General features: G+C 40.4%; 1 protein-coding gene across 1 annotated transcript; it reads right to left on the reverse strand.

Moving 5' to 3' along the window:
• Positions 1–15,882: 15,882 nt before the first annotated feature.
• On the reverse strand, positions 15,883–214,146 carry LOC136871249 (pro-neuregulin-2, membrane-bound isoform). Its single transcript, XM_067144968.2, has 6 exons — positions 213,973–214,146; positions 144,089–144,207; positions 109,175–109,289; positions 84,012–84,070; positions 36,026–36,185; positions 15,883–16,254 (listed from the first exon to the last, which is right to left on the reverse strand). Exons 1-6 carry the CDS (start codon positions 214,128–214,130, stop codon positions 16,221–16,223), a joined length of 645 nt encoding a protein of 214 aa, XP_067001069.1. The 5' UTR covers positions 214,131–214,146; the 3' UTR covers positions 15,883–16,220.
• Between the last annotated feature and the right edge of the window lie 74,212 nt (positions 214,147–288,358).

Here is a 288,358-nt window from a genome sequence, read left to right on the forward strand (position 1 = left end):
TTTCCCCCGGCCGACCTCTTCTTTTCTTCCCTAGTACTTTGCTTTCAAATATACTGGTGATGTGGCCGAGCAAGTTGGTCGTGTGTTTAGGGTTGTGCAGGTGTGAGCTTACATTGGTGTTTGGCTTCTAGTGCCGGGAGTGTCCGAGGACATGTTCGGCTCGCCAGGTGCAGGTCTTTCCATTTGACGCTCGTCATGATGAGGATGAAATGATGATGAAGACGGCACATACACCCAGCCCCCGTGGCAGAGACATTAACGAATGGTGGTTATAATTCCCGACCCTGCCGGGAATCGAATGCGGGACCCCTGTAACCAAAGGTCAGCACGCTAACCATTTAGCCATGGAGCCGGATTACATTGGAAAGAGATAGCGAGTTAGTGAGTTCGAACCCCATTGTCGGCACACCTGAATATGGTTTTCCATGGTACACCGATTTTCACATCAGGCAAATGCTGGGGCTGTATCTTAATTAAGGCCACATCCGCTTCCTTCCTACCCCTAGCCCTTTCCTATCCCATCGTCGCCATAAGACCTATCTGTGTCAGTGCGACGTAAAGCAACTTGAAATAAAAAGGTAGTAATGTGTGTGTTCGTAACTAAAGCTAAGATTGCGAAGAAGTTGGTCGTGGCCTATATGTTTCTTACCACTTCGGCATTCACCCACAATTGAAAAGTAGATACCACTTATACGCTGTAGGTGTGATTTTTCGTTTCCTCCCTATTCAACAAGTTACTTGAAGCTGAACACACACCATTCCTTCCCTCCTCGAAAGTCTTGAATTAGTGTCAGAGTATGGAATTTCTGTTCTTCAGAATGATATAATTGGCTGTAATATGAGACACAGCTAGATGCCCCATAGTCACAAACATACTCTCCCGAAGTTGAGGACCTCTGGAATTTACCCCTATTAGTCACATTGCAATAGGCAGAGGATACCGCACATACTGTATATTCTCTGTAACCCCTGCCTGCCGTAAGGAAAGGATACTCTGATGGAAAGCTACGATACGAACGGCGAACTCACCAATTTTCATCTGTAATCTCTATAGTAAAACACCTTATTTTCCTACTTGCACTTGTCTGAGTCTGTGAGCAGAAGAAAAAAGGGCCTGGCTCCTTGCCTAATGGTCAATGTAGCGGCCTTCGGTTCAGAGGGTCGTTGGCTCGATTCCCAATATAATGTATAATAATAATAATAATAATAATAATAATAATAATAGTTATTGGTTTTACGTCCCACTAACTACATCTTCATGGATTTTGGAGATGCCGAGGTGGCGGACTTTAACCCACAGGAGTTCTTTTACGTGCCAGTTAACGGAGTGAGTTGGCCGTGCGGCTACGGTCGCGAAACTGTGAGGTTGAATTCGGGAGATAGTGGATTCGAAAACCCACTGTCGGCAGGTGTGAAAATAGTTTTCCGTGGTTTTCCATTTTTACATGTGGCAAATGTGCTGGGGCTGTACTTTAATTACCATAAGACCTATCTGCGTCGGTGGGACGTAAAGCAAATTGTATAAAAAGAGAAAAGAACGTGCCAGTAGATCTACCGTCGCCGGGCTGAGTGGCTCAGGCGGGTACGTTGCTGGATTTCTGAGCCCAAGCTGGCTGATTCGATCCTGGCTCAGTCCGGTGGTATTTGAAGGTGTTTCAAATACGTCAGCCCCGTGCCGATAGATTTACTGGCACATAAAAGAACTCATGCGGGACAAAATTTCGGCACCACGGAGTCTCCGAAAACCGTAAAAGTAGTTAGTGGGACGTAAAATCAATAACATTATTAAAATCTACCGACACGAGGCTGACGTATTTGAGCATCTTTAAAAAACCACCACACTGAACCAGGATTCAGCCCGCCAACTTGGGCTCAGAAGGTCAGCACTGTATCAGCTGAGCTACTCAGATCGGCTGGGGTAGAGGATTTCAGCCACGTTTAGTTTATTCCATTGCTCGGGTACTGGGTATTTGGTTTTGCTTTAATACACAGCCGTATATTTACACACATCGCACCACTACAAAGCAACACAACAAAATTAAAGTCATCTTCGTACAGGCCATGAAGGCCCTTGGAGGGGTGGATAGTAAAGGCTCCCACTATCCGTAACTTCGACACTTGGTGGGGTAGAGTGGAGCTCTACGCCTGGCCGCCTTTGCCCAAGGAATTAACCTGGTACTCATTTTTGGTCTAAACTGTGTGAACCTCATGGCTATGCCACGACTTTCTGGCGATGAATCGAACCCATGTACTTCCGGTGAACCGAACACTCCTTTGCCGTCTCGCACAGGTAGCCCCTACTCAGCATTACAGGGACAGCCACATCTAAAACATCCCTCCACATAGAGTTGGCGTGCGGTAGGGTTTCCGGCCATAAAAAAGGGCCAGGGACAAATGGGCAACATAGGTAGAAGAGGTGGGCCTATCTTTCTAGCTTATAATTTACCTTTCGTCCGCCTTTGTGGTGTAGTGTAGGCCAGGGCTCGATTCCCAGCTTTGCCACGAAATTTGCAAAGTGGTACAAGGACTGGAATGTGCTTCATTCCACCTCGGGAGCTCAACTGAGTAGAGGGGTGTTCGATCCCCGCCTCAGCCATCCTCGAAGTGGTTTTCCACTTATAATAATGATATTGTTTTCACATCCCACTAACTACTTTGGCGATTTTTCGAAGACGCCGAGGGGCCGATATTTTGTCCCACAGGAGTTCTTTTACGTTTCAGTAGGCTAAATCTACAGACACAACGCTGACGTATTTGATCACCTTCAAATACGACCGGTCTGAGCCAGGATCGAACCTGCCAAGTTGGGGTCTGATGGTCAGCGCCTCAACCATCTGAGCCACTCAGCTCGGTGTTTCCCACTTCTTCTCCGGGCAAATGCCGGGATGGTACCCAACTAAAGGCAACGGTCTCTCCCTTGTCTCTTCATTGACTATCCCTTCCAATCAACAAGGCTCCTGTTCAGATTAGTAGGTGAGGACGCCTGGGTGAGGTACTGGTACTCTTCCCCAGTTGTATCCCCGACCAAATATCACACGCTCCACGACACTGTGCTTGAGGTGGTAGAGGTGGGATCCCTCGCTGAGTCCGGGGGAGAAACCAACCCTGGCAGCAGTGGTGGCGATAAGGACCCCGAAGACCTCGCAGAGCCCATGGCTTGTGAGGGGACCATGACTGTTTCTTAATTCAGTAGCTTAAGAGTGATTTTACATATTAATAAAGCCTACAACACCCAACATAGTGTTATTTGTATTACAGAGGGTTATTCCAAACTTAGGCCGTCGTAGTGCAGAGCTTCCTTCATCAATAGGAGTACGGTACTTATTTCTGAAAGAATGTGGCTTTCTCAACCTGTTCCAATAATAACCATACCTTGCTGCCACTCACAACAATCAAGAAGGCTTTTGAAATAATGATAAAGTTCTGAGAAACCAGTAGTCAGCGAGGATGCGATAACAAAGACATCCTCCTTATCTAAACTCTAATTACTGAAGTTTCGAGCCTATTTATAACACTCGGCAGTCAGTGTAGCTAAGTAGGCATACGATGGACGGTTGAGTTGTAAATGGTAGTAAATTATTTGGTCCTAGGAACGAGATTATTTCTTAATATTGTAACGGTTAGCGCAGGGCCTCTCAAACGCCCAAAATCTCACGCGTGCAAATTGAGGCGCGGAGTTCCTGTGCACATTGCATCGGTCCCATTCGGCTCGGCTCGAACCAACGCTTCGTCTCTGGGGTACTCGGCTAAGCCCGGCTCAACTCGGCTCGGATTTGGAGCGCTATGGAGTACGTGAGGAAGGGGGAGACAGGCGGAGCGAGCAAGACAGGCGTGGAGAAAGAGAGACAGCGCTATTGCTCCAAATCGAGGAGTTTGGGTCTGCACTCTGGTCAACCAAGCGAAGTCGTCTTTTGCACCGTGCACAGTGCATGCACTCTGAGAGGCCCTGGGTTAGCGTGTTTTGGTTACTTTAATTGGAATATGCATTTCTTGTGTGTGTGTGTGTGTGTGTGTGTGTGTGTGTGTGTGTTAGTACCATTTACGTGTATTATTTTAATTCTTTCGAATTTAAAAATTAAATTGTGCAAATTATTATTATTATTATTATTATTATTATTATTATTATTATTATTATTATTATTATTATTATTATTCATTGTAATAATATACGACCTTTTAAGGAAACGAGGGGCCCATTTTCAATTATTGCGGGGTGGGGACGGGGTGCGTTCTTAGCGCCGCTACTGCCTGGAAGTTAAACGGATTAAATAAATACATTTTCTTATCATTACCAAACAGTTTCTGTCAATGTTTTCCCTATTAGAAGCTGTGCGGTACTACGTGGAGAGTTCGTCGCTTTGGCCGAATGGTCAGCATAGTGGCCTTCGAGTATGAGGGGTTGGGGGTTAGATTCTCGTCCAGGTCGTGGATTTTAGTCGTAAATAGTTAATTCCCTTGGCTCGGGGACTGGGTATTTGTGCTGTCCGTAATATCCCTGCTTCCTCCTGTGGGTGGGGGCAGTAGAATACGTTCATAGTATCCACTGCCTATGGTAAAAGGCGACCCAGGGGCTTTCACGTTGGGAGCATGGGTTGGCGACCACGGGTCCCTTAGCTGAGTCTAGCATTGCTTCCACTTGTTTCAGGCTCCTCGCGTTTATCTGTCCCATATAACCTCACATGGTCAACTTGTTCTTTCCGACCCCGACGGTATTAGGTTTGCGAGGCCTAGGGAGCCTTTCTTACCGAGCGTGTTGGCCGCAGTCCTGAAGATAATAATAATAATAATAATAATAATAATAATAATAATAATAATAATAATAATAATAATAATAATAATAATAATATTTAAACTCTAATACGACATTCCTTCGAATGCATTGATTTTGTGATTTGAAGTGTAGAACACCGACATATTTAATTTACTAAAACTAAGGTGCAATAACCTCAAATATCGTCAATTCTGGTATAGATATAGATATTTTTTCATATTCTAAAATAGTATTAAAAGACCCGTAAAATATCGTCGCTTAAGAAACAATACAGCCTATCTCAAAATGCGCTTCCATCCATTATTTTCCTTAAGACTGACCGTGCCTCGCAGTCACCTATGGATATGCAGTCTACTAGAACAATATTTTCAGTGTGTTAATTTTCCTATGTTGATGTGTAAAGGAAAATGAACCTTAAATTCAATTTACTCTGAAAATGAAAATGGCATATGGCTGTTAGTGCCGGGAGTGCCCGAGGACATATTCGGCTCGTCAGGTGCAGGTCATTTGATTTGACACCCGTAGGCGACCTGCGCGTCATGATGAGGATGAAATGGTGATGAAGACAACACGTACACCCTGCCCCCGTGTCAGCGAAATTAACCAATGATGGTTAAAATTCCCGATCCTCCCGGGAATCGAACCCGGGACCCCTGTGACCAAAGGCCAGCACGCTAACAATTTAGCCATGGAGCCGGACTCATTATACTGTAGGAGTGCGTGAATACGTCATGCAAACATACATCACTACAATACATTCGGTAAGGTTCATTTTCCTTCGTATATACTGTAAGCATAGGAAAATGAACACAGCGAAAATTGTTCTGGTGGACTGAATATCCATATATGGCTGGGAGGCGAGACCAGTCTTAAGGAAAATAATGGATAGTAAGAACATTGTCAGATACGCGGTATTGTTTCTTAAACGATGATACAGTCCTCCTTTCCAAGCGGTCTATTATTGGCTAAATTCTTTAATAAAGAAAACAAGTCTGTAGAGTTCAGTGTTAGTATTTTATATTACTTCAATTCACATTGTGTTCCTATGTAAATTTAAAATGCAAACATTTATAATTCACTGTACAGTATATTCATTTGTCCTATACTTATATTCTCCAATTTAGTCTCTTTTTCATTTGTAATTAATCGCATTGTACCGTTATGAGCCTTAGCTCAGATGCCTCTTTTTTTTTTTGGAATCTGCTGTACGCTGCGCCGACACAGATAGGTCTTACGGCGACGATGTGATAGGAAAGGGCTAGGAGTGGGAAGGAAGCGGTCGTGGCCTTAATTAAGGTACATGCCCAGCATTTGCCTGGTGTGAAAATGGGGAAACCAGGGAAAACCATCTTTAGGGCTGCCGACAGTGGGGTTTGAACCAGCTCACTCCGGAATTCAAGGTCACAGCTGCGCGTCCTTAACCGCACGGCCAACTCGCTCTGTAGATGTCTCATTAAAAAAAACAAATATCCGACAATTACCCGGGACAGGGGGAATTGGCGAAATTCAAACTAGGAGAGGTGACCTCAGATGAAACGGGACAATGGTAAGGAGAGAGAAAATGATATCGAGACTTATCTAACAACTAATCCAACCGGACAGACCACTCCACATCTTCATCAATACATCATGGTACATACCTACCCACCACGATCACCTGCTGCATATGTGCCACATTATTGAAAGAGTAATAAAGTTGGAACACAGTTTATCCCAAATGACTAACTGTACATTGAAGAAAGTACTGTAAACTGCCTAATTAAACACTGTTTTGGTAGACGAAACCTGTATTATTCCATCTGACGATTATGCTTGTTGTTTAAAAGCGCCTAACATCTAGTTCATCGGCACTGTTCCATTTAATAAACCATTGGTATCAGTATCTCGTTACAAACAAGTTAACGGAAAAAGGGAACCCCTTAATATTTTTTGAGAATATGAAGCAGAGTGTCATTATCTCTTTCAGGATCTGATATGCTTGAGAAGGACGTACTAACTGATTCACTGTGCAAATTTTGTTCTTTAATTTTTAGATGTTTTTCTGACTTACCTTTTAAGTTACAAATGTCAACATCCCTCGCTACCAAGCAGTAATTTATCATCTTTTGAAGTTCCATTGTTGTCAGATTATTCAATGTCGTTGAAGACAACGGCAAGGTTTGCTGGAGGATTTAGAAAATGTGAATCTGTTACTGTTTTTTCGAATTCTGATTACTTACCTTTAACTTTTAAAATATTTTTATCTTCACCTTCCTGGCCTTTCCCGAATTAATAGGGGTCGACACTCCACGTGAATTTGGCTCAGTTTTACTGGCAGTCATACGGATAACGGACTCAGCGTCGTTACTGGAGATTGCTTCTACTCAGACGATCGTACATTCAGTTCATTAGATTAGAGAAACAGGTGAATTACAGGTAAGAAATACGAATATAATATATCTTGGGACAACTCTGTTTTCATACCGTATTATCGCATCTTAATCGGATAAGAACTGGACAAGGCAGATGTGGTTATCTGTTGTGCAAATGGGGTTGGACTAGGTCTGCAGATTGTGACTGTGGTGCATCTTCTCAGTCAATCCACCACATTGTTGCTGACTGCCCAATTCGAGCTTTCAAAGGAACGCTGATGGACATTCACCGCACATCGGATGAAGCAGTTGATTGGGTCAAAATGCTAGACCTAGAGTTATAGTATTGTACGGACTTGTGACTACGCACATTTACCCTGAACTATATACATGTGTGTACATAGATTCATCATACGACAAATAATAATAATCGCATCTTAAGTTAATTTAATGTACCGGTACATTCTTCTTGTGGATACTGTTATTTTGGATGTCAAATGTTCGCCTCATTTTACAGGCCTATATACATTGGAAAACATGTCCCCAGTATGTGTATACTGTTCACCTTGTTAAGGCTATACTGAATGTGATTGAACAAAATGTTTCGATGTGGAGAAGTGGGTGCTTCTAGCAATTCAACTGTTTTGGGAGGGTTTCCGTAAAAATCAATACCACCCATTCCGTCGGCAACGGATGCAGGCTATGAGGACCGTTAATGATCCTACTCTTCGATGGCTGGGAACGAAAGGGTTAAAATTCAAAATCCATGGTTCACAGGAGAAGTGTTTAAAGTTTTAGCAGTTTACATCATTGCCTATTAAAATACACTTATTACACATTTTTAAATAAAAATTGGTGTGTACGCGGTTTTTACAACAGTTATTGTAACCTGGAAGAGAGTTAGAACTAAAAATTTAACTTGTTCGATTTAAGCAAAGTTACTAATGTCAGAACATTAAAAACCGTTAGAAGTCCTTCCCGACATGAATGCATTACATTTCGTGTTGTAGAGGCGAGCTATACATTGATGGTAAAATCTCAAAAATTCATCTTTTGAGTTGTTACCCTTTTGTTCTCAGCCAACGCGCTAATTGGCATATAACAAATGAAACGTTCAATGAAATAATAAACATATTTTACCATAGGCCTATATATTGTAAAATACTGTTTAAAACTACCTGCAAATAATTAAAAGACAAAATTGTAATTTTAAAATGAAGGATTTTAAAAACTATACTATGAAGCACAATACTGACGCTTACCTTCAAGTAGTAAGGAATAAGACAGCTTATCCCAGCCTCATATTATGTTTGTTATTGACGCCTTCGTTAATACTTGGCTCTCTGTATTCAGCATCAGAAATTTATCTTTTTCTTTCTTTCTTTCTTTCCATTCCTCTCCTTTGCTCCCACCTCTCCCATACACCTTTTTGTGACACGTCTGGAAGAAGGACCCTGTGATGTCTAGCACAGTAGCAGTGTCTATTCTGGGCCCTTGAATCACAGGCAGGCGAACATTAACTCGGTAGAGACCAGTCCGTCCGCCTGACGTTGTATTCTGCTCTGTTCCGTGCATTACAACAGCAAACTAGCATGTGTGTCAAGGTTACTCTCTGTAAGAGATGATGCTTTCAAGAAAAAAGGAGAACGTCACGGAAGTAGCTAGTCGTATTAACAGATGTAAGGCTGGGAGATGATCTCTTTAAGAAGTTCATCACAGTTCTGACAGGCAGCATTATTACTGTCGAGGTCACTTTGCACTAGTTACGTAATTACAACAGTCTTAAATAAAGAAGGTCAAAACTATGTAACTGAAGGAAGGTAGGAGAAAATTTCCCAGTATGTAATCATTTATTCTTTAGAAATAATAATATTTAGATTAAAATAATTATAAATACAAGTTTAATTGCGAGGCAAAGACGAGTCATTCATATAGAAGCAATTGGTATAGACGCATTTCCTATAAAGAAAAAAAAATATTTTATATTTCAGTAGGAATGAGATAAATTTTGACCATATTCATTTTTAAAGTACGACACAATCTTTTCTATGAGATAAATGTACACAGTGAAATAATATATAAGATGCTTGACTTACTGCAAATTTTGACAGAAGGAGGATTACAAATATTTAGTAGTTTACATAAAATTTTACAGTTCAGCCACAAAAATGCTTTATTTTTGGGAATCTATATTCTAACAAACAGACCAGAGGAAACTTTTATTTGCAGACCAGAATTATATCATAATTTACATTCAAAAGCAATACATACTATTTTATCCCCTAGAATAAATACACAATTTCTCAAAGAAATCCTTGACTTCCAGACACCTCACAGTATTCATCCTTAGGCATTTAATATCACACAATATATTGTTGTATTTATTGTTACACCAAGCTATTAGACGAAGTTCTGATAAACGTTTTAAAAGTCTGTAACGACAGTAGATTATTGAAATAAGTGTGTGCATTTCAAATAATATGTAGGAATGATCTGAAACATTTATTAGAATAATATATTGCGTGTTCGAATCAAATACTGAATAAACATGTAAACACTTAATTAGGTTTGCATTCACTTTACATGTGTTTATTTCAAATTGTAAATGTTAAATGCTATGAATTAAGATGGCCTAATACTAATATTTTCTGCCTGATTAAGAAACAACAGTTCTCTTATATTGCTTAAGAGATAGTGGAGAACTCCTTTTTTATGTAACACTAAATATTAATAGGAACGAGCCCTAATTTCAGTATATGAAGTACTTAATTTCCCAGGTTTCCATAACTCTGGTCTGAGGTCATTGTTAAATCTTTCTCTCTTTCTTTCTTTCTTTCTTTCTTATTAGTACTATATACTATACAGTTATATTTGGAATACAATATATTGTTTTATTACTTATACATAAAGATATATACAATCTTCTTCCTTCTACTTATTCAACATAGAACTGTACACGGCTAATTACAATAATTTATAACAAACATTAAAGGCATTGGCTATTTAAACTGTTTGAGGTACTGTAGTTTCTGTAACAGGAGAATAATGGAAACATACGAACACAAAATTGAAGAAAGTATTTTTCACAAATTGCACTGTAATTCATATTTATGTTATGAATAATGAAATAGCGTATGGCTTTTAGTGCCGGGAGTATCCGAGGACAAGTTCGGTTCGCCAGATGCAGGTCTTTTTATTTGACGCCCGTAGGTGACAGGCGCGTCATGGTGAGGATGAAATGATTATGAAGAAGACACATACACCCAGCCCACGTGCCAGCGGAATTAACCAATTATGGTTAAAATTCCCGACCCTGTCGGGAATCGAGCCCGGGACCCCTGTGACCAAAGGCCAGCACGTTAACCATTTAGCCATGAAGCCGGGCATTTTATGAATAGTACTAGCCGATTAACTTGGAATTCCAACAGAGCAAGGATGATTTCCAAGAACCACGAAATTAAAATTGTTCAGACACGATTTGAATGCAAATACAAATTTGAATAAAAATCCTTTTACATAAATTGCATTGCGATTAATATTTTGTGAATATTAATAGCTTGTTAAATTGAAATGTGAACAGAATGTACATGTTTTCTAAAAGACTATGAAATGGCATTTTTTTCTCATTACCTTTTGAAAACTGATTATTGTTTATATATATTAACTGTGTAGCAGTAGGATTCGTTGCTTTAACACAGTTTACTGTGGTTATGGTGCTTGGCCTACGTTTACATATGTCCTAAACGTAGGTAAATGCCATATTAATTACGCTATTAATGAAAATTAAAAGAAACAATACAGGTGGTATAACACTAAAGAAATCAGTATGAGGAACATTTGTATTTCGATTTAATAAGTTAATTTTTCTTTTACATTTTAGTGAAGACATAGACTTCTCATTTTCGTCAAGATTTTTTTGGACTTATCTAAGGCGACATAACTGAAAATGATACCGCTATCGCGGTCAGAAACAACGTCCCCCGTTCTCCAGACAGGTTTATGAATTGATTCTGACACATGCGAAAATCATTTTCAGATCTTAAATATGTTTAATAAGTTGGGACAAATGGGTAATTTCCAGTGTATCCGTTACACTGTAGTATTATGATATAAAAGTAACATAATACAAGTTGTCAGTTTTAGGGAGGAACAGTCGTTAGACCTGCTACCTCTTGTAGCCCCTAGCCCTAGCGTTCTTCAGTTTCACTGACACTTTCACAGATCGTCACTCATATTCTTAACTATTCCAAGAATTGTTTGCTATGACCCATTTACATTCCCACAACTAACATTTCGAAACCTTCATTTATAAACTATGCAGTAACAACTAGGTAGTTCTCTGCATTCTTAGATATCCAAGAATGGACATTTCCACCGATACTGGAACCCGACATCATAAATGTTGACGAACGAGTGTCATACAATGTTCGTGTGCTGCTGGAATGAGAGATGAAAAAATAGTCTTCCTAACAGGCAAATTGTGAGTGGGGTTTAATCGAGTACAAAAGGCTACACAATCTTCGTCTTCTACCATTAAAATGTCTGGAAATTTGTGGAAAAACGGCTTATATATCACGTCATTAGTAAAGATTATGATAGCAACTGATGCTTCACTGCCCCACAGATTGCAGACAATGACGAGCTTCACTGCCCCACAGATTGCAGACAATGACGAGCTTCACTGCCCCACAGATTGCAGACAATGACGAGCTTCACTGCCCCACAGATTGCAGACAATGACGAAGATTCACTGCCCCACAGATTGCAGACAATGACGAGCTTCACTGCCCCACAGATTGCAGACAATGACGAAGATTCACTGCCCCACAGATTGCAGACAATGACGAAGATTCACTGCCCCACAGATTGCAGACAATGACGAAGATTCACTGCCCCACAGATTGCAGACAATGACGAGCTTCACTGCCCCACAGATTGCAGACAATGACGAGCTTCACTGCCCCACAGATTGCAGACAATGACGAGCTTCACTGCCCCACAGATTGCAGACAATGACGAGCTTCACTGCCCCACAGATTGCAGACAATGACGAGCTTCACTGCCCCACAGATTGCAGACAATGACGAGCTTCACTGCCCCACAGATTGCAGACAATGACGAAGATTCACTGCCCCACAGATTGCAGACAATGACGAGCTTCACTGCCCCACAGATTGCAGACAATGACGAGCTTCACTGCCCCACAGATTGCAGACAATGACGAAGATTCACTGCCCCACAGATTGCAGACAATGACGAGCTTCACTGCCCCACAGATTGCAGACAATGACGAAGATTCACTGCCCCACAGATTGCAGACAATGACGAGCTTCACTGCCCCACAGATTGCAGACAATGACGAGCTTCACTGCCCCACAGATTGCAGACAATGACGAGCTTCACTGCCCCACAGATTGCAGACAATGACGAAGATTCACTGCCCCACAGATTGCAGACAATGACGAGCTTCACTGCCCCACAGATTGCAGACAATGACGAAGATTCACTGCCCCACAGATTGCAGACAATGACGAAGATTCACAAGGGAGAGGTGCACTTGCGATGGCTTTCTAGGACCTGATGTTTGATTATCAGGAACACTATCAGATCGAATTTATTAATGATCATATTCTATCATTATTTATTTACTTTATTTTAGGTGCCTTCTTTCAACGCGTTTCTTCAAATTAGAAACTGTTTCCCTGTAACTGAATTTTTGAACGGCAGTCTGAGATATATGAAAGACAAAGATTAAATTACTATAAATCTACTCGACAATGAACAAACACTCTTTATAAACTATGCCATATTGAACACAGTTTTTTAGAAACACGTTTGATTCTGCCCTACTAATTCTAGTACACATATTTTTAACATGTGGAATAACAATAATTTTAAAGGATAACACATTTTACTTATTAATCAGTTTCATTTGATGTGCTTGGATTAGTAATTGTCTGAACATTTATTGAACAGGTAATGGAAGACATTTCTATTCAACACTTGCTTATTTTGTATAACAACTATAAATTTGATCAGCCGCACAATTTCATATACCAATATTATTGAAAATGTAAAAACTGAGGTATATGTTTAATTGAATATCAATTCGTGTTTACGTTGTAACTTGATGAATGCAACTTATTAACTTAATTTGGCTTACGTTTCAATTATTCTCCTTATACCAGGCTATTGCATTTACATGGAGATTCGTCCTAGTTGGCAATGTAAAATATACATCTACTGAACAGTGACACAGTATAACATTGATACAATATTTACATCCATATGCTAGGTTAAATCTATGATTAAATTAATTTTCAACGTCATTATGTAAGGTGATATTTGACCACATGACAGTCAATTGGAAATGGCTATAAAGTCACAGACTCCAAAATTAAATCATAAGTTTATTATATAAATATGTCATGAATGACATACCACTTTTTTCAACCTCTTCTTATTTAGCTGCGTCACTAACCCGGATACAACAACATTTTTATATACAGACTACGTTATCACAGAGTTTTCTTTTTAGTTTAGAAGTTGAAATAAAGTAGACAAGAATCATTTACCGGTACATTCCACTATTACATTTATATCAGAAACAAATTTGAAGCAACCTTATTCACGTGAAGTCATAATATACTTTTGAATAATAATAATAATAATAATAATAATAATAATAATAATAATAATAATAATAATAATAATAATAATAATAATAATAATAATATGGCAACATTCAAAAGTTATTCCATGGAAAAAGAAACAAATTTACTTCACGAGTACAACAGTTCAATGTTTGCGTTAGAGCACAGGACCAACACGATATTTTCTGCACGAATCACGAAACTGTTTAGCTTTTCTCTCAACAAATTGCAGTTCTGTGACTTTATATATAGGACAATGGAAGAGGTGTGATCGTCTTGATGGACGTTTAGAACTAGTAATAAATATTATGAGTTTCAAGGTAATACTTACTTTTCATTTTAAATATTTAATAATGATCTCATAAATATATAATCGGATGATATAAACAATATAGAATATATATATAGCATACATTCGATGTAGAATGGGAACCTATGACGTAGAAAACATATATTTTTACACCTCTTCCATTTCATGATATTCTTTCTGCAAAAAATATACAACAATTGACACTTTGTTATTACACTCACAGATCCAAGGAACTAAATACTCACATCATAGACTAAATGTATGATCAACTTCGAAAAGCATTTTAAATGCAAGCAACTAAATAGTAAACTGTTTAAGAGGTTCTAAGTGAGTTTTCCATTGATTTTTAAAACTATTAAGAGTATAATACTTTTTCACATATATAAACTGTCTGCAGATCTGGTATTGAGTAAGACAGTATTTTCCAGTCACAACAACCTACCTTCAGAACAGGTATCTTAGAAAATAGAACAATGATTTTAAGGATAGTTTATCCTTATACTAACTGCTATGGAACACTACACTTATCACTAAATGGCTGCCACTGCTTCATTATAATACTTATGCGAAAATACTTAACAAAGTTTCTTCAAGTATTCAGTAGAATGAATAATTTGCCAGAATTCAATATCATATAAGATTTTAAAACATCGTATTGAGATGAGTTCAAATGAGGCATCACATACTCAGTTTTCACTATATCGCGGTATACTCAACAGATTACATTACAGAACAAATTAGAATGTGAAAATGGTTTGATTGTTACATTTAATACGATGACTTACATTTGAAACAAGAACCAAACCATGTACCCATAGACGTAGATGCTAATTTGAACAACTTGTACTAGATTTAGTTGTTAGAAAATACACTATATATGTCTCACGCAAACTAGAAATGCCATTTTGTGGGTGTAAGATAACGAAGAAGAGAAAGCTATTGAGAATTATATTATATAGTGATTGTATGATCATTATCTTCTGAACATAAATAGATGTTATGATTAGTCTTTGGTATGTTTTAATAAGTTATTCTAGCGTTACGTAGACTTACGGAGGATACCGAATTCGAAATAGATTGTATTGTGTTTATTAGTTTAGTCGTTAATCTAAGAAACATGGAAGCTACAATGGCCAATCTTCTCAAGTGTTAAACATATAATTAACTACTATACATTTAGCAACCCCTGAGAACTATACAAAAATCACTCCCTTTTCTCGGTGTTAAGCAGCCTGACTTGCAGGTCCATAATGCATTTACATCAGAGTGGAATTGCAGTTTTATCATAAGATTCCTTTCAGGTTTCATTTGATTGGTTTATGCCAAGTTAAAATATATGAAATGCTCATTTTTTTACATTTCCAAGATGTAGAAATACAATTCCGAAATGTTTATTTCATAAAAGAGGAAAGATGAATGGGATATTTGGAAAATATACTGTTCAAAGATATGATAACGAAGAAATAAATGATTTAATTGCCTAAAGAAGACGAATTTCTCTCAGGAATTCAAGCATGTCCATAAGATATTTAACAAGCATACAAAACGTATTTATTATCCGAAAATCTGAAATATGCAAATTGGTCACCATTCCTCCTTTAATTTTCATAATATTGAAATATTACTTTTAATTTGAACACGTTATTAAATGCATTTGATGGACCAGAATTTTTATTTAAAAGTCCAATGAGAGCAGTGACGCTAAATTGTTTCTACTGCTATACAATAATAAAATCATTGTTTAACAATTTAGAAAAGTGGAATGACATAAGATTAGCCACCGTTCCTCATTTTATTCATCTCTCTCTCTCTTTCTACCTTCATCTTTAAAAAATTAAATACATAAATACAAAGAAAATCGCTTTTATAACCAGCAGAATTCACAACCCATTTGGTACCTCTTCAATATTATTAACTAAGCTTAAAAGTTTCTTTTTACCAATCTTTCCACGTTTATGACGTCCTCATGCTTTTTATATACAAACTCAATTTCGCATGTTAACACGTGCTCTCTTGCCTTCTCGTTGGATTTTTCCGGCATCGTGGTAGTAGCAGATGACGCGTTGGGTTGCGTTGCGTTGCGCTGTTGTTTTGTCGCCCTCCCTCCACGTTACGCCAGCTGAGGTCTAGCCCATCTAGTACTCGTCGTTCTTGGAGGATGTTCCGGAACTGTAACAAGTGCGATAGAACAAGTTGGGCAAATCCTATGATTAATTTAATCAGCCATTGATGTTCAAAATTAAAGAAAACAACAACATAGAACATTAAGTAACATTAAGGGTAAGTGAAGGGAAATTGGTATGCCATATGTTTCATATGTTAAAACAGACGAATTCATGCCCCTATATTTTCTAAAACTTCTCTGTTTCTGGCATATATTTTACAGATATCGTCAGTGAAGATAGGTTGATGTAAAGGAAGTGCGAGTTCGGCTTGTCCTTTCGAATCCGTACACACGTTGAGGTTTCTTAAGCTGGTCGTCCGCTAGAACCGTATTGATCTGAGTAAGTGATCATCTTACTGCGGCCGAATATGGCCCACTGATCCCACGGCAGGTGAAGGTGTTAGCACGCATAGTTTGCATACGACCTTCTCGGCCGAAAGCGACCGAACACGGCTTGAAATGGGATCAAATCTGGAACATTTCTTGATTATTTTTTCAACATACACAGAGTATGTTTATTGTATAAAAGATCAAGTCACTCAGTGATCATATAGAACAGCTTCACAACAGACTTTTAAAAGAAGTTTTCGAAAATGTTTAATAGAAGAATATGTTTTAACATATTGTAGACACGGATTTTTATTTTAAGTACACTCTATTTATCCTTTCTTACCCAACTCTTAAACCACCCCTCCTTTCCTCTTTCAATATCAAATAGTAATAGTTCATTAAAGTTTTTTAAAGTTCCATGGGAAAAAAAAGATTTTTAACGTGCTGACTATTCATGTATTATCATCTAAGGTTTTTGGACACAGCTGAAGATGGCCACTAAGTGGTCGAAACATGTACTGTGATTGTTAATGTCTTTATAATTAGGCGGTAATTTAATCTAATAAGTTGATTTAACTCATCGATACGGTCATGAAATGGACAGCTTGCAATACACAGAGAACCTAAACATTTTCCCTGTTTCTCATTTATATTTCATGTAGGCAATTGACTTCTGATAGACTAATTATTTTGTTTAATATGAGACTGATGTAGAAGACAGTAGAAGACAGGTGGTCTAATGTTCTAAGGGGAAGGAGATTGCAGGCTAAAGGCTCTATTCAGGATCAGAATTCAGGACAGGTGTCTGTGCGAAATCGGTACGAGTCACTCCAGGTAGAACAACAGAGGGAAGATGAGGGACAGGGAACTGTTGCTGAGATGTGTGGAAGTAGGAGGAAGGGAAAAGGTAGGAAAGGGAAATGTAGAGTACAGGATAGGAAAAGACAGGTGGAACAGGGTCATGGGAAGGGGAAAAGGGAGGAGGAAGTAGCTTCTGCAGCTATCAGGAAAGATAGGACTGACCAGGAGGGGAGGGGATCAAATGAGGTGGGTAGGGTTGAGGCTCTGGTCATGGGGGATTCCATCGTTAGACACGTGGGGAAAGTGTGTGGAGGAAAGGGAACCAGGGTAGAATGTTATCCAGGAATTAGGTTGAGGCAGATGTTGAGGAAAGTAGAAGAGAGGGAGGAGGGGAAGGAGAAGGTGGTAGTGTTTCACGTTTGTACCAAACGCGTAAGGCAAGCTGATATAAGTACCAACATAGTTGGAGATGTGTGGGATCTGGTAAATGCAGCACGGGTGAAGTTTAAGAAAGCGGAGATTGTTATTAGTGGAATACTGTGTAGGAGGGATACTGACTGGAGGGTGATTGGGGATTTAAATGAGACTATGGAGTGGGTATGTGGGAAACTGGGAGTGAAATTTCTAGATCCTAATGGGTGGGTAGGAGATAGGGACCTGCGCTCGGATGGCCTTCATTTAAACCGCAGTGGTACGTACAAGTTAGGAAATTTGTTTGGAAGGGTTATAGGGAGGTACATTCAGGGAAACGGGATGGCCTATGGAGCGGTGATAAGGGAACAGGGAACTGGAAATCAAGTAGGGATGCCATAAAATTGTTAGTGTTGAGCTGTAGAAGTATTGTAAAGAAAGGAATAGAATTAAGTAATTTAATAGATATATATTTACCAGATACTATAATAGGAGTTGAATCATGGCTGAGAAATGATATAATGGATGCAGAAATTTTCTCAAGGCACTGGAGTGTGTATCGTAGAGATAGAATAGGAATGATGGGAGGGGGAGTGTTCATTCTGGTGAAAGAAGAATTTGTAAGCTACGAAAAAGTTAAAGATGAGACACATGAAATTCTAGGTGTAAGGCTCATTTCTAAGGATAATATGAAACTTGATATATTTGGAGTGTACAGATCGGGAAAGGGTAGCACTGACGCGGATTCGGAATTATTTGATAGGATAGTCAGCTATGTGGGAAACGACATGGAAAGAAATGTGATTGTAGCGGGAGATCTGAATTTGCCAGATGTCAATTGGGAAGGAAATGCGAACGACAGGAAGCATGACCAACAAATGGCAAATAAGTTAATATGGGAAGGACAGCTGATTCAGAAAGTGATGGAACCAACCAGAGGGAAAAATATCCTGGATGTGGTGCTGATAAAACCAGATGAACTCTATAGGGAAACTGAAGTAATAGATAGTATTAGTGATCATGAAGCTGTTTTTGTGGTAGTTAAAAATAAATGTGATAGAAAGGAAGGTCTTAAAAGTAGGACTGTTAGGCAGTACCATATGGCTGATAAAGCAGGCATGAGGCAGTTTCTAAAAAGTAACTATGATCGGTGGAAAACGGTAAATAGAAATGTAAACAGACTCTGGGATGGGTTTAAAGAAATTGTTGAGGAATGCGAAAACAGGTTTGTACCTTTAAGGGTGGTAAGGAATGGTAAAGACCCACCTTAATATAATAGAGAAATAAAGAGACTAAGAAGGAGGTGCAGACTGGAAAGAAATAGAGTTAGAAATGGCTGTGGAAGTAAGGAGAAATTGAAGGAACTTACTAGAAAATTGAATCTAGCAAAGAAGGCAGCTAAGGATAACACGATGGCAAGCATAATTGGTAGTCATACAAATTTTAGTGAAAAATGGAAGGGTATGTATAGGTATTTTAAGGCAGAAACAGGTTCCAAGAAGGACATTCCAGAAATAATTAATGAACAAGGGGAGTGTGTATGTGGGAATCTTCAAAAGGCAGAAGTATTCAGTCAGCAGTATGTAAAGATTGTTAGTTACAAGGATGATGTCGAGATAGAGGAGGAGACTAAGGCCAAAGAAGTAATAAAATTTACATATGATAACAATGACATTTACAATAAGCTACAAAAGTTGAAAACTAGAAAAGCGGCTGGAATTGATCAGATTTTTGGGGATATACTAAAGACAATGGGTTGGGATATAGTACCATATCTGAAGTACTTATTTGATTATTGTTTTGTCGGAGGAGCTATACCAGATGGATGGAGGAAAGGGTGATAGACATAAAGCTGAAAATTACAGGCCAGTAAGTTTGACATGCATTGTATGTAAGCTTTGGGAAGGCATTCTTTCTGATTATATTAGACATGTTTGTGAAATTAATAACTGGTTCGATAGAAGGCAATTCGGTTTTAGGAAAGGTTATTCCACTGAAGCTCAACTTGTAGGATTCCAGCAAGATATAGCAGATATCTTGGATTCTGGAGGTCAAATGGACTGTATCGCGACTGACCTGTCTAAAGCATTTGATAGGGTGGATCATGGGAGACTACTGGCAAAAATAAGTGCAATTGGACTAGACAAAAGAGTGACTGAATGGGTTGCTATATTTCTAGAAAACAGATCTCAGAGAATTAGAGTAGGTGAAGTTTTATCTGACCCTGTAATAATTAAGAGGGGAATTCCTCAAGGCAGTATTATCGGACCTTTATGTTTTCTTATATATATAAATTATATGAGTAAAGGAGTGGAATCGGAGGTAAGGATTTTTGCAGATGATGTTATTCTCTATAGAGTGATAAATAAGTTAGAAGATTGTGAGCAACTGCAACGTGACCTCGAAAATGTTGTGAGATGGACAGCAGGCAATGGTATGTTGATAAACGGGGTTAAAAGTCAGGTTGTGAGTTTCACAAATAGGAAAAGTCCTCTCAGTTTTAATTACTGCGTTGATGGGGTGAAAGTTCCTTTTGGGGATCATTGTAAGTATCTAGGTGTTAATATAAGGAAAGATCTTCATTGGGGTAATCACATAAATGGGATTGTAAATAAAGGGTACAGATCTCTGCACATGGTTATGAGGGTGTTTAGGGGTTGTAGTAAGGATGTAAAGGAGAGTGCATATAAGTCTCTGGTAAGACCCCAACTAGAGTATGGTTCCAGTGTATGGGACCCTCACCAGGATTACCTGATTCAAGAACTGGAAAAAATCCAAAGAAAAGCAGCTCGATTTGTTTTGGGTGATTTCCGACAAAAGAGTAGCGTTACAAAAATGTTGCAAAGTTTGGGCTGGGAAGATTTGGGAGAAAGGAGACGAGCTGCTCGATTAAATGGTATGTTCGAGCTGTCAGAGGAGAGATGGCGTGGGAGGACGTCAGTAGACGAATAAGTTTGAGTGGTGTCTTTAAAAGTAGGAAATATCACAATATGAAGATAAAGTTGGAATTCAAGAGGACAAACTGGGGCAAATATTCATTTATAGGAAGAGGAGTTAGGGATTGGAATAACTTACCAAGGGAGATGTTCAATAAATTTCCAATTTCTTTGAAATCATTTAGGAAAAGGCTAGGAAAGCAACAGATAGAGAATCTGCCACCTGGGCGACTGCCCTAAATGCAGATCGGTATTGATTGATTGATTGATTGTTTGATTGATCGAGAGCCTCCGTGGTTCAGGCGGCAGCGTGCCGGCCTCTCACCGCTGGATTCCATGGTTCAAATTCCGGTCACTTCATGTGAGATTTGTGCTGAACAAAGCGGAGGCAGGAGAGGTTTTACTTCGCGTACTCCGGCTTTCCCTGTCAGTTTTCATTCCATCAAAAATTTCAAATATAATTGAATTTCATCTGTCAGTCATTAATCATTGCCGCAGAGGAGTGCGACAGGCTTCGGCAGCTGGCACAATTCCTATCCTCGCCGCTAGATGGGGTCCCGGTCAAATGACTGGAAACAAACTGAGGATTTTCATGGGACTGATCCAATACTCCTTTCCTTTTCAGTCTTCGTATTATAAAGTACGGATTTTAGGAAGTATAAATAACCATTTATATTGTAAAACAACCACTTCACTTGGCGAAAGATGTAATACTAATGCAGCGGCAGTATACAGGATGTATCTAAATTATGCCGACAAAAATTCATGGATGCTCTTCGTATTATGTAAATCGGATTGGTGGAGAAAATTTTTCTTTTCCAGAAAAGGAAGATACTTTCTTACTTCCGGGCACGCGTTTCATATTGACGAACTCGCCGTATTTGCTGTCCCAGAGTGGAAAGCGCTGCCCGCTGCTGTGCTTCAGGGAAGGGAGGGGAAGTGGAGTGTATGATAGACAGATAGAGAAATAATGCTCTGCGCGAATGCACAAGTATTTTCGTTCGACTCGTGCAAGCAGTGTCCACAGTTTGTTTATTAAACATCCGTAATTGCACACATAGTAATCAAGACACACTTGTCAGTCAAGGAATATACCCGATAATATCTCTCGTCTCGTCTGTTGATCTCAGTAACGTTCTTTGTTATTTAACATGCGCGAAGATGCATTTTAATCGCCTCTGATTAATTCTTCTGGCCCGGGGAATGGGTGTTTGTGCTTGTCCCAACACTTTCCTCTTCATATTCAGACAGCACACTATACTACCAACCACCACGGAAACACGCAATAGTGATTACATTCCAGGGTTGGCGTCAGGAAGGGCATCCGTCCGTAAAACAGGGCCAGATCCACATGTGCGACACAGTTCGCATCCGCAGCCCCACGGATGTGATAAAAGTGGTAGAAAAAGAAGAAAAAAAGAAAATTGTAGAAGGAATGAAATGCTGAACGAAAGAAATAATACGCCCAATGGTTTGATTACAGTAAATCTGTGAGATACTCCGCCCTTCTACTTCAATCATGACGCAACAAGTAAAATCCATGGGAGTTAAATCGGCTGAGCGCGGAGGCCATTTAACTTGCCCACCACGGCCTATCTGTCTCCCTGGATAATGATAATTTAAGTGTTAAGTGACACGGTGAGTGAAATGTGGTGGAGCTCCACTATGACATAGTCACATTCGTTGCCGAATAACCTGAGGAACATCTTCGAATAATCCAGGCAATGATTCTGCTAAGAAACGGTAGCAGTCCTCACCGTTGAGGCGAGGAGGAAGGATATACGACCCAAATAGTCACCAGCAATGCCTACACAAATACTGATACTAAACCGATGATGAAATGAGCGCACTACTGGGTTTTCTTCCGCCCTCCTTCACGCAGTCGCCTGCCAATGGACATGAAGGTTGAGTGATGACGATGGCGGCGATTAGGATGCCGATCGCCATAAATCAGTGCGGCTTCTCTCCCGTTGCCATTTGCTGCGCCATAGGCTAGATGCATGTCAGCCATTTCTTCATTGGGGTAGGCCGAAACGGAGCCATTCTCACCAATTTATACCGCAAACGTAGTAGCCAATATCGACAGAAAAAATGGTACTGCCTACCAGGGTGGAAAGGCGACTGCGCTAAGCGAACGAGAGATATGTGCATTCGCACCGGGCATTAACTCTGTCTCCGTCTATCATACTCACCGCTTCCCCTCCCTTCCCTTCACTGCTCTGAAGCAAAAGAGCGGGCAGTGATTTGCGCTCTAGCAGAGCAAATACGGAGAGTTCGTCAATTTGAATCGCGCGACCGAAAGTAACAAATTAACCACATTTTTTCGAAACGGAAAATTTTCTCTGCCACTCTGACTGCACCATGGTTCTTTACATAACACAAAGGGCATCCCTGATTTTTTTTTGTCTGTGTAATTAAGATATATCCTGTATGTGTCGGATATAATTCAGCTACAGTGGACAAGGCTTATCGGACCATCGGTCGTAGGTTGGGTGACCACTTACTCCATTGAACAACCATCGTTAAATGAAATAACCACAGGCAATCATGCTGTATGCTCTAGGTTGCTCGCTTTCAGTCGCATCCGGCTTCCAGTGCCAGATTGCCGGTTCCTCAGAGTCACAGGGTTACCCACTTTTGATAATTCAGTTGTCCAGTTGTATGGGGCACGATGAGTTGGGATACAAATTAAACAGTGATTGAAGAATACCTTGAAAAGCGAGTTCATGGAATCACAATCATAAAGGCAACAGGAAGAAGGTGAACGCATGGGAAGAAATAGTTTTGAAGGTGAAGTTATGTTCATTAAAGGAAATCAAAAGTAAAGTGAAAAAAAGAATTTTGATATTATGGCATAGAATAATATCAAAATTCTTAAGTAAAAGTCAAATGGTGCAAAATATAACGCAAGAATCAAGGCCAACAACTATATTTTTAGATATATTTCACTAATACATTGGCCATACTACTTGACACTTTAGGTGTTAAAAACGTTTGAAGTAAACAATAAGCATTTCAGTTAATAGACATTTGTGTTTCACACAAAACATAAACATCGCATATTGAAACTTGTAATTTGCGCAAGAAGGAACTGACACTTAATAATTGGACTTATAAGCCATCCATATATAGCATATTTAAATATCATTTTAAATATTTAGCGTTATGTAAAGGCAAATTGTTACAATATTTCATTATAAAACAACGCAAGAACTAAGGCAAACAAATATTTTAGACTCTAATGTATTAATAATTACACTTTAAAATATCTTAGTGTGTTTATGTGAAATTTTATAGTAGTCAACACACATTTATGGTCTACCTAAAGCATTGTTATACTCCAACATTTTAATGTAAAAATGTAATAAGATATTTTATTGACGTTAACACGCAAATTTTATTCATCACATTTTACTGATAGCTTATCACTATAACTTCACGATCATAAACAAATTTATCTCAAATAAGATTACACATTTATAGAATGGGGCTTAATTCAGCAGAATAAGCAAAATACCTATGATAAATGCTTAATAAGCTTAAAGACGAATTCTTTCAGCCACAATTGCATGTATATAAATAAGACAAAGTTTGTAATTTTATCACAATGCTTGTAATTTTGTAAGTTTTTTAAGAAAAGTTTTTTTATTGAAAGTATAAAATAGTATGTCATGAAGGTCCTTAAGAGGCATAAGATAAAAATGTAAATATGATTCTGATATAGCTGAGGATGACCTATAGAGGGTCGAAACCGGTCCTAGATATGTAATATTTTAATGTAAATAAATGTATTGATTAGGTGGAATTTTTCTTTCCTTTCGTGACAATTGGTAAATATCAATACGGAAAAATGAAGTTCATAAATCAAGACAACACACATTAGCCGTGCTGTACATTTGGTGCAGTGGATAGTGTTTTAGGTTAGCTTGCAGGAGGTTGAGGGGGTCGATCCTGGGTTGAGGCGTATGTTTTTTATTTCGTAAATGTAGTCCAGATGGTATGGTATCTGGCATCTTAATCGTCAACAGCGATTGCAGCGGGTCCTCTAGAAACCATTTGCACTTACATACTACGATCCTAGAAATGGACGAACATTCGTTTTCATTGGTCAGCTTTGAAAGACGCCCTTTCCACTTCGTGGACGTCAATTTATTCGCACCACTTCATCTACTAGATGCGTTACAACGTGTTCAGCGTTACTAAATTTTGTAAATGTAGGATACATGTGACCTAAGAAACGGTGTCTTACTGTATTACAGTATGTAATGTCCGATGGAAATTAGCAAATAAAAATGCCCTTCACCACAGGATCGAATCCTCGACCTCCTGCATGCTAACCCAAAACTCTATCCACTGCACCAACCGTACAGCACGACTAATATGTGCTGACAGAGGTAGTTACCCTACATGTGGTTACAGTGTTGCCAGATTGCCACTCTTCAACGTTCTTTTTCTGCCGGATATACTCGCAGGACGAACTTTTGTGAGAGACATTTTTTATTGCTGGCATGTGAGGAGTCGCGCTGCGACTCCCGAGTGCGCGAATTTCGCTTCATCCTGTATATCATGCTATAGCATAATATAACAAACTGCGATGTGTTAGAGGCCGCTGGTCACTTGCTGGATCCATCTCTACCCTGAATATAAATAATGCACACTGCTTCATAATTAGAGGCATGATTTCTTCGCATTAATTTATGTTCGATTTCGCGAAAAGGGAACAGTATTTCGCGAAATAGGGCTGACCCCATCGTTTCATTTTAATCCTTTCTTAAAGTTATTCATTAAATGTTTAATTCGTGAGATTGATGAATTATTTATGTGAAAGATACCTAAATAAAGAGAACCAAAATTGATAATCATTCGTAGTTCCTTATTAGAACCATAATAAAGGACTAATCAAGATTTCAATCAAATTACCCTTTCACCCTACATGACCATAGCTTTATGGGATTTTATAGAATATTAATACGAAGAGATATTTCTGCCAAAATGTGAAATTCTTATTCTATCTTCTGTTTACCTTCACACATGTGATATTGGAATACGTACAATTTCAAGATCGTTATTTTACATGAAGTTCGCTGCATTTTCGCACTTATCGCAAAATAAGTAAATTTCGCTTTAACTGGTCTTGTCGCTTTAATTCGCGAAAACAAAATCACTAGTTTCTTAACCAGAATCATATGATTCGTTAAGATATTTCAAAATTGCTTCAGAATTTTTTTGTCGCGCTTATTGTTAATTCTTAATGTACTGAGACACGGACGTGCCACAAAGCGCAAAATGAGTACAAAATTTAAGTGCAATAACTTTACAGAGTAAACGTTGTGCTTCTAAAGGATAATGTAGTAATACAATTTTCGGTGCTCATTAGTTCTCATTTACTAAAATTTCTTTCGGCAGAAGCATGGATTGCTAAATTTTGGCGAGTTCGACATGTTATTTTCTTTAGGGTTATCAGGTGTTCTGAATTGTAAGGGGTGTCTCGTATTTGAAGTTCGAAGAGCATTTCCCTATTTATTTATTTATTTATTTATTTATTTATTTATTTATTTAATTTCATGTTTAGCTTATAGCTTTTAGTGTAGGGACTGTCTGAGAACATGTTCGGGTCGCCTGGTGACGTCAATGGGCGACCTAAGCGTCTGAGTATGAGATGATGATGAAATGAAATGGCGTATGGCATTTAGGGCGGAGAGTGTCCGAGGACAAGTTCGGTTCGCCAGATGCAGGTTTTTCGGTTTGACCCCAGTAGGCGACCTGCGTGTCGTGATGAGGATGAAATGATTATGAAGATGACACACATACCCAGCCCCCGGGCCAGCGAAATTCACCAATTATGGTTAAAATTCCCGACCCTGCCGGGAATCGATCCCGGGACCCCTGTGACCAAAGGCTAGCACGCTAACCATTTAGGCATGGAGCAGGACATTACTGTCGGATTTTTTATTAGGGACACTCGAGTTTAGGCTTTAATTACAAACGAACCAATAGGCCTATTGCAATGCGAGTTATACCAATATTTTCCTTGTTTAATTCTACATTAGCGTATATAAGACACATTGTTTTCGACGTTCATTAAATATTTTTTATTTGTGGTTGTAATAAATATTGCCCGGGTTTTTGGCTTCTTCTCTAGGAAGCGCTCACTTACGAATATATACAAGGAAAACTACTAGTCTGATGGTAATGAAATTTTTATATGTTATAACCACATGTATTTGTAGTGTAATACTCAAGTTACAATTTTTTTCAACCACCCCGAAAAAAGTTCTTATTATTTTTCTAAAGCAACTCTTTCTCAGCCCAGGATAAACGTATAACAGCAAACATGGGCTTGTTTTGAAGCACTCAGTCATGGTTATCAGAAACTACAATAACTGTAACCGTGCAGTTTGGTGCCGAATTTATGAAGAGTAATATTGAAAAGAGGTTTTGTGTACGCCGGACCGTGCGATTAACAACAGGCCGGCTGGTGAAAACGGGTGCAGTGTTGCCGCGTTCAGTAGTAACCACGCGCGCAACGAACACAGCTTTTCGTGACGCGCTGATTTGAATGAGCAGTATGCAAACGGAATGCGGCAGAGGAGTGTTCACAGCTGTCTGCGGCCTGGTCATTCCAACTCAGAAACTTTGGATTGTTAGATCGGCAGCATAGTATTGTTCCTTAAAGGTGAGGAAATGTGTGGTTTTTCATTTGATCGAGTATTCCATACGATAGAATTGCTTTTAAGCACGACATTCTTACTGACGTCGTTGTGATGACCTATGTTAATTTCAGTTGAGCCAGCTCCGTGGTGTAGGGGTAGCTTGCCTGCCTCTTACCCTGAGGGCCCGGGTTCGATTCCCAGCCAGGTCAGGGATTTTTACCTAGACCTGAGGGCTGGTTTGAGGTCCACTCAGCCTACGTGATTAGAATTGAGGAGCTATCTGACGGTGAGATAGCGGCCCCGGTCTAGAAAGCCAACAATAATGGCCGAGAGGATTCGTCGTGCCGACCACACGACACCTCGTAATCTGTAGGCTTTCGGGCTGAGCAGCTGTCGCTTGGTAGGCCAAGGTCTTTCAAGGGCTGTAATGCCATGGGCGGAGGCGGGTAATTTCAATTGGGAAAACCACTAGGATAGTCTTTCTGAGGATGTAAAAAGACAGGTGGAGAGTGTATGCCATTATAATGAAAATTCCCCAACTTGATTTTAACCGATGGTAGGCAGGAGACCCTACAATAAATTACAATGAAAATTCCCTAACCAATCTTCACGTGAGAAAAGACGTTTCGTAACTTCCCCATCGCGTTTCTGTGGTAACGGTAAGAGTTATGCAATTTAATACAATCTTACTCACAACGTGTACACTACCTAACCTAGAATTCTGTATACATGTAGAATTCCGTAGCGAAGTACGGGTACATCAGCTAGTAAATTAATAAAATCATACCTCAAATTTATCAGTTAATTTCTGTGTCAGTTTAACAGGCTGTCCTTCAATCGCTGTTTAGGGCCACAGTTTGTTTAATTGGAAAGGTGTGGCCATCGAGCTCTAAGTTGAATCGTCTTCACCAGATACAGAAAGCTATGACGGTAACGTCATACAGAATCCTTTGAGCTTCGTGTTGAGGTGGCTGTCTGTCACAGAAAATTAATGAATTTTAAGTTGATGAGAAATACATTCTAGTGGTGAGGAGATCCTGTATGAGCGAGATAAATGACGAGGGGTCTCGTAACCTGTTAACTACATTTATTGTGGAATGGAAAATGAACAATACGAAATAGCTTAATGTGCTGGGTGCACCTTTATGTCAATTTGCCGACGTCGGTGATGGGAGTCATTACTATTTTGGGAGGAAGCACAGTTGCAAATATCCTACCTTAAAACCAACCCGTTCCCACGTTGATGGTATCCCCTTCCTGTCGTAGAGACAACTAAAAAGGGCCCAAGGGGCTTTTAACTTGAGAGCGTTGGTTAGGTCCTTGGCTGAGTCCTGGCATTGCTTCCACTTACTTGTGCCAGACTCCTCACTTTCATCTGACTTATCCGACCTTTCATGGTCAATACTTGTTCTTTTCCGACCCCGACGGTATTAGGTTTCCGAGGCCTAGGGAGTCTTTCATCTTCACGCCCTTCGTGGTCCTTGTCTTTCCTTGGCCGTCACCTTCATTTTTCTAAATGTCGGACCCCTTCCATTCTTTCCCTCTGATTAGTGTTAATAGAGGATGGTTGCCCAGTTGTACTTCCTCTTAAAACAATAATAATCACCACCACCACCCTAACCACCTTAACACTAATCAGAGGAAGAAAGAAAGAAGATCAATCCTTTGAAGAATGAACAATAGTATTTGGTTTTCGAACCTGATTCTTCGTTGGTCACACAACCTGCGAATTTGTAGGAAGGGACCTTGTCTGTCTATATAAAAGCATTTTCATGTCTATCATTTTTGAAATTTTGTACCCTATTTTCCTTTTTATCTCAGACTAGCTGAAGTACCCGGCTTTATCGGGTGTGATTAACAGCTTTGAATATTTTGTTGTACACTACTTCTAATATTGTCTCTTCTTTTTTTTTTTGCTAGGGGCTTTACGTCGCACCGACACAGATAGGTCTTCTGGCGACGATGGGATAGGAAAGGCCTAGGAGTTGGAAGGAAGCGGCCGTGGCCTTAATTAAGGTACAGCCCCAGCATTTGCCTGGTGTGAAAATGGGAAACCACGGAAAACCATTTTCAGGGCTGCCGATAGTGGGATTCGAACCTACTATCTCCCGGATGCAAGCTCACAGCCGTGCGCCTCTACACGCACGGCCAACTCGCCCGGTGTCTCTTCTTCTATATAAATAAAATCGTAACGACCGTATGTCTCTTCATTGACTATTTTGGCGAAATTTCCGTACAGTTATCCGTTTCAGGTGTAATAATGACCATCCGCATAATTTTTAGCTTTGGTGTCTGTTTGTCTGTTTGTTTGTTTGTCCTTCTATAACTTGAAAACTACTGGATATATTTCCACCAAACTTCATATTTAGAATTCACCTGTCCTTGGGTAGGTTTTAGGGTAAATATTGTTTCTAAATCCCTGAACTGACTGGGGGGTTTATACGAAACCGAAACTGTGATTTTGCACTCCCTCAAAATATATACAACCAAACTAAATGGTAATCTACTTGCCTTAACGAAAATTAATTTCAAAACTTTTTTCTCATGTGCATCATTTCGATAACAGGATTAATAAGGGAAATATCATTAACGGACCGTTTTTCGGTACAAGTTCCACTGGACTTAACGCAAGAGTGGGTACGTGTAAAGCGCATTTCTTATAACATGAAAACTACTGAAGATATTCGAACTAAACTTTATGTTTAGCATCCACCTGTCCAAGGGTAGGTTTCTTTGGTGTCTTTGTTTGTTTGTCTGTTTGTCTGTCTTTCTATAACTTGAAACTTCTGGATATATTTCCACCAAATTTCATATTTAGAATCCACCTGTCCTTGGGTAGGTTTTAGGGCAAATCTTGTTTGAAATAAATCTTTCTACCCTCAGGAAGAAACTTCTCTTTCTATTCTCCAACTGTCGTCGTTGCCGTTCAGTGGCGGTTTGAAACAATTGAAAGATTAAAAGTTTGTTAAAACCTCCGTGGCTCAGGCGGCAATGCTCCGGCCTCTCACCGCTGGGTTCCATGGCTCAAAAGTCCGGTCACTATATGTGAGATTTGTGCTGGACAAAGCGGAGGCGGGACAGGTTTTTCTTCGGGTGTTTCAGTTTCCCTGTCATTTTTCATTCCAGAAATGCTCTCCAATATAATTTCATTTCATTTCATCTGTCAGTCATTGAAGATTTCCCCAGAGGAGTGCGACAGGCTTCGGCAGCTGGCACAATACATATCCTCGCCGCTAGATGGGGACATCATTCATTCCATTCCTAAGCCGGTCGGATGACTGAAAACAGGAAGTGGATTTTCAATACTTGTTTAAGGAATATATTGGTCATGTACTGCATAATCGTCTGGGTTAGTCTTGAAGGAGAAAAGAGTTGGGTCCTCGAGCTCGTGGTGGGAAAAGGGCTGGAGTCAACTTAGCAGCGTGCATCATTGTAAGTATCTAGGTGTTAATATAAGGAAAGATCTTCATTGGGGTAATCACATAAATGAAATTGTAAATAAAGGGTACAGATCTCTGCACATCATTATGAGGGTGCTTAGGGGTTGCAATAAGGATGTAAAAGAGAAGGCTTGTAAGTCTCTGGTAAGACCCCAACTAGAGTATGGTTCCAGTGTATGGGACCCTCACCAGGATTACCTGATCCAAGAACTGGAAAAAATCCAAAGAAAAGCAGCTCGATTTGTTCTGGGTAATTTCCGACAAAAGAGCAGCGTTACAAAAATGTTGCAAAGTTTGGGCTGCGAAGAATTGAGAGAAAGAAGACGAGCTGCTCGACTAAGTGGTATGTTCCGAGGTGTCAGTGGAGAGATGGCGTGGAATGACATTAGTAGACGAATAAGTTTGAGTGGCGTCTTTAGAAGTAGGAAAGATCACAATATGAAGATAAAGTTGGAATTCAAGAGGACAAATTGGGGCAAATACTCGTTTATAGGAAGGGGATTTAGGGATTGGAATAACTTAACCAAGGGAGATGTTCAATAAATTTCCAATTTCTTTGAAATCATTTAAGAAAAGGCAGGGAATCTGCCACCTGGGCGACTGCCCTACATGCAGATTAGTATTGATTGATTGACTGATTAAAATGTACGTGGTGTGTTGAAATATAAGGTACGGTAGTCAGCGTTAACCGCAAGTTTCTAAACCTTATAATTATGACAAGTTGGTTATGATCGGTGGAACGATGCAGAATTGTATCGAGGACAAAAACAAAACAAAAACAAAAACAAAAACAAAAACAAAAACAAAACAAAACAAAACAAAACAAAACAAAACAAAACAAAACAAAACAAAACAAAACAAAACAAAACAAAACAAAACAAAACAAAACAAAACAAAACAAAACAAAACAAAAACACATAACAAACAATTTCCAAATAGCCATTAATATTTGAATATATATCCAGTTACATTTTTGTCTGTTTCTTACATCATCACGTACAAACGAATGAGCATAATCCTATGAAACTCAACATTTAAGTTGAGAAGAAAAGGGGATTTGACAAAGTGTATAAAATATTTAATTACTACTGGATGGAGTGGCGGTTCTAAATAAATAAATAAATAAATAAATAAATAAATAACGGCCTACGGCTCAGTAGTCAGACAGTCCCTCTTCGAGGCGTTAACACAACTGGATAAGAAGACTTTGAATATTGTGAAGGCTACTCTAACGAACACCATGTCCATAGTCAAATTCAGAGGGGTATTATCAAAAAGCTTCGAGATCAAAACAGGTGTTAGACAAGAGGTGGTTTGTCCCCCATCCTATTTAACTGTCTGCTGGAGAAGGTCATTCGGGTATGGACGAACACACTAGCTAACAACTCTGGATTAAAAATCGGCTACAAAAAAGACAAGTTAACAGTCACTTGCTTAGCCTTCGCAGATGACCTCACACTCTTAGCTTGAAGGAAGAATCTACGTACCAGCTATCCTTCCTCGAACGCATAGCAGCTAAAGTAGGGCTGAAGATCGCTGTCAACAAAACAGAATTTCTGAACAAGATCAGAGAAGCATCCAACTTCATTTATTTGGGGGACAAAATAATACACAAGTCCAACTCATTCAAATATCTTGGAGAATGGATAACCCCAAATGTTAATCAGGACCTTGCAATGAAGAGTAGATGCACTAAATTAGAAATAGCTTATCATCCTTGTAAGAACATATACAAGTCTAAATCCCTCTCCTACCGGGCGAGTTGGCCGTGCGCGTAGAGGCGCGCGGCTGTGAGCTTGCATCCGGGAGATAGTAGGTTCGAATCCCACTATCGGCAGCCCTGAAGATGGTTTTCCGTGGTTTCCCAGTTTCACACCAGGCAAATGCTGGGGCTGTACCTTAATTAAGGCCACGGCCGCTTCCTTCCAACTCCTAGGCCTTTCCTATCCCATCGTCGCCATAAGACCTATCTGTGTCGGTGCGACGTAAAGCCCATGGCAAAAAAGAAATCCCTCTCCTTGAATCTTAGACACTACAACACCGTAGTAAGGCCATCTGTACTATACGCCTCAGAATGCCTAAACATGACACGGAAAGGACAACTCAGAAAACTGGAACTGAAAGAGCGAAAGATCCTCAGAAGGATTATGGGTCCCATTAAAGAAGGAGATGGGTACAGAATCAGGCACAACAAGGAACTGTACAGTAAAATAGAGAGCATTACAACAGCTATGAGAAAGAGAAGACTATGTTCTGTGGTCACATAGTCAGGATGGACAGCCAGAACTCACTTCAAGGATCATCAACACTGTATCTAGAGGGAAAGCAACAAATGCCAAATCGACAAATTTAGTTCGGAAACACCTACAATACCTAAACATTGATCACATTGACATTTACAACCGAGATAAGTTCAGAAAGTTAATCAAGACATCTGAATCTCTCCAGTCACTAACAGCTAAATCACTGCGTCCAGGAATAGGAGTGAAATAGACTCAAGAATGAAAAGACATCCATAGCGCTAGAATGAAGGAATACTGGGCTAAGAGGAAGAAAAAAGCTCACCAGAGTTAAGAACCACGTGGTCCATCGTAGGCCTAAACGAAGAAGAAGTAGAAGAAGAAATAAATTAAATACATAATCCACTGTCCAGAAGAATTAGCGGAACATATTTTTGAACGCCTGGTATGTTACGATACTTTTGACACAATTGGTACCAGTGGCCTTATTGCACAGACCAAGATCGTGTGTATGCACAGCAGGTAACATGTGGGTCTCCATAGCCTTAGTTCTGCAGTGCAGTGCCAGGAGATCCCTCAAAACAAAGTGAATACCCGTGTGACTGTGTCGTAGCGAGCTAAACTGAATGAAGTTATCATTTGCGGAGTTCGTGTACTTTCGAGCATCTACAATGTGATATAACAACGACTACAAACTCACTAAATAAAATACGTCGAAGGAAAATGTTTGAACGATAAACTTTTACAGAATTATAAAACGATGTACAAAGAACGCTGACATACCAACGAAGGGCATTATGGTCATATAAAAAACATAAAAGAGTCTCAAAACAATTTTAGGATACAATAAAACAAAAGGAAACACTGTTAACACTACATAATCAAGCATAAGATAATATTGTAATAATCACCAAATTATCTACTAAACTTTTGCAATGCTTCGGAAGGGGCGGGAGGGGGGGGGGGGGGAGGATATCTTCAGCTACCTGATTAACGCACTGCTTTCTGAAGCAGGTGGTTCTTTTATCATGTTATCCAATATGAAACTTTAGGTCCACACTAATAATGTTATAATGTGAAGCCTATTTCATAATTTTGTCCGAAATTGAACAAAATAAATAGCCTCTCCGTAATGTCTGTGATGTACCCAAAAGTTCCAAAAAATTACTGATGATGATGATGATGATGATGATGATGATGATGTTGATTGTGCTTGTTGTTTAAATGGGCCTAACGTCGAAGGTCATCGGCCCTGCAACGAAATTAACCTACAAATATTTTTCTCCCACGGGCTAGTTCTTGTTAGGATCACGACTACTTAGACATTCATAACCGATGACCTAGTGATATTCACTTGGGTTGTTGTCTGAACCATCGTTCCATATTCTAGTTTGATGAAGCTTTTAACGCTGTCCTATTTTCAGCTAACCGTTTCACCTGGATATAGAGTATATGCTAACTACTGCAGTCTTCATTCGAATATACCCTCATCTGTATCTTATATTAATTTATTTTATATACCCTCATCTGCATCTTATATTAATTAATTTTATTATCTTCCTTCTATTGCTCATACTCAAAATCATTTTGTCCCTCACTGATCAAAGTCTGAACGTCTTAAGACTGTGTCCTATCAAACTCTCTCTTCTGGCTAGATTTAGCCATACTATTCTCTCCTTATCATCGTGAGTTTTTACATCCTTGTTCGTTGAAAATTTCAACGGTGATCATCTACGAATTAGTGCAGCATTTCTGTCGATGAATAAATGTTATGAATCATAGAGTGATATACTGCCCATTGAAAATATTCCAAACAGAAGTGTGTAATGGGGTAAACATAAATCTATTTCTTCCTTAAATTTTGTGGACAACTGGGGATTACGGACAGAAATTATATATCTATTCACTGTTCTTATTTTACCGTCAGTTTATGAACATTGTCATGAATTGGGAAGCATCCTCATCTTAGGCGAGGGCATTTGATGAAAATAAAGTTTCCAAACAGATAGTAAACATATTCATCCTACATTTGTTGAAGCATTTGGTCAGTTTACTGATAGAGGATTGGAAAACGAATGAATTGTAGTTGCACCGAAATGAGGAAATTCCATAGTGTAAAGCGGTGCTGTGAAGGGTCTGGTAAAAAAAAACAAGATGGCATTAATGTTTCAAATAAATATAAAAATAAAAGTTTTGAGATGTAGGATTCTTTTTGTAACACCAGCCTTCCTGTACAAATATTGAGGACTGAACGATAAAAACTTAAAAGTTATCCCCATAAGATTCGATAAGTTATTTCAATTGCAAAATTACGTGAGACAATTCTGGTTGTACGGAATTTGCTTTTGGAGGGCGTGTCCGAGCGTATGAAGACGGGCATTATCGTGCAAAATGATATATTTATAAAGCATTTCAGGTCTCTTGAACATTAGACAACCGGGCGAGTTGGCCGTGCTGTTAGGAGCTTGTAGCTATGAGCTCGCATCCGGGAGATAGTGGGTTCGAATCCCACTGTCGGCAGCCCTGAAGATGGTTTTCCGTGGTTTTCCATTTTCACACCAGGCAAATGCTGGGGCTGTACCTCACTTACGGCCACGGCTGCTTCCTTGCCACTCCTAGCCCTCACCCGTCCTATAGTCGCCATAAGACCTAACTGTGTCGGTGCGACGTAAAGCAAATACCAAAAAAAGAAAAAAAAGCAACGTTAGACAACCATGGTAGTGTTTTTGTACCAAACAGCTGGTACAGTCTGACCAAACTGATCCTCCTTATCCCAGTAACGTTCTGGACGACATATGATTACCTCACTTTCCCTTTATTCTTGATGATATTATTACATGGTACATTTACGATCAACATGAGGTGTGAATATAAAAATGTCATGTCCATTAGAATTATTATCACAGAATCAAGCAGGCTATTTTACTTAACATTTCCTTACATTAAGTTATTATAAATCTCTCACCTGTCACTTATATTCGGTATGTCGGGGCCACCCCGCCAGCTGGCTCGGCCTCCGGCTCTGGGTCGCGGACTTGAATCTCGCTGGGGCAAACAGAGTCCTCCGGGGTGGCGGCGCCTGTGTTCCACCGCATCGCCACTGCTACTGCACTTTCTTCTGCGTTCTGATGCGAAACGTGACATTAAGCATAACGCTACGTAACGCATTAAAGCTCTAGCCTGTTGTATAAACCAAATAGTGAAACAAAATTAGCTGATTTATTGTAAAATATGCCACTATCAAACAAAATACCTGAAGCCTTAAGGAAATTATTGCCATACACCCTCCGAATCTTCGGTCCGATAAAATCTTGATCTTTCCACCCACTCGAAACTTTAGATTTTACTGGGGATATGATATTTAGATGTATTCTAAAGAGCGTCAAATTAGACAATTTTTGCCAATGAACCCATATCGAGACATGTTCCAGTATTAAACTAAGTCCCTTGATACTACAATATTTTGTACGTTGTACACATATCTTTTGTGTTATGAATGTTAATAAGGCGTTTTAACCCCTTTCCTACTCAGATGATAAAACAAGATACACTGGATTGAGGTAAATGCCGTTCAGCACCTTAAATTTATTTACTGCGACATTTCTCCTTTTATTTTCCCTTTGCCAATTCTTAAGACACTTAAGATAGGAAGGGCTCTGGCTAGGTAGAGAAGGAAGAAGAATTTCTGGTAGAAGAAAATGGGTTGAGTAACCGCTATAGCACGCCAGCAACAGGGTTTACCGTAAAAACATTATTAGAAGCCAGTGTACAAACGAATTGCAGGGGAATGAATTTGGGAAAGACCACACTAAATTTTGCTTTATTTGTATGTATAGTCCATGTTTGCCGGCCTCGTGGTCTAGCGGTAGCATGCCTGCCTATTACCCGGAGGCCCCGGGTTCGATTCCCGGCCAGGTTAGGGATCTTTACCTGGATCTGAGGGCTGGTTCGAGGTCCACTCTGCCTACATGTTTAGAAATGAGGAGCTATCTGACGGTGAGATAGCAACCTCGGTCTAGAAAGCCAAGAAAAATGGCCGAGAGGATTCTTCGTGCTGATCGCAAAACATGTCGTTATCTGCAGGCCTTCGGGCTGAGCAGCGGTCGCTTGGTAGGCGAAGGTCCTTCAGGGCTGTGGTGCCATGGGGTTAGGTCTTCTTATAGTCCATGTTTATTGCTAATTTAAGAACCGAACGAGTTGGTCGTGCGGTTAGGGGCGCGCAGACGTGAACTTGCATTCGGGAGATAGCGGGTTCGAATCCCACCGTCGGCAGCCCTGAATATGGTTTTCTGTGGTTTCCCATTTTCACACCAGGAAAATGCTGGGACTGTACATTAATTAAGGCCACGGCTGCTAGCTTCCCAGTCCTAGCCCTTTCCTATCCTTCCATCGCCGAAAATCTTCGATGTGTTAGTGCGACGTTAAACGAATAGAAAAAAAATACTTAAGAAGTCAACAAATAATGGAAATATCTCTGGAATAGAAACTTAGATTGTGATTTGACTTTTAATCTTATAATTCTTCATTAAACTTCATGAACTACTTAAACAATTAACGTTTGTTGTATTTTTACCCGTGATAATATCAATTAACCTAATATTTATTATATTCTATTATGATAATAATGAGTCAGTTTCTAACTATTTAAAGAAAAGAGGTATACAACTAAATGAGACCACAGCACTGGTTGCATATAGAGGATTGTGGCGACGTTTAGTAAATTCACGGAGGCTTGCAGACTGAACGCTGAACGGCATAACGGTCTATAATAATGATGAAATGAAATGGCGTATGGCTTTTAATGCCGGGAGTGTCCGAAGACATGTGCCGCTCGCCAGGTGCAGGTCTTTTCATGTATGTATGTATTTATGTAAGTATGTATGTGAGTAATATGATTAATGTAGTTTACAAATACTGGGAAATTCAAATTAAATGGAGGCTTGATGTTATGGAAGAAACTTTACTCTTTCCAAAAATATTCTTCATCTGAAAGTTTTACGAAAGTGATTATGTTGTAAATTTCGTTTTATATATGTGACTTAACTTGGAGATATGTTACTAGATTTGCACTGAAGGTAGGGAATTTACCAATATTGTACAACGTTTATGTTATTTAACACCTAGGAAGAAGAATAAACTCCGAAGAATGTGTCTGGATATGAGTTCAGTGACAAAATTCAGTCCATTTCATAATTTGTTTCTTTCGTCTCGCACTACAATTCCAGGCAATTACTGTCTATATTTCTATATTTACCGTTATACTGAGAGGAAAGATGATCGTCTGATACTAAAGATTAAAAGTCTCTTAGAAATTCCACCACGAGAGTTTTCAAGATAACAGTGTAACATCCTCTAGATATTTGCCTTGTCTTGTTTGTGTTAAGGGCAACAACGTGTTTCCAACAAGAATGGTGGTGAATGGATCCATTAAGGTATCTCTTACTGTGGACAGGTTTACGGTAAACCGGACGTCGTAAGTCATCGCCAATTACTTGGTAAACACGGGACAAGGAACAAATTTGCTGTACTTCATGTTTCCCATAACATTCTCTTGCAAGCAGTTCAATTTCCTGATAACAGTGAACTTTTGTGCCTCATGATTTTTAATATACGTCAAGCTTATTCGAAACTTAATTTGGCCGAATAATTGTTCAATCGAACAGTCCTTTCAAAACGAAAATTAATTAACTGCGCGATTATATTTTTTTAAATTTGAGCCTCCCTGGCTCAGACGGCAGCGCGCCGGCCTCTCACCGCTGGGTTCCGTGATTTCAAATCCCGGTCACGCAATGTGAGATTTGTGCTGGACAAAGCGGAGGCGGGACAGATTTTTCTCCGGGTACTCCAGTTTTCCCTGTCATATTTCATTCCAACGACACTCTCCAATAACATTTCCTTACACATGTCATTCATTAATCATTACCCCAGAGGAATGCGACAGGCTTCGACAGCCGGCACAATTCCTATCCTCGCCGCTAGATGTGGGAAGGGGGCTTCATTCATTCCATTCCTGACCCGGTGGAATGACTGGAAACTGGCTGTGGATTTTCATTTTCATTTCATTCTTGAAGTATATGTAATGTTATAGAATAATTGCAGTATTAAGGGGAGCCTGTTTAATAGCAAAAAGCAAATGGATATAAAGGATATATCCTAAGCTGATTATAATGTGACTAGGAGGTCCTGAAGTAATGTTTTGAGTTGATCTCATAATATTACGCTAGTGAAGGAGATTCCACACCACCATTCTTTGTTCCTGTAACCGTGATGTTAAGGTGGCTTTTGTAAAGAAGGCAATTCGTCACTACCTTCATTTTTTAAAATATTGAAGTGGTCAACGCGTAAATGTTGAATAATCGGATTTTAGTATACTGCATTAAAGGCGATTTAGCATTCCCTTATTTTCTGTGTATAAGCATGAAGACTTGAGGAGTCAAATAGAATATTACAAGCGCTTTACAACGCTTACGGCAATTCTACATTACCGTACTTTGATAGTCTAACCGTGAAAATACCTTGAGTAGTATGGTAGTGAAGTTTATATAGAGAAATTTTGCTTCAGTTACTAAACATTCTCTACTACATTTCTAATGATCAGGCAAGCTTGTTATTCTGTCTTTGTTATAACACCTGTATCGGTCCAGTAGTGCTACCTGGTGAATAAATATAACACATTTTTTAGATTATGAAAAAGGGGGCGTGGTCAGATCAGTGGCTTAGCTGCTAGCTTTCCATCCAGAAGGCTGAAATTCAAATCCCACTCGATCCAGGGTTGAGATTTTCATCTCAGATATCACATGGCGTTTGGGAGGGTACTCGGCCGTACACCTCCGGCCAAAACCAATATTAGCCTGGGAAGCTTCAGCGACTGCAGAAATAACTGGAATAAGATAAAGAAAATTTTAGTCCGGCGCTTCGGCTGAATGGCCTCGATTCAGAGGTCCGTGGGTTCGATTCCCAGGGGGTTTTAGTCGCGTCCGGGCAATTCCTCTAGCTCGGAGGCTGGGTGTTTGTCTTAATACACATCTTCAAATACAGAGAGACGGACAGACAGACACGACACAGCAAACAGAAACACGCAATAGTAAATACATCCCTTCACGTAGGGTTGGCGTCAGGAAGGGCATCCAGCAGTAAAACGGGGCCAAATTCATTCAAAAATGCTGACCCCAAGTAAATGGAAAATTCTAGGAAGACGACGATGATGATGATTTTCAGTTATGAAAATCTTTAAACTCTTCTAACAGAGAGTCGAACATTTTAGAATGTGTTCTGATATCGATGAGTAACCCTGTATTCAAGGAGAGACTCCTTCAAAAATAAGATAGTTCAATTTACGTCTCAGTGTCTACCATTTCCCCTGGATACGGCTGTTTTTATGCTACATTAAGTACATAACTTGAATGTTTTAATGTGTATTCTTTTCTTCACATTTTGAAACAAAATTCAATCGTCATCTTGACTTTCTGAAGTTTCAGATTCTCATGATGAACAATTTAGCAACTTTCGAATGAAAATGAACTCCGTGATTTCTGTGAACAATCTGTCAGTTGTTTTACAGCCGACGAAAACATCATAAAAAGAGTTCGGTGAATGCGATGATAATTGGTGCATTTCGTTGCAGAATCACCGTTGAATATTGAAGACAGATAGCTGATTCACCGGTTAATTTTCCTTTACTTTAGAAACACGTCGATTCCATATATGAAGTCATCGTTGAATATAAGATCTCATCAATAGCCTTTAATGCAGTACATTTTATCCTTTTGGTGACGATATCTATTGCAGAATGTCTCTTTCGGAACAAATGGTTACTAAAGTGTAAATTATTGCAACCAGTGATTTTGCGATTGACACATGCTACTGTATGCGATTATTTGGAAGTTGAGGTGTAGCATTTGTAATTTGTAATAGTTTTTGGTCATATATTCGTCAAACAATGAAGAGGGATATCTTACTTACGAGGTGGCCCGCTGTAATCGAATGAATGCCCTTACGCAGCGGAGAGTCAGGACTCAGAAGTATTGTTATTGAACTTACCTTGGGAACTCCCGTAACACATTATTAGAAGCAAAGAAGGCTTCAAGTAAATGTAGAATGCCGTATGTAACATGTTAAACATAAATCTTACTATAATTTACAAAATTTGGCAACGATAACAATAAAACCTTACATTTAATATAATAATAATAATAATAATAATAATAATAATAATAATAATAATAATAATAATAATAATAATAATAATAATAATAATAGAAGAACACCAACTTTTGATCACTTTTCCACTCATTCGCGACCTGAAGAACGCTATTACTGAAGTAATTTCGAACATACAACAGCATAATGTACGATGAAGAGTGGGGAAACTAATAGTTTAAGTAATGCTTGATGAAACATAAAGCAAAACAAAGGTGTTGTTCGAAAAGAGGGTGAAATATTTCCAGAGTTATGCATTTAATTAAGTCAGTACTAATCCCTAACATTTGCCTGATCTGAAAATGAAAAACCACGAAAAACTATCTTTAGGATTGTTGATTGTGGGGATTGAACTCACCATTTCCCGAATGCACGCTCGCAACTACGCCTCATGTACCAAGTAGCCAACTAGCTCCGTCCCTCACACTACTCTCCCTGAAGTAACGCGAGTATTTTGAACAAAAATGTATAATATGGCTTTTTCTCATTCCTCGTGGCGACGCATGAGATAATGAGCAGTAATGATTTTTGCCGCTGCCCGAGAGTCTCCGAAATTATTATAGTGTTTATAAAAACTCCACTCTGTGCAAAATATGAAAGGTTTCCCAGAGTTAGAATGTACTGTAGTTCTAGGAGTTTTCTAATTGCAACATTTCTGTCATATATTTTGCAGTTAAGAAAAGTCGGTTCGTAAGTCTTGATTGAGGAGCAATACTCCACACTGCAATCCACGGAGGCTGTGCAGTTTGAACAGGCCTAGTCTATTCGTTTATGAGGAATAAGGTGAGAAATTGTGATTGGAGACTACTATTCAATCAGCTTACTTAAACTGTCCGAGAAAGTTCTTCATGAATACATCGCAATTTAGAATATATTATTCCATTCCCAGCATAACAAATTTCACTTCAGAATTTTGATTATCGTGATCAAGTTTGTACATCATTAGTCAGGAAACAACACATCTTTATTCTTCCGTTATTTTCTTAAACTTTATTCAAATTCGTGATGTTGAACGCATGGCAATGATTATCTTTAAGCTATAGTGATACTTCGATGAAAATAATTTAATTTTGCTAAAAGTGGAAAAGTTACCAAAAGAAACAGATGCGATAATTGTGTAGTATAACTGATAACTGACGATATTAGAGAAGTACAAACGTAGCATATATGCAACGTTACATTATAATTATGTTTAGCATAAGATAAACATCTGGCTAATATAGATACACTGATTAGTGATATATTTTAGTTACTCTTGTATACAGTATATTATACACAAATATGTATCAGCAATTCAACCAAGCATACAACTACCGTAAGTGTTTCCAGACTGATTCTTCTAATAATTCGAAACTCTGATAAGAATATTACATTTTTATAATTTTTTTATAATACTGACGATCTTTTAGAGTTTTTTTACAGTTGTGAAATATCATCACGCGAATATAAAATATAATTTTCATTATCATTGCTATAAATTACGAGTGCATAGATATACGAAATAATTAATCATCATAAAATTTTGCGCCGAAAAGCGCTTACAATACTAAGAACATCAGATTTATTTTTTGTATGCTTAGTTGGATATACTGGACCATTTTCACAACATAATCATAAGCACTGTTCACTTACAACTGAAACAAAATGTAATCAAACATTTACATACTCTATGTTAATATATGTAAGTGTTAGTGCAAATCTAAGCAACTGTGCTGGTTATTATATTAATTCTTAGTGCATGGTGCGCCTGTGGATTAGCTCAGTATGTGATTATGCATATCATTATTGAAATGTTAATATGGTGGGTGCTCGTGTTAGGTCCATTCAAGTCCATATCACCTTTATGTACTGATTTAGTCAGTCAGAGGTAGGGAGTACACGTAACTCCCAGACTTACAAAGGTTATTGTAATAAGATTTAAATAATTTAAAAACTTGTTTTAGAAGATGTATGATATAATGACATTTTGTAATATTACGGAGGATTCAGTAAAACTGATGCAATTATATAAAGGAAATATTCTACTAAAATAAATCAGGCTGGCTTAGAATCTAGAATCGAAATATAGATCCCTCATAATGTATCATATATATTAGATATAAGCGAATATTGTTCTTTAATGGATGTGCTATTAGAGGTGCATAATCCAAGGAAAGAACATATATTGTCATATATTCACAATTTTAAAGCGAGTATATTCAAGGGTAATAGTATAACCAAGAGCTGGTCTTCGTAGTTTAAATAATATCGTTATATACAGGGTGTAACTAAATATGTGGGAAAGCTCCATGGATTCGATAGCGGACCTGACAACAAGCAGAACATGTCTTAAAAACATATGGTTTATTTGCTTTCGTTTCCGTGTTACAGGCACTACTTGCGGTGTATACAACACAGACCACTTCACTATGCAGGTTGGTCGTTTGTGTATGCCACACCGGCCACTTGTACGTTTCGTCCCTATTCAAGTCTGTGTGCATTTGTTTTGCATTCAAAGCCACGTGATGTCAGTTGCTTAGCAAAGTAAACACTTCCACAAGGTTTGTTGGAAACGTTCCACTGGATTTAATTCAGCGTATGTGGTTCATGCATGATGGAGGCCCGCCGCAGTTTGTTCTTGCTGCTAGAGCAATATTACATCAGCGATTCCCAAACAAATGGATAGGGCGTCAGAGACCGACACACTGGCCTGCTCGTTCTCCCGATCTCACTCCATTAGACTTCTACTTATGGGGTCATTTGAAGGCCATTGTGTATGCCACACCTAGCCATAACGTGGAAATGCATATGGGGACGAGCGAGGCAATCAATGATGCGGCACATGGTCGCCTGCATTACAGCTCGTGGTAGCCACTTTGAGCACCTTGTATGGAGAACTGTACGTAGTAAATTACACTTTATCAACACAAATGACCAACCAGCATAGTGAAGTTGTCTGAGTTATGTACACCACAAACAATGTCTGTAACATGGAAACGAAAGCGAATAAGCCATATGTTTACAGGACATGTTCTGCTTGTTGTCAGGTCCTCTATCAATCCATGGAGCATTCCCACCTATTTAGTTACACCCTGTATTGCTTAATTATTTATGTTCACTAAATTCTTAAGGAATTCAAAAAGCAGAGTGAGAAGACTACAAATACTTAATGGGTTATTTTTCTACGAAATTTTACTAAAAATATGGAGAAAATTTATAAATAGCAAATAATCAGCAGAACTGTAATAAATGAATGGACTGGACAATTTCTTTCCTTGCAGATATTCTTCTTCCCTAGTTATCATATGACTTAGTACTTTTTCTTTCCTTGAATGAGTTTACGCGGTATTAATGAACTTCTGGGGCCATAACGAAGGGCTTACACTACATTCCTTTTCTGTATTATTTAGAATTGAAAACATTGATGACAGCCTGATATTCATTTAATTTATCAAAATAGTTTATATAGTTACAGAGGTAAATACAATGAGAATGTTACTGAAGATATATCGTAATGCGAGTGGACACAATTCATTATGGAATATTTTATACAGTTTTAGCAGGCCCAGCTTTTGTACAAAACAAATAAACGCATGCTTGATTGCATACTGAGAAGGTGGATAATAATTCCCCCCGAAGAATATAGACTTGTGTCATGCGTTGCAGGCGTGTCAATTTACATTTCGAGCGGACATGCTCCAGACATTGGTTGCGGTTTTATTACGAAGTTACGAAGTGCAAAACTAAGTCTTTGTTTACCGTAAAATTAGTTATACTATTTGGTGAAGCTGGGGGCACCTGTAGTGTCATCCCGATAACTTGATTCTTCTTCAGAATTAAACACTAGAAGGAGGGTGTAATCAACGAATGAATATCAGATCAGTTCTCACAAATATCACCAGGCAGTAGTATTATCCAATAATATAATGCAGAAGGAGTCCAAGAAGGAAATGTCAGCATTCTGAAAGGTGACAAACGAAAAATATGTTCTTTTACACAAGTAGCCTACTCAGTTCCGAATTTTCTTCTGGATGGAGCCATTTGAATGCATAACTACAAAAATGTGTAAGTAAACTGATTTTTATGTCTTATAATAGTGTTTTAGAAAACTTACCGTCAACATCAATGCAGCTTATGATTTTCGATTTTGCGAAAAATAAGTATTTCTAATCTGAGTTAAGGAATCTCGATGTTCCCCGTCGTCGATAGTTTTTCGCAAATAATCAAAGCTTATACACAATCGAATATCAAGCAAAGCAAAGCAAAGTCACCTCCGTACAGGGCATGAAGGCCCTTGGAGGAGTGGAAGGTAAAGGCTTCCACTATCCGAACCTCGGCACTTGATGGGGTAGAGTGGTTAGCTCTACGCCCGGCCGCCTTTGCCCCCAGGAATTAACCTGGTTCTCATTTTTGGTATAGGCTGAGTGACCCTCAGGGTCATGTGCACTTCCAGAAGTGACATTCTCGTTTCTTAAATTTTACGACTTCCTGACGGGGATTCCAACCCACGTCCTTCCGGGCGAACCGAGCACGCCTTTACCACCTCGGCCAGGCAGCCCCTACACAATCGATTATCACAAAAGTTAATTGTATACGGTAGGAACGAAAGAACAATAACTCGCTGTATTGAAGTATCTATTGAATAGCTCAATCCTGGAAATACTACTTCAGAACGGAACACAAGCGTATAAGAACTTCTTAATTTGAAATATTCGATGGTATCCTTTCATACACTGTTGATATTTCCTTCTAGGATCCATGTTCAGATTTTAAAATTCAGTGTAGGTATGTAAAATAGGATAATGTTTGAGAAACTAATGGACAGATTTAACAAAATTCTTAATACTATCGTAGAACGTTTCAGAGTTTTCAAAGAATAGTTTCGTAATCCTCATAATTCTTCAGTTCTCATGTGGATTTCATTAATTTGAACACTTGAATTTCTAGACGTTGGTAAGAAGTGGCACTGGTGATACCATTGGCAATAATAAGTACCTTGCGATGAATGTCAGGCAATCAGCAAGTATTTGTCTAAAAGCATTTCCCTAACTGTAGGATGATCTATCGCGTACGGGAAGGCCCATATTGCGCATAAGGACAAGATAAGCTAAATGATCGTTAAAAGGAGATAGTCATATTGCGCAGGGATGACATTTCATTAATTTGTGGCCACTTTCAAAACTCCGCACATGTGAAACTTTAATACATGCTTTCAGTGCAATAACGAAATAGAATTTTCTCAAATTTCTGCCAAAGTGTTTTGATGTTACTTAGGTGGTTCAAAAATGCTGTCAGTGCATATCATCTATCGCGTTGTATTTAGCATTCACTTGCTGTTTGGCTGACTTTCACCTCCGGATCCTCTCTTTTGTTACTACAGTTGAAAGCATATTGATCAGTTGTCTTGAAGTGATTTCTAGTGCTCAAGGAGCGGAAAGTATAATATTCCAGGTATTTAATTACGTACATAGAAGGGCAGTGCAAGTACTAATGAAAACTTCCGATAATTAACACCTCATTATCTCATCATAAGGGTAACTCTTTTTTAAATGGAAAGATACGCTTTAGTCCGCCTCTGTGGTGTAGTGGTTAGTGTGATTAGCTGCCACCCCCAGAGGTCCGGGTTCGATTCCCGGCTCTGCCACGAAATTTGAAAAGTGGTACGAGGGCTGGAACAGGGTCCACTCGGCCTCGGGAGGTCAACTGAGTAGAGGGGGGTTCGATTCCCTTGTCAGCCATCCTGGAAGTGGCTTTCCGTGGTTTCCCACTTCTCCTCCAGGCAAATGCCGGGATGGTATCTAACATAAGGCCACGGCCGCTTCGTTCCCTCTTCCTTGTCTATCCCTTCCAAACTTTCCATCCCCCCACAAGGCCCCTGTTCAGCATAGCAGGTGAGGCCGCCTGGGCGAGGTACTGGTCATCCTCCCCAGATGTATCCCCTGACCCAGAGTCTGAAGCTCCATGACACTGCCCTTGAGGTGGTAGAGGTGGGATCCTTCTCTGAGTCCGAGGGAAAAACCGACCCTGGAGGGTAAACAGATTACGAACGAAGATACGCTTTATTTGATCAACAAAATACGATAAATGCAATAACATTTTCTGCACATCTATAAAGTGATTTTCAAAGAAGTGAGATTATACTTGTTATGATGGTTAGTTGTTAAAGGTCAAAGAGTGGCCAGTGGTTTGGGGCAAAAGTTTAGAATTCTAATGGAAGAATAGAGAGGGGGTCTGCACCTTCTGGACTGGTCACTGATAGGATCCTTGGCAGCTGGACTGTCAACTGCACCCTAGAGTTTCTTTACGAAACTTTCCTTGCCAAATGAAGTGGGTGGGGCGAGAAGGGGGGGGGGTGGGGTGGGTGGTACTTGTATATTTTTAAAACATGCAAAGTAACCAGGATTTTAGTTTTATAAGACTTGATATCATGATTATAGTCACGGACCTCCATTTTAAAATGAAATACGAATCATACGTGCGTGACTTTTAATATAAAAAACATCGCATGCATTGGTCTGGATTCTAAATCATCTTGGTGGGAAGTTCGTGTTGATGTTACTCGGTTTCCAAGCTGGCGCTTGACATCAAAGCAATGAAATGATACTTTTTAAATTATAGAAAATTTTAAAATATCATCATTAATCATAAATACATCAAAATTATTAATGTTAATGGCATCGCTTATTGTATGCAGGCATTTTAATTTGACACAATTTATGCCACCTGCGTTTAAATTTCAACGTTATATTCCTTTACCAGGAAACAGAGACCTATTGACGAGTTTTTGTTAATCATATTGGATGAATATAACGTGTAGAACTATCACTAGATATGCCGACTTCGACATGAAGAGCTGAACGGACTTGTTTCTGCCCTTGCAGAAATCCCACCACAGTACCCCCCCCCCCCACCCCCCGGTATGACTTCGTGTTTTCGGATCCAAGGGCCGATACCCTATCACTGATCCATAGAGTAAGTTATACATGTGTTAATAAATTAAATTAACACAACATTAATTTTGATGTAGTTTTTAACATTTCTGTGTTCTTCTATCTTCCAGATTTGAACCTATTATTTGTCGAGCTAAATCAGCAAGTGACACCGCATCTTTTGTGTCATAAAATTGCTATTTCACTCAAATTTTTGTTTTTCTGAACGTATTTCTTTACACTGGAGGTATTTTTTTTTGGGAGTTTGATACCTTACACCATAATATGTGGATTGCATTTTAACAGTGGCAAGATGCAGCAGTACCTGTTTGAGATTTACTGTCTTTCACGGAGTTACTGGTGTTGTGGTACCTGTAGTTGGTGATGTGGACGTTGTAGCAGGTCATTGGTGGTGCAACCGTGATTGATCTTTAGGTTGGAGCAGGTTTACCACCTAAAAATATGTTTGGAATAGTTCTGATTCGAAAACCACGAAGTGGATTCTTCATCATAGTAATGAAGTCGAAGTCGTATGGGCTTAAAGCAGGAGAGTAAGGTGGATCCTCCAGCTGCTCTGACAGAACAACTTAGATCCACAGCTTCTGTGGCGTACGGTAGAGCATTTTTGTGCAAAATGATGGGTCAGTTTATATATGAAATGTGTCCATTTGTTTATTCTCAAAGCCGGTCGCAGGCTGTGTTCCACGAATTTAGAATATTATTCATCAACAATGGCGTCACCGATTTCTGATTATTGCTTTCCTCGATATAAAACTATTAATTTATTTTACTTAAGGAGCCCTTCCGCTTACTGCATCCTGTCACCGTTAGATATTTTAGGTAAGGTGGAGCAAACAGTAGGATCTACGTCAGTTATGTTGTAATTACGTGAAAACGCTGAATCCTTTCAAAAATCAAAAGTTAGAGCCAACAATATATTTAGATATTCATAGTTAATATAATGTACATTCTCTATAACCTACTTAAACTACATTTAACATGTAGAGTGTGTGAATTGTACAGAATGAAATCGGAGTTCTTGTTGTCTGATACATCTATACTTTTCTTCATGTTGTATTTAGATTAAGAATTAATATTGTTTTCATGTAGGAACAATCTAAACCATTCGTGCTTAGCGTGTTGTTAACTTCACTTGAAATATTGTCATTTAATCCTTTACTCCATGTTGGTTCAGGGTTTGATTGGATCCAAGCTTCACTGTCCCCAACGAATATGTTTTGTAGAATTCAATACCGATAATCCTACTGTAATCAATGATTAAATGTTTTCATTTATGTATAATGATGTTATACGGGAAATCATGTGTTTCTCAAGTCATTGTAGCCCATCCTTCGGTTCTCTATTGGACAAGATATTGGGAGTGGGGGATATCGTGTTCTCGAATCCTCATAGACCGTGACACTTATGTTCATCAGTCATTTTTTGACAGCACTGACGATGAGTATCACACAACACTAGCGACTTCACTGGAGGGCAGTAACATTTTGAAATAGGTGCCTATTCCCTATTCGTGGCAATGAAACAATGACCAACATTACAATTACAACTCACGTATTTCTTGCCTAGTGGAGTCTGTCACCGGGTAGTCACAATACCAGGTGTATGCATAAGTTTTTGCCGGTTTTTGTAGTAAAGAAAACACGTAATATTCGAGAGAAATTCATTTTTTGTTTATTCAAAGTATTGGCCATCGGCTTCTACACACTTTGCCCATCTTTCAGCTAAGTTACGAATACCATGCCAGAAAAACTGCTTGTCTTTTGCGGCAACCATTCGTTGAGCCATTTTTCAACTTCCTCGAAATTGCTGAAGTGCTGCTCTCCGAACGCGTGCCCCACTGATGCAAAGATGGTGCTAGATCGGGGCAGTACGGCGTGTGCGGAAGGGCGTCGTACACAAGCGTTTTCAAGGTGTCTTTCACTGGTTTTGCTGTGTAAGTCGGCGTATTGACGTTTAACAAAATCACTTTACCGTGTCTTCTGGCCCATTCCGGTCGTCTTTCGACCAATGCGTGATTTAAATAAATCATTTGTTGGCGATAGCGTTGTGCATTAATGGTTTCGCTGGAATTCAGGAGTTCATAATACACAATGTTCTACCAGAGAGCGCACTGTCTTCAACATTGACATCACCACGTTTAAATTATCGAAACCATGTCTCATATGTTCTAATCAATGGAGCGTGTTCATCATACGTTTCCACCAGCAACTATTACTTTCCTCAGCCTTTTTCTTTTGATTAAATAAGAAAAGCATTGCGTGCCGCAAATGTTATTTTTCAGATACAAACGTCGACATGATCACTGAACGATACAACAGAGACGCTAGTGGCGGACTCGACTTCTGTGTGTTGGTAGGTTAATATCAGACAAACAAACTGACGTATGTGTCAAATTCATACACTGCGTGCTGTTCACTGGCGCCATCTCTTAGTGAAACCGGAAAAGACTTACGCATAAACCTGCTAAATGCTGTTTGTTAATGCTGCAGTGAACTTAGTAAGAACCTAAGTTGACTGAAGACTCAAAAGTGATTTGTAGAACCGGCTCGTTAATGCACAGCTAACTGTCCAGTTATAATCGATCCCATCACTAAGATGTGATGTGGTGCTGAACCCTCCTATTCTATTCCACTAACAGCATTAAAACATATGCTTCACAAGCTGTGTTGTGACAATATTTTTGGGAACAACATTATTTATATTAAGGCACCTGGAAAACTGGGAGACATGTTGAAAAAGGTTAATTACATCAATGGGGCTTGGTAGGAGTCGATTTCTTGTGATGTGCTTTAAGAGTCATCGGATCACTAGGCTATACTGGTAATTGATTCGTCTTTCTTAAATGTGATTACTTCCCAGACAGGTTTGTGGAGTAAGTGTTTGCGTGGATATTATGTGTGTACATAAACATAACAAAAGTAATTAGTGTTCAATTACAGTAATAAATTTAGTAGAACAAAGTTTGATTTTAATATACCGTCTAAGGATTTTATTTAATCTGTTTCGCGATAATGAAAACAAAGTTACAAGATATTAGTATCATTCCGTATTGACGGTTTTCACTTTACAATAGAAAAGTTTTTATTACGTCCTCCTGTTCAATACATGTATCCGTCTTTTGATGGTGTAATTTTAATCAAACATGTTTCGGCTCATTTTGAGCCATCTTCAGTGAAAAAAAATATTAAAAGTTACATGAATTGATTCTGAAAGAGTGTCATTAAAACAAGTGAGAAATAATATATAACATCCAAGTGAGACATGATGATAAATCTAAAACAAAACAAGGAAGTAACAAGTTTCTTTTCATTTTTATCTCTTGTCTACTAGCTCATTCATTCATTCTCCTTCTTTCCATTACAGACTGGACTTTATATGATATTGACGGTTTCCACTATTTCGAGTCGCACAAAGCTGTACCTGACCTTTATTTCTCTTATACTACTGCACGTCCACTAGCTTCTGTTGCCCTGCAGACTACATGAACATGTGACTTAATGAAGATAGGCTGTTGTTACATTTTGATTTGTGATTTTGTCCTCATTTTAGAGTGCCATAGAAAACTTTTAGACTGAGAGGTTTCCAACCTTGCCACAACCTTGTTTTCTTTCAGATTTATCATCATGTGTCAATTGGATTTTATATAATCGTTCTCATTTGTTTTAATGATATTCTTTCAACATTCACTCCTGTAACTTTTAATATTTTTTTCACTGAAGATGCCTCAAAATGAGCCGAAACATGTTTGATTAAAATCTCACCATCAAGAGATGGATACATGTATTGAACAGGAGGACGTAATAAAATATTTTCTATTGTAAAGAGAAAACAAAGTTAACAAACAAATAAGTGAATAGAGTACAAATACGTAAAGAATTAATGTAAATACAGCTTACAGTGCTAATTAAATGTTAACGATGTGAGTTTTTGACTGATGAGATCCACACTAATTCGAAACCTACCAAGCCAAGACAAGAGTGTAAAGATTGGATCGCTCACCTGGTGGTGTAATAAGCGATGCCTATTGTAGTCGGTTCGCATACCATGTGAGGGAGAGAATGAAGTAAGTTGGGGGTGCTGGCTGGTATAGGGAGGGAGGGATGTCTATATAGTCCTGGCCAACGTCCACGACTCAAGCTGGAAAGCTGCTATTCGTACAGTAAAAAAGAAAGAGAACACACTGTGTTAGTAATTTTGGTAAGACAATCAATAACAAAACATGTTTGCAATAAATAGTCGAGTTATGGGCGATATGAATTTGAAAGGTACACTTTCCCCAGTAAGATTAAATTAGTGGCACCGAGAAAGATTTTAGAACACTCAATTTGACTTTTATATTATATTAATTTTCCATATTATATAAATGCGAAATACCAGTCACTCATCACGATATCTCAGGACCCCCTTAACCGATAAAAGAGTTCAATTTAGAGGTTCCTCTTATGCATTAACTAACAGCTAATATTTTTCGAAAATTTCAACCCACAAAGAGGTTAAACGTAAGTGTAGTAAGGAGGTGGGGGGATGGGGGTGGAACGGAAAAACAGAACTGTTTCGGAACGGTAGTTTACGGGTTAATTTTTATGGCCGTTAAGTCCATTAATTTAGGTAGTTCCTAGAGACTGTTAATGTTACTTTTCCAAGTTATTATATACTGTATGTTGTGGTTAAGTGTAAGAGAGGGCGTGAGCCCTAACTTCGCCACATACAAAGGCATAAAATAAATAAATAAATAAATAAATAAATAAATAAATAAATAAATAAATAAATAAATAAATAAATAAATGAATAAATAAATAAATAAATAAATAAATAAATACCGTTGTTAGATCGTAGAATGCTAGAATAGTTCATTTTTATACCACTCGGTGGCGCTATGTGCTATACTAGCCTTTTTTGCCACTTGACAGCGTTCATCCATTTTGCAATAGCTCTCTCTCTCTCTCTTTGTTGTAACAGGCATAAATTATTTAATTATTTACTTATTTAATTTATGTAATACTCTTTGTGGTATTAAGAACAATATTATGAATGAAAACGGTTTCCCCGATTTATATTTACGTCCTGATATTCAAGCTTCCGGCTACACGGCTGGTCCGTGCCTCTACAGCTTTGCATTCCGACCGACCAACCGAGCAAGGGACCAGCGGCCACGGCTAAAACGTGGTTCTACACCTTTTTATTCGGGAGACGGAGAGGGGCTGGTTTCCACCGTCGGCTGTCCTGGGAACGGTTTTCCGTGGTTTTCTATTCTTCTGCACTAAGGCGAATGCCGGGACAGTTCCTAGCATAGGCCAATGCCGTGAACACCCTCACCTTCACCACACATCTTACCGGGCTGAGTTGCTCAGATGGTCGAGGCGCTAGTTTTCTGATTCTAACTTGGCAGGTTCGAACCTGACTCAGTCCGGTGGTATTTGAAGGTGCTCAAATATGTCAGCCTCGTGACGGTCGATTTACTGGTACGTAAAAGAACTTCTGCGGGACAGAATTCCGGCACCTCTGCGTCTCGAAAACCGTCAAAAAGTATTTAGTGGGACGTGAAACGAATATTATTATCACACATCTCCTTCACCATATCAAATCTCCCTGGCCAGAGAAAGAGAGCGAGAAGGGTGTTGCCCTAGGCAGCCCGCCTCCCCTCTTCAGGGGAGGAGTGAAAACTTGCCTTAGGTTAGGTAATTAATGCTGTGATTGAACAAAATCACATCAGTGTCTATCAAATTCGATCCACTTCAGAACGAGTGCAATGTCTCTTTGAATATGTTTCAGAACAATTTTTGTAATTTGTGTTAACATCACTTTTTATTCTCCTTGTGCTCAACTAAACGTTAGGCGCATTCATCCGATTGACCGTAAATTTAAAATGAACTTAGCGTGAGTATGAACTCGATTGATAAAACATCAAAGGCATTTCAGGAATGACAAAGGGGTGTTGTAACATCCGACAATCATGTTCCATGTGTTTCACTGATGAGTCCGTTGAAATTTGTTCGTTTTCCTCGAACGGTATTTACCCCTTCCCATGTTTGTGCCAATGTTTGAGAATATAAGTAGCCTTATGGCTGATGATTCAACAGACACATATTTAATTAATAATGCACTACCCTGTTAAGGCAACAGGCGAATCGATCGAGGTGACATCAAAGAGACTGTGCTACAATTTTGATCAATATTTCAGTGTAATGATCCGAAGCTGTCACAGTCATTTACGTGCAATGATCAGTAATTAGCTCTCTGGAAAACCTCTGTATGTTTCATAGTAGAATTGAAAGCTCATTCACGCGTACAGCTATACGGACTTGAGTTTGACGAGATGTTTACTGACACGAGTGAAACGTGGACTGCGTTAGAGTATTCTATTCATTGAGAAGAGATTTCCACTCCCAATTCCTCATCGACTTTCACTTTACGATTAAAGCTAGCACCTAAAATGAGATGCGAATAATTCCATGAGAAGGCCATTACGTGAAACTAGGAACAAATGGTTATTTACTTTTAAAAGACCTCATTCTCATTTCGTGTCGAAATAATTATTACTAACCATTTCATACTCGTTTACAAGACTTTCGTCTATCGTGGTACAATTCTGAAGACGCGGAACAAAATCATCGCGAAATGTAAATATTTCCTGGAATTTATCTTCTTCACACAGTATCTTGTGTATTATATTTTACCATGAGAAAAAACAACAAACAAACATAAACAGCTACTTTTGCTTTAAGGGCAATTTATATAAAGAAATTTGCTCCATGCCTTCAGAAGTGAATTACGACAGTTCTATTATTTTCTGACGTTTGCCGAGGGAAGTCATCATCAAATTCTCAACTACTGCTTTTTTTGCTGCTTTCATGTCCTTCTCCGAACTTACTTTATTTTGCTAGAGGTTTAACGTCACACTAATACACAGAAAATTTTTGGTGACACACGGATTGGCTAGCAATGGGAAGGTAGCAGCCGCGACCTAAATTTGATTTGTGTGAAAATGGGAAACCATGAATAACCATTTTCAGGGCTGCCTATAGTGGGATTCAAACCCATCACATAGCTACACGGTCCGAATCGCACAGCCAGTTCGCTCGTTCTTCTCCGAACCGATTGTGTCATAATCTAATAATCTATGAAAACTGCTGTGATGGGTCGCGGTTCACTTTCGAAGAAACATAGCCTTAATTTCTCGTTCCGTCTGTCTCTTAATACACACCATCCTCGGAACGATACAAAATTAAACCGGAATTAAATACAGTCAAAAGCATCAATTGAACTTAAAACTGTAAGGAAATTACAACACAACATGCAGTTAACCCTATTAGAATAAGAGGGAGCTGGGAGAGATTGAGACGGTATACTTACGAGGGAACACATACATGTGTTACACTCGGATTCGGTTGAAATTTAGTAGGAATATTCGTGGGAGGCAGTAGAATGTTCAGGTGAAAACTGCATGTGCCCAGCGCAAGTTTAAACGCCAAAATTGAACAAATAAATAGTCGTAAAATTAGAAGTGCCGCGGGAGTATCGGGGTGTGGCGGAGAGGTAGGGAGGAGCGAAGCAGCGGACGTGAACCAACCGGGCTGCGTCGAGATGCGCCAGCAACCAGGTAGCGTATAGTTAGCGCGTTCCCCTTAACTTCCCGATGAGATGTGCAAAACGTAAATATGAAAACAGCACACGAAACAAGTGTACAAAGGACGATGCTTGAACAACGATGCCAATAAGGTTTGAAAAATTACGAGTATCAAGAATTCGGGCGTGAATTTTTCAAACCTTATTGGCATCGTTGTTCAAACATCGTCCTTTGTATACTTGTTGCATGTGCTGTTTTCATATTTACGTTTTGCACATCTGATCGGGAATTTAAGGGGAACGCGCTAACTATATGTTGCCTGGCTGCTGGCGCAGCTCGTTACAGCCTGGTTGCTTCACGTCCGCTGCTTCGCTACTCCCCACCTCCCGACCACACCCCGTTACTCCCGCCGCACTTCTAATTTTAAGACTATTTATTTGTTCAACTTTGGCGTTTAAATTTGCGCTGGGTACATGCAGTTTTCACCTTAGCATTTTACTGCCTCCCATGAATATTCCTACCAAATTTCAACCGAATCCGAGTGTAACACATGTATGTGTTCCCTCGTTAGTATAGTAAGCATGTGCTGAAAAAATCACAATAGGTGTGTGGATATTATTGATTGTGATGAATATTACGTTTGGAGTAAGAAGCAAGCAAAAACTATTAAAACTAGTGTATGCTCAGAACGCGAGAACGTAACGAAAAAGCATCCTTGTAGTTCGTGTCTGAAAGGTGTGAAGGAATTTATTCGTACGCCTGGTATATTAAAGCATAGTAATATTTAGAGTTTTAATTTGTGGGATGTTAATCCATTAGATGTAATGGATGGCAGAACGAGATAATTATAATTTACGACTTGATTCTCAGATGGATGGTTGAACTGGTCAATGTTGGAAGCCATGTGTGATTTTTTCCGAAAGTATCAAATCTAAAGTATAATTTTACAGGAAAGAGGAAAAACGTTGAGTAAAATTTCAACTGAACATTAATTTTAGCACTTTTATTATGCAACTTAAAATATTTTCAGTCTGTCGAACACACAAGTTAAATATGAATATTACACTATAACATATCTGTAAAAAAAAAACATTGAACACGGATTACAAATACACACTGTTAAAGAAAGAATGACATGTTTCGTTTTTAAAAGAACATCATCAGGTTCTATCAAGTCACACTCAATATTTGGAAATATTTATGTTTGTTCTGGAGTGGAGACAAGGCTGGACTTCATTAAGTTAAGTTACAGATTCCAATTTCATAAGTGTTTGGATAGAAAAAAATCGAAATATAGAATATATTGATAGAATCTGATGATGTTCTTTTAAGAACTAAACATGTAATTATTTGTTTAATAGTGTTCAATAATGTGGTCTTTTACAGGTATGTTATAATATAATATTTATATTTTAACTTATGTGTTCAGCAGACTGGAAAACTTTTAAGTAAGTAGCATTTGGCTGATTCGGCATTGGAAAGTGAAACATAGCTTCAATTTCTCGTTCAGTTTGTCTCTTACACACACCACCGTCGGAACGATACAACATATAACTGGAGTTAAATACAGGTTCAGATATAATAAATACATTACTATACACAGTAGCTCTGTTAACATTTTAAAATTTAAAGAAATATTCAAGAAAGCAGGATGGAGTAGGTATTTTTCAGCACTGAAACTCTAAATACATCCATCTGAAAGGCACTGCAGTCATCAGAAACTGACTGTATTTAAAGATAAAATGAAAACGAATTAAGTTATTTCCTGTGAAGATAAACATTCGTTCAATAATTTGAAATGAAATCATGGAACGTAACAATGTAAATTAAACAGAGTTTTCTTTTTGCTGCTGGTCATGTGACCCGAAAATGGCTCCTCATTGGCTGCATGGATACGTTATCTTTTAGCCAATTCAGCTTGTGGGATTTGGTACTTATTGGCATCAAACGTAATTACACCTTATTTGACATGGATTTAGGCCATAATGACATCATTTTTCTTTCATATTATGGACCTTCCTACCAATGTATCTTTCCTATCATCATAATCATCATCATCATTTCAATGTTAATTTTCTTTAGATTGGTACCTTTTGGTATATGAGTCGTCACGAATTTATGAAATCGCTTACTTGGAAGAAGAATAAATGAGGCGTCTAGTATCAAAACCGGCCAAGTCACTCAAGGCATATTTTTCAATATGGATGAAAAACCTGTAGAGACAAAGCAATGATGGTCAGAAAATATTTTTTTTCACAGTTATATCCTTAATGGTTTAATATTTAAGTTCCGCTGTTTTGAGAAATCTAACTCATAATTAACCCATCTTTTTTGTTAATTTAAATTTTGACTTGGCCGTTTTTGTTGCAATTTTGTACAATTTCTCAAGGTATGAATGTAAATCTTTCAGTTCACCACTCGGAACAATATCCACGTTACAGCACACAATAATGACAAAATACGATCACACCGGAAATAGGATTGCTTTGGCGCCAATGACGGTAAGAAGCCCGCCAATACGTAAATCAGTGTTGCAAACGAACAAAAACAAAATATTATGACTTCAAAGAATATACATTACAAGGAACTATTTTGCCTACTGATATTATCCCATTGATGCTTAATGTAACAACATAAGATTCCAAACAATAATGCTGCATCATAAAGATTGTCGCTCGATCCTTGACTTGGCCGGTTTTGAATTCACTGGCTGCATGACTTGGCCGATTCTGTTGCACGACCGAGAATTCAGTGCTCTATAACATGAAGACATGGACGATTTTAAAGCATATTCTTGTTTCACCTGATAGTGCTATACTTCTACTTCAAATTTATAACCTTAACTCATTTTCGTAAATTTTGTGACTTGGCCGGTTTTGATACTAGACGCCTCATAATCTCATACATTTTGTTTGTGTCCTAAGTAGAGGAAGTATGTACGTAGAAAAATGTTATTTGACTGAGATGAAATTTTAGAAATGAATGCTTGTGATTAACTTAACAATACAGTGATGTATTTTGATAAAGAGTCTTTGAAACATAATTACCTAAGAAGGATGATAAGTATCACTGCTTCTTATTGCAAAATAAAGCTAGGTAGAAGATGTATTTTACTTGGCATTTTGCTGTATGTTAGTTAGGAATAAGTGAATACTGCAATTACTTTTACTTCCAGAGTTAAAACGTACGATCAGACAACCTTACAGGGGAAGTGCACCGCAAACTTTAACGACTCTAATGAAAGTATAATAATTCAGCGTAAAGAGGCAATTAAAAAATCGTTTCCACCATCTACATGAGTGGGAAGGTGTTGCAATTACAGCTAAAACAGAGATAAATATTGTTCTTTATAAAGAAACCTATTCAAAATAGTTTTCTTCGAAAAATAATATTATATAGCATATATATATATTAAAGCTAAAACATGTTTGTTTACAAGGGAGATAAGCAAGCAAATCAGAACAGCTTCCACAGAGCGAACTACGATCGGGCAAATAGGAAGACGGATTATATAGGATAGCAGGCTAATGATATTTTTGTTTTGTTTTTACAATTTGTTTTACGTCGCACCGACACAGATAGGTCTTATGGTGACGATGGGATAGGAAAGAGCTGGGAGTGGGACGTAAGCTACTGTGGCTGATAGCTACGTAACCCAAAACGTGCGGCCACTTGCTCGGTAAATGATATTTTCTCTGTCCATTATCAACAATATGGAAGATTCAGCACTCCGTAATGTATTTTGATTTCGTGTTTAAAATAATATTTTGGATAGCATGACAGCAAAATTAAGGGGAGGAAATGAAATAAGTGGAATTATGATGCCCATTTTTTAAATAAAATGTGTACATTGTTAGCTCCGTGGTTAGTCTCTCTCGTAGTTAAATGAGTGAGCCTGATGTCCTTGACGCGAGAGTATACAAAATTATAACTGATTAGACGTCGCATTGGAGACAAGATGGCTAGAGTGCAACTTGGGTTGCATCGGATGAAACTAGAACATCCACCGCGATCAACAATCCTATACAAAAACTATTTTTTCTGAGCGAGGACGTTTCAGGACAAGTTCGGCTCGCCAGATGCAGGTCTTTTTGATTTGACGTCCGTAGGCGACCTGCGTGTCGTGATAAGGATGAAATGATGATGAAGACGACACATACACCCAGTCCCCAGGCCAGCGAAATTAACCAATTATGTTTAAAATTCCCGATCCTGCCGGGAATCGAACCCGGGACCCCTGTGATCAAAGGCCAGCATGCTAACCATTTAGCCATGGAACCGGACGTTGTAATACTGAAACTTCATTACTTTTTTCCTGTTTCTACATACTGTCCTCAATTCTTAATTGTTTACACCTAGAACAAATCTTACACAGCCTCTCAAGAAATCAAATAAGTATATTCTTTTTTCTTTCTCGTTTTGCTCCAATTATTATATGATTCCTCAACAGAGGTGCATCGTTGATGATGAAAGCTTACTACTGAATATTATATTGGGTTCTTTTTCTGTATTTCGAGACTACAGGGGGATTGTATGTAATAAAGCCGGACGCCAATCAAACGGGTTTGTCACATTTGAACACCCTGAAATTCCATCGACTTCAGGTGGAAACGAACCTGTTATCATTCGTTCAGGACAACGGCTGTCACTCAGGTCAGCAATTAATCTATTTACTAATCGACTGGCAAACTCCCATTGCATTGGAAGTAAATATAATTGCGTCACATTTTCTGGCGCATTGTCCTCCGTTTCTCGTTCCTGTGCTATATATATATTTTTTTTTTTGCTATTGGCTTTACGTCGCACCGACACAGATATGTCTTATGGCGACGATGGGACAGGAAAGGGCTAGGACTGAGAAGGAAGTGGCCGTGGCCTTAATTAAGGTACAGCCTCAGCATTTGCCTGGTATGAAAATGGGAAACCACGGAAAACCATCTTCAGGGCTGCCGACAGTGGGATTCGAACCTACTATCTCCCGAATACTGGATACTGGCCGCACTTAAGCGACTGCAGCTATCGAGCTCGGTTCTCGTTCCTGTGTTTCACGTCAATCACATGTAAACATTTACGTGGATATGGACTAAACTGAGGTACATGGAATTTCGAAACTTTTACACGTGTACGTATACATGAGTCCGCCTCTGTGGTGTAGTGGTTAGCGTGATTAGCTGCCATCCGCGGAGGTCCGGGTTCGATTCCCGGCTCTGCCACGAAATTTGAAGTGGTACGAGGGCTGGAACGGGGTCCACTCAGCCTCGGAAAGTCAACTGAGTAGAGGTGGGTTCGATTCCCACCTCAGCCATCCTGGAAGTGGTTTTCAGTGGTTTCCCACTTCTCCTCCAGGCGAATGCCGGGATGGTACCTAACTTAAGGCCACGGCCGCTTCCTTCCCTCTTCCTTGCCTATCCCTTCCAATCTTCCCATCCCTCCACAAGGCCCCTGTTCAGTATAGCAGGTGAGGCCGCCTGGGCGAGGTACTGGTCATTCTCCCCAGTTGTATCCCCCGACCAAGAGTCTGAAGCTCCAGGACACTGCCTTTGTGGCGGTAGAGGTGGGATCCCTCGCTGAGTCCGAGGGAAAAACCGAACCTGGAGGGTAAACAGATGATGATGATGATGACGTCTACATGAGCCTCACGAAGTACAGAGATAGCTATTCCAAAATGTGTCAGTCATTTGGCGGAAGTAGTTGGTGGGGATTGGGATTGGGGTGGGGGTGGGGGTGATTTGATTTAACGAAACGAGTCATTAATCTATTATTTTTCATAGATGTATCAAGAGCATATTCAGAATGTTTCTCGAAGGAAGGGAAATTTCGTCTCATTAATAAAATTCAGCATACATTTACAGAATCCTGTGTCAAAACAAACTTTCAGATCTCATAACATGTATTGAGTAATTCATATTGGAATTGCTTACTTCAATTAAATGGACTTAAGACATTATGGTTACACAATATCAAACATAACCCGTTGTGAATTTGTATCTTCACAAACCTAAATATAGTTTTAATCCCAATAAAAATATTTAAATATAAAGGGAATTCAATTGAAATCAAGCTGGCTATTTTTCACCACTTACAGAAAGTTCGTCCATCATATTATACTTGTTACTGCATGAGGTATGTCGAAATAGCAGTAGTATTTACAATTTGGTATTACTCTTGTAATATTTAAGGGTTACCTAGCCGAGTCGCAAGGACATGGGTTTAATTCCCCGTTAGAAAGTGAAAAATTTTAGATAGATTTCCACTGCTGGAGAGTCATATGGTCCTAAAGTTGTCTCAGCATACACCAGAAATGAGTACCAGGCTAATTCCTAGGAAGAAAGGTGGCCAGGTATGGAGCGAACAACTCTATTCGACTTAGTGCTGCGGTAATGAATAATGGTAATCTTCACCTTCGACTCTTCCAAAGGCCTTCATGGCTTATACGGAGATAATTTATTTATTTCTTTTTTTTTACAATATCAGAATGTATAAGAATATTTGAAAAGTGAAGTAAAAAATTACTGTTCTTTTAGAAGTTATATTTTTCTCTTGTGTAGGGGACCTTTCGGAACGTGAGTGTTGCAGCAGCATAATTAGTCCTTCGTCAGAGCTATACTGTCCGAGTTATAATATACAAAGACTTGCATTATTTCGTGCAGGTTTTCGTTTAGTTACACTTGCTCAAGTGGTTGACTTACTTTTATTTTTAACGTCTATATTATTCTTGCGTGGCAGTAAAGTTTATCAACTGAAACTTACTGTTTAGTAATTACTGTATTCTCATGTTATAACAACGAGAGATCTCCTTAGACTAAATCATTGCCACTGGAGTGTAATAAACACATCACAGAACATGACCATCTTTCTTCTTAATATCTGAGATACCAGTGGTAAAATGAAATGTCGTATGGCTTTTAGTGCCGGGATATCCCAGGACGGGTTCGGCTCGCCAAGGTGCAGGTCTTTCCATTTGACACCCGTAGGCAACCTGCGCGCCGTGATGAGGATGAAATTATGATGAAGACAACACATACACCCAGCCCCGTGCCGTAGGAATTTACCAATTAAGGTTAAAATCCCCGACCCGGCCGGGAATCAAACCAGGGACCCTCTGAATCGAAGGCCAGTACACTGACCGTTCAGCCAACGAGTCGGATACCAGTGGTAGATATTGAATAATGAGGTATAATTTCATTTACTATGATATCATTTAGGACTCGCACTCTTCTGCATCTACGACTTGGCTGTTCTTCTCTCCTCGCTACTGCTCAGGATTCGAGTATCATGAGAATAATTACCGATCTATTCGATGCTGTGAGATGATTGTATCCAGTCCACCTCCCATTCTGCATACATATTTCGGTTAAAGCCAGTCCCTACTCCCCCTCCCCTCTCTCTTTCTCTCATCAAGAAATGAAATAGAGTTCAATCTGAAGATCATCTATAGAAGAAGTTGAAGTCGTGTACCTTTCTTCTCGAGGACTGCACGGTCTTTCTCTTAAACACTCAAACCCATGCAAATGAATACACATCTAGAATTATGTAGAAATAGTCTCAAAGTTGTGTGCTAAAATCCCTTTTCAGCCATTATGGTACTTAGAAGAGGACGAAAATTATGGTAGCCTCGATATACTCAATGGTATAGAAGAGTGCAGCTGGAGACCTCGGGTTCGATTACTGGTCAGTCCAAGGATTTCATCCTGGACAGAGTAGGGACCGTAGAGCATATATTCACAAGGATTTATTGTGTTTTTTGGAGTATACTATCCGCCCCACTCCCTCTCGAATTACTTCCCACATATTGACGAACACTGCGAACACCGAGGGAGTTTGCCATACGGTTAGGGCCGCGCAGCAGCGAGCTTGGGTTCGGGAGCTAGTGGGTTCGAATCCCACCGTCGTAAGCCCAGAATATAGTTTTCCGTGATTTTCCATGTTCAAATCAGGCAATATACTGGGACTGTACCTTAATTAATGCCCCACGGCCGCTACCTTCCCTATCGTATTCTTCTGTAGCAGAAATCCTTCGATGTGTTAGTGTGACCTTAAACCACAAATAAATAAATAAATAAATAAATAAATAAATAAATAAATAAATAAATAAATAAATAAATAAATAAATAAATAAATAAATAAATAAATAAATAAATAAATAAATAAATAAATAAATAAATAAATAAACCACTATCAGCCAAATCAATCATTAAAAGATATGGCCTCTAAGTCATAGATTCAAATACGCTTGTTTTCTCCAAGTGGTATGGCTTTGTGCGGTTCTCTGCCAGGTGATATCGGCAATCTTCCTGATATCTCTGTCCTATGCCTTTGCTGGCGGGATGTAGTGTTTACAGTGCACTATGTCTTCTGGTATGGGCTAGAGTAAATTTGTTACTTTCATTGAACCTGTCTCAGTCTCATCTTTGGCTTTGACAATATGAAAGTGACCGGGGTATGAGGTATACAGTCAGTCCCTGTTATGAATGGTGTGAAAATATCGTTCAGGGGGTCGGTTGGTGCATCCATTTCAGTGGGCTTGGCAGACTGATATGCAATAGCAACTTGTGGCTCAGTGAGGAAAGCAACAGGAAACTACCTCACTCAGCATTTCGCTGGTATGCCTCTTCAGTGACACCTGTTGGTGGAGCTGTAGAGGATCAAACCAGCCTTCGGGCTGAATACCGAACATACAACATACATCTCTGTCCCATCTGTCTGGTGGTCTTCCTCTAGGCCTCTGATGTTCTTTCGGACTTCATTCCAGCACTAGCTTAGTCCATTTTTCATCATAATGTCGCGCAACATGGCCAGCCCACTGCCATTTTAAAGAGCATACTCTCTCCAAGATGTCCTTAGCTTCAGTGATCGATCGAATGTCATCTGCTCTTTTCAGATCTTTCCCTGTATAGCCCAGCATTGCCCTCTACATGGCTCTCTGAGATGCCCTAAGATTTCCTTTCGTAAACTTGTTAATGTCCAAGTCTCACAACCATATGTTAAAACATGAAGAATGCAATAATCAAAAACTGATTTCTTCAAATTTACCGGCATTTTTTTAAAATCTAAAAACTGGCGAATTCCTTCCAAAAAGCTTGCCATAAATAAATAATTCATCAGTACCTTCCTTACACGAGAAGTCTACTGCGGAGATCGAGTTTTTCGCCTATTTCTCGTCAAAGACTCAAAATTACTGGTCATTTTGGCAACCGCGCGTATATGTAATTATTCGGAGTAATAAAGCATTCAGTGGCAACGTGTGCCGAAGGAAAATGTCAGCATACGAGGCCATAATATAACTTTTGTTTACAGTTGGCCAAAGTGCAATAAGTCTTTGTTAGTTCACCAAGTTATTACTGCCCAGAAATCATTTTATGCTTCTCCAGCTGCGTTTCGTAACCTTGGTATTTTTTACGAATCTTTCTTTAGCTGTCATAAATTTCATTCTTATGCACAGATTTAATTCTATTCATTATTGTTGACTCTAGTAATTACTTTCATACATATCTTTTCCGTGGAGATAGGATTGGTTTTAGAAGTGAAGTGTTTAATAGCACAATTTATTAATTCAAATTAAGTTTTGTGAAATGTGAAGCTAATCATGTTTGATGTTTTTACAGCTCTGGCGCATTTTCAAATGAGGTCATTCGCCTCTACATAAAGCCATTTCACGTGGTCTATAAAACCATAAAAGTAAACTGAGTGGAACAACGAACACTTTTCTAGTACCAGTATTTACTGTTACATTACTATTTCCTTCCTCTATCATAATCTGATTTCTTGGTGATTTAAAATTCAATAATGGGTCATTATTATCCGCAACTGCGTGTGAGACAGCACTAACTTGGCCAGGAAACGCAATATATTTTGGCCACTAAAAAAGGTTGAACAGGAAAAGAATCCTTAATCATGTCCAACGTAAGGGCGGTGACTCCTTCAAACTCATACAGTTTCGAAAAACATATAGCCTGCGGTGTTGTTAAAATTGCTAGGTCACCACCCATATATGGGGAAAGTAGGCTATTTAACATCCGGTTATCCTAAGAAAAGTAAGTTACTCATCGACAACATGGTCATGTGCTCAAAACAATTGCGCCACATACTTTTGGGTCCGGAGAGGCGGCAAGCGCAACGGGTGACGTCATCCTTTGCCACAGGGTATCAGAGGTAGTTGCGCGCAATCACCATCCTGTGCATTAGTCCCTGGGCCACGTCCCCAGAGTTAGTCCCGTAAGCCCAATGTATAATGTCCATCTTGCGCACTTGATACTGTGTCTGCTCGCAGGAGTTAAACCCATACAACCAATGTATAGCAGCCATATTACACATTTGATATTGTGTCAGCTCCCACTATTTTACATTACTACCATGTTTTTTAAGGATGGCCTTGTCCGTGACTGTAAATTATTTATTTATGAGGTAGTAAAAACTGTTACTAGTCACAATTTTTATTAAACGATTTACTCCACAGCGCATTTCGGAGACTTTGCTCCATCATCAGGTGGTGAAATGGTGACATAATTGTTGTTCTACTTGATATACAATTGTTTTCAAAGAATGTTATATTGTTGTTTTTACAGGTAAGATCTAAGCCCATTATGAATTTACTTTTATCTATGTTGGCTGGATTATAGGTGTGCGTAGTCTCGGAAATATACAGTTGCTGCCAAAAGCTTAATATTGTTACGTGCCAGCGCTGTGGTAGCCCTTTTCTGGTACTTCGTGGAAGAGACTAGTGAGACAGACGACTGGGAAACTCGCAGCTAGCCTGGAGAGTATGGGTGGCCTTTTCGTGTATTGTTCTCTTCGTCTGGTTTCCCCGTGCGTTTTTGCTGGATGTAATGGGAATATTCTGGTACTCATCACCCGAGTTATAACAAAGGAGGCTAGCCGCGAATAGTGACGTCAATGTTGGAGTCGGAGTTGGACTCTGTGTTTTGGGTTTCGGTGGCTGGGTGGAGGGCGACAACGGCGTTGTTGCGTCGGAACGTCGAGTAAGTAGCTGGACTGAGGACGGGTGTTGGCTACCATCATTGTCCCACCGGAGTCAGAGTATCGTAGCGTACGGATCGGAAGACTGTGTATTACCTTACAGTATTCGTGTGTGTGTGTGTGTGTGTGTGCGCGCCACTGTGGACGGAGGACGGTCGCCGAGTCTGTGACTGGAGTAGTTATAGGGAGTAACTGAAGCGGTGTTAATGGTCGTTGTGAGGAGTATTGTCCTGCTGTTTAACACTGTTGAGCTGTTGCTGTTTAGTTGTTTCACCGTGTGAATTACTTGACTGTCTCTGGAGTCGAACCAAAGAACAGTCATCGTGTGTCGTGTCGTGTGGCCAATGGCCCTGTGTTCAAACCTAACTGTCTGCTCGCAGCTGCTATGTGGGGTGCTTGGAACTGGTGAGGAAGTGAAAGTATGGCGAGCGTGTCAATGGAATTATAGTCCTCTCAAGTAATACCAACGAGTCGGACTACCTGCTGTGTAAAGAGGACAGAGACTTGTAAACAGCCAGAAATTAGTGTGATCATTCATGGCTGAATATAATGTGTGTGTGTGCATTTATTGGAACATCCTGAAATAAATTAGAGTGATAAAACCGGTGTTTTATTCGTAACAATATTGTTTTTAAATATTTATTTTCAATGTTATCACTGAGCACGTGTTGAGTATCTATTAATTGATGTCTATACATTTATAGAGTTTTCATAATGCTCAGTTTTGTCCATTTTGGATGTGTGTGTGTGTGTGTGTGTAAAATGGTAAGAAAACACAGAAAATGAATATTTAACTAACTATGTTCATGTTTAGCAGCAACTGTATATTTCTGAAACTACACCCACCTACAGTTCTCCCAATACAGATGTATTAAATTCATAATGTACATAGCTCTTACTCTCGAATGTAATAAATAATTGTATATAAAAAGTAAAGCAACAACTATATGTTATCATTTTCACCATCTACGCGTAATGGAGTGACTAGTAACTGTTTACATCATTATTCATAAACAGTAATTTTTAACCTTACCATACTGAGTATTAAGCATGAGCTTTAGTGTATATTTAAAACGGTAGCCTAATCCGAAGCATCTTGTAATACGAGTCAAGGAGCCATTTTAAGTCCATGGCGTAGGAAGCCATTTTCAGTCCCAGACACGAGAAGCCATTTTCAGTCCGTAATGTCCGTACGTCTGGGATGTCCAGCCAAAACTACGGCACGCAGAGATCTGAGATTTTTAACATACGAGTGTACAGCATTTCACCGATCACGCAGAGCTGTGTCAAAGAGCAATTCTTGCTCCAGGAAAAGAAGCTGCGAACGTCATCAACAAACAACTTGTACTGATGCGATTTATATAAAAACGATAAGCGTTAATAAATAGGCCCATAATGTTTTTATATTTAGCTTTTAAGTAAGTGGTTTAAAAACGTCTGACGGTTTAATTAATAAACGTGGGTGAATCTGCGGGTACATGCTGGTACACATCTCGCATATATAATAAGCATATTTTAGGAAATTAAAATAATTTTCTAAAAAAAGAAGTACCGAGCTCGATAGCTGCAGTCGCTTAAGTGCGGCCAGTATCCAGTAATCGGGAGATAGTGGGTTCGAGCCCCACTGTCGGCAGCCCTGAAAAAGGCTTTCCGTGGTTTCCCATTTTCACACCAGGCAAATGCCGGGGCTGTACCTTAATTAAGGCCACGGCCGCTTCCTTCCAATTCCTAGGCCTTTCCTATCCCATCGTCGCCGTAAGACATATCTGTGTCAGTGCGACGTAAAGCAAATAGAAAAAAAATCCTACAATTGAGGGACGGCCGCAGTTCTGCAGCCTTTACGAACGATTCATTATTGGTCCCAGGCTATCACTTCACAAGTTGTCCGGCTCCATGGCTAAATGGTTAGCGTGTTGGCCTTTGGTCACAGGGGTCCCGGGTTCGATTCCCGGCAGGGTCGGGAATTTTAACCATCATTGGTTAATTTAACTGGCACTGGGGCTGGGTGTATGTGTCGTCTTCATCATCATTTCATCCTCATCACGACGCGCAGGTCACCTACGGGTGTCAAATCGAATGACCTGCACCTGGCGAGCCGAACATGACCTCGGACACTCCCGGCACTAAGGGTCGTATTCATGAACGAGACTTTGACTTAGACTTAGACTTAGAACACGGTAAGTCGCCATTTCCATTTCATAATCGCTACTTGGAGGTAAGTAAACTTAGATGGCGACTTTACTTCCAAGTCGCCGATGTTCCGTACTTAAGTAGACTCTGAGATCAGAAAAATAATAAAGTGGCAGATATTGCTGATGTAGTTAATTTTGTAGACGAAATTGAAGAGATCCAGGAAATTATTCAGTACGTTGTGCCTAATCCTCGGCGTATTATAAGAGATGCACGGAACCCAGTTCAATTTTATACAGAAAATGAGTTCAGAAAACGATATAGATTCGATAAACGTACAGTATTAGATGTACTAACGATGTTTGAAGACGAATTACAGAAACATAATAATCGAGGATCACCCATACCTCCAATGATACAGTTGCTAATTTCGTTAAGATTTTTTTTTGCTGTTTGCTTTACGTCACATAGATACAGATAAGTCTTACGGCGATGATGGGATAGGAAAGACCAAGGAATGGGTAGAAAGCGGCCGTGGCCTTAATAAAGGTACAGACCTCCAGCATTTGCCTGGTTTGAAAATGGGAAACCACGGGAAACAATCTTCAGGGCTGCCGACAGTGGGGTTCGAACCTACTATGTCCCGAATGCAAGCTCACAGCCGCGCGCCCCTAACCGCACGGACAAATCGCCCGGTCGTTAAGATATTATGCTACACGTAAGAGTAAAATTATTGTTAATTTAGCGCACAGTCTTTGTACTTTCTACTCATCATGTTATCTAGTTAGGTTAAGGGATGATCAGTAACGGTACAGATTAATGCATTCTTATAGTAAATACAAAAGCCTTTCACACTTCAATGGTTTTCAGGTAAATTCCAAATTGATTCCGCTGATTTACGAGGAGTAAGCCAGCCCTCAGTATGTAGAATAATCAGAAGAATATCGATCCTGACTGCCGGAAAGAGACCACAGTTTGTTTCGTTCCCAAATGAAGCTGGATGTCGAACTAATGCGCGACGTGTGTATGAAAGATCCCGTTTCCCTGGAGTGGTTGGAGCTATTGATTCCACCCATGTACCAATAATAAGCCCAGGTGGCAACCATGCTGAGGTTTTCCGTAATAGGAAAGGGATTTTGAGTTTCAATTGTCAGGGCATAGTCAACCACGAGATGAAGTTTATTGATTTCGATTTCAACTATAGGCTATCTTTCTTCTCTTTCACTAGTTCTAGGAACATAGTTGTTAGCAAGGATCATGTAAGAGTTGTTAGCCTTTCATAGTTGTTGAAGGCTGGCAATTTTTTCTTTCCATCCATCGTCGAGAAATAAAAATTAACTGTATTAACTGGATTTGATTGAGTTTAGAGTCTATAACGCAAGAAACAGCTGAATTTCTTCTTCTTCTTCTTTATTAAGAAAAAACATTGAGTGATGGGAGATGCTACACTGCTCTTCCATTGTTTTCATTGCCAACTTCATATCTAATTCTTCACATCGTAACTTACCAAAGTCTACTTACGCCAGAGTCTACTTTGTAAAAGTTGCGTCTATGAAACAGACTTCCACGAAACTCAACTAAGTGAACTTACGTAAGTCGAAGTCAAAGTCTCGTTCATGAATACGACCCTAAAAGCCATACGCCATTTCATTTTTACTTCACAAGTTCTGAGTCATTGAGGGATAAACCACTTAGGGAGAGCTATAGGCTTTTTGCATATGTAAGAAATTTCTGATATTTGTTTTAAGGCAACGGCCATGGTGACCTATATCTGACGGAGCTTCTTAGAAAGTGCGTATTGTCAGGGTTTATTTAACTTTTCTTTTTTCTCCCAGTTGGAGCGTGACTTGACTCTGCTATAAATCAGAGTGATTCACACTCACTACACAGGCAGGGTATGGCTATGACTTGGGTTGGCAAGCCCGGAGCAAGAGATCACGGACCTTCAGAAACCTAATACCCCTACTAGGCCGCAATCCGGAGAAAAATTTGCATGGACAGTTGAAGCATGACTTCTACGAACTCTCGCGAACAGATTTTTCTTCAGAACCAAAGCTGGAGATGACAGGTGCCCGAGAATTCGTCAATTACAACCAACGTTTCTTCACAGTGCATGAATATATAATATGTTAAGTGAGAATACAAAACACGTAGTATTACTACAGGTATACTATAACTTAGAACAATCCATACCCAATATGGAAGTGTAACAGAGGTAATAATCCATAAGAATAGGTTATATCCACCGCACTTTGAACAATTATGTTTAGTGATTCTGCAAGGTCTGTATACGTCCGAGAAAATTACAGAATATACTTGATATTGGAAATAACTTAGTAAACCGTAAGTCTTGTTACATTCATAAAGAAAACTTAGTAAAATAAAGTCATTTTAATCCCACAGAACTCCTAAGATTATTATGCAACTGATCCTCCTCAAAGGTGCAAGTCAGTCCCTCGTAGTGCCAGTTCTAAGCTCAGAATGAGGAAGAGTGTGAATCGCTGGTTTTTAAGTAGTGAAGGGTTCTTTAATGTCAAGAAGGTGCAGATGTTAAAACTCGAGAAACGATCAAGTTGACAGTACAGCTGTCAAGTCAATGTAATTAAAAAATCCTAGCCTGCATTGAGAACAGGGAGGGCAAGCATTAGACGCTGTGATATAGGGTATACTTCATAAATACCGAGTTCTGGTCCTCCAGTTTTGAGATTAGATGAGGGACGAACGGCCTTACCCTAGGAGGAAGGCTACTATTGACAATTCAAGGAAATGGAATCGAGAGCGTTTTGAAGTCATACTGGATCAGCTAGAGAGGAAATTTGAGAGAAAGTTGGAGTTTATACAAGGAGAAGCTTACAAGTTTGATATGAGTAAAGGGGGACAGTCCAATAAAAAAAGTGTAAAATCATTGCCTTCTTATTCAGCTTACATTTTTAAAAATAACATAATATAAATGCACTAGACTTTACATCATTAACATTTTAGGAAAAATGCCCTAGATTTCTTCTCAGGACTATTTCAATATCTAGTTGGGCAGCAATCCTCTTGGCCGGCCAAGGTCCTAATGAGCTGTTGCGTTTGTTTGTTTGTTTGTTTATATGATCAGTCAACGACGACAACCTGTTTCATTCATCAAGGCGATATTGTCAGGAGTCTGCTCGGGCAACTCACTGCAGTACAGAGTCAACGCGATGCCTTCTTACGAGATGATGGTCTTAAACGCAGCTGTACCAACAATCGAGTCTGTATATTCATAAGGCGACATGCGTTCATAGGAAAGGTCACAGTTGTTTGTGTACCGACTTTGAACATCATCTTTTTATTCTGTAACTTTTTCTGTTAACATTCGATCATCAACTATGCGGATGTTTTATAAGGTGGCTGATGTGTCTCGTATGCCAAAATAAAGATGCTGTATCTCGTTAACATGGCTGACACCAATATCACTATCGTATGGATGTTAACTATGGCTATAACTTCTAACATTCTGCCACTATATACGAATCGATCCTTTCAGAAAGAGCGTAAGTCGGTTTTAGACCAAAATAAGTTAGGAGTGTATTCGTATACTGCAACGATAAATAGGTACACTTTTCTCCTCCTCCTTCTTCTTATTCTTCTACCACTATTCCCACATATGTGGAATCTCCGGGTGCGTACTCTGTAGCATATGTGGCTTTGGAGCGGTTTTACACCCGAATGCCCTTCCTGACGCCAATCCTATGTGGAGGGATGTAACACTATTGCGTGTTTCCTGTGGCGGTTGGTAGTTCGGCGTGTTGTGTAATTATGAAGAGAAGAGTGTTGGGACAAAAACCCAGTCCCCGAGCTGGAAGAATTAATGAAACACGATTAAAATCCCGGACCCAGCCGAGAATCGAAACCGGGACCCAAATACGATACACTTTTCGCTGCAGAAATAAAATATGGCAGGTTTTATTTCTCCCGTTTGCTATTTCTTGACGGGTGTAGTATTTTTGCATGTTTCTTGGCATAGACCACAGCAAATTGTAGCTCCCCGTTTAGTCTTCAATCTAACAGCGGGGTCTAAAATATATCACTCGCTCTCATTTTATGGTAAACATTTCAGCCATTCTGGGTGCTTCCGTTTGTTGCAAAGGCACGGATATCTCCTTTGAAAGAAAAAATGCTTTGGATAATTACTGCCGCGATACGTGCCGTTATAGTGTGATCTATAATATCCCGCAGAGCTTCACTAAACCGGTAGGATCCACGACCCGAGAAAAGGTCTCGATCACACCGCACCACATGCTGAGGACAAACTTAGTACGACGTATCATGGTGGTGATTGTAGTTTCAAAGGATGATGATGATGATGATGATGATGATGCTTGTTGTTTAGAGGGGCCTAACATCGAGGTCATCGGCCCCTAATGGTACGAAATGAAGTGACAACCAAAAGTTCAAAAAATCCACTGACCAAAAGAAATAAAAATGTCATGAAAAATGAATGGATGGACATGAAACCCCCCCCCCCAAAACAAGAAACTGACCAAGGGACCACTTATGAAGCACAGTCCGGAATCGATTATGCTTGATGTCTAAAGGGGTCTAAAAACCAGGTCTAAGGCCCCTCAGTATGGTACATGTCGCGAGTAAAGTAGAACCATGATATTTCTCAAGCTGCGGTACTAATCAAAAGTAGCGTAAACTCACGGTGTTCCAAACATTAAGGTACTACTCAAAGTATTGCACGTCGTAAAGGTAACGCAGACCTATGGTGTTTTTCACACAATGGCGCCACTCATAGCCAACGCAAACCGACGAGGTTCCTCACCTATAGGTGTACTAATCACGGGCGCCGGCATTCCCGTGGTGTTCCTCACATAGTGGGTACTAATCACTGGCAACGCAGACCCACGGTGTCGCTCATATAGTGGTACAACTCACAGGCAACGCCCAGACCCGTGGTGTTGCTCACTTGCGTACGACTCACGAGTACTGGAAAACCACACTGAACCCCGCTTGAGTGCTACGAATCACAAAACTATTGAGTACCTAACAGAGTGGTACTACTCGCAAGGAAAAGCGACCCATGATGCTCTCCGCGTGGTGGTACTAATCACAAGTAGTTTCATGGTTCAAAGACAATCATCCCTTGGTCGCCCCTTTTAGTCGCCTATTACGACAGGCAGGGGATACCATGGGTGAATTCTTCGTCTGCCTCTCCCACCAACAGGGGGTTAGTTTCAAAGGTAAGTACAACTAAGTAACTATCCTCATGTATTACAACACCGGGCGAATTGGCCGTTCGGTTCGAATCCCACTGTCGGCAGCCCTCAAGATGGTTTTCAGTGGTTTCCCATTTTCACACCAGGCAAATGCTGGGTCTGTACCTTAATTAAGGCCACGGCCGCTTCCTTCCCACTCCTATCCCATCATCGCCAAGAGACCTATCTGTGTCGATGCGACGTAGAACAAATATTTAAAATAAATAACTTTTTTTTGGTTAAGAAGTATACATTTAGACAAATACAATAAGCTAGCTCTGCACTGTAGACCCATAAAATAGCCTATACATTTAATACATAACAGTATAGTGTAAATTTAAAAAAAATGTATGCATCTACAAAACACCAATACAGGCGTGAGCATCTGCCTGTCTACTAATATTGTAGTATACTGAAAACAGTTCCGAAATATGACTTTTCATACAGAATATCCCATACGCTGCGACCGAGTTTCGGAGGAAATTAGTGAGAATATTTCCATTATCATACCTTGCTGCCACCTCTTCCCCTCCTTCCACACACATACCCACAACCTACTTTTATTATAGACTATTATACATTGCAACTATCAGTTAGTTGTAGGTTGGCTGAAGAATACAGAAGTTTCGAGAACAACACATCAATTCTATACACCAACAAGAACAGCTTCACAATTACAATATGAATTTTACTGAAGACAGAGATGAAAAGTTTTATGACACACTCTTCACTGTGTGTTTTAAGACGTTTTCCAATGATTTACTAATCATGTAAGGCTAATGATGGCAATCAATCAATCAATCAATCAATCAATCAATCAATCAATCAATCAATCAATCAATCAATCAATCAATCAATCAATCAATCCTGATCTGCATTTAGGGCGGTCGCCCAGGTGGCAGATTCCCTATCTGTTGTTTTCTAGCCTTTTGTTAAATGATTGAAAAGAAATTGGAAATTTATTGAACATCTTCCTTGGTAAATTATTCCAAGGCCTCGCTCCCCTTCCTATAAACGAATATTTGACCCAATTTTTTCTCTTGAATTCCAACTTTACCTTCATATTGTGATCTTTCCTACATTTAAAGACACCACTCAAACTTATTCGTCTACTAATGTCATTCCGCGCCATCTCCCCAATGACAGCTCGGAACATACCGCTTAGTCGAGCAGCTTGTCTTCTTTATCCAAAGTCTTCCCAGTCAAAACTTTGCAACATTTTAGTAACGCTACTCTTTTGCCGGAAATTACCCAGAACAAATCGAGCAGCTTTTCTTTGGATTTTTTTCCATTTCTTGAATCAAGTAATCCTGGTGAGGGCCCCATACACTGGACCGTTAGACTTACATGTCCTCTGCTTTACATCCTTACTACAACCCGTAAACACCCTCAGAACCATGTGCAGAGATCTGTACACTTTATTTACAATCCCATTTATGTGATTACCCCAATTAAGATCTTTTATTATATTAACTTCTAGGTACTTACAAGATTCCCATAAGGAGATTTCACCCCATCAACTCAGTAATTAAAACTGAGAGGATTTTTCCTATTTGTGAAACTCACAACCTGACTTTAATTCCGTTTATCCTCATACCATTGCGCACTGTCCATCACACAACATTATCGAGGTCATTTTTCAGTTGCTCACAATCTTGTATGTTATTTGTTACTTTATACAGAATAACATCATCCACAAAAACCGCAAAAATGACTGCAAATGGTCGAAACGTGTACCTAAAATATAACACGACTATACTTATTTTTAAATTGTTCAAGTATTAGTTAAAAAGGTATTGGAAAGGTGGACCAAAAAGCAAATTTTGTATGATTTGTAAGTCAACAAGGAACCACAATGAAATTCATTCTTTGCAAGGTCGCATGTATCAAATTCAGAGGGAATTTCATGCTTAGAAAGATATACCAATAGGCCTACTTCAGAAATTAAATTAAAAGGCAAATAAGAGAGATTGTACTTGATTGTACATGACTGTTAATGTTTTGTGATCATAGTCACGGTACCTACAACTTTACTTGGAATCCAGACCACAGTGATGCGAGTTTTCATTTCAAACTCCCACTTGCATTGGCCGGATTCGAACGAAGACCGTACTGGTGAGAATTCTCTAACGATGTCTGTTAGGCATTATAGCCAACATAAATTAAATTGTGATTATAACATTTATGGGTGCCTATTATATAATGACTAACTAAATAAATAAGTAGATAAATAAATAAACAAACAAATGCATAAATAAACAAATATCTTCAATATGTGCACTGAGAAAAATCGACGGTTGATGCAAATAATGAGATGGATAGAAATATTAGAAAAACATTAATGTTATGAAGAATAATGAACCCAAACACCGGCGTGCACATGCAAGAGGAAGCCATAGTTTACTACCTACCTGTTTTAAAGGACGGTGATGAGTTAGTTTCTGTTCTCAGAACACACGTCTGTTGGTAGAGTACTCATCAGGCTGGGATGAAACTGCAGCCTCTACAATATCGTGGCGGACTATTTTCTTCAGGCATCCTTCAATTAGCTCTAGGCAAATACCGGGATGGTACTTTGTGTGAAGTTCCGAGACATGTATAAGACTCTAGCTTCATAGCTTTTCAGTTAATGTGATTTAGGAATTCTGGAACTTGTAAAGTTTATAGATTAATTATTTATTTGGTCAGTTTCATTGTTTAAATGACTACAATGACTGATTTAGAACTTTTTCGATGGTATTTTGAAGAAACATAATACAGTATACCAAGTATAACATTATGAATATTTATTTCCTGGTCAGAGCTGGGGTATACAAGTTAGCTCCTATTGACCAATATGCGTTTAGGCCCTGGGTCATGTGGTCCCATCACGTATTTGGTACAAGTTTTTAAGTGGTTTTCTATGGTTATATGGTATCATCAAGATCAAGTGGTCAGAGATAACGAACACGATGTTTGAAAACCACTAAAAATAAATACAACAAAAAATACGTTTTCACCGAACTAACAATCTAGGATTTGTCTGTGATGACTTTTTTACTTATAAGATAGTTGTCTTAGCCCATATTAGTCCACATTCAAATCTCCCTCTCGAGATTACAAAAAGACGAACAAATGCATCAGATTATTTCAATAATCTGGCAAGCAACTCTATACCCAAAGAATTCTATGTGGGTTTTTTCGTACGCGGCTGCTTAGACGAGGTGGTAAAAATCTGCTCAGTTTAGCCGGAAGGACGTAGTTTCGATTCACCATCATTCGACAAATTTAGAGACGAGATTTTCACTTCTGGAAACACTCATGACCCTGAGGCTACTCCAAACGTGAGTGCCTGGAGGAGAAGTGGTCGGGCGCAGAGCTACCAATTTACGAATAGTGGAAGCCTTTGCCCTCCGTACCTCCAAGGGCCTTTGTTGCCTACACGGAGATAGGTTTACTCTGGATATATTTTCGTAAGTATCTACCGTAAATCCTTCTAATATTAGGATACATCAGTTAGAATTTACTAAAAAAAATTTCTGTACGTTTCAGGTGTGGCAATTACGGACCCTTTAGCTGGATATTACACAGCTCCACTTGTCGAGTTTTCCCTATTATTCTTCCTGTCCAGGTTCCTTTGGAAAACTCATTTCAGTTACAAACTTGATGGTATGTATAATCTTTCATCTTCCTCTTTCATAGTTCACCCAACTTCCTTTAACCAGGAACTTCATTCTTCAAGAGCCTGTTATGTGCTGGACAGTATTGACACAATGACCAGTCGTCCATTTAGAAATAACCTACAGTATAATGCATGATGAAATACACGTATATCTGCCTTCAACCATAGATTGCAATACACACCTTTGATCTTTTATAACTGTGAACAAAAGAAGTAGAAGTTCCGTAGCATAAACCATTGTCTATTAAAGGGAGGATAACTTACCTATCACCGCCATTCGTGGAGCAGATGATGTGGGTGTGTCTGACCTCAGAATGTTAGTAAGTTTATTAACATAATGATTGTATATATTCAGCTTTTAATGTAAATGAATAGCCAACATGCAAAAGAACATTATATTGAATGTTATTAAATAATTTAACACTAGGAAAACGTATTAAAATGACTTTATAAGTTATGAATGAATGATCAGTGATTTTACTGGGTGGAAATTAGTGTAATATTTAGGAAAGGAAAGCATTATTTTTGTTTATTGTTTGAATGAGTTTCCTAACATATTATATAACTCAATATAATTATCAATATGTTTAGTTTATACATGTATTTTGCTTCTCACCATGGGGACTACGGTTCGAATCCTGAGCAATGCATTTGGAATTTCTGAAATGAAAAGATGAGTCCCTGTGGTATAGATTCCATGTAAAAGCTAGAAGTCCCGTGGCTATGACCGTGGTTTTAACAGTCACGTAAAATGGTGAGCTTACTTTTTTGAAGAATTACTAGTTAGTTAAACATTATATTTTGAACGGAAAGTAACACTGCTAATGTACTGGAATGAAGCTCAAATCAGGTCCCTAAATAAAAATGTGAAAAAAACCCTTCTAAATCTAGTAATAAATTCACTCACGGTAGTGGACAAAAATGTGTACTGTTAGTGCAAATATTTAAAAAATAAAACAACTAACTCCTCCTGGGAATGGATGCTGCAGATGTTTCAAAACTATCATGTTAATTTCTTGATAAATATTTATAGATGAATATCATTTGACTTCAGCTCTCTGAGTACAAGTCATCTGAACTGACGCCATCTAAGAGGCTTGAAAGTGAATTTCAACGTTCCATTTTACTATAGCAGATAACACAGAAACCTGAATTTAATTGGCGACCTATTTCTGAGTTTTAATTAATTTTACCTAGTACATACCGGATGTGTCGCCAAACATCCTTTACATGCCGACATATCATACGATTTCCTCCCTACAACAAATATGACCACCCGTTCCTGGTTTGAACCCGCGATCATAGGATCCACACAACCACCGATCTACTCAGGGTGCTATCTGACAAATATATAATAAAACTGATTTACATGTACAGTTTTTAATAAAACGAAACAGATCTTCCATAATAATTTTCAGCTAAGCCGTTCATTAATTATGTTCGAAATCATTCAATACCATTGTGTTTATATTAATAATGCATATATAAACTTTGTATTTATTTTTCCAGTCTGATCCAAAGTCTATTTACCAAAGTGGCAAAGAATAAATAATAATAATAATAAAAAGTGTCTTATAAAATGAAATCACTAGTTGTAATAAATAGTTTGCCATGGAATTCATATAAATGGTGTTTGAGAATGGCTACCTAATATGTTATAATTATGTTTACAACCATGTTCTGAATGCACTTCTCATTTGCACGATATACTCCATTAAACAGAATATTTCGCAGTTGTTCCCTTCGAGAGTCTCGCAAATTTTTTTCTTTACCAACAGGTGTGAGAAGTGCTAACTAAATAAATAAGAAAATAACGTATGAGAGACAAAACTAAACAAGAATCTGCCTGAATCCAAGCATTGGAGGATGAGTTCTTCCATTCTTTCTGTGTTACCTCTATATATTTCAAATAAGGGAAACTTTAAGAAGCATTTCCAAAAATTGAGGGTAGCAATATAAACATATGATGACTATCATAATGAAAGAAAGTAATAAAACTTATTTTAGGGATTAATTTTCTTCTTCTGTTCTGTCCTCATTCTTGTAGAATAGGGCCTATCAAACACCCAAAATCTCACGCGTGCAAACCGAGGCGCAGAGGATCTGTGCATCGTGCATTAGTTCGTTTTGTCTCAGAGTGATTCGGCTAAGCTCGGATGAACTCTTCTCGGATGGTGGAGCGCTGCAGAGCAAGTGATGAAGGGGGAGACAGGCGGAGCGAGCGAGACAGGGGTAGGGAAATAGAGGGACAGTGCTATTGCTCAAAATAGAGGAGTGGGGCTCTGCACTCTGGTAAGCCTAGCCAAGTTGTCTTTTGCACCTTGCGCTGCGCAATGCACTGGTGCATGAACCCTGAGAGGCCCTGGTGTAGATTACTCTTCTAAGAGTTTTATTTTCTAGTTAGTCTCTGCTATGGTGTCCCTGATTCTCTCCCGATCTATTTCCTCCATCTAGCTCGGGGTATTTCTTCCTTTTCTCCCTTTTCTCTCTGGGAGTCCAATCCAGTCAGGCAAGTGACCATTAATTTGTTTTATTGCACGAGGAGTCTAATATCACCTCATCTTCTGATATCGTCACAGTTCATTTACAGAGTTCTCTACAATTTCAGGAAATTTTAGGGACATCTTCACGGCAATTCTTACAAATTCGTAATAAAGAATAATTTATATCAAACAATTGTGTTTAACGTGTCTCAGGTTAGAGCTTCTCATCTCAATCACTATCATGTTTCATTTTGTTTAAGCATTCTACTTTCGAATAGATGTTCCTGAAGAATCTATCTCGTAAAATACCGTAAAGGGCTATACATTAATCTTTGAATAGGGAAGAAATAAAATAAAATGTTATTTTTTCACATAATAGACATAATAATTGAGATCATTATTTTGCAAGTTTCATGAAAACATTATAATTTTAATAATTACGAGGTATAAGGGACTTCTACTGACTGTGTTGAAAGTGCGCATCTAGTGTTCGAGATCAAAGGTAACTTAATTGGTAATAAAATCGTGGGATTTATTAAAATATAACTTAAATTATTACGTAAAGATGGAGGTATACAAGGTATATATATAACTATTAAACGCTATGCTACGTGACTTTATAAATGGTTTGAGTTCTTTGTAATATATTACCAAATATAATGAGTCTTTATCAAAATTCGGGTTAGTGTATAAAACCATGGTTATTAGGTTAAAGCCAAACATGTTAGGTAGTTCATTTGAGAATGGAGAATGGAATGGGAAGGTTTGCTTTGCCCATTACCAAAATGGAAATAAAAAGTACTACAATGTTTGAAAAAAGCAGCGGCAAGCCGTGTTTTATGTAAATAAAATGGTGTCATTTTGCACAAAATAAATAATGTATATAAATAAAACTTTGTATACGATGCCATTTGTATTTTACAATGTCTGGAGCCATGTATTCTATGTAATAGAAACCTTCTCACAACAAATATAGGACCTGCCACCTATTTAGTGTTACTAGTATATTAATGTAATTTGTCGTTACATTGATATACATGTAGTTGAAATGTAATAGAGTGAATTCAATCAGAACGGGCCAATAAATATAGATGGATGTAATATACAGAAACAGAGCTACATGTAAACACAAAAGATGTCTATATATCATAGTAGTACTAATAAAATTTGTGCTTATTGGAAAGAAGTTATTTTTTGTTAGAGGAGAATGAATGAAATCACAAACCAACTTGCTACTGTAGTCTTTATTATGTTCAAAATGTATTCAAAAATTTGGTCAGTCACAAAGTAGAAATGCAGTAAGAAATATTATTTGGAAAGATTTCTAAAAGAGACTGGCAATAAGGTGAGTTTCTCTAAGTAAATAAGTTTCTTGGTAAAAACAGAAAATAAATGCATTATTGAGGGTAACTCACCTAAGTTTTTCACCTCAGATATCTTCTGACTAGTTGCAGATTGCTAAGGGTGGTATTCAGCTATGAGAATGACAAGAAAGGGCAGATGAATAAACGAGTAATATATGTCCCGTGTTTTAATCAGCGCTTAGGAAGCGTTGCAAAGTTACTGTGTCGCGTACACACAGTTGTTCATAGGTAACCACATTCAACGACGCAATTATTCTCTCAGTCGGACATGCATCACTGGTAAAATGGGCTGCTGAAATGTGTACATTTTCAAATTTGGTGCCGTCAGGTGTTATTAGCCGGAAGGTCAAAGGGGCAAGGGCTACAAATGAATCACACCGCATGTTGATGCCTCCGAAGAGAGTAAACATGCAGTTTCAGACACATCACCATCCTCATGCCTTCAGCGTTCAGAATGTTGATTTCGTACGTGAAGGACTCATTGAATGGTAAACCTCCAAAAACGTTTTAAGGTACAAATAGTAATTTACATTCGCTCTTCACTTCCGACGTCAACGGGAAGACATAGAGAGGGTGATGCTTCAAAGGTGGTTTGCTTGTTTGTTTGTTTGTTTGTTTGTTCACTCGCCCTATTAACACCAACACGAGGTGTAAGTCATACGTAAACTATGTATTCCTAATCTACGGGCTACTAACTCCTGACGTCGCCAAATTTGAAAACGTGCAGTCTTCAACACTTTTTTTCCGTCAATGCTACATGTCTGACTATGAAAATTATTGCATTACTGAATGTGGATGCCTACGAACAACTACGTTCGTGACAGAAATGGATTTAGTTCCATTTAGAAAGAGTAACTTGACATCACTGCCTCGGTACTTATTAAAGCACCGGACACACATTGAACGTTCTGTCATATGCTCCCTACTGTTATTCACCGAGATAAAAACCACCTATCACTGTCGTATAGGCTACTAGTCGGAAGATATTTCAGACGAAAAACTTTAGGAGACCACCCTATACAAGGTGTTCGGACATTCCCATTACAAACTCTTCGGGCTTATGGAAAGGAGTGAGTAGATAACCTTTCGGACATACATTCATGCACGAAAACGCAGAGTTTGCGTGCTATATTTACAACAAATGCAAAGGAAGTGTTGTTCAGGGTAACGGAGCAATTCAACAGATACCAGGTGTGATTTAGCGACAGTATCAGAACACGATTCATAGGTAGAATGTTCGCATCGAAGGTGGTGGTCACTACATTGAAGAGCTGTTGTAGAGGATTAGAATGATAACCATAATTTGAATAAAAGAAAACAAATTCTTTATTTTATGTAGAAACATTTGTTAATGCGACAAAATGAATGTTTCTTTCTTGTTACCCTTGACAATGGACATTGCTATCAAATTAATGAATGTTAGTTTGTTTGAAATGCAATTAACTGAGCCACAACCATTTAAATGTCTATTTCTCCTCCACCCAGCAGAACCGGGAGATTAAAACACTTGATTTGAAGTTGTTGTACATGAAGCACGGAAATCGTACTTTTCCTGACATCGATACCTATCCAAAACTTTATTAACACAGTCCCGTCTACAAGCCATGGAGATTTGTAATGGAAATAACTGAACACACTGTATAAGTGCGTTTCTTTGCTTATGGATTTTGACTGGTAGAAGTCTCTAGAGAAATATCTTCTGTTTGATTTACATACCTATCCATAAACCAATGGGGTTGAGGAGGGCGTTCTTTGCGCGATCGTCACATCATCATCTGCAGCATCGTGTAGATCTCGTTGATCTTGTCGGTGAACTCCAGCAATCACCTTTTGCACTAGTATTCTTTTTAAAGTTTATATTACAAACTCTTAAATAGTTCAATAATACTCGATATTATTTGGTTTTGATTTTTGTTTTCGCTTCGACGACCCTGTGTTAACATACTCAGCATTTCACTGAAGCACCAGCAAACTTTGGTTCCCTATAATCGCGCTTCTTTCTTTAGGCCATAATTTGGTCTCATAAAAAAGCAAACAATATATTAATGTTAATTTTTGTTGTTCTAAACTCGCATCATCCTAATTTGTTGTGAGTTGGATAGATCTATAAAGTAATATCATTTTTGGTAAATAAGATTAACAATAAATAATTATATAAAAAGCTAAAAGCCCAACTGAAAATTATTTTTAAAATAATAAAAAACAGCAACAGGTTAAGCAACCGATTTCTCCTTTCATTTTAGGTATACAGCAACAATAGTGTTTCGAGTATCTTAAGAAAATTCTTTGGTTTTATTATTTAATTCTTACTGTCTTGTTCATTTTTATTTAATTTTTTAATTTTTTCTGATTTAGCAATAATACTTGGCATGATGATTGTATTTACAGAAATAAGACATATGCCTGTACGTACTAGCCGTATTGAGAGCGTCTTTATGGTCGCAGCGTTGGCCCTTGAATCCTTCTGCACAACTGTAAAGAGAAAGAAAATAATATGTAAGTATAAATGACAAGGTATACTTTGAAATAAAAGGAAACATGATAGTCAGGTTGGATCAAAAAACAATGTGCTTACTACATTTTTGGCATACAAAATATTTCTATACTTTTTTCAGGCGGAGGTCATACTTTTCAGGGACGACTTCATTAAAATAATTTTTCAGTTTATAAATCTGTCAAACACAATTTGCACATTTATAAAAAAACAAGTATATCTTGAAAATTATAGTCGCGACGAATAAGGAAGGTTTGAAAGAGAAACTAGAAGCCAAGAAAAGGGAGATTCTGAGAAAAGTCCTGGGCACTGACAAAGATGGGCAAATACAGAAGACGGCATGACCATGAACTGTATTTACACGCAAAGAAGGTAAGGACTCCATCCGAAAAAGGAGTAAAATAGTTTACTTTGTTGAAAGAGCAATATCTTCGTTTCACATCAATACAAAGTGTTCGTGTGCAGAGAATTTACTCGCTACGCAGTAGGAATTTGCTTGACTTAGCGCTACCTAGCAGCTCACACGTATGTTTAGACAAAGCACTAGCAGAGCTTGGGGAGTAACAAAGAAAGTTTATTATAAGATTGCCATTAAAGATTCAAATGCCACGATGAGCTTTTCGGAAAAATGTGAGGTTGAATCGCAAATACGTTATACACACATTCTAAAAGAACACTCCATAGTCTTAGGAAAAATCATATCTACCGGCAGTGAGAACAAAAACGTAATTACTTAAAAAAATGTTATTTAAATCTACAAAATTAAATTTGGATCGGATATAAATGAATCAAATATAACAAAAAATTCAGGAAGGTAAGTTAGGTTGAAACCCAAAACGGATGTAAAGAGAATGGACAATAAGCATTTCAATGTAAAAGGGTAGGGAAAATACAGTTTTACCTAAAGCAAGGAGAGACAAACCCAACCATAATGCAGCTAACAGGTGAGACATATTTTTAGCAAAATATTCTTCTTTGATAGATGCTGTGGCAGGTGCTAGTACATCTACTCCATGGCTTTCTATAGTCATCTTACAGGAATGAGTACAGACAGAATGTCCAGTCGGATCTTTGCCTACTTTCTGGATATGATGATCAAAGGGGGCTGGTTCATCACGGGGAGGATAAGGACTTGCATGAAGTGGGGATCACATGCGATGGCATCATGAAATGTGATCTTCTTCGAAGGAAACTTAAGAGAACATTGCGGTTTTCTGGAAAAGCCAAAACTGAAAACGGGCAAGACGTGAACTGAAGAGAGAAGGAGAAACGTTGCCGAAGATGAATGCGGGAATACTAGTCAAAAGTTAAAGACTAAGGAAGAAAACGGTTGAAAATACGTGGTTCGAAGCGGAAAGAAGAGCATTTTAAAAACAACTCAGACCGATGTTTTGTACACGATTTCTTACTAAACTACAGATATATTATAAATGATATCACGCATTAATAATCAGTGACAAGTTTACAGAACGTAAACAATTCTGTACATAACATATAGGCATGCAACGAAGTGACTGAATGGAATAATATTAGGGTATTCTATATTAGACAAAATCATTCTATCATTAATAAACTATTTTTTCCAGGTATGTACTAGCGTTTTATAAATTTGTATCCTGTGTTTGATGGACTGAAAAACTTAAAGGTTATTTCTCTACCTTAACATGTTGGAATGATGGAATGAAGGTAAGTAACTGTAATCTGAATAAGAATCTACTAATAAGATATTTTCTTTACACCGTACTTCTTTATACTGATTGCATATGACATTTACTGGACGGGTGTAAGACAAATCCTAATGCAAAGTTCTTTATCTTAAACTTAAATGCATTATAATATACTATATATTCATCTGGGAAGATAAAAGTAGAAAAGATGTGTATGTGCAACTTAAGTACTCAGACTACTTACACACTATCTGTGTTCACTAAAACCTCGTTATAAGGGGACAAAAAAGGAAGTGGGCAAGGGTATAGAGTTGTACGCATGATTCACAAACGTACTTTGTTTAAACACTCGGCAGGATTTTGACATACATATCGTCGGTTCACCGGTAAAAGGTTGTAATCCACAAAGCTCTTCCTATCGATTATTCTCCTTAAGGCTGGTCACGCCTCCCAGCCACATATGGTTATGCAGTCCATCAGAACAAATTTTGTTGTGTTCATTTTCCTATGCCCATGTGTAAAGGAAAATTAACCTTACTGTATCGTACTATACGAATGTATGCTTGCATTACGTATTTACGCACTCCTATTGTATAATGCATGTTAGGTTCATTTTCGGTTACTCGTCGGCATAGGAAAACGAACACAACGGACATTGTTCTGATCGGCTGTATATCCACATGTGGCTGGGAGGCGTGACCAGCCTTAAGGAGAATAATCGATAGGAAGAGCATTGTGGATTACAACCTTTTACCGGTGAAGCGACGATATTATGTCTTATGGCTGGAGGCCATCTGAAAATTCGCGTCACGAAATTAGTGATACAAAATGTGTGACGCGATGTTACGTAGCAACAGTGCATACTGTGATGTGAAGTACTGATGGATGACCATGATTGAGAGGCAAAATTCTCAAGAAAATTTTGAAAGCCTGCTGCATCATGAATCAAAAGTTCTGACACACGTGTTCTCTCCAAACTTAATTCTAAACGCCTTTCCAATATTTTTCTTTGCCACATTTGCGTCTATTTTCTTCTTCCTAACCCTATGCATCGTAACCTCATAAACAGCATTTTTGGTGTAGATATAATGTTGAAGAAGTCTGTTAACAAAGGTTTATCAACTATGTTAAGAAATGTTTTCATTAACATTCTTTATTAACTTTGTTTTGGTTAATACTGTTTATTATGGTGTGGATTAGTATTATAAATGACCAAAAATTAACCTTCGTGTATGAGATACACACACGGAAAAGCTAGTCGATAATATGCCTTCAAAAATTGAGGGAGTCTATCTATGTACTGACACTTTATTAGGGAGCTAATGGAACTTTTCTAATACGTTATCTCAATTATAGACATAAAGATGATAATTACAGGCCACTCAGTTTGACATGCATTGCATGCAAGCTTTGGCAAAAGATTCTTTCTGATTATATTAGATATGTTTGCGAAATTAATCCAGGGCATTTGATAGGGTGGATTATGGGAAGCTACTGGCAAAAATGAGTGCAATAATTGGACTAGATAAAAGAGTGACTGAATGGGTGGCTATATTTCTAGAAAATAGATTTCAGAGAATTAGAGTAGGCGAAGCTTTATCTGACCCAGTGATAATTAAGAGGGGAATTCCCTCAAGGTAGTATTATTGGACCTTTATGTTTTCTTATATATATATAAACGATATGAGTAAAGAAGTGGAGTCAGAGATAAGGCTTTTTGCGGATGATGTTATTCTGTATGGAGTAATGCATAAGTTACATGATTGTGAGAAACTGCAAAATGACCTCAATAATGTTGTGAGATGGATAGTACGCAATGGTATGATGAAAAACTGGATTAAAAGTCAGGTTGTGAGTTTCACAAATAGGAAAAGTCCTCTCAGTTTTAATTGCTGTGTTGATGGGATGAAAGTTCCTTTAGGGGATCATTGTAAGTACCTAGGTGTTAATATAAGGAAAGATTTTCATTGGGGTAATCACATAAATGGGATTGTAAATAATGGATACAGATATCTGCACATGGTTATGAGGGTGTTTAGGGGTTGTAGTAAGAATGTAAAGGAGAGGGCATATACGTCTCTGGTAAGACCCGAACTAGAGTATGGTTCCAGTGTGTGGGACTTTCACCAGGATTACTTGATTCAAGAAGTGGGAAAAAAAGCTCGTTTTGTTCTGTGTGATTTTCGACAAAAGAGTTGCAAAGTTTCAAAAAATGTTGCAAAGTTTAGGCTGGGAATACTTGGGAGAAAGGAGACAAGTTGCTCGTCTAAGTGGTTATGTTCCGAGCTGTCAGCGGAAAGATGGCGTGGAATGACATTAGTAGCCGAATAAGTTTGAGTGGTGTCTTGAAAAGTAGGAAAGATCACAATATGATAATAAAGTTGGCATTCAAGGGGACAAACTGGGGCAAATATTCGTTTATAGGAAGGGGAGTTAGGGACTGGTACAACTTACCAATGGAGATGTTCAATAAATTTCCAATTTCTTTGAAATCATTTAAGAAACGGCTAGGAAAACAACAGATAGGGAATCTGCCACCTGGGCGACTGCCCTAAATTCAGATCTGTAGTGACTGACTGATTAATAATTTGACAATATACTGAATAATATTTATCCCCTGTAATTAAATTTATATTAGTTATTAACAGGTTTTACATTTTATTTTAGGGGACCCGGATTTTTATATGAGGGGGCCCAGATTACTTTTTTGGCAGGCGGGCCCGTATCATATTCATTACGCCCCTGCTGTTAAGGGTATAAAGGAGAGAGAAAGAGAGATATCATTTTCAATGTATTAGTTTTACTGTGGTCAGTGCGGTTTCCCACCACAAGGGCTGTTTCCATTTGTGGGAGTTTAATCGGTATCTTCTCTTCTTTGCGATAAGATGTTCTTCAAAAGCACGGTGCTACATTATACAGTAAAAGCTGTCCTCGGTGTAATTTCAAGGGACCAGAATATTTTCCGCTGAATACAGAATTCCGGTTCATGAAGCTGGTCATAAATAACATAAAAATCGTAAGTGCTTACCTCCGTTAGACAATCCAGCAGTATATTTATATGACTTTGTGCGGTAGTAGATACAATGATTACTCTAATAATAATGTTATTTGCTTTATGTCCCACTAACTACTTAACTTTCTTACTATTTTCGGAGACGCCGAAGTACCGGAATTTAGTCCCACAGGAGTTCTTCTACGTGCCAGTAAATCTACCGACACGCAGCCGACATATTTGAGCACCTTCAAATACCACAGGACTGAGCCAGGATCGAACCTGCCAAGTTGGAGCCAGAAGGCCAGCACCTCAACCCTTAGAGCCACTCAGGCCGGCAATATATAACGACTCTAATCACACACGTATATACACTGGTTCATCAGTTCTAACACCAATCTGTTCTGATAGAACCTCCTCACAGCGCACAGTACTGTAGTACAGTTTAACTTAATACACTGCATATTTAATAGAAATAATACCAATATTAATACTGTACAATACTCTCCTTTACTTCTTCCAGTAATCCAGAATTGTACGATGGACACAGCTATCCTGGTAACACAGTTCTCAATTAAAATGCCGAACTTAATATTCTTTACGGCTGATAGGGCATGTCGGTAGGATTTTACGTAACAATAATCATTTTCTTCAACGTCTTTTCTCGTCTTCATCGCCATCAATTTCAGTTCCTTTTCTTAGAGGAAATGGGGAACGAACACTTCGATGTTTTCTAACGCCGCCTCTGTCTCAACTTCTAGATAAATGGCCATGTAATCTTCTACACTGACACTACCATGATTACCCTGTTCGAAAATTATTGGTTGTAGCAATTAGTATCTCGGCCCTCTTAGATTCATTTGGAATACACATACACTAGAAAGGGTTAGGAAGGAAATGTACATAATTTTTCCGGTAAAGTCGCAAAATTTCCTTACGTTTCCGCGTTAGACAGGTTCTGCTAAATAGAAGTAACTTACATGAACATTAAACCATCATTCACGGGACCGGGAAAATTTTCTGGTATGTACAGTTTTCTGGTTAATAAAGGTTCTACTCAAGGCAGGTTTTACTGCAGCGACTTCTCGAGCTAGAATTTAAGTTACAGGCAGAAGATCTCCAACAATACCTGCTTACATAATCGATAGCCTATGTGTGTTTTGTCTCTATATTGCTGAGAATTGCTATTTGATTTACGTCACACCGACACAGATAGGTCTTATGGCGACGATGGGAGAGGAAAGGTCCAGGAATGGGAAGGAAGCGGACATGGCCTTAATTAAGGTACAGCCCCAGCAATTGCCTGGTGTGAAAATGGGAAACCACGGAAAACCATCTTCAGGGCTGCCGACAGTGGGGTCGAACCCACTATCTCTCGGATACGAGCTCAAAGCTGCGCGCCCCTAACGGAACGGCCAACTCGCCAGCTGATATTGTTCAGAATTTCGAAATAATGGTATTTCTGTATCGGTCGTGTCCACAGAAACAAGAAAATGCATCTTTTAATTTTGCGTTATCTCTGTCTGTCTGTACGGGCATCACGAGAAAATTGCTGAAAGGAAATTATTGAAAATTGGTATGTAAAATCGGGGAATGAGGCACTAGAATATAGGCTATACATAATTTTATTCATACTCAGTGAAACTGTAGTTTAAGGGAAGGCTTAAAATTTAATTCTCAAATATGTATGTTATTAGTGGTCCTGTCGAGAAATACTACGTAACTAAAGTTATACAAAATTACATTTCCGATCAGTTATGTCTTATACATTTTTATCATACCGGATATAATAAAAGAGATATTCAAGAATTTCGATTTTTGTTGCTGAGTCCACATCAACGCCAAACTAAGAGAAAATCAGCAAACAGAATTTAATGAAAATCGGTATGTAAAGTCTGGAAATTAGGTATTACAGTCTAGGACAGGGATGGCAAATATTTTCCGTCTAACATGTCAATTAAGCTCTTGTTTATTAATTTTTACTGCCCAGTATGCCATCTGTTATTTTCCTTTAAAATCATCATAAAAACCTCTCATTTGACTTCATTTAGGTATTAGATTGTATTACATATAAATCCATGCGACTGAATGTTTCATGATATTATTTTGCAAACATCAATGAAAATTACATTAAAAAAAACAGGTAAATTTTAGGAATAAGATATATTTTTCTTTATTGTAATAAATGTGGCCACAGAATTAATGTGACCTATTAAAGCATAATGTTAAATTATTCTAGATTGGTAGAATTTCGACCTATTTATTACATGTTAAAAACATTAAAAAATACCAGTATATGGTGCGGCGTGCCACATCCACGCGTGTCAGATGTTCGCCATCCCTGGTGTAGGTTATAAATAATTTTTATTTACGTTGGATTAAATGGTAGTTTAGGGGAAGGTGTCTAAAATTTATTTTGTTTTTAAATACCTGTGTTGTTGTTCCTATCGTAAAGCATTACATAACACAAGTTATAGAGAACACAAGTTCCAATCATTTATGTCTTATACAGTTTTACTGTACCGACTATGATAATAGAATTCATAAATTTAGACTTCTGTTGCTTGGTCCATAACAACGCCGAGAATTGCTAACATGGAAATGTTGTTTTATCTAGTGTTTTTTTTCATTTCTTAAGGTGTAAAACCGCGTGTTTATTGATGAATATTTAAATAAAACAATTAAAAACCGAGCTCGATAGCTGCAGTCGCTTAAGTGCGGCCAATATCCAGTATTCGGAAGATAGTAGGTTCGTACCCCACTGTCGGCAGCCCTGAAAATGGTTTTCCGTGGTTTCCCATTTTCACACTTTCATTAAGGACACGGCCGCTTCCTTCCCACTCCTAGCCCTTCCCTGTCCCATCGTCGCCATAAGACCTATCTGTGTCGGTGCGACGTAAAGCAACCAGTCAAAAAAAAAAAAAAAGGCCATAAAGGAATGATCGCTTGAAAAATAAGACAGGAGTGAATCATGAAAGAATGAAGGACTGCCTTTACGTTAGATGCTCGAATAGCCTGGACAAAGACAAACACACCTCCGTACAGGCCATGAAGGCCCTTGGAGGAGTGGAAGGTAAAGGCTTCCATCATTGTTAACCGCGGCACGTGATGGGGTAGAGTGGTTAGCTCTACGCCCGGCCGCCTGTGCCCCCAGGAATTAACCTGGTGATCATTTCTGGTGTAGGCTGAGTGAATCTCAGGGCCATATTGTGCCGTTTCACAATTCTTTATAAGAGCTAGAGCAACAAAGATGGAGTCTCTGCGGTCAAAATCTCAAATAAAATACATTTAACGTCAGTACGGGCCAAATTATAAGTCTTTTCGTCAGTCGGTTACAGTAATAGCCGCGTTTAGAAGGCGCAGAAAAAAATGACAGATGGACATTATTTGAAACCATTATTCAAGAAAAGAAAGATGCTCATCTTTTACTATCTAATCTGACTTCGGTGTATTAATAGGACGAAAAACTCAATTTTAAAGGAATTATTCAGCGGAGCGATATATTGGAGATTTGGAAACGAAGATTAGCTCCCGACTACACTCTATTTGGCAGAGATCAAGATTTAAACGCCGCGCGAGAGATTTAATACGAGAAACAATAAGAGATAAGATATACTACTGTGGAACTACGTCACGCAGTGACGCAAGCCCTTGATGAAATTTGCCCGACACCGGTTAACATTGAAAGACACTTACGGACCAGTAAATTAAATGCATTTAAGCTGATAAAAGACGGCGGAAAGAAATTTATTTTCGAATCAGAATATACTGAATATAAGTCTTAGACAATTCTGGACTATTTATTGATCTAACTGTTTTCCAGTAAAAACCTGTACAATCTGAGCAACGCAAGAGCTATTGTACTTGAAAAAATGTCAGCAATGAGTCAAACATTCTATCATTGTTCTGTTCCATACGCACGAGTCTTCATCATGGGTCTGTAAGGAAGCAAGGCGATGCTGCTTGGATCCTGACGAGGCGAGACGATGTTGGCTATCCCGGATGACCAGTGAGCGATGATGAGAAGCCACGATGTACCCAACCACTGGTGGAGGAACCAGATGACCAGCTCATAGTCTCAGATGACCGGAGAGGAGGAAACGCCGAGACCATCTTGAGCAAAGTTAAGTCCAATGTCCAAGTCGTTTTCGTAAGTAAGAAGATATTGTTTTCTTTATTTTGCTTTGTAATATTTATTGGTGCGAACACAGTGCGTAAACAAACATCTAGCTAAATTCATTGGAAGTAGGTATTCATCTGTACGAAACGTCAATTCCATTTGTAGGCGTGGTCACCAAGTGATGTTCGTTCGTAATGTTTTCCAGAGACATGCGTGAAGAGATCGCTAAAATTATTATTATTATTATTACCAGTGATGTGTAAGAATGAAGTAGGCATTTATATCTGCGTGTCATAAACTTGAGCAACGTCAAATTGTACGAGATCATGCATAGGATTGGTGTTATGAAGGAATGGCAGTAGACTATTCCAAGTTACGTTAAATTTGGTACTATGACTGTAGTAAATAAAGTAGGCATTTTAGTAATGTCGCGGCACGTTCATGTGCAAGTTGAGGTAATGAGTTACGTGATGAAGTGATAGTGTGGTTATATGAAATAAGAGTAATAATTATCGCGTCATGAATATGATATAGAGTTGTTGATGATGTATAATGGTTGTAGTTATTGTTTCTTCGAGAGAGAGTCATAGTTGCATGAAATAAGGTCTCGTGATTTCAAATGTTATAATGGAGAAGATCACTGATTTCTCGCCAATTCCACGCAATGATTTTTAGCCTACGCATTTTATCTAGCTCAGGACATGATCTCAGGACGTCGAGTGCAATGTTTCTTTATCCATATTAAGTTACTTGGAGAAGCAAATGTTTACTCTGGATAGTTTGGAGCCTTCACTGATCCGCTCAGGAAGATCTCGAGAACTCACTGAATAATTACACTTCTGTATGAATTTCAATCTATAGGCCGATCGCTGGTGACCTAGGGTTTCGAAGGAGAATCAATTTCTTTTAGCTGGAGATATTGTCATCCGACTAAGTAGATTTTCCATTGGTAGCATGTGTTGTTATAACCTTGTAGAACCAGAGTGATGACGTTTCTTGCCATTTCGTACGCACGTAGTTTATGTCAATAAGATAAGGTCATATTACCTTAAATTCATGAATTAAATCTTGCGAAGATGTTACTTATTGGATGATTACGACTTACAATGGACGTAGCTTAGCTCATGATGTGTAACATAAGGAAATATGAGTGTCAAAAAAAAAAAAAAAAAAAAGCAACTAAATAGGCAGAGAGCAGTATTTAAGACGTAAAACGTATATGTGTGTACTTGTCAGAATAACGCAAGAAGAGTTTAGAATACCCTCATTGATAGTCTTAAAGCTACGGACAGTCAATCAGTCAGTTGAATATTAAGTACTGTGATAGTTTTTTTTAGAATAAATATCGAGTGTTAGTTAACATAGTCTGATGCGATGTCCAAGGACGGTTGACTTAAACAAATAGAACTCCATTTCTTGACTGAATAATGGCTCAGAAATCCCACATGTGTTTCTTTATTTCTCAAAATAATACAACTAGAAGGACTATAAATAGTAGTTGATAGGAGTTTTCTTTTCTTTTCTGTGGATGCATCCTATATTTTTAATGTAAATAATTTTCATGTTTTATTTTCTTGCCAAGAAGGCACTCGTAAATACTAGTAGCTGTATCCAATTTAATTTATTTAATCATCACCCGACTCGCTAGGTGAATTGAAAGAGAAGGATAGGGCATTCTATTTTTAAGAATCTTCCCACATGTGTCATGTCGTTTACAATATTAATTGATGATTTCGGAGATGAATGAGTACTGTACTAAGAAAGGAAGCTATGTAAGCCGAGAAGACATTCAATCACTTAGGGTGAAGTGAAAAGACGTAATTTTTCCAACGTTATCGACGGATATGGATTACTAGGTCGACGATGAGTCAGTCAATACTAAGGTTACTTCATTAGCAAAATTTTGAACTAATTGCTTGAATATTTGATTTAATATTTAAATAAATTTTGTATGGTGAAACCTAAAAACTCTTTCTCTGTGTTCTTAGCATAAGGTTTAGTTGTAAGATTGTAGTAGTAACGATCGATGACGATTTTCTTAAGAATTAATGAGAATGGTACCTAGCTAAATACGAGTAAGAGACGTCTTTCTGCGTTAGTTAGGGAATACCGTTGTTTGACCTGGTTGTTTTTCCGTTGCGGAACTCACACCCGTAGAACTCAGTCACCCGATTTATTGAAGTTAGAGCTAGTCAGGATCTCTTGTGTCCTTGCCTGGACGCGGGAACGGCGCAATATGCACCTCCGGAAGTGGAAATATCGTTTCTTAAATTTTAAGACTTCCTGACGGGGATTCGAACCCACGTCCTTCCTTTACCGCCTCGGACAGCCAGCCCCTCGAATAACCTAGAGTCGGAAGAAAACTAATTGTGTAGGCCTACAATATCGAAAGCTCATAAAATCTACCATCCATAACATTACATTGACCTTTATTGTGGTGTGATGTCTCTTCTGCTGCCACTCATCTCCGATAGATGGGATTACTGCTGCCTAAATATTGGCGGAAAGTAGCTGGGGAGTTAGATAACTCTGCACATTCTATATGGTTGTGCCGTCAGCGACGGGTTCTCCAGCTAGTAGCCGATATGGGAGGTCACTGATGAACATTTCTAACCTTCCTTTGTCAGCCTCCTTCACACTGTAGTGCCTCATGGGCCACGGTGTGGCCACCGCTGCCGTACTACTTTCCAGGGATCACACGTACTAAAACACGTTCATGATGACAAGCTTCTGCTATCGGCACATGTTACTTCGAAATTTTGTTTCTATTTTCTTTCAACACTGTGTTCCGCATGTTTCGAAAGCTTGCATCTGTTACGTACTAATCAATCCATCAGTTTGTCTGCCAGACTATACAGAACCTCAAATCTGGCTTCACTTCTTTTGTTTACACTATGAAGTAAACGTGATCAGTAGTGGAACTCTCTTGTTATATCTTTTAGTGAGAAAAATGTTTATCTTTGTGTTCAAAGATGGACAAGAAGAGGATAATCGCTTTTACTCTTGTTATTCAAGAAATCGTTTAATCTTTAGTTTGTCTGTTTATTCATAAACGTGAGCAAAGAACATTTAAATGGAGGTGTTCTTCAAGGAGGCGGTGAACTTACATGTCTTATCTTCTTTGATCATTAGTCAATGAGGCGTTGTAGTGGCAAATATGAATATTAATTCGTCTTACTTCGTAATTAGAGGTACCATTTCTAAGAAAATACATTTCGGCACAAAACCTGAGCGGAATCTTGTAAGCAAGAATAAGAGTCTCATGCTATGGTCTTTCGTTATAACGTATTTCTTGTCTTATTATTTAATAGGCCTATAAATTTGTCTAGTACACACTTTTCCAATAAACTTGTGTAGTTCTATGATGTTCCGAAACTGACAAGCAATGTTTAGGTAAATTTGTAGCGAATGCTATTCTTAAAACTAGTTTTAAAGCATAGAGGAGTATCCATTTATTTATTTACTAATTTATTTTTATTGTACAGGATGGGCAAAATAACACTGGCCCGGGAAATATTTATAAGACTGACATGGAACTGACCCATGTTAATGAACAGGAGAGGTGTCCATCACAAGAACTGCTGGAAATCGTGATTTCGATGCACCAATCACTTGCTGTCACATGTCTATGCGTGCGCATCTCCCGCATACGTCGCTGTGTCATTTACGTGTGAGTGAGAGCAACAGGCGTATCTAGTGACCAACTGAATGTAACACAAAATGGTGCGGCCATTTACATCAGCTGCTGTGTAATAAATATTTTCAGAGCCAGTTCACCCGGTATTTAACGTCTTAATGGTCAATGGATGCCTTTCAGATGTAAAGGGCTACAGGAAGGGTCGTTACGTCATTTTTCTTGACATATCGAAAGGGTTTGATTCTGTTGGATATCAGCATATGAGGCGGGCTCAGCAGTCTATAATTCCAGAAAATTTACGTAAACTTACTATAGCTTTTCTTTAGCAGAAGAGCATTCAAGTAGAAGCAGATTTTACGAAATCGAAACTGATAGAAATTAAGTGTAGAGTAGTACAGTTCCTCTGCTTGCATCATTCCTTTTTAATTTTACAATTAATAAAACATTAGAAGATCTTACCGACCATCCGAAGATCTTCCACCATTGTCTGCTTTCGAATTCGTTGATGATACAGCAATAATCAGCACAACGTAACAAGGTGCAACAATTTTACTTAATTTAGCGGAATGTAACTTCACAGAAATAGGTCTAAATATTAACCCACAAAAAAAGGAAGTCAATCTAAAGAAAGGAAAACTGGTTCATAAAAATGTCACCACTGTTCAAGATCTAAATCTTGTTGAAGCCACGCGATTTTTCTTCTTCTGTTAATTTATGTTATCTCTGCTTTTACTGTCGTCTCAAAAACAAGGCCCAATTATTCATCTTGCACTAACAGCACACTAAACACCAATTTTCCTATCATTATGAGGGACTTCATAAATACCATTAGGATGTTCTCCACACCAACAGCGAGACTTATGACTGTTTACATGACCATCAAGATGAAACCAGAACTTTTACATACGAAAATACGGTGTTGCCCTTTACATCTCACATGTTGAACAGCTGAGATTCAGACTGGCGACTCATGCTTTCCAGGTCGAACACCTGCAGGCTGCTTGCAAGGTCAAGAACTATGCGCGCGCCCCCCGTACTGCAGCTTACAGATAGGAGAGTAAAAACGCCGTTTCGATAGTCTTGGCTTTTATGAGAGGCCCTACACTGTAGGAGTGCGTAAATACGTCATGTAAACATACATCCCTACAGTACGGTACTGTAAGGTTTATTTTCGTTTACACGTAACCACAGGAAAATGAACAGAACAAAAATGGTTCTGATATACTGTATATCCGTATGTGGCTGTGAGGCATGACTTGCCTTACGGAACATAATGGAAAGGAAGAGCATTGTCCGACAGGCAATAATGTTCCCTAAGTGACGACATGTATGCTGTATATTACCGCGAGAGATTAGATTTGCCACCTGTAGAGATGACCCAAGATATGTCAAAGCAATCGCACTATTATACCAGGTATAATTTCACTGGTTGATTTATCGACGCAACAAAATCGATTATTGAAGTGGCTTCGAAAATGAAGACTTGTTAAACGCAGCAGTTCAGGACATTCCGTACTATTGCCTGCTCTGCACACAATGGGTTCGCAAGTTGCGAGGAGAGGTGAATATTCCTAGTAGCTGTAAGTGATGTGTCTGTACTTTTATCTTTCCGTTAGTTATTTAATAGATTAATTAAACACAATGTGTAGAGATTGATTGAGAGAAAAATGTTTGACTGTCATCGCCAGTTATTGTCTTTAGCGTAATGGGAGATGGAAGAGTTCTTAGTGTGCATTCGAATAGGCGAGGCGGTACAGTGAGTAGTATAGGCCGCAGATTTTGCACCCGCATTCACGGGGCACTTGATGCGATAGTGGAAACCATGTAGTCTATTGCTCCCAACTCGTAATTGGCTGTTTTCCATTCCTCGTTGATCACGGCTGGGGTGCGGTAAAACTCTGCATCTATTTCGGCTGTTTACTGTCGTCACTTTTTTTTGCTATTGGCTTTACGTCGCACCAACACAGATAGGTCTTACGGCGCGATGGGATAGGAAAGACCTAGGAGCTTGAAGGAAGCGGCCGTGACCTTAATTAAGGTACATCCCCAGCATTTGCCTGGTGTGAAAATGGGAAAGAACGGAAAACCATCTTCAGGACTGCCGACAGTGGGATTCGAACCCACTATCTCCCGGATGCAAACTCACAGCCGCGCGCCCCAAACCGCACGGCCAACTTGCCTGATTAGGAACTTTTTACTGGTCGGGGTAGGCAAAAGGTTGTGAGTGGTCATCGGGTCCTCTACGAAAAATGTAGTTTTTGCCAGCTGGTATACAAACCGGGTTGGGGAAAACTTTGAGATACAGAGAGTTCTTTTAATATAATCTGGCTTTGACTCTGTCTAAGGCTTTAAGATTTTTGTATTTTAGACATGGCCATCTTATTTCTATAGCATATGATGCTTCAGGGGCGACTTTGAGTCTGAATAGTGACATTGCGATGCTGAGTGAGGGAGATTTGAGACTGAGGATGTCCATCATGGTTTTTATTGCAGCTACAGTCTTGTCCTCAATTTGCTTCGTGAAAGTGATTCCCGTGACTTGCAAGGTCACCCCTAAATATTTAAACGACTTAACGACTGTATCATTTGTCGCCAGCTGTCCTCCTTTACGGAACTTCATGATCGTTTTATTCTGGTTTATGTGCATGTCGCTATCACGAGATAATTCCTCTAATTTGTTGAGCACTTCTTGTATTGATGTTATATTGTTACTTAGTATGACCGTGTCATCAGCATATAGGTGCACATTCACGTCTTCACTGTCACCTTTTGTTTTATCGGGCTTAGAGGTTCACCTCGTAAGACTCCGTTCGTTTGTGTGATATCTGCTGATTCTAGCAGTCCGATGTTGATATTTATTATATTCTTTGTCACAGTGTTCATTATGAGTTTAAGGAATTGGTCTTCTGGACCTAAGGTAGCTTCCAAGTTTCTGGATGAGAATGTTTCTATTTACTCCATCAAAGGCTTTCTTGTGGTCTATGAAAGTGTGTACGTTTTTTTTTTTTTTGCTAGTTGCTTTACGTCGCACCGACACAGATAGGTCTGATGGCAACGATGGGACAGGAAAGGGCTAGGAGTGGGAAGGAAGCGGCCGTGACCTTAATTAAGGTACAGCCCCAGCATTTGCCTGGTGTGAAAATGGGAAACCACGGAAAACCATTTTCAGGGCTGCCGACAGTGGGATTCGAACCTACTATCTCCCGAATACTGGATACTGGCCGCACTTAAGCGACTGCAGCTATCGAGCTCGGTTGTGTACGTTTATCTTTCTGATATGGACATGCATGTTTCCTTATTCTTATCGACTTGGTTCACTTATATTTGACTTGCTTTGCACAGTTATTTTCTCCATAGTATTGGCTTTCAAATGTAATTTCCGTGTGTGAAATATAATGTTAGAAGAAGAAAGGAGGTTTATAAAAACACTGCGTAGCAGCCGGAGCGACCTAACATAACAAGAGGAATGCGTGCAGAGTAAACAATTTCCTCTAGTCCTACCACAAGCTTTTATAATTGTATAAATTTACAACACACTTGCCAAAAGATACTCTGGAAGTTAAGTTCAATAAACCCACACTTCTTCAAGAAATGGGACGTATAGAATTGATTTAAAATACGTAGTGAGTACAGCAGTGAGGTTTCAGATACAATTCATTATTCGCATAATAATAATAATAATAATAATAATAATAATAATAATAATAATAATAATACCGAGTGACTGATATTCAGTTACCGATGATATTGTGTATGTATGACAGTGAATATACATCTGTAGCGAGTAACCCTTTATTGATCACCGGTACGATAATTTACCACCACTGTTACCTTTTGTTATTTACGAACTCTGTTATTCCTCAAAAACATTCGATCACTAACGAGCATGTGTCGGAATGCCGGAGAGGCAAAGACACTGATAATGGTGATAATAATAACTTTAGACATGAAGTTTCCCTTATTAAATAAGAGAATGTTGGTTGATATACATGTATCTGTCTAGCATAGTGATTAATGTCTTGTTTAACCCACTCAGACCTGAATTTCTATCCGACCGGTAAAAGTATTCATTTTTAACTAACTGACCTCCTGAAAATACACCAAATGAGCTTCAATTTTTATAATGAGATATTTTAAACATTTTTTTTACATTTATAGTGTACTCATATATTTACGATGTGCAATCAAATATACCTTTGTTTACTTCAAGCCGAGATGAGTACTGTAGCTCGAGTGATAGAGCGCTGGCCTGAGTTCAACTGGAAGGTTTGATCCTAGTTCATATCAGTGGTATTTGAAGTTACTCAAATACGTCAGCCTTGTGTCGGTAGATTTACTGGCACGTTGAAAACCTACTGCGAGACGAAATTCCGGCACCTTGGCGTATCCGAAAACCGTAAAAGGACATAGTTAGTGGGACATAAAATCAATAACATTATTCTTATTTAAACGAATTATAACGATACGGTTTACTTGTGGGTAAAATTCAAAATATTGGAATTCCATTAATTAGTGTATGTTCAAAGATGCTTGAGAGCCGTTGTTTATTTGTCGTTTTATTTTTAACTTGATCCTGACAGGTGGTGGTCAATTACGGCCGGTAGGAACAGATAAATCAGGGAACCCTATCAGACCATTTAAAAAGGTCCAAACTGAGATCAAAGATTGGAAAATCAATACAAAGAAGGTGGTGTACTTTGTCTGAAGGGTCCGCGGGGTTAATATGAGGAGAGTTGTTGACTGAATTTAACATTGCTTCCACTCAGTTGTATCAGGCTACTTTTTGCAACCTTTCCTATCATACCTCGCCTGATCAACTCTGAATGATGAATTAATTCCTTCTATTTCTTGAGTTTATAAATAGCGAAATGAAAACTCTTGTTATGGTGATAAGAGTATGGAAATGTGGATCTAGTAACCACAAGTATCTCGGCAGCTTAAGACTAGATACGAGTTTAAAATGTTATAAAATCTACTCTTGGCCTTGCCTACACTCACGCACTACCTTCTTCGAACACGAGGCTTGTATTCTACTGTAGAATCCTTGAGCTGATGTTGCTACTGTTACGGCCGGTCATTTCTTCATCCAATTCCTACAGCGGGGGTAGTGTGTTAAATTATTTTTATGAAATAGTTGCGAAACATCGTGTCGTTCTGTAAACTAGCCTTTGTGATGGGGTAAAAAGTGCAGTTAAACCTTAAAACGAAACACATGAACGCAATACTACTACTAATACTAAAATGTTTTCATTCCTCCCCTGAAGGGGTAGGCGGGCTTCTTAGACGGTGACGCCGTCTCTCAGGCCGGGAGATTTGTTACGGTGAAGGAGATGCTTGGAGAATGTGAGGGGGTTGGCGGCCGTGGCCTATACTAGGAACTGTCCCGGCATTCGCCTTAGTGCAGGAGAATGGGAAACCACGGAAAACCATTCTCAGGACAGCCGACGGTTGGGGCCAGCCATGGGGGCCAGCCATGAGGACCAGCCCTGTCCCGTCTCCCGAATGCACAGGCGTAGAGCCGTGGCCACCCGTCCTCTGCTCGGTTGGCCGGTCAGAGTGCAGAGCTGTTGAACCACGGACCAGCCATGGCCACTTATGCTCCGAGACCCACTCTGCATCAACGCAATATGCAAAGCATTCTTAAAGATCATGATTTAATGTTTTTCCTTAAAGATGCTATCCAGTTCAATAGTTTCTACTTTAAAATATGATACGGTCATGCAGAAAATATCAGCCTGAACATTGATGTTAAATACAACAAATACTGCCTTCACGGCAGTAGATCAAATGTTTTTGTCCAGTCTCTATATCATCACGGTAAAGGCACACAGAACCTCACTTTGCCACAGCTGCAGCGCTGGGTAATATACCGAGCAGGGGCAGTGCTGACAGTAACAGATCTGGGCTGGGCCCTCCCAAGGTCTATGTTTAACAGATTTATTATTACTAAAGGACCCGCGCTGCTCCGCAGTATTCGTTGCAAATAGGTCGAATTAATTGCTCCATGTGCTGCCTGACATCTACGTGACTCAAACCGGCGGCCACTCACTCGGTTTCTACGAAATATTTTGTAGCTTTAGAGTTCTTAGTGTGTGTTTAATTTAAAGTTTAAGTTCTAGATTATTTTGTCTTGCATGGAACATTGTCCTTTCGGCAGTCCAGATTGTTTGGGAAGTAGTCGATCCTTTCAAAAACTATGTATTTACACATCATGCTATAGATCTGATGTACACGATTCCAGCTGCCATTGGGACTGTCACCAATCAGCTAAGCGAACCCAAAAACTGTACGTGAAATACTCTCGGCAAACCACGAGTCCACGACTGACGTGCAGTTATGTAGACCACAGCGAGGAGATGTCATGCCAGACGGCGCATGCGTGTGCACCCTGTAGAATTCCCGTCACGCAGGTGGCCTTGAAATAACGGCGAGCGTTTTAGCCAATCAGAATGCTACATTTTTCTTTAATAATTTAAAAATATATATCAAGAAATTGTTATGCTTTTAAAGAATGCAAATCTACAGGCCAGAATGCTTTGCGATGTAGATCGGTTCAGCCGTTCTCTCAAAATCGCGGTGTACCGAGCTCGATAGTTGCAGTCGCTTCAGTGCGGCCAGTATCTAGTATTCGGGAGATAGTGGGTTCGAACCCCACTGTCGGCAGCCCTGAAGATGGTTTTCCGTTGTTTCCTATTTTCACACCAGGAAAATGCTGGGGCTGTATCTTATTAAGGCCACGGCCGCTTCCTTCCCACCGGGCGAGTTAGCCTTGCGGTTAGGGTCACGCAGCTGTGAGCTTGAATCCGGGAGATAGTGGGTTCCAACCCCATTGTCGACAACCCTGAGATGGTTTTCCGTGGTTTCCCATTTTCACATCAGGTAAATGCTGCGGCTCTACCTTAATTAAGGCCACGGCCGCTTCCTTCCCACTGCTACGCCTTTCCTATCCCATTGTCGCCATAAGACCTTTCTGTCTCGGTGCGATGTAAATCAACTTGTAAAAGAAAGAAACTTCGCGTTAACAAATATCAGCCTTCTGTTTTAAATCTACATTATTATTATTATTATTATTATTATTATTATTATTATTATTATTATTATTATTATTATTATCATCTTGTGATTTAACGTCACACTAAAGGGAACAGATTTTCGCCACTGTTAGGATAGGCAAAGGCCACGATTGTTAAAGTAATAGCAATAGCCTTAATTAAGGTACAGCCACAGAAATTGCCTGGTGAGAAAATGGAAAACCACGGAAAAAATATCATCAGGGCTGCCGCTAGGTGAAGTCCAAACCCACCATTTCTCGAAAGCAAGGTTGCAGGTGCATGACCCATGGAGCGCACCTAATTAGTTCCGTGAATTATTATTATTATTATTATTATTATTATTATTATTATTATTAGGCAGGCGGGGATTGTTGGGGTGGGGGTGGTGCATATTGGTATGGTAGAGGATAATGTTGTGAGTGATGTATGAGTTGAACACATGTTGGGGAGCACAAGTACAGAGTGCGTGTGCTAAAGGAATTAACAGTGTAAGATCAAAATCCCTCGACCCAGCCTAGAATCTGTCTTGGGGGCCCCGAGGAGCGGAGGTCAAAACGCTTACCACTCAGCTATTAGCTGCTGGACATTTCTGGCTTTGAAACTATGGAAGCAAATGAGGTACGAGCAAAGATGTTGTGACGCCATTCCAAAAGCAGCCAGTTCGTGTTATAAATGGTGTGAGAATATCACTCATAACGTCAGTGGGTGCCGACGATGAGATGACATGAGCACCTCGATAGGTATGAGATCCAGATTTAATTTTTATTTATTTTGTTCTCTCTCCATTCCTACCACAGCTCCGCTCCGTCTGTAGATAACTAGTAGTGTCCCTTCCTCCAGATCTCAAAGTCGCGTGTTCAAATCGGCAGAGGTAGTAGGATTTTGAAAGTATAGGAATAAAGAAATAAAGTCCATTCGGCGTGTAAAGGATCCCTGGTGATATATTTTGGCGTTTATCCCACAAAATGAATTAATATTCAGGCAGAGATTGGCCGAGAAATATCCGGTTTTCTCCACCATCTCTTACAGGAAAACAGAACATAAAAAGTAACGCACAGGCAGCCTAAATGGAGTGGCATTAAGCTGAAATGTCTGCATAGGGTGGCTAAAGCCATACGATTGTATTATTATTATTATTATTATTATTATTATTATTATTATTATTATTATTACTATACTCTCGTTTTGGCCGACTATGGACCACGTTAAGCTCCTTAGCTGCAGTCACTTAAGTGCGGCCAGTATCCAGTAATCGGGAGATAGTGGGTTCGAGCCCCACTGTCGACAGCCCTGAAGATGGTTTTCCGTGGTTTCTCATTTTCACGCCAGGCAAATGCCGGGGCTGTACCTTAATTAAGGCCACGGTCGCTTCCTTCCAATTCCTAATCCTTTCCTGTCCCATCGTCGCCATAAGACCTATCTGTGTCGATGCGACGTAAAGCAAAAAAAAAAAAAAAAAAAAAAAAAATCGACCACGTTAATTCAAATTTAGCTTCATCTGTTTCTGGGCTTTAATCCTCGTCCAGTTTTCCTTCGTCCTGTCCCTCTGCAGTCTCCTCCTTTCTTCTGTCCATGGCGCTTCGGTACAGGATCTAACTAATTCTTGAAACCCCTTCGTGACCTTGGTCCCCGACTTGTAAGCCTCCCTGTTGCTGATTACCGTTCCTTGTATTTCCATTTTTTCCAGGTCCTTCTTCACCCCCTGATACCAGCGTAACGTAGTTTTCCTAATCTCAAACATCTTATTATCTCATTGGTTAGTCTTCCCGGGTTCATTCTGTAGATATATCCGAAGATGTTGGCTCTCCTCTTCTCGATGGTATCTGAGATCTTTTCAATCTTCAGATATAATTCTTGGTTTTCTTCCTTTCTGTATGATCCATCCACTGTTCTTGGGGATCCCAGTATCTTCCTCAGATTATTATTATTATTATTATTATTATTATTATTATTATTATTATTATTATTATTATTATTATTCCCACAAATTCATTTATAATCAGCCTTTTTCCTCCAGTCTCCCTCCTGCTTTATTTTCTATGGAATCTTCCTTCTATTAATTAATTTGATGACTTCTTCACGTTAAATCTGTAACTCACTTTCAGTGTGGGATACGACAAACGCCCGTGATACATAGAGCAGGCCTTGTTCTGCGAAGACAACTACTATGCAGTCAGATGGCCTGCAGGTATAGGAACGTCACGTGGCCAGTGTGACGACATTGCTTGGCTTTCTCGACCAGATTCACTGACTTTTATATGAGGCAGATCCTCAACTGGTCACAAGTCCTGCTTAGTCCTTAGTCCAGGATTAAAATCTGTGGACGAGGCTGGAAATGAACTGTGACCTCTGAGTTACATACAGACACGCTACCCCTGCACCATTGAGCTGGCGCAAAAGTTTCAAATACAAGACATTTTTAAGTACTATTTTTTCAGAGGAAATACTTATTTACTACCAAACGAATTAGTCCCGCGGTTTGGGGCGCGCAGGCGTGAGCTTGCAATCGGGAGATAGTGGGTTCGAACCCCAAGGTCAGCAACCTTGAAGATGGTTTTCCGTTGTTTAACACGAGGCAAATGCCGGGGCTGTACTTTAATTAAGGCCACGGTCGCTTCCTTCTCACTCCTACCCCGTCCCTATTTCATCATAGCCAAGAATTCATCTGCGTCGGTGCGCCGTAAAGCCTATTGTACAAAAAAAATCATCTTTACTTCCTGGATGGAATAGGATATAAAATCGTCTTACAAAGGATTCGAACGGATTCGTAATTCGCACTGTTCAATAATAGCATGGATATTACTTTAGCGGACGTATAATTGGAGAATTTCTATAGCCTCGCAATGTAGTCTTGTCTTCTTGTAAGCTATTCGATACGTAGCAGTGGAATGGAAGCCACTAGATTCTTCGGGCTATTTTAAGTGCATGTTTTACTTTTAATATGGTTGTAAGATCTGCTCTATTCTCACAAAATTTAACAAAAAAGAAAGCTCTTTTAAATGATCAAATACTACCGATGTAGCCTACGCTTTGTTTTCCTAGTTTCACCGACAATTTGAATACAATGTCATCAACTTGCATAAATCACGCATGGAAACAAAGGGAGTACACATGTTTGGCGCGGAAATAGTATCTGCTCTCTGAAGGAAATATCAGGTATTTGAACATGGAATGTCGGATTTTGGGATGATGTGGTTTTTCTTACAAAATATCACTGCCACATGCTGCCTATGTATTGGATAGTATAGTTTGCAAACCTCTATTTACACATACCTGCATGAGCACATGGGATCTTGATGATGATGATGATGATGATGATGATGATGATGATGATGATGATGATGCTTGTTGTTTTAAGGGGCCTAACATCGAAGGTCATCGGCCCCACACACATGGGTTCCTTTGAGTTCTTGACCTCAGTGGAGGTTGGAGATTTCTACTTTTCTGTACTGTCGAAACAGAAACGGTTCGTTTTTGAACTGACTAGTGACATCTGACGAAACATATTAAATGATCTCGATAATGGCTAGATGATAATTATATCCCAAAACACATCTAAAAAAAAAGCAGGTCTTCATTCGAAGATAATGCTGACTGTTTGGCAGTGAGCAGTGGGTGCTATTCCTGATTCTTTGAAATAAGTTGTGACACTGTTAGTGCTGTAGCTGTCAGTGTTAAGCGGGCTAAATTGATCAACAGTGTTGAGATGAAGTTTCGTTGTTTCATGATTACGTTCAACCAGGTTTGACAAGAATATCAGTCGAGAAATCCTCAACTGAGTATCTTCTTCATCCACCAAACTTCAATAGACCTCACGCCAACCGGCAACCACATTTTAAACATTTCCATACGTTTCACGACGACAAACGGTTCAACAACGTAGTTGCTGTCAAAAGAACAATATCTTAGAGTCTTCGAAACAGACATAAATGCATGTGTATCCCATGGGAAGAAGTGGCCTGTGGTCTAGAAGTAGGGAGTCTGTCTTTTCCTAAGCACCCGGGTTCGATTCCGGGTCAGATCAGAAATTTCCACCAGGATCTGAAAGCTGGTTCGAGGTCTACGTGAAAACACTTGAGTTATCTGACTGCGAAATAGCGGCGTCGGTCTAGAATGCCAACAATGCCAAGAGGATGCATCTCATAATCCAGAGACCTTCGAGCCGAGCAGCGGTCGCTTGTTAGACCATGAATCATTAGGGCTGTAGTGCCATGGGTTTTTGTTTGTTTGTTTGTTTGTTTGAGAAGTGTACTGCATCTAATGGTGTATATTTTTTTTGCCACAGAGTTTTCCCCATTTGAAAGTTTCACTATCGAATCCGGAATTTCATGTGCAACAACCGCGTAAAAACGTTGATTTCTAGGTGACAGAATCTGCTTGTCTCCTTTGTTTACACCAGCAACCTATACAGGGTGTTAAGAGACAACGTGAACCGCGTATATAATTGTTAGAGGGTGAGTCATAAAGAAATGATTTGATATCTCACACCGTTGTCATGTTATCAGTTGCTAAAGTTAGCTAATCAGATTGCTCCGCCGGAGAATTCAAGTGGATTTTGCGAGGCCGTGTTACTAAATCTGCATGTGGCTTAAGATCGGTTTGACCGAGCGAGTTGGCCGCGCGGTTAGGGGCGCGCAGCTGTGAGCTTGCATCCGAGAGATAGTGGGTTCGAATCCCACTGTCGGCAGCCCTGAATATGGTTTTCTGTGGTTTCCCATTTTCACACCATGCAAATGCTGAGGCTGTACCCTAATTATGGTCAAGGCCGTTTCCTTCCCCATCCTTGACCATTCCTATCCCATCGTCGCCATGAGACTGTCTGTGTTGGTGTGACGTAAAGCCACTAGCAAAAGAAAAAAAAGATCGGGTTGAGAGCTCCAAATGAAAGAAAAAAATCCGCAAGAGAGGGATTTGAACACGGACAAAATCGCACCATAGCAACAACACTACGGTGACATTGGCCGAAATCCACGGTGTGTTTTTCTCGATATGTCACTTTTTTTTTTTTTTGCTATTTGCTATTTGCTTTTCGTCCCCTCGACACAGATGGTCTTACGGCGACGATGGGATTGGAAAGGCCTAGGAATGGGAAGTAAGCGGCCGTGGCCTTAAGGCACACCCGCAGCATTTGCCTGGTGTGAAAATAGAAAACCACGGAAAAGGGCTGTCGACAGTGGGGTTCAAACCCACTATCTCTCGGATGCGAGCTCACAGCTGCGCGCCCCTAACCGCACGGCCAACTCGCCCGGTCGGCATGTCACTGCAGCCGGTCATAAGCCACAAGCAGATTTAGCAATAATGTCAATTTGAATTCACCCGCGAAGTGATCTAATTGGCTAACTTCATCAGCTTATAAAATGACAATGGCACGAGGTATCCAATTAAGTTTTCAAATTATTCATCAGAATGACCAAACCTCCCACGCTCAAAAACCCGGTTCATGCTGTTTCCAGCCATCTGCAAAACAATAACATGACCTGAGGATTATAAAACAAACATCTTCAAAATCATTTTGCAAAAAATCATTGTGCACAGCAAAACACGTCACTTAGACTCGAAAACCGTTTGGGTACTAACTCACGACTGCAGTTGTAACTGTTAGAGTATTACTTACTGACAAACCATTTCTCCGATGACCATGATCCAAGTACAGGTCCCGCCGTTCAGGCAGAACCCATTGGCCTCACATTTTGTCCCAAAATACGGCGGGAATGGCGGAACGGGATATGCTGAAACACATGGCAAAGAGAGCAATGTTAAACCCACACAAGACGAATACAGTATTCACAACATCAAAATAGGTCGATATTAATGATCATCAGAAATAAAATAAAATAAAATAAAATAAAATAAAATAAAATAAAATAAAATAAAATAAGAATCAGAACGGAAGTGGTGAGAAAAATTCTCGCTTCTGGAATGCCAAGGTGACCCGAAAAAAAAAAAAGAAATCAGGGATGCTCTTTGTGTTACGTTAAGAACAATGGCGCAATTGGATTGGCGGAGACATTTTTTCGAAAGAATCAGGTTGTCCGCCTCTGTGGTGTAGTGGTTAGTGTGATTAGCTGCCACCCCCGGAGGTCCGGGTTCGATTCCCGGCTCTGCCACGAAATTTGAAAAGTGGTATGAGGGCTGGAACGGGGTCCACTCAGCCTCGGGAGGTCAACTGAGTAGAGGGGTTTCGATTCCCACCTCAGCCATCCTGGAAGTGGTTTTCCGTGGTTTCCCACTTCTCCTCCAGGCAAATGCCAGGATGGTACCTAACTTAAGGCCATGGCCACTTCCTTCCCTCTTCCTTGTCTATCCCTTCCCATCTTCCAGTCCCCCACCAAGGCCCCTGTTCAGATTAGCAGGTGAGGCCCCCTGGGCGAGTTACTGGTCATTCTCCCCAGTTGTATCTCCCGACCCAGAGTCTGAAGCTCAAGGGACACTGCCCTTAAGGCGGTAGAGGTGGGATCCCTCGCTGAGTTCGGGGGAAAAACCGTCCCTGGGCTGTAAACAGATTAAGAAGAAGAAGAAGAATAAGGTTACTTTGATACTTCCGGGCGCGAGATTCAAATTGAGGAACTTGCCGCATTTGCTATGCCAGAGATCTGGTCGCTGCCTGTTGCTGTCCGCCAGAGGAGGGAAGGGAAGGAAGGGGAAGTGGGAGACAGAGGTAATGCACGACAACGCCACACATCCTGAACGGAGTCCAAAGATCACTACCACACCTTTGTCTGTGAATCGAATATGGTGAGGAGTGGGGAGCTATTGAACATCAACTGTAATCAAACCAATGGGCGTATTGTTTCCTTCGTTCTGTATTTCATTCTATTTTCAATGCTTTGAGTGAAAGAATACGCAATAGTGGGGCGGCAACGAAGCATCTTCGAGCATGTTAAATAATAAAGAACATTACTGAGACCAACATACGAGAGGAGAAGCGATCTGGTGCATTCCTTGACTGTGTCTTAATTACAGTGTGTTCTTGTATTCTGTGTGCAGTTACGGCTGTTTAATAAACGAACTGTGGATATTGCCTGTAAGGCACAAGGACAATCCTGTGCGACTCAAACGAGAAACTTACACATACGCGCGGAGCATTATCTCCGTCTCCATCATACACCCCATTTTCGCACCCTCCCCTTCTCTTCTCCACCAATCCGATTGCACCATCGTTTGTAACATAGCACGAAGAGCAACCCTGATTATTTTTTCGGTATACAGTACGTCTGATACGCTCTGTATAGTAATTCCTCAGCATTTAACATTGGTTCTGTGGCACCTGGTGAGTTCAAAATTGGTACAGATATTGTACCTCTTATATTCAAATTGATGCTTTCACGGCCCGTAATTGTAGACATGATATAATCTTTTGGGCGTTCGGCTCCATGGCTAAATGGTTAGCGTGTTGGCCTTTCGTCACAGTCATCCTGGGTTCGATTCCTGGCAGGGTCAGGAAATTTAACTATAATTGCTTAATTTCGCTGGCACGTGGGCTGGGTGTACTGTATGTGTCGTCTTCATCATTATTTCATTCTCATAACGACGCGCAGGTCATCTAAAGGTGTCAAATCAAAAGACCTGCATATGGTGAGTCGTATGCCTTTGCTGGCAGGACCTAGTGTTTACAGTGCACTATGTCTTCTGGTATAAGCTAGAGCAATTTTGTTACTTTCATTGATCTGTCTCAGTCTTATCCTTGGCTTTGATAATATGAAAGTGACTGAGGTATGAGCGATGCAAGTAATGCCATTCCTTCTGCAGCCAGTCCCTGCTATGAATGGTGTGAAAATGTTGCTCATAGGGTCAGTTGGTGCATGCATTTCAGTGGGCTTGGCAGACTGATATGTAATAGTAACTTCTGGCTCGGTGAGGAAAGCAACGGGATACTACCTCACTCCTCATTTCCCTAGTATACGCCTCTTCAGTGATGCCTAGGCCATCTATGACAGCTGATGGCAGAGCTGTTGAGGATCCAACTAGCCTCAGGGCTGAAGACTGAACATACACATGGTGAGTCGAACTTGTCCTCAGACACTCCCGGCACTGAAAGACGTACGCCATTTCACTTATTGTATTCTTTTGGGCTTTTGCCATGTCAGAAAACAGGGTGAAATTCTTTACGTTTCGTAGAGAACTTTGCTCTGCATCTTCAGAAGAAAATCTCGTCCGTAAACCATTCCTAAATTTGAACTTGATTATTAGAGACGTCTTGCTCGTGAATCTGGAGAAAGATACTGAAAACGGGATGGACTGAAAAGACAAGTAATCACTCAACGTGGAGTGCCGTACACTGCACGCAGACTCCCCAACGCTCTCTGTCGCGGAGTGACGTGCATTGCACGCGCGTAGCACCTTCTGATTTCTGCTTCTATCTAGCGAATATTTCTTGAACTATTACAAGTGTACTAATATATATATCTACAGACGAAGCATCGATCTTTCATTTGATACGTACATCTATAGAGTTTTTATCGATTACATATGATAAATCGCGTCTGAAAAAACAATAAGTTCTGTTGTTGACATCATGACAGCTAAACGTTTTCTTGTGATCGCGCATTCGAAAATTAACCATGTTTTACAGAATGATTGTGCGGAAAGTTTAGTTTCATTAAGCAAATACTAGGATTTAGATTAAAAGTAGTGATCGTGACACTGATGTTGCTTTTGATACACGAGAAAATATCGGCCGTAATTAATTGATCGGTGGGTTTGTGTGAGTGGACATGAGGAATTATAAAGGGCAAAGGGAAATATTTACGGCGAATTATGGTTCTCAGAATGCTGCAAAGAACTGTTTATATCCTGTGTGAAAATTTTCAGTTGTTTTCTACGTCGAGTTCGTAAATATGATAATAGAATAGGCAGATATTTATTCTCAACCTCGCATGAGATCACACAGTATGTTATTTCCGTTCCGGTCGAGGGTAAATGAATGTGTACTGGTTACTGCGGAGGAAATGTATGTAGTTTGTGCACTGTGTGTATTAATGAGTATAGTACAGAAACCTGTATTATGATCTTATATCTCAAAAATCCGGGTACTAGCTACTTCTATATTTGGTTCAGCCATATCTCTTGTTCGATTTGAAAGCTCAGAAGATTCCTCCACTTCAGTGACCTTATATAATTCCAGTAATTTATGCTGTTTGTTTGTTTGTTTATACACTAATAACAAACTGAACATTTTGGCAAAATCCATTGAACCGCTTGTCATTTATGCCCGATTAACTAAAAGCCTGCACTCATAGCATGCTCGGTGCTATATTACTCCCGCAGCACATGGTAGCCAGGTAGTGAAAGTCGTCCCACGTTGAGAGGCTAATGGAATAGAAAATCCGAGGAAAGTGAACATTGAACCTAACTGAGCGGAAAAGGATTGCTAAACTCACTGAACCAACCTTTCCCCATAATACGCTCTTGAATAATTTAACTGAAGGGAAAGTACTGGAGAAAAGTGGACGTGGAAGATTTGTACAGATTTGATGCACAATTTTCAGTACACTTTATATCATGAATTTGAATGACCGAGTGAATTGTTTATGCGGTTCGGGTCACACAGCCGTGTGCCTGCATTTGGGAGATGGTGGATTCGTTGGCAGGCCTGAAAATTGATTTTCTGTGATTTCCCATTTTCACATCATGCGAATGCTGAGGCTATAACTTAAATAAAGCCACGGCCGCTACCTTGCCAATTTTATCCCTTTGTCATCATTGCACCTCCGAAAACTTTCGATGTATTAGAGTGACGTTAAAACCACTGAAAAATAAACGAACTCACTGAAGTTTGCTAAAATACATTCGGTTTTTTGTTGGTTCTTTCACATTAAGACTTGGCTCATCTTTAGACCATTTTATGGCGTAAAATAAACTTTACTTACTTTTTAAGGAATTTTGATCAATAGTGAGGTAGAATCTTGGGGAGGAATAATTGAAGGAGAAAAAGAACAAGTTCTGAATTTTATTTGAAGTTAATTTTTTCCCCAGGTTATGAGGAGTAGGTTGAGATCTTCTTCTCAACTGAGCGAGTAGACCGTGAGGTTAGGGTCACGCAGCTGGGAGCTTGCATTCGGGAGATAGTGGGTTCGAACCCCACTGTCGGAAGCCCTGAAGATGGTTGTCCGTGGTTTACCATTTTTACACCAGGTAAATGCTGGGGATGTACCTTAATTAAGGTCATGGCCACTCCCTTCTTACTCCTAGCCCTTTCCTATCCCATCGTCGCCAAAAGACCTATCTGTGTCGGTGTGACGTAAAGCAAATAGCAAAATTATTATTATCACCTCGGTTTTGGAATTACCAAGGAGACCGATTTGATTTTTAATACAGCTCCAGACAGATCTGGACCTATGATTGTAAAAATTTTAATGTTTATATGTTGTAGCCTTATACTTGCAATTTACATATTGCCAATTTTGACGGAAAATGTCTTATCCCGCGGGTCCAGTATGGGGGAAAACTTAAATCTTGATTACTGTGGAACTATTACGCATATCCAAATATTCAATATATGGTTTGAAAGAAGAGGATCAAATAATTTACATAAAATTAACTTTAAGCTCGTTACGCCACACGCCGCCTCAGGACGATCACAAAGTTGGAATAAAAAATTACCGGTTTCCCGAGCGGCAAAATTATTATAGCTCAGAAACGCGTAAGCTTGGAAATTGTATGAAATTCGAGCAGTCGTTTTGAAGGGGAAACCACAAAGGTTCAACCTATTGATTAATCTATGAACACAATAGAAATACAATACTTTTAATTAATTTTTTAAATTTAAATAATTTTGCAATATTCATTATTTTCGGGAAGCTAACCCCTATTTTTTCAAATTCCTTTAGGTTATATAGATGATTTTATAAATCTGGATGGAATCTATTAAAATCGCATTTGTAATACCTTGCAGAACATTAATAGGGTGTATGAAATGCTTGAAAACATTCACAGATAAATTTGTGATTGTTCCGCACGCACAAATAACTTCCCAGTTATTAATTTTATACTTGTGTCCCAAGTCATGAAAATAAGGCTCACAGTGCCTCTTCTTTTCCAAATTAGCCTTTTTGGACTGCTGTTCATCTTGCTCAAATATATGTAGCAGTACAACGTAGTACAATCATACATCAAATATATCATATAGGTTTTTATATTATTCATAAAATTCCAGTGTTCATTTTTCTGAATTATATACTTTATTGTTGAACATAGGCCTACCTCTTTTTGACTACTGACAGCGTATTTTTTCAGGTTTGTTTAAATCTTAAACAAAATTTGGATAATATTAATGACCACTGTGAGAAGTAAACAAGACATGCAAGGTCGTTGCGCCCATTTCCTTCTTTATCAACTCTAGAAACACCCCACGGCAACGATACCTGGGTAAGGAGTTTTGCGCCAAAACTTTCAGCGGTATTGACTCGGACACTACCTGCTCCGATTTTCTTAATTTACACACTACCATAATCATAAACAAATGGTACAATACTTATTTCAGAATTCATATTCCATGGCACGGAATACGAGTCTCATTGAAAATAAATAATTAATAACGTCACACGCGAGCATAGACGCTGAGGGGACACAGGTTAATAACAGAGAGCTTCTATACTCACAAGTGCGGTACACAAGGCTGGTAAGCCAAATACTAATACGGAAGAACACTGTGTACGACTTAAACACGCTGAACAGTAGCAGTGATTAGGGGGGGAGGGTATATTTCTTTTCCATTTTAGCCACCTGATATTTTTTAAGTTTTGACAGACTGAAGAATTACTAAAAATCTCCCTAAACTAGAAATTATAAAAAAAGCAGTTTGTACAAGCCCTATTGTTTATTCAGCTAATTCCTTATTTAATTATTAGGAAAAATACTTAGCGAATATAAGCAAAAGTATTAATTCGATGCGGCTAACCGATTCATACACCGCAACAGCGTGTAATATGTGCTGTGAGTAAGGGTAACATCTACTGCTATAGCACTTAAACCCGGGCCCTTTTTGTTGTCTATAAATTTTTGCGCCTTCCTCCCCCCTTCAAATTTGAAATCGCCGCTACTGCGCTAAAACACCAGATCCAACGAGATTTTTCAAATTCAGAGAGTACAGGTAAGGGCGTGGTCAACTCTTGCACAAGGCTTCATGTTGATGGTCTTGGAAATGAGTAGACATCTATCGTACGTAAAACCAGACTCAGAGATGTGTTTTCTGAAGATTGACTTAATCTACGGACCGACGAATGAGAGGTGACATTTCCATCTCCAGTCTGCTGAGAACTAGTCACGTTCGTTCCTATGAGCAACAAAATCTCAAATTCACGGAAAACTGCAGATGTTAAGCAATGAAATTAGTACCTGTTACACAAGACGAAGTACTTGCCAAGTTGTAAAGTTTAATGATGATGTATATACTGAAGGCCACTGGGTCACTTTACTTGGCAACGGTCTCATTTCCTAAATGTTAAGAATTAACAAGCACAAAGACCACCATAGTCTGTGAACAACCTCTTAAATAAGTACGTGTTTCAAAGCGAAAGACTTCAGAAACACGTAAGGGAACGATCCAGCAGTAGAAAGAGGTATCTTTAATTATTGAGCTTCTCAGTCGCTATGACCGCATATGCTCGTATTCAAAGATGTTTCTTACTGAACTACTTGAAAATACAGTGGCTACGACGAGAAAAGAGTTGGCCTTCTCGATCCAAGGTGGCGAATTCGGTCTCGGTTTAGAAGGATCCCAGGTTCGATTCCAGGCCGACTCGGGGATGGTTAATTTTTACAAGTTGCTTTGCGTCGCACCGACACAGATAAGTCTTACGGCAACGATGGAATGAGGAAGGCCTAGGAGTGGGAAGGAAGCGGCCGCGGCCTTAATTAAGCTAACAACCCCAGCATGCCTATTCAAATCCTGGTGCCTTTGCTGGCAGGACCTAGTGTTTACAGTGCACTATGTCTTCTGGTATGGGCTAGAGCAATTTTGTTACTTTCATTGACCTGTCTCAGCTTTATCCTTAGCTTTGACAAAATGAAAGTGACTGAGGTATGAGTAATGCTAGTAATGCCATTCCTTCTGCAGCCAGTCCCTGCTATGAATGGTGTGAAAATATTGCTCATAGGGTCAGTTGGTGCATGCATTTCAGTGGGCTTGGCAGACTGATGTGTAATAGCAACTTGTGGCTCGGTGAGGAAAGCAACGGGAAACTACCTCACTCCTCATTTCCCTAGTACGCCTCTTCAGTGATGCCTAGGCCATCTATGACAGCTGATGGCGGAACTGTTGAGGATCCAACCAGCCTTCGGGCTGAGGACTAAACATACATACATACCCCAGCATTTGCCTGGTGTGAAAATGGGGAACTACGGAAAACCATCTTAAGGGCTGCCGACAGTGGGACTAAAACCTACTATCCCCTGAATGCAAGCTTATCACTGCCAGCCCCTAAACGCACAACCATCTCGCTCGGTGCGTATGGTTAATTCATATAGCTCGGGGATAGAGTATTTCTGTCTGTAATCATACTCTTCTCTACTTTACAAGACAACACACTGCCAACCACCACATAAAGATATGAACTGCCAACCGCAATATATTGGGAGAAAGGGCACGACGACGACGACGACGAAGAAGGAGAATAAGAATAATAAGAAGAAGAACGGGACAGAATTCTGTCACCTTGTCATGTCTGGAAACCTTAAAAGCAGTTAATGGGACATGAAACCAGTAAGAGTATTGTTACAGCTCAAAAAATGTCCATTCTCACGAATCGAACCCGAATTCACTTCTCGAGTGAAGTCTTCATTAAGGTAAGTTCCAAATTTCAAGTTTTAAAGGAATTTAAACAGAAATAAACAAATGTTTATACATTTCTAAATATTTTTGAGTGTGATTTCATAGAGTTTTATAACGTCCTTTGAAGAACGACACATGACATATTTTCATTAAGTTGTTTCTTACTTTCAGGCAGTTTATAAATTTATTTATTGCCTAAACACATGGACGCTAATATTTGTACTATAGACACTAATTTGATAAAATGTTACATCAATATCTGTCGGACAATTCGTGAACATTCATTGTAAAATACCTCCCGGGAGGTTGTGGGTTCGGATCCCACTGGTGTCCGGCTGGCCATTTTTGTTCTGTACTTAACATCTCTTCAACACGTCCTACATGTACGTAACACGACCTAATACGTTGAAAGTCTGTTTCGATTACAATGCGGTCGTGAAAATTCAATATTCAAAGCAAAACTTGCTGCTTTAGCTGCAATTATATGTTGTACGGTGGTAAAAAGGAAGAAAAGAAATGCCAGGAAATGCTGGACTCGAGATTGGATCAAAAGAAGAGAAGAAGGTAGAGGATAGCTGTCCTTGGTCGAAAATTAGTTGAGGTTAGAAGACCAACATTCATATAGGAATTCGGCGATTGTGTTTTCTGCCTCTCTTCTTGCATATCTATTGTGGTAAAGTGGAGTTTTAACCTCGTACAAATATGGATATTTCTGGTATTCGTCCAGTAAAACACTAACAGCTTCCTTAGTACACCCGGGTTCTGCCATTTTACAAAGAAGTGTTTGTTTACTATCGAGCTTCACAATCTTCTCACGACGTAGCGCCAGCATCATCGTGATATCAGCTTCGCTGATTGGTTCGTTTCGTAAAATTAATTTTACGGAATAGAACATGTCCTATTTTATGAAAAGTTTTATCAAAGGTTTTGTAAAACTTGAATTTGACCGTGAACAGCAGAAATTTTATAAAATTAAATTATTGTACAATAAATTTGACAGAAACAGCAATGATCTGGAGCACCACCCCTTTACTTTCCTTTGTGATTAAAAATTGGTTATAACCTAGATGTCAGATGGGAAATGACAGAATTTCGAAACAACACGAACGGCTACAGAGGACTGTTGAAGTCCAAAGTAGAAGGGCATTAGGACCGCCTGACCGAGGCGGTGAAGAACAAATTCAGTTTGATTTTCTGTCACGAAGTAAGACATTTCTGAGATGGGATTTTTACTTCTGGAGAGGTATATGGCTTTGAGTTTGACTTAGAATTCTCCAAGAATGAAAACCAAGTTAAAGTTGACAGGACATACAGTTAACCACTCTCTGCCATAGTGCCGAGGTAACAAGGTATCTTAGGCTCTTCCAAGGGCCTCATGGTCGGTACAGAGATGGCTTAGCTTTGCTTTCGGACTACCGCATCGGTAATATGGCCGTCCTTTACACGCCAAGCTCGAAACTAGAGAGCTCACACTCACTTTCATCTGTGACAGACGGTCGACCATGAACCTCTATGTAAAATGTGTGTTTATATCGAATGAAACAAGGGTATTTGGACTTGGCACTGTACTTGCTCTCACTCACTAGGTTTATTTTTGACTGCACATGGATTCGCATCGTGACAACTCCAGCAACGCATTCACACTGAGAAAGGTGTGCCGCTTGATGGTAGAACAATATGTTACTCGCAGTCTTCCTGGTATTCGAGAATGCCATAAATGAGTGCTTTAAAAAACTAAATAGGTACTACAACCAAGTTCATTAATACTAGCACCTTTTTCTTCTCTTCCTAGCATTTGTTACACCTCCTTCTTTTCTACCGCTTTTCCCACACCTGTTGGGTCGCGCGCGGGTGCGAACTGTGTTGCACATATGTATCTGGCCATGTTTTACGGCCGGTTGCCCTTCCTGACACCAACCCTGTATGGAGGGATGTAATCACTATTGCGTATTTCGGTGGTGGTTGGTAGTGCAGTATGTCGTCTGAATATGAAGAGGCGAGTATTGGAACAAACACAAATACCCAGTCCCCGGGCCAGAATAATTAATCAAGGTGATTAAAATGTCCGAGCCTGCCGGGAATCGAACCCGGTACCCTCTGAATCGAAGGCCTCAACGCTGACCATTCAGCCAAGGAGTCGGACCCTGGCATTTTTTTTACACCATTTTCCTGAAAATCCGTAACCAACCTGTCCTTTGTATGTAAAAAAAAAAAAAAGCAAATAGCAAAGTCATCTTCGTACAGGCCATGAAGGCCCTTGGAGAGGTGGAAGGTGAAGGCTTCCATTATCCGTAACCTTGGCACTTGATGGGGTAGAGTGGTTAGCTCTACACCCAGCCACCTTTGCCCCCAGGAATTAACCTGGTACTCACTTTTGGTCCTTTGTATATACCAACTCACAAATCCCTCCCCTTTCTTGCCGACAGTATTACCGTCAATACTATCTGCTTGTGACACGCGTACCATTCTTTAGAGCACCAGTCACCGTCATTTATTTCACTGAAGCTATCCTGCCCTGTCCATTTCCGGAACATATTTCGCTCTATCCCGTCATTGATGCAGTCAAGAAGTGTATGGCATCCTGGTGCAAGTTTTCCGAAGTGACGTCTACAGGCGACCTGCGCGTCAGTGAGGATGGGGTTCTGGGAAGCGTCTGGATTCTCGGTTCGATACCCGGTCGGATCGGAGATTTCAACCTCAATTGGTAATTCCTATGTCTCGGGGGATGGATGTGTGTGGTGTATGCCGTTTTCAGCATACACCAGAACCGCTCGGACCAAAAGCCAGCGCACTAGCCATGGAACCGAGTGAGTTGGCCGTGCAGTTATGGTCGCGTAGTTGTGAGCTTGCGTTCGAGAGATGGTGGATTCAAATCCTACCATGCAGTCCTCAAGATGATTTTCCGTCGTTTCGCATTTTCACATAAGGTAAATGCTGGGTCTGTATCTTAATTAATGCCACGGATGTCACCTTCCCAATTCGAGCCACTTCCCACCCTTCCGTCGCCGAAAACCTCCGAAGGATTAGTGCGACGTAAAGCAGATTGTAAAAGAAAAAAAAATAATAAAAAAATCCACGGTTCTAGCTCTTCAGGCAAGCAACTCAATGTTGGAAACATCCTAGGGATATGAGCTACGAATTTCACGTAAATGAAATATAATAAAGTATGAGAATATATTATTTATTTATTCCAAAAAATTATAATCCTTTTCTTAAGCATCTTTATCCGAGCGATTAGATTAGCAGTTTGCCTTTTTCTACCACTAAAAAGCGCTAATGTGAGTCAATGCATTGTTTCACTTAAGCGCCACTACGAGCGCTAATGTGAGTCAATGTAGAGTTTCATTGAAGCCCTTATAACTACATTTGGGGTGGACATTTTTCAAAAAATCAAAAAACGTCTGAGAGTGTTAACCAAGGAGAACATTACAGAAAGAATGATGTAAATGAGTTAATTTGGCTTGGATTTGAATAAAAAAAAGAAGACGAGTAAAGAAACAAGCGATTTTAGGCTGTTCCCCGAAAATGTATTTAGGACGGAAGTTATTTCCGAAATTTGTGTTTTTATTTTAGTTTAGTAGAGATATCCAAGACTCACAATTTGAAACCTTTTTGGACCCTTTAGCCCTTCAAATGTCTGCACAATTGAGGAAATTGCTTAATGTTTTCAACATTAAAAAGAAAAGTAACAGCAGTAGTGTTGATACAATTTAATGCCTGTTGCTCACGGTAAAATTTTCTGTCAAATTTATTGTACAATAATTTAATTTTATAAAATTTCTGTTGCTCACGGTCAAATTCAAGTTTTACAAAACCTTTGATAAAACTTTTCATAAAATAAGACATGTTCTATTCCGTAAAATTAATTTTACGAAACGAACCAATCAGCGAAGCTGACATCACGATGATGCTTGCGCTACGTCGTGAGAAGATTGTGAAGCTCGACAGTAAACAAACACTTCTTTGTAAAATGGCAGGACCCGGGTGGACTAAGGAAGCTGTTAGTGTTTTACTGGACAAATACCAGAATAATATCCATGTTTGTACGAGGTTAAAACGCCACTTTACCACAATAGAAATGCAAGAAGAGAGGCAGAAAACACAATCGCCGAATTCCTATATGAATGTTGGTCTTCTAACCTCAACTAATTTTCGACCAAGGACAGCTATCCTCTACCTTCTTCTCTTATTTTGATCCAATCCCGAGTCCAGCATTTCCTGGCATTTCTTTTCTTCCTTTTTACCACCGTACAACATATAATTGCAGCTAAAGCAGCAAGTTTTGCTTTGTTTGTTGGAGCCACACTCTCAAACACACTGTAAGTTGAACAGCTGATTCTTGGTTTATAAGTTTATCGATAGATGGCAGCACATATACATCTTAGTTCAGAAGTGAGTTCATAGATGGTCATCCCGATGTTTCCAGGGATTTTATAAAATAATTTTACCGTGAGCAACACAACTTGTTTTCACAAATTTTTTTATAAAATTAATTGTAAAACAAATTTTACGAAACATTTTACCGTGAGCAATAGACATACGAGAGAATTATTGGATAAAGGGAAAAGAACAATCTGCTCCTGAGGATCCAATTCATTGTTCGATTTTTCCTCTAAATGGATAATAAAAAATGGAGAGAAAGCAGTTCCTTTTGCACATCTGAAGAAAACACAGACACGTTGCATAGACGCTGCTTCAATGCGAGGGAAGAATGCCCTGTCTTCCGCAGAGCTTGTTGGTGACAGATTCAATATTACTTTTGTTTGGATGGATAGACTTCGACTTCGTCTGCATTCACTCAGAATATTACCAATTTCTTGCTCACTCAGTTGAATAATATCTCTGGCAGTCAAATACACATGTCTGCTTTCTAGTCAAGATAATGATGTTTTGTTCAAATCGCTATGTATTGTAAAAGAAATGAAATATAGAGATGTCTATTGAGCTGGATTGAATTATTATATTAGGTCATGTTTATTCAGAAAGACTCTTTCACTTAATGTTGTCCGTCTTCCATGAGATCACGCAAATTTAAGAATATCGACTGCACCTAATAAATAAATAAATAAATAAATAAATAAATAAATAAATAAATAAATAAATAAATAAATAAATAAATAAATAAATAAATAAATAAATAAATAAATATGACGAAGTCCACGTCATTCCATTCTGCCAGGCTGAGTGAGTCAGATGATAGAGCACCGGTTTTCCGAGGCAAAGTTGGCGCATTCGATCTCGGCTCAGTTCCGTGTTATTTGAAGGTGCTTAAGTAACGCCCCCACTTTTGGCCATTTATTCACGGATTCACTATTATTGCATCTGTCAGCTGGTGCAAGCCATAGCTAAATAACATTTCTATTTAATTCTCTGTTTCACTAATGGCTACGGCGGTATGGAGGCTGCTGAGGTGGTGCTGAGTAATGAAATTCAGAGTAAAGATGTTAATCATAGGGTCAGTTGTGCTCCAACATTTTCTGGCACGGCGAGGGAAGCAACAGGAAACTACCTCAGTCCTCATATTACCTAGTACGACTCATTTTTCCGGGCTGAGTGGCTCAGACTGGTGAGGCGCTGACCTTGTGACCCCAACTTGGCAAATTCGAACTTGGCTCAGTCCGGTGGTATTCGAAGATGCTCAAATACATCAGATTCGTGTCGATAGATTTACTGGCATGTAAAAGAACACCTGTGGGTCTAAATTCCGGCATCTCGTCGTCTCCGAAAATCAGAAAAGTAGTTGTGGGACGTAACGCCAATAACATTATATTAGACACGCCGCCATTGGTTACTGCGATTTTGTTATAACCGCATAACCCTTGGTGGTGCCATGAAGATATTTCTTTTTTTTTTTGCTAGTTGTTTTACGTCGCACCGACACAGATAGGTCTTACGGCGACGATGGGACAGGAAAGGGCTAGGAATGGGAAGGAAGCGGCCGTGACCTTAATTAAGGTACAGCCCCAGCATTTGCCTGGTGTGAAAATGGGAAACTACGGAAAACCATTTTCAGGGCTGCCGACAGTGGGGTTCGAACCTACTATCTCCCGAGTACCGGATACTGGCCGCACTTAAGCGACTGCAGCTATCGAGCTCGGTGAAGACATTTCTGGTATAGCCACGTGCAAAGAAGGGAAGACGAGCACTTGCTCAGAAGAGTAAAGGAGGAGGAAAAACAGGCCGCGGAAGACCGAAACTGACCTTGGTTCCGAAGATCAAAATGGATATGGCAAAGCTCGTGCTCACAGCTCAGGGTGCTATGGAAATGTCGCTGCCATGTCGCTGACCCGATATAAGAGACAAGGCGCGGTAGAAGAAGAAGCGGAAGAAGAACTAATCTATATATATGATGTTTGTGAAATTCTTCTCTATCGTGATAAGTACTGACCCGCAGCACATATGAGCTAGAATATTGAACCTTAGATGAAAGAACAATACCGGGCAAAATTCTAAGTTGAAATAGTTCACATTGCGGTTTTCGCAGGCTCAAGGGCGATATCCTGCATGTTTGTTCGATAAATATAAGATCTGTGAAAATATTCTCTATTGGATTATTTTATTCTGGTTGTTTGGCTTCAGAAATACAAGATATGTTTGGTATTGCTTTTATGTCGTCCCGACATAAGGCGCATGTTAAGGGAACTATAGGGTACAAGCGGGATAAGACTGGGAAGGAAAATTTTTTACAAGTTGCTTTACATCGCACCGACACAGATAGGTCTTATGGCGACGATGGAACAGGAAGGGGCTACGAATGGGAAGGAAGTGGCCGTGGCCTTAAGTAAGGTTCAGCCCCAGCATTTGTCTGGTGTCAAAATGGGAAACCACGGAAAACCATCTTCAGGGCTGCCGACAGTGGGATTGGAAGTCACTATCTCCCGAATACTGGATACTGGCCGCACTTAAGGGAGTGCAGCTATCGAGCTCGGTGGGAAGGAAGTAACCGTGATGTTAATGAAGGTATATTTGCAGGGTTTTCCGGGTGTAAAAGTGGAAAACCATGGAAAATCGTCTTCAGGGCTGGCGATAATAGGGTTTGAATACACTATCTCCCGAATGTAAGCTAACAGAATCTGTGAAATAATTATCTACTGGACTAATACCTCCTGGTCGTTTGGGTCCATATATACAGGGTCTGTGAAATAATTCTCTATTGTACTAACACATCCTGGTCGTTTGGGTCCATATATACAGGGTCTGTGAAATAATTCTCTATTGGACTAATACATCCTGGTCGTTTGGGTCCATATATACAGGGTCTGTGAAATAATTCTCTATTGGACTAATACATCCTGGTCGTTTGGGTCCATATATACAGGGTCTGTGAAATAATTCTCTATTGGACTAATACATCCTGGTTGTTTGGGTCCATATATACAGGGTCTGTGAAATAATTCTCTATTGTACTAACACATCCTGGTCGTTTGGGTCCATATATACAGGGTCTGTGAAATAATTCTCTATTGGACTAATACATCCTGGTCGTTTGGGTCCATATATACAGGGTCTGTGAAATAATTCTCTATTGGACTAATACATCCTGGTCGTTTGGGTCCATATATACAGGGTCTGTGAAATAATTCTCTATTGGACTAATACATCCTGGTTGTTTGGGTCCATATATACAGGGTCTGTGAAATAATTCTCTATTGGACTAATACATCCTGGTCGTTTGGGTCCATATATACAGGGTCTGTGAAATAATTCTGTATTGTACTAACACATCCTGGTCGTTTGGGTCCATATATACAGGGTCTGTGAAATAATTCTGTATTGGACTAATAGAGACTGGTCGTTTGGGTCCGATACATAGGGTCTGTGAAATAATTCTCTATTGGACTAATACATCCTGGTCATTTGGGTCCATATACACAGGGTCTGTGAAAAAATTCTCTATTGGACTAATACATCCTGGTCGTTTGGGTTCATATATACAGGATGGTCGGAAATAACGTGAACTGGGTATGTGAACATTACAGGGTTGGTCATACTGATAAATAATTTGGAAAAAATAATTCAATATCTCATTTTATCAGGTATTGAAGCTAGCCAATCACATCACTTCGCGGGCAAATTCAAATGTGTATTGTGAGGCGGCGTAGCTAAATCTGTACGTGGTTTAAAACCGGCTTCAGAACACCAATCGAAGAGAAGAACTTCGTCAGGGAAAGGATTTGAATACGGACCTCCGGGCGACATATCAAGTACGCTACGGTGGCACAGGCTGAAATCCGCGGTGTGTTTGTGTTTGATGCCGATTTCTCGGCATTCCTCTCAAGCCGGTCTTAAGTCACGTGCAGATTTATCAACATCGCTTCGCAAAGCCCATTTGAATTCGCCCGCGAAGTGATTTGATTGGATAACTTTAGCAGCTGATAGAATGATAACGGCGCGAGATATCGAATTATTTTTTTTTCAAATTATTCATTAATATGACCAACCCTCTAACGCTCATATAGCACGTTCACGTTTTTTCCGACCACCCTGTATACGGCATTTGTAATTGAATGAGCTAATACACAAAGAATTCTGCTCTCAATAGAGGTTTTGTTGTCTACGTTCATTCTCGTTATCTGAAATAGCGAGGCTCGAGTTTTGAAGCAAGGCGACGTCACACAAAGAAGGAATCTTTTCCGTTCCACACAACCCTGGCAAACGAGACGGGCGCTACAATCTCTTTGGCTCGAGCGTCAGGATTATGTAGGGCTTGTTTACGTGGGCTGTCAAATGATATTCTTTGGGAAACTACCTCTATCTAACTGGGAAACGCCTCGAGGCGTCGGAGCCCGTTTCTGTCTGCAGCCTTTTCTTCTCTGGCGTCTCGGCGCCTTTCCGAAAGGTGAGTCGGCTAACGTAACAGCCCATCTACAGTATTCTCGGCCAGGTCATTCAGAAGCATTAAAATATATTTGATTTCGATATCTATTTTTAACCATGCAGCCGTGAATAGTTACGTGACTTCGCTGTTGGTTTTCCAACCAGGCGTTCTAGGTTCGAATCTCGATAGATCCTCCGATATAATTTTAACATGTAAAAGAATTCTGCTTTAAATCCCCTGCTGTAGTCTTAAAATAAAGCAAGTGGGATTTTTGCAATGGTAAGCCACGTTCCTGCGGTTTGAATTCCCCGTAAAACTGGAGGTTCCGTGGCTATGATTATATAAAAATAAAGCAGTCATCTCCGTACACGCCATGGAGGCCTTTGGAGGAGTGGAAGATAAAGTCTTCTATTATCCGTAATCTCTCTGCACTTGGTGGGGTAGAGTGGTTAGCTCTACGTCCGGCCGCCTTTGCCCCAGGAATTAACCTGGTACTCATTTTGGGGTAGGCTGAGTGAATCTCAGGCCTTGTGCACGTATGGAAGTGGAAATATCGTTTTTTAATTTTTTTTTCGACTTCCTGACGGTGAATCGAACCCACGTCCATCCGGGTGAAACTAGCACGCCTTTACCACCTTCGGCAGGCAGCGTCTATGATTATATCTTCTATGATGATGATGATGCTTGTTATTTAAAGGGACCTAACGTCTAGGTCATCGGCCCAACTTTGGTTTAACAAAGGTTTAATAAAGTTTTAAGTTTGTTGAAGGTAGATCTAACTTGCTTCACCTTATTGCAGTACTTCAGACTTCACTGTTACCACTCTTACTCGTACATCATGTACTCGATGTGCTGCTCCAAAAACAAGAAGCTATTACGCTAAAAGTGAATTCCATTAACAAGGGTGCATTTGAACAATTAACATGGAGAAAAATTGCCTACAAATACATATACCTTAAAGGGAATTCAATTTAATTTGATTGACATGTTGATTGTTTATGTTTCTGGACTTTGCCTTCAGGTTAGAGCTGTGTCCGCAAATACCGAACGTTCATATAATGTTACAAATTCCATCTGTTTTTTTTTAAATATTTTTTGCCATTCTCATATTCTCCGTGCAGTGAATCTAGGCAGGAAGTTCTGTGTCTCAGCCTGTCAATCACTGATGCTGAACAGAATACAGAGAGTGAAAGTATTTAACACTTCTTTGTGATACATGTATCGTCATAATCAAAGATAAGAGGCTTATTCATAATGCTAAAAAGCGATCCCATGAAAGTAGTTCCTTAAGTGCCTATTATCTCTTGAGAAATCTGAAAAACTAAAGAATAATAGACGAATTTATTTGAATTATGTTCACCTTCTATATCTGCTTCTGTTCTCACCAGTAATATTAAATTTAAAACAAAAAGCAAAGTGGGTAAATATCGCGTCGATTATCTGAAACTCGCTTTGTCAATATTGTAGTGATTATCCAGGAACGACCAAAGTGCTTGTATATTTTAACCAACGACAGTTTGAAACGTTCATGCAGCCTTTATTATTTCCGAGTTAAATTAAATCGTGGGTACCGCAGAATAATAAATATATAGTCTAGAGGATTATATGTAGTATACAAGCCTCTGTGGCTCAGGCGGCAGTGCGTCGGCCTCTCGCCCCTGGGTTCCGTGGTTCAAATTCCGGTCACTCCATGTGAGATTTGTGCTGGACAAAGTGGAAGCGGGACAGTTTTTCTCTGGGTACTCCGGTTTTCCCTGTCATCTTCAATTCCAACAACACTCTCCACTATTATTTTATTTTATTTCATCTGTCAGTCATTAAACATTGCCCGTGAGGAGGGCGACAGGCCTCAGCAGCCGGCACAATTCCTATCCTAGCCGCAAAATGTGGACTTCATTCATTCCATCCCTAACGCGGTCAATGGCTGGAAAACAGGTTGCAGGTTTTCATTCATACATACTGCGTTGACATTTGGCGTGCTTTAAGGATAATATTTAGCTTTAGTCTCAGTAAAAGTTCTGAATTCGTTCTTTGTAGAGCATTATTTAGTTTTATGGTCATCCAGAAGTATACATTCGATAGATTATTATTATTATTATTATTATTATTATTATTATTATTATTATTATTATTATTATTATTGTTATTATTATTATAGTCCGGCTCCATGGCCAAATGGTTAGCGTGCTGGCCTTTGGTTCAGAGGGTCGTGGCCTTAAGGTAGAGCCCCAGCATTTGCCTGGTGTGAAAATGGTTTTTCGTGGTTTCCCATCGTCGCCATAAGACATATCTGTGTCGGTGCGATGTAAAGCAACAAGCAAAAACATTTCAAAGAGTCCCAGGTTCGATTTTCGGCCGGGTCGAGGATTTTAATCGCCTCTGAATAATTCTTCTGGCCGGGGACTAGGTGTTTGTGTTTGTGCCAACACTTTCCTCTTCATTTTCAGACAACATACTACACTACCAACCACCACAGAAACACACAATGGTGATTACATCCCTCCATATAGGGTTGGCGTCAGGAAGGGAATCTGGCCGTAAAACCGGGCTATATCCAAATGTGTAACACGGTTCTAACCCGCGACCCCACAGGTGTTGGAAAAGCGATAGAGAAAGAAGAAGACAAGCTAATTTCGCTGGCACGGTGCCTGGGTGCATGTGTTGTCTTCATCACTTCATCCTCACCACGATGCGCAGGTCACTTACGGGAGTCAAATCAAAAGACTTGCACCTGGCGAGTCGAACATGTCCTCGGACACTCCCGGCACTAAAAGCCGTACGCCATTTCATTTCATTATTATTATTATTATTATTATTATTATTATTATTATTATTATTAATTATTCGCATTTCACTCACAATGGCGGTTTATCCGTTAGGAGACGGACTGTTGTCAAGTTCTCTCATCCTCTACTACTTTGATAGGAAGGTTCTTGTCATGCGGCAGGTATTTAGAATGACAGCTTTCTGCATTTGTTTAAGAATATAGGTGATGTACAGATGATGATGCAAGTTACTGTATACAATTCCTGTTGCGAAGATGATGACAATCATCAATGTTGTCAGGTCCATTTGCCGCAGTTTTAGAATTTCTGCTGCGAAGTCATCAGTATATTTTTCAATCTTATGGCCATAGGCCTGGTGGACATTGTGATCTGAAGGGATCGTCACATTCAGGAGATCAGTCTTAATGAGCTGTTTGTTAGCAAAGACAATTCGTAGACAAGATGCGTGAGACCCGACTTCGGTGATATGGCCATGTGATACGTAGAGAAGGTTCATCTACTGTACAGACGGCATTTCGCATCACACCATCTGGAAATAGACCACGCGGCCGGCCCAGGAAACACTGGCATGATCGCCTTCAAGAAGACATGCACTATGTTCATCTACTATAGTTTCAAATGATGCGCTTAATAAAACCAGGTGGAGATTGGCTTGCTCCACTGTGGAACAAACTCTAATAATAATAATAATAATAATAATAATAATAATAATAATAATAATAATAATAATAATAATAATCAGGTGATGATGATGATGTTAGTAAGGACAATATCCGGCCTGTTTTATCCTATGGTCTTGTCAGTCTGCAGAGATCGACTCCAGCACAGCTTGAACCTTTGATTTTCGAGCACATCAGATAGTCTGTACTCTAATACAGCTTTTTCTCATCTATAAGTCCAGACTTGTTTCCCTGTTTTTGGTGTACAATTTTCACTACCTCATCATGCCGATGAGTGTACTCTTCACCTGCCATGGACTTACATGCACCCACATTATGCTCCAGTGTCTCAACTTTCTCCGCATGTCTTGCATCTGTCATGCATTTCGTCCTTTAAGATATATTTACGGTAGTTAGTGTGATTATCACTCTAAACTGAATTGCTATCAAGAACCCTTCTGTTTCTCCGTGGACGTAGCGGTGTTTTAAACAGAGAATGGATTTCGATCTGTCAACAGATGATTTACTCAGAGAGTAAGGATATGAATCATGGAGTTCTTTCTGCTTCCAGGCATAGTGAAGTTGGCAAATTCTTCTACTGCTACTTCTTCTTATGCCATGTGATTTATGTCGCACCGACACAGGCAGGTCTTAATGGCGACGTTGGGATGAGATGATGATGACTTAAGGAAACTGCTTTGCTGTAAGTCCTTAGAAAAACGACAAGTAATCGCAGTTCCTCTATTTATCTATAAATTACTTAACAAGCTTATTGGTAGTCCTAACTTGCTCTCTCTGTTTGACTTGTCTGTCCCTAATCCATCCACACGCCCAAAACACATTACCTTATACGGCTCAAGGTCAAGAATCCAACAATATAGTAATTCACCAGTGTTAAAGTCAATTAAAATATTTAATAAATGTAGCAATGAGTATGGTCTAGATACATTTGCAACTACATACTCTTCCGTAGTAAAACAATGTAAACAAATAACTTCACTGTTTTCTATTCTAAATTAAAATCTCACTTTGACATTGTTAAGTTCAAACCCCCTGCCGCAAAAGTTCCGAAGGGCCATGGCCTACCAGTGACCGCTGCTTAGCACGAGGGACTGCAGATTATGACGACGATACCTCTCGGCCATTATTCTTGGTTTTCTAGACCAGGGCCGCCATCTCACCGTCAGACAGATCCTCAATTGTAATCACATAGGCTGAGCGGACCTCGAACCAGCCCTCAGATCCAGGTAAAACCCCTGACCTGGTCGGGAATCGAACTCGGGGCCTCCGGGTAAGAGGCAGACACGCTACCCCCATACCACGGGGCCGGCTTAGTTCACTACCTAGTTTCTATTAATACCATTTACCTTATCATCATTATCATCTTCGATAAAATCACTACCATCTTGTATAATTACACTACTAATACCTTGTACAGGTTTAAAGCCGTTAGTAAATACCTTGTTACATTATGTGCATATATAACTGAATATTTGCAATCATAACATGCTACTGAAGCCTCCGTGGCTCAGACGGCAACGTCGGCCTCTCACCGCTTGATACCATGGTTCAAATCCCGGTCACTCCATGTGAGATCTGTGCTGGACAAAGCGGAGGCGGGATAAGTGTTTCTCCGGGTACTCCGGTTTTCCCTGTCATCTTTCATTCCAGCATCACTCTCCATTATCATTTCATAACATCTATCAGTCATTAATAAATCACCTTGGGAGTGGCGACCCTATCGTACTAATAGCCTATATCTGCTTCATTCATTACATCCCTGATCCGGCCAAAGCCTGGAAAACAGGTTGTAGGTTTTCAATATGCTACTGCAGAAAATATTGTTATTTCATATATGACTTTATTTTACAAGGACTTTCATGGGAGTTAGTGTAATTTCAAGTTAATATTTGTTTTCATTTAATGTAATAATATACTCTCATGTTCATAAAAACCAGAACACCCTGAAAGACTAGAGATAGGAAGTTCATATTCACAAGACATGTGAATTAGTATGTTCTGAAGAAATGATTAGCACTGGAACCGTGTCGGCTTTCAGGTTCATGGTCCACATTGTCGCTATGAACCGAAGGTAATGGATCAATGTGACTTGAGCAGACGTATGCGAGAACCGTACTGTCAAATGAGTGAGTTTGAAAGAGGGCGCATTATTAGCATCATAGTCCGGCTCCATGACTAAATGGTTAGTGTGCTGGCCTTTGGTCACAGGGGTAGCGGGTTCGATTCCCGGCAGGGTCGGGATTTTTAACCATCATTGGTTAATTTCTGTGGCACGGGGGCTGGGTGTATGTGTCGTCTTCATCACCATTTCATCCTCATCACGACGCTCAGGTCGCCTACAGGCGTCACGTCAAAAGACCTGCATCTGGCGAGCCGAACATGTCTCCCGGCACTAAAAGCCATACGCCCATTTCATTTTCATTGGCATGAGAGAACGTGATGCATCCATCCGGGAAATTGCTGCTTGTGTAGGACGAAGTGTGTCGGCAGTGCAACGAGTGTGTAGAGAATGGTTCATAGAAGGCCGTAGAACACGAGGAGATGGGTCTGGTCGCACCACCACGAACACCTCCTCCAGGAGATCGACACCTCATCCGAATGACATTGCAGTGCGGATCTGCGTCCTCCTCGGAACAGTGGTACAGTGTAACACATCGTACACTATCAGGAGTGACAGTCGGTCACAGTTTACTATGGTCTGGGTTACCGGCGCATCGTCCACTTCTACGTCTACCTTCGACTAATGTGCATAAACATACTAGACTGCAATGGTGTATGGAACGACGTTACTGGGACAGGGATGGCAGCGGATAGTGGTTTCGGACGAATCTAGGTTCTGTTTGAAAATGACGGCCGCATTTTTATTCGCCGCAGACAGGGGGAGAGGCATCACATTGACTGCATTCACACAAGACATACAGCGCCAACTCAAGGTCTTATGGTGTGGGGTGCTATTGGGTACGACCACAAATCACAGCTGGTGCGTGTCCAGGGCACGGTGACCAGTCTGACCTACGTGAATGACATCCTGCGAACCGTAGCCATACCCTTTATGCACGACACCCCAGATGCCATATTTCAGCAGGACAATGCGCGATCACATGTTTCTGCACGAACACGTGCCTTCTTGCTGTCACAGGATGTCAGACTTTTGCCCTGGCCCGCCCGATCACCGGACTTGTCGCCAATCGAAAATGTGTAGGATATGGTGAAAGGACGGGTGTGGAGCTGTGACCCAATTCCAACCACCAAATATGAACTGTGGAACCAGGTAAATGCAGCATGGGTGGCTATACCCCAGGACGCCATTCGCCCCTCATACGCGTCGATGCCATCAGGCATGGACCAAGTTATCAGTGCCCATGGAGGACCCAGTGCCTACTAGGCAGAAGGACACATGCTGAACCTAGGTGACTGAAATGCTAATCGTTTCTGCAGAACATACTAATGAACGTGTCCTGTGAATATGAACTTCCTATCTCTAGTCTTCCAAGGTGTTCTGTTTTTTATGAACATAAGTGTATGTATATGTGTTTCACATCATTAGGTTCGTACCTGTCTGAAGCACAATAAATAAATGCATAAATACACGAAAGGCTGTGAAGGGAAGCGGCCGTAGCTTTAATTAAGGAACAGCCGCAGCATGTGAAAATGGGAAACCAAAGTAGAAAGGCCATCTCCTGAATTCTAACTGACAGCTACACAATCCAGACCACGAAGCCAACCTGATCGGATTATTATTATCATTATTATTATTATTATTATTATTATTATTCTCCGCCTCTGTGGTGTAGTGGTTAGTGTGATTAGCTGCCACCCCCGGAGGCCCGAGTTCGATTGCCGGCTCTGCCACAAAATCTGAAAAGTAGTACAAGGGTTGGAACGGCGTCCACTCGGCTTCGGGAGGTCAACTGACTTGAGGGGGGGTTCGATTCCCACCTCAGCCATCCTCGAAGTGGTTTTCCGTGGTTTTCCACTTCTCCTCCAGGCAAATGCTGAGGTGGCACGTAACTTACGGCCACGGCCGCTTCATTCCCTCTTCCTTATCTATCACTTCCGATCTTGATCATGATGCTTTTTGTTTAAGGGTGTAACATCGAAGGCCATCGGCCCAAACTTCCTATCTTCCCATCCTTCCACTAGGCCCCTGTGCAGCATAACAGGTAAGGCCACCTGGGCGAGGTACTGGTCTTCCTGTACAGTTGTATCCCCTACTTATAGTCTCACGCTCCAGGACTCTACCCTTGAGGTGGTAGAGGTGGGATTCCTCGCTAAGTCCGAGGGCAAAACCAACCTGGTGGATAAACGGATGAAGAAATAAAGAAATATTATTATTATTATTATTATTATTATTATTATTATTATTATTATTATTTCCATTGGGATTGCTTGCTAGTTCTTTCATCGTTATATATGTTCACGATCAACTCCACTTGTTTCTTTTGAAAACCTCTGTTTGTTGCAGAGAGAAAGCCCAGTGTTAAATCAATCTTATATTCGTTGGACGATATGCTTACATGGCGTATCTTGGTAACACACAAACCAAAACTGTGGTCAACGAGGCATTAAATGACGGGATATGTTTGGTTTTATTTTAATTGGAACAAAAGAACCTTCGGTTTGTTGTTTCTAACTAACTAACTCTGCAGCAGTAGCAGCAGACTAATGGACGTATGAATTATAGTTGGTGCCACATAACATTCACATTTATTGCGTGAACTTGTTCCACGTGCCCACACTTTCCAAATGAACGATGGGCATTAACACTTTTAACAGGCCAGACGTACAACTACTGAACACAAGGTCACGATCGGTCGAACTCTCTTCTACTCAATATTTAAAGCTTCGTTGACACACCCTTTTGGTCGGATTTATCAGCGGAGGAATGATGACGCTAGGGAGAGTTCTTTGAGCTCTATCCAAAGTGTTTACTACGAGGATATAATAATAATAATAATAATAATAATAATAATAATAATAATAATAATAATAATAATAATAATCCTACTTTATTAGGCCCTTTACGGATTTGAATACATCCTAAAACGTTACCCTCCAATTTTCAGGAATGCCACCTCGATCAATGCACACATAATCAACATAACAGCTATCATTCTTATTAACACATCTACTATCAGTACTACCTGTGGGAGATAGTGGGTTCGAATCCCACTGTCGGCAGCCCTGAAGATGGTTTTTCCGTGGTTTCCCATTTTCACACCAGGCAAATGCTGGGGCTGTACCTTAATTAAGGCCACGGCCGCTTCCTTCCAACTCCTAGGCCTTTCCTATCCCATCGTCGCCATAAGACCTATCTGTGTCGGTGCGACGTAAAGCCACTAGCAAAAAAAGAAGAGTACCTGTAATACTCTTACATGTTTCAATTCTAAATCCAGTGCACTTCTCTGCCAGAGTAGTATTTATATTTATCGTCTTAAAAATATTTTAGATATTTGGTCCTTTCGTTCTAAAACATACAGATGGACACCGACCTAAATAATATATTGTTATTATTATTATTATTATTATTATTATTATTATTATTATTATTATTATTATTATTATTATTATTATTTCTTCTTTCGTTTCACACTCTTTGAGGTAAATTGAATCAATCATTTCTCTCTGTGTTGTTCTTTTCTTCGTGCCCAGTATTTCTTCATTCTTTTCGATCTTAAGTTTCCTCTCGTCTTCCGAGATAATAGTGTAGATTTGTCTTTGAACCTTATATTTTCGTCTTTAATTATTACATTAGCTGTTCGATCGAATAGTGAATTTTATGTCATTTTTAATTCCACTGGGACTTTTTCAAGATCTTTAAACCAGTTTGATTTTGTTTTGCAGTTACAGAAGAAGACAATGATTTGTTTAGTTAATCTATTAGAGTTCATTCTGAGAAGATGACCGTAAAGTTACCCTTCTTTTTCTTCGCATAGTATCTGAGAATTTTTTAATTTTCTTGCAGAGCGTTTCATTCTTGATACATATTGTCTTATTACACTGACATTTTGGTCCTATGATCTTTCTTAAAATGTTCCTTTCTTTTAGCTCGGAGTTTCTCCATCTGGCCTTTGAAAGTAACGTTTAGTGTTTGTGCTGCGTATAATGCTTCTGGTTTAATCACTATTTTGAAAATGAAAATCCACAGCCTGTTTCCAGTCATTCAACCGAGTCAGGAATGAAATGAATGGAGGCCCCATCTAGCGGCGAGAATAGGAACTGTGCCGGCTGCCAAAGCCTGTCGCACTCCTCTGGAGCACTGATTAATGAATGACGGATGAAATGAAATTATATTGGAGAGTGTTGCTGAAATGAAGTATGGGACGGAAAACCGGAGAACCCGGAGAAAAACCTGTCCTGCCTCCGCTTTGTGCAGCACAAATCCTACATGGATTGACCAGGACTTGAACCACGGAACCCAGCGGTGAGAGTCCGGCGCACTGCCACTTGAGCCACGGACAATCTCTTAATCACTGGTTTATAATGTTTAATTTTGGACCCCCATGAAAGCGATTTCTTGTTGTATGTTGGATGATATTATTATTATTATTATTATTATTATTATTATTATTATTATTATTATTATTATTATTATTATTATTGTACCGACTGGTACACCTCTACGCCGCACATTTGAATTTTCCGCCTCAAAGTACTCCTCTACAGGAGAAACTCTGAACTTTAAAAACTGGATCAACTCATTAGTTTCTCAAAAGATGTCACTACCGTAAACTTTGTGATTACGAAGTTGTCAATACTGTGTGGATTTCAACTTGTTTTGTTTTCCATTGATCAAGAAGTGTGGACATTCTCTTATAGATGTCTCTACAAAAAAACTATGATCATGCACCCTGGTGCGAAGTGAAGGAACTTTTCTTGAAGATATTTTGTACTCATAAGTTTTCCTATAACTAAATTTCGTTCTTTCATTTGTGGGTTGGCAATATTAATATTTTCTTTCCGCCAGTTTTGAAGTTAGCCAATCAATTATTTCCGTAATTAATTTTTGACCAATCGTGTCTTTCTTCTTCAATTTTGATGTGTAACTTTTAGCCAGCCAATGAAAGCCTGTGGGTGTGGCTGTTTTATTCATGAAAGGTCTCGAATTTTCCTCGAGGGTATAAAAATTGCTGATTTTCATGTCATGGGCCACATCATCAACATTTAGCTTAGTGTATGGACATGTAGCAAGAGGCGGGAAGCGCCCCCTTTCATCTGGCAGCTGCTCTTCAACAAGGTAATGGCCACTTAACATCTTTATTTCTTGCTAGCTCAGCAGTTTAACCCGCGGGGAAGGTCCGAAACCTTTATTATGTAACCTATCTTCAAACATGTAATTTGCCGTCGCTTTTGTAAAACTTCACATAACTTTAAATCGGGGATAGAGAATGCTTTACCCTCTCGAGCTCCCCTTCATTTTGGGATTTGAGGTGACTATACGTTTTCGTAACCGTTTTTCTACTCTTCCTTAATGTGTTAAATTTATTCTGTATACGAGTCACCTCCATAGTTTGGGAATAGCCCCTGTTTCATCGGCGTAGTGCCTCTTAGGTTTTAAGAAGTTTCATGTAGGAATGCAGATTCTCGCCTCCATTCATTTTGCATTTTGGGCCATTAACTTAACCTGTTATTTTTCTACTAAGGCCCAGTAGGTTGGGTACAAGATTCCCCGGTTTCTTTGTAAGTGTGCCTTGAGGGCAGTTAATGGTAAAGACTGTTGTGGCCTTTGATAAGCTCAGAAAATTGAGAGCGGGTCAGCTCTTTTATATGTGGTGAAAGTGCCTCTAGGAAGCCTGATAGGGTTTTTGGAGCCAAGGCTCCTTGAATGAAGGGGTTTTCTGCCCTTCGGTAAATATATGGTTGTGAGCTGAGAGCTCAGAAATTGAAAAAATCAGGGCTTGAGGCCTAGATTGTTAAATTGTCTCTAAATCTTGGCTTTCCTGGTCTTGTACCTGATTTGACTTGTTATTTGTTGAAATTGTATGTGAAAATTGTTAAGTTTTGATATTTTCGAAAATATAACCTTTAATGCAATTTTAATCCATATCTCAGCTTTGTGGATAGACCCATTCCAGCCCGCACCTTCTTTCACCTCTGCATTCCACGGGTAACCCCGTATCAATTATTATTATTATTATTATTATTATTATTAGTAGTAGTAGTATTAACATATCTAGTAAAGACTGAGGGATATCGGTATCATCTTCATCGGGAAATAGAAAATGGAAGATCTGTGTTTTTAGTCAACCTGAGGAAAGAAGGATGTCATGGTAGGCTATAAGTTTTCAGTCAAGGTACGATGACTGCATATTAGAATCACATATCATCGTTTAAGAAGCAATACCGCGTACGTCACAATATTCTTCCTATCCATTATTTTCCTCAAGAATGGTCACGCCTCCCAGCCACTTGTGGATATGCAGTCCATCAGAACAATTTTTCATTGTTATAATAATTAATTTGGGGATATTAAGTAGCGGAATGTTTATAATTTGCTGAAGCGTTTCGATCCTGCGACTAGGATCGTCTTCTGAGCAGTAACAAATAATGTATTTGGAACTGTCACTCCATAGTAACCAGACTCAAGGGACCCTGTCAGAAATACCCCCTCCAGAGTCAAGGAGAAAGATGCTGACGATTTAACTATGGAATGTAGCCATCATCTACTCAGGATGTAGCCGTCACCTTCGTTCAAATTATTCGGATGTTCAGCAATTTCTATCGCCTCACGAATGATTCCAGGTATAGGTATAAAAGGATTGAAACGCGTTAGCAGTTTATAAACATTACGCGACCTAATATTCCCAAATGATTATTATATAATGTAACTTAGTGATCGTGAAAGTCTACTTATTAAAATTTTCATTGTGTTAATTTTGGTATAATGGGCTAAGTTTTATTGCTTTTCTGTATTGCTTTCTAATCTGAGTATCCATGAGTGAATTGATGAATTTTCTACAGGGTTACGGGAACGGTGTGACGCCATCCGCTTTCTCGTTTGCCGACACGCGACATGCAAGAAGGACGTCACCACTTCCGGGTCTCGCCCTGTAGGTGAGCTGTGGAGACGAGTTCAAATTTTACAGCAAAATTTAACATTTGGGTCATTCAGTGGAGAGACACGGTAATCGTTCCTCGGTCAGGGAATTTAATGTGATGGAATTTAATTAAATTTCGTGAAATATTTATGTGATGATGGATATGGTGTTTGTCATGAAATGTTAAAATTCAATGCACGTGTAATAGTGATAAATTTACAAATGTGCAAAGCCCACTATATTCCTGTAGGACAAGGATCTCCTACCATCCGTTAGGGGTATCTCAGCTAAACTCACTGGGTGAGCTAGTCCCTGTGAGTTTTATTCTCCTATTGTGGTAGGTTCGACGCAATTAACACGTATTAACAACCACAATCCTTATTCCAATAATCTGAACCGTAAGCAAGTTGTGACTACTTATTTTCTCTTCCCAAATCATCACTCGGCCCTATTCCAATCACTTTAAATCAATGATTTTTTTCACTTCACTCTCTTTCTTACAGTCCATGACCACTGAATGCCAGTCACTTCCCTGAATTATTGAAACCATCTCTGTAGAGGATGTCTTCTGTTTCTTTTTCCTATCCTGGGATCCCATACTGTTGCGGTGTAAGTCCACATACCTTGATGCATCCTGGCCACGTGACCATCCCCAAGTCCATTTAAGAGACCTCGCTTTGATGTATGCATGCTCCATACCACTTTTCTTTCTTCTTCGTGTTCTTCATTCCACACTTTGTCAATGAGGTAAATTCCCAAAATTCTTCTCTCACACACTCGTATCATCTCTATCTGTCCCCTTGTGAGAGTCCAAGTCTGGCTGTCATGCTTTTTATTATTGTTAATATTATTTTCTATTATTATTATTATTTAGTAATAAAGCATGGTATTTATTAGCTCTACGGAAATGAAGATAAGCCGTGGCTGGATAGCGCGATTTATGAAGAGAATGCGGAAACTATAGGGGAGCGTATTCAACTACGAATGGAATTTTACAGACTTTAATAATTTCGTTAATATTCAATAACATGTTAAGAAACATAACAACATGCAATCTATTATGCGAAATAGTGGTGATTTATTGCTTTTAAAAAGTATTCTAATTGTAATAAGGTTTATTTCATTAACTTCCTGCAAATATACATCGCATTCTGATTTTTAGGCTCGAATTTTTAGAACAAATTGCGAGGTATACGCGAGTAAATACGATATTTGGGACTACCTAGCTGAGGTGGTAAGGACGAATTCGGGTCACCCCAAAGGAAGTGGCTTCAATTCTTCGTCAAGAATGCAAAACACATCAGAAACTTGACTTCGACTTCTGGAGAAATATATAGCCCTGGGGTTCACTTAGCCTGCACTGAAAATGAGTTCTACGTTATTTTATGGGGACATGGAGGCCGGAAAGAGAGCTAAGCTCTCTATCCCACTTACTGCAGAGGCTACAAATGGCGGAAGCATTTGTCTTTCACTTCTTCAAGGCGTTTAATACCCCGTATGGAGATTATTGCTATTCTCTACTGGCCAGTGGGTTGTCCTTCACAAAATGTATAGTTCATTCCACGTTAAGAAAACGGTATTGCTCTTATGACAACAGGGTTGCCATATCGAACAGCTCTGCTTAATACCATCACGGGAAAATGGCAACGCATGAATTTGCGAAATTCAGTATTTAAATTTAAGATAAAAAGCGGAAGAAATTAAGCTGCAAATTATTTTTACGAACTAAGGGAGACGGGGTGTTTGCAGGGCCTATTTTTGGTTTGTACGAAGTCAGAGGTAAACTACGGCACATAAAGAAAAAGCTTAGCATTGAAGTGTAAGGCAAACTGGGGGAGAAAATAGAAAAATAATATTTTGTATGGAATCGAGAGGTGAGGGATGCATTTAATTGCATTTAATAAATTTCCCGGTCAACGCGAGGTTTTACTGTGCTGACGTATCGCTCACACAAACAATGGTAAAAATTAAATGCGGTCGTAGGAAAAATGGTAAAATTTAAATGTGATTAAGAAAGAACATATGAATAACAAAACCAAGCACAGATAAAACACACGAACATTTTTATCAGTACAAGTTATGGCATGATGTATCGCTGCACACTACAACACCAAAATCATTAGTAGCAACTTCTGTACAGTACGAAAAGAATAGAACACACACACACAAATACTATGCAGTATACAACCAACTCACACTGGACTCAAGACAAGTACGTACTGATTTAAAGCCTAAAAAGCACACGCAACAATAAATACTGTAGATGACTTCACTACAGAAGTGAGCTGTCGGCGGTTCACAGAGTGAGGGACTACACGAGACTTGTACCAGAGGAACACAGAAGAAGGAAAATGAAGAAAGGCAACGAAGCTGTGGCTGTTCTCGCCATTGTGCTTCCTCCCTACGAATGTATTTATGAAAAAATAAAATGTTATGTTGTTACCTTAATAACTCACGGGCAAAAATGCCTCATTCCTTTTATCTATCCTTTATAATACATTACAAACTACAGTATAATATCTCTTAATCACGAGGACTTATGTGTGTGTTCACTCCTTGTAGGTCCATAAGAGCAGTACTGTTTTCCTAACTTGGAATGAGCTATAGTTGCTCAACCTTTGATAGAACTCGTAGAAGGTATATGAATACTGTGTAAGATAACACGATTAACTAGGTATGTTAATGTTGCGCTTTCAGAGATAAAATATAGAACAGCACGTATGACAAATGTTGATTTTGAAGCTCCTTTATGTAAGCAGTGTAACGAAGGGGATTTAACAAACTCACTCCACCACACCCAAATATGATGCGAAGTGTAAGCCTTTCAGTGAACTTCGAACAGATTAGTACGGTATTCCGGTCTCTTTAATGGACGGTCTTTGAAGATAAAGAACCCGATTATCGCACCAGTATTTAATGTTGATGGATTTGTGATGTAAAAATGCACCGATTGTTTTAATTACTTTGACGAGCACGGCATTGAACTAACAAAAGACACTGCTTAAGCCTCTTCGATTTCAAATTAAAATACAGACCTGTGTAAGCTCATGTAGCCAGGGTGGGAGGGACGAGAGGTAAGTGCAGGAATCCTCCCGATCAATTTTACTCTTACTCCAGACTACAACTTCTCACTGATGAAGTAGAGTCCCTTTAGACGACCAAGTTTCATTAAGGAAGAAAATGAAACTGTCCTCTTAATTTGATCGATGCATTCAATTGACGGAAATAATACAGAAACCATCAGGCAATCTTCCATTAAGCCCTTGTCCTGTCAAGATGACTTTTGATCAGCCAAATGAGCTCCAAATGCTGGAGGGTCAGCATGACGTCATACTCAGTTGTATAAGCATTATGGCCTTCTTGACCGGCTCCGTTGCTTCTCATATCATAAGCTTCTCATTTAGTCTCGCGAGGCTTAGTGAACCCTGTTCAAGCACTCAGTTCAGCATAAAATCCCTGGACTGGCCGGAGATAGAACGCGGAGCCTCCCAGAAGAAGCAGGCACGCTACCGCTACTTCAGGGGTCTCTCTTTGAAATCCCCTACAGAACGACCGGTGATCAGCTCAAATGCTTGAAGACAGTGAGGTGATTCGTGGTCAGCGCCGCGAATCCTCTCGGCCATTATTCTTGGCTTTCTAGGCCGGGGCCGTTATCTCGCCGTCAGATAGCTCCTCGATTGCAAACATGTAGGCTGAGTAGTCCTTGAACCAGCCCTCCGGACTAAGAAAAATCCCTAACTTGGCCGGGAATCGATCCAGAGTTGTCCGGTAAAAGGCAGACGCGTTACCCTTACGCCACGGGGTTGGCTCTGAAGTAATAATAATAATAATAATAATAATAATAATAATAATAATAATAATAATAATAATAATAATAATAATAATAATAATATCCTAGTAGTAGGCAACACCTTAAACGCTGTAGGGCGGTGAAGTCTTGGAGAAACAGTATGAAGACCATATGATTTTCATTTTCAAGTTTGTTAACAGATGGCACTTTGTTGGTTTTGTGGGACACCTGGAGACATGGAATGAATTCCCTTTAGCGGAGTATTGTAACTGTTAGGAGTTGGCACTAATTATCGCCAGGCTTCTGTTCCTGAGTTACCCCAACTGTTTGAAATTAAGTCCAACAATCATCGACCAGCTAACTCCTGTAAATAAGAGCGAAACTTGGACCTTACGTACCTATCATGATCAAGTGTGACGACCAGCGAGGTTCTCTTCACATAAGGCTACAGGCGAGGTGGGGCAACATCTAAGGTAAGCGGGTGATATCTTACTCTATCAAGTGAACTTAATTGCGTGTGACGACGGGAAGATACAAGCATTCTCCTCTAACATATAACGGTTAGTGTCGATCCGCGTTTACCTTATTTTAATGTAGGTACCCCTTAATTTAATTCTTGGTAAAAGTGTAACCACCCGAGTGGGTGTCATGGACTCTAGTTTCCCTTACCTATTTTGTGTTATTCTTACTAAGCTTTTCAAAATTTATCCTATCTTAGGCATAATGTAGTATGGCTTATCCTCTGTGTCTCTCGGCCTTCTGCCCCTTTAGTTTTATTGTAAGTCATGTCACGGGATTGCTTGAGTAAGTTCAGCATCCTATGTTTTTTGGCCTTTTCTTTTAAACATTTTATTTAAGCCGTTTTTGGCTGTGCTGAGATTGTCTTTAAGAGTTACTCAACTGTACAAAATACGGAACGCAAAGATCAGGGAAATTATAAGAGTGACCCCCATTGTCGGAAGAAGACTCCGACGAAATGGGCACGCGAGGACAGCACATACCACTTCTGTGGCAGCAATAGAGTTCAACTTTGAGGTAAATGCCTAAAATGAAAATCCAGAGAAAGGCCAAAACAAAGATGAATGGACACAACAGCGATATGGAAGATACAAAGCTAAGGGCAAAGTTGAGACATAATTATAGAAGAGCAGACCCTTTAACCTGCAGCGGAAAAAGAAGAAGAAGGAAGAGGAGGAAGAGAAATAATTTCAGTAAATTTCAGGTTAAGAAGGATTGAAATATAATTGAAAGAATGTATGTTACATTTTGATTCGGTGTGTTCAAATGAAAAAAAAAAAATGTATTGCCTTAAATACTGATTTCTGAATGCATGTAATCCATATCGATTTGAATGTTCACAATTTCCCTTCAGTTTTATTTTATACGTTCCTTGACTTATTTTATATGATTTAAACTGGAATTCATAGTAAATCGAATAGTTGATATGTTTATTTTTAACACCAAATTCTCCATTCAAAACACCACTTCCGTCGTAAAATGTCCTAAAATGCTAAATATTGACACTAACAATGCAAGGAAAATTTTAAAAATGACCATCTATAATCATAAGATTCAGAGGAAAGTATAGCTGAATTCCATGCGAACAGTTCATGCAGATTAATACTGGTCGAAACATGGGACTTACTGTCGGCCTTCACTGTAACTTTCGCTTTGAGGCTGACGGTGCCACATCGGGGACTGACGGCGCGACATTCGTATTCGCCCTTGTCTTCACTTTTCACGTCGGTGATGACGAGTCGTCTCCTGCAACAGATGAACACAAGACAAGCCATTAATGCAAAATCAACAATGTAATGTCATATCCAACCTCCAACTTTAAGAATTGCTAATGAGAAAGGGTAAGATTCACTAGTCTTAAAATAGAGATCTATATCACAGGAAGACATAAGTTAAGCAAATATGGCAAAATGGGTGGAATAATAATAATAATAATAATAATAATAATAATAATAATAATAATATGCAGGTAGTCGAGTTATGAACGTACAAGTAACATACTTCCTGGCGTGCTTAATAAATTCTGTGTGTTGCTTCTAGGGTCAGTTTTTTGACTCTCTGGGTATATTTCTAGCACTGCGACCATCGATTCGGGTCTGCTAGGTTCGATTTCCGGCCGGGTCAACATCAGATTAATTACTCTGCCTTTGGGAATTGGATGTTTATGCTTGTCTACCTCTTCATATACACAGACCATTACCAACCCCCGAAACAGAATGCAATAATGACTACATCCCTCCACATAAGTTTGGCGTCAGTAAGGGCATCCGGCAGTAAAGAGGGTCAAGTTTACATATGCAAGTTCACATATGCTACACAGGTCGCACCTGTGACCCCACCAGGATGTGGGAATAGTGGTGGAAGAAGATGCTTAGAGGGTCAATAAACGTACGCATGTCAGTGGTGGACTAATATATACTAGCACCTTCGGAGTCAGGGGTAGGCAATAGGAAACTATATAATTTCCTTATTATGTCTCCTCAGTGATTTCGAGGATTTATTTGGCAGTTTATAGAGGAAAAGTTCAGGATAGGAGAGCAGGTGAAAGTTTATCTGATCCTGTAATCATTAAGAAGAGAATTCCTGAAGGCAGTATCATTGGACCTTTTTCTTATACATACATGATATGAGTAAAGAACTGATGTGACCTTGCCGCGGTGGGGAGTCTTGCGTGTCCCAATGAAGCAGATAGCCGAGCTGCAGGTGCAACCATATCGGATGGGTGTCTGTCGAGAGACCAGACTAACGAATGGTTCATCGAAAGGGCGGTAGCAGCCTTGCGGAAGTTTCAACGGCGGCAGTCTAGATGATTGACTGATAGAGCCTTGTAACAATACTCAACATAGCTTAGCTGTGTTGATACTGATACACGGCTGAAAGCAACGGGAAAGTACAGCCGCAACTAAATCCCAAGGACATGCAGCTCTCTCTGTATGAATGATGTACTGATGATGGCTTCCTCTCGGGTAAAATATTCCGGAGGTAAACTAGTCCTCCATTCGGATCTCCGGGTGGGGACAACACGAGAAGGGGCGTTCATCAGGAAGATGGATACTGACATTTTGCGAGTCTAGAGAGTGGAATGTTAATAGTTTGAATCGTTGTGGTAGGTTAGAGAATCTGAAAAGGGAGATGGATAGACTAACGTTAGATGCATTTGGTATAAGTGAAGTACGTTGGCAGGAAGAACAGGATTTTTGGTCAGGCGACTACCGAATTATCAACCCAAAATCAAACAGGGGAAATGCAGGAGTCGGTTTAATAATGAATAAGGAAACAGGGCAGCGGGTAAGCTACTACAACCAGCATAGAGAAAGAATTATTGTCGTCAAGATAGACACCAAACCAATGCCCACCATAATAGTGCAGGTCTATATGCCTACTAGTTCAGCGGATGATGAGGAAATCGAAAGAATATATGAAGTGATAGAAGATTTAATACAATAAGTAAAAGGTGACAAGAATATAATTGTGATGGGAGACTGGAATGCAGTGGTAGGCCAAGGAAGAGAAGGTAGTACAGTAGGAGAATTTGGATTGGGACAAAGGAACGAAAGAGGAAGTCGGCTAGTTGAATTCTGCACTGACCATAATTTAGTCCTTGCCAATACTTGGTTCAAACACTACAAACGACGGCTTTATACGCGGACGAGACCTGGAGACACTGGAAGGTATTAAATAGGCTTCATTTTGATTAGGCAGAGATTCAGAAACCAGGTGTTGGATTGCAAAACTTTCCCAGGAGCAGACGTGGCCTCTGACCACAACCTGTTGGTCATGAAATGCCATCTAAAGCTGAAGAAATTTAAGAAAGGAAAGAATGCAAAAATATGGGATCCAGACAAGTTGAAAGAAAAGAGTGTGAGGGACTGTTTCAGAGAACATGTTGCACAAGGACTAAGTGAAAAGGCTGAAGGAAACAAATAGAGGAAGAGTGGACAGTCATGAAAAATGAAGTCAGTAGGGCTGCTGAAGAAATGTTAGGAAGGAAGAAAAGATCAACTAAGAATCAGCGGATAATTCGGGCGATACTAAATCTGATTGAAGAACGACGAAAATACAAGAATGCTAGAAATGAAGAGGGCAGAAAAGAATACAGGAGATTAAAGAATCAAGTGGATAGAAAGTGCAAGGTAGCTAAGGAAGAATGGCTGAAGGAGAAGTGCAAGGATGTCGAAGGTTGTATGGTCCTAAGGAAGGAAAATGCACACAGGAAAATGAAGGAAACCTTTGGAGAAAGGAAATCTAGGTGTATGAACATTAAGAGCTGAGATGGAAAGCCACCTCTAGGGAAGGAAGACAAAGCAGAAAGATGGAAGGAACATATCAAACACGTGTAAAGGTGTAGATGATTTGGTTCTGGACAAGAAGAGGCGGGACCCTATTTTGAGGTCAGAGTTTGACAGAGCTGTGAGTGACCTAAATAGAAAAAAGGCGCCTGGAATTGATGATATTCCTTCTGAATTAGTGACTACCCTAGGAGAAACCAGCATGGCAAGGTTATTCCATTTACTGTAGTGTGCAAGATATATGAGACAGGAGAAGTGTCATCCGATTTTCGGCAGAACGTTGTTATACCTATTCCCAAGCAAGCCAGTGGTGACAAGTGTGAAAACTACCGCACCATTAGTTTAGTATCTCATGCCTGCAGAATTTTAACACGTCGTGTTATTTACAGAAGAATGGAAAGACAAGTTGAAGCTGAGTTGGGAGAAGACAAATTTGGATTCAGAAGAAATTCAGGAACACGTGAAGCAATCCTGACTTCCGTCGGATCTTAGAGGATCGAATTAAGAAGGACAAGCCCACGTACATGGCGTTTGTAGATCTAGAAAAGGCATTCGATAATCGTGATTGGACCAAGCTATTTAAGATTCTGAAGGTGATTGGGATCAGATATCGAGAACGAAGAATTATCTACAATCTGTATAAAAATCAGTCTGCAGTGATAAGAATCGAGGGTTTTGAACAAGAAGCAGCAATCCAGAAACGAGTGAGGCAAGGCCGCAGTTCGTCCACTATCCTTTTTAATGTTTACATAGAACAGGCAATAAAGGAAATAAAAAACTTGAGATTTTCCGATAATACTGTTATTTTATCTGAGACTGCAGAAGATAACGAGAGGCTGATGAATGGTATGGATGAAGTCTTGGGTAAGAAGTACAAGATGAAAATAAATAAGTCCAACACAAAAGTAATGGAGTGCAGTCGAACGAATGGAGGTGATGCACGAAATATTAGATTAGGAAATTCAGTCTTAAAGGAAGTAGATGAATATTGTTACTTAGGTAGTAAAATAACTAACGATGGCAGAAGTAAAGAGGACATAAAATGCAGACTAGCACAAGCAAGGAAGAGCTTTCTTAAGAAAAATTTACTCACTTTAAACATTGATCACTGTAAGTACCTAGGTGTTAATACAGGGAAGGATATTTATTGGGGTAATGCCGTAAATGGGATTGTAGAATAAATGAAGGGTACAGTTCTCTGCACATGGTTATGAGGGTATTTAGGGGTTGTAGTAAGTATGTAAAGGAGAAGGCAGATAAGTCTATGGTAAGACCCCAACTAGAGAATGCTTGCCGTGTATGGGACCCTCACCAGGATTAATCGATTCGAGAACTGGAAATCATCCAAAGAAAAGCAGCTAGATTTGTTCTGGGTGATTTCCGACGAAATGGTAGCGTTACGAAAATGTTGCAAAATTTGGGCTGGTAAGACTTGGAAGAAAGGGGACGAGCTGCTCGACTAAGTGGTATGTTCCGAGTTGGCAGTGAAAAGATGGCGTGGAATGGCGTTAGTGGACGAATAAGTTTGGTTGGTGTTTTTAAAAGTAGGAAAGATAAAGTTGGAATTCAAGAAGACAAATTTTAGCATATTTGTTTATACGAAGGGAAGTTAGGGATTGGAATAATATACCAAGGAGATGTTCAATAAATCTCCAAATTCTTTGCAATTATTTAAGAAAATACTAGGTAAAACAACAGATAGGGAATCTGTCACCCGGGCGACTGCCCTAAATGCAGATTAGTGGTGATTGATTGATTGATTGATTGATTTTGTGTTGATAAAACTACCTAACTTTGAAAAATGTAATTTAAGGTATTCTTCTTCAAATATATTTATCAACATAGACCATGAAAGAGAGTGAATGTTACAGGATAATTTTGTCCTATTATAGCTTCAGATGGGAACAATTAAGTAGTTCTCTTCCGCCGCGTTAGCTGCTTCCTCTCGCTTGTAAATCTTCCCCGGCTGCTCCGGGCTAATCGAGGGGCCATGGAGCGTGTCTGATTTACGGGGCTCTCAATACCGTAAAGCGGTTCGCTTTAAAAGGCAAGCGCTCCATTGAGCAGTACATCGTGCCGGAAGAGGAAAGAAGTGTCTTCCGGGAGGATAGACTTCCTCTAGCAATGCTTTCCGTATTTTCGTATTTCAATGAGATATGAGAGTTGATACAGCAAATTTGTGTTTCAGGATCTAATTAAATAATAATAATAATAATAATAATAATAATAATAATAATAATAATAATAATAATAATAATAATAGTAATAATAATAATAATAATAATTGTTCCGAGGATTCTGTGGAACTCAGAGGTGAAAGAAGGTGCGGACATGAATGGGTGGATATACAAACGTCGAAAGATTAATTTAAATAAGATTTGAGGTATATTTCTTTTTCCTTTTTAAACTTTTCACTTTACTAAGCAGGTAACAACATTCAGGTACAAGATATAGCTGGTGAGCTTGAGTGATAATGTTAGGAAATCAGATAACAACAAATTAACAACCTGAGCTTGAAGCTCCCTAGTTACATATTTAACAAGAGCACCATTGCTCCCTTCACTAGATACACAAGGAGACGGGGGTCGCAATTTTACACGAGTAGGGCGAGAGACTTCGCTCTACACCAGGGGTTTCCAATTTGTAAAGGCTCGAGGGCCATATTGGAAACCTTTATCATGTTCGCGGGCCGCACTTGAATAATAGGCCCATTTTCGTAAAATTCTGCATATAGTAGGCCTACAGAAGTACCATTATGAAAAAATAATATGCATAATTCAATTGAAATAAAGGTTAGATAATTTTAATTACTTAGGTAAAACATTATTTTACAATTGCATAAAAGAGTAAAATTTAGAGCCTGGCTGAGTGGCTCAGGTGGTGGAGGCGCTGGCCTTCTGAAGTTGGTAGGTTCTATGTTAGATCATTCCGGAGGTACTCAAATACGTCAGCCTCGTGTCAATTGATTTACTGGCACGTAAAAGAACTACTGAGCGACACAATTCCGGCACCTCGGCGGCTCCGAATAACATAAAAATTAGTTAGTGGGACGTAAAAACCGACAATTATTATTTGAAATTTGGATTTTGAACTTTTTTAAATGAAAATAATCCATTAAGATCAAGTGAATTTTTAAAAAAGGAAATAATATAGTTCGGTCTTGGGGCTATAACGAATATAAAAATTAATACATTTTGTAACTGTCCTTAACATTATTTATTAAAATGCTCTCGCAGGCCGCATTATTTGGCTTCGCGGACCGCCATTTGGAAACCCCTGCCCTACAATATTACTTCCTAGGAGGTTATTTTCCAAAATTTTAATATTCCAGGTCTATGAATGGCACAACTTACATTTACCAAAAACAAACAGTAGATAGTCTGACTTACCTTAAAAATAAAATAATGTAATTAACTTTAACTGGGGTAACAAGTACCCATACTATGTGGCCTTTTATAAAAACGAAAGGTTAAATTTACTAGCCGAAAATCAAAAGATTAGGAGGCGAACACATGCACTCCTTGAAATTCACAAGAAAATACTAAAACCGTATGTGGGCTTATGGCCCGACGTTACAGAGGCTAAGCCTATATTACGGCGGTGACTAGATGGAGAGACAGTTAAAAAACTGAAGAGAGAGATTTAAAGGTTACAAAATATATATTTTTTTGCTAGTTGCTTTACGTCGCACCGACACAGATAGGTCGTATGGCGACGATGGGACAGGGAAGGGCTAGGAGTGGGAGGGAAGCGGCCGTGGCTTTAATTAAGGTACAGCCCTGGGATTTGCCTGGTGTGAAAATGGGAAACCACGGAAAACCATCTTCAGGGCTGCCGACAGTGGGGTTCGAACCTACTATCTTCCGAATACTGGATACCGGCCGCACTTAAGCGACTGCAGCTATCGAGCTCGGTCCTGGTTACAAAATCATAGTCACCTCAACATCAAGCTGAGAGGGAATACAAGAGGGTAGCTCATTCTTTACTCCTTAAGTTCAGTTAAGCTCTTTAGACTTGTTTGAAATTTACATTTGAGAAAACAAAAGTTACATTACTAAAAATTTGAAACCTTCCACTCGAACTCTATTTCTGAGATTATTAAATGTTTACAAACGGTCTGCCATTACCTTGAGCTGATGGGCCTTCCGGAGATAGACGAGGCAGCCCCCGCCACCTCTATGAGCACACTCTGAACCTCTAGTCTGGAGCGATCACTAAGACAACATGTTCCGAAATGTTCCAGCTTTTAGAGCGGAGACGAAGCTTCCAGATTTCTCAGGGTCGAAACCCTGAGACACCCCCAATTTATAATGGTTAATTTAATAAATCTCCAAAATTTCTCATTGGTTACATAAATGTACAAATATTCTTATTGGGTAACATATTAAGTTGGCGGGAAGAGATAGAAGAGTCGATACCTTTTGAACACCACAAACAAATTACAAACAATTCATTTTAGGAAACCTTGATACACAAAATTACTTTCAAAGTTAATAGTTCATCTTCACCCCAGAGAGCGCAACATAAGTTGATAGTAGCGACATTTGTCGAGAAATCTTCAAACTATTTCCGAAATGAGTTTCAGATTTCCTGTTATAAATGGCCTTCTACAAGGCGCTCGTTTTAAATGCACGAGGCCAATGTACCTCCGATATAACAATAATAATAATAATAATAATAATAATAATAATAATAATAATAATAATAATAATAATAATAATAATAATAATCAAAAGGCAAAAGACAGAAAATTACACCTGGCCTACAAGCTAACACAGAACAGGTATAACAAACGCTTCAGATTGTCTTATTAAAGAAGCGGGGTAGTTGCAAGGACTCGAGAAGAAGGAAAGGAAGATTCTGAGGAAAATTCTGGAAGCACAGAAGACTATTTATAGGACTTGGAAGAAAAGAAGAAACTAGGAACTCTACAAATACACTGAAAAGATCACGGACGTAATGTGGAAACGAAGGCTGAAATTCTACGGAAACCTATTAGTAATGGATGAGAAACGGCTGACTAAATGACATTAAAGGCCACGTCCAAGTGGGCGGAAGAGGTCAAGAGAGATGCGGAAGAAGAATTACACTGAAGATGATCCACGATAGAAGAGACTTCGGAAGAAAAGTCTACAGTCTAAAATCATTTGAAGAGAAACTAGTAAAAAGGAAACCCAAACGCTTCATTTCTGAAGAGGAGAGAAAAATGAAAAGCGAAAGAAAGGACAAGGAGCTGTAAATACTATGTGGTTCATAGTTGGCCAAAATCAGAAATAAACAAATAATAATAATAATAATAATAATAATAATAATAATAATAATAATAATAATAATAATAATCTTAAATAATCATAGAGCCTGGTGATAAACGAACATATTTTTTACCATAGAAGGTAAAAATACATGTTAATTCATACAATTCAGTAATACATTTAATAAAGGAGATCCTGACACTCCTTTTAATGGGATTAAAGCTCTGTCTTAAAAATAGTTCCCGGGGCTTTAAAGGGTAATTGGAATGAACCAGGTTAAAATGCAGTTACTAATCAAGGAAGGGAGTTTACTACCATACTCTTAAATATTGTACCTCTTTACTTATGCAACCGTCTTAACTGAGGCACAGTGTGGGCTGAGGAACTTCAGGGGCAGGTGTATGAAAATTATAATGAGGTCTGTTTGTCTCCACCCAAATATAAGAGTAACTCTAAAAGAGCAGGGTGTCCGACTCAATGTCTGAATGATCAGCATTGATATCTTCGTTTCAGATGATCTCAGGTTCCCAATGGGGTCGGGGATTTTATCCGCGTCTGGTCAATTACTCTGACTTGAGGACTGGAAGTTTGTGTTCTCCCTAATACACACTTGTTACTACACACACACCACAACATATTACTGTTGATATTAAATACTTTGGCAACCCTTAAATAACAGCCAACAGATTGAGTATCCGCTGTAGTGATCACTAAGTTACACTTCCTGACGTGAAAAGTGATCGGAAGGAAATTTGTACGTCTGTGAGTAGAAGCACGATGGTTGTTGTTTAAAGGGGCTTACTATCTTGGTAAGCCCATTGGTCATCGGCCCATTACAATCATGACCGGAGAGAATGAGGACATTGGTTAGTTGATACTCGGAAGTTCATCAAAAACTTCCCAATTAAAGGGTGCTTTACTATGCTTTTAGAACGAGTTAAATGGGAAAACACACTATAAATTGCCGTGAAGCTTGCTTATCGCAATTCGATGGGTGCAGTACAGCGTGTTTATTGTCAAAGTATGTAACAGTAATAATAATAATAGCGACAATAGTAAGAATATAGGCTTTAGGTCCCACTAATTACTTTTACGGTTTTCCGGAATGCCGAAGTGCCGGACTTGTGTCTCGCAGGAGTTCTTTTACATGCCAGTATATCTTCCGAAACCAGGCTAACGTATTTGAGCACCTTCCAATACCACCGGCCTGAGTCAGGATCGAAACTGCGAAGTTGGTATCGGAAGCCTCAACCATCTGAACCACTCAGCCCGGCGACAAAGTATGTATTGAACTAATGCCTATGACAGGAAATGTTGTATTTCCAGAAGCCATACCACGAGAGGAAATATACAAAACTTGAGGGTGATTCTTCCGTCCATTCAGTTTTTGTTTCAGGGAGTGTACTGTATAGTTGCTCAAAAAGAGAATGAGCGTATAGTATTGTATGTTTCTCCCAGTTAATATTTTATCACACTTGTTGTTTGAGTCATCAGTCCATAGACTGTTGCAACTTAGATCTGCTCTAATCTGCTTGTCATATTCATTCCTTGGTCTACTCCTACCGTTCTTACCACCTACACTTCTCTAAAAATACCAATTGAACATGTCTTGGGTGTCTTAAGATGTGTCGTATCATTCTCTTCCTTCTTCTCGTCAAATTTAGATAAATCGATCTCCTGTCACCAGTTCGATTCAGTATCTCTTCATTCGTACATCGATGATCTATCCATCTCACCTTCAGCATCCTCCTGTAACACCACATTTCAAAAGCTTCTGTTCTCTTTCTTGCCGAGATAGTTATCGTCCATGTTTCACTTCCATACAATGTTACGCTCCAGACGAAAGTGTTCAAAAATATATTTCTAACCATACATCAATGTTCGAAGTGAGCAAATTTCTCTTCTTAAGGAAGGCCTTCCTTGCTCGTGCTAGCATACATTTTTCCTACTTACTTCTGCCATCGTTAGTTATTTTACTACCCAAGTAACAATATTCATTTACTTTCTTTAATACTTCACTTACTAATCTCATATTGCTTGCATCACCTGACTTCGTTCGACTGCACTCCATTACTTTTGTTTTGGATTTATTTATTTATTTATTTATTTATCTATTTATTTATTTTCATCATGTACTTCTGTGATGCTCTGTTACCATTTTGAAATGAGGGGGAGTAAAAGGCCGAGTAAATAATAATAATATTAATAACAATAATAATAAGAACAACTATAAGGTACACTCCATGACAACTCAAATAGAAATTACGAACAAAGCAGTGGAAACAATAACTGGGAATACCAAGAATAAGGTTTGAAATCTATGTCGTAATAAAATGAGAAGCACAATAAATAAGTGTTGAGCTTAGGAATTCGGGTTAGGCTCGGAATCAGGTTTGCCAAGGCAAGAGAAAAGAGCACCGATAGCTTTTACAACAAATTCTATTTAAAACTAATAATACCAAAATTTACAAATTTATAAGCAATCTACTGGTCTTCCAATCATTGCACACACTTTAAATCAAAAAGACAAATATAAGAGGAAAAAAGGGAAAGGGGGGAGGGGATAACAGAGACAGATAGCCGTCCAAAGGCAAAGTAGTAAACTAACCTGAAAATAGCCACAACACTTTACATGATTTTAAACATCAAGCGGAAGGAAACGTTACTAGCGGAAATATCCATAGAATACTTCAAAAATGTCCGCCTCTGTGGTGTAGTGGTTAGCGTGATTAGCTGCCACCCCCGGAGGTCCGGGTTCGATTCCCGGCTCTGCCACGAAATTTGAAAAGTGGTACGAGGGCTGGAACGGGGTCCACTCAGCCTCGGGAGGTCAACTGAGTAGAGGTGGGTTCGATTCCCACCTCAGCCATCCTCGAAGTGGTTTTCCGTGGTTTCCCACTTCTCCTCCAGGCGAATGCCGGGATGGTACCTAACATAAGGCCACGGCCGCTTCCTTCCCTCTTCCTTGTCTATCCCTTCCAATCTTCCCATCCCCCCGCAAGGCCCCTGTTCAGCATAGCAGGTGAGGCCGCCTGGGCGAGGTACTGGTCATACTCCCCAGTTGTATCCCCCGACCAAGAGTCTGAAGAGCTCCAGGACACTGCCCTTGTCGGTAGAGGTGGGATACCTCGCTGAGTCCGAGGGAAAAGCCGAACCTGTAGGGTAAACAGATGATGATGATGATGGTGATACTTCAAAAATGAAGTTCGTTGGTTACAAACTTAGAAAACACACATTTTAAGAATGAAAGAAAACTGTATCCGCTGACTGTCTATCGCCAAGTGGGAATAAATATTAGCAATGTCCACGAGGTTATCGAGAGTTCCAATTATCAGATCTGGCTGTTCAACGACACTGTCGCTTAACCTTAAATGGTGAAGAACGGGAAAACAAGTGTATGGATCAAAACATAGTTCATGTTTTGCAGACGAAGCGGACTCAAAGGCAATGGAAACCAAACACACACAACTCACAACGCTTGAAGCCTTACTCATCATGCGTAGACCGGTGAAGAAAGATAGAATTTTTGCTTGGAAGTGGAATACTCCCCATAGTCATGACATAGTCCGACTCGTTGGCTGAACGGTCAGCGTACTGGCCTTCGGTTCAGAGGGTCCCGGGTTCGATTCCAGGCTGGGTCGGGGATTTTAACCTTAATTGGTTAATTCCAATGGCACGGGGGCTGGGTGTATGTGTTGTCTTCATCATCATTTCATCCTCATCAAGACGCGCAGGTCACCTACGGGAGTCAAATAGAAAGACCTGCACCTGGCGAGCCGAACCCGTCCTGGGATCTCACGGCACTAAAAGCCATACGATATTTTTTTCATGACATAAATAAAAGTTTTCATTTGCCAGATTTTAAAATATAAATACAAATGTCAGTCATAACTCACGTCCAAGTGCAAGATGCCGGAGCATGAAGAAGAAAATAATGCACACAGCTCCATAAGAAAGAATAACAACACTCCTCGTTCCGCCCTCTACACAGGCTTGAAGTCCATCTCAGTTGGATATGATGGAAGCCGGGGTTATATACGATAGTGCAGAGGGGGAGAAATAAGGGGAGAAAGGAATAACCCATTCTAGAAGGTTTTAAATATTACGGTAGCATGCGCGAGTGGAAACAGCTGTCTATCGTGACACCCTCGGGGTATCAGCTGACTTGCAGAGCAGTTAGTATGCGATGCACAGCCGATGTGAGTAGCTGAGAAGATGAAGGTTATGTGTGTACGGCGTATTTCCATTTCTCGTAGATATCGGCGATGAGGTGAGTCCATTCCACTTCCTACCCAACACTCCGTCCATACCATTCAGCAATTTCTCTAGATCTTCTGCAGTCTCAGACTAAATAACAATATCAACGTCAAATCTCAGGGTATGATTTACTATGCTTGCATTTTAATTCCCTTTCCAAATTCCTCTCTGGTTCTTTCTTATTATTATCATCATAAAACTCCCATGTAGATACAAACTCTGTTGATAAATTATCAGATAATGTTGATAAAGTACCTATGAGGAATATATACAGTACCAAGCGTTCAGTCTTCTTTTGAGTGACAATACAATGTTTATTAATCATCATCATCATCATCATCTGTTTACCCTCCAGGTTCGGTTTTTCCCTCGGACTCAGCGAGGGATACCACCTCTATCACCGCAAGGGCAGTGTTCTGGAGCTTCAGACTCTTGGTCGGGTATACAACTGGGGAGAATGACCAGTACCTCGCCCAGGCGGCCTCACCTGCTATGCTGAACAGGGGCCTTGCGGGGGATGGGGAAGATTGGAAGGGATAGACAAGGAAGAGGGAAGGAAGCGGCCGTGGCCTTAAGTTATGTACCATCCCGGCATTTGCCTGGAGGAGAAGTGGGAAACCACGGAAAACCACTTCCAGGATGGCTGAGGTGGGAATCGAACCCACCTCTACTCAGTTGACCTCCCGAGGCTGAGTGGACCCCGTTCCAGCCCTCGTACCACTTTTCAAATTTTCGTGGCAGAGCCGGGAATCGAACCCGAACCTCCGGGGGTGGCAGCTAATCACGCTAACCACTACACCACAGAGGCGGACATGTTTATTAATATCGTGCGATATTGATAAAAAAAAATACACTCAAACATGTTATAGTGCGATTTTCCTAAATATTACGTTCTTCTTGTGCGAATTATTGCGCGTACACCCGAATTTGGATGCGTACATCCGGATTTGAAATGATAAGGAAAGAGGAGACTGCGATCGGATTCAAGTTTTCATCACCTGAAAAATGAGGGATGCGCGAAAGAGCTTGTGGAAATCTGATAACAGAATTGAAGTATGCAGTTCTTGCCTTCACTTAATTTTAAAATACAATGCATATGCTCACTGGAATCAGTGTGAATCAACTCTCTTCAAAGGTTTTATTATGAGCGACTCCTTAGCTCTGGGTCATTGCCAACCACCATGTTTACATAGGGAAGTCAATGAGCGGCTATGTGGGTGGTTTGCTCGTTCGTGCAAAATACGGCACTGCCGTACTTTTGCAGTGCAGCCAATGGTGCACAGGAAAAAAATAATGATATATTTGTGCCTAGTTATGCATAGCTAGCGGGTGCATACAAAGGACTGTTGTTACAGGATGTTTTGTAAAGTGGTGATTACCCTTACGAAGTTCATTTCTAAGGATTGAACAAATATTGTTTTACACTGCATCGAAACAGACAGGTATTATGGCAACGGTGGGGCTGGCATGGGCTAAGACTGGAAAAGAAGCGACCATGGTCTTAATTAAGGTACAGACCCAGCATTTACCTGGTGTAAAAATGGGAAACCACGGAGAACATCTACGGGCTGTCGACAGTGAGTTTCGAATCCACTATCTTCTGAATGCAAGCTATCGTCGCCATAAGAACTACCTGTGTCGGTGCGACGTAAAACCATTTGTCAAATAAAAACATGCAAGCTAACAGTTATGTGACCTATACCGTACAGCTGACTTCATCGGACTATTTCTGAAGATATTTGAGTCGTGATATCAGATACTATCACATTATTTATAGAGTTGTAGCTGATTAAATATTTTTGTAAAGAAACACCATCTTTAATTTTATGAACTGAATAAAAGGAAGAAATAAAGAATGGATTTTTCGGAAGTACCACTCTCTTCAGTGCGAGAGGTACTAGCTTTAACTAACTTAAACTTAGGAAAATGAAAAAAATATTTATGACTCATCAGATACAATCGGTACAAACTTTGGATTCTCAACATACATTCATTAACAATTATTACCAATAATTACCTGTAAATATTTTATAACAAAATTTGCATATTATATTTTGCAGTTAAAGGACGTCTTTCAGATGTTAAGTCTTTTCAATCATTTTCTATGATGTGGAAACATTAATTAAGAAGCTGGCTGCTTTTGGGATGTGGGTTTACCGCTGAATGATCCGGATCAGCTAGACAGAGAAAACTGGGACAGAGGTGGTGCTGTAGAAGTTGGGAAAGAGGGGGTGTGTTTTAAAGACTGTTGAAGTTAGGAAACTTCTGTACCTTCGTCACCCAGAAACTCACGGCCTGCTGCATCTCATCTTACCGGGCGAGTTGGCCGTGCGGTTAGGAGCGCGCAGCTGTGGGTTCGTATCCGGGAGATAGTGGGTTCTAATCCCACTGTCGGCAGCCCTGAAGATGGTTTTCCGTGGTTTCCCATTTTCACACCAGGCAAATGCTAGGGCTGTACCTTAATTAGGGTCACGGCCGCTTCCTTCCCATTCCTAGGCCTATCCTGTCCCATCGTGGCCATAAGACCTATCTGTGTCAGTGCGACGTAAAGCAAAATAGCATCTCATCATAGAAGGCAAGACTGATAACAGGAGGGGACCTGGGAGACCACGAACATCTTGGGTCCAGAGCTTGCGGCAATAGTTTGGGATGTGAAGTGAACAACTGCTCCGGGCTGCCGTCAACAAACTTATGAGAGAGTTAGCTGTGCGGTTAGAGTCGCGCAGCTCTGAGCTTACATTCGGGAGATAGTAGGTCCTAACCCGACTGTAGGCAACCAAGTATATGGTTTTCTATAGTTTCCCATTTTCACACCAGGCAAATGCTCGGGTTGTACCTTAATTAAGTGCAAGGCCGTTTCCTTTCCACTCCTAGCCCTTTTCTCTCCCATCGTCTCCATAAGACGTTTCTGTGTCGATGCGTCGTAAATCAAACTGTAAACAAAAAACTTATGATTGCCAATATGGCACGACGAGAAGACGGCGATGAAGTTAGATATTCACTTGAATACTACAATTTATTGAATATTTACCTGATTCTTTGCTACAAAAACAGACATAAACAACACCACCTTCAGCTTATCCCAGATATTTCTAGGTTCTCTGGACCAACAAGCCTCATTTATGTTTTGGCTGGAGGTTTAAAGCAAGATACCCTTCCTAACACGACGTGATTTGTGAGATAAAAAGCTCAACCCAGGATCGAACGGGATTCTGAGTGAAAAGCCAGGAGCTATAGAGATTCCAACGTTAAGAAAAGACTACAGGCCTTATGGGCTTTTACTTCTGTTGGTGTTACCCACTTTAGTTCTACATGTATATAAACATTATAATGAATTCCTATCAAAATGTATACTTTTTCTTATGAAACAAGGATTAGTTGTGCCATACAATACTAAATAAGACGTAAAATCATTTTGATATCTTTGAGTTTATCCTTTTAAATATCGTATATGCGGTTCAGTACACGGAACAGCCGGCCATGCTTGTCGCATTGCGCGCCACATTTCAGCGTGTAGTGCGGAAGTGTGTACAGTAGACAACACGTGTAATAACTCAGCTTAACCACTGCGAATCATCATTGGTGAGGTCAGTGCGGCATGTTTCCCTTTTTGTGTGTGTCACTCATTACAATGATTGGGAGATATTCGGCAGAGTGAAGTGATCGTCTTCCTGGGGCGCATAGTGTTTTGTTATAAATACAGTATAATTTATTGTGTTTCATTTTTCGTGTATTGCATTGCTTTTGGTTGTGTGTATCGTGTATAGTTTTTGTCTGTTTAGTATTTTTTATATAATCAGTCAGCGAGTAATACATTTAAATTATAGCTGAACATGTGAAAAGGAGAAGTAGTGAAGTTGTCAGGAGAAAGGAACGGCAAATGGTGCTTAATTCATTTTCATATTTGAAAACAAAGCATCCAGGACGAAGTGTAAACTGGGTAGTAGATACAGCCGCAAAGTTTTTAGGAATTTTGAAGACTTCCGTCTTCAAAATAAGGAAGGAAGCCAGCGAAGGGCACTCCAGAGTCCCAGCAAGAAGCGGGAAAGGAAACAGTTAATTCGCAGTAATTCCAGACTCATTAAATACCATGATTTTGTCAGAAGTGGAATACGGCGCACTGTTCATGGATTCTATTTTAGAGATGAACCGCCAACTCTGAACACAATCCTCACTTCCGAAAAACAGCAACTCCGAACTACCTGATTTTAAGAAATCATACGAATAGGTCATTCAGCATTCCGTATTTTATGTTGCGGAAGAATATTTAAGTTATCGTATTTTGTGATAAACATGAAGCCCTTGCATCTGTTGTCACTTACGAGTAAATTTATCTGAAATGAGCTGAAGGATAAATCACCGAGACAGAGATATCTCGCCGTCAGCTTCCTGTGTTGTAACCACACAGTATATGCCTTAATAATGAAATGTTTCTGGGGGCTAATAGACTCAGCACTGCGCTCCCTTAAAGCAACAACGATCATGAAACTTTCTCAGATATAAGAAACAAGACAATCATTTCGGTTTCTGGATATGCATATTATTATTATTATTATTATTATTATTATTATTATTATTATTATTATTATTATTATTATTATTATTATTTAGTTCGCATCCCTGCATGTTCAAACTCTTCCTCTATTTCGAATGAAACAGTCAGTGGGCTATTATCCTTAGAAACGTTATGGCAAAACGAAATTTCATTAATGACTGGAGATAATCTGGCATTTATTTTATTATTAGTCTTGCAACAGCTGTACCAAGCGTTGTATAATTTTATGTCATGCCTGTATTTCGCAAGCAGTGTCCGAGCCGCGCTGAGTGAGCGAGTATGGCAACAGTGGAAGGCAGCAGGCCCATAAGGCCTGTAGTCTTTTCTTAACTCTGGATGCTCTATAGTCACGCACCATGTACACGATTCTTTGTTGAAATTATTTAAAGACTTGTATAAATAAAATTCTCTAAATTCTCTTAATACGTAGTATAATGAAAATGAAAACCTGCAACCTGTTTTCCAGTCATTGACCGGGTCAGGGATGTAATGAATGAATCATATATAGGCTGTTATTACGATGGGGTCGCCACTCCCAAGGTGATATATTAATGAATGATAGATGCTACGAAATGAGAATGGAGAGTGTTGCTGGAATGAAAGATGACAGGGAAAACCGGAGTACCCGCAGAAAAACCTGTCCCGCCTCCGCTTTGTCCAGCACAAATCTCACATGGAATGACCGGGATTTGAACCACGGTATCCAGCGGTGAGAGGCCGACGCGCAGCCGCCTGCGCCACGGAGGCTCCATACTTAGTATAATATTTTTTCTTAATCGTTACCTTTCCTATCTACTTTTCTAATCCTTGCACTACTCATTATCCCTTGCAATTTAAGTTACGTCTGTCAAGTAAGAGAACCTGAATAATCCTGAATTAACATCGTATAAATATTTTCTGCCATCAAATTCGTTAACAATTTCTCCTCTTGGAACTCCATATAAGGCTTTTTTCTTCGTTTATGGTCAATAGCGGACATAATTTATGATACACTATTGCAAACACCAAACCTACCTAAAAACTTGTTCATTTTTCGATAATGGCGGGAGCACATAGTCATTTGTTTTCCGTGGGTCAGTATGAAACCTCTAAGGTTCAAGTTCAGATTGGAACGAAAACTTTGTTTTGGTACACAGAGATGATAATTTCTGTGGTGAATACAGGGGTGAGTGTTATCCAAGATAATGTCATTATCCGAGTTTCGGAAATCTAAAATAACAGAAAAATACCGAGCGAGTTGGCCGTGCGGTTAGGATCGCGCAGCTGTGAGCTTGCACTCGGGAGATAGTGGGTTCGAATCCCACTGTCGATAGCCCTGAAAATTCTTTTCCGTGGTTTTCTATTTTAACACCAGGCAAATGCTGGGGGCTGTACCTTAATTAAGGCCACGGTCTTGTCCTTCCACATCCTAGCACTTTCCTATCCTATCGTTACCAAAAGACCTATCTGGGTCGGTGCGACGTAAAGCCAACTGACAAAAAATAAGTAAGTGACGTTGATCAATATGGGCCTAAGTCGTCTCCGTGATGTTTTGCTTGACGGCAGAGTTCTTCGATCGTCAACACCATCCGCAAGGTTCTTCCGGTAGGGCATGTCCTCATAAATATTTGAAGCAGATTCCTCGGTGGGTGAAAAGTGTCCCCGAATGTCCGTGAACGGTGCAATACCTGCTCCAAGCGTCCTTCTCACGCTCGTGTTTAGTATGGGAGAGTGACGAGGACGATAGGCTGTTGCAGCCGCTGGATTCCACACCGCATTTCTTGTTGCACTGACTGGTCGCAAGTTGCTTCCTGTTCTCAGAAGTGTGTGCGAGAGAAATACTTCAATCTCGCATCTTATCACGTACTGTTCCTCTTCAGTATGAGTGACGCGGGCTTAAGGAACGGTACCTTATTGAGCATTACTTTCAGGACAGCGGCAAAGTTTATTGTACTCCACATATGCAAGTTAAAACAGGTGGCATTCAAAAACATGGTCATTTTGAATTTTGGCATCAAAGTTATCCGATTTCAATTTGACCAACTGATTGGCGCTTTTAATTAAACGCTTGGTCCCTATGGTCAATTTTGATATATTGAATACTGTTGAAGTTCTAAAAATCTCGCGAATAGAACCAGCTTTTGGGTGGTTAGGCCGTGTGCGTTTGCTGAGTTTCGCCCAGACCTGCCATCTGGGCTCATCAAGGTGGATAGCTGCCTCTGTGGATCAGTTGGCAGAGTGTCGGCCTGCAAATCCCAAGATAGCGGGTTCAAACCCGGCAGAGGTAGTCGAATTTTTGAAGGACGGAAAAATGTCCATTAGACACTCCATGTCGTACGATATCGGCATGTAAAAGATCTCTGGTGACACATTTGGTGTTTACCCGACAAAATTCATTAAATCTCAGCCATAGACGCCCAAGAGAGTTTCGGTGTACTCAGTCTGCCATCTAGTGGGCCTAGAGTAAAACGGAACGTCGAAATTGACGAGCAGACAGCCAGATGGCGTCAAATTGAAATGTCTGCACACGGTAGCTGAGGCCATACGATTATTATTATTATTATTATTATTATTATTATTATTATTATTATTATCATCATCATCAAGTTGGATTGGCACGCCGCTCCAAGACTATGTTTAGCAGTGGCAGAGCATCTACTACTACTACTACTACTACTACTACTACTACTACTACTACTACTACTACTACTAAAACGTTTTCATTCCTCTCCTGAAGGGGGAGGCGGACCTCTTAGACGTTAACGCCGTCTCTCAGGCCGGGAGATTTGTTACGGTGAAGATGATGTTCAGAGAAGTTAAGGGGGTAGGTCAATACGGGCCTAGGTCGTCTCCGTGATGTTTTGCTTAATGGGAGAGTTCTTTGATCGTCAACACCATCCGGAAGTTTCTTCCGGTAGGACATGTCCTCATAAATCTTTGAAGCCGATTCCTCGGCGGATGAAAAGAGTCCCCTTATGTCCGTGAACGGTGCAACATCTGCTCCGAGCGTGGCCTATTCTAGGAACTGTCCTCGGCATTCACCTTAGTGCAGGCTCCATGGCTTAATGGTTAGCGTGCTGGCCTTTGGTCACAGGGGTCCCGGGTTCGATTCCCGGCAGGGTCGGGAATTTTAACCTTAATTGGTTAATTTCGCTGGCACGGGGGCTGGGTGTATGTGTCGTCTTCATCATCATTTCATCCTCATCATGACGCGCAGGTCACCTACGGGTGTCAATTGAAAAGACCTGCACCTGGCGAGCCGAACTTGTCCTCGGACACTCCCGGCACTAAAAGCCATACGCCATTTCATTTACCTTAGTGCAAGAGAATGGAAAACCACGAAAAACTATTCTCAGGACAGCCAACGCTGGGGACCAATCGACTCCCGAATACAGAGGCGTAGAGCCACGGAAGAGCCATGGCCACCCCTCCTCTGCTCGGTTGGCCGGTCAGAGTGCAGAGCTGTTGGACCACGGACCAGCCGTGGCCACTTGTGGGCCGAGACCCACTCTGCATCTACCGACCGACCAACTGTTACTACTTACAATCTTTCATTCTCCTTCCTGAAGGGGAGGAGCGGGTCACCTAGTAGGTTACGCCTACTCTCTGGCCAGGAGAGTAACGGGGGTTGCAGAGAGATGAGGGATATGAAACATGGTTAATGGATGTGTTGAGATTGGTGGCTGCGACCGATCAAATGCTTGGTCCCACCGTGTTAACAAATAGGGATTGCTAACCTGCTAAAGAAGTGAATTCTCCGTTTAAAAAAATATGTACTCTCCATTGAGATAAAATTCCAAAAATGGCTCTCACGACCGCAGATCTAAAAATCACGGGAAGAGAACCAGGTGCGAAATCACAGAAAACCATCTTCAGGGCTGCCGGCAGTGGGGTTCGAACCTACTATCTCCTGGATGAAAGCTCACAGCTGCGCGCTCCAAACAGCACGGCCAACTTGCTCGATAATTCAGATCTTGCACGTAAAAAATCCATACTCTGCCAGTTGTTTACTGGCAAGTTAAACAACATGTAGGATTGTATTGTTATTGTTTTAAGAGGAAGTCTCTTTGCACAGGCCATAACAAATGGTAGCTTCCACTGAAGGGTCCGTCTCGTTTATGCTTGTGATGGTATGGAAGCTACTGAAGTATGGATGGTGCCGAGTAACGACATTCAGAGCACGACTAGCACTACTCATATGACCAGCCATGTTGCAATAGCACTGTCTGGCCCAGTGAGGAAAGCAATGGCAAATTACCTCACCCCTCATCTTGTTTAGTATTTCTCATTTTGTTAGTGCCTTCAATTATTTCAGTTTCGCGATAACATTTTAAACTTTAATGGCGATTTTTGAGGATCCAACCAGCGACCGGTGACTACCCCTGTGACATAATAATAATAATAATAATAATAATAATAATAATAATAATAATAATAATAATAATAATAATAATAATAATTGTACCGGGCGGTACACCTCCACGCCGCTAATTTAAAATTTGCGCCAGTTGAAACTCCTCTGCTGGAGGAAGTCTGAACTTTATTGACGGTATTAAAATTTTAAGTTTCTCAGAAGATGTCACTACGTGGAAATTTTGGAGTTTTTGAACGGTGCCACTTTTGATGTATTTTTGTTTTACCGGTAGTAAGAAGTGTGAACTTTCTCTTCTAGAGGACACTACTGAAAAACTACAATGGTGCACCCTAGTGCGATGTGAAAGAACTATTTTTTGGAGAATTTTTTTTTCAAAAGTTTGTTTCTTGTTAAATTTCTTTCTGTTATTGTTTAAGTTGGCTGTATACCCCTCTCTTTCCCCTTGTTTTGTATTTAGCCAATCCCGAATTTATTTAATTAATTTCTGACCAATCTGATGTATCTTCCCCCAACTTGAATATGTTGCTGTACCCTACCCAATAAAGTGATTGTACGCGGGTGTTTTCTTCCCTAAAACGCCTCGAACTTTCCGCGAGAGTATATAAACTGCTGATTTTTGGGTCTCTGCGCCACTTCTGTACCATCTCTCAGTGTGTAAAGTACATAGCAGGGGGCGGGTAGCGCCTCTTTCTTCGGCAGCGGTCAACAACAAGGTAATGGCCGATTAATAACTTCTTTCTTTGCTAGCTCAGCAGTTTAACTCTCGGGGCGGGTCCGAAGTTTTTCCATAATGTAACCTTCCTTAAAATATAAAGACCTTTGGTATCTATTCTATCTTTAAACTACATATCGGGATAGAGAGTGCTTAACCCTCTCGAGCTCCCACTCATATTGTTTTGAGGTGAACTTATTTTTCTCAACCTATTCTTCTTTAACGTAATGTAAATTGTTTCCTTCTTAAGTCACCTCTTTAGTATGGGATTAGCCCTTGTATTAATGGCCTAGTGCCAAGTAGGTTTTAAACAAAGAGTATTAGGAGCGCAAGTTCGCCTCCTCTCAAATTGTTATTTTAGAGGTCATGTAATTAATCTTTTCTCACTTAATAGACCTCAGTAGGTTGGGTATTTTACCCCTGTGTCTATGTCCTGAGAGGACAACTTGAAGGTGGAGTTTGGTGTGGCCTTTTAGAGGCTTAAAGTTTGAGAGCGAGTAGCTCTTTCTTGAAAATTGAGTGTTGTATGCTTCGAGGAGGCTTTTCTGTGTAATTTGGAGCAAGTGCTCCTGAGCATGAATGGGGTTTTCTGCCCCTCTGTTAAAACTTATTTTGAAGTAAGGTTGGGCTGATTGCCCAAGCGTTGTGAAATCGGGGCGCGAAGCACAAATCCAGTAAATTGTGTAACTACATTTTGTTGACTTGCTACTCTGTACCTGCCATGCTTGTTATTTTCTTATTTTGAAAAGAAAATATAACCTTGTTAAATTTTAAATTAATTTTACTTTCGTAGCCTGAGACCTGTTCACCACCCCGCACCTTCTTTCACCTCTAACTACCACAAAAACACGGTAACAATAATAATAATAATAATAATAATAATAATAATAATAATAATAATAATAATAATAATAATAATAATAATGTCCGCCTCTGTGGTGTAGTGGTTAGCGTGATTAGCTGCCACCCCCGGAGGCCCGGGTTCGATTCCCGGCTCTGCCACGAAATTTGAAAAGTGGTACGAGGGCTGGAACGGGGTCCACTCAGCCTCGGGAGGTCAACTGAGTAGAGGTGGGTTCGATTCCCACCTCAGCCATCCTGGAAGTGGTTTTCCGTGGTTTCCCACTTCTCCTCCAGGCGAATGCCGGGATGATACCTAACTTAAGGCCACGGCCGCTTCCTTCCCTCTTCCTTGCCTATCCCTTCCAATCTTCCCATCCCTCCACAAGGCCCCTGTTCAGCATAGCAGGTGACGCCGCCTGGGCGAGGTACTGGTCATACTCCCCAGTTGTATCCCCCGACCAAGAGTCTGAAAGCTCCAGGACACTGCCCTTGAGGCGGTAGAGGTGGGATCCCTCGCTAAGTCCGAGGGAAAAACCGAACCTGGAGGGTAAACAGATGATAATAATAATAATAATAATAATAATAATAATAATAATAATAATAATAATAATAATAATAATAATAATACGTCCCACTAACGCCAAGCCGCCGGAATTTTGCCTCACACGATTTCTTTTACGTGGTAGTAAATCTACCGACACCAGGCTGACGTATTTGAGCACCTCCAGATACCACAAGAAAGAGCCGGGAGGGGTATCGTAGTCTTCTATTTTACGCCCTTTGTGGGCCTTCGCTTTTTCTTTCCGTTACTCTCAATCTTTGTAAGGTAGGGCGTCTTCCATTTCTACTACTGATTTTTTTTTGCTATTTTGCTTTACGTCGCACCGACACAGATGGGTCTTATGACGACGATGGGACAAGAAAAGCCTAGGAATGGGAAGGAAGCGGCCGTGGTCCTAATTAAGGTACAGCTGCACGCTCCTAACCGCACGGTCAACTCGCCCAGTACTACTGATTATCGTTAAGACTATTTTAACTTTAATGAAAAACAACAGAGAACTACTGTAGTCCCCAATTACAATATACTTTACAAATTTAAAATATAGTAATTTAAAATATAGTAATTTGAAATATAGTAAAATAAATAATATTGTATTAATGATGATAATTATGATAATTAGATCAATCGCTATGATTCTACATGCTGAAGGTGAATCGAACCCGCATCCGTCCGCGCAAAGCAAGTACTTCCGTGTGTATTAAAGGCCGGTCAATTATTTTTACCTCAGGAAGTGTAATGAGCTGTAGGTAACCAACAAGACACAGGTGTTCGGATGATAGCCTACCCAGTCAGGCTCTGCTCCTTCTTCTCGAATGGAGGGGACATACTAGAAACGTAAAGGAGGTATATAACAGGCCTATCGGGTTCATTGCTGTTGTGATATTTAGCTCCGGATCTATCTCATTCCCACCCGAAAAGTTACCGTGGATTCTGTTACAATAGACAAAATACAGTTAAAATATAAACATTTTAAATTGAAATGAGGAAAGGACTTTAGAAGATCTGGAATGGATCAACAACACATGTACTAACACGAATATTTTTTTAAAACATAACCTAAATGTAATTTACATTAGACAAATTCAAACCATTTAATGGGGAAATAATAAAGCAAACAATACTTGTCTTTACAAATGAACATGATACACTTCAGAACAAGAAGGCAAAATCGTCCCATAAAGGAAATGGCCAAGAGTTGCAAAGAGTTTTCTTTGGTTAAGTACAATGTAGAGATAAAACATAAACATACATTTCTATTTCCTTCGTAACATTACTGACCTTCTTGAAATATACCGAAATTATGTTTCTGACAACCATTCGTTTATAATAAAACTGAAAAAAAAAAAAAGATTGGAAAATATATAAATTTACTGGAACTGTGGAATAATCTAAATACTTCAATGATCACAATACAGCATCAGCATAACTTACAACCTTTTTTTAACCAAACCATATTTTTCAGCTCATGAAGTGGATTACAATCTATAAACTTATATGAATGCTGGGTAAATTCAATCTAACTGATTTTCGACGAAACGTATCTTTCTCTGTTTAATTGCTTATTTAATTTCAGCACATACGTATTAATAATTTATTTTGTAAGTAGTGTCCAACCCTTTAGAGAGATAATAAATGGTACAATTGATTTTACATCCTAATACTATCTGCTTTAATAGTTTTGGAATAATCGAGGTGCCGGTATTATGTTCCGCAGTCTTTTTTTTGAGCACCTTCAAATATCGAACCCGCGAACTTGGACTCACCATTCTACCATTTCAGCCACTCTCCGCGGAAAAAGTGAGATTTTGTTTACATTTTCTCTTTTAAAAAGTCGATACTGAAATGCTAAGCTTTAAACCAGTCAGACATTTCATAAAACGCTGGATAAGAACGTGCTTCAAAGAAACTCACGTCAAAGATTGCTTTGGATTAACACTGAGAATATTCTGATTATGTCTCGCTCTACCTGTACAGTACACTGGGTCTCACTGGAATTAATATTAACCTTACGAGAGGTCAATATTGACTATTAATTAGCCGATAGTCTGCCTCACAGTGAAATGATCACAAATTATGCTACTCAGGGTAGAGTTGTACAGACCGAGCTCGATAGCTGCAGTCGCTTAAGTGCGGCCAGTATCCAGTATTCGGGAGATAGTAGGTTCGAACCCCACTGTCGGCAGCCCTGAAAATGGTTTTCCGTGGTTTCCCATTTTCACACCAAGCAAATGCTGGGGCTGTACCTTAATTAAGGCCACGGCCGCTTCCTTCCCACTCCTAGCCCTTTCCTGTCCCATCGTCGCCATAAGACCTATCTATGTCAGTGCGACGTAAAGCAACTAGCAAAAAAAAAAAAGACTTGTACAGTGTATACAGTTGTTCATAAATTTCCGCACATCCTCAGGCATTTGTGACGTTTCAGACGGGATAGCTGAGTGACGTCATTACCGGCTGCTGCTTCAATGCTGTGGGATTTTTGAAATGAAAAATGTATAACCTTCTGGTTCACATTCTGCTCACAACTGGATGTCTCATGGCTATGACCACGATATAAACAGTCTCATAAAGCCGCTTGATTCTGCTTTTTGCTGTTGGTTATAGCCGTCTGATTTTTACAGTACTTGGATATTATTTACTGCAGTGATTCACTGTCATACGTACATAGTACGTCGTACAAAACGGGTGGTTTTTAATAATGTCAGATTTCTGTTTGGTAATAGCTACAAAGACACAATAAGTTTATACATATTATAGCCTACTCTATATGTGGAAGAATTGTTCACCCTCACAGTAGATGCTGAAAATTCACCTTCCCCTGCGTGTAGACATACCTGGCAGTTCGGTGAAATACCTCTGGGTCAATATTTCAGATTTCGAAGACAATATTCCTCTTTAAATCACAACTGTTCTTGGCCGAATACGATAATCTAGATCCTTTAAGGTAATCGCACAAGAGAAAATATAGTGGCGTAAGGTTGGGCGATATGGGAGGCCATAATTCCTGTGAAATTATTCGGTCATTAAAGAACATTTCCATTAGGGCGAGAGACTCCTTTGATGTGTGATAAGTTTCGCTGTATTGTTGAAAATAACATTGAGTCTATTCAAAATCACCCAGCTGTTCAACAAACTCCTGGAAGATTTGTTTGTATCGGGGACGAGATGTACGATGCTTGCCAGTATCGCTTACCAAAGGATCTGCTGTTACCGACTAACTAACCAAAATTGTGTGTCATTTCGGAGGATTGCGTGAATCATGTACTCTTCACGATGTCCTTTGATTAACAGTGATACAGTTCCATACCAAAGTAGCTTTTCACCGAAATCACACGCCCAACCAATGCTATGGCATCTTCATAACACTAAGAATAATCGAACTAGAGAGAAAGGTAACTGCCATAGTTCCAATGTCGCTTAAAACAAGAACCGCCAGCATTCATGCAGTATGAACAAAGCTATGCCACTGTTTAAACTACCCTCTACAAGGTGAGGGTCAAGACTCCCAAAGCCCTGTTCACCGAATACAAATTTTCCGAAATTTATTTTTCCAGAAACTCACTAAACAAGAGTTTATTTGAAATCCACTTCATTCAACATTATTCCTGCTGAGTTACAAAAATAACTGAGTAACAATAACCCATGAAAAAATGTATAGTGCGGAGTTCAGATCCGATGGTTGTCAACTTGACCCTCCTCTTAAAAACACAAAACACCAACATCAGAACTCATGCCCTTTTCTTCAACCCCAGCGTACAGAACAGCTGCATGAAAATGGAGGAAGCTACTCTAAATGTCCCATCCAAGAATGTATCACCACTTATCAGAAGCTGATGGTTGTTATTTACAAATATTATCACCCGATTTCCATCGTTTGCTTCCTCCGTAGCAGAGTCGCGTAATAGAAAGCACTCATCTTGTAGCGCATTAGTGTATCTAGATGGCTAGTCTTTTAAGTTATTCCAACGATGTAAGATTTTGAGGCTGATATCTTCTTCTCTCTTTTCTTACTGTCTTCCTTAAATTCAAACTATCGGATAGAAATCCCGCTATTCCAGAAGCCACCATTTGAAGCTAGTTTTGTAAACGTTGTGACACTTCTGCTTCCTCACGATTGGGCAGTTGTGAATGGACTGATCTTTAAAAGCCCTTCAACACACACACATTGTTATTAAATACAACAGCACCGGGAGAGTTGGCCGTGCGGTCAGGGGTGCGCGGCTGTGAGCTTGCATCCGGGAGATAGTGGGTTCGAATCCAACTGTCGGCAGCCCTGAAGATGGTTTTCCGTGGTTTCCCATTTTCACACCAGGCAAATTCTGGGGATGTACCTTAATTAAGGCCACGGCTGCTTCCTTCCCACGCCTAAACCTTTCCTAACCCATCGTCGCCATAAGACCTATCTGTGTCGGTGCGATGTAAAGCCAATTGTAAATTTAAAAAACCAGTAACAACTCTGACGTTGCCCCTTAATAAGGCACAGGTGTTTGTTGATATATTGGGCCTGGCATTATCTTACTGAAATACAGCCTGCAAGTATGATGATGATGACGACGATAACCTTGTTTTAAGAGGCCAATTATGGACATTATCGCCGCCTGGGAGGCTTGAAGTTTTACATGACTGTTGATATCTTGATCGTAGCCACAGGACTTCCAGTTTTACGTGAAGTCTGAACCAAAAGGACGTGACTTTTCATTTCGAAGAATTCCACTCCCATTCGGTAAGATTCGAACTGCGACTCGCTTGTTGAGAAGACAATGACAGTGCCACTCGACTATCAATTTATGAGGCGTCTAAGCATTCAAGGTCTCAGACTGGGGTGTGAACAGTGAAATATGAAGGTCCTCAGTCCTCCTACAGTGGTTAATATACTGAACACTTTTCAGTAGTTTCTCATTTTCACACGAGCCGAATTCTGGATGTGTATCTTAATTAAGGCCACGGCCGCTAACTTTCCAGTCCTAGCCCATTCCTGGCCCAGGGTAACTGAAAACCTGTATGTACGTGCTACGTTAAATCACCAAAAGAAGTAAAACCGTATACATTTCAGGAATATACTGTAAATACAGCATTTCTTAGACTACCACTGGCTGTTCTTCAAAGATAACACATTTACCCGTTTAATAATGCACCCCCAAATTTAACACCGAGGAGGGCAGATGTAACAGGTCCTAGAATAAATAGCATAGTTTTCTATTTTGTGAGCTGGAGAAGGGTATGCTAGGCCGCAGATGTCTGTCCCCATTGCAGTACACACAGTAAAGACGACAATAATTAACGTACTGGCCAGCGGCCAAATGCAAGACCGACTCAAGAGCTTGTTCTACATAAACTACAGACTGTGCGGCGGCCGTACACTACTACTCTTACACTATAAACATTTTCTCACTACACATGGCTTTTCTGGAACGTTCACGAAAAGAGATGCTTGTTAATTAATGCCGATAATGGACTAAGATGATACTCTTCTCGCCAGAACGGGCGAATTAATTCTTTATACTTCATCCGGTACTCCAGAGTTGCAGGATTTCTGGAAATTTCAAAAGATCTTCAATTTTTTTTAATATTCCAGAAAATACAATATTAGACGGAAATCTTCCCATTTTTTACGTCCTCACTTTTTAGACAAAAGTTATTAGGCTGTACATCAATTCTTATCTTGTGTTTAACTTCCCTTCAACTGTTATTAGATTTAAGAGTGAAATGAAATAGCGTATGGCTTTTAGTGCCGGGAGTGTCCGAGGACAAGTTCGGTTCGCCAGATGCAGGTCTTTTTATTTGACTCCCGTAGGCGACCTGCGCGTCGTGATGAGGATGAAATGATGATGAAGACGAAACATACACCCAGCCCCCCTGCCAGTGAAATTAAACAATTAAGGTTAAAATTCATGACCCTGCCGAGAATCGAACCCGGGACTCCTGTGGCCAAAGACCAACACGCTAACCATTTAGCCATGGAGCTGGACAGATTTAAGAGTATTTAGGGCCCGATGATGTTTTTATCGAGGACATATGATATCGTCTTCAAGGTGATATCTCACAACGCTTTTCTATCCATTATTTTCCTTAAGCCTGGTCGCGCCTCCTAGCCACATATAGGTATGCAGTCCATCAGAACAATCTTCGTTGTGTTCATTTTCGTACGCCAACGTGTAAAGGAAAATTAACCTTAAGTACATTAGGAGTGAGTAAATCAGTCATGCAACCATACATTCCTAGAGTGTGGTACGGTAAGGTTCATTTTCCTTTACATGTAAGCATAGGAAAATTACGTAAGCATACGAAAATGAACGCAACGAAACTTGTTCTGATGGACTAAATATCCATATGTGGCTGGGAGCCGTAACCAGTCTTATGGGAAATAATGGATAGGAAAGAGCGTTGTGAGACGTGAATTTTGCCCGAAAAGCGACGATATTTCCTTGAAATGAAATGGCGTATGGCTTTTAGTGCCAGGAGTGTCCGAGGCCAAGTTCGACTCGACAAATGCAGATCTTTCGATTGACTCCCGTAGGCGAACAGCGCGTCGTGGTGAGGATGAAATGGTGATGAAGACGAAACATAATCCCAGCCTCCGTGCCAGCGGAATTAACCAATTATGGTTAAAATTCCCGACTCTGCCGGGAATCGAACCCAGGACCCCTGTGGCCAAAGGCCAGTACACTAACCATTTAGCCATGGAACCGGACAAATTTCCTTGAGAATTAGTTCTTGAACGTGCTAGTGGTATGGATCGCTCGTATATAAGCACTTTTAAATGACAGCCGACTGAGTTGGGATATCAGAAGATAATCTACCACATTATTCCTGGGCGCAGTCGAAGAGTAAATTCCTGCGAAGTTTCCGATATCTGTACGGTCTTTATTCGTCTGACGAACAACCAGCTATTCGAGGGCAAGGGGAATGAGGAAGGGGAACGCCGAAATGACCTAGATGACTATGACTATCGTCGTCATCATAAGAAAGGAAGATTTGCCGGTCTGAGTGGCTCGGACGGTTGAGGCGTTGGCCTTCTGACACCAACCCAGTGGGTTCTACGCTCGCTCAGTCCGGTGGTATTTGAAGGTGTTCACATATGTCAGCCTCCTGTCGGTAGATGTAATGGCACGTAAAATAGCTCATGCGAGACAAAATTCCTGCACTCCGGTGCCTCCGAAAACTGTCAAAATTAGTCAGTGGGACTTGAAACCAATAGGTCTTATGGCGACGATGGGATAGGAAAGGGCTAGGAGTGGGAAGGAATCGGTCGTGGCCTGGTGTGAAAATGGGAAACCACGGAAAATCATCTTCATGGCTGCCGACAGTGGGGTTCGAACCCACCTACTACAGAACGTAAGCTCGCAGCTACGGGACCATAACCACGCAGCCAAACCTCTATGTATCGTTGACTTCGGACCACTTCAGGAGATTTCACCCTTTCTTTTACTTTTCCATTCTATGACCAGTCCTGTTAGGTTGTTTCGAAACACCGATGACACGTAGCTCTTTATCATACTCCAGACAGTTTCGAATCGGAAGTCATAGTTGCGTACAACATGTATATTTTGAGAAACACGCCTCTAGATATGCTGATGATGACTTTGGTTTCTTTAGGCCTTGAAATGTGACACCATTTTTTAATGGTGTTTTAGATTCAAGGTGATAACAGTGTTGTTGATTTCCTTCTAGCTGCAGACATAGTTGCACTCCTGAGAAGTGAAACTGTTCTTGATAACGGGATGTAAAAAGAAGTATAATGGCACATTTATTTATAGTTTTTAGACAATTATTTTCCATTTTTAAGGTTAATAATAGTTCAACTTATTTTCAAATTAATTTCCATTTTTAAGGTTAATAATAGTTCAACTTATGACAAATGGGATATAAACACAGAAACGTTTGAAGATCGGCCACAAAAATATATTTTTTACAATTTATTTTACGTCGCACCGACACAGATAGGCCATATGGCGACGAAGGGATAGGAAAAGCCTAGTCGTGGCCTTAATTGAGGTACAGCCCCAGCATTTTCCTGGTGTGAAAATGGGAAACGATGGAAAACCATCTTCAGGGCTGCCGACAGTCGGGCTCGAACCCACTATTTCCCGGATGCAAGCTCAGAGCAGCGCGCCCGTAACTGCACGACCAACTCGCCCGGTCACACAAATACATTTGATATATGCATCTTAAGAATATATCCAAAAGAAGTCAACAGAATCTACTGGTTTTATCAGAGATCCAAGTCTAAATTTGATGTTGACAAAATTCAACTTGAATGAGGCGGAACAATTATATTAGTCCGCAGTCGAATACTTTACACGTCAGTACCATCAGAAATACGTAGAAGTAACAAGACTACTAATAGAGGCTTGCTGTGCGATTTCTCATTTCTAATGATCACCGTTTAGAAACTGTAGGTCATTACGGGAGAAAATCGTTACAACAAATATTAATCTGCCAGCTTTACAAATTAATTGATTGTACCTAATTTTTGTGAACCATGTTTGGAATTACACTTATTCCTGGAAGACTAACAATAATCGGTTAATGAATCACAGAAGTTAAACATGTGTAATGGAGAAAATTCCTTCGTGTTAAGCAAATTTATGCAATCTCTTTCTCCTTCACATCAAAACGTAGCTTGTCAAAGAACAGGCTAAATTACGTGAAAGCTGTGATCCACTAAACATACAAATAAAACTGGATACTTTTGTTACTATTTTGTAATTTATCACTTCAGTTCTAATTAACTGATACATTTAATACATAGTTCAAGACACTAATGTAAACGATCTGGAGGTAGACCTCACACAAGATGGGTCAATGAAATCAGGGTATTTGCCGGTTATTGTTGGCCAAAGTTCGTAAGCTGTAGACGAATTTGAAAAGAGTTTTCATCCAGCAGTGGATTGTTAGTGGTTGACTGTGATGATTTTTTATTTTACAATTATCTTTACGTTGCACCAACACAGACAGGATGATTTTTTGGTCAAGTAATTAGGTAGAGAAGGATCGTCTAAATCGGCAGTGATTGAAATGCTTTCTTATCGTGCTTTTGCCCCAGCGTGAGGAACATCTTCAACTCTGGTAGTAAAGGTTGTAAATTGCGTAGTGGATCCCTTTGGTGGTAACATCAAGGCAATTCAGTAATTATTCACTTTACTGCATTTACAAGAAGATGATGATGATGCTTGCTGCTAACGGTACGAAACGAATTGTAATGACAATTTAAATGTCCAAAACTCATCCACTGACCAGAATTCAAAACGTATTGATGAAGAATGAATGGATGGATACGAATTTAAAATGATCAGCGAATCCAGCTCACAATATTGAAAGTTAAAAATAATTCCAAAATTAATCCACTGACTACAATTCAAAAAAAGAGACGATAAATGATTATGATCTTAAAAACAATCAGTGGATTCGATCCGCAATGCCCCACCTTCCCAGAACTATCTTAAAACAATAATATATACTAAACAAGGGGCTGCTTCCAAAGCACAGTCCTGAATTGATGATGCTAGTTGTCTAAAGGGATCCAAAATCAAGGTCAACTGCCCCTCATAATGGTACTTATCGCTAGGAAAGTAAGAACCATGGTATTCCTCATGTGGCGGGACTAATCTTGAGTAACGTAGACTTACGGCGTTCCTCACAGTATGGTACTACTCACAGGTAATATAATACTCACATTACGGCGCCACTCACAGGTAACGCAAATCCATGGTTTTCCTTACATAGGTGTACTAATCACAGGGACTCGCACTATCCCATGGTGTTCTTCACATAGTGGGTATTAATCACAGGCAACGCAGACCCGCGGTGTTGCTCATATAGTGGTACTAATCACAGGCAACGCAGACCCGCGGTGTTGCTCATATAGTGGTTCTAGTCACAGACAACGCCAGGACCCGTTGTGTTTCCCACAATGGAACTAATCACAGGCAACGTAAGCCTGTGGTGTTCCGATATAGTGATACTAATCACGGGTACTGTAAAATCGATACTGATTCACCCTCTGTCGCTACTAATCACAAACCTATTGTGTACCTAACATAGTGGTACTACGCGCAAGTACAGGCAACCCATTGTGGTCCTCGCGTGATGGTACCAATCACAATTAGTCTCGTGGTTTTAGTTCATAATAATAATGTTAATGTTATTTGTTTTACGTCCCACTAACTACTTTTACGGTCTTCGGGGACGCCGAGGTGCCGGAATTTAGTCCCGCAGGAGTTTTTTTACGTGCCAGTAAATCTACCGACACGAGGCTGTCGTATTTGAGCACCTTCAAATACCACTGGACTGAGCCAGGATCGAACCTGCCAAGTTGGGGTTAGAAGGCTAGCGCCTTAACTGTCTGAGCCACTCAGCCCGGCCCGGGTTTTAATTCAGTTATCCCTTGATCGCCCCTTATAGTCACCTCTTACGACAGGCAGATGATACCGTGGGCGTATTCTTCGTATGCGTCCCCCACGCGCGGTGGGTGCGTATTTAGCACACAGGCTTCTTTAAGGTGAGTTCTTCTACAACATGTATTAATAGTTTCAAACAGTATTTGTTTGCAGTTTTATTGGCTATGAATTCAAGGACTGCTGTGGATTTCTACTGTGCCATGTTGCAGAATTATCAGGACTGCTGAGGATTAAGCTGAAGTATTACAATTAAGGGATTCACTGAAAAAGTAAATTACGGATATAATACTGTCTTGTAGTACTAAGTAAACATACACATTTGTTATATCATATACATGTTATTTTGGTAATGATTCTCAAGATGCGTTATACTTCTAATTTTTTCTTAACTTTTCTATTTAGCCGTATCTCCCAAACATTGTGCAGCCAATTTCTAGAATTACAAAAAAGGAGAATGAAAGAAGGGATGAACATACAATAAGGTCACTCAAAAGTCAATGTCAAATAGTCCGGTAGCCTATCTTTAAATTACTCTCAGGGTTAGGATGAAGTAACCGGATGTGACATGCAATACACATTCTGAACTAAAACTGAACGCAGTTTACGTAACCATTGTCCCGTCTCGTTGCAACGAAGATGACAGTGCCAACTTGAAGACCCTCAAGATATTTCCTGTTTAGTAATAGCATTACTATATTCACCAAGTCGTACCTCATCTTGTCATTGTCAGCATCGCATAGACTCTTCAGCAGGTGTTAGATTCACAAAGAGTTATGAGTCGCAAGGAAAAGTGTACGACGTCGAAGATTAGTGTAAACATAGCCTACGTTCCGCAGCGTCTGCTCTTAGAAACTATCGTGGTCTCATGACCCTTCAAGCTGACGATGCAATGAAAGGCATCTCTAAGAATAGAGTCGTGAAGATTTGCTATTCATAAAATAATTTTTCTTCTCCTTCTGTTTGTGGCTTTTTTTTCCACAGAAGACTAGCAATCATCACAGGACCCGCGTAATGGCCATAATCGTTAAGTGGTATACAATTTATAATCACTAGTCTGCGGACCGAAATCCTGGGTTCAATTCCAAACTTCCGCAGTGTTCATATGGAGAGTGTAGGCATATTATACTGTTGCTGGTAACTCGTCCGTCGGATGATGGACGCATTAAGCCTTGGGTAGACCTCCGCACACATCTATGCTTCCTTTCTCTCATTCTCTTTTTTTTTTTTTTTTTTTTTTTGCTAGTTGCTTTACGTCGCACCGACACAGATAGGTCTTGTGGCGACGATGGGATGGGAAAGGCCTAGGAGTTGGAAGGATGCGGCCGTGGCCTTAATTAAGTTACAGCCCCAGCATTTGCCTGGTGTGAAAATGGGAAACCATCTTCAGGGCTGCCGACAGTGGGGCTCGAACCCACGATCTCCCGGATGCAAGCTCACAGCCGCGCGCCTCTACGCGCACGGCCAACTCGCCCGGTCTCTCTCATTCTATGATCACGTGTACCAGGCTGTGTTTGTCATTTTGTGTGATACGACAAATAAAGGCTTCTTTCCCGTGTTTTCATGTAGCCTCCGTGGCTCAGGCGGCAGTGCGCCGGCCTCTCACCGCTGTGGTTGAAATCCCGGTCACTCCATGTGAGATATGTGTAGGACAAAGCGGAGGCGGGTCAGGTTCTTCTCCGGCTACTCCGGTTTTCCCTGTCGTCTTTCATTCCAGCAACACTCTCGAATATCATTTCATTTCATCTGTCAGTCATTAATAATTGCCCCGGAGGAGTGCGACAAGCTTCGGCAGCCGGTACAATTTCTATTCTCGCCGCTACATGGGGGCTTTCTTCTTCCATTCCTGAGCCGGTCGAATGACTGGAAACAGGCTGTGGATATTGATTTCCCGTGTTTTTAGAGATTGAGGATTTAACCATGATTTCCTACAATGCTCGTTGGTGCTACAGTCTACCCATATTTCATGAAATTGGGATGGTTTACTACTAGTACTTCAACGTGAACGTGAACCTTCAGTGTTATAACACCAATTTCAAGTGACTTGATAACAAAGTAGATATTCCTGTAAATAATTCAATTGATCTACGTCTATTTATTATCCGCACACTTTATCTTGGTGCATTTGTATACGGTGGTGAGGAGTAAGGAGGGAGCTGTCCCGGTATCGATAGTGCTGCCTGGTGCTGCCAACTGAATGAAAATGAAATCTGAATTGAATCGAGAATATGATCTATCGATATGAAATTTCTAAACCGTAATCATCTTAAGCCAACAACTATGTCACATACACATTATATAACATTATAAAACATTTCTCGATGCTAATCTTGTTCCTAGCATGAATTCTATACTTTGGCTTTGTTGTGTAAACAACAACAGTACTAGTACGTAAAGTGTACGCCAGATGTCGCACAACGATGCTTATGCGATTCATAGTTTGTGTTTCAAAGGTTGCCAGTACGAATCTCGAAGATCGCCGAGGTCGACCAATTCAGCACTAGGGTGTAAATGCACCAAGATGAAGTGTGCGGATAATAGTTATTATTATTATTATGTCCGCATCTTTAGCGTAGTGGTTAGTGTTATTAGCTGCCGTCCTCGGGGGCCCGAGTTCGATTCCTGGTACTGCCAGAAATTTAAGAATGGCAGGAGGCCTGGTACGTGGTTGAAATGGTACATGCAGCTCACCTCCATTGAGGGTGTGCCTGAAAAGAGCTGCACCACCTTAGTACGAGGACAAGAGTTTCATTATTATTATTATTATTATTATTATTATTATTATTATTATTATTATTTGCGAATTGACCACTTAGGATCACGCTGAAATTTCATTTTTTTCTTTGTCTGAAGTTTCCTCTTCTTCCAGTACTCCTTCATCGCCGCTATGCTGTTTCTTCTGTTTATCCGTCCAGGCTCTTCCCGTCTTAGTAGTTATTTCGACTCGAAACCCTTCCAAATGTTGATTCAAGGTTCGAAATATTTTCCTGTTTAACATCTGCACTTCCTGGGTGTTGGATTTCTCTAGATATTTACGAATCCATGCCGTCGTTGTCTTCTTGTTCCACAGGCAGTTGAGTAACTTTTCAGTTAGTTTAATCTGTACAAATGTCCGAGAAATGTTAACCTCCTTATTTTCATGGTCTCTGAAATTTTCTCCACATTTTTGTAGACTTCATTGTTGTTCCGAAGGTTCCAGCCAGTTTTAGTCTGGATTGGCCCAAGATTTTTCATAGCATTCTTCTTTCTAGGATCTCCAGCTTTTCCAACTTGTAATTCATCAAGAGGAATTTGCTGGCATACAGGCATTCTGTTTCTACTACAGTGTTGTAATGTCTTATTTTGGCATTCCATGAAGGTGCACTTCTTGTTGTAGATGTTTGTAGTTGGTCTAAAAGCTCTCTCCATTTTTGAGATACGGTCACCTACAGGAGCTTTCTCAAGTCCGTTCTATTGTATTATTATTATTATTATTATTATTATTATTATTATTATTAGGTCATGACTGAGAAGGTACAGGCCTGATGTGAAGATGGAAAACCTGGATTATTGTTACTGACGAGTGTCTAATATATTTACCAAACGGAAACTTGCGATTACACCACCCATACCGTGTAATGGAACTACTCGATGAAACACGCACTCCTATCATATGTTCTAATAAATAAAGAGTAGGCCTACTTATGAAAGAAGCGCATTCATATACGAAAGACTTTACGGAATCTTTAAAGTGTAATGTGTATTTTTAAATCTATTTACATACTATTTTCTTTCCACTTGGTTACTTCCGCTGAAGTACCTAAATTCCCCGAAATAATTTTATTGATACCTCTTTCGATGCTCTAGTTGAGTTTGATGGAGTCTTGCTCAGTGCGTCTGAATAGTTTACGCGCTGGCCTTCTGAGCCCATGCTGGCAGGTTCAATCCCGGCTTTGTCCTGTGGTATTTGAAGTCGACATGTAAAATAACTCATATGGTACAAAGTTCCGGCACTTCGGCGTCTCCTAAGATCGTAAAAGTAGTTAGCGGAACGTAAAACCATTAGCATTATTACACTACTTTCCAGCTTTATCAACAGATGCCCTACCAACGGCGTCTTCAAGCGTTCTTACATTACTATCTCTAAACAGAATCTCTGATCACTAGACGACAATTCTAACCAACTTGTGCAAAGCAATTATCTCTCGTGGGATTATTTATTTGGAGGAGGTTATCGTAATCATGAAACTTTAAATACCTGTTTTTAAAAAATAACTTAATTTTCTCAGTCTGCCGAAACTAATTTTGATTAATAATAGGCAGCACTGGCAAATGTACCCGCGCTTCGTTACGGTATTCTACATTGTATACGGATTTCTCCGTAAATTACTCTAAAGACAGTGAGGAAGATTATATTAAAATGCATGCCTCTTAGCGCTATCCGAAAAAGAGCATATATAGGATGATGTAAAAGGAAGGTAAGTTAACAAAAGTGAACATTATGTGCACATCATATGTGGCACACGGACATAATCGCCTACAAGAACAACTCAACCATTGCTTACGTCCTGGATTCAACTGTGAGGATGAAATCCCACCTAGCTCAACCGCAAGTACTGTAGTACATGAAGAAATCCAGACATACAGGGTGTATCGGTTATGATGTTACGAACGTTCAGGGATGATGTAGGATGGCAAATGATCAATATGAGATAAAGAACCGTAGTCCGGAAATGTTCGTGTCAAAAGTTATTAATAATCCAAGTTGTTTAACATCCGTCCGTTCTTAACAGACGCTGGGGTGTCAGAATTTTGTCCTGCAGTAGTTTTGTAACGTGCCGGAAACCAACGGCATGGGGTTGTCACCTTTAAACACCAGGACTTAAATGTGTAGAATTTTGCTTCATTATTGATTCGATCAGCCTCCGTGGCTCAGGCGAGAGCGAGTCGGCCTCTCACCGCTGCGTTCCGTGGTTCAAATCCTGGTCAGTCCATATGAGAGTTGTGGCGAGACAGGTTTTTCTCTGGATACTCTGGTTTTCCCTGTCATCTTCCATTCCGGCAACACTATCCAATATCATTTCATCTATCAGTCATTAATCATTGCCCCAGAGGAGTGTGACAGGCCTCGGCAGCCGGCACAATTCCTATCCTCGTCGCGAGATGGAGGCTTCATTCATTCCATCCCTGACCCGGTCACTGACTGGAAAACAGGTTTCCGGACTACAGTTCCTTATCTTGATCCATTTGCCGTTCTCCATCATCCCTGAAATTTGTATCATCATCACGGATACAGCCCGTGTACTACCCAACAGTGCCATACTACTTGACTAAGTAGGCTACAGGCTTCACGATATCAAACTGGTTGGCCTTATTGTATAGGAGCTCCATTCCTTCTTCATTTGTGAACATATACAGAGTAGTCGGAAACAACGTGAACAGGGTATATAAGCGTTGGGGGGTTTGTCATACTGATAACTAACATAGGAAGTCCAGGCTGTACAACATTTGCTGCAATGCCACCTGCGTCCAGCCTCCTGTACTCAAGAAGACCTTCATTTCTCCACAGTAAATGGACTGGAAGTAGACAAGTTCTGGTCACAAAGAATATCATACAACCTGCGACAATAAAGTTCGGTGAATAGTCCTGTACTGAACAATGCACGGCAGTGACCTTACTGTTCTTCAAAATAGTCCCCTCCCATAACTATGCACTTCTGAGATTGGCGATACATGTCCTGGAAACTTTGCAAGAAGGCTTCCTTTGGGATGGTGCTCAAAAGCCTCGTCACGTTTCGTTGGATGTCAGGAATATGGTCAAATCTCTTTCCTTTCAAAGCGAGTTTGATGCGTGACTTTTCGGCTCTGACATTTTTCCGACGAGGGGATCCCATGCTTTGCCGTTTCGTTTCAGGGTCGTAACTGACACACTAGGTTTCAACTATGTGTTACATCGCGACCTGCCTTTAATACATTTTTATGGGGTAGGAAAAGTCTGTAAAATTTTTGGCGGTAAGTGAAAACGAAATGAGAGTGGGGGTAAACGGTATAAAAGAGCGATGCGCCATTTGCAATCTCGCATTGTGTCCATTGAATTCGAGGCGAGTCTACGTATTTCAGAGTAACTTTATAAACCAGCGTTTGAAAGCTAAGTCCCAAGGGAAGATAGGTCTTGGCCGAAGGTGGCTGCAACATCATCTCCAAGTGGAGATAGGTTTTAAAAGTACGGAATCGTAAACATTCTACGAACTACGATTTAAACTGTTGTGTTATAGGGTTGAGATCGGCAATCGCCGAAAGTTGCATGACATAAAATCAGTCAATCAAGTTATTAGGAACGTTCTGGCATCTGTTGAGTATATTCAGACGCTGGGGAAGGTCAGCGAATCAAAGTATCTAGCAGAGAATAGTATTATTCATCACCAGAGAAAGTGTATACTCTCTGGCTTGACAGGTAGTAATCATTATTGAAAGTGTTAGTCGCTTAGGAACCTGCCAAGTACAGAATTTATTGCGGGTTAGGGTAAATCTTCACCTGCAATTATTGGAGTGATCATTAAATAAGTTGAACTTGAAAATAAATATACTTCCATTGACTTTTCAAGAAATGCATGACTCTTCCTGTACTATTGAGATGATTTGGAAGATTTTGGTACAAACAGCATCGTTTAACTCCCTCTGGTGTTTAAGAGCTTGAGTTTTGTGAAACATACACGTTAGCGTTTTATATATACACTGACTTAGCAAATGTCATGGGATAGTCACCTAATAGCGTGTGGGGCCTCCTCTGGTCCTGCGAACTGCAGTGAGACGCCGTGGAAGTGAGTCGACAAGTCCCTGGTAGTCCTCTGGACGCAGCTGACACCAAATTGTTTGCAGAGCGGCCGCCAATGCTGGTCTGTTCGTGGGTGCAGGATCCATGGCACGGAGCCTGCGTTCCAGGACATCCCACATATGCTCGATAGGGTTCATATCGGGGCTCCTGATGGCCATGGCAGTCGTTGCACCTTCTGCACGTTCTTGGAACCATTCCCGGGAGACGTGGGAGCGATGTGGCGGCGCGTTATCATCTTGAAACACCGCAGAACTGTCTGGGCGCTGGAAGGCCAAAAATGGGTGGAGATGGTCTCCGAGCATCTCAACATACCGCGTACCATTCAAAGTCTCTTCCAGAACAACTAGGGAGCCCATTCCATACAAGGAAAATGCACCCCAGACCATAACAGAGACACCAGCGCCCTGGACCACACCTTCGAGGCAGGCGAGATCCATCGCTTCATGTGGTCTGCGCCATACACGGTGCCTCCCATCGGCATGGTGCAGTTGAAATCGTGATTCGTCCGACCATATCACGTTACGCCATTGTTCCAGTGTCCATCCCTGGCGACTGGCGACAAATGCGCTTCGTTGTGCCCGATGACGTTGGGTTAACAGTGGCACCCGTGTGCGGCGCCGGCTCCCATACCCCATAGAACCCATGTTCGTACGGATGGGAGACGTGTCTAGCACGGCCTGTATTGAATTGAGCCCTAATTTGTTGCACGATTGCCCGTCTGTCACTATTGACAATCCGTCTCAGATGTCGCCGGTCACGGTCATCGAGGGTGGCTGGACGGCCGGTCGTTCGTCTGTTGTGGACGGTGACACCCGCATTCAACCATTCACGATACACCCTGGACATGGTTGATCGTGTGAAACCGAATCCCCGCACCACTTCCGAAATCGCACTTCCCATCCGTTGGGCACCGACCACCATACCCCGTTCGAACGGTGTCAGCTCACGACGACGTTCCATGTTACTACTGTCACATGCACATCCACTGCTCACAAGGTCTCCTATACAACTGCCGCTGGCACAGGGGGAGTGTGGCGCGCAGACAACACACCTGCGCATCAGTGCTCCGCTATCCCATGACATTTGCTCATTCAGTGTATATAGATAATAATATTATTTATTTTACGTCCCACTAACTACTTTTACCGGGCGAGTTGGCCGTGCGGTTAGGAGCGCGCAGCTGTGAGCTCGCATCCGAGAGATAGTGGGTTGCAACCCCACTGTCGGCAGCCGTGAAGATGGTTTTCCGTAGTTTCCCATTTTCACACCAGGCAAATGCTGGAACTGTACCTTAATTAAGGCCATGGCCGCTTCCTTCCCATTCCTATGCCTTTCCTCTCCTATCGTCGCCATAAGACCTATCTGTGTCGGTGCGATGTAAAGCAACTACAAAAGAACTACTTTTATGGTTTTCAGAGACGCCGACTTACCGGAATTTTGTCCCGCTAGATTTCTTTAATGTGCCAGTATATCTACCGACACGAGGCTGACGTATTTGAGCACCTTCAAATACCATCGGACTGAGCCAGATCGAACTTGCCAAGTTGGGCTCTGAAGGCCAGCGCTCTACCGTCCGAACAACTCAGCCCGGCGTTAGGCAAATTATGATGTTTTTTTAACACTATAAAAGGAGTATTATTATACACGGCACAATCAACTATATTACGGTATGCCTACCATAATTATGTTATGGTTGGCATTACTGGAGCAAGGTGAGTGAATATCAGGGCCATGCTGAGCGTCCTCAGAAGTGGAACTCTCGCTTTTGTTTCAATTTACTGAGGCGGAATCGAACCCACATCGTTCCGGATAAACCGAGCAGGCCTTCAACTCCTTGGCTAGGGAGTCCCTTAATTGCTATAATTGTACCTTAATTGAAGTCCCGCCCCAGTCCCAGCCTTTTCGTATCTGATTATCGCCGAACTCCTATTCGTTATTATTATTATTATTATTATTATTATTATTATTATTATTATTATTATTATTATTATTATTATTATTATTATTATTATTATTTCAGTGTCCGAGAGCCAAATCAACCTAACTCACATTTTATTAAACTTAGAGCCACTAGCATTTTATTTTTATTGCAATAAAATAATTAACCATTTTAAATGTAAATCCTGTTAGTGAATGTGTTCAGTGATCAAAAATACACAAAATATATCAAGAACAATGATGAAGATTTATTGCCTAAGTCACAATGCAAAATGACTAAAATGTGACTTACGTTGTTTTAGTTCTCAGATGCGGATCTGTACATGTATTTAGTTTCTCTCTTCTTTAATAATAATAATAATAATAATAATAATAATAATAATAATAATAACTTTTCGGACACGTAGCTGTCAGTTTGCATTCGGGAGATAGTGGGTTCGAACCCCACTGTGGTCAGACCTGTACATTCTGTACCTGAGAACTAAACCAACATAAGTCACATTTTAGTCATTTTACAGCTGAGAGGAAAAGCGTCAGTTGTAGAGTATTTTTGCTGCACTGTGACTTAGGCAATAAATGTTCATCATTGTTCTTGGTATATATTTGTGTAAAGTCGATGATGATGATGCTTATTGTTTAAAGGAGCCTAACATCTAGGTCATCTGCCCCTGTAATTTTGATTCGTTAACATTCGTTAACATAATTTACACTTTAAATTATTATTTTGTTGCCACAATAATAACATAACAGTGGTCTTATATTTCATAAAATGAATAAAATGTGACACGTTGGTTTAGATCTCAGGTACACATTTATACAGCGAATATCACAGGGATTATGCTTCCAGCTTTGTCGAGGACGGATTTTCCATACAGAGTCCGGCTCCATGGCTAAATGGTTAGCGTGTTGGCCTTTGGTCACAGGGGTTCCGGGTTCGGTTCCCAGCAGGGTCGGGAAGTTTAACCATCACTGGTTAATTTTCCTAGCACTGGGGCTGGGTGTATGTGTTGTCTTCATCATTATTTCATCCTCATCACGACGCGCAGGTCGCCTACGGGAGTCAAATCAAAAGACCTGCACCTGGCGAGCCGAACCCCTCCTGGGATCTCCCGGCACTAAACGTCATACGCCATTTCATTTGTCCATGCAGATGGGATGAAAGATCGACGTCGGTTGAAGTGCAGCCTTGTTGTGTCAGTCCCCTGATAAAGAAAGAAGTTAGAAGTTGTCACCACGCTGGAAGTGGGCTCTTGGCGGCCACGCGCCTGCACCGACAGCTATTCTTAGTCCTGCTCTTGCTCTAATTAATCTCCTGAAACACTTTATGGCTTGTGTAACGGCCCTTTCTCGTCCTAGTACGAACACACATAAAGTTGTGTGTCAGTGAGAAGGGACCTGTTTGATCGCGATCTCTGGTCACACTTGCTGTCGCTTTCATTTCATTTAGTTCTGAAGCTACGGCCGATAGACGTTCTTAAACGCATCCTACACTACCGCGCTTCAGCTTGTTCTTGGAAAGAAGGCATAGTATGCCAGGATAGATCTAGAACCGACGACAGCTGATTTTATCTCTACCTTTTAAATTACTCGTCTCTTCGTTGGGTTTCCTCGTTTGTCACACTAAACAAACGGGTCGTTGATAGCACAGAATAAGTCATATTCCTGTGGAACTCAGTTTCAAAGAAGTCCTAGTTTAAGTCAATGACGCTCAGCCGTATGTCTTTTTCTTCTTAGTATTTTTTTTATTACGGCAGAACCTTATCCTGATACGACATTACGTTAAATTAGTTCAGAAAATTTGTGTCTATCATATGGCCTCAGCTACCGTGTGCAGACATTTTAATCCAACGCCACCTGGCTGTCTGCTCGTCAATTTTGACGTTCCTGTTTACTCCAGGCCTACTAGATGCCAGTAGCGGCGTTTGGAAATTAGAAGTGGGAGGGAGGGGGGGGGGACGTGCAGACAACAAAAAGTACCAGGGTTTGTGGTATTTGGGAGACGGGGGTATACTATACATCAGAACTAAAAAAAGAAAAGCTACAAAATGGTAAGGTTCTTGATGCTCTCTGATCGTATTTCGACAGGGAGTAAAGATTGACAATTTACCGACTTATGTGCAGCAATATTAGTTTTTTTTTGAGATTTTGACTGAATACTGTACAATAAAATTTCACCATAGGAAATATATTACTCATATAGGGGGGGTAATCACATAAATATCATTGTAAAAAGAGGGTACAAATTCCTGCACATGGTTATGAGGGTATTTAGGGGTTGTAGCAAGGATGTAAAGGAGAGGGCATACAAGTCTCTGGTAAGACCCCAACTAGAGTATAGTTCCAGTGTATGGGTCCCTCACCAGGATTACTTGATTCAAGAACTGAAAAATCCAAAGAAAAGCAGCTCAATTTGCTATGGGTGATTTCCGACAAAAGAGTAGAGTTACAAGAATGTTGCAATGTTTGGTCTGGGAAGACTTGGGAGAAAGGAGACGAGCTGATCGACTAAGTGGTATGTTCCGAGCTGTCAGTGGAGAGATGGCGTGGAAGGACATCAGCAGACGAATAAGTTTGAGTGGTGTCTTTAAAAGTAGGAAAGATCACAATATGAAGATAAAGTTGGAATGCAAGAGGACAAATTGGGGCAAATATTCGTTTATAGGAAGGGTAGTTAGGGATTGGAATAACTTACCAAGGGAAATGTTCGATAAATTTCCAATTTCTTTGCAATCATTTAAGAAAAGGCTAGGAAAACAACAAATAGGGAATCTGCCACCTGGGCGACTGCGCTAAATGCAGATCAGTAGTGTTTGATTGATTGATTGATTGATTGATTGATTGATTGATTGATTGATTGATTGATTGATTACAACCTAAAAGAAGTACGACGTGATCATACAATTAAAATCATTTAGTATTTGACTACACACTAAGAAACTAACAGACACTAAAGAGATTGCCAGGCTGATGAATGCGTGCGGCAGGCGAGTGAATCATACCTCATTGTCCATGAAGTAGACAAAAATATACCCCTACTACCCTTCCTGACAACATATACAAAGTCTCCACTACTTGCTCTGGCGGTATACAAGTCGGTTAGCCGCGGCGAACGATATTCTATGTATATTTTCGCCAATCATTTCGTTAATAATTAATAAAAGATAGAATTAGCTGGTAAGACAATAGGTATTATACTTCTTTAATCGTTCCTACAATTCCTAGTTTCATCCAGGTAAAATGGGATAAAATTGTACTGTTTTCTCCACAAAGTGGGGGCGGGTGGGGGATTATACCCCTCCCCCCACTAATCACCGCTACTGCGGGTAAATACCAAATGTGTCACCAGAGATTATTTACATGCCGACATTGTACGACATGGAGTGTCGAATGGACATTTTTTTTTTGCCATTCAAACATGCGACTACCTCTGCTGGGTTTGAACTCGCCATCTTGTGATCCGGAGGATGACATTCTATAACTGAACCACAGAGCAGCTAATGTTTGATTGACCTATACGTGAAAGATATTGATTCAAAACCTGAAGTTTCTGATAACTGACTATAGATCAGTCGCACATAACGATTTACCTGAAACGTTGAAAATCATGTTACACAGATATTTTTGATACGTTACTAGCAACGGGATGTTGTACACATAATTCCCTATTGATTTTGAATCAAGATTTCCCCATACCTGGAGGTTGCCGGTACCAATATTGATAAAGCTTACAACAAAATTAAGTTAAAGAATGAAATAATATTTTAAAAACACAAAAAGTATACTGTTTACAACTATATACAACAAACTTAAAACATTAATTCATAATAAATTACTTAATGATAATTTTATTTGTTTTACGTCCCAATAAATACTTTCACGGTTTACAGAGACGCCGAGGTGCCAGAATGTAGTCCCGCAGGAGTTCTTTTACACGCCAGTAAATCTAACGACGCGAGGCTGACGTATTTGTGCACCTTCAAATACCACCGGACTGAGCCAGGATCGAACCTACCAAGTTGGGGTCAGAAGGCCAGCGCCTCAACTATCTGAACCACTCAGCCCGACACACAACAACATTAATTTAGGTTAATATAGATGATACTGAAATATTATTATTACAGTTTGCTTTACGTCGCACCGACACAGATAGGTCTTACGACGACGATGGGATAGGAAAAGCCTAGGAGTGGGAAGGAATCGGCCGTGGCGTTAATTAAGATACAGCCCTCAGCATTTACCTGGTGTGAAAATGGGAAATCACGGGAAACAATCTTCACGGCTGCCTACAATGGGGTTCGAACCCAATATTTCCTGGATGCAAGCTCACAGCTGCGTGCCCATAACCGCACGGCCAACTCGCTCGGTATATAAGAATCTACTGAGCTTAAAGCGCCTGCGACTTACCGTCAAAAACAATGAAATGTTGTGTACAATCCAATATAATACGACAATTTTATGAAGTATTAGAACTCAGTGAATGGATTAAGGAAAGTTCATGTAACTGGATTAAACCATAAGTGATTTCATCAACACCTTTTATGCACCTTTTTGTATGCATTTTTAGAACCTTCCCTCCGCCCCCTTTTCTGACCATACTTTTCACCTTAAAATCCTTTCCCTACTAATAACATTAATGCAGTACATAGAAATATACACCGGGCGAGTTGGCCGTGCGGTCAGGGGCGCGCGACTGTGATCTTGCATCCAAGAGATAGTGGTTTCGTATCCCACTGTAGGCATCCCTGAAGATGGTTTTCCGTAGTTTCCCACTTTTACGCCAGGCAAATGCTGTACCTTAATTAAGGCCACGGCCGCTTCCTTCCAACTCCTAGGCCTTTCCTATCCCATCGTCGCCAAAAGATCTATCTTTGTCGGTGCGACGTAGACACACTAGCAAAAAAAAAAAAAAAAATGGAAGAAATATACAGGATGGTTGGAATGGGCCAAGAAGATGTGAAAGAGTATGTCATAGGAAATGAATTGAGGTACCAAATACTGTAGGTACGACCAATTTATATACAGGCTAGCTGATGTACCCGTGCTTCGCTACGGGATTCTCAGAAATACTGTTTTTGTGGTTTTCCTAATTACAGTTAACTTAAAGCCATTACAAAAACGTCATTAGGAATGTAGGGATTAAAAGCAATGTTATCATATAAAATACTCGCTCAAATGAAAAACCGCACATTTTCTCACTTTTAACGAGCAGTACTACGGTGCCGATCTAACAGTCCAAAGTTCCAGTGCTGGAATGATCAAGCCGCAGACAGCCGTGAACACTCCTCTGCCATTGTTGCGTTTAATATACACACTGCTCATTCCAATCAGTGCCTCAGAGTGGGGATTGAATAGCTCGAATGCAATGTTGAACCAGTTTGTTACGTACCAGTAGTATCAGAAAATATACGAACCAGAGGAATAGCATGCTTAAGAAGAAAGTTATCTAACTCCCCAGCTACTTCCCGCCAATATTCAGGCAGGCTGTTATATGCCTACTCGGTACGACCGGGCGAGTTGGCCGTGCGGTTAGGGGCACGCAGCTGTGAGCTTGCATTCGGGAGGTAATTGTTCGAAAACCACTGTCGGCAGCCCTAAAGATGGTTTTCCGTGGTCTCCCATTTTCACACCGTAATTAACGCCAGGGCCGCATCCTTTCCACTCCTAGCCCTTTCCTATCCTATCGTCGCCATAATACCTATCTGTGTCGGTGCGACGTAAAGCAAATTTTAAAAAATACTCGGTATGCAGCACTAATCCCATCTATCGGACATGACTGGCAACAGAAGACACCAAGCACACCACAGAAACAATGGTCAATGTAATGTTATTGTTGTTCAATGTTATGAGCTTTCTGTATTTTAGGCCTTCACATTCAGTTTTCTTTCGAGTCAGTGATATTAGGGCGTCTTACGAAATTATTTATTGCATAGGCTGTAGTTCATTATTCCCCGATTTTCATTAAATTCTGTTTACCCATTTTCTCGTGACTTGGCGCTGATATGGACTTAGCCACAAAAATTCAAATTCATGGATATCTCTGTTATCATAGCCGATACGATAAAAATGTAGAAGACATAAATGATCGAGTTTTTAATACTGTATAACTTTAGCAATTTAGTATTTGAAGATAGGGCCAGTAATAACACAAATATTTGAGAATTAAATTTTAGGCCTTCCCTAAACTACCTTTCCACCCAGCGTGAATAAAATTATTTACAGGCTAGATTGTAGCGATTTATAGCCTGACTTTGTATACCGATTTTCATTAAGATAGGACCACTAATAACATAAAAGTTTGAGAACTTAAATTTAGACCTTCCCCATAACTATCATTTCTTTCAGCGTGAAAAAGATTATTTATAGCCTAGATTATAGCGACTTATTTTTCGACTTTGCATACCGATTTTCGTTAAGATAGGACCACTAATAACATAAATATTTGAGAATTAAATTTTAGGCCTTCCCCTAAACTACCATTTCTCTCAGCGTGAATAACATTATTTATAGCCTAGATTATAGCGGCTTATTTCCGGACACTAATACCGATTTTCATTAAATTCTCTTCAGCCTTTTTCTCGTGATGCGTGTACAGACAGACAGACAGACAGACAGACAGACAGACAGACAGACAGACAGACAGACAGACAGACAGACAGACAGACAGACAGACAGACAGACAGACAGACAGACAGACAGACAGACAGACAGACAGACAGACAGACAGACAGACAGACATTACGGAAAATTAAAAAGTGCATTTCCTTGCTACCATGGAAACGACCGATACAGAAATACCATCCTTTTTAAATTCTGAGCTATGTACAGACAAAACTCTTATTTTATATACAATATATAGATATTACGAAAATTTGTCGTATGGACCGATGTCTTAGGGCATTTATTTACGGAATGATGTAATAACAAATAAAAACGGCGTTATGTGTGTATAGGAGGTAAGCATTCAAAGCATACATTGTTTTCATGTAAGTACTTACATGTCGTATGACTTAAATACTGAAATGTTTACGTGTTAAATGGAACCGATCCAAGTGAGCTGGCCTTCAGTTAGTGTCACATAGCTGTGAGCTTGCATTCGAGAGATAATGGGTCCGAACCCCACTGTCAGCAACCTTGAAGACGGTTTTCCGTGGTTTCACACCAAGCAAATTCTGCGGCTGTGCCTTAATTAAGGCCACGGTCGCTTGCTTCCCACTCCTAGCCCTTTTCTATCCCATCGTCGTCATAAGTTTCAGGAGAGTTAAACTGAACCAGAGCGAGTTCGCCGCGTGGTAAACGCTGTGTAGCTGTGAGCTTGCATTCGAGAGATAGTGGGTTCGAGTCTCACCAACAGCAACCATGAAGGTGTTTATCCCTGATTTTCCATTTTCACACCAGGGTGTACCTTAATTAAGGCCAATGCCTTCCCAGGCATAGCCCTTTCGTATTCAATTGTCGCCGAATACCTAACATGAGTTGACATGACATTAAAAATCATTAGTTGTACTGAATTCATTATCAGTGAGATTTACCGGTAGCGAGCCACACGTCTTCTTCGAGGAATAATAACAGGCCACCATGTTTTGGCTACTGGTAATTATTTCTTGAAACTGCACGTGGGATTTTAACCTGAATATTGCAATGAATAGGTCACTTCAAACCTCACAGCCAGTTTTAGTTTCCTACGGGTTCCTAGAAGAGGATTTCCAGAACGCTTTGCAGATCTTTCAACATACCATGCTACGGAACATAAACAGTCTTCTTCTGGAATTTGTATTCTAAAAGTATTTCAGCAAGTCAGTCTTCCGTGTTAAAGAGAAATGCTCGGTCATTCAACAATTGAAGCCATACGTCTAATGGTTGCAAGTGCCATTTGCGTCGTAACTGAGGTTGTGCATTGTAATGTATCGATTGAACGGTGTTATGCATCACTTAATCAAGCGCCCAAAACAGATTTCGAAATATTTAAAGAAATGAAAAAAAAAAAATCTCATGGCTTTAATGCCGGGAATATCCTGGGTCAAGTTCGGCTAGCCAGGTGCATTTTTTAAAAATTGTAGCCCGTAGGTGACTTGGGAGTCGTGATAAGGATGAAATGATGATGGAGACTACACATACCCTCAGACCCCGTACTAGTGGAATTAACCAATTATGGTTAAAATTCCCGACCATGCCGGGAATCTAACCCGGGACCCCTGTGACCAAACGCTAGCACACTAACCATTTAGCCATGGAGCCATGCAAAATCCTTTGTTATTAGTTCATCTTTCCTACGATGTGTAAAGCATTATATTGTCGTTGCGCATCGAAATACCGCTATGTGACAATTCTGAGGGGAAAAATACTGACCCGCAGCACATGTATAACAACGAAAATTCGTTGACATAGTTCATGCAATACTAAACCTTAGATGACAGAACCTTTCTGGTCAGAGTTCTAAGCTGAAATATTATCACATTGCGGTTGTTCTAGGCGCAACGAAGATATACCAAAATGAAGAAAAAGTCATGAATTTTCTTCTTATTGTAATAAAATTAGTGATATTTTAAATATACTGTCTTAATCCGAGATAATGGTACTTGGTCATTTGATGGTTTATTGTTTTGTATCACTTGACTAACGAAGAATAGTGTCATTTAGTGTTTGGATTTGACAGTAAAAATTCAGTGCATTGTAGAATATTTAAAAAATTGCATTGCCTATGTAGTACAAGATTATATTCACCAGTATATCTCTTTCACAAATGCCTGCAATGTTACGACTAAATAGAACAGAAGCTTTTAAATATTAGCTTTACACTATAAACTGCTCATGTAAAATATTCCAAAACAACATTCTACATTTATTTTCTTTTATTATCGTATGGATTTTAGTGCCGGAAGTGACCGAGGATATGTTCAGCTCGCCTGGCCCAGCCCTTGTAAGGCAGACCCTCCAAAAAGGGGGTGGCATAGATCATGTATGGGAACTGCGTGGTTTTGTAGTGGAAGATAGTGTTGCGTGTGGTGTGTGAGTTGCAGGGATGTTGGAGACAGTACAAACACCCAGTCCCCGAGCAAGGGGAAATAACCATTTAAGGTTAAATTCTCCGACCCGACAGGAGATCGAACCCGGGGGCCTCTGATTCGAATGCGACTACGCTGACCATTAAGCCAAGGAGCTGGACAATATTCTACACAATAACAGCATACAACAGGAAATAGTGTAATTGAGACTCTGAAATGGGTGTTAGTCACTTGAAGCAAAACTTCAATTTAATGACTGAGTGGTGGCGTTTGGTGAAGATTCATTTCCCGCGAAACCATGTTGAGGACAGAACCCCGAACAATAAACTATATAAAGTTTACACATTTAATTACCAGATGGAGCAATAATGTAAACATTCGATTTTGGCGCGTGGTCATAACACCGTCCAATTGTCATATCACGACGTGGCTCTGAATGTAGCCTACTACTTTTTATTCCGTGGTGGAACAGATTTAATTAAAACTAACTAGTGGGCGAACTACCTATCAGTCATACCATACTTACGCTGTCATACAAGAGGAAGAATTTCGAATTTGAATGCAATTTATTCGCATTTGGCTACAATAAGGTTAGCAACTATTTTACAGAACTACTTCTCCTAAAATGTTTTCATTCCTCCCCTAAGGGGGGGAGGCGGGCCTCTTAGACGGTGACGCCGTCTCTCAGGCCGGGAGATTTGTTACTGTGAAGGAGATGTGCGGAGAAGGTGAGGGGGTTGGCTGCCGTGGCCTATAATAGGAACTGTCCCGGCATTCGCTCTAGTGCAGGAGAATGGAAAACCACGGAAAACCATTCTCAGTACAGCCGACGGTCGGGACCAGCCGTGAGGTCCAGCCATGTCCCGTCTCCCGAATGCAGAGGCGTAGAGCCACGATTGGCAGGTCAGAGTGCAGAGTTCTTGAACCAGGGACCAGCCGTGGCCAGTTATGGGACGTGACCCACTATGCATCTACCGACGACCATTTTACAGAAGCCAGCCTACACTGAATGGAAAGACAACAATTTATTCAAGCCTAGAAAAGCAAGATAAGGGTACAAAGAAAACTACTCTACTTCTACTGGTTAGTACCGCTCAGTTTTAACTTACTACCGTAACTTCAAGTTACAGTGTTCATTATTATATGATATGTATATACTAATAAAGAATGAATAAAACTACGCTAAATATAAGGTTATAGCCAATTTTTTTTCTTTACGTCGCATCGACACAGATAGGTCTTATGGCGACGATGGGACAGGAAAGGGCTAGGAGTGGGAAGGAAGCGGCCGTGGCCTTAATTAAGGTACAGCTCCAGCATTTGCCTGGTGTGAAAATGGGAAACCACGGAAAACCATCTTCAGTACTGCCGACAGTCTGATTCGGACCCACTATCTCCCGGATGCAAGCTCACAGCCGCGCGCCCCTAATCGCACGGCCAACTCGCCCAGTATATATAGCAAAGTTAAAGGAATTTATATTCAGCATTTAATTTTCATTTAATATTATTAATTTTTCTTTGTAGATATTTCTTGCGATAGTGACGCGATTTCTGAAACAGCATAGTGTGCTACAGTCGGTAGCCACTGATTATAAACGGAGTTTAAACATTTAGTCTTTTGGTGTTTGGATATGCCCATGAAGTAGCTGGTGAATCTGTTGTTGTGGTTGTAGACTTACGATATAACCATGAATTGGTTAAAAAGTTACGCCGGAGTTTGATTGGATGCAATGTGTAGGACTAATTCTACTGTACGTTCCAAAAAGAAGAAGAGGAAGAAGAAGACACTCCTAACTTTACTTACGACCGGCACTTCTAGCCGTGAGGCTGTATACATTTCTCTCGACTATTAGCTATTTTGGTAGACTTTTCTACAAAGCGGATTCAGTAGATCTTTTCTATGTCATCTTTCGCCTTCCTCGTTCCTCTTTTCGGCTACTCAGTGCCCAAAGAATTCTGTTCGAGATGGAAATAATTTCATTAAATCAAATAACTGTGCCGGATACTCACCTCTCCATACGCACAACACAACACAACACAACACAACACAACACAACACACTACCAATTTCCACAGAAGCACGCAGCAGTGAATACATCCCTCCAAAGGCGGTTGGTGTCAGAAGGGTATTTAGACGTAAAACTACGCTTAATCCAATTGTAGTCCCGATCATAAGTAATTGAGGAAATGCCAGGGAGAAGAAGACGAGAAATTGCTCTATTCGAAGGTTGTAGGTGATAGGAGTTAGATTAAAATATTCCTCATTGGAATTCACTTCTTACCTGATACAGTACTTCAATGTGATACCAGATGAGTACCGCATCATTCAGGACTTCATGACGCGGATTTGTTCGCCTTGTTGTTTATTTCATGCCCAACATGTAGATGAGCAAGACGGATGTCTGTTCTAACGGCCTTGGCCGTCAACTTGACCCTCATATATCTGTCTCAGAGCAAGCAAGATGTAAGCCATTATGGTCTAAAAGATCAAATCCATGAGTATATTTAAATGACTGCATGTCGTAAACGTCTTTCAATAATCTCAGTTACTGGGTTTCTTACCTCCTGAAGAGGTGCATTTTAAGCTGCCTGAGCATAAATTTTGACGTCAGAATACTACTAACGAAAATGTAATTCTAAAGGTGTACTTCCGTGGTTTAAGAACGGATTTAAATGGCAAGATTCACTATAAAATGTCCTAAACGCTGCTTGTCACTTTACTAACATGACATGACAAATGTATATGTACGGTATATAAACTCTTTGAGTGAATTTGACATTATGCTTCCACTGTGGCGCTAAGTCCAGATCTTCTATTCTCCTCCTGTTATCTGTGGCCAATCTCTGCAGATGTTGTGAAATATTCTCAAATCAATAACTTGATAAGTGTGACCGAGTCCTTTACGAACACATGGTTTCTTAAACATCTTTCAAATAACCTCAACTGAAGGGGAACGAATAAATACGTCTGTAGAACACACAAGGGGAACTTTCGTGAGAGAATTTCAGGTCACCCACGTCATCACAAGTAGTGAAGTTACAAGTGTAAAGAGATTGGTAGCCCTACGAGAGATACCGAATTTCACCAGAGAAACAGGAAGTATAAAGACTCCGAAATCAATCAATCAATCAATCAATCAATCAATCAATCAATCAATCAATCAATCAATCAATCAATCAATCAATCAATCAATCAATCAATCAATCAATCAATCAATCAATCAATCAATCAATCAATCAACATTGATCTGCATTTAGGGCAGTCGCCCAAGTGGCAGATTCACTATCTATAGTTTTCCTAGCCTCTTCTTTAATGATTTCAAAGAATTTGGAAATGTACTGACAATCTTCCTTGGTAATATATTCCAATCCCTAACTCCTCTTCCTATAAACGAATATTTCCCCCAATCTGTCCCCTTGAATTCCAACTTTATCTTCATACTGTGAACTACCCTACTTTGAAAAACACCACTCAAGCTTATTCGTCAAGCAATGTCATTCCAGGCCATCTCCCTACTGACAACTTAGAACATACCGCTTATTTGAGTAGCTCGTCTCCTTTCTCCCAAATCTTCCCAGCACAAACTGTGCAACATTTCAGTAACTAATCGAGGTGCTTTTATTTGTTTTTTTTCAAATGTATATGTTCTTTTATAAAGAAGTAATTCTGGTGAGGATTCCACACGCTGGGACCCCTACATACCCTCATAACTATATGCGAGATCTGTACCCATTATTTACAATGCCATTTATGTGATTATCCCATTAATCTTTATACTAACGACTAGTTACTTACAATGATACCCTAAAGGAACTTACACCGAGCTCGATAGCTGCAGTCGCTTACGTGCGGCCAGTATCCAGTAATCGGGAGACAGTGGGTTCGAACCCTACTGTCGGCAGCCCTGAAGATGGTTTTCCGTGGTTTTCCATGTTCACACCAAGCAAATGCTGGGGCTGTTCCTTAATTAAGGCCACGGTCGCTTTCTTCCCATTCCTAGGCCTTTCCTATCCCATCGTCGCCATAAGATCTATCTGTGTCGGTGCGACGTAAAGCAAATACAAAAAAAAGGAATTTTCACCCTATTAACGCCGTAATTAATTAAAACAGAGGGATTTTTCCATTTGAGAAACTCACAACCTGACTTTTAATCCTGTTTATCATCATACCATGCCCGTCGTCATGGCTAAATGGTTAGCGGTGCTGGCCTTTGTTCACAGGGGTCCCGGGTTCGATTCCCGGCAGGGTCTGGAATTTTAACCATCATTGGTTAATTTAGCTGGCACAGGGGCTGGGTGTATGTGTCGTCTTCATCATCATTTCAACCTCATCACAACGCGCAGGTCGCCTATAGACGTCAAATCAAAAGACCTGATCTGGCGAGCCGAACTTATCCTCGGACACTCCCGGCACTGAAAGCCACACGCCATTTCATTTTTTTCATCATACCATTGCCTACTGTCCATCTCACATCACCATCGAGGTCATTTTGCAGTTTCTCACAATCTTGTAACTTATTTATTACTCTAAACAGAATAACATCATCCACAAAAAGCCTTATGTCTGATTCCACTTCTTTACCCGTATCATTTTTATGGTATAAGAAAATAAAGGTCCAATAATACTGCCTTCTTCTTAGTATTCAGTCAGAAGTCTATTTTAACAACACCAGAGGACTTTTAATCCCATCATGAGGAGTTAAGGATTAAGGTACTAAATATTTTATTTATTTACTTCATGTCTTCCTAAGGGTCGTATTCATGAACGAGACTTTGACTTAGACTTAGACTTAGAAGGCGGTAAGTCGCCATTTCCATTTCATAATCGCTACTTGGAGGTAAGTAAACTTAGATGGCGACTTTACTTCCAAGTCGCCGATGTTCCGTACTTAAGTAGACTCTGAGATAAGAAAAACAATAAAATGGCAGATATTGCCGATGTAGTTAATTTTGTAGACGAAATTGAAGAGATCCAGGAAATTATTTAGTACGTTGTGCCGAATCCTCGGCGTATTATAAGAGATGCACGGAACCCAGTTCAATTTTATACAGAAAATGAGTTCAGAAAACGATATAGATTCGACAAACGTACAGTATTAGATGTACTAACGATGTTTGAAGACGAATTACAGAAACATAATAATCGAGGATCACCCATACCTCCAATGATACAGTTGCTAATTTCGTTAAGATTTGTTTTGCTTTACGTCACATCGATACAGATAAGTCTTACGGCGACGATGGGATAGGAAAGACCAAGGAATGGGTAGGAAGCGGCCGTGGCCTTAATAAAGGTACAGCCCTCCAGCAATTGCCTGGTTTGAAAATGGGAAACCACGGGAAACAATCTTCAGGGCTCCCGACAGTGGGGTTCGAACTATGTCCAGAATGCAAGCTCACAGCCGCGCGCCCCTAACCGCACGGACAAATCACCCGGTCGTTAAGATATTATGCTACAGGTAAGAGTAAAATTATTGTTACTTTAGCGCACAGTTTTTGCACTTTCTACTAATCATGTTATTTAGTTAGGTTAAGGGATGATCAGTAACGGTACAGATTAATGCATTCTTATGGTAAATACAATAGCCTTTCACACTTCCATGGTTTTCAGGTAAATTCCAAATTGATTCCGCTGATTTACGAGGAGTAAGCCAGCCCTCGGTATGTAGAATAATCAGAAGAATATCGATCCTACCGAGCTCGATAGCTGCAGTCGCTTAAGTGCGCCCAGTATCCAGTATTCGGGAGATAGTAGGTTCGAACCCCACTGTCGGCAGCCCTGAAAATGGTTGTCCGTGGTTTCCCATTTTCACACCAGGCAAATGCTGGGGCTGTACCTTAATTAAGGCCACGGTCGCTTCCTTCCCACTCCTAGATCTTTCCTGTCCCATCGTCGCCGTAAGACCTATCCGTGTCGGTGCGACGTAAAACAACTAGCAAAAAAAAAAAAATCGATCCTGACTGCCCGAAAGAGACCACAGTTTGTTTCGTTCCCAAATGAAGCTGAATGTCGAACTAATGCGCGACGTGTGTATGAAAGACCCCGTTTCCCTGGAGTGGTTGGAGCTATTGATTGCACCCATGTACCAATAATAAGCCCAGGTGGCAACCATGCTGAGGTTTTCCGTAATAGGAAAGGGATTTTTAGTTTCAATTGTCAGGGCATAGTCAACCACGAGATGTTTATTGATTTCGATTTCAACTATAAGCTATCTTTCTTCTCTTTCACTAGTTCTAGTAACATAGTTGTTAGCCTTTCATAGTTGTTGAAGGCTGGCAATTTTTTCTTTCCATCCATCGTCGAGAAATAAAAATTAACTGTATTAACTGGATTGGATTGAGTTTAGAGTCTATAACGCGATCTATAACGCAGGAAACAGCTGAATTTCTTCTTCTTCTTCTGCCTCTTTATTAAGAAAAAACATTGAGTGATGGGAGATGCTACACTGCTCTTCCATTGTTTTCATTGCCAACTTCATATCGAATTCTTCACATCGTAACTTACCAAAGTCTACTTACGCCAGAGTCTACTTTGTAAAAGTTGCGTCTATGAAACAGACTTCCACGAAACTCAACAAAGTGAACTCACGTAAGTCGAAGTCAAAGTCTCGTTCATGAATACGACCCTTAGTGTATCCGTGTGTTATAACAAGAAGCTCTTACGGGATGCGGTTGTCACCCCCTCCCCCCTGTCCAATCCTTGTCTTAAGACAGAAGGAACACTAGTCATTTTTGAAAGAAAGTTTATGAAGAAGGTTTGGAGTCATGTATTAGAAAACGGAACTTTCAGTAGGAGGAAGAATAATTAAATCTAACTGAGCAACGAACAATCCTACAGAAATAGAAGAACAGAAGAATCCAGGAGCAGGGCCATCTAGCCTGCATGCCCAGAGAGAATGATTAAGAAGCCATTCGAAGGGAAGCCAAACACCCTAGGACTGCCACTACTACGCTTACAGTTGATCTGGAGAAGAATATGACAGTCCTCGATGACACGTGGAGGAACAAAACACAATGCAGAGAGAACTGGAGACAGTTTGCGGAAGCAGTGCATGATTTATGATCGTGTTATAATATTTGATTATAAAAGACCATGATTCGGGGATAGTAATAAACAGTTTGATACCGATATGTCCGCCCAGTGTTAGTGTCATGATGTTTATGTTGCTGATGACTGTTTGCGCTGGACTAGACCGATTGCAATGGAACTTACGATGGTGCGCTAAGACACCAGAACATCGCTGCACGCCTGCCATTGTTACCTAAGGTGTGCACAATTTCAAAACATGAGTTATTCTGAACAGGAATCCGTTAATGTTTCCGTTTGAGCAAATAAGCCTAACTTTGATATCTCGAACATCCATTACTCGAATTTTCAGTATCTTGAAGTAATTTAAATTTCTCGGCCGTTTGTATGTATTTCTCTATTACTCAAAATTCGGTTACACGAATTTCTCGATTTTTCGAAGCAAACTTCCTCCCTTGAAGCAATAAATACTCTGTAACCCGAATTTTGTGCAACATTCACTGTGCAATACAGCATTTGTGGTTTGTGAGAAACAGTTAACAAGTAAGGAAAGGGTTACAATGATGCTGGGAGCGAATATGACGGGAACCGAAAAACTAAAACTTCCAGTGATGGGAAAATCTGCGAAGCTCGTTGTTTCTCAGGTGTGAATTAATTACCCGGCATGTACGATAGCAACCCCAAAAATCGCGAATGGCAAGCTCCATATACGAATCTCGGCTGCGTGCTATCGACGAGTAGTTTCAAACGTGAAGGGAGGAAAGGTTAACAGTAACAAACAGAAGAGACTTACGGATTTTTTCCAGCGGAGTTAACTGAAGGATGTTTCATGTTTCACTACTCTATGTATTGTATAGTGTCTTCTAAGAAGTTACTACAATAAGGGTAATAATTAAAGTGATGCCATAAACTAGAGTTAGTTTGGATATTTTTAAATACTGTTAAAAACAATCTATTGACTATATATATTTGTTATTTGCTTTACGTCGCACCGACACAGATAGGTCTTATGGCGACGATGGGAGAGGAAGGGGCTAGGAGTGGGAAGGAAGCAGCCGTGGCCTTAATTAAGGTGCAGCCCCAGCATTTGCCTGGTGTGAAAATGGGAAACCACGGAAAACCATCTTCAGGGCTGCCGACAGTGGGGTTCGAACCCACGATCTTCCGAATACTGGATACTGGCCGCACTTAAGCGACTGAAGCTGTCGAGCTAGGTGCCTATTGACTATAAGCCCGTAGATACATATGATTCAGTTATGTGCTATAAGTGCTCCAAAACGATATTCTCTATATCTAAAAATTTCGATAACTCGAAATAAAATTTAGGTCCCGAGGTGATTCCAGTTATCGAGATTCTACTGTATTATTCACAGTACCCGGTACTATTAGTATGAAAGTTGATACAGAATGTCCTTGGAAAAGGTTCCAATATTTCCAGGGGAGGCAGCACGCAAGAAACGAAGGAAAAAAAATCCTATAAACAATGGTCGCAAATACAGTATCTTCAGAGTTATGGTCCGCTACCACTATCAACAATGATCAGGATGTTCCAATAATTTATGTACTTCATATGCAACAAAAGACGGAAACACGTTCCTACCTAAGCATTGGTCGTAAACGACAGCAAATGTGGTACATGCATGACGGGCACCGGCTCTTTTTCACGTAGCCAGGGGTGTTCCAACGAATGCGCAATTCCATACGACGGAAGGCTGCACTGCAATGGTTGGCAGTCACATCGAGCACATGTCGTCAAGGGTATATAATAATAATAATAATAATAATAATAATTTCGTGTGGCTGTTTCTAGCCGAGTGCAGCCCTTGTAAGAGCAGACCCTCCGATGAGGGTGGGCAGCATCGGCCATGTGTAGGTAACTGCGTGTTAGTGTGGTGGAGGATAGTGTTATGTGTGGTGTTTGAGTTGCAGGGATGTTGGGGACAGCACAAACACCCAGCCCCCGGGCCACTGGAATTAACCAATGAAGGTTAAAATCCCCGACCCGGCCGGGAATCGAACTCGGGACCCTCTGAACCGAAGGCCAGTACGCTGACCATTTAGCCAACGAGTCGGACAAGGGTAGATCAAAGATATGGTAATTATTGATGATAGTGGTCGCGAACCATAACTCCTAAGATATTGGGTTTGCTACCAATGTTTTAAGACCTGTTTTTCCTTCGTTTATTGGGTGCTGCCTTGTCTGTAAAGAATGCAAATTTTTTTAAGGACACCTGTATAAAGGTGAACCGCCGGGTGAGTTGGCCGTGCGGTTAGGGGTGCGCAGCGGTGAGCTTTCATCTGGGAGATAGTGGGTTCGAACCCCACTGCCGGCAGCCCTGAAGATGGTTTTCCGTGGTTTCCCATTTTCACACCAGGCAAATGCTGCCTCAATTAAGGCCACAGACTCTTCCTTCCCACTCCTAGGCCTTTCCTATCCCTTCGTCGCCATAAGACATATCTGTGTCGGTGTGACGTAAAGCCAATTGTAAAAAAAAAAAAAAGTGAACCAGATTAATTCATGCTACACAACACTTCAGCTTCCATTATAATAGTAAATAAATAATGCTGTTGGTTTTACGTCCCATTAACTACAATTTTATGGTTGTCGGAGACGCCGAGGTACCGGAAATTTGTCCCGCAGGAATTCTTTTACATGCCAGTAATTCTACAATACAAGGCTGACGTATTTGAGCACCTTCAGATACCATCCGACTGAGTGCGCCGGCCTCTACCGCAGGGTTCCGTGGTTCAAATCGCGGTCACTCCATGTGAGATTTGCGCTGGACAAAGCAGCGGCGGGACTCTCCGGGTACTCTGGTTTTCCTGTCATCTTTCATTCCAGCAACACTCTCCAATATAATTTCATTTCATTTCATTTCATTTCATTTGTCAGTCATTAACACTTGTCCCAGAGAAGTGCGACAGGTTTCGTCAGCCGGCACGATTCCTTTCCTCGCCGCTAGTTGGGGGTTTCATTCATTCCATTTCTGAGCCATTCAAATGACTGGAAACAGGCTGTGAACCAGGATCGAACCTGACAAGTTGGGCTCAGAGGGCCAGCACTCTACCGACTGAGCTACTCAGCTCGGTTAAAATGGAACTATCGATATATTTCTGCTAGTTGCATGTGCAACTAAGTCGCCAGGTAAATGCTCCGATCCGACCAGCTGTTCTTCGGCAATTAATTATAGCAATACCGTTGATCTAACAGTGAAGTGATTATCACCATTGAATTTAGGATATATTAATTGATTATTCATCCAAACTTTCATTCATATTTGTCTCATCTATCCCAAACATTTAATTATGAGATTTAACATTCAAGAGGACATAGGCATTGCTGTACTTTTTTCCTATCTGCGAACTACAACGGTAAAATAAAAGCGTTCATTTCTTCACCGACAGATTCAATTAGTGTTAAGGTAAAAATGACGCATGTAGATTTTGGAGTGCGCTAAGGAAAATGTCTCCGTCAACACAGTGGCCTCATTTCAACTGTTCCGCTTTAAATAAAGTGTAGACTAATTGTGTGTGTGAGTCTTATGTAAAAATACCCAGTTAGTGGTGTGCCCTATGAGGTAAGCCTGTGAATTGGCAGTGGTCAGGTCTGATGTACGTGGCCTTGCCAACATTGCCAGCTCGCCGCGACGTTTACTAACTCTTCCAATTACACTCCTTAGCCAGTGACTGATGACTGGCTTGTCTGGGTACAATGGCTCGCAACATAACCCTCCATCTTGAGTCATATTACGTCAAGTACAGATGAGAAAATTGCTGTAGAAATAGGAAGACGGCTTGTGAACTACCAATCGAGTGCAGTTCACACGCTGGATACAAGTACGACCATGAAAGGTCGTATAGAAGCAAATTTCAAATGTAATTGAGGCCTATTCTCGAACAGTGGTAAATAGGTCTATACGCCCTGTTTTCTCGAAGTAAAAAAATGAAATGGCGTATGGCTTTTAGTGCCGGGAGTGTCCGAGGACAAGTTCAGGTTCAGATCTTTTGATTTGACTCCCGTAGGTGACCTGCACGTCGTGATGGGGATGAAATGGGGTTGAAGACGATATATACATCCAGCCCCCGCGTTAGCGAAATTAACCAATGATGGTTAAAATTATCGAGCCTGCCGAGAATCGAACCCGCGATTAGCTCGATAGCTGCAGTCGCTTAAGTGCGGCTAGTATTCAGTATTCGGGATATAGTAGGTTCGAACCCCATTGTCGGTAGCCCTCAAAATGGTTTTCCGTGGTTTCCCATTTTCACACCAGGCAAATGCTGGGGCTGTACCTTAATTAAGGCCATGGCCGCTTCCTTCCCACTCCTAGTCGTTCCTTGTCCGATCGTCGCCATAAGACCTATATGTGTCGGTGCGACGTAAAAAAAAAAAAAACAACAACAACCGGGATCCCTGTGACCAAAGGCCAGCACGCTAACCATTTAGCCATGGGGCCGGACTTTTTCGAAGTGACTGTAAATGAGTTCGCCTCTTTTGTGTAGTGGTTAGTGTGATTAGCTGCCACCCCACCCCCCCACCCCCGCAGGCCCAGGTTCGATTCCCGGCTCTGCAACGAAGTTTGAAAAGAGGCACTAGGACTGGAACGGGGTCCTCTGAGCCTCGGGTGGTCAACTAGGGTTCGATTCCCACCTTAGCCATCCTCGAAGTGCTTTTCCGTGGTTTTCCGGCAAATGCCGGGATGGTACCTAATTTAAGGCTACAGCCGCTTCTTTGCCCATCCGTCCCGATCTTTCTATCCCCCCACAAGGCCACAGTGCAGCATAACAGGTGAGGAAATCTGGGCGAGGTACTGGTCCTCATCCGCAATTGTATCTCCTCGACCTAAAGCCTCACGTTCCAGGACACTGCCTTTGTGGCAGTAGACGCGGGATCCCTCGCTGAGTCCGAGGGGAAACCAATCCTGAACGGTAAACCGATTAAGAAAGAAGGAAAGAAAGAAAGAAAGAAAGAAAGAAAGAAAGAAAGAAAGAAAAAATGTAATTGAACCACAATAATTCGAAGTATATTCCTTTCCAATTGTAAGCGGCTATCTTCATATACAGATCAGGCAGCATTTATCACAATATTTTTATTATGTTTCGTTCTACCGCCTTTATTGAACTCTTGATTTCTCCCAAGGCCGAATTAGTAGCTTTATGAATATTATGGTGTATTTAAAACCAATTTTATCATATACCAGGTAGGGTAAAATTTCTTACAATTTCCTCCATGTGATAATGTAAATAATTTCGGGTGGCTGTTGCTATCCTGGTGTAGCCCTTACAAGGCAGACCCTCCGACGAAGGTGGGTGGCATCTGCCTTTTATGGGAAACTGAGTGTAATTATGGTGGAGGATAATGCAGGGATGTCGGGGACAGCACAAACATCTAGTCCTCTTAGCAAGGGAATTTATTTAAGGTTAAAACCTCCCATCCTGCCGGCAATCGAACCCGAGCTATCGAGCGACCATAGAGGCACAGTTGTTTATTACAGTGCGGGAGTAGCAGACACGTGTAACTAGAGCGCAGTGTCGTTTAATTAATACTATGAAATTAATGCGATGGAATGTTATATTATCCCTCTTCTTCTAACGCTTTTCCCACACCCTGGGGTTGTGGGTGCGAACTGTGCCGCACATATGGATTTGGTCATGTTTTAAGGTCGGATGCCCTTCCTCACGCAAACCTTATGTGGAGGGATATAATCACTATTGCGTGTTTCTGTGGTGGTTGGTAGTGTAGTGTGTGTTGCCTGAATATGAAGAGGGGAGTGTTGGTACAAACACAGACAGCCAGTCCCCGAGCCAGAAGAATTAATCACACGTGATTAAAAACCCTCGATCCAGCCGGGAATCCAATCCGGGACTATCTGAACAGAAGGCTTCAACGCTGACCATTCAGCCAAGGAGTCGGACGAATTCAAAAATATATTACTTCAATATGTATTCATCTCTCTTTCTCCCTTACTGTTAATGACAAAAGGTACTGTTCAGTAGGTAGCTAGTAGTCCGTAATATTTATTTCTGGAGATTGTTGAATGTATTTTAAATATATTGTACCAAGGGAGTGGCTGCGTGGTTTGGGTCACGTAGCTGTCAGCTTGCATTCGGGAGTTAGCGGGTTCAAACCTCACTGTCAGTAGTGAAGATGGTTTTTCCATATTTACCATTATTTTTTACAAATTGCTTGGCGTCGCACCGACACAGATAGGTCTTATGGCGACGATGGGATAGGATCGGGCTAGGAGTGGGAAGGGAGTAGCCGTGGCCTTAATTAAGGTGCAGCGCCAGCATTCGCCTGGTATGAAAATGGGAAACCACGGAAAACCATCCTCAGGGCTGCCGAGAGCGGGGTTCGAACCCACTGTCTCCCGAATACTGGATACTGGCCGCACTTAAGCGACTGCAACTATCGAGCTCGGTTTTACCCATTTTAACACTAAACAATTATTTAAGTCTTCGTCGCTACATTTCCACTCCTAGCCCTTTCCTATCCTATTCTTGTCGTTCAGACCTGCCTGTGCCGGTGCGACCTAAAACACATTTAAAAATTGGTAAGTAGCAGTTATGAATAATTGATCTGGTTGATACTGAAACTATTTAGATTGCAATCAATTCCTTTTACATGCCTCTAATATACCGTGCGTTAATTCTTCCCGCCTAAATAAATGAAATGGTGCCTTTTTGTTGTTGTTCTTATTGAAGAAAATCATATCAATTTAGTTCTTGAGGGGGAAGTTTAAAACCACACTATCCCTAAATTGACGGGTTTTTCATTAATAAAAACCAAACGCAAAATAAGAACTATTACATTTATTCAAGGTGGGGATATTTGAAATTAACGCATGAGATATTAAATGTTAGTATTAGTTCAAGTATGATCACAAGTGTTACGGACAGGATCTGCTAACGTTGTCATCAGCACAGGGCTTGCTCCAGAATATCGGGTGACAGGACATTCGGTTACGACGTCATAGCGTATCGAATTGAGGCTGCCTGATTTGGATGTTAATTGAAACAACAAATAATCTCCATGCACTTGTCAACAATTATATTCAGTAATCTGAAAATGCCGTTCTTTTACTAATAATAATCTAAAGTAAAATACAGAAAGAAGTAGTTGAGTACATTTCAGAGTATCTTTAAGGATATATCTTCTTGAAGAGGTTAGCCGAACAATGGAGATGAAAAAAAATGTTTTAACCAATTCGCTGCTTTATGAGAAGCCCTGCACTTAAGGTGGTTTCCAAATTGCTCGCATTAAATCGGGTTAATGGTGACCGTAACTTTTCCTATCGTAAGAGGGAAATTTGGATTATACAGCTGTTATATGTAAGCCTGTGTTGTTAGATTTTTGATGTGGTCATAATGTTAATGCTGTTTTAATGTGATTACTAAATCGTGTCGTTGTTGGACTCGAGGCAGAATAAATGATTCAGATCACATATGGTGGACGGGCTCTGACAGTACACTATGTGAACACACGTGAATATTGTATGAAGATACAAGTACGTCACTGCCTGATTGAGAATATTCCCCACAACTGTGGGAATCTTTGTTTTCAGTAGGATGCAAGTATCTACAGGAACTGTAGCCTCCAGTATCTCACAAGATCAACCATGATTATAACTGTGAACGACCATCACTTCCGACTACATAAGACCTATGATGGTGCTCGTTATAGGCTGATGATCAAGATGATAATAATATTAATAACAATTTGAATAAACTAAAAAGAAGAATCATGGGGAAAATCCTAGGTCCAATGGAATAAATAGGAATAAATATGGAAATACACCAGAACATAGAAAATATAACAGGAACAATAAGAAAAATAATCTGTAGAATGGATGATAACAGATATTCAAGTACCTTTGGGAGAAAAAATCAACAAACTGGATACAAGAGGTCAAGGAAGGTTTAGAAATAAATAAAAGAAGGCAAGAGGAAACAATGGAAAGGTAATTTTTTAAATGACCGTTTTCAGAATGAAACGATTCCAAGGAAAGTATGAAAAGGAAATCAAAGGGAAGCCGATCCAATGAAGTCTGAGGAGAAAAGAATACAGTATTGTGCAATGAAGTAAAACTGGAAAGAACGGAAGAAGAGGAAAACAACAAGGAAGGATGAATTGAAATTGACGTATTGCACCTAGCAGGCCTCATCATAAATAATAATAATAATAATAATAATAATAATAATAATAATAATAATAATAATAAAAATAAAATGTAAGGCAAGGAGTTTAGGGAATTGCTGCAACTGCTGTCTCCTGTTTTTTTTTTTTACAAATACATAGACCTATTTATTTCTACAATGTTTTACATCATTTTACAGCTTGAACATTTAGATATTTTTCTACATAATCACCACTTTGGTCGATGCATTTTTGTAGACGCTGTGACAGTTTTTTTTTTGCCCATGTCATACCAGCTCGCCGCCATGCTGTTCAGGAAGTTGTGAACCTCATCTTTCACCTCGTTGTCGGTGCTGAATCGCTTTCCAGCCAAATGTTGTTTCAACTTAGGGAAGAAGTGATAGTCACTGGACGTCAAGTCGAGACAACAAATAATATTTCTTGCTAGTTGCTTTACGTCGCACCGACACAGATAGGTCTTATGGCGACCATGGGATAGGAAAGGCCTAGGAGTTGGAAGGAAGCGGCCGTGGCCTTAATTAAGGTACAACCCCAGAATTTACCTGGTGTGAAAATGGGAAACCACGGAAAACCATTTTCGCGGCTGCTGACAGTGGGATTCGAACCCACTATCTCCCGGATGCAAGCTCACAGCCGCGCGCCTCTAAGCGCTCGGCCAACTCGCCCGGTAATAAATAATTCGAAATGTGAAGTGTAGCACAAAATCACCTTCGGACGTTATTCATTGACATTTTACAAGCATGAAGACTGCTTGTAGTATAGAATAGGAGGGAGTATGTCTGAAGATATGCGTGATTGTGGTGTCTGTACCTGTAATTCTTAATTGCTAAAATAACGCCTTTTCCTCAAGGGGTAACTGTTTCAACATGAGACTGAGCAACGTTATGATTAGCCAGCGCTCAAGCAAAGAGAATATTAAATCTTGGAGTGGCTGCATATATCCATGGAGAAACGAATATAACCTTCTCTCTCTTGTTTCTCTAGAAAATGGGTGCAATATATGGAGTATACCTACTTATTGCACTTCCAATCGAACGAGTTAGCCATGTTGTTAAGGGCCCGCAGCTGTGAGCTTGCATTCAGGAGATAATGGGTTCGAGCCCTACTGTCGGCAGCCCTGAAGATGGTTTTCCCTACACCAGACAAATTCTGGGGCCACGGCCGCCTCCTAGGCCTTTCCTCTCCCATCGTCGCCATAAGACATACTGTATCTGTGTCGGTGGGACATAAAGCCAATTGTAAAAAGGAAATACACTTCCATGTCGGACTCCTTGGCTGAATGGTCAGCGGTGAGGCCTTCGATTCACACGGTCCCGAGTACAATTCACGGCCGGGTTGGGGATTTCACTCGCGTCTGATTAAGTTTCCTCGTTCGGGGATTGGGTGTTTTTTGTCCTAAAACTTTCCTCTTCTCCATCAGACAACACACCACACTATGAACCAGCACCGGAACACGCAGTAGTGATTACGTACCTCCATACAGGGTTGCCGTCAGCAAGGGCACCAGGCCATAATATAAATTCACATGTGCTACACAGTTCACACCCGCGAACTCACAGATGTAGAAAAAGCGGTAGAAGAAGAATATTTATGACACTTCCGCACGTCCAACAATTTCAGTAGTTTAGCAATGGTCCCATTCATGTTTCTCCGTTGCTACCTCTTATTCTTCCGCCTAGGAATGACCAACTAGAAACAGTTCCGTTTTATCGCAGGTCTCCCACTCGTGAAACTGGTAATGCTGTAATGTTATTGGTTGTATATCCCATGAAATACTCATAGCGATTTACTTGCTAGGGTGAACTTCAGTGTAAAATTAATTAATTTGAGGACACGGCAACCACTCAACTATGGACGTTCCATGCCCGTTAGCCAAATAAATTCCCCATTGGTTAGAATATGTGATAAGTTTGATCGAACAGCCTTCAATGTTAATAATATTGATTTTGCGATGCCAATTTGCGAATTTCTGTTTCACATTGGTTTACACATACTGATTTGTGAATTTTATTTATGGTTAGTAATAAGCTGTCTTTATTAAATATTCCAATACATTCCTTCATTGTAAAACTTGTCTTATGAGTAGAGTATTCCTTATTATTGTAGATTTTTACTGATAACAATTAATGCACTTACTAAAATTTAAAAACAAATTATCGTTGTACATGAATACGCTTTGTTTGTCTGTTTGCTTTTTCTGTGTTATTTTTTTAATGTTCCATTTATGCACTCTGAACTGCCTTTTATAACTGGGGGTAACTTCTGTAATAAATAAATAAATAAATAAATAAATAAATAAATAAATAAATAAATAAATAAATAAATAAATAAATAAATAAATAAATAAATAAATAAATAAATAAATAAATAAATAAATAAATAAATAAATAAATAAATAAATGTTCTTTTTTCAAGTTGCATTACGTCGCACCGACACAGATAAGTCTTATGGCGACGATGGGATGGGAAAGCCTGGTAATGGGAAGGAAGCGGCCGTGGTCTTAATTAAGGTACATCCCCAGCATTTTCCTGGTGTGAAAATGGGAAAGCGCGGAAAACCATCTTCAGGGCTGCCAACAGTGGGGTTCGAACCCACTATCTCCCCAACACTGGATACTGGCCGCACTTAAGCGACTGCAGCTATCGAGCTCGGTAATAAAGGTTTTAGGAATCATCACGGGGCTTGACATTTTGTATCACAGGAGTTATTTTATATAGCAGTAAATTTGTAGGTACGTGGCTGATGTATTTGAGCATTATCCTTTATTATTGGACTGAGCTTGGCCCAGAAAACCAGTGGTCTACCATTTGAGCCACTTAGCCCCGCGTACGTAAGAGGCTGGATAAGGAAGATAATGAGAGCTGTCACATTTGTATTGTTCCATGTTTCAATCAATTTCATCTCCAAACCCGAGTATTTACAACCATTTCATTATCTTCCAGCATCAGTCGTGGCATCATATAGCTGGCGGAAAATAGTGCCCGACGTTGCTGAAGTTAGTTGTGTTGTTTAATTTATGTGTATAGAAGGACATCAAGACCTCAGGATATACAAAGCGACCTGAGTAACTAAGAACAGGCGTCTCATTACTGCACGATAACATCAGGCCGTTATTTAACCAATCAAACATGTGAATTGCTATGGCACTGCCACTGAAATATTTCAGATCAATATACGAAGTAATTGAAAAGCTCTCGCGATAGAAACATCTCTATTAAATGAACTTTCTACGAATTCTTTTTTCAAAAGTAAAGCCAATGACATATTTTCAGAAATAAACCACCATAATATAGAATGAATTTACAAGAATCCCTAGTTAATTGCAATTAATTCCTTTAAGTGCTTACGTAACTTACCTCTTTATTCGTATTCTGCGGTTCCTCGCTGGATCGAGCTTGACCCCATCCTTAAACCAACGCAGCTTGTACTGTTGACCGGCGCCTCGGTTCCGGCCACGCATTCGGCACTCTAGCCTCAGTGTATTTTTGAGTTCCACCTCGTGCTTGTCTTTCATCCCGGAGAGCTGCGGTGGAACTGGAACAAACGAAAACTGTCACTGTTCCAGTTACTATCGTACGACTACACATACAACACAATACAAATTAAGTATATTAAAAGACATGTACAAAAGCGAGGAAGAAGAATTTGCTTGAAAGAAGGAAGGTCAACCGCTGAAAGTGCTCATCAGCTATTCGTCATGAGGTAGCTGCCAACTAAACAGGTCCGTCAGCAATCCCACCCGCTATATGGTTACGTACCAGCTGGCCCTAGATTAAGATCCAAGAGAAGCTTCCTGAAAAACCATTGCAGTCTTGCAAACCTCATCGTCTACAACAAAGAAAATGGTTTTCTCGAGTTTGGAATAACTATACATGGCATCGCCCTTCGGAAATCCTCCCACCTGAGCATGAACAAACTTGGATTGTGCGGTGATCACTAGGGCCCGGAATTTTATGCACTAATAGGTTAGAATGCAAACTTACTGAAGCGAGAAGCAAGTATAGTCTACCTTCACAACGACTATGCTATGGGGCTTGCATGAACATTAGGGGTACGGCTCATCAGAACCCCTATAATTTATGTTACTCTTTCTACATTATGAAAGAGCGGGTGGCCGACACTTTCTACTAACCAAATTAGTTTGCAATCTAACCTATTACCGCATGAAAATCCGGGCTTTAGTGATCACACAGTCATCTTCGGTCTGGAGTTGGATGCTCCAAGAGTCTTCTTCTTTCTTCTTTTCCTACCGCTTTTTCCCACACCTGTGGGGTCGCGGGTGCGATCTGTTTTGCACATGTGGATTTGGCCCTGTTTTACGGCCGGATGCCCTTCCTGACGCAACCCTTTATGGAGGGATGCAATCACTATTGCGTGTTTCTGTGGTGGTTGGTAGTGTAGTGTGTTGTGGAGGAGAGTGTTGGGACGGACACAAACACCCAGTCCCCGAGCCAGAAGAATTAATCCGAAGCGATTAAAATCCCCGACCCGGCCGGGAATCGAACCCGGGACCCTCTGAACCGAAGGTCAGTACGGTGACCATTCAGCCAACGAGTCGGACTTGGATGCTCCAAGAGTAATCTCCAGAAATGACGACAACGTGCGGAAAAGCCCAGACCATGGAATATCTACTGGATTGCCTGCTGTGCCCTGCATCATGTACAGTCGAAGATTATCTCCTTGCGACAACAAACACTGTTGAGTTTTGCACCTCACTGGTATACAGTAATGTGACTTAATGTAAGATTGCCATTTGTGGGTCTACATATTTTGTTTGTTTCTGACTCCAATAAAAATAAATAAATGTTGTAAGTTTTACGTCCCAATAACAACCTACTCTTACAGAGGCACCGAGATGCCGGAATTTCATCCCACAGGGAAGAACACTGTCACTTGATTAAGTGTTAGTTACTTAGGAGAATAGCCAACGGCCGTAGCCGTGTTGAAACACCGGATCCCGTGAGATCTCCGAAGTTAAACAACATTGGGCGTGGTGAGGAGTTGGATGGGTTGCCACGCGCTGTTGGGGGGGGGGTAAGGGAATGGAGGAGCGGAAAGGAACTGGCCACCCTACCGCACGTAAACTCCGGCTCAGGAACACCTCTGCGGAGGTTTCGCAGAATAACCCTTACCTTACCTACTTCGGAGAATATGAGAATCAAGAGACGTTCGAAAGGTCCTTCTTCTGGAGCTGTACGGGTTAGAGCAAAAAAAAAAAGCTTCGACTAACACTGCTCGTTGTACTGATAAATTATTATCTATATAAATAAAACACCGGCCCCGTGGTGTAGGGGTAGCGTGCCTGCCTCTTACCTGGAGGCCCCGATTCCTGGTTAGGTGAGGGATTTTTACCTGGACCTGAGGGCTGGTTCGAGGTCCACTCAGCCTACGTGATTAGAATTGAGGAGCTATCTGACGGTGAGATAGCGGCCTCGGTCTAGAAAGCCAAGAATAACGGCCGAGAGGATTCGTCGTGCTGACCACACGACACCTCGTAATCTGCAGGCCTTCGGGCTGAGCAGCGGTCGCTTGGTAGGCCAAGGCCCTCCGAGGGCTGTAGTCCCATGGGGTTTGGTTTAATATAAATAAAACAATGGTTATGTCTAAGTATTTAGGAAAAAATAAATTTGTCCATTATGTCATTCCTGACATTTCCAGGCTTGTCCTGGCACAGAGCTTCGTCCTAGCTTCGTCCTGTTGGACCCCTCAACGTGCTACTTCAATTTCTGTGTATACTTTTGAATCACTAGGTATGCTATGTTTCGGCATAATAGCATGCATCATATTCTGAGTCCCGACAAATAAAAATGCAATAAATAAATTAAAGTACTAAAATTGATGGGTACAATAATAACAAAACATGACACAGAACAGTTCCTAACGCTTTAAGTGGACAACAACTTGTAGTCCACGTCTTGACAGAAGGGAAGAGAAGTATCACTCACATTTATCCCTTCTTTCTTTGATAAGAACCTTTGAAGCGAAACTTGGCTGCAGATATTGGCTACTTCTGCTGTAAATGTGGAGTCTTGGGTAAGGGCAGTGGATGGCGGCCGGTCGGCATGTGTCAGGCAGCTGAATCTCCTGCGGGATAGGAGGAGTCAGACATGGTAAATATTTACCACCAGAGGAAAAGAGAGAGAAGAAGAGCAGGCGCTACACTTCCAGGATCACATCCAATATCTGGCAAACATTCGGCGACAAGGAAGCTTAGAATAGAAACCGCGTGCTCTGCATTTCTTTATCACCCATTAGGAGCTCGAGGAGATATTCTCGATAACTTGAAATCAACGGAAAGAAGTTGATTGTCGCTGTTTTAATGTTGAAAACTATCTTAGCCGACAAAGTAGGCGACCCCATACTACAAAAACGTAAAATTAAACAGTTTCCTCAACTGTGCCGAAATTTCAAGGGCTAAAAGTTCCAGAAAGTTTTCAAATTGTGAATATTGGATAGCTCTATCAAACTAAGGAAAAAATAACACAAATTTTGAAAATCACTTCCGGCCTAACTGCAGTTACGAAAAAATAGACTAAAATCGCTTGTTTTTTTACTCGTTTTCTTTTTGATTCAAATCCTGGCCAAATTAACTTATTTACATAATTCTTTCTGAAATGTGTTCTTTTATTCAATACCCTCAGGCGTTCTTTAATTTTCGAAAAATGTCCATGAAACTCTGTATTGACTCGCATTAGCACCGAGCTCGATAGCTGCAGTCGCTTAAGTGCGGCCAGTATCCAGTATTCGGGAGATAGTAGGTTCGAACCCCACTGTCGGCAGCCCTGAAAATGGTTTTCCGTGGTTTCCCATTTTCACACCAGGCAAGTGCTGGGGCTGTACCTTAATTAAGGCCACGGCCGCTTCCTTCCCACTCCTAGCCCTTCCTTGTCCCATCGTCGCCATAAGACCTATCTGTGTTGGTGCGACGTAAAGCAACTAGCAAAAAAAAAAAAAAAAAAAATAAAATAAACCTCGCATTAGCGCTCGTAGTGGTAGAAAAAGGCAAACTCCTAATGTCATCTAGCGTACAGCGATGATTAAGAAAAAAAATGTAATTTTTAGAATGATTAAGAATATATTTTTTCTCATACCTTATTATATCTTATTTACTTAAAATTCATAGCTTATAACCCCAGGAACTTTTCAACATTGAGGTGCTTGCCTGAATTTTGACTGCGAACTACCACGATGTGTTGGAATATGGATGCACTGATAATTGGCGTAAATAACAGAAAAAATTCTCGCTTATTTGCTAGCTAGTGGTTGTCAGACATGTGTCACAACTTTTGAGTCTCTGAGACACCCAAGCAAGTCGGGATGAGAAGCCTAACGATATAGTGCTGTTCAGTGGCGTGCGGTGAACATATTCATTACCCCAGCTGCAATAAAGTAGCCCCACTACACTCTCTAAACTCAACATTACCATTTTATAAGGCTGCGTTTTTCGTGGAAAAACCTTAGAAAGATCTTTCAAGAATATTTTCAATTACACGCTCACACATACTTCCATATCGACCTCAATGGCAGTGACGACACCATCATAACTTAATCTACAGCAGATTTTAAACAATGTACTGTACTTACAGTTTTATCCGGTGACGCTTCAGATAGTACAGTCATGGTTTTCACAAAAATACTCTGGGACTAACTGTTTGTTTTTTAGTTAAAAAAGCCTAATCTAATCAGCAAAATTTAACTGGTATTTTATCGTCCCTGAAGTTTTATAGTCTCACTCGCATTTTGAGTGTACGTACATCAACGACAAAACGGGGGAAAATATTTGTCATGACGTATAACACACGTTATATTCATGAAGAATGGCACAGAACTCGCGAAACCTTCATCTTTAATCCAAGAGGAACACTACAAAAATTCACTATATACCACCATCACAGAACACCAAATACAAAATTATTTTACTTCGCGCTTAACTCTGTGTTCATGCTGGGCAACCTAAATACTTTTCTGCGGCTATCGGAACACATACTCTGCACGTGCCATCAATGAATTGCTCGAAAAAACTGTATATATGCCGAAACCCAAGACTAAAATATATTTTTCTACATTACAATACCTTACCTAAGCTAGCTGGCCTGTCACCGTAAATTGCTGTCGGGGAGGGACCACAGCTCCGCCCCGCTCCCTGGACAAGGAAGCTTCAAGTGAATGCGTCACCCAAGCGCTGGGGTACATGGGGTTCAGTGCACGCCACTGGTGCTGACCTTCGGAACTCAAGTTGAAGGGTTTAATCCTGGATTAATCCGATATTATTTTACGTTGTTCAAATACGCTAGAACTCTGCGGGACAAAATTTTGGAACCTTGGCCTCTCCAAAATATCATATAAGAGTAGTTGGTACGATATAAGCCATTATTTATTATTATTATTATTATTATTATTATTATTTTCTTGCTTCGTCACGCCCAAATAAGGAGCATTATTTGTTTCTCTTCTTCTCTTTCCAATATCTCTTCATCCTCTCGCTGTTTACCCTTTTACGTTGTTCAGTCCATCCTGTATTTAGTCGGGTGGTGTTTACAGATAATTTGTGTGGGTGAACCAGTTCATTATCTTGAATGGTTTCTTCATTAACACCAATTTCATTTAAGTCTTCACTGATTTATTTTAGCCAGTTATTGTGATTTATCATTGATAAGGTTTAAAATTTTCTTTGTGAACCTGTTATTATCCATTTTGTATACGTGACCATAAAATTGTAATCGCCGTTTGCTTGATCGTATCTGCGATTTTTTCTGGAACTTCATAGATTTCATGTGATTTCTTTTTCATCCAAATGCCATTTTCGCTTTTTGGTCGTAAGATTTTACTGAGGATTTTTCTTTCTTCTTTTTCGACAATATTTATTCGAGATAACCTTCAACTTCTTCTTCTTATTATTATCATTATTTCTTCCTTATGCCCAACTAAGGAGCGCGATTGAACTTATTTATGGATGTCGTTGCCTTTTTCCTCTCCAAAAATCTTTTCATCTTCTCGCTGTGGCTTTTCTTGCGATCTTCTGACCAAGTTTTGTTGGTGATAGTGCTTGGATGATGTTTAACGCGGTGATTGTCGACAATTTCCTGAACTTATATCTTTCTAACACAATGTCATCTGTGATGGCTATTTCCTGAAGATATTTTCCATCTTCGAGCAGCTAATTGTCTTTTTACTTTCATTAATAGTGCAAGGTTCAGAATTCTTTTGGTCAATCTCTGATTACTTATTCTGAGAATATGTCCATAAAATTTCAAACGTCTATTATTATTATTATTATTATTATTATTATTATTATTATTATTATTATTATTATTATTATTATTATTATTATTATTATTATTATTATTATTATTATTATTATTATTATTATCGTCGGGAAAATTCAGGTAAACGGTCAGGACCTCCTGCGAGTGACAAGATTAGAGTACCGGTACCTACTTTGGCTCCACAATCGGTGACGATGGCCAACTAGTCAAAAAGTTCACTGTAAGGATAATTGCAGTCTGGATTAAATGGCGAACAAGACCGGCCTCTTTTGCGACCGAAGGATAAAAGATAATCTTAAAAAACAAAAATATACCATGCTGTCATCTGAACTATTGCGCTGAATGGTTGCGAATGTTGGCAGACCTGGGCCGATACTCGCGAAGACGGTTTTTGCATTTGATGTCATCGGTAAGAGACCAAAGGGACGACAACCTAAACAGCGATGGGCCAAAACTCTTCACAAACAACTGAAGAGCTTCAATCTCCACCCTGACATTACCAAGGGAATAAATAAATGGAGGCGACGAATTCATGTGACGGACCTTGCCACACAAAAAAAAAAAAAAAATCATTATCTTCTTCTTCTTTATCTGTTTACCCTCCAGGGTCGGTTTTTCCCTCGGACTCAGCGAGGGATCCCACCTATATCGCACCAAGGGCAGTATGCTGGAGCTTCAGACTCTGGGTCGGGGGAGACAACTGGGGAAGGTGACTAGTACCCCGCCCAGGCGGCCTCACCTGCTATGCTAAACAGGGGCCCTGCGAGGGGATGGAGAGATTGGAAAGGATAGACAACGAAGAGGGAAGGAAGCGGCCGTGGCCTTAAGTTAGGTACCATCCCGGCATTTGCTTGGAGGAGAAGTGGGGAAAACACGGAAAACCACTTCCAGGATGGTTAAGGTGGGAATCGAACCCACTTCTACTCAGTTGACCTCCCGAGGCTGAGTGGACCCCGTTTCAGCCCTCGTACCACTTTTCAAATTTCGTGGCAGAGCCGGGAATCGAACCCGGGCCTCCGGGGGTGGCAGCTAATCACACTAACTACTACACCACAGAGGTGGATTATTATTATTATTATTATTATTATTATTATTATTATTATTATTATTATTATTATTAGAGTACTATATTTTAGCAAAAAAAAAAGGACGAGCGTCTACAATATGAAAAATATTCCGATTAATGCAAAATTTAGAGATTACCAGTCAGTCATCCGCACTGAAGCCTTATACGCAGCACGAACTCTTAACCTAATGAGAACGGGAGTACTTAAGACAGGGCCTCTCAAACGCCGAGAATCTCACGCGTGCAAACAGCGGCGTAAGGTTCCTGTGCACAGTACATCGGTCCCGCTCGGCTCGGCTCGGACCAACACTTCGTCTCTGGGCTACTCGGCTAAGTTCGGCTCAACTCGGCTCGGATTTGGAGCGCTACGGAGCAAGTGAGGAAGAGAGAGACAGGTAGTGATGGGCTAGCGACGGAATCGAGTAGAATCGAGTAATGTGCTCTTAGAATCGGTATTACTCGACTCCAGACTCGAGTCCAAGCATACTGGTGTCGCTATCTGTGGACATGCCTTAGAACTAAAATCTACTGTACTGGAGTGCACGGCATTCAGGGTCACCCACAGAATATTTTTGTGGTGTGGAGTGCAATATGTTTGCTGCTGATGATTGATGTTGTTCAGTCATCGGTCGTCAATAATTCGATTGTTATGATTATTACTATCATCATCATAGGCACTAAAGGTTGTGACTTACTAACAAACTGTCAGCTGTTTAGCTAGAACAGAATGACGTTCTGTCCGCTGATTTGCTGCGTGAACGTACGTCACATTCTGGACGCCTCATCTTAATACCCGACATTATATCTGCCGAAAGTATGATGTACATATAAACTGCTGTAATTCACCTGTTCCCCCGGACGATTGTAGGCTTTGGCGCGGTTAGCAATAGGCTATGGTTACAAGAAATCTGTCATACTACCGATCATATTAGCACATCTACGCCCGTGTATGCATAATGGCCACATGAGATATAATTTACCAGTAGCGAAGCAATACAATGTGTGCAGAAATACAGTCTATAGTCTACAAATAGCACATGTTTAAAATACACTAATTACATCATACATACCGTGACAGGGATTTGAAATAATAATAATAATAATAATAATAATAATAATAATAGCAATAATAATAATAATAATAGCAATAATTACCCGGACTCCCGAAGAAGCCAGGCACGCCATCGAGAAGCTTCACGAGATTGCAATAAAAACTGGTCTCCACATCTCTTATGAAAAAACGCAATACATGGACTCCAAGTGCACACACCTAACATCACTAGTGACCAAATATGGCAACATTTTACAAGTCAAACAATTCCAGTACTTGGGTGAAATTATTGGTGATTCAGGCAATGAAAAAGCAGCCAACAAAATGCGCGCAGAAAAACTACGTAAAGCATACCTAATCACCTACAAGTTCTACAATAAGAAATCAATATCCACAAAAGCCAAACTCCGACACTACCACACCGTTGTCCTCCCTGAGGCACTCTACGCAACTGAGACATCAGCACTTACCATTAACATCAAGGACATTGAGAAAATTGAACGACAGGTACTGAGGAAGATATTCGGGCCCAAGTTTCAAGAGGGTAAATGGATGCGAAGAAGCTCGGAAGAACTCTATGCATTAACTGAGCGATTCTCTTCAGTCGCACGCAAACGGCGTATGAAATTTTATGGACATCTAGCACGAATGGATGACTCACGACTGACTAAGAAGATATTTCTTATTATCAATGGAAACCGACAATCCAAAGCTCGCTGGCTAGTGGATGCACAAAAGGACCTCGCAGAAGTCGACGTTGATCCAATGGCAACCACAAGGAATACATACAGACAAAAGATCAACAGCCATAAATTTGCACCCAAGAATCCATCTGAGAAAAGCTTGAAACTCAAAAACTCGTGGACACAAGAAAGACGGCAGGCCCATAGTGAAAGGATGAGGAAGTTTTGGGAAGATAAGAAGAACAAGAAGATGAAGAATACCAGTGCTATTTAATGGTTCCACGTGCTCCTTAAGGGGCTAAACGAATGTATATATATATATATATATATATATATATATATATATATATATATATATATATATATATATATATAATAATAATAATAATGTTATAACTTTTACGTCCAAGTACGTACATTTGTATGGTTTTCGGGGATGCCGAGGTACCACATTTAGTCCACCGGGAGATTTTTTACGTCCCAATAATTCTACCGACACTAGGTTGACGTATTTGAGCACCTTCAAATACTACCGGAATAAACCAGTATCGAACCGGCCACGTTGGGCTATGAAGGCCAGATAAGCTATATTATCAATATTAGAATAGATGGCATATTCAGTGAAGTGTGTGCGAGACGCCGTAAACGGATATTTTCATATCTTATTATGCGTATTAAGTGGCATTATTATCGTTCTCAAGTAATTATCAAATTTAGGTTATTCCTTTTGCGCATTCATTCAGTTTTTTCATATCGTACCGCGCTGTCGCAATCCCATAAACCCTCAGCGACCGCTTGTACGCATGCTTCATCCATCTACGAGCCGGCGAGTGAGCGCACGTGTGACGTCATGCTATCATCAAGCCTTCGCAAGCGAAGCGAGTCCGAGCCTGGACTCGAAAGAATCGAGTACCGCGATTCCAGGCATCACTCGCGCACATCACTAGAGACAGGAGTAATGAGCGAGACAGGCGTGGGGAAAGAGAGAAACAGCGCTATTGCTCCAAATCGAGGAGTGGGGGTCTGCACTCTGGTCAACCAAGCGAAGTCGTCTTTTGCGCCGTGCACAGTGCATGCACCAGGCGCGTGCACCCTGAGAGGTCCTGACTTAAGAGATTAGAAATGGTGGGACGGAACATCCTCAGGAATATATTGCGACCGCGAAGAACAGAGGACGATCAATTTATAAGACGAGCGAGCCAAGAACTGTATTCCAAGATAGAGAAAATCTGGGACGTCATACGGAAAAGCAGCGCGTTCTTCGAACGCATCCCGAGAATGGACCAGGGGATTTCTCTGGATCGAAGAGGTACAAAGGAATCTAGAAGAAACGGGAATACAGGAACCAGAGATATACAACAGAGTGATTTTAAAATAAAAACTTCAGGCTTGCACAGGTTTTCAGTACTGAACAAGGCCCAGCACAAAATCATCAAGGACAGAAGAGCGAAGAAGGTTGCAGAGTATGAGAATGAAAGAATACTGGACAAGGAGAAAGACCAGAAGCAACGAAGCAGATACGAATTAACGGTGTCCTCAGGTGGCCAAAAGGAATAGAAGAAGAAAGACTACTATATCTTACTAAGTTACATTTGCTCGTAAATTATTTTTCTCATACGCTATGATAACTCTTTCATTTTAAAGCTTCCTTAATGTTAATATTATTTCATTGTTGCTTTCGTTTTTCTGATTATGTTATTGTTCTGCTATGGCCTATTGGATTGTATTTAATGCATCAGCCGCTGGATTTCGTAATAAAAGTACAACTAATGCATACTTAATAGACTGAAGAAGTATAAAAACTTACGTATCAGTTTTGAACATTTACTTGTTTTAAAAATATTATCTCCTTTAAAATGTTTAAACGTTAAAGGGGTAAGGGCAGAGTGAATCATTAAACTACTTCTCTTTCCTAACCAATACGTAAATATTTTCCATTTGCATTAATTAAGGTTAATCCCACCTTTATAGCCTGATGTGTTTCCCCATTACCAACTCTATATAGAGGGATGTATTTACCATTGCGTCTTTTCTTGGTATATTATTTCACAAGATATTAAAAAAAATAAGAGTGCGTTTTAAAAAAAATAGCTTGGCAAAATACCGTATACTGGAGGAGCTGACACTTGAAGGATAAACTGTTCTTTTTTTTTTTTGCTTTCAAGAAACGTACATGTTTTTGCACAATCTAGGGTGATGCAACTTTAAATGAAGGGCAATTTTCTAAAGGTTCAAAGTGGCACTAAGATTGTATTCGATGTAGGCTACATTACGAGAAAACGAATTTATAGTGTCCGTGAAAAGAAGATGAATGTTTGCGTATAACGTACTTGTTTTGATCCCCTTTACATTGTGAATTCACATTTGGAGGCTCTCTACTAAACCTGCTTCATTAATTACTACATCTGATGTAGACTGTAAAACTGAACCAAAGTTTTCCTTCTTTATATCTGAGCTCTTCATTCGAACGGCGCCCAAAAGATTTGTTTGTGTGCAATAACTCATACTGTAAGTTTGATGGCAAGCGTCAGAGCTGGTTAAGAGGAGACCTTTCTGTATCATATCCGGGAAGTTTACGGACAATTAAGACAAGGAAATGTTTCTGGAGTCTGAGAAATGGGAAAAGAGGAGGAGAACGCTGTTAGAAACTTCGTAACCGTCTTCGTGAAGTAAACAAGTTCCTCATCAGTGATAAAGTAAAGGAAGGAGACATTTCAAATTTTATACTTTTTCAGCTATTGGTGCGGTATTTCTCTTGAAGAAATTCCTTTCTCTGTTGACAAATCATCAGTGATGGAGAGTAAAATTTTTATAGCTTGTCTTATCTTCTTTATTTCGAACCAGGCGTCTCTGAGCACGGATTATAATCGAAAGGACGCTAAATGAATGATATTATTATTATTATTATTATTATTATTATTATTATTATTATTATTATTATTATTATTATTTAATGTGGATTTACGTCCTACTACCTAATTTTACACGTTCGCAGTTGCCGAGGAGCCGGAATTTGTTTCCATTAGAATTCTTTTGCACGGGTGGCGTAAATGAGCAGCCTCACCGAACAGAGTCAGGATCGAACCCACGACCCTGGTATCAGAAGGTCAGCGCCTTGAGTCTGTCCAGCATTATTATTATTATTATTATTATTATTATTATTATTATTATTATTATATTCTTCTTCTTTCGTTTCACCATCTTTGGGGTGCGTTGAATTAACAATTTAACCGTGTGTTGTTCTTTTTTTTCGTGCCCAGTATTTCTTCATTCTTTCTGATCTTAAGTTTCCTCTCGTCTTCCGAGATAATAGGTTTGGCTTTTAGTGTAGATTTGTCTTGGAACCTTATGTTTTTGTCTTTAGTTATTACTTTACCTGTTCGATCGAATGGTGAATTTTCTGTAATTTTTAATTCTAATGGGTGTTTTTCGATTTCTTTAAATCAGTCGGATTTTGTTTTGTGGTTACGGAAGAAGCCAAATATTTGTTTGGTTAATCTATTAGAGTTTATTCTGAGAAGATGAACGTTAAAATGTATCCTTTTAGTATCTGATAGTTTTTCAATTTTTATTGTAGTGTGTTTCATTCATGATGTATATTACCTTATTATCCTGACATTTTGGTCCTATGATCTTTCTTAAAATTTTCCTTTCTTAGGGGACACGGAACGAAAATATGGAAAATATTTTTTTATTATTTTGAATTTTGCATCTGTGACCATTTCCCTTTCCAATGGTGTATAAATTATGATACTCCTCCCGCTGGAAGTATTTTTAATTAATTTTTGGTAATATGATGCATAGGCTCCAAGCTACCACAAGACAGGTAATTTGACCTTTAGACTGATGGACGCAGTATGTTTTTATATATCAATAGAGTGGCAAATTTAAGTAGTTGAGGGAATTATATTGCTATGGAATTTCACTGTTGGTAGCATTGTCATGGATTTGGTTGTTGACTGTCATTTGTTTGCCTTGTTCATCGTTGATGTGATTTCATGACATGTGTTTCTGTTTACTTCGGTGTTCTCACTGTATAGGTATTTAGATGATCCAGTATGCCTCGTGTTAATACTAGAAGTGTTCAAAAAGCGTGTTCATTCGACGAAGAAGGCCAGAGTTCGAGTGAACTTTGTTGCTGACCGTTTAATAACCAGTCCTTCTATTAGGTAGTAATGTTCTGTCACATGTCATCAACTGATGACAAGCCCCAGAGGAATAGAGACAGGAGAAACTTACAGTCATCCTCACACCCTGACATATGCTATTATAGAGGGAATACAATCTATTTTGAGGGATCTGTCAGACATTAATCTTTCGAAAAAAATGTCTCCATGGTCGCACACAATATCCTAATGAATGTGTAAATAGCATTATATAGAGCCGTTTGCAAAAAACTGTATTTGTGTCAATAATATGCATCATTTTGGTGTATATGATGGTGTGGCATCATTTAAGAAGGGAAATATCACAAAATGTGAAGTGCTGCAAAGACTGGGGCTGAGCATTCGCTCTCATACTCGTGACGCCATGCTGCGACTCGACTTGGAAAGACTGAGATATGCTGAAATATCTTTTAAAAACTTGCATCAGAAGGCCACAGAAGTCAGGAGAGCTCGTAAGAGAAGGCTAGAAGATGATATGGAAGAGGATACACATAAACCAAGCTATGGAGCAGGCATACACTAAAGCTGTGACTTTAAAGTCCATTTCCTGAAAGTAATTGTTTTTTAATACATAAGGAACATTTTCTCACGTTGTGTGAGATACGGAGGATTCAAACTTTCAGGGTTCCTTTATAATGTTGTTGTGCACATGCTGAAAGAAATATTATTGCTGTAGATCAGATATTATTTTATTAGAGTAAAAAGTGGCAATATATTGCCCAAATTTATAAATTCCAAATAATAATTAAAACATCAGAAAGCATTTCATATCACTCAAAACCAGTTATTTCAGTACCAAGCCAAGATATGTAGGTACATGCTGTACAATGTTCAAATTGATAGCTTTAATAGGTTTTTAGAAAAATGTACCTTTGTGAAGCACGATTTAACATTGTAAGCACCGAGCTCGATAGCTGCAGTCGCTTAAGTGCGGCCAGTATCCAGTAATCGGGAGATAGTGGGTTCGAGCCCCACTGTCGACAGCCCTGAAGATGATTTTTCCGTGGTTTCCCATTTTCATACCAGGCAAATGCCGGGGCTGTACCTTAATTAAGGCCACGGCCACTTCCTTCCACTTCCTAGGCCTTTCCCATCCCATCGTCGCCGTAAGACATATCTGTCGGTGCGACGTAAAGCAAAAAAACAAACAAACAAACAAACCATTGTAAGCATAGGACGTTCCCTGCCCCCTTTTTAAGTCGAGTTTCTCCGTCTCGCCTTTGAAATTCATGTTTAGTGTTTCTGCTGCGTATAGTTCTTCTGGCTTGATCACTGTTACATAATGTTTAATTTTGGACCACCATGAAAAGGACTTCTTTTTGTATGTATCTTTTGTTATTATTATTATTATTATTATTATTATTATTATTATTATTATTATTATTATTATTATATTATTACAGTACAAATTTCGGTAGCTCAGGCTTTCAGGCGAGTTCTATTTTCGAAAGTTCATTAGGATGTAAACAAAGGTAATCGTGGTGCCTGATACACGTAGCAAAGATAGTAGGCCTATTTCATTTAGTTAAAGTTCACTGTTAGATATCTTGGGTACGGTATGTTTTATTTGAATGGTATCCTCTATCTAAATCGACAAACATGAAATGGGTGATTTGAGGACTGCCATACTTTTTGTCCGTCCCCTGTCTCTTAGAATTAAGATATCTTTGCCTGTACCTGTTTATCAGAGGATTTTACTTGGTCGGAACCCAAAGTCAACTAAGAGATCAATTTGTGGGGACCATCGGTCTAGTTTTAAGATAATCAATTATAACGTAACTATATTAAGAATTAAGATTGGAATACATTTATTAATGTATTACTGAACAGGAACTAGACCATTTCGAATGTAAGACCTTCCATCCAAATTAACATAATGGGTATAGGAAGCTATTCTATATCTCAATATTTCTCGATCAAATGCGGCGCCTATTTTTCGTAATTTCCTATTGAATTATTTATCTATTTATCTACCAAGTCGTTTCATTCGTAATTTTGATCCTTCTGTCGGTTGGGACGGTAAAATATATCCGTGGGCTAGGAGTTGGAAGGGAGCAGCCGTGGCTTTAATTATGGTACAGTCTCAGCATTCTCCTGGTGTGAACATGGGAAACCACAGAAAACTATTTTCAGGTCTGCCAACAGTGGGGTTCGAACTCACTATCTCCTGAATGCAAGCTCACAGATGCGCGATCCTAACCGCACGGCCATCTCGTTCGGTTCTGTTGGATGACCTATACCTGGTATTTAATTCATTTTGTCGGGTAATTCGTCATGGAGTGCTGAGGTGCAAGGAGTTTGTCCCACTAGATTCTTTCCGTGGTCTTGGGATGCGATTGCCGACACTCTTAGTACTGCTTATAAAGAGTAGGCCTACTTAATTTTGGGATTGATAATAACATTTTCTTGGCTAGTTTAACATTGTACCAATTTAGACAAGATTTTTTGCTTGTGTGTTGTGCTTGTTGTTTAAAGGGGTCTAACGTCTAGGTCATCGATCCTTACAAGCTTTTTGGTGACGATGGTATAGAGAAGTGTTACGATTGGGAAGGGAGCGATCGTAGCCTTAGCACCCTGTTTGGTTTCAAAAACGAGACACTACGGCATATCATCATGGCTGCCGACAGTGGGGTTCGAACCCACTATCTCACGAATGCAAGGTAACAGCTACACGTCCCGAACCAAGCAGCCAGCTTGTTCGGAGATGATAATAGAGCCTCAATGGTGAGGTATGTGCGCATTTTCGAGATGACATTTTAAGTAAAGACTACCTTTGAAACGAACCAACGTTTCGTTAGTATTAGAACTTTGGAGATCTGACAGTCTTTAGTACAGTAGAGGGAATGAGGAACAGAAACAGGGAGACTAGATTATTGGCCTACCTGTTATGTTATTACTGTACATTTCATTTCATTATTGCATCACAGCGTGTTGTGTTTATGTTTAATACCCTTCCTCTTATACATTCTCTTTTTTGTGCCGTAAAGTGGGGGCAATTCTTACATAATTAGTGCTTTGAGACTGTTAAAATTACAGAAATAGGTATACTTACGTTTTAGCTTATTCAACACCGAAAACTTAATTTTAAAGGCCTACTATTCTTCGGTGGCAGGTGTGGAGCCAGGGCGGCCGCCTGTCCTGATATCTTCATCTCGCCCTCACACTCCAGCGCTTGCCACGTGCTCCGCCGGGCGGGGTAAGGCAGACCACAAGACATATGGGACCACCTTGCTGTGTATACCATTCGGTTGGATTTTACTAGGCCGGCTGAAGCGACCCTAACCAACACTCATAAAAACTGTTAAGGCTTCAGAGAGCTTGCCATCTGGTCCTCGTGCGCGCTGTTGGCCATCCTGTGGACGAAAGCCCTCTCGCCAGGCAGCTGAGACCACTTCTTCGAGACAGATTGAATATATAACCCCCTCCGAACCGTGGTTCGATGGTTCGATTCTTATACCGCTCAGTTGTTATTGATTCGTATCTGTCTGTCTGTCTGTCTATATCTGTCCCTCAATCCTGAAGATCGTGATCTCTGAAGATATTCCTTTGTACCCGTTTCCATCCTCCACGGTCTTCTGCTATACGGGTAGATTGTATGAACGATGTCTTTGTTGCATGTTTTATGCCATCTGTCCAGCGTATAGGTGCTCGCCCACCCTCCCTCTTTCCAGGCACGTTTCCCAAGATTATGTGCTTTTCAAGGCTTCCTTCTCCACGACGCATAATATGACCAAAGAATTGGAGAATCCTCTGTTGATATTTTGCCGATAACCTGGTACTGATGTTCAGCTCCTTGAGAAGGGATTCTTTGGTTCGAAATGCTGTCCAAGTAATGAGAAGCATTCTTCTCCAGCACCACATCTCGAATGAGTTGATCTTATTCAAATCTGAAGCTCGTAAAGTCCACGTTTCAGCACCATAGAGGAAGATAGAGCATACCAGTGTCGGTACTAGTCTCATCTTTAGCTTTACAGAAATGGAGCGATCCTTCCAAATATGAGATAACCGAGACATGATATTCTTGGCCATGGCATTCCTTCTCCTGATCTCTATTTCACAGCTGTTGTTGCTAGTTACAGTGGCACTAAGGTACAACATTTCTGAAACCTTCGCTGAAGGCACTGTGTGCGTTCAGCTTGCCAGGCCTATAAACTACCATAATTTTTGTCTTTTGCATGTTGATCTGCAAACCCAAACTGATGCTCTCAGTTCTGACACGGTCTAAAAGCTATGCCATTTCTGCTTCGTCCATGGCAATCAATACAGTGTCATCTGTATACCGACAGGCGTCTCTGAGTGCTTCATTTTGCAATGTTCATATCAGTAGATTCATTATCACTTTAAGGAATCATTTGTTCTGGTGCTTTGGGTTTATGCTGTGTAAGAAGACCAACTACAGGGAAATTTCATGTTTTGCGGAGATTTCGTTCCGCTTTTTCAGGAGTGAAGTATCGCCAACCACAACTGCTCTGATAATGTCGAAAGATTTCGTTTCAAGGTAGCCTCGATTTGTTGATGAAATGAAAAACTAATTGGTCATCAGATAGATCAGAATGCGCTCTTATATGCTCTTATATTAGGATTAAATTAGCCATAACAGCGTGTAGCAGGTGTAACAACGAACCTTTTCCAACCCAAACATGAAACTATGTTACGAATTCACGGACATCAGTAGGAAGTCCGGTTACTGCTCGCATTGTAGGCCTACACTCAAAAGCACAAATATTGGCCGTGGCAGAAAATGAATTTGTTTCCAAATACTCTTGTTTGAAGCAGATGAACGTAATGCGCTTAGTAGGATTCCAAGTATAATCTCTTCGGCCATCAGTTATCCACAGTTTATAAATATCCGAATATTCTCACGTTTCGAAAATGTATAAAATTAAATATGTCTTTGTCGGCCACTTTTAAAAAAATTGTGAAAGAGTTGGGCTATAGACTAAGCACTTTTCTACTCATGCAGAAATCACGAGAGGAAGAAAACGTCGAGGGAACATTGTCGGGGTTTAAGTCAGTTTCCATCCCGTATCTAAGAAACTTTGTTTTTGAGACGCTGTAAATGTACATGGTCATACTTTGCAACAGATTAAGAAAAAAACTGTAGAGGCTGTAAATTTATTACTATTTTCTCTAATGCCTCACATGTAACATATTCTTTTCTCGTTTACTTCATTCTACAATTGAACAGAGTTCTACGTATCGTTTGTCTTGAGGCACTTAGCACTTGGCCTTAATTAAGGTACAGCCCTAGCATTTGCCTCGTGTGAAAATACGAAATACGGAAAACCATCTTCAGGGCCGCCTATAGTGGGGTACGAAACCACCATAGATATAAAACAAGTGTGTAATTGATAACTAGGTTGATGATGTTTACCAAACACTTCTTTATTTGTGCTTCCTTTGCATTACATTGTATAATTATGCTATAGAATATCAACTTTTGTATAATGCATATATATCAAAAATAAGAAAAGTTTACAATAAACAATATCCTTTCCCGGATCTGTGGTTTCCGATACTATGGGAGACGGGTATTATCTTGTCTTAGATAACTAGGGCTGGCCATTTCCGAACGTACAAGACTGTAATTCGAAATGTAGTTTCTTCCCGTGATATCCAATATATGAAATTCTAGGTCTCTCTCTCTCTCCCTGTCTCTCTCTTTTATACGAACTTAATCGTAAAACACAATTTATTTTTCAAATACGTAACATCGCGCTGTATGATACGTTGTAGACCTTAATTTCAAATTAATTGCTCATCTGCAGGTTTCCTTGGACTGTTATTCACTTTTTGCGATACTGTACGTATTTGAAGCCACGACGTAGATGTTTGTCGTTATTGTTAACATGCACCTGGAAGGATTTGTAAGGGTAGTGTCCACTAACTGTTCAGAAACTGTTATCCCATCTGATAACCTGTGCCTTTGGCTTGCTTGCAGGCTGGTATACCGAAAGGCGTCTCTGAGGTCTTCATTTTACAATGATTGTATCAGTAGATTCATTATCACTTTAAGGAACCATTTATTCTTTTTCATGTTTTGCGAAGATTTCGTTCCGTTTTTTCAGGAGTGAAGCTTCACCAACCACAACTGTTCTGATAATGTCGAAAGATTTGGTTTCAAGGTAGCCTCGATTTGTTGATGAAATGAAAAACTCATTGGTCATCAGATAGTTCAGAATGCGCTGTTATATGCTCCTATATTAGGATAAGTAGTTCCATTCGCCATTTTTGCGCACGGTATGATTATTTCTCGACCGTGAGTTAGAAAAAAGAATAACAACGTCATCGGAGTGATAAAGGAAGGGAGACTATTCTATGAAAACAAATATCGGGGACGATGAAGGCAACAAAGACAGAAAAGATTATAATCAAGAAGTAAAAATTGTAAGAGTACGGAAAAGATGGAAATGATAGGCTGGAAGTTCGAAGGATAATAATAATAATAATAATAATAATAATAATAATAATAATAATAATAATAATAATAATAATAATAATAACACTTATAATAATAGTAATAATCATAATATATTGATTTTACGTCCCGCTAACTTAACTTCTTTGACGGTTTTCGGAGACGCTGAATTGCCGGAATTTCGTTCCGTAGGAGTTCTTTAACGTGCCAGGCTGATGTGCTTGAGCACCTTCAAATACCACCGGAATGAGCCAAGATCGAATCGGCCATGTTGGGCTCAGAAGGCCAGCGCTCTTCTGTCCGACCTATTCAGCCCGGCGGACGAGAGAGTAGAAAGAAATAATATAACGGGTACCATAGAAATGGATAACTATTTTGATATTTCTGCAGGCTTGTACCTTTCACACGGAGTAAACTTTAAAAGAATAAACATTTCTACATTCCTTCTGAGCTTGGGTCTTTCGCAATGAAAACATTTGAAATACATCCTACTGCGACGAAATTCCATCCCGCAGGATCTTGAGCATAGAGGACGAAAGCATTATTATTATTATTATCATCGTATAGAGCAAAAAACAACTAATGTAATTTTGTAGATGCATTATCGTAGAGGAAGTTTTATCCTCTTGTGTGCTACATTAAATAAATTAATTCATCAATATTTACTTTACTTCATACCGTTTATGGTTAGTTCATACTGTGGTTTGACCACACAACACAGATTAACTTGTTTATTGCAGTGTTTATGCCACTGTGCAAAAACCTTATTACAGGATCTCTTACTGTGGTTATCGTTATCCTTCTGCCTGAGTCTCGCAGTCAGTCAATCACTATCCTTTTTCTTGCTAAACTTTGTTAACTTGTCAGTTACTCTGTCATCTTTCCCGTGATGCAGGAATAGGGAAAGTTTAGAACTTGTGCGTTAGGGGCCGTGATGTGTGAGAACAGGGAGCTACAGAAGCCCAAGCAAATAGTTGAGTTCGCAGTAAAGATATCATAAATGCAACGCTCTCGATAATTAATGATTTAGTGAACTAAATATCGTTGCTGTTAGTTCCTGATAATCAGGATGTTTATAAATACAGAGAAAGGTAAGAAATTATAGGATAAAAAATTCTATTACTTAACTGATTGAGAATTAAGGGAAGGGAAGCGTAATGAAAGATATAAAATGTGACTCTCGACCTACGCATAAATGAAAAGCAAGGCCTTGTTCAAGCAGGTTTCACCATTTACTGAACATAACAGTCGATAGAGTAACCTATCTGTTTAGAAATGACAGAGGGCATGAATTGATTCTTAGATTATGATATACCCTAGGTAGAGACTGACTGGAAAGATAGTCATGTCACGGGCGAGTGGGACACTTACCAAAAAGTGTAGTTCACTTGGTTGTTGGATCATTAGTAGATTCTGAATTATTGTGACTACGCAAAGAAAGAAAAATGATTAGAATAATTGGACGAGGAATTGAACCTCCAATTGCCCACAATTCTTACCGGAAGCTGTAATTTTAACCCATTCTCCCTTAATTATTCATATAAAACAAATTATTCAAATACATTTTGTTATCCTGTAACGTCCTATTTGGAGAATGGCTCATTCCCCCTGAACTAACCTTATTATGTTATAAAAGTTTTCATATTTTCTTCTTTGTGGCAATAACGGTATGTATTCATGACAAGTTAAAATACCCTCCCGGGTGAACCGAGCAGATATTAACGCCTCAGCCAGGCGGCCCCTACCTACATATAGCCTACACTGAATGACTAAGGTTTCATACTACATAATATTTTATACTGCATTATAAACGATACAGAAGTATTGAAAATATTTTATATATTATTGTAAGTGTTAGTAAAATAGGTTTGTAGAACTTGGAATTCTTCCCGTGTTGCCAAAAATCTCTTTTACATTAAAAAACGTAATTTGTGGGTATATTTCTGCGGTGCATGCCTAACGTTGTGGTGGTTATTGCTTTAAGAAGATGTAAAACTGGCATACGTAAATTCATTCCACGTCATCATCAGCTAACTGTCCTGCTCCATGGCTATATTATTAGCGTTTTGGGCTTTAGTCAAAGGGGTTCCGGTTCGATTCCCGGCCGGATCGAAGCTTTTAACTTCCATTAGTTAATTTCTATGGCCCCGGTGGTTGGGTGTATGTGTCGACTTTAGGATTAGAAATCATCATAGGTAAGGTGCCATCCTCACAGACGCAAAGATCGCCGTCAGTTCGAAAGACTTACAACAGGCCACTCCGGAGGCCACACGCCGTTATTATTATTATTATTATTATTATTATTATTATTATTGTTATCATCATCATCATCATCATCATCATCAGCTATTTGCACTGAGACACCCACCTATTTGATTTTACGGCAAAATTATTATATTAGAATTGTCCAGCTTTATGAATAAACCAGTGGTACAAGAGGTCCCGGGTTTCATTCCCGGCCGAGTCAAGAATTTTAACCCTCATTGATTATTACTTCTGACCGATGACTGGGTGTGTGTTCAGTTCTCAAAATTGTAATTCGTCATGGGTGGAGCCCCCTCCTTACAGACGTTCAGGTCGTCTATAGGTGTCAGTTCAAAAGACCTTTTGGCTTTGCTTTACGACTAAGTAAGACTGGCTCACTCCAGCTAGTAACTGTGCATGTTTGGTTTAGAAAGACGAGCGTATTGGAATCCTGACGCTGATCACACAAAATAATTGTGTGTGGTTTCCTCTGATAGCTCCCTTAAGAATATATTCATTTCCTTCTCAGGCAGAGCACCAACCAATGATACACACTAATACAGACACGGCTGTAACGTAGATTGTGATACAGACATTAAACTCGCAGTGAGTATACTTGGCTGTTGTCCACGGTGTCCCAGACCATTAGATAGAGGTAAAAGAAAAACAACTTACATGCTACTCCTAAATTGGCAGTCTTAAATTGAGTACCATGTGGTTTAAATCCCCGTATTCAGAAGCAGAACACTGCAAACGAGAGAAAAACTTCTCAAAGGAAATGCCGATGTAGTTCATGCAACTACAGACAAAAAACACCGTATGGTGCAATTTTACCACCGTTTCTTTTTTTAAAAATCTGCACTGGAATGCATCCATCCCACTTACCTTTCAAACGTTAGCACTATGTTATGCCGCGGGCCAGTTATAAAACCTGGAACTATATTAAAAAGAAAAGTGAATTTAAAGATGATGTAAAATAAGCCTAACCGATTATTAAAGATTATCACGGTTCTTGTTACGGATTACCATACGCATCCTAATATTCGTTACGCCTTATGTGATCGGCAACTTACTAGACACGTTCTTCTGGCGGGCGAGTCATCTATTCAGGCGTACTCCAATGCTGTCTCAGACCTCCACGGAACGGTAATTCTTGTAGAGTTATAATAAAGTATATTAACATGACCACAATTTCATTTGTATTTTCCGCTTATGATTGCAGTTAATATTCAATTCTTTTCGCCAAAAGGGTGAATTTCGTATTCGTTTTGCAGGAATCTACAGCTATATCACTAAGTCCGATTAAGCAGTCCAGAAATATATACTGTACGTTATGTACGTATATAGCTCCCGCAGTGGATCAACTGTAGAGTATCAAAACCATGATCGTGGGTTCGACCCTGGATGAGGTAGACAATTTCTGGAGGTCAACCAAAAATCTTGATACTCCATGTCATTGTTGTTGGCACGTTCAAGACCTCTTGCGGTGCTCTCGGTGTTCATCGACACGTCCAACAGAATTCCGCTTTCTTTATTAGAGAGCACCACGGACGAAATATAGAAATTTGTAAGCAAGCCACCTGGATTGTGCCACTTCTGAAGGTCTGCAATTCTCTCGCTGAGGAAAAACATCCGTCTTCTTCTTCTTCTTCTTCTTACTGTATCTTGATTATGGTGATTATTGTTCTAAGGAGAAGTACAACTGCAGTAGATACCTACCCTAATGATCGTACACCGTAAGCTTGCAGTCGGGAGATAGTGGGTTCGAACCATACTGTCAGCAACTCGGAAGATGGTATTCCGTGGTTTCCCATTTTTACACCAGACATATGCTAAGGATGTACCTTAATTATGGACACTCACTTCCTCCCCGTCCTTACAATTTCCTATCCCATTGTCGCCGTAAGACCTGTTCGTGTCGATGCGAAGTAAAACTAAGATTTAAAAAACTCCCTAATGTATACGTCTTGATGATGAAAGTGATGGTGATAACGACGATTACTGCTATTTTAATAGAGATCGTCGTGAGATAATTACTTCATAAGTCTTTATACATAATTGGCACCCCATTAGCATAATTTTTTTATACCCTTCCTTACTTTGAAATGAGAATCGAAACTAAATCATTCTCTCCAATGTCTTCTTCTGATTCTCTTCGAGGGAAATAACTTATTATCAAGTCCGGCTCCATGGCTAAATGGTTAGCGTGCTGGCCTTTGGCCACAGGAGTCCCGGGTTCGATTCCCGGCGAGGTCGGGAATTTGAACCATAATTGGTTAATTTCGCTGACACGGGGGCTGGATATATGTGACGTCTTCATCATCATTTTATCCTTATTATGACGCGCAGGTCGCCTACGGGAGTCATTTCCAAAGACCTGCACCTGGCGAGCCGAACTTGTCCTCGGACACTCCCGGCACTAAAAGCCATACGCCATTTCATTTTTTTCAACTTATTATCAAGCCAGTGATTACAGGTGATTTTACAGGAGAGATTAGTAATATGATCGTCACCAACCAAGCGGTTGTGAACGTGTGTACTGAGCAAGTTGCACGAGTGGTTATGGGCGCGCAGCTTGAGCACACCTTGGGGAGATAGTGAGATGTCGGTAGCCCTGAAGATGATTTTCGGTGGTTTGCCATTTTCACACCAAGCAAATGCTTGATCTGTACCTTAATTACAGGCACGGACGCTTCCTTCCAACTGCTAGCCCTTTCCTACCCCATCGTCGCCATAAGTCCTATCCGTGTCGGTGCGACATAAAGCCAATTGTTGTTGGTTGTGAAAGTGTGTAAAACCGAACGGATCCCAAACGCCGAATTCTCATTTCATTTTATATGCTTTATTACAAACTTATACCCTCAAACTAACAACGTGTTGTAGTTGGTAAATTGCTGGTCTCTTGTGCTCAAGATCTCGGGATCAGATCCCGGTACTGTACTGTTATTTCGTATTTGAGAATGCTTAATTTTTTTTTAATCATCTAACTGGATTTAATAGTCTGTTCTTCGAAAGCAAATTGCAGTTTACTGGAAGTTTGTCTTCAGACGTTAGCAGTTGCAAAGTCGTTGTCTGTCTGTTAGGTCATCGGTACATAGGTTGGTTGGATCCTCAAATAGCGCTATCGGAGTTTATGCGATTTATACAAAAACCAACGGCGGCACTAAAATTACGAATATGGTACTAGGCAAGTTGAGAAGTCAGATAGTTTTCCATTGCTTTCCTCACTGGGGCAGAAAGTGATATTGCAGAACGACTGAGCCTATGGGTAAACCTTTCATAACATAACATTCAGACGTGCTAGTCGTGCTCCGAAAATCATTACTCAGCACCACCCCCACCTCCAGTGTCCCCGCCGTTAATGAGACAGGGACTTCGGTCGAAGTTACAACTTGGCATGTTCGATACTGGCTAATAATAATAATAATAATAATAATAATAATAATAATAATAATAATAATAATAATAATAATAATAATAATAATAATAATAATAATAATAATAATAATAATAATCATTCAGGGAAGATCTTCAGATTTTAAGTAGTGTCGGAACTTTGTTCCAGAGTTCTTTAACAAGCCATACGCCAAAAAATCGAATTACGTCATTTAAATACAGCCTCAAATGCAATAATTTGCAGTCGAAAGAGAGCCCCACACCTTAGGAACAGGAAGACAACGACTAACCAACCGCGCCATTAAGATCAGCTGGCCGTTAAGCTCATGCCATATCATTACTAGTATTCTTATTATTATTATTATTATTATTAACTTGAGAAATCTAGGCACGCCTTCAACAAAATTAAAACATATTCCATGCAACTTACACCAAAACTACACCTAGAAGCTTTTGAGGAACGTCTGTGTAATCGCCTTTTACAACAGGTAAGGTCTTTCAATCGCACAGCGATGGAACTATTCTGAGTAAACATTGGCGAAATACAGTTAAACGTATGGTTTGGCGTCACTTAAGCGTTCCAATGTACACTAATAGATGGCCATAGAACCGGAACTATATTTGATGTCTTATGGCTCAGTTTAAATAGTCACCAGATACCCCTTACAAGTACTTCAAAAATCTGAATAACTCTGCTGGGTTTGAACCAGTGATCTTGCGATCCACACCTCGATTCTGATCTACAGAGAGAATTGTGGAACTTTACGAGAACCATGTCTACTGAAGAAGAATAGAAGAAGAATAAGAATAAGAATAAGAAAAAGACAGAGTGAGTTGATCGTGCGGTTAGGGGCGCAGAGCTGAGAGATTGCATTCGGGACATTGAGGGTTCGAGCCCCACTGTCGGTGGCCCTGAATAAGTTTTTCTGTGGTTTCCCATTTTACACCAGGCGCTGGGGCTATACCTGAATTCAGGTCACGGTCGCTTCCTTCCCACCCCTATCCCCTTCCTATCCCATCGTCGTCATAAACCTACAGTATCTACGTCGCTGCAACTTAAAAAAGGAGAAGGCATGGTGTCTTTTGACTAGCATTCTTACCCCTGCAGGTGAGGGCATGGAATACAACCACGACATCCCCTGCCTGTCGTAAGAGGTGACTAAAAGGGGTACCTTTAAAGTTTTCTCAACTTTGGGGTTTGTGTTGTCATCCACGGGTCTCTTAGCTACTCTGTCATTGCTTCAACGTATTTGCGTCAGTTTCTACACCTTCACCTTTCCTATCCGACCTCCCTTGGTCAACTCTTGTCCTCTTCGCCCACGAACCTACTACGCTGGCGTAGCAGGGGTAGAGGTGAAACTTCCACGTGGCGCGTCCCAGCTGGCGGATAGTGGGGGGGGGGGAGGTCCTAACCGGCTTGCCGGGGCGGAATTGAGTGAAATAAAATAGCTCTCGTGGTCCAAACACACAACCCCCTGTGGGTGGGAGACGTAGACGAAAAATACACCCACGGTTTCGCCTGCCTGTCGTAAGAGGTGACTGAAAGGCACGACAAAGGGATGATCGAATTAGGACGATGAGACTATTTGTAATTAGTACCATCACGCGGGGAACATCATGGGTCACCTTCACTTGCGAGCAGTACCACCATGTTAAGTACACAGCAGGTTTGTGATTAGTAGCGACAGTGTGTGAATCAGGATGGGTTTTACAGTACCCGTGATTAGTACCACTACATGCGTAACACCACGGGCTTATTTGCCTGCAATTATTACCATTATGTGAGATACACCACGGGTCTGGGCGTTGCCTGTGATTAGTACCCACTATGTGAGGAACACTGCGGGATAGTACGAGTCCCTTTGATTAGTACCAACTATGTGAGGAACACCATAGGTCTGTGTTACATGTGCGCATTATATTACCTGTGAGTAGTACAATAATGTGCCTCCGTGGCTCAGGCTGTAGCGCGTCGGCCTATCAACGCTGGGGCGAGATTTGTGCTGGAGAAAGCGTAGGCGGGATAGGTTTTTTTCTCCGGGTACTCGTTTTCCCTGTCATCTTTCATTCCAACAACACTCTTCACTATCATTTCGTATCATCTGTCAGTAATCAATCATTGCCCCAGAGGAGTGCGACAGGCTTCGGCAGCCGGCACAATTCCTATCCTCGCCGCTAGGTGGGGGCTTCATTCATTCCATTCCTGACCCGGTCCATGACTGGAGAACAGATTGTAGGTTTTCATTTTCAGTACCATAATGTGTGGAATAGCGCGAGTCTACATTACCTTTGATTAGTACCGCAACATGACAAATACCATGGTTCTACTTTACTACCGTTAAGTACCATTATGAGGGGCCGATGACCTGGGTTTTGGCCCCCTTCAGACAACAAGCATCATCGCTTCAGGATTGTGCTTTAGAAGCAGTCCCTTGGTCAGTAATAATAATATTTTACGCCAGCTTCTGTGCATGTGAGGCACTGTGGTTGGGTTCCACTGATTGATTTTTATTCATATACACCCATTCATTCTTCGTCCTCATGTTTTGAATTCTGGTCAGTGGAATATTTTGGTCTTTTAAATTGTCATAACATTTCGTCTCATTTCGTACCATTAGGGGCCGATGAACTAGATGTTAGGCCCATTTAAACAAGCATCATCAACATCATCATCATTCTCTTCGCAGCCAGACGGTATTAGGTATTTGAAGCATAGGAAGTCTTATTTTACGCCATTCATGCCTCTCTCTCTCTCTCTCTCTCTCTCTCTCGCTCGCTCTCTTTTTACAATTGACTTTACGTCGCACTGACACAGATAGGTCTTATGGCGACGATGGGATATGAAAGGTCTAGGAGTTGGAAGGAAGCAGATATGGCCGTGGTCGTAATTAAGGTGCAGCTCCAGCATTTGCCTGGTGTGAAATTGGAAAACACGGAAAACCATCTTCAGGGTTGCCAACAGTGGGGGTTCGAACCCACTATCTCCTGAATGGAAGCTCACAGCTGCACGCCCCTAACAGCATGGCTATCTCGCCCGGTTGCTTTCTTTTATCTATATATTTATTTATCGACGCGGTGAACCTCTTCTAACTAGTGCTAGGAGGGGATGGTTGAACGTACCACTAAAACAATAATTACCACTAACTTCAGACCAGAATTCGCCTACCTTACATAGTTCACTTTTAGAGAGAGGTGTTTGTAATTTTGTTGACAATTAAATTGTGTCACCGGTCGCTCAGATAGGGTGTTATAGACAGTTAAACATGTGAAGGTGTGGGTGAACGTTGATTGTCTGTGTGTTATATTGTCTGGTCGTCAATGAGGGCCGCACTCATCACTTTACTGAGACACAAACAGCGTGTCTGTGTGTGCGTAACAGGAAGGGCTGGGAATTATTTTTAAAACCCAATTCCTTTTCTTCCTTTCCTTCTCTCTCTCGCTCTCCACTGTTTTCTCCTTTCCTATTTCCACCCTTTGGAGCTACCTCAGGTGGATTGTGTCTACTTCCAAAGCACGTGACGCTACGTTGCCATGTTTCTTCAAGACGCTCTGCGGAATGATTGAGTTGAATGTTGATACACAGATAGGCTTCAAGATGTATATATTCCTTCTTTTACTACAGTGGCTTTATACACTTTCCACGTAATGCAACGTCACCTCTGTACTGGCTATGGAGGTCCCTCCAGGGGTAGGAGGACCAACAGTCCGGCATTTGCCGGACATGTCCTTTTCTTTAATGCTTGCCCTCTGTCCGGCAGGCATGTATTACTTGCTATTAAATGTCCTTTTTTTTGTATATTGTATTCTTAGTTATTCAGTTTCCTGTTGTTTTCTTTCTTTCTTTCTTTCTTCCGTTCTTAATCGGTTTTACTACCAGGGTTGGTTTTTCCCTTGGACTCTGCGAGGGATCCCACCTCTACCACCTCAAAGGCAGTGTCCTGAAGTGTGAGACTTTAGGTCGGGGGATACAACTGTGGAGAAGGGTCAGTATTTCGCCCAGGTGGCCTCACCTGCTATGCTAAACAGGGGCCTTGATGAGGGATGCGAAGATTGGAAGGGATAGACAAGGAAGAGGGAAGGAAGTGGCCGTGGCCATAAGTTAGGTACCATCCCGGCATTTGCCCGGAGGAGTATTGGGAAACCACTTCCAGGATGGCTGAGGTGGGAATCGAAACCCCTGCTACTCAGTTGACCTGCCGAGGCTGAGTGAACCCCGTTCCAGCTCTCGTACCATTTTTCAAATTTCGTGGCGGAGCCGGAAACCGAATCCGGGCCTCCGGGGATGGCAGCCAATCACACTAACCACTTCGCCACAGTGGCGGGCTCTGTCAGAATACGCCATTTACACATTTGCTTATTCGATGCACATGCGCTCTGATTTCGTCAGTGATGAAGACTTGCAATGCAGTCGTAAGTAGAACGAATCCATTTATGTTCTCCCTTCCTACCCCGCCTTTCAGATGAACTAAGAAGGGTATTATCCTAGGATGGAAAATAAATTTATGCCTCTTAAAGTCAGTTTCTGAAATCCCTCATTGAAAATAGCTTCGAAAGAGAATGCATTGCATTTGTAGAACACGTTGTTGTTGGTTTTTATGAAATGTGCATTCAATTTCTATTAAAGTGGAGTAACCCTTTGATGGAAGAATGTGTTTCCAACGTACGAAGCTTCATAGTATGAAATACGTTAAGTTTGAAGATGTTCTTCCTTGTCTCGTGTATTTGCAACTTAAAGGGTGGAGATAGACGATTGAAAACTTTCTGACCAATTTTTCAAAGTTCAGAATTACACTAGAAGTTCAGAAATGGATAAATATACAATATTAGACAATAATAATAATAATAATAATAATAATAATAATAATAATAATAATAATAATAATAATAATAATAATAACCGGGCGAGTTGGCCGTGCGCGTAGAGGCGCGCGGCTGTGAGCTTGCATCCGGGAGATAGTAGGTTCGAATCCCACTATCGGCAGCCCTGAAAATGGTTTTCCGTGGTTTCCCATTTTCACACCAGGCAAATGCTGGGGCTGTACCTTAATTAAGGCCACGGCCGCTTCCTTCCAACTCCTAGGCCTTTCCTATCCCATCGTCGCCATAAGACCTATCTGTGTCGGCGCGACGTAAAGCCCCTAGCAAATAATAATAATAATAATAATAATAATAATAATAATAATAATAATAATAATAATAATAATAATAATAATAATAATAATAATAATAATAATAATAATAATAATAATAGAGTCTGTCCTCCATTTAGTCACCCCATCCAGGAGTAATGGCGTGGCCTGTGTAGCTCAGGTGAGCCCAAATTGGCAGGTTCGATCCTAGCTCAGTCCCGTGGTAGTTAAAGGTGCTCAGATACTCCAGCCTAGTGTCGGTAGATTTACTATCACGTAATAGAACCCCTAAGGGACCAAATTCTGGCACCTCGGCGCCTTTGAAACGCATAGATATGGTGCTTGCGGGACGTAAAAACCAGTAGTCCGCCTCTGTTGTGTAGTGGTTAGTGTATAATTAGCTGCCACTCCCGGAAGCCCGGGTTCGATTCCCCGCTCTGGCACGAAATATGATAATTGATACGAGGGCTGCAACGGGGTCCACTCAGCCTTGGGAGGTCAAATGAGTAGAGGTGGGTTCGATTCCGACCTCAGCCATCCTGGAAGTGGTTTTCGTTGTTTCCCACTTCTCCTCCAGGAAAATGCCGAAATGGTACCTAACTTAAGGCCACGGCCACTTCTTTCCCTCTTCCTTGTCTATCCCTTACAATCTTCCCATCTCCCCGCAAAGCCCCTGTTCAGAACAGCAGATAAGGCCGCTGCGCGATGTATTTGTCATTCTCCCCAGTTGTATCCCCCGACCCAATGTCTCACGCTCCAGGACACTGCCCTTGAGGTGGTAGAGGTGGGATCCTTCGCTGAGTCCGAGGGAAAAGCCAGCCCTGGAGGGTAAACAGATGAAGAAGAAGAAGAAGAAGAAGAAGAAGAAGAAGAAGCAGAAAACCCAGTAATATTTGAGTAATGGCCTCCAGCATTCACAACCTTGGCACTAGCTGGTATAGCTGTTTGCCTACACAACTTCGCTCCTCGGAACTCCCGGAAATTAATCTAGTACTCTTTTCTATTGAAAACTTTATGAACGTCACAGCAACGGGGCTCTCCGGACGTGGAAGCCTAATCTGAATTTCTTAACCATGTAATGAGAATTCTATTCCAATCTCTTACGAGTGAACCTCGGTTAGCAGCAGCATCATTAAATATACAAATAAATATGTACACACATAATGTTTGTTAGGTCATCAGCCCAGAGGCTGGTTGGATCCTCAAATAGCACCACCAAAGGTTATGCGGTTATAAGGAAACCGCAAAAACCAATGGCAGCACCAAAATGAGGCGTACTAGGCAAGACGAGGAGTGAGGTAGTTTGCCATTGCTTTCCTCACTAGGTCAGCAAGTGCTATTGCAGCACGACTGACCCTATGAGCAACACCTTTCATAACACTCAGATGCACTAGTTGTGCTCTGAACGTCAATACTCAGCACCACCCATACCCCAGCAGCTTCCATATTGTCACAGCCATGGATGTTGACTGGGACTTCGGTGAAAGCTACACTTTACTCTGGCCTGTGCCAAGAGATGGATACAAAAGTACTGTATCCATCAAGAAATGGCAACAGGTATACACATATAATACGATGTAGTATTTTTGTTTTTTACAATTTGTTTTACGTCTTACCAATACAGATAGGCCTTATGGCGAAGATGGGATAGGAAAGGGCTAGGAGTGGGAAGGAAGCGGCCATGGCCTTAATAAAGGTACAGACCCAGCATTCGCCTTGTGTGAAAATGGGAAACTATGGAAAACCATATTTAGGGCTGCCGACAAATAGGACTAGACCCCAATATCTCCCGGATGGAAGCTCTCAGCTGCACGCCCCTAACCGCACGGCCAACTCGCCCGGTCGAAATAGTATTAAAACGTGTGGGGAGTTTGTGTATTATTTGTAATAAGTAAAATCTTTGAATTTTTTAAAATTTCCTTTCATGTACATTTATTTTTTGAGGCATTCTTCTACTAAAGATCCCTGTTACCCATCCTCCAGGCACTCGACTAAATTTTCAGATACATCATCTTTTCTCATGAGAAGTGAATGCCAGTTGAAAACGTATGAACTGTTCCAGCATAGGCCTCATTTAGCACTCTGTCCGATTCCTTGGTTGAATGGTCAACTTAGTGGCCTCCGGGTGAAAGGAGGCAGGGTTCGATTCCCGGCTGAGTAGAGGATTCCTTTAACACGGAGGCTAGGTAATTGCGTCCGTCTTGATGCGCGTGTTCATTTACATACAACATATCACACTACAAACCACTACAGAAACACGTAGTAGTTAATACATCCTTCCACACACGGCTGGTGTCAAGAAGGGCATCGGACCGTACAAATGGGCTGTATTTACAGAAAGTGCCTCCTTCAGAAAATTGGGAAATGGCCAGGAGGAAAGCGAACCAAACCCCGCTCCCCTCCCCTCCCCTCCCCTCCCCTCCCCTCCCCAACACACACACACACACACACACACACACACACACACACACACACACACACACACACACACACATTAGATAATGTTTCACTTACTCTAATTCTCAGAGTTCTATTATCTAGAAATATAGCCATCAATTCAGTCACTCCTTTTTCTAGTCCAATTGCACTCATTTTTGCCATTAGTCTCCCATGATCTACCCTGTTAAGCACCTTGAATAGATCCTTAGCGACAGTCCATATGACCTTCCGAATCTAGGATATCAGCTGTATCTTGCTGGATACCTACAAGCTGAGGTTCAGTAGAATAACCTTTCCTAAACCCAAACTGCCTTCTATCGAAACAGTTATTAATTTTAAAAATATGTATAATATAAATCAGAAATAATGCTTTCCCAAAGCTAACATTTTCGGCTTTATGTTTGTCACCCTTTCTTTTGTATACAGGAGCTAATATAGTAACTCCCCATTCATTTGGTACAGTTCCTTCATGCAAACAGTAACCAAATAAGTACTTCAGATATGGTAGCATATCCCAGTATATCCCCAAAAATCATATCAATTTAAGGTGCTTTTCTTGTTTTCAAATTTTGTATCTTATAGCAAATATCTCTTTTATCGTAGGTAAATTTTAATATTTCGTTAGTATTATTCACCTCTTCTACCTAGATATTTTCCTTGTAACCAACAATCTTTACATACTGCTGACTGAATACTTCTGCCTTCTGTAGATCCTCACATATTCACACCCCTTGTTTATTAATGATTCCTGGAATGTCCTTCTTGGTACCCTTCCATGTTTCGCTAAAATTTGTATGACGGCCAATTATATTTACCACCATGTTATTCTTAGCTGACTGCTTAGCTAGATTTAATTTCCTAGTAAGTTCCTTCAATTTCTCCTTGTTTCCACAGCCATTCCTAACTCTATTTCTTTCCATCTTGCACCTCCTTCTTAGTCTCTTTACTTCTCTGTTATAATGTAGCGGGTTTTTACGTTTCCTTACCACCGTCAAAGGTACATACCTGTTTCCACATTCCTCAACAATGCCTTAAACCAATCACAGAGTCTGTTTACATTTTTATTTACCGTTTTCCACTGATCATAATTACCTTTCAGAAACTCCCTCATGCCTGTCTTATCAGCCATATTGTACTGACTAATGAGATATTTCTAACGGAAGCCCACACGAGGGGTTGGAATTGACAGTTAAACCGCCGACTTTACAATTACATTTTGAACGTCAAACTTTGAGCCCCTCCCTTGTTGTGTTCTTTCGCGATCCGGACCATTTTGGTTAGGAAAGTGTAAAGCGTCAAATGCTCTATCTATAGGCATTTTAAGCAGCTTCCTTTATCTATTGATTTTAGTCACAAACCAAATTATATCTCACTTTTAAAACACCTTCTCCCTCGTTCATTTAATTGAGACTCAAGTCCCACATTTACAACCGAACGGTATCTCAACATTTCGGAACAAAAAGTCAGTCCGGGAGCTATAAACCAGAAGGTGAGAGCATGATTTCGTTACTCTGAAGTTCGAATATATGTAATTTGACTTTATAGGTGTAGTCATATCAAAATACTGTAAAATTAAAGTGCATTCATAATAACGTGTTTAAAATTCCTAAGGACTTTGTAAGAGGCAATGAAAGGTTACTACGTGGTTTAAAATTAATTTGATTTTAGATTTCCAAGTGTTCAATTGATTTTCAATCACAGTTTCAGAACCATTTAAAACCAATTATCTCTTTCAATTGATTTCACTTCAGTTAACAGGCTTATAAAGGATTTCTTTAGTTCGTTTCTCCGTCACACAATAAACGACTATTTGCTTACATGCGACTTCAAAATTTTTGGAACAGCGTGTACTTGATGCTTCTTAATAGTGAAGATAAACATTGTTAACATGCTACAGTCATCATTAAGAACGCTGAACATTCAACGTGCCGTCATTATTGCAACGTTTCTGTCAGTCACATTAGGGAGGATGATTTTGTTTGCTTTCTTTTGAAAGGTCCTGCTTGCTATTGCTAAAATGTGGAAGTATGTTCAGAATGTGGGCATCCATTTGTGTTCCATACTAAGTAGCACTAATGATGTCAAGAGAGGACGGGGCAGGCCCCAGTCCATCTCTACTCGTCGGCACACAAAGCCCAGCTGTTACTGGATTCTTGCATCACAATCACAAGATCAGCCTTGAGTACAGTTACCAAGGCAATACGGCCATCGGCCTCGCGTCGCCCTCAGGTTCAGCAAGTGAGACAAAATACACAAAAAGAGGGTTTGTTCCTATGTAGTTAGAATTCCCTTTACAATGGTGTAAAACTGCGGGTTGAAATAGTGGCAAGAAGCAGGAAACTGGATTTTTCATTTTTCCTAAAATTCTTTAATAATGAAAAGTGGGATAATGAAATCAAAGAAGGCCGATTTGGTAATTATTTATTTCTAATTACCACAACTACTTCTGTAATAATGTTAAGGACTCAGCGAGTGGTCACGTAGCTCTCAGCTTGCATTTGGAAGATAGTGGGTTCGAACCCCAATATCGGCAGCCCTGAAGATGGTTTTATGTTGTTTCCCAATTTCACACAAGGCAAATGGCGGCTGGGGCTGTCGCTTTCTTCCCAGTCCTAGCACTTTCCTACCCTATCACCATCTGTCTGTGTCGGTGTGACATAAATCAAACAATAAACAGTCTGGCTCCATGGCTACATGGTTAGCGTGCTGGCCTTTGGTCCAGAGGACTCCGCGCTCGATTCCCGGCCGGGTTTGGAATTTTAACCTTCAATACTTGATTCCGATGGCTCGGGGCTGGGTGTGTGTGCCGCCTTCATCATTAGAATTCACCACATTCACCTCATTATCATCGACGCGCAGGTCGCCTACAGGGAGTAAGCTCGAATGACCTGCACCAGGGCTCCTCGGAGGACACACGCCATTAAAACAATAAAGAAGAAAAAAAGAGAGAGAAAATGGAATACTGAAAACTAAGGAGAACCTGTTTTGTTAATCGTTAATTCCCAGTTGTCAAAATAATTCTTTAATAACAGGAAGGGGGATAAAGAAAAACACAAATGACTCTGACCTGTTTATCGTTAATTGTAATTATAAAAAATACTTGTGAAAAATGGAATGGTGGGTAGTGGAATCAGAGAGGAAACCTGATTCGTTAATCGTTAAAATAAACTGTCGCAAATACTTGAGAAATAACGCAAGGTGGGATAATGAAAACCAGTCGCGTGCGGTGAATATATTCATTACCCCATCTGTAAAAAAGTTTTTAAATATAAACAATCGTAGCCCCACTACACTCTCTAAAGTCAACATTATCATTTTTTCGAGGAAAGGTCTGCCTTATAAAGATCTTTCAAGAATAATTTCAACCACACGCTTGCACATACTCCAAAATAGATATCGACGGCAGTTACGACACCATCATAACTTAATCTACAGCAGATTTTAAACGATGTACTTACAGTTTCATCTGGAGACGCTTCGTGATAGTACAGTCATGGTTGTCACAAAAATACACTGGGATTATTTGTTTATTACTTACAAAGCGAAATCTAATCTAATCAGCAAAATTTAACTGGTATTTTATCGTCCCTGAAGTTTTATAATCTCACTCGCATTCTGAGTGTACGTACATCAACGACAAACGAGGGAAAATTTTCGTCACGACGTATAACACACATTATAATCATGAAGAATGCCACAGAACTCGCGAAACCTTCACCTAGAATCCAAGAAAAACACTAAAAAAATCACTATATACCACCATCACAGACAACCATTCGCACTTAACTCTGTGTTCATGCTGGGCAACCTAAATATTTTTCTGCGACTATCGAATCACATACTCTACACGTGCTATCAATGATTTGCTCGAAAAAACTGTATACATGCCGAAACCCAAAACTAAAATATATTCTTCTATATTACAATTGATTTCATATATTGGCTCTATTTTTATTAGCAAGACGATATGCAAGTGGCTATACTGTTAAGATGTTGATATTTTTCCTGCAGTCTCTAGTGTGTGGCGCTGAAGATTTCGAGTGTAAAGTATTAAAACTAACATTCCCTTACCTAAGCTAGCTGGTCTGTTGCCGTAAATTGCTGTTGGGGGAGGGCCTACAGCTCCGCCCCGCTCCCAGGACAAGGAAGCTTCAAGTGCATGAGTCACCCAAGCGACCTTATATTTCGCTGGAGTAGTTCTCTTTTGCGCCGGCAAGGAAACCCAGCTCGCTGGAGAAGATGAACTGCGGTAGTGCGGGGTGGACTGTCGAGACAGCTGTACTTGGCTTGCTTTGGATGTTCGCAATTTTTTAAACATTATAAAACGCGTTCTAAGGAATGAATAGGAAATGTTAATACACAGTTCTTTACCTCAGCAGCTCTGGGGTAGATGGTGTTCAGTGCACGCCACTGATAAAAACACAAATGAACTTCAGTCCGTTTGATGAAATTTAGAATTATAACTGAGAATGAGATAGGGAAAACACAAAATTAACCTGATCTGCCCGTCGTTAATTACCGACTGTCTGAAATACTTCTGTAATAATGGAAACTACAATTTACCAACTGTCGAAATTATTTGTGCAGTAAAATATGTGGGATAATGAAACCCTACGAAAACCCAAATCTTTACACTATTAATAAGAAGTGTCGTATGTGAAAATGTAAATTGGGCAAATGACAGCTTGAGACATTAATATCTGAGAATTGGTTTGTTGTCCTTCTCGCCGAACGATCTTGTGTTACTGAATGACCTTTGAGGAACGAAATCCACTTAGACAGGCCACTACACTACCGGATTCTCGTAATAAAAGTAATACTCGTATGTTATGTGGTTAACATCCCATCAAATGCTCTTAGTTTTAATGAAAGCCGGAGCACGACAATTTTGCCCTGAAAAGCCTTAGAGAGTGTCAGTAAATCAACAGGTATCTCGCTGTTATGTCTCCTAAATATTAATCGATCGGCCTGGTATTGCAGCCTTTAACACATGAGGTGAACGCACTGTGGTCATGTACGCCTAATTGGACAAAAATGAAATGAATATGGGTATTGACCACATTTTTAGTCCTGTCTTTAACTGAATGATTAGCGTCGCACTCATCGGTTTAGAAGATCTGTCATTCTATTCCCAACGGGGTTCGAGCTACATCTGGATTGAGGACTGGCGGTTGTATTCATCTCAATACACATCTCTTTATATGCACACACTAATTCATATGTCCAAGCACCACTGAGGCGCGAAATAATCAATACATTCAACATCGGATTGGTGTCAGGAAGGACATTCTGTCATGAAACTTGGCCAAGTCCACAAGGAATGTGCCACACAGTTTGCACCTGAAACCCCACCAGTGTATGGGAAAAGCGACAGTAGAAGACGATGATCAGCTGATCAGCTTATCGTTAATTGCCAATTGCCACAAATTCTTATGTATAACTGTGAAAATCCACAGCCTGTTTCCAGTCATTCGACCGGGTGAGGAATGGAATGAATGAAGCCCCATCCAGCGGCGAGGAGAGGGAACTGTGGCGGCTGCCGAAGTCTGTCGCATTCCTTTGGGGCAGTGATAAATTATTGACAGGTGAGATGAAATGTTAATGGAGAATATTGCTGGAATGAAAGATGACAGGGAAAACCGGAGAGAAACTTGTCTTGCTTCCGCTTTGTCCAGCACAAATCTCACATGGAGTGACCGCGGTATCCAGCGGTGAGGAGGCCGGTGCCCTGCAGTCTGAGCCATGGAAGCTTTCTTATATAATACTGTATTTATGTAATACCCGTTTATGACATTTAAAAAAATATGCACATTTGTCATACCTGCGAATAATTTTAGTAAAAGAAAGATGAAAAGGTGTTTCTTTTTTAAAACAAAGAGAATAGAATGCAGTGTACTGTGCAGTATCCTTCCTTTTATTCTGTTTGTTTTAGTGTTCAGAATAACCGAAGGGTTAGTTCAGTACAAGCGAATAATTTATAGTAACTGAAGATATGCTCTACTCCTTTCAGAAGACATTTTAGGAACTTCATGATCATACTTTAATGATTATTACTGTTATTTATTTATTTAATTAATTTTATATTTATTTATTTATTTATTTATTTATTTATTTATTTATTTATTTTGCTTACATTTTACGTGTAGGACTACAATCTAAGGGTAGTAGATGAAGGAATGACAAGTCCCACATACACGGTACTGCTTCCAACCCACGTACTTGGAAGGCATTTCAAACAGTGTGTATTGCACCAAATATCACAAAAATCTTGCACATGATCAATAAAGGCATTTTAAACGTGTGTACTGGACCACCAAAACCAAACCTTCTGGCGTAATAGGTCCGAAGGGCATTGGCCTACTAAGCGACTGCTGCTCATCCCGAAGACCTGCAGATTACGAGGTGTCGTGTGGTCGGCACGACGAATCCTCTCGGCCGTTATTCTTGGCTTTCTAGACCGGGGCCGCTATTTCACACTAAGATAGCTCATTAATTATAAACTGAGTGGACCTCGAACGAGCCTTCAGTTCCAGGTAAAAATCCCGGTTATGTCCGAAAATCGAATCCAGGTACTCCGAGTAAGAGGCACGCAAGCTACCCCTATACCATGGTTCAAAATAAATCGACATGTGTAACACTAAACTGACATATATAAAGTTCAAAACAGTAAATTTTGATGGAGTAAACCAACATTCCGCCCGCCTCCGTAGTGCTTAAGGTAGTTAGCTGATGAGGCAGCCTGGGTGATGTACTCGTCCTCCTCCCCAGTTGTATTCCTCAACCCAAAGTTTTACGCTTCAGGACACTGCTCTTAATGTGGTGGAGGTGGGGTCCTTCATTGAGTCCGAGAGAAAAAACAAGCCTGGAGGGTGAATGGATTAAGAAAGAAAGAAATAAAGAAAGAAAGAAAGAAACCAGCATTCCCTTGGATTTATATATAGGCTATATTTGTCCTTTTCCACGATATATTACATTAAGTTGTTGCTATTTTACCTTCAAGTCCAACTGCGATTTATCGAATGACTGCTTTTGAAAACAAGGGTGAATTTTGACCTCTTGTGTTGAGACTTATTGGTCCGAGTTTAATTCCACTCAAAAATTGTTTTAACATTTGTACCTTATTCTTTCAAATGCTGCCTATTTCGCTACTGAGAAAATTATAGACGTAATATAATTACCAAAAGGTAAGGCGCCAGAACCTCCTATACCCCACCCGTTTACGTAATGATCAATTCTTCATCAGTAATGTTAAAGCCATTGGGGTACTGAAAAATTTAACATGGCACATGACAAGAAGTTCGGCGCGGTGCAATTATAAAATGTTGGAGGAACGCCTGGCAGTCGCAATGTACACTTTGGAAACCACTGACAAAGAGGGAGTTAAGATTACTATCCATTGTAGTGAAGAACCTCAAACGGGAAAAGTTTGGGAAACCCTGAGTTAGATAGTTCACGATTATTCCAGCATCAGGTTTAAGAATAATATCCATACCAATAAGTGAGACTCTGAATTTAAATATAGCCCGAGGAAAAAGGAGCAGAGGAGGAAGAAGAAGTAGTATTGCAGTTAAAACACCTGTATCTGATCATAAATCACGAGCTATTTACTGACCAACCGTACGTGGCACGCGCCTGGTCGCAGTCACGCATGAGTGTGTCGTAAGCAGCTCCCCAATTCGCCGCGCCGCACCGCACCGCGCTCCGCAAGTGTTAACTGCTCAGCCACGAGGAGCAACACGCGAGGGAATAGCATTTCCCAGCCTTCCAAATTACTGCATTTGTTGTTGTTCATACCAGATGTAACAAAATTCAATGCTCAAACTTCTATGGATGATAGTATAGAGACTCTGATATAGCAAACTCTGGTATAATAAACATTCGGCTATAGTGAACTTAACATATCATATATACACAGTTCAAAAAGTTGGGGAAACATGGTTTTGAACGTATGCCATGCTCCACAAAACAATACCTCTCACCCAGGTATATTACCAACTAAACCTTTATTCTTTACCGTTGAGGTGTACAAACGAACATCGATGGATTCGCGTTCATTTTCAGAACACAAACGGAAATATCCAAATTGGGGAGGAAACAAAGTGATAACAGTCCTCCAGGGTGGATTTTTATCACAGTTAGTATGGTGTACGTCCTCCACGGGCATTTATCACAGCTTTGCACATACGTGGCATGCTCCGTGTAAGTCGACGGTGGTCACGTTGCTGTATCAGGTCCCATTCTTTAATGAGAGCCTGTTGGAGGTTTTGGAGAGTCTGTGGTGGAACAGGACGCCCACGAACACTTCTGTCAAGCCTAACCCACACATGCTCGATGGGATTAAGGTCGGGACTCACGGCTGGCCATTTCATCTCTTGAATGTCCAGCTCTCGCAAGACAACTCTGGTGATGCGCGCTACACGAGCCCTGGTATTGTCGTGCATGAGTACGAATTCAGAGCCAACACCGTATGCAGCAACCAACACATGCTGTAGCAGTATCTGCTCGATGTACCCCGCAGCAGTATGATTACCACGGACGACGACAAGATCCGTACGGTCGTCAATACTGATACCACACCACACCATCACAGAACTTTGTCCGAATCGGTCGCCTTCCTGGACAGCATAAGGTATGTACTGCTCACCACGGCGTCTTCATACACGTTGACGTCCATCACGATGTGTCAGAGGAAATCTGACTCCTCTGTGAACAACACAGTTTTCCATTGGCGAAGTTGCCAGAAGGCGAGCTGCGCGATGTGGCTGCGTTAAACGGGGCACTTGAACAGGACGCCTGGGTCGTGAGGACACTTCTCGTAACCTCTTCCTTACTGTCTGGTCAGACACCTTGACTCCATTGATCCTCCTGAGGTCTTGTTGTAATTCTGAACGACGCAGTCATGCGTTGTCATGCGTCCACGACCTTGTCCAACACTCCTTGTGAACTGGCCTATCTCATTGTAGCAATTCCACAAGTGTTGAATAACTGACGGTGAGACATTGAGGAGGTCCACAGCAACACGATGGAAAGTCCATTCTTTCTGAATCAAAGTGATGGCCCTTGCGAATTGAACCTCGTTAAGATGTCTCATGGGATGTGCTGGTTTACGTACAACGTGCTCAAATAACAGCAGTAGTCTGTGTACCTCACAACGACACACGGACGCCCCGCTATTCACTTTGTTTTTTCTCTATGATTAGTGTTATATAGAGGATGGTTGCCTAGTTGTACTTCCTCTTAAAACAATAATCACTACTATCATTCTGATGGTGTTACCGCTCGGTATCCACACCCTCCCCTCCGCTTCGTGGATTTTCTCTCTCTCATTAACAATTTGCTTTACGTCGCACGGTCACAGATAGGTCTAATGGCGACGATGGGATAGGAAATGCCTAGGAATGGGAAGGAAGCGGCCGTGGCCTTAATTAAAGTACAGCCCCAACATTTGCTTCGTGTGAAAATGGGAAACCACGGAAAAAGATCTTCTGGGCTGCCGACAGTGGGGTTCAAACTCACTATCTCCCAGATGCAAGCTCACAACTGCGCGCCTCTAACCGCACAGCCAACTTGCCCGGTCTCTCTCTCTTTTCTAGACAGATGAACCACCTACAGATATTCCCGAATTACGGGAGAAAATAACGTATTTTTGGTGTTCTTATAGCAATCTTTGTTCATGAACATGCTCAGTATTCTTCAGAATCGTTATGAACAGTGTCTGGCACGTGATTTTTTACACATACTGTACCAAGAGAACTGAATAACATTTCATCGCCGTTTGTTTTCCCACATACGGTATTTAAAGTAGAAAGAGATCATCGATAATAAATCTTGCTCTTAAGGAGGAGCCTGCAGTGGCTATCAGGTAGGTTCGCTGAACATCCAAACAACACGCAGGAAGGTCTCTCACACACACGCACTCGCACAGTTGCCTGTCTGGATTAACCAACCCACTGAGACGGAACCCAAAAATAACTGCCGCTCTCAATCCGTGTTTCTCGGTCCCCCCCGCTTCGTACAGCTTCGCATTCCCACTCAAGGACTGAGATGATCACCTGCTTAACCGGCAACGATACGACAGCGAACCACTGGGGTCCTTCCTGTCACTTTGAGCAACACTCCAGTGAAGCTCCGAGTAATGAAATGCAAAACGTTTGGGAAAGTAATAATAATAATAATAATAATAATAATAATAATAATAATAATAATAATAATAATAATAATAATAATATTGGCTTTACGTCCCGCTAACTACTCTTTTACGGAGACGCCGAGTTGCCGGAATTTAGTCCCGCAGGAGTTCTTTTACGTGCCAGTAAATCCAAAGACACGAGGCTGACATATTCAGCACCTTCAAATACCACAGGACTAAGCCAGGATCGAACCTGCCAAGTTGGGGGTCAGAAGGCCAGCACCTCAACCGTCTGAGCCATTCAGCCTGGCTTTGGGAAAAGATAACTCCCATTCGGTATTTCATACTTTGCAGAAGATGAATTCTGTCGTTACATTGTGGGGGCTTATGGAATTGTAGCCATCAGTATTTGCTGTCGAAATTAGAAATTCTGTCAACATATTTGTTTTATGGGGATTGAACTCTAAACATTACAATATTTTTAATTTTTTTAAATTTTTGTCTCAAAGGAAATTTACAATTTACTGATTACATCGGTGTGTCATTTATTAACGAATTCGTATCAGAAACAAATTATGTTATGCTTATTAAGTTGTAGTAGTATCAATCAGCTGCTACCGGGCCAGTTAGCCGTGCGGTTAGGGGCGCGGAGTTGTGAGCTTGCATCCGGGATGTAGTGGATTCGGACCCCACTGTCGGCAGCGCTAAAGATGGTTTTCCGCGGTTGCCCCATTTTCACAAAAGGCAAATGCTGAGGCTGTTCCTTCATTAAGGTTATGGTCGCTTCCTTCCCACCCCTACGCCTTTCCTATCCCAACGTTGCCATACGATCTATCTGTATCGGTGCGACGTAAAACAAATTGTATTCAAAGCACGCCTACTGCGTCTGATTGCTATAAAACCTGTTATTCATAGGGTTAGTCATACTGCTATAGTATTTTCTGGTTCAGAAAGAAAAGCAATGACAAATTATTCCTAATTTTTCTAGTACGCTTTAGTATCGGCCAACGGCCGTAGCCGTGTTGAAACACCGGATCCCGTGAGATCTCCGAAGTTAAGCAACATTGGACGTGGTCAGGTGTTGGATGGGTTGCCACGCGCTGTTGGTGGGGGTAAGGGAATGGAGGAGCGGAAAGGAACTGGCCTCCCTACCGCACGTAAACTCCGGCTCAGGAACACCTCTGCGGAGGTTCGGACCTGTCTTCGGGCAGAAAAACCCTTACCTTGCCTTACCTTAGTATCAAACCCTCATTCTCGAAGGAAGAAAACGATTCCCCTCACTCCTTCAATTAATGTCAAGAGGGAGTCAACAATAGCACTCATATTCCCCTAGAAACAGCAACTACCACAACCACTAACAAACTTCCTAATAATGGTTACCAGACTCAGGTGGTAGTGCAATGACTTTCTGAGCCCAAGTTGGAGGGTTCGGTCCCGTGTCAATCGTGGGGTGTTTGAAGGTACTTAAATACGGCACGTAAGAGAACTCGTGCGGAACAAAATTTCGGCACTTTGGCGTCTTTGATAATATTAAAAGAAAGCAGACATTGCGTCAAAAGCCAATAACATTATTATCATTAAACAAAAGAAAAAGGAATTATAGTCATAGGACCTCCAGTATTACGTAGAACCCGAACCACAGGAACGTAATTTTTCACTAAAACCCCTCACATCAATTGGCTAGGACACGAACCGTGGGCACTTTGTTGGGATGCCAATGGCTATCACTCCTCCACAGTTACTACTACTACACGCCTTCACAGTTACTATTACTACTACTAGCCAATGTTTTCATTCCTTCCCTGAAGTGGGAGGCCGGCCCCCAAGACGGTGGCACTGTCTCTCAGGCCAGGAGATTTGTATCGGTGAAGGTGAGAGGGTTGGCGGCCGTGGTCTATACTAGGAACTATGCCGGCATTTGCCTTAGTGCAGGAGCATGGAAAACCACGGAGAACCATTCTCAGGACAGCCGACAGTGGGGATAAGTCCCTCTCAGTCTCCCGAATACAGAAGCGTAGAGCCACGGTAGAGCCGTGGTCACTCCCTCCTCTGCTCGGTTGGCCGGTCGGAGTGCAGAGCTATTGGATCACGGACCATCCGTGGCTACAGTTGAACTATTATGGATATTTTAAATAATAGACATTGAAAAATGTATATGAATATTAAGACGTAAAAATGATGATATTCTGCTGCACTTACAGTTCAGTAATTTGATAACTATCAGTCTCCTTTTAGAATATTTTCGATGTAAAACAATCATGGCTACAAATTTTACCGGTCCAATTGAACAGGCATAAACAATTCACATGCATTGCAAAACCTAGGACTGCTATCATTCTTTGTTGTGAGTAGTTAACATTAGATGGCTCTAATTGTATTTTTTTTTCCTCTTAAGGGAAATTAGTAGGCCATGACCGTCAGGGAAAGAAGATTATATCTTATTAAATAAAATATTACATTGAATAATTAAATCGCTAATTATGCAGTTTTAATTATTCATCCCAAAGAGAACCTGGTTTAAACAGAGCATTTCTTGGTCGAGTCGTCCACCCTGCTCAAAATTACGTGCGTCAACAGCGAGAAATCGCGCTGTGGCTGGCCTCGCGATACCATACAGGTGACACGAGCAAGTACTTCCATCATCAGGTAGTGCGTTTAATTTTACACTCTGTACTAGAGGACGAATAACTGTTGTAAATATTCACTAGTGGTTGGTACAGTCTATTTTTAAACAATACCTTGTGCAATGGACTTTACAATAAACAAACTACTCCCCTAACCAAAGGTGTTTCCTCAGTTCTGTTTTGGATAATACATCAACCACATACGCATGAGGATCGAACCAATGTTCTGGCTGATGAATCAAGAAACCAAACTAAATCAAAATCAAAGCCCATGGCCCTACAGTCTTGGTCTGCAGATTACGAGATGACATGTGGTCAGCACGACGAATCCTCTCGGTCGTTATTCTTAGCTTTCTAGACGGGGATGATTCGGTAGAGAAAGTACGTAAATAAATAAATAGGCCTAGGCCTAGTTAGCAAGTTTTTTTTTTTTGCAATTGGCTTTACGTCGCGCCGACACAGATAGGTTTTATGGTGACGAAGGGATAGGAAAGGCTTAGGCTTGGGAAGGAAGCGGCCGTTGCCTTAATTAAGGTACAGCCCCAGCATTTGCCTGGCGTGAAAATGGAAACCACGGAAAATCATCTTCAGTGCTGCCGACAGTGGGGTTCGAACACACTATGCAAGCTCACAGCCGCGCGCCCCTAACCACACGGCCAACTCGCCCGGTAAATAATTAGCAAGTAAGTAAGTAATTACATGATTAGGAATTAACTAATAATGTAGTAAGTAATAAATAAATAAATACATTAGAAAGTAATTTAAAAATTATAAATTAAGCAAATAGTTAAGAAGAAATTATTAATAAGCATATTAGTAGTTAGGAAGTAATAAATTAGTAAGCAAGCCATTAGGAATTAAGAAAATAGTAAGTAATTAATCAGTAAGAAAGAAATACGAAATGAATTAAATAAAAAAAAAATTAGGAAGTAATTGATTGGAAAGCAAATTATTAATTAATTGGCAAGTAACTAGGCGGTTGAGCCTTTAGGGAGGGATATTGTCCCTCAGTGGAGGAAATGCCACTGGAATCCATTACGACGGAGAGCAGCAGCTTCGTTATTAGTGCACGTTAGCACCAGCCAAGGTATCGGCTGATAAGGTGCTGTGACACACATTTGGGAGCGTAACCATAGTGGTGTAAGCGGCCTCAAAACTGCGCGGTGAAGGCAACTGGAAAGCATCTCGTATTTAATCACCAGCAAAATCTTCAGCATGATTGGAAAACTTAAAGCCAAGGCCCCCAGTCCCCCGCAGCACTTCAGTGGGCAGGGGGTGCCGAGAATCTCCGGGCCAGTCATGAGAAGGTTAGCAACGTGGAATGTTCGTAGCTTGTTTCAAAGTGGAAAGACTCATAACGCCCTCAGAAAGATGGAGAGACTCAAGATCGACGTTCTTGGCATTAGCGAAATGCTGGCCTCATTCAGGAAAGTGTAGTCAGTAGTTTCCAGGTATACTACTCCGGTAACTACGATCCTCGCCATCTTAATTTCATTGTACATCGAGACATCAGTAAGTCTGTGAAAACATCTGTACCAGTATCAGATAGAGTACGTCTATTACAGCTTAATGCACGACCAATTTTGGTGAATCTCATCCAAGTATATGCTCCAACATGTGATGCGTCAGACGCCGATGTCGAAGATTTTTTACACCAAAATTGAAGCAGCCCTGTCATACACCAAACCATCTGAGATAGACTTTGTGATGGGCGATTTCAATACTAAAGGCGGTCATGACCGACAGGCTGATGTAGTCGGTGACTATGGATTAGGAGCAAACAATCCCCGAGGTGACCAACTGGTCCATATATGCAAGGAGGAGGGCCTTACTATAGCAAACACATATTTGCGGCTACTTCCACGTCGTCTCTATACGTGGACCTCAAATGCTGATAGCAGTATTAGGAACCAGATTGATTACATCACAATTAACAAGCGGTTCAGAAATTCTGTCAAATGTGTGGAAACATACTGTGGTGCCGACATCAACTCAGAAGAAATGCCATTTAAAGGGGAGTTTTAGTCGGATTGAGATTCAGAAACTTCAAGATCAAGCACTAAAGGATGAAATTCAGTCAGCCCTACGGGAAAAACTAGCGGAAGTTCAAAACAGCTTGAATGTAAATGATGCTGAAAGCACTTGGAACCACATCAGATGTGAAATTAACGATATAAGCAAGTAAAATTAAGGGATGCTGGAAGAACGAAAAACAGGCCGTGGATGACAGAAGAAATTCTGAAGCTGATGGGTCAGAGAAGTTCTTTTAAGAACAAAGGTCCTGTAAAGTAAAAAAGTTTGCAGAACTTAATACAAAAAAGTAAGGAATGGAAAAGAACAACAACTCTCTGAGGAATGCATCGAAATAGAATTGCTGATTTCAAAACATGATTTTTTCAACATATACAAGAAAGTGAAACAAGTAACCGGTGCATACGACAAGAAGGATAGTGGAGTCCTTAATAAGAATGGTGACATCTTAGTGAGCACAGAAGAGAAACTGAAGGGAATGATGAAATATGTAAAAAAAATCACTTCTTGGATCGCAGAAATGAGGATCATGGTGCTTGTGCAGACGATGGTGTGGATATCACATGTGCAAAATTAGAGTATGCTATAAGAAGAGCGAAGAATGGGAAGGTTCCAGGTACTGATGAGAGGTATGCTGAGATACTGAAACTGCTTGAGAAAGAAAAATCCCTTTCATTATTAGTTATTCAACAGTATTCACCGCAGTGGAACCATTCCTCGCGACTGGCTCAAATCAACTTTCGTAATATTGCCTAATAAATCCAATGCAAAATTCTGCAATGAATATAGAACAATTAGTTTGATGAGCCACGTTCTGAAAGTATTCCTAAAGGTCTTGCATTAGATAATTTATTATAAATGTGAGGAGAAAATCGGAAACTCACAGTTTGGCTTCAGACATAGTTTTGGTTCTAGAGAGGCATTATTCAATCTGTTGGTATTAGTCCAACGGTGCCGAGATGTCAATGTCGATGTTTTTGCTTGTTTCATCGACTACGAGAAAGCCTTCGATACAGTCCGCCATGACGAACTTATGAACATCCGTATTATTGGTAATCTCTACTGGAACCAGAGTGCTGGCATAAGAGTTGATGATCGTGTCTCGGAAGAAGTCTTAATTATGGAAGGAGTTCGTCAAGGCTGTGTTCTTTCACATGCTTTTCAACATCTATTCAGATAAGATTCTTCGAGATGCTCTTTACAGTAAAACTCAAGGAGTTGTGGTTAATGATTTCATAATCAATAACATCAGGTATACCGATGACACTGTGCTATTTGCAACCATTCTCCAGGATCTACAGGAACTATTTAATGCTGTCACTGAAACCAGCAGCGCCATGGACTTGAGGCTTATTGTAAAGAAGATCAAGTGGATGGTTATAAGTAGGAAAGAAGATGACATCCGAGGTAATCTCACAGCAGCAAAGGACCAGATCGCAAGAGTGGCCACATTTAAATATCCGGGATGTCACATCAGTTCTGACTGGGACCTTGTTCATGAAATCCGATGCAGAATTGAGCAGGCCAGAACTTCTTTTCAAAGACTTATAAAAGTTTTGACAAGTCGTGACCTTTCCATTACACTACGGACACGACTACTTCGGTGCTATGTTTTCAGTATTCTGTTGTACGGCGTTGAGGCATGGACATTGAGACCATGTGCAAGAAGTTGCAAGCATTTGAAATGTGGACCTACCGAAGGATGCTGAAGATACCTTGGACAGCTAAAATGACCAATATAGAAGTTTTGCACCGTATGAACGAACTACCATCAAGAGAAGGAAGCTAGAATAGTTTGGTCATATGATGCGGAATAATAAATACCACCTTCTACAAGTAATACTCCAAGGGAAAATTAATGGAAAATATGGTCCGTGGAGAAGTAGGACACCATGGCTCAGTAACTTGAGCCAGTGGTTTGGGGTGACAAAGAACAGGTCATGCTACTGATCGCCAAAGTTCTGCGAGGACATAGCACATGAAGGACAAGAAGATTGGTAATCAATTAGTAATTATTCATTAAGTGAGTAATAGTAAGTAAGCAACTCATTAGGAAGCAAACAATTAATTAATTAATAAATTAATTTTGTAATTAGGTAATTAATTAAAAAGTAAGTAACTACTAAGTAAATCACTAGGAAGTAAGTAATTTCGTGATTAGGAAGTAATAGGTTAACTAAATAGAAAACAACTTAAAAAATTTGAAAAGTAAGCAAGTGTTTAGGAAGTAATTAATAATAATCATACTGTAAGTTGTTAGAAGTAGTAAAATAGTGAAAATCATTAGGAAGTAATTAAGAAATTAGGTAGTAATTAATTAGTAAGAAATACATTCCTAGTTAATTAATTCATTAAAGAGGTACAGAGTTAGGAAATAATTAACTGGAAAGCAAATAATTAACTATTTTGGAAGTAACTAGGAAGTAAGAAATTAGGAAGTAATTAATAAAGCAAGAAATTGGTAATTGATCAATGAGTAATTATTTGATGAGTAAGCGAGTAATCATTAGGAAGCGAGTAATTAATTTTGCAATTAGAAGGTAATAAATAAATAAATAAATAAATAAATAAATAAATAAATAAATAAATAAATAAATAAATATTTCTGCGTGTCTGCTGATGTGATCATATTCATGAGACTTGCAATTTTAAGTGAAATTTGAACAGATTTGAAATTAATTTTTGTTTCGAACTTCCACATGCATTGGTCAGAATTAGAATCCCAGCTGTCCGGTAAGAAGACTGATGTTGTTACTCTGTTATCACTGTGAGGAAAGTCATCTCCGTACAGGTAATTAGGCCCCTGGAGGAGTGGAAGGTAGAAGATTCCATCCACTCTTCACAACATAGACTCCAAGTGAGATGGTCAGCTCTACGCTCGGCAGCCTTTAAACCCAGGAATTAACCTGGTGTAGGCCTCAAGGCCGTATTCCTCTTTAAAAGTATCAGACTAGATTCCGATTTTTCGACTTCCTCGCGGTGTAATCGAACCCACGAGCTGCTAGGTGAACCGAACAACCCTTTACCGCCATGGTTAGGCAGCCCACAGTTCACAGATCTGTAAGTGAAGATCTGATCAACGGGGTCCCTTGTTTGATTACCACCCAGGTCGCAGATTTTAACCTTCATTGGTTAGTTTCGATGACTAGGGGGCTGGGTGTGTGCGTGTGTACCGTCTTCAGCATTAGAATTCATCGTAGATAAGGACACAGGTCGCCCATAAGATGTCAACGCGAAAGACCTGGAGTAGACATCTCCGGAGGTCACACAACGAAAATAAAACGAAAAAAAAAACCGAGCTCGATAGCTGCAGTCGCTTAAGTGCGGCCAGTATCCAGTAATCGGGAGATAGTGGGTTCGAGCCCCACTGTCGGCAGCCCTGAAGATGGTTTTCCGTGGTTTACCATTTTCACACCAGGCAAATGCCGGGGCTGTACCATAATTAAGGCCACGGCCGCTTCCTTCCACTTCCTAGGCATTTCCTATCCCATCGTCGACATAAGACCTATCTGTGTCGGTGCGACGTAAAGCAAAGTAGCAAAAAAAAAAAAAAACGAAAAAATAGGTAATAGTTGAAGACTGATCAATTTTTGTGTCCAGAAAGGTAGGGCCTGCAGCACGAAAGATCAATCGATAACTGAGCATAGTGCCGAATGTCGATATCCTCAATATTTCCAACTCATAATGAGCAGGAGGTGTAACAGAGTTGACGTCATTTCAATCTAGAACTAAGAAGGAGTGCGCAGGATTTAAATTGTGTTGCGGAATGTAGCTGGATGGTGGCGACTTCTTGGCCAGTCATTGGAGGGACCACCCGGCTCGATGGCTAACACTTGTTTTTCTGCACGAGTCGGTCACCTAACCCGAGCCTGCATATTGAGCGCTCCAGGGCGTGGACACTGTGTGTGTGTGTACCTTCAGATCACCCAGTGAGAAGAAAGGAATAACGAGAGGTTCCGGTAACACGGCGACAAGAACTTGTTAATGGTGTAATATACGTTGTTAAGCATGCTGGTACTTAACATTTAGTATGTTTCATTTCGGTGAGTACCTGCTCATAAAAGCTCCGTTTGTTCTTTTTTTGTTTTTGTTTGCTAGTTTCAAGACAGCAAAAAAAAATAAGAGAAGGAAAGAGTTAATAAATGCCCTTGAAAGTAGAAACTTATATAAAAGAGAGCGACTTGAAGAACTTGACTGAATTATGTGGGCAGATATGCTAGATTCGATTTCATGGACCTTGGCCAACAGGTCCATCAGGGTCAGACTCACAAGTCGTCCTTAAGACAATAGAGGAATACATGAGCTTCTTAAAGAAACATAGACGTGCTTGTTGAGTTAAACGACGCAAGTGAATCAGAAATCAGGTCATAGCGGCTTCGTCATAATGAAGTTCTACCGCTACAATTTGTGCCGTTGCAGAGTTCCGATTTTCCTTGTCATGCAATACTCCCGCTGAATCGGACTGTGGGATATTTGTAGCCATGAAATTCTCTTCTATGATCTGTGGCATAGAGCGGTGGGATATTACTCAGTATGATATCCTGGTGATTTCTCCCTACTTGACTGAATGATCAGCGTACCGGACTTCGGTTAAGAGAATTTCGGGATCGATCCTCAGTTGGTTCGAGGAATTTAACTGCTTATCGTTACTTCCTTTGGCTCGGAGAACAAGTCTTTTTGTTCGATTTTCATACGTTTCTCTTCATAGACGTACAAACTACCAACCACAATAGAAACATGTAACGGTGAGTACATCCTTCGACTTAGGGTTGGTGCCTGGCTATAAATTTGATCCCATCCACATCAAGAGCCGACAGCTGTAACTTAGGGCAAATGGCAAGAAGAAGAATATCGTGGTGCTACACACTGCGACATCATGCAGCGGGATATTCCTCACCATGAAATCCTGCCGCAGCACTGTGCAATATGGCACAGCGGAATATCACTATGAAATTATGTTCACAGCACATTAGTACATCATACAGTGAGATATTGTTTACTATGAAATTCTGTTCACAACACTACAGTATCGCACAGTGAAATATTGTTCACTATGAAATTCTATTCACAACACTGCAGCGTCGCACAGTGAGATATTGTTCACTATGAAATTCTGTTCACAACACTACAGTATCGCACAGTGAAATATTGTTCACTATGAAATTCTGTTCACAACACTGCAGTATCGCAGAGTGAGATATTGTTCACTATGAAATTCTATTCACAACACTGCAGCGTCGCACAGTGAGATATTGTTCACTATGAAATTCTGTTCACAACACTCCAGCATCGCATAGTGAGATATTGTTCACTATGAAATTCTATTCACAACACTGCAGTATCGCATAGTGAGATATTGTTCACTATGAAATTCTATTCACAACACTGCAGTATCGCAGAGTGAGATATTGTTCACTATGAAATTCTATTCACAACACTGCAGTATCGCATAGTGAGATATTGTTCACTATGAAATTCTGTTCACAACACTGCAGTATCGCATAGTGAGATATTGTTCACTATGAAATTCTATTCACAACACTGCAGTATCGCATAGTGAGATATTGTTCACTATGAAATTCTGTTCACAACACTACATTATCGCACAGTGAAATATTGTTCACTATGAAATTCTGTTCACAACACTGCAGTATCGCAGAGTGAGATATTGTTCACTATGAAATTCTATTCACAACACTGCAGTATCGCATAGTGAGATATTGTTCACTATGAAATTCTGTTCACAACACTGCAGCGTCGCACAGTGAGATATTGTTCACTATGAAATTCTGTTCACAACACTGCAGCGTCGCACAGTGAGATATTGTTCACTATGAAATTCTATTCACAACACTGCAGTATCGCATAGTGAGATATTGTTCACTATGAAATTCTATTCACAACACTGCAGTATCGCATAGTGAGATATTGTTCACTATGAAATTCTGTTCACAACACTGCAGTATCGCAGAGTGAGATATTGTTCACTATGAAATTCTGTTCACAACACTGCAGTATCGCACAGTGAGATATTGTTCACTATGAAATTCTGTTCACAACACTCCAGCATAGCACAGTGATATTATTGCATACTATGAAATTCTGTTCACAACACTGCAGCGTCGCACAGTGAGATATTGTTCACTATGAAATTCTGTTCACAACACTGCAGCATCGCACAATTTTATTATTGTTCACTATGAAATTCTGTTCACAACACTGCAGCGTCGCACAGTGAGATATTGTTCACTATGAAATTCTGTTCACAACACTCCAGCATCGCACAATGATATTGCTCACCACAAAATTCTGCTCACAGTAGTTTTTAGTATAGCACGGTGGAAGACCTGTTAACAGGAACTGTTAAGGTTGTCCAGACTGCTAAATTCTGGCTTCATGACCCATTTAATTGAGAAATTTTATTGAAATTCTGTTTCATGAATTTTTAACTATGTTCATATTTGGTAATTTCATGTCCTGGGCACGTAAAGTTAACAGCAACTTTGTGGCATCACACGGAAGAATTCTTCTCTATATAAAATCCTTTCATAAAACTGGTTAGAATTGCATAGTAGGTTATTTCACGTCAAGAAAACCTATTCTGAGGCATCCTGCCGTGAATATTGCTCATCATGAAATATTTTTCCTCAACACTTTACGGTGTCAGGCAGTGGGATATTGCTCATCCTGAAATCCTGCAACAACAATATTCAGCAACACACCGTGGGATGTTTCTCACCATGAGATGAGTTTTGTGTGTTTAACGCACTAATGCACAGGTATTCTTTGACAATACATTAGGAAAAGGCTTAGAAATGGAAGGATAGCGGCCTTGGCCTTGATTAAGGTGCAGCCTCAACTTTTGGGAAACCACGAATAATCATAATACGACCTGAACTACTACAGCAAATTGCTTCGTACATCCTAAAACCAAACCCCATGGCCTACAGCCCTTGAAGAGCCTTGGCCTACCAAGCGACCGCTGCTCAGCCTGAAGGCCTGCAGATTACGCGGTGTCATGTGCTCAGCACGACGAATCCTCTCGGCCGTTATTCTTGGCTTTCTGGACCGGGGCCGCCATCTCACCGTCAGATAGCTCCTCAATTCTAATCATGTAGGCTGAGTGGACCTCGAACCAGCCCTCAGGTCCAGGTAAAAGTCCCTGACCTGGCCGGGAATCGAACCCGGGGTCTCCGGGTAAGAGGCAGGCACACTACCCCTCCACCACGGGGCCGGCTTCTTACATCCTGCATATCTCAATAAAAAAAAGGTTATACTTTATTTCTGAAATAAGCAAGACTGTAGTTTCCCGTGACTGTTGACAACGTGATAAAAACCATGAGACCTCCAGTTTCGCGTCGAATTCAAACATAGGGATGTAATTTATCAGCAAAAGTCCAGAAGTGTTGCCAGAGATTTGAACCACTGCCTCCTTAGTGAAAAGACAATCGTATTTAACGTCCCGGCTTCTTATTTTGCTCATGGTTTGGCGTCACACTAGCATATTGACTATTTTCGACGACACTGGGATGGGAAAGGACTAGGATTGGAAAGGTAATGACCGTGGCATTTTCCTAGTGCGAAAAATGGGAAACCACGGAAAACCATCTTCAGGACTGCCAACGGGGGATCCGAACCCACTATCTCCCGATTCAAGTTCACAGCAGCGCGACCCTAAACGTGCGGCCAAATTACTCGCTGTTCAAACAGGAGACTTCAAGTTTTACATGAAAACCGAAACACGGGGAAATGAGATTTCAATTCATAATCCCGTATAAAATGGCAGAGATTCGAAGCGAGGCCGCCATGGTTAATATCCAGTAACAACACCGAAGTTTCCTCACGCACAGAGATGGCTCAAGCTGTGAATATAAGAGACGTCAGGAAAATCCTTCACGGGTATGGTTCACTTGGCCTAAAGCAGGGTGGTGTACAACAGTGGGATACGTAAAGTCTGCTCCAGTTGGCAGTTGTTAATATGCCCAAGTCACGCCACCACTTCGCTTCCAGGATACCACATGACAACAACCTTAAATACCTTCGTGACTCTCCCGTCAGCAAGTCTCCGTTATTTCTGAAGATACAGGAACCACCCTAAAGTCGGACTCGAAGTTTTCATATGCCATTCCTTGCTTTCCTTAACAATAACTCATCCTGAAATAACCAGAATTCCAGTCTGGAGGAAAGTCACAATCTACGTCACAGAAATAACTCGAAATTACTCATAGGGGATCAGTGGCAAACACTCTAAATCATTTTTGTACTTAACTTTTTTTACTGTGTGAATTTTAGTGTCGGGAGTGTCCAAGGACATGTTGGGCTCGCCTGGTTCAGGTCTTTCTATTTCACGCCCATGGGTGAATTGTGCGTCTCGGTGTGAGGTAGGTAGAGGATGAAACCCTATGTTGGCACGTAGTCTGCTCCTGTTCGACAATACCAAGGATTCTCCTCAAGGCTTAAGGTCCCCATCCGACAGATGAATCACCATCAAGAGTGCCATATGCCCTCACTCCATATGAGCATTGCGGAGAGGTTTGGAAGTGATGATGATGATGATGATGATGATGATGATGCTTGTTGTTTAGAGGGGCTCAACATCTAGGTCATCGGCCCCTATGGTACAACATGAGACGAAATGCGAATGCAGTTAAAAGTACAAAATTCATCTACTGACGTAATGATGAGGAATGAACTAATGAATATGAATTTAAAACAATCAGTGGATAAGACGCGCAATGCCTCAGTTCCCAGAAACAATATTACTGACTAAGGGACTGCTTCCAAAGCAAAATCCTGAATCGATGATGCTTGTCTAAATGGGTCAATATCTATGTCAACGATCCCGCATAATGGCACTTACCGCTAATAAAGGAGAACCATGGTATTTCTCAAGTTGCTGTACTAATCAAAGGTAGCGTAAACTCACGGTGTTCCAAACATTATGGTACTACTCACAAGTATTGTACGTCGTACAGGTAACGCAGACCTATGGTGTTTCTCACATAATGGCGCCACTCATAGCCAACGCAAACCGATGAGGTTCCTCACCTAGGTGTACTAATCATGGGCGCCGGTATTCCCGTAGTGTTCCTCACATAGTGGATACTAATCACGGGCAACGCAGACCCACGGTGTCGCTCATATAGTGGTACAAATCGGCTACGCCCAGACCCGTGGTGTTCCTCACATGGGTACGACTCGCGGGTACTGAAAACCCACAGTGATCCACCCTCTGCTGCTACAAAACACAAACCTACTGTGTACCTAATACAGTGGTACTACTCGCAAGTAAAGGCGACTCATGGTGTTCCCCGCGTGATCGTACTAATCAACAGTAGTTTCATGGTTCTAAGACAAACATCTCTTGGTCGCTCCTTTTAGTCGCCTCTCACGACAGGCAGGGGATACCATGGGTGTATTTTTCGTCTGCGTTCCCCACCCACAGGGGTAGAAAGAGAGAAGGAAGAAATAAGAAGGGACCCGTCACTTCGAAAAATGAAGTACCGGACGAAGAAAGGCAAGGGCCACGAAGGGCGTGAAAATGAAAGACTCCCTGGGCCTCGAATGCTCTAATACCGTCGGGGTCGGAAAAGAACAAGAGTTGACCAAGGGAGATCGGACAGGATAGACGAAAGTGAGGAGCCTGGCACAAGTAAGTGGAGGCAATGCCAGTACTCAGCTAAGGGTTCCGTGGTCGCCAATCCACACTCCCAAGTTGAGAGCCCCTTGCGCCCCTTTTAGTCGCCCCTTACGATAGGCAGGGGATAGCGCGGGTGTATTCTACATGTGCGTCCAGTAGTAGAGTGTTTGGTCTGCGAGAGGTATTTTATTTCCCTCAAGTCCGCCAGCAAGCCTTTTAGGACCTCCCTATCCGCCACCTGGGACGCGCCACGTGGGAGTATCACCTCTCCCCCTGCTTAGCCAGCGTAGTAGGTTCGTGGAGTTTGGAAGTGAATCCAAGCTTTTGGTATAGTGATTAGACATTGTATACTACCACCTCTCGTATTCTGGCCCGCAATAAATGCACCATCCACGAGTCTTGTAGGTTGTGCTGGGGTCCAGGTTCCACTGTGTAGAGGGGGATTCAGTTTGCGTCTCAGCCATCCTCGAAGCGGTTTTCCATGGTTTCCCTACTTCTTCTCCAGACAAATGTCGGTATGGTACCTAACTTAAGGTCACGACCGCTTCATTCCCTATCCCTTCCATTCCCCAAGAGGCCCCTGTTCAGCATAGCAGACGAGGCGACCTAGACGAGGTACTGGTCCTCCTCCCAAGTTGTATTCCAAACCAAAATATCTCATGCTCCAGGACACTGCCTTTGTGACGGTAGAGGTGAGATCGCTCGCTGGGGGGAATACCAACCCTAGAGGATCAACGTATTAAATACAAGTAGATAAATCTTCGGGTTTTAACATCACTGAAAATGTGATCCTTTATTTCAGCTGTGCTTGTAACCGCATGCCTTTCAAATCTGTTTTATCGAAATGCATTTAATAAAGTATAATGAAGAAAGTTTCTACTCCTTAGAAAACCAAATACATTTTCTTACCGAGCTCGATAGCTGCAGGCGATTAAGTGCGGCCAGTATCCAGTATTCGGGAGATAGTGGTTTCGAACCATACTGTCGGCACCCCTGAAGATGGTTTTCCATTATTTCCCATTTTCACACCAGAAAAATGCTGGGGCTGTACCCTAATTAATGCCACGACCGCTTCCTTCCCACTCCTTACCCCTTTTCTGGCCAATCGCTGCCATAAGATGTGTGCCAGTGCGACTTATAACAACTATTTGTTTCACCTGCTGGCAAAAGTGCTTGCTCCACCATGTAACAAGGAGCATCACGGATGCAGCCAAGATGATTCACATGATTCGCACGATTCACGGGATTGGCCAAATGGATATAAGGCTATTGGAACTTAAACACCAGGCATATATGCTATTCAAGAACCAAACGCGATTTTAACAACCATTTAAACAAAGAATATCAGACGTTTGGGAACACGAGATCGTATCACATGTCACATGAATGTATGAAAGAACTTGTCATACAAAAATACTGAAATTGAACATATTTTGGTTCAAGGCACTTTGAAAATAAGCTATTCTAATGGATGTAGATGAGATGAGATTGATGTAATATATGTATTATGTATGATAGGAATCCACGTTAGAAGGAACGCTGGCTGAATGCCTCAGACGGAAGAGCGTTTTCGGGTTCGATCCCGGCTCAGTGCACTGGTAGTTGAAGGTGTTCGAATACGCCAACCTTGTGTCGGTAGATTGACTGGTACGTAAAAAACTTAAAATTGTGACGGAAATAAGACACCTCGCCGTCTTTGATAACCGCAAAATTAGTTATAAATAATAATAATAATAATAATAATAATAATAATAATAATAATAATAATAATAACAATAACAATAATCTTATGGTCTCAACTACCATGAGCAAGCATTTTAATATGACGCCATCTGGCTCCTTGATCGTCAATTTCGACGTTCCGTTTCACTCTAGGCCTATTAGATAGCAGAGTCCGGCTCCATGGATAATTGGTTAGCGTGTTGGCCTTTGGTCACAGGGGTCCCGCGTTCGATTCCCGGCAGGGTCGGGAATTTTAACCATACTTGGTTATTTCGCTGGCACGGGAGCTGGGTGTATGTGTCGTCTTCATAATCATTTCATCCTCATCATCGCGTACGGGTGTCAATTCGAAAGACCTGCACCTGGCGAGCCGAACTTGTCGTCGGACACCCTCAGCACCAAAAGCCATAAGCCATTTCACAGATGGCAGAGTAAACGGAATCTCTGTTGGGCATCTATGGCTGATTTCTTAATGAATTTTGTCGGGTAAACACCAATTTTGTCACCAGAAATATTTTACATCGTACGGCATGGAGTGTCGAATGGACTTTATTCCACCCTTCAAAAAAATCCGACTACCTCTGCCGGGTTTGAACTCGCTATTTTGGGGTCCGGAGACCGACACTCTACCACTAATACACAGAGGGAGATAATAATAATAATAATAATAATAATAATAATAATAATAATAATAATAATAATAATAATAATAATAATAATAATAATAATAATAATAATAATAATAATAATAATAATAATAATAATAATAATATTTGTTTTACATCCCAATCACTAGTTTTACGGTTCTCTGAGACGCCTATGTGCCGGAAGTTTGTCCCATAGGAGTTCTTTTACGTGCCAGTAAATCTGCCCACGTATCTGACCACCTTCAAGTACCACGGGACTGAGTCAGGATCGAACCTGCCAAGATGGTGTCAGAAGGCCACCGCCTCAACCGTTTGAGCCACTCAGCCCGGCTAAAACTAATTAGTGGGACATGAAGCCAGTAACATAATAACAATATTATATTTTATATATTTGAGAGGCTTACTTTTGCATATCTTCCGATTGATAATGGTGAATGGTTCCGAAGTATTATTACAATGAAGGAGACTTTGAGTGGACAAATGATACAAGAGAGAAGAAAAATCCACAGTTCTAGCCCTTCAGGCAAGCAACTCAGTATTGAAAATACCCTAGAGATATGAGCTACGAATTTTAGATAAATCAAATATAATGAAAGAATATATTCTTTATCTATTCCTAAAAATACAATCCTTTTCTTAAACATCGTTATCCGGTCGATTAGATTAGCAGTTTCCTTTTTCTACCACTACAAGCGTTATTGTGAGTCAATGCGGAGTTTCACTTAAGCCCCTATAACTACTTTCGGTGTAGACATTTTTTTCAAAAATCAATAAACGCATGAGGGTATTGAACCAAGGAACACATTACAGAACGAATTATATAAATACACTTAATTTGGCTAGGATTTGAATCAACAAGGGAACGAGTAAAGAAACAAGCTGTTTTAGGACTTTTTCGGGATCTGCATTTAGACCCGAAGTGATTTTTGAAATGTGTTCCTTCTAGTTTTATATAGCTATCCAAGACTCACAATTTGAAATCTTTGTGGGCTTTGAAATTTCGGCACAATTGAGAACATTGCTTAATTTTACGCTTTTCGTGGTATGGGGACCCTCTATATTTTCTGCTAAGAAATGTTTTCAATATTAAAAAAGGTGAACATACAGCCACCTAACATTAAATCAAATGAATATACTGAAGATAATGCCGTAAAAAGATTTATAGGTGGCTTCTACTCAACGGCTGTTGAACCGTATTGCCATACTCGGTAGGTACTCGCGGCGCTATCGCCCGCTCAAGTCCGGGATTAGTTAGCGCGACCTCTGTCACATGTCAGCTGTAGCCAGACAAAACATCAGGCTAGACTCCTCCTAGACATAAGCCGCGTGTATGTATACTCAGAAACCATTCTTATTCTATAAAATAACGGGGAGATTTTCTAGGCAAACAGACTACAAAGGAAGGCTATTGAATGGGTTTCGGGCCGGCTGAATGGCTTATGACCTGTTATCAGAACCGAGTACCGGCCAGATCGGACGCCATTCGAAATGTAACAGATTCGATATTTTCTGGCATGTTACAGAAGAATATTCGAGACAAATCGACAAATAATGAGAACTTAACTTATGTCATTAGCGTGAGGTTTGTGCTTCGTACACTAAAATACTAATTGTGATTAATGATTAATTATGCCAAATTGCGAACTGGATCTAGACATTCTCATGAGTTTTTTTTTGCATTTACAAGAGGAGATAAGCGACCAAATGTAATGCAAGTTATTGGTCTGAAATACTCTCTTTTCAAGCATACACACAGATGCCACGTTTAAAAATATATTTTAAGTTCTACAACATTATTTTTAGAGTTACTAGAAAAGTGAAGATGAAACTATGGTAATTCCACATGGCTTAACATTCTCCTGGTTTCTGAAAACGTTTTTGTCTATAAATATGTGTGACGTACCCACTCGGCCCACAGATGTTTGACAAAATTATAACGTGGCGGGTCACTTTAATATTAAAATAAATAAATAATATCTCATTGTTTCTCCATAAACAATATCCCATGGGCGCCAGCCTTCAAGCTTATGGCTTGAAAACGAAAGTTGATAATTAATAATAATAATAATAATAATAATAATAATAATAATACGTAATGAGACTCAAAAAACTCCCAGGGGTAGGGTGATGGGACACAAATCATTAAGTACACTAACTTGGAATTTAAGGATCATTAATAATAATTTCAGAACATACAAATTAAAACAGCTATTTATTAGGATGAGAAACGTGACGTAACGGCGTATTAACGAAATCTGAACTTACGGAAGCAAAAGAAAAATTGAATGAAATTAACTCTAAGAAAATGAACTGTTGCACGAAGACTTGCTGTAACTTATGCCATAAGCTCACCATATGTAGACTCTGTTGTCTGAAGCTGATGATGGGTGGATCTCTCGTACCGGCTGCCTCATCTGTTGTTGGATTCCAGTCCTACTTATGCTTTTCCTGCCTTTAACACTTCCTACTTTACTCCTTACATAAAGTCGTAACGAGTCCTACTTTTAAGTGCAAAACCATCATGGGTTATGTTCATGGAGAGAATACACTTGTATTCTTCCGTATTACGGAACAGTAGCGTAGCTAAACTCGCAATAAAAGCTCTCCTCCCCTATACTAGTCAAAACCGGTCTCCCGTTGACTACCTCTCGTCACTGAGATAAGTCCCAATGAGAGTAACTTTTGAGTAGTATATATTCAGATGCGAAGTGAACTAAGTTAAAATCTTCTCCGATGTGCAGACGTAGAATCGTAGTAAGAGTGTCTTCCAAGAGTCAGCATAAGAATGTTCTCTCCAGCTTTTGTCTTCGAAGTATATCGGTTCAAAAGTCTCCTTCCATCAGCCATATCACATGGTCCTGTAAGATTCGCGGTCTCATCCCTTCTCCTATGTATTGCTGTGAATCCATCACGTTGCTTCATTACGTTCATTCACATAGGCTGAACTTTCCCGCTGAAATAAAGCGTCAGGTAGCGAAGTTCGAAAAGTGGGCGTTTATAATGTATCAACTGTCTCTTCATGAGGTAGAGAGGGTAAGGTCTCTCGTAACCTAGATCACGTACTTTTCCTGGAAATGGGCTGAAATTAGCCTGCTGACTCTGGTCACCTCACAACGGCTATTGGAAAATTTACTGCAATTTGTTAATATGAATGATGTTGAAATACTTTACCCAATTATTTGTTCGTTCAGAATACGTTATAGCCGCGATACAAAGAAATGGAATGATGATTGAAATGGATAATAAAAACCATACATATATACATATTAATTTAAAAATGACCTATCAGTGATTAAATATATACATCTTATCAATTAATTATATAGTTCAATAATTGAAAACATGCAGTGATGTCCCAAACATCACATATGTAGTAAGATGAAGATCTTGAACGTCACCCACTTTCACATGGAAAATGATAACAATCGTCTGCTAACTACGAATACATTTATATATAGGCCTACTCATATTCACTTTAAAATGTTCGTGACAGAAGTTCATGGCGTAAAAAGAAGTTAAAATTAGGCTTTGCTCTTTATGATATTAAAGAACGCAAATCATGCTTAACAACTCCGCAATTAACAGAGCAATAAGACTTCATAATAATTAATATTCATGGTCTGTGATGCGGAGTGGGTCTCGGTCCACAAGTGGCCACGGCTGCTCCGTGATCCAACTGTTCTGCACTTCGACAGGCCAACCGAGCAGAGGAGGGGTGGCCACTGCTCTACAGTGGCTCTACGCTTCTGCATTCGGGAGACGGTACAGCGCGGGACCTCAGGGCTGGCCCCAACCGTCGGCTGTCCTGATAATGGTTTTCCGTGGTTTACCATTCTCCTGCACTAGAGCGAATGCCGGGACAGTTCCTAGTATAGGCCACGGCCACCAACCCCCTCACTTTCTCCCAGCATCTCCTTCACCGTAACAAATCTCCCAGCCTGAGATACGGCGCTACACTCTAAGAGGCCCGCCTCCCCCTTCAGGGGAGCAATGAAAACATTTTAGTAATGGTAGTAGTAGCAGTAGCAGTAATATTCATCCCTAAGTTGATATTTCTAGTATGACAGGAGCTACATTCATTTCGTCATGTGGGGCCGATGACCTTAGATGTTAGGCCTCTTTAAACAACAAGCATCATCATCAAGCATTTCGTCATGTAACACTGTATTTCTCAATATAATTTAATAGATACGAAAAAATAAAAATAAAAATAGTGTACATTTTGTAAATCACATTATTCAATTTGTTAGCTCTCAAGTGAAATATCGTGTTTTGAGTATTGCATTAAATCTTAATATTTTGTACTGGAATGTAATATTATTTGCATTATTCTTCATATTGCTTATTTTAATGCGGCTTGTTTGTCTTTGACAGTAATTTTAAGATTGTTCTAGCTAATGCTTTTTATGTCTAAGTAACAGCCGCCGTGAACTTTGTAACTGGGACTCATGAAATGTTATGTTCATAATAAATAAAATAAAATAAAATAAAATGAAATGAAATAAAATAAAATAAAATAAAATAAAATAAAATAAAATAAAATAAAATAAAATAAAATAAATAGCTGGATTCAAGAAGTAAAGAAAGATTAAAAAAATATATAAGAGAAGAAGAAATTATGGAGAGAGAGATTTTTAAAAATAGGGTAGTAATTATGGAAGAATTCCAAGGAAGATTGAACAAGAAACCTGGTGCGAAGTGGTCCGAGGACAGAAAGAAAAACCATACTAAAAGGATGAAAGAATATTGGAAGGAACGGAAATAAATAAATAAATAAATAAATAAATAAATAAATAAATAAATAAATAAATAAATAAATAAATAAATAAATAAATAAATAAATAAATAAATAAATAAATATTAAGTATGGCCTTAAGAGCACCAACGTAATAACCTGACAATTAAAATTATGCCTTAAACAAATTTGAAAGTTGAAAATACATTAGGCTGTTTCTGAAATTCAGGAATAACTTACAAGAAAGAAAATGAGTGGACGTATTCTGGATGGTGGTCTCAGGAGTCCTGTTTAACGAATACCAATACGCTTAACAAAATACGAAAAATATATTCTATACAGTACGGTAGTTCACACAATAGTCCTCTAAACGGCAATGAGTGTTGCCTAATTAATAGGAGAATGGAGCACAAACTACACTCTAAGGAGATGCGTTTGCTGCGATGGTAGATTAGCATCTTTCGCTTTGACCATATTCCGAATACTGTAAGATTGTTGGCATCCTTCCATTCACTGAGTAAATGCTAGTGGCTTTACGTCGCACCGACACAGACAGGTCTTACGGTGACGATGGGATAGGAAAGGGCTAGGAGTGGGAAGGAAGCAGCCGTGGCCTAATTAAGGTACAGCCCCAGCATTTGTCTGGTGTGAAAATGGGAAACTACGGAAAACCATTTTCAGGAATGCCGACAATTGGATTCGAACCAACTATCTCCCGGATGCAAGCTCACAGCTGCGCGCTCCTAACCGTGCGGCCAACTCGCCCGTTATCACTACAAGCAAACAAGTTTGAAATTTTACCTGAATGTCGATATCTCGATCATCTCCAATATCTTAAAATCCGAACCAGAACGATGTGACTTTTCAATTTTCAAATGTGCTGGGCGGGATTCAAAATTCGGCCGGTCTGGTGAGAAGGTAGTGACGATGTCACTCGGCTATCACACATCTTTAACACCATTGTAATGATGCTTACCAACTGTAGGTTAGTGTACATCGAGCAACGATGGTAGTATACTATTGAGGTCGACACGAAGGCCTTACGCCTGTAAAAAAAGAAAGACTCATTCGATCGTGCGAAGAGATGGCGTTCCTCGATGACGATGGACACCCGGATGATGGCATTGAAGAAGAAAGAAGAAGTTCTTTGATAGAAATTTAACAAAGCGGGAAATTACTTTGCACAAAATAATTATCAAAGTAAAGGAGCTAAGTTCTTGCTACCTAAAAAAAATCAGCCAAAGAATTTATACTCGAGTAAATAATAAATAATGATGGTATGACCTCAACTATTATGGACAGGCATTTTGACTTGATGCCATTTAAGCTGTCCGCGTGTCAATTTTGGTCGTTCCATTTTACTGTACGAGATGTCAGAGAACGGATAAGTGTTAGAAGAGATCTATAGCTGAGTTTTAATAAATTTTATCGGGGAGCACCAAATGTATTTTACCAGAGATCTTTTACAAGCCGACATCTTACGACATGGAGTGTCGAAATAACTTCTTACCGCCTTTTAAAAACCGACTACGTCTCCTGGCTTTGAATTCACGATCTTTGGATCCGGAGATCCGCACTCTAGCATTGATCCACAGAGGGATCTACTGCATACAGTCGAGAGGAATCCTCTTGGAATGTCTCTGTGAGTCGTAGAAACACAGCAAATACCAAGATGAAATAATAATAGTTACACCACCACCACCACCACCACCACCACCACCACCACCACCACCACCACCACCACCATCATCATCATCATCATCATCATCATCATCATCGTCATCATCATCATCATGACATTCGTTAGCGAGCTGGAGTTTAGTCCAGGGGACTGCGGGTTCGATTGCCGGCTGGGCCGGCGATTTTAACCTTCATTAGTTAATTCCGGTAGCTCGGAAGCTGGTAGGTGTGTGCTGTCTGAATTATTAGAATTCATCATGGGTAGGGTCCCACGTTTAAAGACGCTCAGATCGTCTTAGACGTCACCTCGAAAGACATGCACCAGGTCTCGTCGGAGGCCACACGCCATTACTATTATTGAGCATCATCAGAACTGGGAGTTTTTACTCTAAAACAAAGGCTATGGGTTAACTGCCATTCGGAATATCGTTGACGTGGGGTAGATGAGAGCGTGTGACACAGTTCCGTCAGCCTATCATTAACGTATTGACTTCTCCTTCCACTTACTCCCTTCTCTCCCGTATGCGTGCCATTATGAACCGTTTTTGGTCCTTATGTGTAAAGGGTAAGGCGGGCAACATTGATGGGTAACACCCTATCTCTGGCCAATGCGCGTGTTGTTGATGTGGTGTCTATAATCCCGTTGTTGTGCACTGAAGGTTCCAGTGTATAAACTCTTAGCAATCATAATCATCATCATCATCATCGTTGTCGTATCCGATTATCCTCAAATGTTGAAGTCGCCCCAGTATGAATCAGCTACTACAATAGAACCTTGTCACCAGCTGCCTCAAAATCTTCACGTTCAGTTTCCACAGAATAATTTGGGTAATAGTACAAACGCTTCAAATTTTGAAAAGTACCACAGTCACAGACATCATTTCGTCTATAGCCATACCAGTTTTATCCTATTAATTCTCCATACTGGCCAAGGTTATGAGGCATGAGTTGGAGTCCCGTCTGTTGGCTTATTCCAGTGCAGCAGTATGGACTCTTGCTGTTTACGAAACTCTTCCATGATGTGAGACGACGTCCTACTGCTGGGTGACCGTGCAGAGGATGGCGATTGTCCATCTCTTGCTTCTATTTCTCAGTTTCAATTACTTCTTGCAACCGAACAGGGGCTGGTGCTGTAAACCTTTTCGACATTTGTTGATCTGGAGCATCCGAAAAGATACGACACGTTTCATTCCATCCAGTATCCACTTCCTTGGAATGCTCAGACCTGGCTCATACAGGACAAACATACTCAGCTGCAGAGAGAGAGTCAAAGCTGTAGTTCTCACAGTTGATGCATGTGCTCCCCAAATAGACCCTGTTTACATCCTAAGTAAGCTTTTCCTTGTTATACTCATGCCGACGGTGTTTTCAAATAAGAATAAAGTATCAGGTTGAACTCGAAGCAACTTGAAGGCTGAGGAGAACTCAAGTGATATTCCTTCCCAGCAGTTATTGAGTTTATGGCTTGCATCATCATCATCATAACCACGTTCTCTGAAACAGTAAGCTAGAATTTCGATTAGGTGGCATTTAATGGAAAGTATTTCCCGAGAGGGAATTAGATTTTTAACACCAAAAATTGGATACAAGGCTTTTCAGGAGTTTGTCCTCAGTACCTCTACTTAATATAATTACTTCACAGCGACACATCCTTTCTATTTAACTTACTTATGTAAATGCCTCCAAATTAGCTGGAACTCTCGAACGGAGATTTCCTTCCAAAATTACAGCATTAGTTTGATCTAGGCGAGAAATTTTAGCTATGCATTATGTCTTGTGTTTCAGCCCCTCAGTGTAAATATTTCATAATAGCGTTTGTAAAACACGACTGATTCACCTTGAACTACTATCTGTTTATGGTATTTGCTCCACTTGGACATGCCAATAAATTTTCATTTCGCTTGGTTCCCATTATACACACAGTAAAAATGACATCTTCCCTATAACCATACACTGCGGACATCAGACTGAATCCCAAGTGACAAAAATAAGCTGTAGTAAGTAGGTCCTCTGACAAAGGTGGAATGGCAGATTGAAGGTGAAACGACACGCTGGGATAAGTTAGTGCGGAGATGAACGAGGGTATAAGCAGTCCGATGAAGTGTATCGTTCGAAATTGAAATTCTCATTCTGTTTCCAGTCATTAGACTGGGTCAGGAATGGAATGAATGAAGCCCAATCTAGTGGCAAGGATATGAATTGTGCCGGCTTCCGAAGCCTGTCGCACTCCTCTGGGGCAATGATTAATGACTGACAGATGAAATGAAATTATATTGGAGAGTGTTGCTGGAATGAAAGATGACAGAAATAAGCCGGAGTACGTGGAGAAAAACCTATCCTGCCTCCGCTTTTTCCAGCAAAATTCTCACATAGAGTGACCGGGATTTGAACCACGGAACACAGCGGTGAGAGGCCGGCGCGCTGCCACATGAATATGAAAATGATCTTAATATAATACTTGCAACAAATTATACGCACATCACATTACATATCCAAAAAAAAAAAAAATTAAATTTCGGAGTAGTCTTCTAGTTGTTAAAAACTTAGAATACTTGACCTTAAGCACCACATAAAATCTGGCTAAATTCATGCAATAAAATGTGAGTACTCTGAAAAAAAATCACGGACTTCGTTGGGTAAGGCGATTTTGGTCTTAAAGTTTCGCAAAGTACTTTAGTTTGAAGAATCTTGTCTAGGAGATTTGTTATATTTTATCTCCCCCTAATTAAACAAATGGATGATTTACAGGAGGGCACAGTGTTCTCCATTGCAGGGCAACATAATCCAGTTAATTTCCTCATATTATACCGGCATGCCGAGGCACGTGTGTGTGTGGTTTGTTTGGACTTCACCAGTTTATTCCCCGCGAGAAATACAAGAAGTGTTACGCACTTCCATGCCAAGACACGTACTTGCAGTGCTTAAACCGCCGCGCCGGTCTTAGCTCAGTCACGCTTCACACTGACGTTTCCAATCCGGAACTTCAGATCTGGGTATTAATAAAGCTATTCTCTTCCCTCCCTCCCACCCTGTAGCTCAATAACGTTCCCTTCAAGGAGATATCAATCCCCGCCAGCAGGCTACTTGCTGTTCGCTACCGTTTTTCATTATGCATGTGAGTGCGTTAATCCTACACTAAGGCTTCACTGCTGGCGTTACGACGAAAATAGAAGAAGAAAACGTCCAGGGTTATAGACCGTGGTCCAGTCAAGTTTCTAGCTCCCAATGTCTCTCTTTATTCAGTTCTGTCTAAGGACGAACACAGACAGAACCCCCCATCTTTCAAACTGGATGGAACCCAAGGAATCCCTTAGCTCTTGGCTATACGGATAAATGGGCAATCGGAATGTTAAGTCTTCAGCCCGAAAGCTACTTGTATCCTCAGCTGCCCAATGATTGGATGTAAAAATAGCTGGGACATGAACAGTCGTAAGGGAAATGAGGAATTATGCAGATTCCAGTTGCTCTCCTCTCTAAGCGAGAAGGTGACGTTACGTATCAGTCTGCCAATCCCACTCAAATGTATACACACCACAGACCTCATTTTATGAGCAGGATTTTCACACCATTCATAATAGGGAAAGGATTGGTGTAACCGGCGTTCCCACACTTCAGTCAATTTCATATTTCCCTAGTAGTTTAACGTCGTGCCAACAGATTTTTGTCGACGGTCGTATAGGCAGGGAGCGACCGTGCCCTTAATTAACCCTAGAGTACTAACACGTCGTAATTTTTACGATGCAGTTTGACAAACTGCTGCTCCAAAACCGGAAGTTCCTGTGCACTAAACGGCTCAGTACCTTCAGTGGGAAGCAAGCTGCATTGCTGAACGTGTTTATCCGTGATCTCGGTACTTTTGAAAGTAGTATTTTATCAGTGTAGTCGTAACATTTACGACACGTTAATATTACTGCATATTTTTGTTGTTTGCGATTTAAATGAAGTTTCCTTCGCTTTTATGTGTAGCGTCGCGAACAGAATAGAGTTTTCTCTAAAACAGTGCTAAATCAACTCGAAGTACTTCCCAAGTATGCGCACCGCGTTTGCGAAGAATGGCGACCAATTTCTCTGGACACTGTTATAGTTCTCTGTGTGCCCAACAACGTGCAATGTGCTTTGCTTTGTGTGACAAATAAACAATCAAAACAGATCTATTTTTGCTAAATTTTAACTTCGCACTTATTGAGATTGCTTACATTACTTTCAGTTACAGAAGTTCTTAATTTGTAGCATCATAAAGTTTAAGTAAAAAGAATCATAATCTTTTTACGAGTGATTAGTATTGATGTAATTCCTAGGTAACGTTAGTTTTCTAGTGTTAAGATAAAGCTCCAGTAAAATACCGATATGTAAATGGGAAACCACGATTTTCAGGGTTGTCTCTGGCGGGGTTCGAACCCACCATCCCCTGAATGAAAGCTTACAGCTAGACGGCCCGTAGCACGTAGCCAACTAACTCAGTTCCTTTTAGTATAGCAAACTCAAGGATAAGACTGAGTCAGATCAGTGAAGGTTAATAAATTGCCCTATTCCATACGAGGAGGTTCGGTGCACTCTAAACCCTACATTATCTCACCAGAAATAGATTTGGGCTTACGGGCGATCAGGAAGTCCTTAAACAGACTAATGATAGAAGTAGACAGATCTAAAGTGAGCTTACGGAAGTGACATTTTCTAGTCGAGTGCAATGTAGCGAACTACCCACACACAACACCTACACTTCCATACATTGTGCTGTGTTTTTTATATATCTCGTTTTCATAGTACCAGTATTTTTTTAAATTATAGTCAGTTTCGTTCAGGGTACTTCAGTACTTCTGACGAGAACGTATGTGATGTTTCATCGAGAACTGCGACCGGGAACATCAAGGGCCCGCTCTCTTCGAAGGTTAGTAGCTTCCGTGATTCTTAATAATACCAGGTGCGGTTTCTTGTGGAACGTCGGGAGTTAGGACCCCAATTGCACTACGGTCTACTATTAAGGTCAAGTGAAAATGAAAATCTATAGCCTGTTTCCAGTCATTCGACCGGGTCATAAATGCAATTAATGAAGCCCCCATCTGTTTCGGCGTGGATAGGAACTGTGCCGGCTACCAAAGCCTGTCGCAATCCTCTGGGTCAATGTATAATGACTGACAGGTGAAATAAAATGATATTGGAGGGTGTTTATGGAATGAAAGATGACAAGGAAAATTGGATTACCCGGAGAAAAACATGTCCCGCCTCCGCTTTGTCCATCACGAATCTCACATGGAGTCACCGGATTTCGAACCATGGAAGATCATTCGTGAGAGGCAGGCGCGCTGCAGCCTGAGCCACGGAAGCTTGCCATCAATGAAGTATAAGGGTCATTCTTCAGTAGCGATGCGATGGTTTCATCCTGGAGTTGGTATTTTCCATGGTCTCATCACAAGGACGTTCCATGATTTATTGTTACAAATAATTTAAGACAGTGAGGAATAAGGTCACATACCAGCAAATGAGTAATAGTATTTACAAAAGACACTGTTTATACAGAAATATTTCACTGAAGTACATTTGAGTGAATATTTATTGATAATATTCTTCAAATGTAGATCGCCTTCTTGACATAAAATGCCACGAAAATAATTCTCTATTCGATCATCGTAAAACAAGAGCTAATGAGACACGTTAAAATCCAGTGATTTTTCAATGATTATTTTAATAATAATAACCCAGAAAATTATATATAATGTGATTTATAATTAGAGTATGTTACAAAGAAATATTTATTAGAATGCAGAGCGAACTGGTTTGCGTGTCTAGTTAACTAAGCGGCAAATCAAGCAGGAAGTTTCACCTAACACACTAGATGTATGTATGTATGTATGTTAACTAGCAAATAGTCTAGGGTGCAACGGTAAAACTCGTCAATGGATGATAGCGAAGTCTATTTACGAGTTATTTCTAGTGGTTTTATGCGAATGGGTGTGCAAAGTTGTTGGGGAACTGCTCAACCATGAATTATTTTAATTAATACGTTCGGAAGTAGAGTAATGCCCTTCCAACGACGTGCTAGATGATGCAGGATCTGCGCACATGTTTAGAATTGGTACTAAGAAGCTCAACATTACGTGTACTTCCGCGCTTCCACTTCAAAGTTTTCTAATAATAATGTTACTTGCTTGACGTCCCACTAACTACTTTTACGGTTTTCGGAGACGCCGAGGTGCCGGAATTTAGTCCCGCAGGAGTTCTTTTACGTGTCAGTAAATCTAACGACACGAGGCTGTCATATTTGAGCACCTTCAAATACCACCGGACTGAGCCAGGATCGAACCTGCCAAGTTGGGTTTAGAAGGCCAGCGCCTTAACCGTCTGAGCCACTCAGCCCGGCTCAAAATTTTCTAATGGAGTAAGTTTTCGTGCACTCTAATCCATCTCTGTTACGGGCACCTGGACGTGAAACCTACATGTTTTCGGACCATTCTATAGTTTCATAAGTACGGGGTAGATGTTGTTGAAACGACATATTTTTTCGCTTTGCATTAGGGCGTTCCTCACTAGTATAGAAATTCATTCTGCGATATAACAAACGATAACAGTACGTTTTTATTTTGCATTCTGTTGCAGTTTTGTCGATTTGGTGTATCAGTCATTTCAACTTCCAACAAGGTTTTACGTCAATATATAGCATTTTGCCGAATTTACAGATTACCTTAAAATGTATAATGTATGCAAGTCCGTCTCTTTGGTGTGCATTCAAAATAACGTGTTTAAAATTCCTAAGGAGGCAATAAAAGGTTACTATGTGGTTTAAAATTAATTTGATTTTAGATTTATAATGTGTTCAACTGATTATTATTATTATTATTATTATTATTATTATTATTATTATTATTATTATTATTATTATTATTATTATTATTATTATTATTACCGAGCAAGTGGCCGCGCTGTTTGGGTCAGTAGCTATCAGCTTGTATTCGGGAGATATTGGGTTCGAAGGCCACTGTCGGCAGCCCTGTATATCGTTTTCTGTGGTGTCTCATTTTTATTCCGGGCAAATGCTTGGGCTGTACCTTAATTAACGTCCCGGTCGCTTCCTTCTCACTCGTAGCCCTTTCCTATCCCAACGTCGCCATAAGTGCTATCTATGTCGGTGCGACGTTAAGCAAAATTGTAGAACTATGTTATGCTAAACAGTTCTTCGACACCTGCTAGGAGCCTCTCGTTGGCAGTTAAGGCAGCCTAAGCCAAGAAAGCAACACTCAGGTGATTATTTTTTTCATCGATACCCTTTACTAAAATCACCGCTGTCAAGCTTCCTCGATAAATCCTCTAAGCTGCGAATAAAACTGCATCAAAATTTGTTTGGTAGTTCTCGAAACGTCCACTTGTGTGGTGTAGTGGTTAGTGTGATTAACTGCCACACACGGAGGCCCGGGTTCGATTCCCGGCACTGCCACGAAATTTGAAAAGTGGTACGAGGGCTGGAACGGGGTCCACTCAGCCTCGGGAGGTCAACTGAGTAGAGGTGGGTTCGATTCCCACCTCAGCCAACCGGGAAGTGGTTTTCCGTGGTTTCTCACTTCTCCTCCTGGCAAATGCCGGAATGGTACCTAACTTATGGCTACGGCCACTTCTTTCCCTCTTCCGTGTCTGTCCCTTCCGATATTTTAGACCTCATAAAAGTAATCTTCTTTCTTTCTTTCTTTCTTTCTTTCTTTCTTTCTTTCTTTCTTTCTTTCTTTCTTTCTTTCTTTCTTAATCCGTTTACCCTCCAAGGTCGGTTTTTCCCTCGGACTCAGCGAGGGGTCCCACCTCTACCGCCTCAACGGCAGTGTCCTGGAGCGTGAGACAATGGGTCTGGGGATACAGCTGGGAAGGAGGACCAGTACCTCGCCCAGGCGGCCTCACCAGCTATACTGAACAGGAGCCTTGATGGGGGATGGGAAGATAGGAAGGAAATTTCGCGACAGAGCCGGGAATCGAAACCGGGCCACCGGGGGGTGGCAGCTAATCACACTAACCACTACACCACAGAGGCGGAGGTAAATGTAACACTAATCTAATTATTATCATCATCATTTTTAAAATCGTTAGTGCTACTGAGGACAGCGAGATCTCAATTGTTTGTCTTCTCGCGGGTCCACCAGGTTTCATCCTTTCGGAGTGTGTTTTCTTCCATGCATCAGCATCTCTTGAATGTACGTTTGCAAGCTGTACGACCCGTATCGTATAATCTGAAGGGGTAACTTTTATTATCCATTTTCTGCCCTAACAAAAGGAGCGTTCTCCAGGTCATTCAGATTCTAGCTAAAAGAACAGAAATGGCGAGGCTGTTGTAGCTCAATCGATAGCGCATCGGACACGAAATCCGAAGACTGTAGATTCGTGTCTCATCAATTGCTCCGTACTAAATATATGTTTGGTGTCCGACTCGTTGGCTAAATGGTCAACGTACTGGCCTTCGGTTCAGAGGGTCCCGGGTTCGAATCCCGACTGGGTCGGGGATTTTAACCTTCATTGGTTAATTCCAATGGCCCGGGGGCTGGGTGTTTGTGCTGCCCCCAACATCCCTGTAACTCACACACCACACATGACGCTATCCTCCACCACAATAACACGCAGTTACCTACACATGGCAGATGCCGCCCACCCTCGTCGGAAGGTCTGCCTTACAAGGGCTGCACTCGGCTAGAAATAGCCACA

The sequence above is a fragment of the Anabrus simplex genome, chromosome 1 (genome assembly GCF_040414725.1).
Source record: "Anabrus simplex isolate iqAnaSimp1 chromosome 1, ASM4041472v1, whole genome shotgun sequence".
Classification (NCBI taxonomy): Eukaryota; Metazoa; Arthropoda; class Insecta; order Orthoptera; family Tettigoniidae; genus Anabrus; species Anabrus simplex.

What these genes read in the sequence shown, in the direction of transcription:
- LOC136871249 (XM_067144968.2), bottom strand. Translation starts at nt 214,130, where the DNA reads ATGAAAGACAAGCACGAGGTGGAACTCAAAAATACACTGAGGCTAGAG. An exon ending in AGTTACAGTGAAGGCCGACA is followed by an intron (nt 109,290 to 144,088) that starts GTAAGTCCCATG and finishes CATGTGTTTCAG; the next exon opens with CATATCCCGTTCCGCCATTC. An exon ending in ATCGGAGAAATGGTTTGTCA is followed by an intron (nt 84,071 to 109,174) that starts GTAAGTAATACT and finishes TTCTCTTTACAG; the next exon opens with TTGTGCAGAAGGATTCAAGG.